This window comes from Chelon labrosus (genome assembly GCF_963514085.1).
Source record: "Chelon labrosus genome assembly, chromosome: 13".
Classification (NCBI taxonomy): domain Eukaryota; kingdom Metazoa; phylum Chordata; class Actinopteri; order Mugiliformes; family Mugilidae; genus Chelon; species Chelon labrosus.
In genome coordinates this window covers 11,806,531-12,094,888 of record NC_140346.1, presented here as the reverse complement: position 1 = coordinate 12,094,888, position 288,358 = coordinate 11,806,531, and the positions used below count along the sequence as shown (strand labels likewise).

General features: G+C 41.8%; 8 protein-coding genes across 13 annotated transcripts; 4 read left to right on the top strand and 4 right to left on the bottom strand.

Moving 5' to 3' along the window:
• Positions 1 to 69,966: 69,966 nt before the first annotated feature.
• Positions 69,967 to 108,453, bottom strand: snx19b (sorting nexin 19b). 3 transcript variants are annotated; one of them, XM_084558280.1, is made up of 14 exons: positions 108,155 to 108,453; positions 106,874 to 107,152; positions 106,565 to 106,759; positions 104,911 to 106,146; positions 103,009 to 103,207; positions 102,706 to 102,806; positions 102,480 to 102,599; positions 101,625 to 101,749; positions 100,963 to 101,056; positions 100,647 to 100,806; positions 96,098 to 96,227; positions 75,970 to 76,154; positions 75,670 to 75,757; positions 69,967 to 74,078 (listed from the first exon to the last, which is right to left on the bottom strand). In XM_084558280.1, exons 2-14 carry the CDS (start codon positions 107,075 to 107,077, stop codon positions 73,955 to 73,957), a joined length of 2,961 nt encoding a protein of 986 aa, XP_084414406.1. In that variant the 5' UTR covers positions 107,078 to 107,152; positions 108,155 to 108,453; the 3' UTR covers positions 69,967 to 73,954. The 3 variants fall into 3 exon arrangements, with proteins under 3 accessions (XP_084414406.1, XP_084414404.1, XP_084414405.1); XM_084558278.1 differs by having other exon boundaries at positions 106,565 to 107,152; XM_084558279.1 differs by having other exon boundaries at positions 106,565 to 107,152; positions 108,099 to 108,207.
• Positions 108,454 to 110,311: 1,858 nt separating this feature from the next.
• Positions 110,312 to 115,680, top strand: il4i1 (interleukin 4 induced 1). The gene is made up of 8 exons (XM_084558450.1): positions 110,312 to 110,697; positions 110,893 to 110,998; positions 111,263 to 111,477; positions 111,614 to 111,726; positions 112,909 to 113,110; positions 113,187 to 113,255; positions 113,355 to 113,491; positions 114,857 to 115,680. Exons 1-8 carry the CDS (start codon positions 110,653 to 110,655, stop codon positions 115,623 to 115,625), a joined length of 1,656 nt encoding a protein of 551 aa, XP_084414576.1. The 5' UTR covers positions 110,312 to 110,652; the 3' UTR covers positions 115,626 to 115,680.
• A 404-nt stretch (positions 115,681 to 116,084) lies between these two features.
• On the bottom strand, positions 116,085 to 119,159 carry timm8b (translocase of inner mitochondrial membrane 8 homolog B (yeast)). The gene is made up of 2 exons (XM_084558332.1): positions 118,699 to 119,159; positions 116,085 to 117,738 (listed from the first exon to the last, which is right to left on the bottom strand). The coding sequence occupies exons 1-2, from the start codon at positions 118,798 to 118,800 to the stop codon at positions 117,571 to 117,573; spliced, it is 270 nt and encodes an 89-aa protein (XP_084414458.1). The 5' UTR covers positions 118,801 to 119,159; the 3' UTR covers positions 116,085 to 117,570.
• A 1,420-nt stretch (positions 119,160 to 120,579) lies between these two features.
• LOC311498206 (succinate dehydrogenase [ubiquinone] cytochrome b small subunit B, mitochondrial-like) lies at positions 120,580 to 129,645 on the top strand. The gene is made up of 4 exons (XM_084558693.1): positions 120,580 to 120,765; positions 121,544 to 121,654; positions 124,499 to 124,649; positions 126,296 to 129,645. The coding sequence occupies exons 1-4, from the start codon at positions 120,717 to 120,719 to the stop codon at positions 126,459 to 126,461; spliced, it is 477 nt and encodes a 158-aa protein (XP_084414819.1). The 5' UTR covers positions 120,580 to 120,716; the 3' UTR covers positions 126,462 to 129,645.
• LOC311498205 (interleukin-18-like) lies at positions 127,289 to 144,168 on the bottom strand. 3 transcript variants are annotated; one of them, XM_084558691.1, is made up of 6 exons: positions 143,965 to 144,168; positions 132,156 to 132,230; positions 131,977 to 131,988; positions 131,749 to 131,889; positions 130,083 to 130,225; positions 127,289 to 129,679 (listed from the first exon to the last, which is right to left on the bottom strand). In XM_084558691.1, exons 2-6 carry the CDS (start codon positions 132,220 to 132,222, stop codon positions 129,464 to 129,466), a joined length of 579 nt encoding a protein of 192 aa, XP_084414817.1. In that variant the 5' UTR covers positions 132,223 to 132,230; positions 143,965 to 144,168; the 3' UTR covers positions 127,289 to 129,463. The 3 variants fall into 3 exon arrangements, with proteins under 3 accessions (XP_084414817.1, XP_084414818.1, XP_084414816.1); XM_084558692.1 differs by lacking the exon at positions 143,965 to 144,168 and adding an exon at positions 134,441 to 134,952; XM_084558690.1 differs by lacking the exon at positions 143,965 to 144,168 and having other exon boundaries at positions 132,156 to 133,294.
• On the top strand, positions 141,121 to 145,813 carry bco2b (beta-carotene oxygenase 2b; the record flags this gene model as incomplete). The annotated part of the gene is made up of 12 exons (XM_084558166.1): positions 141,121 to 141,169; positions 141,291 to 141,477; positions 141,575 to 141,786; positions 141,890 to 142,005; positions 142,175 to 142,277; positions 142,408 to 142,536; positions 142,934 to 143,094; positions 143,188 to 143,355; positions 143,444 to 143,581; positions 144,958 to 145,140; positions 145,316 to 145,426; positions 145,617 to 145,813. The coding sequence occupies 12 exons, from the start codon at positions 141,121 to 141,123 to the stop codon at positions 145,731 to 145,733; spliced, it is 1,674 nt and encodes a 557-aa protein (XP_084414292.1). The 3' UTR covers positions 145,734 to 145,813.
• Positions 145,814 to 147,772: 1,959 nt separating this feature from the next.
• tex12 (testis expressed 12) lies at positions 147,773 to 150,200 on the bottom strand. 2 transcript variants are annotated; one of them, XM_084558330.1, is made up of 5 exons: positions 150,068 to 150,200; positions 149,234 to 149,349; positions 148,845 to 148,956; positions 148,438 to 148,489; positions 147,773 to 148,048 (listed from the first exon to the last, which is right to left on the bottom strand). In XM_084558330.1, exons 2-5 carry the CDS (start codon positions 149,333 to 149,335, stop codon positions 147,904 to 147,906), a joined length of 411 nt encoding a protein of 136 aa, XP_084414456.1. In that variant the 5' UTR covers positions 149,336 to 149,349; positions 150,068 to 150,200; the 3' UTR covers positions 147,773 to 147,903. The 2 variants fall into 2 exon arrangements, with proteins under 2 accessions (XP_084414456.1, XP_084414457.1); XM_084558331.1 differs by lacking the exon at positions 150,068 to 150,200 and having other exon boundaries at positions 149,234 to 149,755.
• A 6,987-nt stretch (positions 150,201 to 157,187) lies between these two features.
• Positions 157,188 to 239,033, top strand: sorl1 (sortilin-related receptor, L(DLR class) A repeats containing). Its single transcript, XM_084559416.1, has 48 exons — positions 157,188 to 157,514; positions 178,032 to 178,148; positions 179,550 to 179,684; positions 181,744 to 181,905; positions 182,532 to 182,599; positions 190,320 to 190,491; positions 204,034 to 204,135; positions 206,372 to 206,541; positions 207,436 to 207,628; positions 209,696 to 209,813; positions 213,999 to 214,072; positions 214,807 to 214,895; positions 215,502 to 215,680; positions 216,459 to 216,645; positions 217,073 to 217,201; positions 217,567 to 217,652; positions 218,465 to 218,637; positions 218,821 to 218,952; positions 219,260 to 219,351; positions 219,971 to 220,217; positions 220,445 to 220,583; positions 220,790 to 220,963; positions 221,096 to 221,209; positions 221,306 to 221,428; positions 221,772 to 221,891; positions 222,092 to 222,217; positions 222,566 to 222,676; positions 223,147 to 223,278; positions 224,258 to 224,389; positions 224,509 to 224,643; positions 224,914 to 225,066; positions 225,190 to 225,366; positions 225,887 to 226,015; positions 226,238 to 226,364; positions 226,494 to 226,663; positions 227,000 to 227,112; positions 228,046 to 228,150; positions 228,235 to 228,301; positions 229,196 to 229,278; positions 229,376 to 229,466; positions 229,582 to 229,772; positions 230,863 to 230,982; positions 232,586 to 232,750; positions 233,792 to 233,966; positions 234,643 to 234,749; positions 235,114 to 235,303; positions 235,427 to 235,639; positions 235,987 to 239,033. The coding sequence occupies exons 1-48, from the start codon at positions 157,194 to 157,196 to the stop codon at positions 236,052 to 236,054; spliced, it is 6,696 nt and encodes a 2,231-aa protein (XP_084415542.1). The 5' UTR covers positions 157,188 to 157,193; the 3' UTR covers positions 236,055 to 239,033.
• The last annotated feature ends 49,325 nt before the right edge of the window (positions 239,034 to 288,358 follow it).

Below are 288,358 nucleotides of genomic sequence, written 5' to 3'. Positions count from 1 at the left end.
TGGACCCAGACTTTGCCTCTTGCATCCTGATTGTAAGCTTTAGTTCAGTGCATTTGGAAAATCACCCTTTTACCTCACAGTGGGCCACTGCTGCAGAGAGGTATGAAGAGAGCTCTTGTCCGGAAATCACATTATCTGCTTAATACAACAACCCAGCAGTTGACACCGGCCTCTGCCAAGAGCCGGGCGATTTTGATTTACTTTACCCCTCCTCTTCTTAAAATGGAGGCCTGTCCACCTATTCAGCCCTTGCTCACATGGGTAATGAGCATGAAGGGTTAATGTTTCCCAGTCCATGGGAACCAATGAGGCTTTAAGTTGGCCTTTCTTTACACTGACTGAACCGCAAAGTCAAAATGACCACCGTTGCAGAATTAAATGCATGTGGAGGGCTGTAAACAACTGGCTGTTAGGTTCATTTGCTAAGCCAAGGCGTCAGGGAAATACATCAAGATCACCACTCTTTTAACAGAGGCTCTTTGTGGAGGGAAATACACTGCAGTCAAGCAATTAAAGAAATTAACTACTTCCTACTTAGATATGCAGTGATAGGAATGGTTAAGATTCAGATTCCACTCAGTGCCCAAATATTACGGACAGCTTTTCTGACATATTCACCACATGCTATTTGTAATGGACTATGATGGTTTGAACTCAGGCAGGCATGTCCTTCTTGAACTTGTTAAAATATATACAGTGTGGTTAGGTATTAAATAAGGATTTACTATGAGGAGGAGTTTGTTATAAAACCCTTCAACCTGAACAACTGTCTACATTGTGTCCTTCCTATACTTTAAAGGAACATACATCTCCTCATAGGAACATACAGGACAGCTCTTTTTTGCCATTATTTGGTTAACTTTACAGAAAGAGGTTCGGGTTAAAACAGAAGAGCCTCTTTGTCATTGTATCAATAATACACATGCAGTTAGGTTTCTAGAACGATCATGGTAAACATGGAAATGTTCCATCTCTATGTTAAAGTCTAATGTCAGTCTATCCATTCACCCTGACCTCTTTCTTATGCAAGTGTGTGCCTTTATAACGGCATCACCTGGCTTCCTACTATGCTCATAATAAACACACTGCACTAAAAACCTTACAGAACAGTAATAACCTATTTCACTACTGTATAGATATGATGTTTTTACATTTTTGGAGTAAGAAATGTGCATTCAATTTTGAGCTGCTGTTTTATTCCATATCACTGATCTGTCTGGATCATAGAGCTGAAAACTGGAGATTTTCAGATTTTATTTAATTCTAAGGTTCCAGAATAAATAATTTTGATGACCGTGTGACATCAGAAAAATCCAATTTGCACTTTCAATGTTATCTTGATCTTGAATGCTGACTTTGACTTTCTATTTAAAAAAAGGTTCAAGCATGCATTTTTCTGCATGTGATTCACTCTCTCAAAAGTATGTGCTTAATCCCAGTCTTTCTAACATCACCATATTAGGCTAAGTAGCCATAGCTGAGGTCTTTGAGAAAATCCTTAGGGTGACAAATGATTCTGTGTTTTGTCACAAAACCTATAGCTTTTTGTTAGAAGGTCCCATTGCCTTAAAGATATTCCATTACCGCCAATGGGAGACAGAGATGTCTATGTTGGGAACCGTTTGATGCTTAGTGTTTTCAGGGGCTCAGGCCTTTCATGGTGATGTGTTATTCTGACAAATGGTAGTATGCTGAGTGCTGCTTATGTGAAGTTTGTATGCTTTAAGTCACAGGTTTAGTCATAGCAACACATCCCGTGCAATTATCACTTCAGCGCAGAGTGCAGATTTGACTGCATCCATCCTAGGTTTTCCCTGGCTACTTGCAAATCAAGGTAACCCCCATTTACCAGTCCAGAGGATGGTGGCAATGCATTGGAAGCTATTTATAACATTTACTCTGAGAGCACCCAGACATGCTAGAAGCTCTATGAGATCGTCCTTAAATGTTGTCGTCCTTTGAATCAAAATGCAGACATGTCCTTCTTGAACTTGTTAAAACATATACAGTGTGGTTAGGTATTAAATACGGATTTACTGTGAGGAGGAGTTAGTTATAAAACCCTCCAACCTGAACAACTGTCTACACTGTTGTCCTTGCTTTGAATGATCATACATTTACCCATAGGAACTCTTTTTTGCCATTATTTAGTTAACTTTAGGGAAAGGGGATTGGGTTAAAACAGAAGAGCCTCTTTGTCATTGCTTGGTGCTTCCAGGGGGTCAAACATGGTCACACTATAAATTCCAGCATGCTAATGGTAGAGATAAGACTAATAGAAAGTTTTTATGCCTGTGAAGACCCAAGTCATGGTATGTCTAAGTATTTAAACAAAGCAACTGGACTTGCTTGAGTATCTTAATCAAAAAAAGAAGTTATTCCCCCAATCCAAAATGCTTCTTTGGTTCTTAACAGATAAGTAGGAGCCCCAGGCTTTGCAACCTCTAATGGGGCTGTTGAGGGTCCCTGAAATGATCTACCTTATTCAGAGGTTGCGCTAAACTTTTTCGTTGTCTGTCATATTGACTGACAGGGTCATAAAAAGCCAGTGAAAATCTATTTTTATCCTTCACTTTAATTTTTTAAAATAATAATAATGCAATTCAGTAGCATTTAATTTTCATTCAAATGTCATTAACTTTAAGTACTTTTTCAGTGTTTACAATATTGACTTTAAATGGTAGGGGGAAAAAAAAAGTTTGGGCTGCCGACACGTCTTGTCTGTACTCGGACCGGGACTGCTAGCGCTAACAGCTCTTAGGTGGCACCGTAGGGTTGAAGTGCTTCAGTGGTATGCAAACTCTTTTATTTTGCACAATTTGTACAAAAACTCATCAGTCCTAGCAATGTGCTTTCATCTGATTCCTCCATTTTGGTAGCCGTTAGCCACATAAACACATATATATTGTATATATGTCTAAGGTTAGCCAAGCTCAGACGTGTGCATCAGTATAATCGGTGTACCAGGAAATCGTGCACTGATAAAAGTTCCGCGATGTTTGGAATGCAAACTGCGATGAGAGACAAGAGCCAATTAATAATGTCACTCGCCACCAAGTGGTCAGGGGTGTGAATTGCAATCTGTCAAAATGACAGATGGCCTTCAGATTTTTCCGTCACAGTTTTAAAAAAACGGTCAATGACGGAAAATATTCGGTTAACGCGACCCCTGACCTTATTGTTGACAACAGCTATAATGTCATTTACTCCCCAGTTGTCCAGTCAGTTGCTTGTTTCACCTGAGGCAAGGCATGAATGGGTGTTAAGTTGTCTGGCGATAGATCTTGAGACTGCATTGTAAGTAGCTGATAGATGGTGTTTCAGATGATGTCTCTGTTTAGTGACTGTTGTTTTAGTTTGACACTGACGGCTTCTTTCACCAGCCTTCTGGACCCTCAATTTTATCTGGCCAAAATGTGAACACTGCTGTCCTCCAATGAGTTTTTGTCTTCAAATGAACCGTAGGTGGACTGTTGAGTCCTGACTTGAGAAGTCAGCTCCCCTGTCATGTGCCATGCACTTGTTTTTTCATTCATTCATTCATTCATTCATTCATCTTCTATACCCGTTTTAGTCCTGTTAAGGGTCACGGGGGTCTGCTGGAGCCTATCCCAGCTGTCACTTGTTTTTTCTTTTTCTTTAAATGTACAGGTTTGTGCATCCCTCATTGCATTGAACTGCAACAGCTTGAAGTGCGCAGAGAAGTGGTGTTGAAGATCTTCGAGAATTGTTGGCACTCCTACCCATGTAAGAAATCACTATGTTTTTCCCACTATGTATTATTTCCCCAAACAAAGTCCAAACAAAGTGTCCTTGTTCTGATTTTGTGTATTAACACAATACCAACTGAAGACATGTTAGTTGTGGAAAGATAAAACCCAAACAGGTAATAAAACAAGCCGGATCCAAACATAACCAAATTCAAACAAAAGTAATCTGGTGAACTGTGGTGCAGCGTGGTCCAGTAAAACATTCAACAAAAGATAAATCAATAAGCATACTGGGAAAGATCCTGGGAAAAATAAGCAAACTAGCCCCAGGGAAAAGGCGGGAAACAGAATTATGTGTACACACAAGGGGCTAACAGGATAATGATACATAGGTTAAACTACTCAGGGAGGAGCAGACACACTAAAGTCAGGGCCAAACAATAACATGATCAGAAAACGCAAGGGAAGTAAAACTAAAGGAAAGACACAAGGACGATCATCTCTTCAAAGTAAAACAGGAAGTAAGCAAAACAAGCTTACAGCAAGGAAGAAAAGTACATAAATAAAACAGGAAATACGACTACTCAAACAACTCATAATTGTTACAGGACGTGGATTATCCATTGCCATATGTTTGGTGAGGATGATGTTTCACCTGAAGCTTTTTTTGGCTGGATGCTGTGATTTATCTGTTTGTTTATTAGAAATAAATGTGATCCAGCAGGGCTTGCAGCTGGGACTTCAGAGTCAACACAAACAGCTTTAGTTCATTTTACTGGCGCCTGTGTCCTCATGTCTAAATCTTGGCTCGGGTTCTACAGGAGCCCTTCCACTGCAGGAAGAGAGGCTGCGGTCTCCATCAATAAATCTGAGGGATCAGGGTTTTAGACTTTAGCCACAAGAGTTTATTAGCTGTGTCATGTCTTCTGTATCAATTCTGTTTTATATTGAGGGATTGATAGTCTGCAGCTTGAGATGAAACACTATAATATACATCCATCCTGGAGTCACGAATGCGATTGATGAAGTGTGTGTTTTTAATTAAATGTAATTACAGGACGCAGCCAAAAGAACATTATGTAATCTTTGAACTTTGTGATCTTGCAGTCTTTAGAATAGGTATATCCCATAAAACTTTTGATTTTATTTGAACAAGTAAATCTTCACCCTATTTGAAACGCTGCCTACAGATAAAGGTGATGTACCTGAACAAAGCTGCAATCAAAAACGCCAATAGATGTACACCCTTATCAGACGATCAGACCTTCAGCTAACTGTGGAGAATTTTTTGGGTTCTTCCAGACTTTTCAGCTTCTCATGGTGGCCTCTTGAGCTGGGAAATTAGTCCTGGGCAAATTGCCTGACATTTGCAATGATTCTTTCACAAAAATTGTAGATATTTTGTAATCCCTTTACTGACAGCAAAGAGAACCACAAGTGCTAGATGTCAGAAGTTTTAATAAGACAGCTTTCACCCATTGCTCCCTGAGGAGTTACTTATCATTGACACCACAGCTGTAATCACTGATTGTGGAAATTGGTGTGTTTACTTTTCCATGTGAACTATTTTTGTATACACCCATCAGCCACAACATTAAAACCACTGACAGGAGAAGTAAATAACATTTACCATCTTGTGACAACGCAGTGTTCTGCTGGGAAACTTTTGGACCTGGCATTCGTGTGGATGTTACACAGTCATGTGCCACCTACTTAGAACAGACCAGGCACCCCCATCCCATAGCAATGACACTCCTTGATGGCCATCAAGAGGCCCCTCCCCTCAACCCATGGGACCCAAAGGCCCCAACTAACAACATTCAGTTTCCAGACACCACAGGACACCCTCAGAAGACTCATGTCTATTGATCATAATAAATTGAAATGAATGTCTCTGGAATTTCTACTGCAACACAGTATAGGTTTTAATGATGTTTAGGGTGTAACGTATTTTCCACTCGTGCTTATCAACAGGCCAAGCTAATGGCTGTACAAGGAGTTCACAGAACATCTAAAAGTTCCAACTTTCTAAACTTTTCCAACTGTGTGGAGCACAGAGCCTGGAGAATCCAACACACGTAACTGTCCGAACCCTAACGCTTTCATTTGATTTAGACTGCAGTGCATCCCTAATCGCAAGTGACAGCTGGCACCCTCTTCCAGTGTCTCACACTCTCACACATTTGCGAGTGTGTACCTCCATGTGACGTGCACAACATGCACAGAATCTAAATTTCAGAGCTGTTCCATCGTGCTAACATAAAGAGACATTGGTTCCTCACTTCTTCCTCCTCTCTGCTCCCCACAAAGAAAAAAAAATAACTTCATGAACTAAAATTGGGGTTTTTCCAGTGCCTACACAAATTTAAGTTGCCATGGAAACATTGCAAAATAAGGGCTGGGTTAGTTAACTGCTCTCCTAATGTTACAGCAATCATCTTGGCTGTAACAAAAAACTGCAGGCTAAAAAAAATATGACAGTGTCACGAGCACTTTACGGTGTCTGTTATCTTAGTTTTATGGTTTTCATGAGTGTAATAACAGTTTTACAAATGCGTTTACACTGCCATGAGTAAGGATAACAAGCCTAACAAAGTTTTTCCACTTTGTTTTCAAAGTATACAGTTTTCTTCACGTAGCATCGTTACAAAGTTGGTTTATTCAGAAATGCCACATTGAATCCAAGCAGGTAGAAAACGTTAAGAGAAAAACAGAGAGCAGCACCGCTGCTGTCCTTCTGAAGACACCAACAATGAGCGATTCTCTTGCCCCACGGAGACTTTAAACGCCTGCTTGCCCTCGCACAACAAAAACGCCTTTTGTCAACTGAATGAGATGGAACCGATGGATGACAGGAATCTGCTGAAGATGCCAATGGGCTTTGATCCCACAGAGCGGTGGCGAGCTCCAGCTTGGCCCACAGCCATATGTTCAAACTGTAGATTACGGACACTGTTGTTGAATTACAGGGTAGAGAAGGCAGCCCGCTTGGTTGCTTCATTTCATTTTCACATACACACATTAAAAGACTACTGTTACACACAAGTGTTCAGCAGACAGATAATGTTGGCTTTGGTTGCTTCCAATAAATAGTAGGGCAAAGTTGCTAACCAACCTAATGGTGAAATTCCACTAAGGCCTAATGTGATATTTTTCTTACATAGCCTAACAAAGTACAGCAAGGTTACAAGCTTTACCTGCCTTGGGTTTGGCAAAATGTCATGTATCTACCCGGAGCTTCCAACCCAGCCTATTCCATCCATAGGTCCGATATGCCAGAATCAGACGTTTTTAGTTGTTTTGACAAACCCGGTTTGAACCTAGGTTATCTCCAGTTCAAACACAGTCATAAGTATCGAAACCCGTTACAGTTATTATCAGTCATGTTTATAGTAGCATGCTTTGTCTTAAACGGATGACATTTTCATTTGAATCACTGGTTTTCATCTCTCAGAGCGCCTCTATCTAAATCACAGGGTTGAGTTGTATTACATAATGCATTCCCTCTTTTTTTTTTTTCACCTGCATAAACTGTGCACATACTGTACAGTACAGCCACGGTTATACCATAAAATTGCGGTCTGTGTGTGTGTGTGTCATAGCATTTTAACAACAGAGGAGGGAGGAAAACATGCGGTCAAGCCTGCATACGCACAAGCAGTAAAAAGCCTCTTTTTTTTATGGCCGGTGTTCTCATGCAATCCGCCACGTCTGTTTTCAGTGTGACATCACTGGATCAAAGACCACCGTAGTGAAACATATGAAACATTAGACTCTGACGCCGGCGACACGATCCCCTGGTTTGACAGGGTATCAGGTGTCACGATGAAGAGGGCGACAGAGAACAGAGAGTGATGTAACCAGCGAAGCAAAAAAAAAAAACAAAAAAAAACGTTCACACAGACCATTAATCACAGATGTCTTCAAAGCGGTCTTATCCCACACGCTGGAACGCTTAGTTCAGCTGGGATAGGAAGCGAGCGGTGTCTAAAGTAAAACCATTCTGTAACTCCAATAGCAGGTAGAGCCTTGTTGAAACATCGGACAAGTTATGAAAGTTCTACAAAATTAATCCTGAACTGAACACACAGTGAGAAGTGGCCCAAGCGGTGTAGCACATGTTCCTTTAACTTAGTCAGAGCTGGACATCAGTTTCAACTCTGTACCTTCAGTGCTCAGACAAATGGTGACAAGTTAGCTTGCTGCAAGGTCACTTAATCTGCATGTTGCGATTTTGTTCAGAGGTGGAGAGTATTAGTGCCCTGCAGCTAGAATTTCCCAGGTTGAAATAAAATGCAATTATTTTTTATACCATACTGTAATCTATCTTTAACATTCAATGCTTTTTATTACATATTAATAAATACATTTCAATGAAATGAAGAAGATAGGATGTCTGCAGCAACTTTAGGGTTCTTGGCAGATCAAAGTGTACCCAGACTAGATCTGGCCCTGCTTCACGATACCATATTTGTGGCAGTGTGACTGTTGACTATACTGTACAAGCTATGTGTGGAAAAACCAAACTTTTCAACTTGAAAACTGCATATAAAAAGATCCCAGTGGGACATTATGTGTAAATAATGAATGCAAATAAATGAAAACCTTGTAAGCTGTGCACTGTGCAAGAACCAATAAGTGAGTCTTCCTTTTGTGCCGTGTTTCCTTGTTTAAAAGCTCATCTACTGGGAACCTACGCAGCATTTTTTTCTGAATTACACATGCTTAATAACAGCAAGAGCACACAAGTGTGTGGACAAGAACCTGGATCCAGCCCAGTATAATCAACAAACTGCAGACCAAATGTCACGAGGGGAAAGAGGGGGAGATGAGAAGTGGATGATGATGAATGAAGAAAAGGTTATTATTATCGAAGGGAAAGGGGGGAAGCACAGGTACTGGTGATTTATCGGGGGAGAGCACGCTGACAGCGACCAGAGGAGAGAGAGGACGGCAAACCAACGAGAGCCGGTGTACTAAAAAACAAAAGGTTTATTAAAAGAACTTAAAACAGTAAAACCTTAAAAAGGTTTTAAAACCAAAAGTTAAAAAGATACAAATAAACATTAAAAAGTGTCCGTTACTAAAATAAAATAAAAAGAGTCAATCATGGCCGCCAGACCGGGGACGAGGCGGCTCAGAGGGGAGATGAGGCCTTCCACCGCTCCAGGTGCCGCAGGCGCCTCTTCTGGCCCTTAGCAGTGGGCTACCCGGCTGACACCTGGAAGATAAAAAAAGCACATGGCCAGTACGGGTGTCCACACATCGCACGGATTCCGGTGCCGCCGCACAACCACACACGAGAGCGTTACTGACGGCCCATAGGGCGAAACTTACCCGCCAGGCAGGGCGCACTGCCCTGCCGCTGCGAGAACTTCATGTAGTAACGCTCCGCGGTCTCTTCATCCGTGCGGCCGGCACAACCGCTGCTGGGACACCCGCTGCCTTCGCCTCGTTCGCGGCCTCCTCCTCGTTCTCCTCCCCTCACGCCGCCACGACGTCCCTCTGGCGTTCTTCTCGCATGATGACTCTGTGTCCTGTTTCAGTCAGTCCGTCCGTCCGTCCATCACGTTCTCCTTCTGTTCCTACATCGTATTGTCTTTCTTCTCGCGTCTTTCTCCCATCGTGCTCCCATCTCTTCCGGGTCGTGCTCTCTTTATATCCCTCCGCCACTCTCCCCCGCTGCCGATTGGTTCAGTGGAGAGGGCGGAGCCTCCCAGGTGCACAGCGGTGTGTTCACAGGCAGAAGTAAGTAAAAAACCACACGCATGCATTAAAAACATAATAAAATGGTTAAACCAACACAAGTAAAAGCATGCAATATTAAAATTCAGTAAAAAACAATTCAAATCATGCTAAAACCCACACTTCTGCCCCGTGACATCTCCCCAGATCTTAATAATTGCAGTCCCTGCAACATTAACTGTCTTCACATCGCACTGGGGGTCATTCCAACCTTGTACTGTTCCTTCCAACCTTGTAGCCTACGTGTTCCTTCCAACCTGTTTAAAATCGTCACTTGGTCCCAAAAACTCTAATCAGGGTGTACCAGGGTACACCGGCATACAACATGGCCGCCTCCTCTCATAGTCACTGCAGGTGCTCTTACCCCGATCCTGCCGACAACGCCATTTTCTGTAACGAGGGGGGAAAAGAGGGGAAGATGAGAAGTGGATATGATGAGATGAAGAGAAGGTTATTATTGTTATTGAAGGGAAAGGGGGGAAGCACAGGTACTGGTGATTTATCGGGGGAGAGCACGCTGACAGCGACCAGAGGAGAGAGAGGACGGCAAACCAACGAGAGCCGGTGTACTAAAAAACAAAAGGTTTATTAAAAGAACTTAAAACAGTAAAACCTTAAAAAGGTTTTAAAACCAAAAGTTAAAAAGATACAAATAAACATTAAAAAGTGTCCGTTACTAAAATAAAATAAAAAGAGTCAATCATGGCCGCCAGACCGGGGACGAGGCGGCTCAGAGGGGAGATGAGGCCTTCCACCGCTCCAGGTGCCGCAGGCGCCTCTTCTGGCCCTTAGCAGTGGGCTACCCGGCTGACACCTGGAAGATAAAAAAAGCACATGGCCAGTACGGGTGTCCACACATCGCACGGATTCCGGTGCCGCCGCACAACCACACACGAGAGCGTTACTGACGGCCCATAGGGCGAAACTTACCCGCCAGGCAGGGCGCACTGCCCTGCCGCTGCGAGAACTTCATGTAGTAACGCTCCGCGGTCTCTTCATCCGTGCGGCCGGCACAACCGCTGCTGGGACACCCGCTGCCTTCGCCTCGTTCGCGGCCTCCTCCTCGTTCTCCTCCCCTCACGCCGCCACGACGTCCCTCTGGCGTTCTTCTCGCATGATGACTCTGTGTCCTGTTTCAGTCAGTCCGTCCGTCCGTCCATCACGTTCTCCTTCTGTTCCTACATCGTATTGTCTTTCTTCTCGCGTCTTTCTCCCATCGTGCTCCCATCTCTTCCGGGTCGTGCTCTCTTTATATCCCTCCGCCACTCTCCCCCGCTGCCGATTGGTTCAGTGGAGAGGGCGGAGCCTCCCAGGTGCACAGCGGTGTGTTCACAGGCAGAAGTAAGTAAAAAACCACACGCATGCATTAAAAACATAATAAAATGGTTAAACCAACACAAGTAAAAGCATGCAATATTAAAATTCAGTAAAAAACAATTCAAATCATGCTAAAACCCACACTTCTGCCCCGTGACACAAAGCTAAACAATCAAAGAGAGATTCTAATGTCATACGGGAACCTGTTACTTGGTTCAACTCTCTTTATGCATCCATGCTCCATGAAGCATATTAGAACAAAGCTTAGGCCCGCTGAGGCCTCAACACGGATCTGTCTTACGGAGATTTGACATGCTGTAGCTAAATTTTCAGCACCAGTTTATTCATGGAGTCAGGGATTTGTGGCCAGGGATTGTGGCAAGCCACAAAGACAACTTCTGAGGAAGAAGTGAACACAGGAACAAGAGGGAAAAGTTGGCATCCAAATCATTAGAAACCAATCTTTTGGCCGTCATGGGACTCAAATTTCAAACGGGAAAAAAGTAGCAGCAGCACTTAACCACTTGAAGGTATTGTTATAAGAACATGTTCAGGGATGATAGTATACTATAGTTTATGATGTTTGAAGGAGGGTGCTTCAAGCTTATCGACATCTTTGTGATTATATGTTACTGCCGAAAGAGTCGTACTTACCAAACAACCATGAGGAATTTAATGTCTTCTTTCCTCTGTTGCCTTGTTTTCTTCTACTTCATGATTTATCTGTCCAATATCGAGAATTTCAGTCACACACCACATACTCTAGTTTGCAGAAATTCAAAAATCCTATCTGGAAATAGTTATCCAGAGTAGATTGTATAATCATGTCTGAACTGGGCTTTAGTTGGAATCACTATGATTAGTTCCATTTGAAAACACGTCCCCTCGACTTGAAGACAGAGGCAGGCCTACAGAAGATCTGAGACACTTCTGAGACACTTCCACTCAACTCATGAACCCATCTTCATTAATATATATCAATATCATTAGTTCGATTACAGATGACATGTAAGACACGGGGCTGAAGAATGCGGTGATACATGAGCTCTGACATCTGTGTTGTTTTGTTCTAGAGGGAAAGTGTGAGGGTAAAAAAAAAATACTAAAACAAGAAGGGAGGAATGTGGAAGAGGTTGTGTTCTGGCATCGAGACAGAAAGATGCAGTTTAGGTGTGCCTTGGCTTCTAACTGACAGCTATTTAGTAGGAGAATAAAAAGAAAAGCAGAGCTGTTGCTGAGACCGATGCGATTGATTTACAACAGGTCACAAAATCAAGACAATGAGAGGAGACCTTAAAAACTTCAAACAGCTGAAAAATTTAGGATTTATTTCTCTTCTTTTTATCAATTCTGGATGAGGTCGACACCACTGGATTTTTGGACCTGAAGTCAGAAGATATTTGAAGATAAACTGGGAAGTACTAAATGATGGTCAGAACTCCCCTAACTCCCCATAGCCCTACATAGAAATTTCAGCCCAGTTCATCACAAAAACAACACCTGATTATCTGTATTCCCTCTAACTGACAGTGAGAGGACAGCAGTCTGCATCTAGCTTCACTCTGTGTTTCCTTTCGCTGACCATCGGATTGTCAAAAAGCCTGCCGAGCAATACTAACGTTAACTTCAACATCCCTGCCGAGGCCTGGCATACAGACATACCCAATCCCTCTGGCGTTAAACGTGGAGGCAGTCCGAGGTTTCAATATCCTTTAAGGAAATGTATGTCTGCCTAACACTGCATGTGTGTGGGAAATCTCAGGTTACCTCCTCATCATTCCTCTGCATTCTGCAATACATCACTGTCACGACGAATGTAGCCCCGTTCCAAATAGTTTAGTCTGACAGGACTCACTTGAACACGATAGCATGGGCTTGTGTGCAGCAAGATGTTCATGCTAAAAGCTGCATTGTTGAAACAAATGAAGGACATGTTTTCGGTTTGTTGCCGAAAGTTGGACTTAAATTGTGAATTGCTACATGTTTTCGATGCAAATGCTCAATAAATCATGTAGATCTAATTCACATTAACAGACATACAATAATACAGTGTGCAACCGTAGCCAAGAATGATTAATATTTGTTAAGTGAGCAGCTGCTGCACATTTTCATAAGTTAAACTAACTTACATGCAGTATGTTGTGAAATATTGCACAAACTGTGAAATGTGCTTTTCAGCTGGTCGCCACCTTCACACTGAACCTGAGCATCGCCAAGAATCCCACCCTGGACTGTTCAGTATTCATAAACTTAAATGAAAAATGAGCTCATATCCAAAGACACTCATAATCACAAGAAATGTAATGTGTTTTACCGGAGTCCTTAGCATTTACAGCTAATGCTTAACAAAAATGTATCTAAGTTTATTTTTGTCATTTTTGACAAAACAAGAAGGAGCAACCACAGTGAGCTATTAGATGAAGAGTTGTAGGCGACAGACCAGCTCCTTTCACTGTGTGCTTATGTTCACGTACAGCCCAAAATCAGAACATGGTTGCTTACGGATTTAAGAAAAAGGCCAGTTCTGTAGTTTGTGCTGCTGCACCAAGAATTCTCTGACATGTAGTATCAAACCACATTTGTTATCCCCCTCCCCCATGTGTAAATGAAAAATCCACCCAACATTTTAGCGTGTTATGGATAAAACTTTCCCCATCGTAATGGCTGTTGTGCAATCCAAGGACATATTTCGCTAATGAATATGTAACCGGAGCCTGGCAGTGATCTCCTAGCTTCACTAGGGGCCTCATCTTTGAGTTACAGGAGTTAACAATCATCCTTGAACTGCACTGAGGAATATTTATATTGGAAACTGAAAAGTACACAGTTTATCGAAAGAAACTTCTTTCAAGGTTCAAGATTCAAAGAGTTTATTGTCTGAACATCTCCCTTAAGCAACTCTGTTACCGTTATCTTCTGCAGTTACAGTTTGATTTGCCAAGTTGCTCCATGATCAATGTACTCTTGAGTGTTACACCCCTCTGCACTCTCAGTGGCCTTATCAGTGGCCAGTGGCCAGTGGCCCAAGTGTTTTTGGGTGGTGCATGAGCTTGATTGCGTTAACCAGCAACACAGGTTTATCGGAATAAACCTTTATTTTTTATCATACTACTGATGCCTGGTCTCCATTTTAAGCTGCCCTCAAGTCGGGCCATAGCAATTCTAAAGTTGCAGTGAGTCTGCAGTCAGCCTAGCAGCTATGTGAGGCTGTGACACAGAGACACACAGTGACGCTGTATTTATTCAAACATCAGCATCATACTCATACTAACAGTACTATCATGTTGGTGCTTATCAAATGTGAGTTTTACTACAATCTCCTTTTCAGTGTGACGTGCTTGGTGCTAACATTTGCTTGTTGTAAATAAATGTAGGTACAACTGAAGCTAACGGGAATTTCAGTTGTTTTGCAAGTAAATTATGACATCCTCAACCAAAGAACAGGACAAATATAAATTCTGACCTGATGGTGACTCTGTGAAATGCTAAAGGATGACCAGAGTCACTGCAAATCATCTTGAGGAGGGCATGAATTTCTGTACACATGTTCATGGCGATACAGCAGCTGTCAATTAATTTGACATAACTGTTGGCGATGAAGGAAAACTGAGTCACAGAAGTCCCTACGTGTCATTCTCTGTTCCATCATGCATGTCTGTGTGAAGATGTTGGGAAACTTCACTGGAAAACTGAAAATTGTGCCCTGCTGTTAGAGGAAGCCAAAGCCATTAGATCTCATTAGACATCTTTTCTGAGCCATTAAAATCCATGACAATGGCCAAGACATTTCTCTACAAGTTAAAAATGTTAATGTGCTAGTACTGCAAGAGGTAAAGTCGGAGCAAAGATCAGTAAGAGTCCTCCTTTGGGGGACATGAAAGTAATTGTTGAGACATTTCTTAGAGTGGACTAAAATGATGGACCAATTCACCATTATTGTCCTTCCAAGCGCGACGATACAAATTCACTTGACATTTAGTCTGATCTCCAAATGTTAGTCATGAACCCAAAATGAAGTAATGTAAAAACGTAGCAATACGGGCCATCTAATACAAATTCAGTTGATTTCTTGAGTAACGGTTTTAGATAGATCACATTCTGCAAGCAAGTTAATGAGTTGCAGATGATTCTCTGGATTTAAGTCCACATCCAGCCTGCTATCCTAGCAGGTTTGCCAGAGGTTTCTGGCATATGTATTAGACAACATATTGTGAGTGGACATTAACGAGAAGATGTAACTTCTGAATGACATTTTCCTGGATGAAGAAGCACTGAGGTATTGCCAAAAAGTCAGAGCCTCGAATATGTAAACTCAAACCTCATGAATAATGTCAACCAGAATTTGACTGATATGAAGCTGCTGACAACACGTGCACGTGTATTGGACATAAACCACATGTTACACTGATGTGTCATGTCTTTAGGAGAACACAGCTCCAGGATGACCAAATTAGGAAACAGTCTGATTCAGCAGTTCAACAATTTGAAACACAACATGATCATTGTGTTATTATCCTGAGTAGAGTTAAAATCAGGAAGTGGTTGGCGCTCTAGCATAAAGATTGGAACTCAATGGGAAAATACACCTACCAAACATTTTAGCTTACTAACTAATATGTTGTGTAAGTTAACTATAGAAAATATAAATGCGTGCAAAAAAGTTTAATAAGCCTTAGGAATAATGAGTTTGTTAAATGAATAGTCTAATTGACTGTTTCTAATGTTTGTGTGTTTTGGCTCTGTAGGGCACTATACTTCAACTCAGCAGCATCCTGTGCTGTTCATCACATTTTAAACTGTGTAAAATTGAGTTGAAGGTAATAAAAATGCAATATATTTTCACTGTTTTTGAACATCTGAGAGAGCTTGGAAACCGTGAGAATCAAATTTCCTCCAATTTTTTATTTTTTTTTTTTTCTGCAAAATAGGGGAGATCAAACTGTGAGCACAACTTTCACACCCACATCCAGTCAGTTAGGCTTCATCCATCATTTTCCTCTGTTCGCCGCTCTGACACAAGCGCACATAGTTATCATCATCAGTGTCAGTTTTGTTAAATACATTGATGAAAACATAATACAAACATGTTTGAATCTGTGCTCTGCGGCCGAAGGACCGAGAAAAAAATCAAAAAATCAAAAAGAAGAAAAGCATGAGAAAAGCATGAAGTGTTTCATAGGGCTTCCGTCCAAAATACCTCACAGACCTTTGAGCACATTTCTCTTCAAAATGAGTGCTGCCTGTTGAAATGAAACACCCTTAGTCATGTGAAAACAGGTGATCTACACATTGGGCTATCTGAGAGTCGAAAAAAATGTTATATTAGAAGAGTAAGGAACAAGGCGTCTGGCTCGCATTTCCACCAGAACAACGTTGAAAGCAACACATGGTTTGATGTGTATGAAAATACGGAGAATAATAATAAAATAAGCCACTTCTCACCCGCCTCTGCACTCAAGACAAAGGCCAGACCTGACCCATTATTTGTTCTGGGTGAAGTAAAAACAGAAATGCCTGTGCATATGCCATGCTAAACATCTGCTGCAGCACGATTTGTGATATCATCCAACAGTCATGCATTTCCAAGTGCAACTCAATAAAAAGTAACTCTATGCAGGCAACAACAAAATGTACCCTAGTTAATCGACACGTGGATGAGGGACTGGAATTTTCATGGAGAAGTTTTATCTACCAAAATAACACCTTTTCAACTCCTACTCATACTGCTTAGTAAATCATGATAAACAGGGCTTGTTTAAACCGCAGACCACCGATTATCTTAAGATATTGCAACTTCACATAATATTATCACATAACAATGGGTCCCAATTCACTACTCCTGAGGCTGTCCCCGCATTTGCAGATTTCACTTGGGGTTCATCTTTTATTTATCAAATGCCAGACACAGTCATAAAGTACATACAGAAATATAGTTTCTTTTCTTTTATAACATTTTTTGAATTTATATGAACAGGATAGAGCCTTGAAAGTTTTTCCTTACTATAGTGCAACCTGTGGAAGACTTTAAATTGTATTAATGAGAGTCTAGCACAGCTGGATGACGAGTTAACAGACCCTATAGCCCCCTCCCAGAAGGTCTCGGAAAAGTTCAGTTGGAGTTCTGACTCCCAGTTCATCTTAATCTTGTGTAAAATAGGTTCATCAGTTGAGAACAGTAAATTCTAAAAATAGGAGATATGGCCCTTTGAAAGGGTTTTAGCCTTGAGAGCCAGGTCCATCCCACTAGGAGTCGGTATCTGTGGGAATGACGTAGTGTGCGTTTTTGCAAAGTCCCGCAGCTGGAAGTATCGGAAAAAGTCAGACTTATGTAGATTAAAGGTAGAGATTAATTGGCTAAAACTCGCAAACATATCGTCAATGTACAGGTCTCCCAGACTACGTAGCCCCTTGTTTTACTTGGGGTTCATCTTGAGCACAAGCATGAACGTCTGAATCCAATTTCACTGTCTCACAGTGCCATGCACAAAAGGACAATAAGGAGTGGAATCTGAATGGAATCTATAGTTGCCATTCGACCATCATCTGACAGTAAAAGATAATACATACAATAATACATACTGGATCCAAAAAGCAAGGCGAGACAAGGGCAGCCGGACCTGTGGAGTTTCTTAAAGACGTTTCGCCACCCATCCCATTAGCTTCTTCAGTTCTGTAATGAACTTCAAGAAACTCTAAAAGTCCAGCTGACATTGTTTCAGCTTGTTTTTTCTTTGATACACTGTCTCCTGGATGACTGAGACTCATTCATAAATTGCACAAACTGCACAAAATAAAAGAACATAGAGTAGGGTGTGTGTCAATGTGACCTACTGATTTCTGACAGGTTTGCAGTATTGTGGTGAGCTAGGGTTCATTGTGGTGGCAACCGTTGCTAGCTGGGATTTGAATTTTCAGAACCGTCTTGTTTCACCAAGGAACTGGTCACTATTTGGATAGACAATATGTCCACACCACAGAGGAGCGAATGTGTCAATCATCCTTGCTTAGGCTCTGGTTGCGCAGCATTCTGCAGTGACTGTGCCGGCAGCCTCCGACCCTCATCCAGGATTGATCGACTGATGCATGATGATTACGGTATGTAGATAGGCACCCGAACTTCCCTGTGTTAGTTCCAATGGGGCAATATTAACTTTAACATGTTGTCTTTTTTATACAGTTCCTCTTAATTACATTTAGCTTTAGACATGAATGAATGAGATGGACGGTTTAAATAATAGTAATAGCTATTAAGTATTAATTGACTATTATTACTTCAGTATGCCAAATAATGGTGAAAGTTGTATGTAATTCACATCATTGATATTTTCATCAGTTACACGTGCAACTTATGTTGTACATCATTTGCCAAAGTGGGAGTTTCAACAGACCCATGACCCAGTATTTACCCAGTTTTAGAGTACCTTTTTCACTTTAAATAATCTAGTTTACTTATTTTAGTACTCTAATGATCAATACCAATTGCTAATCCTGTAGCTGGTCTGTGGCAATCCATTACACTTTACTGACAAGCGGCCCCATCAGAGAAACAAAAACACGGTGGCACATCACCAACCATTATCGACTTTAGATCATTGCAGTGTTCAGTTCGCTGATCCATTTACATTTCCAGACTGGGACCCTACATTAACAGTACTAGTGGCTAAGCTGGACATCTATCAGACGGCCTTCACTGACAGCTTCTAGCCTAAGCTTAATTTAGTGTGATGTGGAAATCCCTCTGTGAAGGCCACTAGGGAATAGTTTGTCAGACTGCTCTTGAGCTGTTGTGACACAAGCAATGATTAAAGTCTTGCAGAATAGTATTTGTAATAGTTATTTTTCTTGGATGGGTGAAAAGTGAAACATTAGTGGACCCAAAAGCAAAGCTAAAGCAAAAGTTTTATGAAAACCCCACAAGTACAGTTGCCGTTGTTTTAGCTCAGTTATTAGACCGTGACCTGGATGATGGAACCTTCACAGAAATATTAGCGGAGAAAGGATGTTAGGAACTTAAAGTTGCAGTTAATTATAACAGCAGATTGTATCCAGGTGTACTTCCAACATTAACATCATTGCCACAAGTAGCACAAGCTTCCAACTGCTTTACAAATAGACAGCAGACAGTGGGTACCTTCAACGGTGATTATAACTACTTGCATAACTGCACACAGTAAGCATAACCAAGGTAACTTACTGGCTCACCTAATTACCCCTGCATATTTAACCATGTACACTAGGTTGTTAACATGTGGTGACTGACTCTCAGGGCAGGAAACTCAAAAAGCTATTCTAAATTTCAACCCCAGAGTTTTACTGTATAAGAGAAGACTTATTTACCTTTGTGAAAAATTTCAAAACTTTTCCTTTTCATTTAGAAATCAAGATCAGTGAAGTTACCATATATGTTTCCTTGCCATTAAGTGGTAAACAAAATGTAAACATGTATTTAGACCATTAGAACGTAAGTGCTGATTCAGGCATTTGTCAAAACGTACACATTATCACATTAGATAACAGTAGACCACTTCTTCGTGGTACCTAATAAAGCAGTTATGCTCAGGGTTCATGCAGAGGTGGACATTTGACCCTGATTTGACCTGAGAATGTTGCCTTGATCTTCTCTGATTGGCTGAGTGAAAACAACATGCTTCTCAACCTCACTGTATGCTGAAGTTACCAAATATGGTTCCTCGCCTCAAAAAAGGTTAAGAGGATGACAACCTGTACAAGGTACACATTTTTAATCATGTTGCCTTAATGACCATATGAACAATGACCTTACCTGCGTGTGTGACCACTGAAACAGGAACAGTTTGTTTTAAGAGTTTCAACCAGGTTTTGGAGTTCATCATCAACGGGGGATGATGCACTAAGCACCTATCCTCTAATTTCTTATCTAATTTCTGTGGTCCTGGCCTCATCAACCTGGCCAGTCGTCATGGTTTACAGTTATCCACTCATACTTGAATCCAACCTGGTTAATATACCTTTTTTATCCAGTCATTATACCAGCTAACTCATCTGTAATACCAGAGTTTTATGCTCCTATGCTCTTGTTTATAATCATTTTTAATCCGTCATGAGATCAGCTATATCTTGCACTCGTGTTTGTATCATGATTAGATTCTACACTTCTAGATTCCATTCTTTAGTCAGATGTGTGTATGTATGACGGATGCATGTTTATCTTGTTCCTCCTGCTGTTCTCTTCTCCCTCTTTTTATGTTTCTACCGGGCTGGCCTCTAGCAGATGGTCCCCCCCATATGGGCTGGGTTCTTCTCAAGGTTTCTTCCTGTTAAAAGGGAGTTTTTCCTTGCCACTGTCATCTTAGTGCTTCCTCTGGGGTTTTCAGACTCTTGGTTCTGTAAAGCATCTTGAGACAATTTGTATTTCTATAGATGCTATATAAACAAAACTTAACTGAACTGAGCCTGGACATTATAAGCAGTATTTAAAGTTCCTTCAGTAGGAATGCTTGTCGCTGGTGTAGATGCCAGAGACTCGTGAAATCAGTTCAGTGGATAGCTGGCTATGTGAATAACTTGGTTGATCAAATGACTCATAGTTATTTTGATACTCAGCCAACCAGAAGCATATTTCTTTAAAATGAGACACAATTTGTCTTTTCAGATGTATTATCAGAAATCATTCATATAGAAATATGAATTTAACTTTTTATAAGCCATAATAAAGATGATGATTAAACAAGTAATGAGGACATAAAACACACACCTGTGGCCTTTTTTGTTTGTTACTCTCTATTAGGAGATTTCCACTGACTTCTTTCAAATGAAAATGATTTTTTTTTGGTGCCAGAATAAAACGAGACCAGCCACTGGGCTGACCAAGGGGCTAGGTAAGCATGCTATGGCCGTGGTACACATGCTGCTGTTATTTGGCACAGGCACTTTCATGTTTCATGTTTCATGTTAATATGTATGTTAATAATAATAATATGTATGTTAGACCATGGAGAAGATCATCCTACAACACCTACAACCCCTGGTGGACACTCAGCTGGACCCCCTGCAGTTTGCTTACCGGCCTGGGATTGGGGTGGAAGACGCAGTGATCTACCTGCAGCACAGATCACTGTTACACCTGGAGGACAGCGGGAGCACTGTGAGGGTCATGTTTTTTGACTCCAGTGCTTTTACCACCATCCAGCCGTCTCTGCTCAGAGTGAAGATGGAAAGTATGGGAGTAGACCAACACCTGACTGCATGGATTACAGACTACCTCACCAACAGACCACAGTATGTGAGGCTTCAGCACTGTGTGTCTGACGTGGTGCTCTGCAGCACAGGTGCCCCTCAGGGTACGGTGCTCTCCCCTTTCCTCTTCACTCTCTACACATCGGACTTCACCCACAACACCTCACATTGCCACATCCAGAAGTTCTCCGATGACACAGTCGTCGTTGGCTGTGTTTCAGAGGGGAACGATCTGGAATACAGGACGGTCATCAGGGACTTTGTTAGCTGGAGTGAGCTTAATCAGCTTCAGCTTAACACCAGCAAGACTAAGGAGATGATTGTTAACTTCCAGAGGAAAGCATCTCCTTTCACACCGATGAACATCCAAGGATCGGACATAGAGGTGGTGGACAGCTACAGATTCCTGGGTGTCCATCTAAACAATAAACTGGACTGGTCTGTTAACACCCAGGCCCTCTACAAGAAGGGCCAGAGTCGCCTCCACCTGCTGAGGAGACTGAGGTTCTTCGGTGTCTGCAGGACTCCCTTAAAGACCTTTTTATGACTCTGTGGTAGCCTCAGCTATCTTCTACGCTGTGGTCTGCTGGAGAGGGGGCAGCACGGACAGGGACAGGAGCAGGCTCAACAGACTGATCAGGAGAGCCAGCTCTGTCCTGGACTGTCCTCTGGACTCTGTAGAGGAAGTGGGGGAGAGAAGGATGTTAGCTAAGCTGACATCCATCATGAATAACACCTCTCACCCCCTACACGACACTGTAGGGTCCCTGACTAGCTCCTTCAGCAGCAGACTGTTACACTCTCGGTGTAAGAAGGAGAGGTTCCGCAAGTCCTTCATCCCGACCACTATCAGGCTTTACAACACCTGCATTACCTGAAATCATGTGGTTATAGTCACCGTGGTCACTGTTTACCCCTGCAACATTATATTATTTATATCACTTCACTTACTTTGAAATATTTTTTATATAATTTTTCAGGTCACATTACACTGCAATATTTAGTTTTCTTATCTTGTATAAAACCTTGCACTGTTATTTATATTTATTTTTTACCACTTACTTCGCAATATTATTTTATATTACTTAATCTACAATTGTTTTTCACCATGCTTCATTGCACTGTTACTGTTTCTTACAATATTTTTTTATTTATACCATGATTACTATACTTTGCAATACTCTCCTACTTCCCCACATCAGGCTGCTTTTTATAACCAGTACTGTTTGTATATTTGTGTCTTATTCCTTTGTTGATTGTTTTTTTCCTTGTTATTGTGTTTCTGCCTTTCTATTTTTCAAATTCCGTGGTGTATATTACACTTTCTGCTGCTGTAACGGGTGAATTTCCCCGTTGTGGGATAAATAAAGTATAATCTAATCTAATGTTAACTGACTGGTGTTTAGCTGTAGTGGTGTTGTCATGGGGGGAGCTGATTGATGAACCTGCCTGACGCCAAAAGTTCAGCTACTGCAATGCAGTCTGGGATTTGTAGTATCAATGGTGTCCATTCAAAATACCTGCGGGCCAATTCTGAAAGATAAAAAATATTATCTTGTGGGTCAGATACAAATGTCCTGCAGGCTGGATGTGGCCCAAGGGCCTTGAGTTTGACATGTGTGGTGTATTATTACCATACAGTTGTAAAGTAGAAGTATTCTTTTTTTGGCCCGTTTCCCCAAAAGTCATTTTTCTCCACAGTCAATGACATTCAGACACTTCTATGGTTTGGGACTGGCATTAAAATTTCACAGTTAAAAAATTGGCAAAAAGTTTAAGGAAAAGGCTTGTGTATGCAAAACTTCAAGTTAAATGTCAATTCTCACTCCTGACGTGCATGTTGGCAAGAAACAGTCAATCACCAGGCTGAAAATTGCAACATTGCTGTGACATTGTTTATGGAAAATGGAAGATAAACAGGTGGAACACAATCTGCCACAGGCAGCTGGTGCTGATAGACATTGTTGTACGAAGACAGACCAAAAATAGATGTTTTTTTCAAAAACCAATTTGAATTCATTAAAAGAAGACTGTGTCCCTTTGTGTAACATATCCTGACAGAAATGCAGCAGTTTGAAACACCGACAGTTTTTCATTCACTGCTTTTGAGTAGAAAACAATTGACTGAGGTGGTAAACTGTGTCTCTAACATCATAACTGTGAGAAATGCATACACCGTCCTGTTGCAAGTCATGGGTGGCACACTGTAGGAGTTTGGCCTTTGTCTTTGCCGTTTTGTTGCCATGTACATCCAAATATTAGCCAAACACAACAACCAAGGTTTACATAAGACAAAGAAAAAGCCAGTGCAATCTCCCTCCAGCAGCTGTCCTTGCATAGCAGTTGAAGGATAGAAACCAGGAGTGAGAGGATGCTGTGAGGAGCTGAGATTAAGAAGTGTGGGTGTGACAGGGGTGTCTGACTGCCTCACAGTTTCCAGCTCCATTTATCATTCTCAGATTCCATATGTAGAAAGTGTTAGCTGCAGGGAGGGGAGGAAGGGAGGCCCGACTCAGACCAGACAGTCTCTGATGAATCACCTGCATGCCTCACAAGATTTCTAATGCAATTTGCACTAACAGAAAAAGTGCAGGTGTCTCACTTGTACCCTTCCTGACACTATGTAGTAATGAAAAATAAAAGTAGGTGATGGGTCAGGAGAACATAAATGTCTGTGGACTGTTCTGACATCTTGTGCAATTTTCAGGACCAGACTGAGAAATATGCTCCCGTTATGAAAGTATCTTCTGGCAAACATCAACCTCTAGAAAAACTTACAACCTGTCTGCTATGAACTATCAAAATGTTCCCTTCGGGCGGCACAGTGGCGGTTAGTCACTGATGCCTCACAGCAAGAAGGTTCCGGGTTCAAATCCATGGGCTGAATGGGCCTTTCTGTGTGTTTGCATGTTCTCCCTGTGTCTGTGTGGGTTCTGATGTGGGAGACATGCTAGTTAGGTTAATTGGTGATTCTAAATTGGCCGTAGGTGTGCATGTGAGTGTGAATGGTTGTCTGTCTCTCTGTGTTAGCCCTGTGATAGACTGGAGACATGTCCAGGGTGTACCCTGCCTCTCGCCCGATGAGCTTTCCAGCTCCCCCTACGACCCTTCACAGGACAAGCGATTACAGAAGATAAATAAGTGAATGAATTCCCTTTTTCCCAAGATCGGTTCATTGCAGATATTTAGGATTAAACATAATAATTAATATCTAGTAGGGTTGTCAATCAATTCAAATATTTAATCGCGATGGGGGCCAAGTATCCCGTACAATCAGATGAAAATGAACGGCATTAAAAAGAATGTTATCAACGCTTTACCTTTGACAGCCCCACTGTAGTATTTGCCATGATATGTCATGGTTTGTTTAGTTTCCCGGGTTTCTGTTTATTGTATTTTGTTAACTACTTGGTTTTTCACAGTCATGGTTTAGTGTTTAGTTTTTCTGTTCTGTTTCCTGTTTTATTTTGTTAAGTTCTGGATTTCCTGTTTATGTGTTACTCCATGTGTTTTTTCCTTTTGATAAGGTCATTGCTTTCTCCTTGTGTCATTTCTTTATTTGCTTCACCTGTGTCTCGTCACCCCTCTGGTCCTTGTGTGTATATATAGCCCTGCCTTCCCCTTTGTTCCTTGTCGTGTCATACTGTTTATTTGCCTAGTTCATGTCTGTCCATGTCATGCACATGCAGAGGGCTTTTCTCATTTTACATTTTAATCTAATCTGAACGTTCACATACACTAATATCTTCACAACAACTTGATCATCTAAACAAATAAGATGTAGACCAAGTGATCAGCCCAATCCAGGGGAGGCCAACTCTGTATAACAGTTTGTAGTGCTTCCTCGCATACTTCCTTTCACACAGGTGTAGACCCTATGTGCTAGCAGTGTGTCTCTTTTCCTTTTCTGGCAAATCAAACTACTCATCAGTCTACTTTTAACCATTCAACGTTTAAACGGACAATAATCATGAATTCCCTTTCATCCTGGCTGCTAAGGAATCAATAGCCTAAACTGCTGACATCCTCCAGTCAGCACAGAGATGAATCCAAATTATTCCATGTCTCTACTATCCTATAACAATATGACAGAAGCACAGGCTCCAAGCTGATTTGAAGGATTTTAAGTGAAACTGTTGAATAGATGATTATCACAATCAACACAGCAAAGTACCAAAACTTGGACAAAATCGGATGCATGGATGTCTTTCAAATCAAATTACATTATTTGTTGTTTGCTCTGCCTGTCTATGCTCTGCCACAATGATAAATGTTTGGTTTAGGCAAGAAAAAGATAAATGCTTGGTTAGAAAGATTACGGTTTGGATTAAAATAGTTATTTTGCTAAGATTATATAACCTTGTTTGGAAAAGGTTACAAAAATAAGCACATTGATCCCCCCCGTACACGTCTATCACTAAGACATCCAAACTCAAAATGCATTCGATTTTTGTGAAACATCTGAATGTGGTGCCTGTAAAATACACAAAAGTGGACAAATGACTTTTCATCGCGCTGTTTATTCACCAAGAAAGTAATCCCATCTAAACAGCCCTCCGTGTTTGTGTCAAATCTTGAAGATCTAAGTGTGGGTTTGTGGAGAGTTTGGACAAACAAACCAGCGAAATGCTGTTTAAAATGACGTTTAATAAGCCCGAGTGAAACGCAGCAGAGCCTCTCTTCTCTGTAATAATGACACAGAGCTGTTATTACCGCTGATAGCATCCCTGAGTCACAAACATTAAATCATATGCAGCAGAGGAAGCACACCTGCATGTCGCTGCAACCCTATGGTATGTGTGTTGTGTTGATGCGTAACTATGGCATTGACACACGCATTTATTTACAGACGTGATCACAATAATATAGTTCAAATCTGACTCAGGTGTTTGCCATCTCTTGTACTCAACGTCTCTCTCCCTGTGCCCAGTTCTGATATCATAGGCATGATAGAGTTTTTACGCAATATTTCAACTCACACATTTTTTTTTTCTTCTTACAACAAAGATAAAAAAAAAAATCTAAAACATCACTGCAGCTAGTGGCACAGTGCTACCGTTTTGACCTCTCTGCATGTCTACCACGCATGCAGTTGTCACGATCCGGCTCAAAGGAAGAACAAACTCTGGAGACCACACATGAATCTTTTAAATAAAAGTAAATTTATTGTATTGACTTAAACCAGATATGCGGTAAATCAGTAGACGAGTCATGTTTGTAGTGTTTGTGTGTTTGAGTGAGTAAATGCTAGAATAGTAGAACACACAAACCAAAGTTCAACCAACTCAAAGCTGAACTCAACCAAGCCAAAACAAGCCAAACCAAAGTAGAGAGAGGGAGAGACTGCTCAGACATCTGCAGATATAGGTTAGCAATCACATCAGTCCCGGTGTCAGCCATCACTGCTAATGAAGCACTCCCTAAACACCAACAAATGAGGAAGTAGGTCTTAAGTTCCTGGATTGGCCTCTGCACTGAAGCCATGTCATTCTATGTCCATGCATTGACTGTGTCAGCAATGCATGTATGTACGGTATCAGCGGACTCAACGGGGAATAGCAATAGCGTATCATAACAAAATATTGGTGAAATGAGTTTTGCGGCAGATAATTATTATATGCGGTGCTCCACTGGATCTAAATATCATCCAAACGACTCCAAATGACACCAAAGTTATATGGGTGAGTAAACGATCGTATTTTATGCCAGAAATAAGGTCCAGGTTGTAAAAAACAGTAATTCCCCTTTAAGTTTGGGACAAGTCACATTTTTCTGATGATTATATACATGCATTTTTCACTGCATGTCCTAGTGAACATTGCAGTTGAAGTTATGGCACCATCCCCACTGGTGTTTCATGTCTGGCAATATTCACATGCCAGCCTGTTACCGATTTACTGCTAACCTGATTTACTTTATACTCTGGGAGAAAGCAATACGTATGGAAAATATGGGCTGGAGGTTTGCCGTCTTTCTACCAACAACGTAACCAAGCATGTCTGTTTCCAGGCACCATTCACTTAAGACATTTGGAGTTACTAATGGAAAGAACGCCACTACTATAGCCATGATGCGTGCTAGCTGGCTTTTATACTTAGCTACAGGCATGTTGTATTTGCCATTCAAGTTATATCGCACTTAGTTTGTATTTAAAACCAAGCCCTGATTAATATGAGAAAGTTTTCCTCCCGTGCACTAAAAAGAACGGAAGTGCTGGCAAAAGCAAAAAATCTCGGCCATTTCACTGCATCAAAGTTCTTTGTTAATGGAAGTATGCTGAACATTCACAATAATAGCATTCCTGCAAAGACTAATATTGCTTTAGTGAACTATTTACTCTGTAGTTTTGCTACATTACTTCGAGAAATGTGACATTTTTTGTGTCTTTTGACCTTTGTCTTGCTTATTGACAAAGACTGTGAGAAGTAGCATCCTAAAATGACTGAATAAGGCAAGCTGCAGATGTTGAGTAGGATCCCAAAATGATCCCAAATGCTTCTTGTCCAAAAAAATCTCAGTGTAATCTGTTTGCTAGCCGTATCTAGTATTAGTGGCACCAGAGGCAACAACTTGGAGGACCAAAACCAGGAAAGGAAGGCCAGGATCTATTAACACGTACTTTATATGTGTTTTGTTGGTAATAAGAACAGCATACTGTAGAACAATTCCACCCAACTCTAACTTTAACTAAAAGGGTTTGAACCATATTTGGTATGATATAATTTGTTGCAGCTCCTTTCTGAAGGATTATCTTGATCACTGTTTATGTTTGCGCACGAATGATTGAATGTGCTGCTGTTGAAATTTCCATTGCGAACAAGAAGTGTAATAAATAAGTGTAATGGGAAAACAGCCAGGAAAACGTGATGGTCTGTATTGCATCTGCTCCCTAAAAGTTTCAAGATAGCGTACAGCGAAAGGATACGCTGTTACGGTTCTTTCTTTCCTCTCATTTTGCTGCTGTATCGTCGTCCATCTCTGTGTCCGCTCCTCTTCATCCAACTCAATCTGATCTGATCTCACTCCATCCACATCCCTCTCTCATCATTCCTCTTCTCACTCAGCCTTAATTACTGTCTGTTATTTTCTGGTTTATAGAGGAACCTCCTTATTTTTGTTTTCTGATTGTGATGTGAAGAACAAAACATTTAGACAGTGCTTGATGACAAGCATTTTATTTGAAAGATAATAAGTCTTTGAAGGAGATAGATGGGCAACACTTTAACACGTAGCAAGACTTTACAGGGGGATCGAGAATCTGTCTAATCACAGGGACTGTTTAGACCTTGCAATAACATCCGTCCAGGGCAATCAGAACACGAGTGACCGGCTTGCCTCATTCATTTGGAAAAATACACACAACCGCTACTGCAAATGATCACCAGAAAGGGAAAAAGAAGCAAGAAGTTCTGTTACCGCATTTTGAAGGTCGTCCACCCACTCTGCGTCAAATCAAGCCATTTTAAGTTACCAAAACCACGGCAGCAATATTTCCTTTCTATATGATAAGACTTGTCCTGTCAATAGTGACACATAATATGCTCGTAAACAACTGCTTTTAGCCTTCTTTTAATAAAAAGGGAGTTTGAAGTTAAGGGGTCATGGCGGAACTGTTACCTTCTCTAGTAGCTAATAGCCTTTACTTCATCTAATAGATCCATTAAACGTGTTTAAGCTGTACAGTACATTCAGTGTATTTTAAAGCTTGTATGGGGTCAAATGTCTCTTCACTTCTGGAAAAATAATGGTACAATATCTGTGGAGAATACATAGATACGGCACCATTACCTAGACTCAGGGACAGAGTTGACACCTGATCCACCTGGATCCTACCTTTAACAGAGTGAGTGAGAAATGGCCATTCACACTGTGTTAAATTCAGTCAATTAATTATACTGCTCCTTGTAAATCTCTAACAGTTAGTGTCTCGGTGTGACTTCCGTCAAATCAGCCCAGACTAAAAGGAGCTCTTTGTGCCTGGTCTTTGCCCAATCAGGTACTGTGTGTGTGTGTGTGTGTGGAATGCCTCCACATGCTATGTTAATGTTATGCATGGTAGTCCCACGTGCACATGTGTGCATGGATGACAGCACCTGGTAGAGATTACCTGTTGTACGGCCGGCCATTGGTGTTCATTTAGAACACGGCTCATGTCTGGCCTGGCCTGCTGGGCTAGTAAACAGTAGGGGGTGCTTAGTGGTTGGATTTTACAGCTAACACCTGCCCCTTATGGGTTAGAGGTAGAATGCTCTACGACCGCCACCCCCCAACCTGAAGAATGAGAGCTTACTTGTCGCACTGCTATGACTGATTCCTGCATTCTTTATACATGTTGTCATAGCGGTTCGTGATCATGCTGACAATCATTTCTACCTTGGGAGATGATGTAATATAAATGTCTGCCATTGTGCACGATTTTATGTGTCGTAATTAGACCATACATTTGGCTTCCACCTGGGGGGTCATCTGTGTTTTACCTATACATCTGTGGCACTATATTTGTGCCTCAATGGCACCTTTTGATAACAGAAAAGCAGGCTACTACTACAAATTATATTTTATGAAAAATACTATCATGCATTGAAAACTGTAATTTGTCATTGTTATTATATATGATATATAATATATATATATTTTTAATGATCATACTATTATCACGATAACATTAATATCAAAATGAATATTATTTATTTCTGCCACTGTCATTGTGTTTGATCATGCAAACCACTCCACCACGATGTTTCTTTAGCAATTTCATTCTCTCATCTCTCAGATTTTCAGGTTTTGCCTCCACTGAGGCGGGGAGAGCAGACCCTCTGCAGAACAGAGCTAACATCATGACACAGTATGGGCACCGACCGACATACAGACACATCGCACAAAGAGGAGCTGGGGTAGAGGAGTGTTGCAAAGCAGCTTGCAGAGAAATAGCATGTGGAGGCAGACTAAAGCCATCTAAATAGGTGCCTTTAATTATATTTGCCAGCGATGTAGCTGAACTGTCAGATAATCTATCAACTGGTATGGCCTGATTTATAGATTAGCTATCAGCTGATGAGTGCTAGCACGTTTTAGGAGGCTAGGCATCCAAGTTTGCAGGTTGCAGTTTGTTCAGACATGTCCGTAGTAGCAGTAGGTCAGAGGTGAGCGTGTCAAGTTGCATTAAACTACAGGAACTAGGGGAAGCCCAGATTTTCTTTAATGATTTTGGCTCTCTGTTGAGACACAACAAGAATGGTGTGTTCTGTTTGTGTGATTGTTTTATTTCTAATATTAATAATAATTTTTATGTTGTACCACTTTCAAATCACTGAAATTTTTGTCGAAGTCATGCAAATGTTTGTATCTCCAAACCTCCTCAGTTAACCTTTCCTCAATGTGTTACGTCTTTATTGATCCAAAATAATCGATACGAAAATTGCGGAGATGGAGAAGCAGCCAGAAATACTAAAGTGTAAATACGCTACTACCAAGCGGACCAATCACAGCTCTAGTGGTGAATTAATGACAGTGAATCAATGACCTGACCTGAACGCACAGCGATAGAGAAGTCTTTACTGAAATCCAAAGACAAAAGGACTCCTCTATTTACCACTGATCAAACACAAACTACAAAACAAGATTTAGAGATTTGGGCAATTACAACAACAACAGCACACTTTGTGGAGAATTCAAAAGGTTCTTGTGAATAAAGGTTCTTTTGTGTTTCTAGAAAAGTGCAATAGTAATTGTCCTCAGTGGGTGGGAAGACAACAGTGAAAAAGTCATAGCTTGAGGCAAAGCAATTATTAAACTTCATGGAACTGACAATTAGACAGACGTGGGGGGGTGGACCGGTCCGACTGACAGGCCTAAACATTCCTCGTTTAGTGAACAGCCAGGACTTTATCTGACTGTGCCAAAGGACAAAATAACTTTGAGAGGAAGCCAAAATACTGCAGGTCTTCAGTTTCTAGCTGCCTGTCAAAGCTAAGACAGCTGTGAAGTGTCTGAATGATTGAGCGACCATTCATAATGGTCGCAGTCTCGTAAAAGCTGTGTCTAAGACCACTCAGACAAGCAGAGGCCCATGAAACAGCCTCAAGGAAATCATCACGAGGTTTTGTGTTACACTTACAGTGTGTCTGCACTTCTTCATTAACATGTTTTTTATTAATAAAGAACAAACTGACTATGTATAATGTGAAAGATGCGACTCTTGATGAGCAGCTTGCAGATAATTATTATCTAAGTCTGCAGTTACTCTCAGCTCCATCAAGCACTTCAGCAGAGACAAATACATTGCAGTAACTCTACTACCAAGCAGAACAGCAGCGTCAGGGATAAGTACAATCATCCCCTGCTGCGAAAGCAAGCAACCATGGAATGCCTTGGTGGGAAGCCTAGAGACGATGTTATGGAGCCATTAAAATGGCGCAGAAATGGGGCTGATGAATGGGTAAACAAATACTTGACCGTAACATAAAAGGCGGCTGTTTGTTTCATGTTTCAAGCCAATAATCAATGTCGTAACCATCAGTGTGTGTTTGCTATTGTAACTATTATAACAGTTTATTGGTTTTGTCTATTCTTGGGATTTGTTGACAGTAAGAAAAACAAAGCAATTCGCCCATAAATGGTCATACTTTGGTGCTAAATCAATCTGAGTGGACATATTTATCAGTTTTCACCATCTATGTGACATTTTTGTAATGCACTGGCCAACATGTTGCAAAAGCACTGTCATTCAGTTTTGAGTGCATACAGAAGATTCCCTTTCTAAGAGGAAAAGATAAAATGTTTTTTTTTGGCATCAACAAACGTCCTATACGTGAGGGCTTTGGCAAAGGCAAGCAATTTGTTATCTAAGTAAAAGGGTACAGTCAAAACACCTCAGTTTGTCACTCTGAAAACCTGCAACTATCTTTAATGATAGGTGAGGGTGAGGAATGATGTCCCAGAGGGACATATGGGTATGGTACGTGCAATCTTTCTGCACCTTTGACTGTTACATATTTTGCGGTGGTGAAATTGATGTGAGGTCAGTGCACTGAAGAGCAAAACTGTGGAAAACCATGACGTCAATGGAGCTGGCCGGCAGGGCGTGTTGACTCCACCATCAGAGCATCCAGGAGAGGAGCTGATCACCACCGAGCTTCACGGCCCTGCATCTGAAAAAGTAATTTGAGAAGTTCCAAGTGACATCTCGCTGGCCTCTCCCCTTGAGTGTCGCAAAAGTGCTGAGCTACTATCAAGATGGCTTCATCAGCGCTGGAATGCATCAGCTGTGAAACAGCACTAGGAACCACACAAACAACCGCATGTGTGCCTGAATGGGCCTTTTAAAGATTCTCATGTGGTGAGCAGGCGTTGGTTAATTAAAGGTCACACGGTACAACAGTGTGCTTGTCTATTCTTTTACTTTTTCCTCCTGCTCCTCAAGCACAGACCAAAGAGAGAAGTAATGTGATATCGGCCAACATCCAGAATTTTCATGTACACAAAACATTCAGCCGAAGCACATAAATACACACAGAGCTGGAAGTTCAACTGTCATTTGTCATATACGGCGGTGCTGTTGTTGATTTTGATTTATTTGACCGTGGCAACCTGGTTGTTGTCATCTGAGTTCAGATTTTCTTTGTCACTGCAGAAAACCTGGAGTTGAATATTAAGTAGTTTGGCCTTCTATCATTCTATGTCTTCAAAAAGATTTATTGTATTTCTTCATATGTCTTTCAAAACGTCTGTTGCCATTATGGTGACTCAAGTACAGATTCATTGCAAGGTTCCTGGCTCAGTCCATGTCGACCCATGTGCTCAGCAGTTACTAGTGATGTCTTGTACATCTTTGTGAGGATCAGTTTGGATTTTTTCAACCTAGGAGTGAGGCCATTTTTAGAAAGTATCCACATTCACATCTTCATATCAGGGCAGCCTGTCAAAGGTGCTATTTGAGGGTTAAAACTTGGACATTAAGTTTAGGTTGGAGCCATTTTGGGAAAATGTGGAGGAAGTATTCAGACTTGTGTAAAAGTGTTTGTTTACCACACACAGACAAACAATTTTACTTAAGCACAAAGGTTCTGTCAGCACGAGCTGACGTGTATCAAAGCACAATGTCATGTTGGGAATGATCGTCACAAAGAAAAACAAGAGAAGCTGTGTAAATGTGAACTTACAAAGTTCTGGTGAAAATAAATTTTGATTGCCGTCTACACATTTCTTGTAGCAGAAAGTTGCTCTGTTGAGAACTGAGTGTGCTCCAACAAAGCTCTGTTGGACCAATCAAATCATGAGGGGGGTTGGAAAGAAGAGCAACAGCAACTAAGTCTTACACATCATCTGAGCGCCATGCTGAATTTGTTTGCAACAACATGGCTGCTGTTGGAGAAGCCTTCGCAGTTGTGTCTGTTATAAAACACAGTGACAGCAAAATAACTTTGAAGGACAAACAATTAACAATGATTAGGGTATTTATCGAGAACGCCTTGATCGCTTACGGTTGAAACACGGCCGATGATGAAATCCATATGGAGTGTGAGTCTGGCCAGAAAAATGTACATGTAAGTCTGAATACTCTCACTGTCGAGGAAAATCACGTGTTATTGATAACTGGGCCAAAGCAGCTAATGATATATTATGTTGTCAGATGCCTCACAGCAAGAAGGTTCTGGGTTCGATCCCATCTGGAGCCTTTCTGTGTGGAGTTTGCATGTTCTCGCTGTGCCTGCGTGGGTTCTCTACACGTACTCTGGCTTCCTCCCACTCGCTAAAGGTGTGCATGTGAGTGTGAATGGTTGTCTGTCTCTCTGTGTTAGCCCTGCGATAGACTGGCGACGTGTCCAGGGTGTACCCCGCCTCTCGTCTGATGACAGCTGGGATAGGCTCCAGCAGACCCCGTGACCCTTAACAGGAACAAGCGGTTACAGAAGATGAATGAATGAATGAATGAATAATGAATGGTTATGTTCTGTTTTGTTCACTGTCTTAGTGATTATGCGTTACTGCAATGCATCGTTCTCTTTTTATTCCTCTCCTTTTCCTGACTGAGTTACATTTTGGATACATCTGTTCAAGCAAAAGAACATTCAACAGACATGCGGACTGAGGCTTGTGAATTTGGGGCCCAATCCGCTGTTATGTTCTGTCAAATACAATGACATCACTGTTTTGTCAGGGTTTTTTTCATTTTTAAATGTTTTTTTTTTTTTTAATGTGTGTTGTTGAGAATAGGCTCCATGGTGCTTTGTGTGGTGCTCGGTCAGCTGTTGGCCCGCTTCGGTCTATGACTGATGGGTAGCAGAACCACTGGCTCAGACTTCCACAGCTGCGCTAGATGATGCCTCACTGCTGCCAAGCCAGGCACTCGACATTCCTCCATAAATGGGAAAATGAGGTAGTATGCTTGTGTAGCGGCACGCTACGCTATACGCTTACATACATACATTTATACACATGTTCTGTATCTGCTAATTCACACATGTAAACACTAAAAATCTAAAGCAGCCATGCACATTACCAGCGCATACCTCCACAGTGCACCCACTGGCTTACATGAGATACCAGATTATTGTAAGTAACACACGTGTTCTTGATTCAGACTGAGCGGATTTGGCAGCTCATCAGTTTTGCTGTGTCCCAAGGGATTAATTGAGGCATATAACAACCCATAAACATGTAGAAGAGGGTGAATGTACGCCTTCGAGTAAACTGGATTATTTACTCACCTATTCTATGAGCTAGTGGGATGATGTCCATTCCAAAAAGTCCCTAATATAATCTCCTGCCAGCCCAATGAGTCAGTGGAACAGTTATTGCATAACCGAGAAAATTAACCGCACACTGTATGATGTGGAATGTGTAAATGAGGTTATGATTTCATATCCACTAAGTACATCTTTTGTGGCCAAAAGTTCGGAGGGGTTATTTACTTATTTTTTATTATTTATAGAGCCTTTATTTCACCACGTTTGTCCCACCGACATCGAAGATCTCTTTTACAAGGGAGGCCTGACCGAGACAGGCAGCAACACAGTTTCTAACACGGGGAATCATTTGGAACCACACGTACGTGACACTGTAAAGTTGGGCGTCAGCTTGGTCACTATATCAGTCTCGTTATCAGTCAAAACCACAGCGTTCCCCTTTGGAAACATGTTACGTTCAGACAGAAATGCCTGACTAGATCAGATATGTGATGCAGACATATGACAGTAGAGACTTGGTGTACCATTAATATCTGATAAAACAGATTTGAATTCCTATCAAACTCTCACAGATGTACTTTTCTCTTTTTGGTGGAAATATGTGATTATAATATCGATGGTGATGTCAAGTTACCATAAATGTGAAAAAAGCTTTTTAAAAAAGCTTTAGTTGCAGGTTTTTCTAGCCAGTATAGGCCTCAGTTTAGCTGGGTTCTGCTTGCAGTTTATTCCCATTAAAAGGGATTTTTTTCCCCGCCACATATGCCTTGGTGCTGCTCCGGGGGTTTCAGTCTCTGGGTTTTGTAAAGCCTCTTCAGACAGTTTGGACCGTTTTTGACACTATATAAATAAAACTGAATTGAACAAATTGAATAATGTCAGCGTTCACACGGAGTTCATATTAAAACCGGCCACATACGCCCACGTAGAAATTTTATTCACATAAATGCCCAATTTAATGTGCAGAGTAATGGCCACAGCCAGCAATTAGTCTGATATTGGTTTGGAAGAAGTGGAGTAGCGCGTTTACTCCGCTCTCATGCTACTCAACACCACAAATGAATGTGGCTGTAAACTGGCGGCTGATGCATCGCCGTGTGATTCAGACTGCAGATGCTGCCACTCTTCTCTGTGTCAGGTTGAGTCAGACTCAGAGCTGCAGCTGTTCTGCATGTCACCGTTCTGATACCTCTGGAATCATTCGCCACACACTTCCATTTAATCTGGTACACTCCAAGTAGTGCATAAGGACTTGCTGACGTGCTGCAACTACTGAGGGCCTTAAGTTGACAAATCGAGTGTGAGTCTGAGAGCGTGCCGTGTGTTTGAATGTGTGCGCGGAAAGTGTTGAAGTTAGCACAGATAAAGCAATACTGTAGCGATTATATTCTATTTAGTTTAAAGCAAAACATCTCGCTCTTTACCCTCGGATTTGAACTTACTTTCTTCGTCCAGACCTTTCTTGGAAGCCAGGCGTCATACATCAAGAACAAAGCAATGTCTTAGCATTCACAGTCAGAGAGCCCTATCTCTCTATGCCTCAGGACAGACAGTAATAAATGATTGATATTTTGTTTTGGCACAAAGACACGCTCTTTGAGCTATGTGCCCTTTTTCTCTCTCTCTCTCTCTCTCTCTCGGTCAGATTCCGGAGGTATGCAACACAGCAAACAGAAGAACATTTTTTAGCCATGACACGTCTTTAGGGCTGTGTTTTAGTTGAGGGAGAGAGAGTCAACAGACTCCGAGCTGACAACTCTCCCTCTCTCTTGAAATATATGTGTCACTAGAACTAACACATGAAGCATAACAAACAATGTATGTATTTGTTTTAACCTGCTACACTGAAGCCGGGAAAAAAGATCATCTGGGTTAGAACAGAGGTCCGCGGTATGGCTACTGACTGATCGGCAAACGAACGTCTGGAGGAGTGACGAAAGACGGGTTTGAAGCTTCTGCAAGGTGATTCCAAATAAAGGAAATAGCTGCAGAAACAAGAAAAGGAGGTGTGGCAAAAAATAAATAAAGTGACCGACACATGGTATGCTTAAACGGTTAATTGATAACAGTGCTGCTACACTTAATTTACACTTAAAATGTTTTCAAATGCACTTTCCTGCAGGTCAGCAAGCTAAAACAAACAAAAAAAGAATTAAAACCACATGGCAACAATTTAAAACAAGTCAGCCACATAATGAAGGACAATGAAAAAGGACATTTGAATAAGAGAATCAGGGCAAAAGAAATGGAGCAAAACAACCAATTTCCCAACGAAATAAAGTGACAAATAATATAATTTATTCCTTAAAGGGGAGCTACTGTTTTTTACAACCTGGACCTTATTTCTGGCATAAAATGTGATCTTTTACTCACCCATATAACTTTTGTGTCATTTGGAGTCGTTCGGAAGATATTTAAATCGGCATACATCCATATAGTGGGAGTGACTGGGGCACCGAAACGCAGCCTCTAAATAACGCATTATCTGCCGCGAAACTCATTCATTTCACCAATATTTTGCTATGATACGCTAGTGCTATTCCCTGTTGAGTCTAGAGTTACCTGTTATCATCATCTGGAGTCTGCAGATTGACTTACTACCCTCTGACCAGAAATGGCCAGAAATAAGGTCCAGGTTGTAAAACACAGTAGTTCCCCGTTAATATTCAGAGCAAGAGATAATAATCTGATGTTTTAAAAATATTGACCTTCAACTGCTTACCTCGTGTATAGCCTGACATGCAGCACTCTTTAGCTGATTTTCTGCACTCTTGCAGTCATCTTCATAAGTTCTATATTCATTTTATTTTTATATTTTTATAAACTTTCTCAGGAAGTCGATCGAAGAAAAATGATTTTACCTTGTACAGAGATGTATGAATGGATTTGATTAATCTGCTATAGTTTTTATCTTTATGCTGCTACAGCATTTGTTTTATAACAATAAAACTTTTATTGCTTCCGAAGCAGAGAGCTGCTAAACTGTATTTCATTGTTTAAAACTTACAATTGTGTGATATTCTCTCTACTTGAAATGTTCTTATGAAATGTTCAATGTTCAATCACAACTAGTTTCTCCTGCAAGAAAGGCGCAGTCAAGGTTGAATGGGCAAAAGAAAAAAAAATGACTGCTGTTTTAAATTACAACAAAGTGTGACAGTCTGATTGGGTTCTCTGCGACTATATTTGTTAACTTTCTCAAAATCCCTATCGTTTCCCAGCATCAGCACTTATATTGTCCAAAGCTGGCCACAAGAAGGAAGCTTCCACTTTGTAACGCCCCCACCACTGTATGATGTGAATGCCATCCAACAAAGCAGCATTATGTGGAACTAAAAATCTTCCTGGAGAATACAGCACACAGTAAAAATGATTAAACAAAACCATTTAGCAGTATTTAAAGTTGCTGTGCAGGCTTGCCGTCATATCATATTGTGAAAACATCTTTTTTTGTGGAAGATGGCCTCTCCTCTCCTCTCATTTCAAATGACCCATGCCCAAAGCCAGTCAAGAGTGTAAACTTCTATGAGGAAAATGAATGTGCAAATATTTGAAAACTATCTTGTTCCTACACAAAGGTGAATACCGGAGAGAGAGAGAGAAAAAAAAAAAAAAGCCGGCATACGTATCCCCTCGTGCAACATTTTACCGCCCGTGCATTTTCATCATTTACGTAATGCTAGTAAAATTGTAAAAGAGGCATTGTTTGACAGAGAAGTACCTGGGGTCGAAACTTAAACCAAATAAAGCCCAGTGGGAACAAGATGTGATGTTTTTTCTTTTTCCTCCCTTTAGTATTTACTTTGTTAATACCCTGCGCCTGAGATGAAGTTCTGTGTGGAATGTGCAAACACTAGACGGCTCAGGCTTTGTAGGGACGACAGGGAACACTGTTACTCTCAGTGTATCTCAGCACCATGGTAACCCACCATGGGGGTACCGATGACTGCAGCCCTGGCGGAGAACAGGGCTCTGTCTGCTGACAGATACTGTCGGGCTGAGGAGACGCCGAGGGCTGGGGGCTGCGGGGAACTCGGTACGTGCAGGACATCAGCCGCTCACACGTACGCATGCACTCACCTGCCCACTTACTCACAGCTTCCGTCATACTGAAGGAAAACATTTTTGCTCATCTCTTTGTTTTTTCTAACTACCTCAGGACCAGCGAGACCATTGCGCAATGCATGCAGCAGACTGTGAAATACGTCATTTCATGTCACATTATCTCAGACAGCTCACAAGATCAGGCACAGCTGTAAAACGTACAGCATATCTCTCTAATCTAATTCACTGGCTCATTAAAAGCTCTGTTACTTCCTCTCTACCATGGAGAGAAACACATCACAAGAAATGATGCAGAGCCTGAGGAAGTCTCCCCGGCTCACCTCGATCGTATTCTTAAGAAAGGATGAGCAGATGCCCAGATTTGACCCCTGCATTTATTTTGGACACCTGAACACAACACCAAGGACGGACTGTGACAATGAGCTCCTGGGCTCCTGAGTTACCCAGAGGATAAAGTTACCTAGACCAGACAACGCATTCGGTCAAGTTCAGGGGAGAATGAATGTTTTTAGAAAGCATTTGAAGGATATATTTTATATTTTATGTATTTTAGTGCAGAGAAAGATGATTCACAAACTGACAAATTGACCTAACATTCTAAACCAACCAGTTACCTACATACTACTATCAAACTTTCAGAGAGGGTTTATTGGTCTTTTCTCCAAAGGTTTTGCTTATTTATTGCGTTCAGTGTCTACATACGGTATCTATGCCGGTTTCCTGCGTGCCCATGAGGTAAACTAAATACATTTTAAAAAATAACATACAACTGCGTCCCCTGTGGTTTGCCCATATGGCAGCCCACGTTGTGGATGATAAGGCAAAGGCCTCGACATGTTTAGTCTGCTGTCTCGTCGGCACTGGGAGGTGTTACCCTGCACGTACTGTGTCATTCCTGTGTTGTATAACTGTCATGTAATGTGTCAGCACCAGTTAACCCGGTCAAATATAAAAGAAATCTGAGGCTAACTAGAAGAGTACTCCATGAGTGGCCTAAAGTTTACTGTCATAAGACATGCTACGCTTTTAGCCACAATAGCAGCGTGCCAGTTAGCGCGGAAGTGAAATATCTCTGAAGAGAAAACACGATACAAAATTCAAGAGTTCAATATAAGAATCTACCTGAATGAGGGACATCTTCAACAAAAACAACAAGTCACTTTGACTATCACTGTGTCAAAGTACAGCTTTATAGAGGTGCTAGCTTGGCTGTAGACTCCCATTCTTTTTACAAGGCTATTTAAAGTTAGTATTGCATCCTGGTTGAACTTTACAGGTACACCCTGGACAGGTTGCCAGTCTATCACAAGGCTGACACAAAGAGACAAACAACCATTCATACTCACGGCCAACTTGGAATCGCCAATTAACCTAACAAGCATGCCTTTGGACTGTGGGAGGAAGCTGGAGCACCTGGAGAAAACACAGGGAGAACATGCAACCTCCACCCAGAAAGGCCTCATCCAGCCGGCAGGTTTAAACCCACTAACCCTAACCCAGAGCCTTCTTCCTGTGAGGTGTCAATGCTAAACACTACAACACCATGCCACCTTCAGACTAGTGCAGCAAAGGAATGATTGCTACTTGTTAACGTGAAAAAATGTGGTGATGAGCTAATATGCTATCATAGCTTCGACACATTCATTGTCAAATGTGACAAAACTAAAAGAATAAGTTGTAAAGTGGCTCAGTATCGAAGCGTAACGAGCAGATTCTTCTTGCTATTTTAGTGTGCATTTACACCTTCACAATTGTAATACAGCTTTTAAACATGGTTTCGATATCTGGAAAGGTCACAGAGGGACGCAGACATGAAACTTACTAGTCTGGACTCTCGTGACTTCACAGTGAGGCACCGCAGAGGTGAGAATATGAAAGATCATTATTTGGCTGCACGCTGAACATACTTGCACATGGTTTGTTTATATTTATAAGAGCCGAATGATAAAAATATACTGTACTACCACACGTGAGGGGCGAAGATCAAATGAGCTCATGTTCTGGCTTTGGAATGTAAAAAACAACAAAACAGAAAAAGACTGCAGGCTTTTTTTTAATGATTACTTCACCCATCTGGTATGTTGTTTTTAATAAGATGCACAACTTTGGAGCCCACCTTGACTCAGCCTATGACTGAAATCCTCTCGTCACCTGATAGCCCATGAAACATTGTGTAAACAGAATTTAGTGAAGCCAAATGGAGGGATAAAAAGCCCCTGGAGAAGACAATATTACACTAATACTGTTGTGTCATTTGGGAGACACTGACGGACAGAAAGCACATTAGAACAAAACGTCCTGTATGTTTTACATTATGTGTGTAATGCAGGTCATCAAAAACGCATTACTACCCCAAATCGTTTGTTTAGGACACGTGCTCGGTGATTGACCAGTGAATATAACAAACACACATCCATCATCAGTTTCCTCGTTCAGATTAAAAAAAAATAGAAAGAGCTTCTTTGCCTGAAGGTGGAGGTACTTCTGACTTCTGTCCTCCCCTTCCATTGTCCGTGTGTTCCCTTTTTCCAAAATCCACCTCACTATGGGGAACAACAACCTCCAAGTTGGCAACCTAGACGCTGAAAATAGCAAATGGTTTTGACAAAGACTTGGATTGCACAATAAAGCACGCCAGCTTGGTTCTTTCCATAAATGGCTTGTGAGGATCTACAAATCACATGTTTGCCGTCCAACTACAATGTTCTTTCATCATCTGTTTTCTGATGATTCAGGGAGTGGCACGCATCGGTGACACCAACTTGGCCTGACTTCTACCAGTCCACTCCACCTCACGTGAGCTTCTGTGATATCAGTTTAATAAGCTAGGGTGTGGTTGTAATCAGTCGCCTCAGCTCCTCACTGAACTCATAACTTAAGATGGACCTCACTTCTATGCCTCCTGTTATAAAATTAGTTTTGTCTTTTTTGTCAGTGTTTTGCGTGACTTCTATCTATTGTGGGGAACTTACCATTTTAACAATAATGCATGCGTCTTCAAGTGCAAGTGCGCCACCTACGATCCTTGCAACTGTTTTAAAGAGAGTGTATTTTTTCCTCCAACCCACTATGAAAATGAGTGAGACCATTACATCTAACTATGCCTCTGAAGTAGAGGTAAGAGGAACTGCACTTCAACACCTTGTCCAGCTCAAGACACATAATAACTGTCAGAGATGTTTCTTTAGCTGCAAATGTATATTGCTTGTAGGGTGATGCTGTCATCGTGGAAAGGGTCCGCTTCTAACTACTCTACTTCACTACGGTAACACTGTGAAACACATGTTTGGTCAAACATAACATCCTCTATCTGACTGGGTTCTCGAGACTGGAGACAAACCGAGGGAAAAACATTTCCTTCACGTCTCCGTCAGAGCAGGCCGGCTGTTTTCCAAACTATCTGCCCTCAAACAACCACATTTACAAAACAGTTTAGAACGATCCAAATTCTACTGGATGAGTGGTGAAATGTCGTCAAGAAACCCTTCAAGGCCAGTTGTACTTGTTTGTTTTTTGGATATACTTTGCCTTGGATGACTAAGAACCGTCAGAGACACATTGCCACGTTCTAACCCGGGATTATGAGAGGACATCAAGGAAACTTGCAGATTACAGGAACAACTTACGCTTCAACCTAAGCCTCCAATTACAGGCAAAGTATCTGGTCATTACAGACACCACCTACAGATGTTCCTAATAAAATCCAACCCCCCACCGCTCATTTAGAACTGAAGAAGCTACTGGGATGAGTGGTGAGACGTCTTGAAACTCTCAGCTGCCCTTGTTTCCGCTTTGTTTTTTGGATATAACCAATGGCTTAGATGACACTCCCTGAGAGTGGTGTGTTATTGAATGCAAGTACATGTCGACATGGACGTATTTAAAGGGAAATTACCGTTTTTTTATAACCTGGACCTTTTTTCTGGCATAAAATACGATCGTTTACTCACCCATATAACTTTGGTGTCATTTGGAGTTTTTCGGAAGATATTTGGATCCAGTGGAGCACCGCGTATATCCATATAGTGGGAGTGACTGGGGCACCGAAATGCAGCCTCTAAATAACGCATTATCTGCCGCGAAACTCGTTCATTTCACCAATATTTTGTTATGATACGCTAGTGCCATTCCCCGTTGAGTCCGGAGTTACCTATTATCATCATCCGGGGTCTGTAGATTGACCTACTAACTTCTGACCTGGATGATGTCATCTCTGACACGCGCAGGTAATTTGCTACTGCTATTTTTTTTCAACATGGCTGAATATTTTTCTGATTCTGAGGTTGTGGACGACGACTTTGTTTATGATGAACATCCTTGCCATTTTGAGCCTGAGTATACTGATGAGGAGATGAAGAGGCAGAGAGAGGAACAGCTGGCCAAAGAACAACAAACCGCTGCACGTCCGCGAATGGATAACAGGTAACTCCGGACTCAGCAGGGAACAGCACTAGCGTATCATAACAAAATATTGGTTATTGAAAGAAATAAGGTCCAGGTTGTAGAAGAATCAAATTTGCATTACGCCTCAAATGTTGACACATTATGTTTTGGTGAGTAGCACCCAGAAAACTCCACAAAACACCTTAATAGCAACATATGTACCGATATTAATGAATATTTATTCAATACTTCCGTGTCCCTGCAGTGTAGCTGAGCTCTCCTGTCTATATTTTCACTTACATTTTACAGACACCTTGTATTTTGTAAAAAAGCTTAAAAACAACAATCCCACATGCATCTGGTCAACAGTATCCTCATAAGCAATAGCCAAAGAGACTACACAACAAATGTCTTATTACTCACAACAATCAGGCATAACATTATGCCTAACATTGTGTAGGTCTCCCTTGTGCCTCCAAAACAGTTGTGACTCATCTGAGTATGGACATGGGCCTTCTGAGGGTGTCCTGTGGTGCCTTTGGGTCCTATGGGTTGAGGGGAGGGGTCCTCTGTGGATCAGGCTTGTTCCTCTGCATCCCACAGATACTTGATCAGTTTGGGATCTAGGGAATTTGGATGCCAGGTCAACACCTCGTGCTGTTTTTCATGCTTTTTTGAGTTGTTCCTAAACCGTTTTTGGGCACGTGCCTGTGTCAGCCTGCATCCTAATGAAATTTTCATTTAATCTAAAACAGGTCTACTCTATTGAGGATTATAGAGTACTGGAAAAATATCAGAGATGCACTGCGAACATGTTGTGTTCAGCAGAAAAAGAACATGCTGGAGAGCACTTTGCAGTCGGTCACATGATGTCATGCAGGATGAGAGAGAGGTGTCTAAATTAAGTCAGCTGTCTAAACACAAGTTAATGGTGTGCTCCACATCTCATCGGCATGGTACCGAACAAGAAACATAAACCTTTTACACCACCCTCTATTAAAAACACATCACAAGTCACACACGTGCTCTCTCTCTCTGTGTGTGTGTGTGTGTGTGTGTGTCTGTGTGTGTGCACTTCAACAGATTTTCTTCTAAAGTTCCAAAAGGACACTTAATTACCCAGATATTCACCCAGGGAATGGGCCCTAGTGTGGGGTACTGTATTTACATCACAATCAGCTCGGCTGCATTCCATTCACACGCCCTGATCAAATATACAACCAATACTTCATTGCCATTTAGTAGAGACAGAACATTGTTGGAGTTTCTGAGGCTGTGTCCTAGGAAACATTAAAAAAAACTTGAATCACTCTGAAGTATTTGGTAGCTGGTATGACTGAGATTTCTGCTATAATGCAGCTTCATTGATTAACTAGTTACTTCTGAACGGAAAAATTCATCTTGCATACATACTTTCATGGGAAGTTAATGAATAAAAAATAAAAGCTGAGTGCATTCATGTTCAAAGGGCTTCAAAAAGCAAACAAGATATTGTTTCTGGGTACACATACACTGCTTCTAACAGAATAACACCTGCTTCCCGTCATTCCAGTAAGAATGTCTTTTCACATGGCCACGAGCCTCCGGGGACCACGGGACTAGAGCAGGTTGTTACTGGACACTGTTCATGCCTTTATCCCTGCACAGCTGTGAAAACCTGCAGCCGTCCTCACATCTGGCAGCGTCAGCCAGCCGCTGCGCTGCAGTGACGTCACTCGGTCTGAGGTCACTGGTGCTGTCACCAAGAGTCACCCACCACCCAGCTGCCAATCACAGCCCATTAGGTGCGGAGGGGAAACGTGTGTGTGTGTGTGTATTTGTACATGTAGAGCTAGCTCTGTGAGGGCCACTTTGTGTCTTAGGCCGTTGCAGAGAGGACATTTTGTGACAATTTGCATTTGCAGCACACGCGTTGAGCACCGAGCTCTCTCTAACACTGCAGTGAAGCAGTGTTAGAGAGAGCAGTGAATGTCTGCTGCAGAAGATGAAATGGCTCAAATGCAAACAGTTGTGGTTCTTTCTCTGTTCCAAATAGGATTAAAATATTTATTCCTCTTCCCTGCCCATTTCAAGCAGGCACATGTCTTTGTGTTCAAGGTTGCTCAAGATGTTTGTTTGTTTGTTTGTTTGTTTATTGAGGATCCCCATTAGCCGACGCACAAACGCCAGGCTAGTCTTCCTGGGGTCCTTTTCAAAAGTTCAAAGTAAAATAATATTACACAAATCCAGTTACAAAACATACACAAATCGAGTTACAAATAAAAGAAAGGAAAAAGGAAAAGAAAAAGAAAATTCTCAAAATAATAAAAAATAACAGTACACAGAACCAGTTACTGAACACACGCAGATCCAGTTACAATAAGTTTCAAAGTTGTGCAATGCTGGATCAACAATGAAAATAATTCCGTAGCACGGACAGAGCTTTTAGGTTCTTTGGATTAGAGATGGAGGCACAGATGAAGAAAAGGTGAACAACCCAGAGAGGGAAACTAAAGAACCGGCAGAATCTCAACAACAACAAAAAAAAGTGCATATAAAGCTGTGTGTTGTTCACTGAACAACAAAACAAAAGCTGAAATTTAACCACCATCTCTCCACTATAGAAGAAAAAGCACAAATGGATGCTCATATCACCGCCTTGGTCCAGCAGTACAAGCGCTGAACAAAGAGTAATCTGGATGGCAAAGCTCTTGAGGAAAGGCTCTAAAGAACTGAAAAGAAGATTACCAAGGGAGGGGAGGACTTTCAGAAAAAGTTTTGACAGATCTCCAAAAGAAAGATAAGCCGCTCTCTGACTGTCCGTGCTGCAGCAGTAACTAAGGAGTTTTCCAAAGATTTAGCAGAAAACAGGAAAAAAGAAACGCAGAGGAGATGCTGCTGGCAGATGAGAGGCTCTGGCTCCAGCAAAGAGCGGAGAAGATTGAGGAGATCCATCACAGGCTCTACATCCTGAAAGAAAGAGGAAGCTGAGAGAGTGAGTCCACCAGGCTCAGGAACAGAGGAAAGCGCTGACAGGAGAAGGTCAACCAGCTGAAGGAGCTCCTCCAAAACAAAAGATAAACAGATGAGTAGATCATGTAGACACCCTGGCCCGGCCTCAAAAACTGAGCAAACTGCAAGGAAAAACCTCTTAAGAGGAAACTTAAACTGAACATAAGCTGGCTGGGGAAAATAAGAGATTTTCAAAAACTTACAATCTCTCACTGATAACTGTAGAACTCTGTATGTGCAATAATAACCTGCTGTCCTTTTCTACTCAAAAACTCAGAGTAGAGAAGAAACAAACAATCAAACAAAAAAATAAAAAAAAGCAGGAGAAAGGCCTCTGGAGCTGGAATGAGTGAAATAGCTAATTCTCTGCTACCCGAACCCTATGGTTTCTTTTCAGAACCTGTAGCTGATACTTTGCCGTAGCATTATTTTAATCATTTGGGTACTCGTCATCCACCTGTCTTGGAGGCCATGAGAAAACAATACACCATGAAAAAAAACAACAACTTCACTGATTGCTATCATACATCTTTGCGGTAATTGCCATGAGCTTGTATGAGCGAGCCACTCAACATTGGCGAAAAAGCAAAAACACAGAGGATCTGAAAGTGTTATGATGTGTTGCACAAGACGCAAGAGGCGGCAACACTGAACTTTCAGGGCAGGAAAATTGATACAACAGTCCAAACAAAAGTAACCAATGCAGAAAACAGAACTGATCCAAAAATGGGTACAAAACTTCAAACAATCATGAGGAACACTGGAGACCAAAAACTGGAGGCAAGGAAATACCGCTTGGAAGCACAGAGAAATAAACAGATGAACTGACAAAGGCGAAGGCAGGACTATATATACACACTGAGACTAATGAGGCACAGGTGAGGCAAGGAGAAACCAATCAAACAATCAATGGAGGGAAGACGCAGGAAGTAAAGAAACACCAAGCAAGAAACTTTCAAAACAGAAACAGGAAACGTGAATAAAACCAAACAGTTTTACAGAAAATCTTCAGAAGTCAATACCATGTCACATTTATTATTATGCCTAACATTTGACCTATGACTAGCTAGATATGGAAATAAAATACACTCTTAACACCATACCAGTGATGCCATATTAATATTGTGTAGCTATCAGAATCCTCCCCAAACACTAATATCCCACATGATTATTAAAAGAATTTGGTTTCTTGGTTTATATACACATTTGCCTAGTGGCCATCTGAAGGATTTTTAGGTTCACCTAGCTTATAGGATAGGTTGCGAAGCCTGTGCTGCCAAATACTGAACATCCAGAGCTGTTTAGTCTCATGGAGATTGGGAACACATCAGAGCAGTCGACAGCTAATTGGCTGCTCCACCTTCGATCTCTCTCTTGCAGAAACACTAGACAGACAACAGTGATACAAACATGAGTCAGTGTGTCTTCAGAATGACCACGTTTGGCACATTAGGGCTCTCTAGCTTTTCTGAAAACTGCAGTTGCATAAATCTGTTTACTTGGTTACACCGTGCGCACCTTTCCTTTGGTGAAGTCCCTATAATGTGAATCATTAAATGTTAGTACAGAGACTGGGATTAACCTGTGAAGGTTCTCAGTCGTCCAGATCATATTATGTTTAAAACAAGGGCAGCTGGAGGGTTTCTTGTAGACGTTTCACCACTCATGCAAGCAGCTTCTTCAGTTCTAAAAGACTGGTTGGAAGTTGAGGTTTTACAAGAAATATCTTCAGGAAACATAACAAGTCCAGATGCCTTAGTTTCAGCTTTGTTTTTGGTTAGGTTGAAGTAATGTTCAGGTCAAAGAATCCGCTGAGTCGACATTTTTGGTTAGGGTTAGAGTAGTCTCCAGAAAATTTATTAAAACTACGGAAACGTGTGTGTCCTCAAGAGCCAGGATGTCAAAAACCTGCTCTGCCTCCTTGTTTAACATTGGCCCTAATCTGTTGCTTCAGATAGGTGTGTTAAAAAAGTTTGACAGATACTTTTTTCTATACTTTTTCCATGCCTTTTTGTCCATACCAGCTCATGTGTGGCTGATGGGGGCAACTAACACCACAAACCACCAAAATATACCTGCACCGCCTCTGCAAGGCCACTGTATTAGATGGAACAGTAATGATTAGTTAAATCTGCATTAACTGATATTTTTTCCATATTCATATACACTCAATCAAATTAAACATGAAGTCCTCACTCATGGTGTTGAGGAGTTACAGTCTGCTCAAAGTTTGCTCACATACTTTGAGATGATCAACTAATTCTGACTGACTGACTTGCTGTTCTGGAAACAAAAACACAATTTCCACGTCACTGAGTTCAATTTATTATATTAAATCTCCTTTCTGGATAAGACCCCGGGTTGAACTACACCAAGCAATTCAAACTGACATAGGAAAATAATCTTTGCAGCTTCAACGGTCACGATCTCTCAGACAGACCAAAACATCTGAAAAAGTATCTGAACTTGAACGTAACGGGTTCATGGAAAGTGAAACATGTCACAAAACTGGAGATTATTGAGAATAAAATTCGGATTGCGTTTCCATAGCTGCAACCTCATTAACTTGGGAACATTAAGGAAAAAAGTGTTGCGTGCGTGTGTTTACCATGTGTGCGATGGGGATGGTGGACATGTGATGAGTGAGCGAGAAAGTGAGTGAGCAAGGGAGCAAGGGAGAGAGAGAGAGAGAGAGAGAGGCCTCCCCCCAGAACCCCCCCGCCCGCTCAAGGTCAGACCCACCACATTAGTTAGTAACCACACAGCATGTTGGCCAACACTAACAGCTGAAACGCCTCAGTGAGTTTAATGCTCAGATGGACACCATCATCCAGCCACCACACCCGAATCCAGAGCGGCCCGAAATCCCCCCCTGCCTCTCCCCCTTTCTCCCTTCATCTGGCTCACATTGTCCATCCGCAGGTAAACGTTACACTAACAAGACACACGTTGTTGCTCGGCGCATCATCCTCATTTCTCCTGACAGGCCTCAGCTCTCCAAATATAGAATACAACCCTCGCACCAAGTTTGCACGCTCTTCTTGCGCAATGCAGTCAGTGACGTCATAATAGTGTTGCTTCCAACATATTTGGAGTCGAGTGCACTGCCAGATGTTTTGCATTAGCTTTTGTGCTAGTTAGCACTTCAAGTAGACAGAAGTGCCTCGCTAAGGGCCGCATCGCATGCTCTGTACACTTATTTTTAAGAAATACAAGAAATAGTTTGTTGATTTACAATATTTCCCAGATGTTCCACACTGTGCCTTTACACCCTCTATTATGTAACTAACGCGATGATACATGTGATATCTAATTGAATTATAGCCATATTGTGATTACTGTGGCGTAAAATGAGCATCCATATAGCTTCAGGCCCATTACTAGACTAATGCTGACTTTATATAACTTAAACAGCTACAGTTACATAATGTTTATATTCACATACACGTCACAAGTATTGTGGAAACATCTGGCCTCATGGGTCCGCACCCTTTCAACAGAACCTCCTCTTCCAGCCTAGGATATTTCATTGTCATTGTAAGAAATTTCTCTGCACTTTGCCGCCTGACGTATTGACCAGAATCGATGGTGACAATCAAGTCAAACAGAAGAGGAATGTTAATCTCATGAGAGAAATACTACAATGACCAATCAGATAATCGGATTAATAGGGGGCAGGAAAGTGCTGCCCCGCATTAGCCCCTCAGTCTGAGCATGAACAAACGCACAACTGTTTGGAGACGTTATCATCAAAATCATATGCCTCTTCTATTCCTCCTCTGGCTTGTTGTCATGTGGCCCGCGCCCAAGCGAGGCATTAAGCAGAGCCTCAGTGTGGCCCAGAGCGGGGATTTTTTTCGAGTGACCTTGACAGTTACAGTATCTCCGTGAATATTTTTCAGAAACAGCAAATGGGCGACTGGAATATGCACTTGAGCTACGGTATGTCATCCATGTGTTGAAGCCGGGCGGCAGAACGGTTTGAGCACTAACGTCTTCCAAATGTGCTGTGACACACTGAAGGATGACATCATGAATGCATAAACCATTTTTTGTTGGAGCCGTCTGCAGTGGAAAGTCCCTCTGTTTCTGGTGAGATGTGAAAGCAGTGATCACAACACTGCATAACACTCGCCTCTGACCTTAGCTACCTCCAGAGAGGCTGACCAGTCACACAGGCATGTTCCCACCGACGTCTGCAGCCGCGAACGTGCTTGTGTTTTCACATGCATATGGGTGTGTGGCCATACGAGTGTGCGAATGCTTACATGTGTCTCTCTGCATGTGTGTATGTGTGCGTATCCTCCCACCGAGCAGTCCCAGAGTCTGCAACAGGTGCAGCTGATTAACTAATCCCCCTCTCTCTTAGAGGAATTTTGCAAGAGGAAAAACTCCACTCCGCTCCTCTCCCTGTGGGAACATTTGCTTTTCGTCCATTTGGCCCCGCTCCAGATAGAATAGAGAGATCTCAGCTGCTCTCAGGGCAGACGCTCCTCATCCATCAACCTCCAGAACTCCAGGCTCAAAGTTGGAGTCCGTAATTGGTTTAAGTGTGGTCATCACTCGGAGAATATCAAAGCTTCCAGTAAACCTGAGCATTACTCATTCCGACAGACTGGGTTTTATGAGGCATTACTAATAATACGATTCATGACATTTGTCGAGGTTTTGCAATAAACTGAACCGCAAACTACTGTTTGAATGTTATGGATTTTTGCTAGACATCTGCATGAATGGATGCAAAGATATTCTACATAAAGCACAGTATACACTTTAACACTTTCCACAAAAATACAAGATATTTATATAGTAGACTACTACAATCACTCATAACAACTGTACAAGTTCAATTAGCGGTGCGTCACTTCTGCACCGTAGCCTACGGTGAAACCTAACGTGCACCCCTCCAGAAGTGTAACTGCACATCGCCGCGGCACAGATCTCAACAGCTCTGATTAGTCCACAATACATTCCCTTGTTCACGTGTCTCAGCGGCCAGACAAGTGCAGAAAATTTGGCACATGCAGACTGGTTGTTGGAGTATATGCAAACAACTAGAGCACTGCCAAAATGTTCCAGAAGGAAGTTTTTGTTCAGAAGTTTAGTTAAGAAGTCTGTTCACTTCAAGTACCTCTTATGGCCTTGCATAACAAACCGAGGAAGTTTCATCCTGAACTGAACGCTGCATACCACACACAGTGTTTTTTTGTTTTTTTTCTGGGCCACGTATTACAGTCTTCATTAGTTGCGTACAAGCGAACATTTCCGATCAAGGATCTCTGTTAATGTTCATAAGAACTTACAGTAGATCGCACCATCTTCTCCAAGTGGAGTTAGATATGACTCAGTTGTTAGAGATAACACACCCCTCCTTTTTACAGCAACTTTTTGGCAAAATACTTTCTGAAGAAACAAACGCCTTCAGAGAGTTCCTGCTGAGAATTTCCAGCTTAAACGATAACAGGAAGCATTCAACCTTGAAGCCTTTTCTGTTGCAACAAAAATAAGAAATGCAACCAAAAAAAATTTGATTTATGTAGCTTGTCCAGCCCCACATAAAACCACAAAACCAGACATAACATATTCATCAGTGAAAGCTGGTTTGGACAGGGTCAGGTTATTGGGTTCTCGTTGTCACTAGTTATTAAGCTAAGCTAATGGTAGCTTCATATTTACAGTGATTCTTCATCATTTATTATTTTATTATCACAATCACAGGTAGATTCCCGTCTCTGTTAATTAATGACATTAAATTAAGCACTGTGTTCACCTGAATTTACTGTAGGGACCGTTTCTGGACCCCTTTTCTTCTTACCTGACCTGCTTTGGCCCAGTCAGGAGGGTCTGAAGTTGGATGTTGGTGGTTTTATTGTGAGAAGATGAGCAAACCCATCCGTTTCACTGGCCAATTTCAAGGTACAGTTGTTGAGATTAACATGTCCTAAAGTGCATCTAGAGAGTGCCAGGTCTCAGACACACAGATGTTTACTGCAAATGCTACTGCGTGGTTGACTTGTTCAATAATGTTGCGTGTGATTGAAGATGTCACGGTTATGAGTGCCTGAATATTTCTCATTCCTACTTCCCTCTACCTTCCTTCCACTCTCCTGGACTGAAATGTTCACTGAAGCCATCAGTCTGGCAGACACTGACAAAACGCGGTAGAAAGCCATGCCATGCCTGGTTCACGTCGTCTTACTAGTCACCGCGGTCTCTGCAATTTGTCACGTCCATTCCGTTGCACCCTACAGGCTGAAAGGCGGGGGAGTGGCAGTTTCTAGCAAAACAAAGTTACGGGTCATTTGCTAAGGTCAGCTGATAAGGAGGAAACGAGAGGAAACTGTTTTAGGTCCAACAGCATGAGCATTCATCGTCTTGTATTTGATGAGTAGCGTAACAGCCCACAAATCACAGAGCAATGTTTACATATAAAAATTCTTGAAAGATCATCCGTCCTATGAGACCCCGTGAATAATAACAAAAGGTATGACGATGTAGGGAGGAAATGAATGACCCTGATAACAAGCACAGGCCTAGGAATGACCAGACAAGCAGGCTGCCTGAACATACAAATGACAGTTAAACTAACCTTCAGACCTGCGATTCATCACAGGGGACATCTCACTGGATGGTTTTCTTACCATTATTATGCATCTTCTTGTCCCTTCCTCCCACTGCTTACTCCTCCCACTTCTTCTTTGCTCGTTCTAGTCCAAGTGGTGATGAAACTATTACCTGACAGCAGCTGGGACTCAAGAACTATCTGAGTGGTAATATAAACATGTTCTTTTGATTAAACCGCTGGCCTCAGAGCGATATTTCTCCATGGTGATTAGAGCAAACAAAGAATGGGTGAAGTGGTCCTGTTGGCAAAACATCCAGTGCTGATATGTGTAATATGTCAGTAAACTGATCACTGATACTATAACGTTCCCACGGAAAACCGACCTCTGAGGTTTCACGGGGTAATTTACCAAATAAATGACGTGAGAGGGAGCTGCAACTGTTTGGTCCAATCAGTATCAGCTGTTGCTTCTTGTAGGTTGCTCCACAAAGTACAGCCCATCATCAGTGTATCATAACTTTATTGCCTTGACACGCCTAATGTGAACACATGACGTGATGATACAAATGGTATTGTTAAAATTAATGCTGTAATGGTTTTTACTGTGGGCGGAAGAACACAACAGACTCGTGTTATATTGTTGATGCAAAGCAATCGTTGTGGACACACTGGGTATTGCAGTTTCTATGATACACACCGGCCCAAACATGTTTTTCTTACATGCATCCTCATTTAAAAAGGAGCAGCACTGAAACAATGAATAGCATTTTCTGTATAACTCATGCAATCTTCTCAAACACACTTTGATCCATTTGTTCCCTCCTGGTGCATGAGGAGCCAACAGGAAGTCAGCCAGCTCAGCCAGTTGAATTCTCTGACGTGGATGCTCCCAAGTGCCTCAGACAGAGTCCATGCACTCTAACACACAGAGGACTGATTAAAGCTAGGGGAGGTTGTTTTTGGGAGTATAAGCCCATTGAACAACTTTCACTGGAATGGATCGTGTGCCCTCTTCTTCTTAATGCAGCCATGGTTCAGACATATCTGCAGTGACAGCACTGCAGATGTTTTTTAGACGGCAGAGACTACAGATAAACATATTTAAGAAATTATATTAAAAGAGTGAGGGACTTTTTGGATATGAATGAAATCAAGTGAAGGGGCCATCCAGAGAGCTCATTTTAAAGTGACGGGAAGCCAAAAGGAGATGAAAGCACATCATATTTGTGCAAAAACAGTGTTGTACAGCTTACTGTAGACAACTGATGAATAAGAGACAAGTTAAATACTCCTGGCTCAGTTTCTCTGTTTTGGTCTGTCCATGCTTCTTTGAAATATTTGGCTCTTGAGCTGATAGACGTCCACTGGCAAAGGTACTTTGTCTGCTGTTAATGGAATGACCGGGGACAATCAGACTGAATAACCATGGAAAAATCAAAGTACTAAATTAAGCTTAGACAAAAAAAATTCTATGCAAGTCTGGCACAACAAGTGACATCTATGGCCTCATATTGTAACTAGTAGTAGTACTACATTCATCAGGTATTACGTTATGACCACTGACAGATGACGTGTCAATACAACGTTGGGCTGGGAAACCTATGTGGATATTACATAGACATGTACCATCCACCTAGACCAGACCAGGCACCTCCACCCGTAGCAATGACACTCCTTGATGGCAGCAGCCATACCCAGCAGGATGCAGTCTGACACAGGCACACACACAAAAACTGTTTAGGAACAACTCACAAAACATGAAAAACAGCACAAGGTGTTGACCTGGCCTCCAAATTCCGTAGATCCCAAACTGATCAAGTATCCGTGGGATGCGCAGGAACAAGCCTGATCCACAGAGGCCCCTCCCCTCAACCCATAGGACCCAAAGGCCCCCACTAACAACATAATGTTGCCAGACACCACAGGACACCCTCAGAAGGCCCATGTCCATTCTCTGATGATTCACAACTGTTTTAGAGGCACAAGGGAGACCAACACAACATTAGGAAGGTGGTCATAATGTTATGTCTGATCGGTGTACATGATACACCAATAGCAGTTAAGACTCCTATTAGGTCAGGTCTGAGTTACTACCAAAGCATGAGGATGGACAATGTAGTATGTACCTGATTTTACAGCTTGTTCCCTTTCCTGTATTTACATTTGCAGTAAACCCTATGTTACATGCTGTTGTAGAAGGTATACTGTGGTTTCTAAAGAGTCTCTTCAAGCAATTTCATTCTTAAATAAATTCTCCCATGTTCCCACCTTTCAGCAGACTTGACAGATCTTCACAGATGAGTTGTAAATTGTCTTCAAGCAGCAAGTACACATGCTGTAGTTTTACGACCGGGGGATATCCTGTGACATGGATAACTGAAAAGCCAAAGACACCGGTGGCATTGTTATAGCCTGTGTTTCTCAACATGAGCCCCCTGTATTCCCATAGACCTTGCCTTCCTGCTGCAAAGAGACTCTTGTTTCTTGCTTTAGTTAGCTTAAGGCTTGTGCTTGGCAGCTCTGAGTGTGAGGTTGGAAGTCATTTCTCATCATGTGTTCGTGCCATGAAACAAAACAGCATTGTGTGACTGATTTGCCCAGCTCCTTGTTGCCTTTTCAGTTGTTCATTTTGTGTACAGTTGCCTGTGAGCAACTTTAAACCTGACAGGGAAAATTGCACTAAGAATGAATTATGAGCATGTGCTTGATTAAAGATTATAAATAATAATAAATATGAATAAAAACAGAAAGGTCTTGAGTTTTAGTCTTGAAACAACAGGCACAGTGTTTAAAAGAAACAAAATACCAAATATCAAATAAGTCAATACTCACAGTGGTGAGCATACTTGAAGAAGTGGGCAGCCGTGCATGTGGCACCCTGGGAGAACTTTGGGGGGTTTTAAGTGCTGGCACAAAGCAACTGTGGATGTAGCCATTAGGGTCCTAGATCCAGGTAGAAACATGCATTTTAGGACCTGGGACCATAGGGTCAAAGGTTCAAAGGTTCACATCCTTCTGTGTCCATGGCTGAGCTTGGCTAGAACAAGCTCCAAACTAATCCCCAGTCAAAGCACTGGTGGCAGCCCACTGAATGGAAGATAGAAGACTTACCCCATGGGCAGTCAGTAAAGGAAATTATTATTATCATTATTAAATCTGCCTCTCTAACCACAAGTCCACAGCTCCCACAAGAGAGATAACTAAGACTGTTTTCCATATCCAGACAATCATGACCTTATATGTTCATCTGAGGCAGGACAGGTTGTTTTAATATTTAGTCAGGGAAGAATGACTGGATCACGATAGCGTTCTTAGAGCCATTTAGAGCTCAACCTTTTATTATTCACATATATTTTCAGAGTTTTAAATACAGGAACATCTTCTAATTCAGTGAAATGTTCAAGATGTTTCTCTCTGACTTGCCAAAAATACTATTTTATAGTATTTTTATTTTTTTTTTTACCAGTGTCACTTCCCTTTTATTGTATTAATCTAACTATGAGCGAGCTGTGATTGGTCTGCTTGGTAATAGCATATTTCCGCGTTAGTATTTCCAGCTGCTTCTCTGTCTCTGCAATTTTTTGACTGTTGTGGATCAATAAAGATTGAACACATCGAGGAAAGGTTAACTGAGGAGGTTAACTTGTATGACTTGTATTTTGCTGAAATTTCAACAAAATTTCAGCAAAAGTTTCAATCGCCATTGTTGAAAGTGAAGCAGGAAGTAGAAAGAAAAATTAAAAAAGACACAGTCCTGACTAGTGTTTGGGTGGCGTTTTTACAGAGTGAGCCAGACTGACAAGTGCACAAGTATAAATGGCTTGTATCGGCATAAGCTACGTGCGTAGGTTACGGCGTCTAGTCCAGCAGAGGTATAAACCACACTTAAGGAGTGTGGCACATTCACAGGACACCTAATTTGCAGAGCTGCAGGGTTTAGAACAGGTTAAATAACATCAATGTTTCCTGACTAATTTTATTTACCCTCTACTTTGTAGTCTTGATTTGGTGGAATCAGTTTTAGTTAATAGTTTTTTTAAACTGATACTGACCTGATGATGGATGTGCAGACTTACCGTTCATAGAGCTCTCAGACTCAGTCAAATCATGTCTGCTGGGAAAAAGTCGAGCTAGTTTCATGGGCCTTGTTTTACGACCCTTTGCTGGGACTGAGTTATGACTAGACTTAAGTGAACCTTATTAAGCCACAAATGGACTGTCCTACATTAAAGCTAGAAGAGGAGCTAGTACTGACTGTCAGTCTACTGAGTGATGCTCTAGTGTTTTTCACAGACCTTACACTAATGTCTCGGAATGACTGCGGCAGTGATTTATTGACGCTGGAAGCTTATCAGTGTTACTCATGTGTTCGTGACCTCTGTGTCATTTGCTCCAAAGTTGCCTTTAGGTCCTCCAGCTGATGTTATCTGACCGAGGAATGCGGGATGCCTTTAAAATGGCCGATTGTGAACGAGGAACTATTCCTCAAAACTAGCAGTCAGAAAGAGGAAGTGAGCTGCGAGGAAACAACAATGAAGAAACATGAACATTGGAGCGCAGCGGATGTGAAGTCTTGACAGCTGATATAAATGTTTTTGTCTGGATACCTAAATTCTTGTTTTTGTTCTCTACAACACAAAGCTCTAATGGGACTGTAATTCCTACATGTACATCTCAGATGACTAACGGTGGGGTGATGAGAATATCAGCCTGTCGTTTCAAAGATATTAAAAAGCATACGGCAGACGGACATCAGCCCACGACCCGGCTCTGCCAGGGACAATGAGAAACCACTTAGTGATGCATTAAACATCTGATGGAGCTTGTTGATTCACCCAGACTATTAAATCTTTGTGATGCTGCAACATATGACAAATCAACTAGCCTGTCACTGACGGGAGGTTAGAAGTCCACATATGGCCGTCGCTGCTGCGAAGAACCACATCGTGTTTTCTGACAAAGACAGTATTTCCAGGTGATGACCTGCCAGAAGAGCAAAAGAACTTGGATCATTGTTGTGTTGAAGCAATTACCCATCAGTAGTGATAAATTGTATTGTGAGAACTACATGAAATAAAAGTTTGCACTTATATTTATTTCATTTGTAGTGTATTAAATAAAGCTTTGTCCACCTGTTTTCACCGTTATGGAATAACTAGAACGTTATGGGGAGAGCAGAAGTGCCTGTTGAATCTTTTCCTTAGGCAGAATCGGGGGAGGCTGTATCCACCGAGTTTTGTTTTCTGAAACCGACACTTGACGACAATTACACACACTTTTTCACTCGTCTCCCAGCTGCTTCCATCAGTCCTCGCATGTACGACTCAGTGTACCACTATGAATTCCCCTGGTGAAGGATATTCTGAAAATGTGCTCTGTTATCCTGGCGTTATTGCATTCTCCGTTTAGCCACTCTGGAAATCTAATTTAACATTTAGCCTTAAAGGTATTTTTTCATTAATGTGGCTATTGTGCTTCTCTGCTACGTTAAGGCCTAAAAAGATGCAGAGAAAACAAGGAGTCAGATAAAACAGTGCACACAAGTGGAACAAGCTGCAACTAAAGAAACAGATCATCCTTTAAATCAATGCACTGCATTGACTAGTTCAGTTGTGGAATTGGTCCAGAAATCTGGCATTTATATCCACTTTATCTATCAATTTATATCAACAAAGACATGTAGCTCTTAGAAAACATGTTAGAGATATTATCTCCGTTTCCTCTGTGTCATACTCAAATAGAAGACATACTAAGGGGGCGTACACCCAAAGAAGAGACTAGCAGAGATGTGGTGAAAAACGAGTAGAGTGAAATTCAGTGTGTTGTGGATGGACACATTAACAGTATTTTCTTTTCAAATAGAGAGTGGTGACGGTAGAAGCCTCTAGTCCACAGTGGTTCAGTGTCGGTTTTTGTTGCGTTTGTTTTGTTGAAAACATCAGGGGTGGGAAATATACAAGGTGGTTACCAAGGCAACCAGATCCTGGAACACAGACGAGTGACCCAATGTCAGCTACAAACAAAATACATGGATGGGCCTTAAAAATGTACACTGGTCTCTTGTGATTTTAATTGAAACTGATTAAATTGTGCCATGAGATCTGATCTTAAAATCTCATTAAAAAATTAAATATCGATTCATAAAATCCTTGGACCATTCTTTTAAAATGCAGTGGCTGTGATTTCATGAGTCTGGTTTACAGGACATATCTTGGGAGATAAAGCAACGAGATTAGTCCATGTATGAGGGAGGTTTTAGAGCTGCACCAAAACATATGAAAGATGTTATAACAGGAGGTAAAAAAAACTGTGAAAATACCACAAATCTCTGGGAACCAATGACAATATTAGTCAATTAATAAAATAGTTTTGAAACTGAAATTTCCCTAAATAAATGGTATTAAATCAGGACCCTGTGAATCTGTTGGTCAGTCGGTAGTGATACACAGCCACATTTTTACTTTCATACCCCGTTCACTAAGGCGTGGTTTGAAGCTTTCTCTAGAACCGCTCACTCATACAGTCCCTCAGACAATCTACTGTATTTTCTCAAATACTGCAATGCCTGCTCAAACAGTTTGGAAACGGTCAGTGTGAGGAAACACAGTCACTGAAAGCTGATTTGTACGTACTGTGATCAGCTGTCCCCAAAGACGAGGGCTCACCGAGGGCGAAGACGGACAAGTTGTGGAAGTAGAACGGAAAAAAACTATTAGGCAAAATATGGTGACCGCTCATCTCAACAGCTACACTGGTCCCAAGCAATACGTACACCAAGTGTGAAGTGGATCAGTGGTTGTCAACAAAAGCGAACACACCATTTTTTTTTTTTCTATCAGTGGGATTTTTTTTGTAGCAGCAGCTTCAGAAGGTTTATACTTGATTTTCATTTACTTTTTTTGGTATCATGAATTGTCTAAATTCTGTGGAACTAGAAACAACTAACATAATTATGATGTAATAACTGACAATTCAAATGTATTAACGTATTATTTATCAGGCATAACATTATGACCACCTTCCTAAAATTGTGTAAGTCTCCCTTGTGCCTCCAAAACAGTTGTGACTCATTAGAGAAAGGACATGGGCCTTCTGAGGGTGTCCTGTGGTGTCTGGCAACATGATGCCATTAGTGGGGGCCTTTGAGGGGAGGGGCCTCTGTGGATCAGGCTTGTTCCAGTGAATCCCACAGTTACTTGATCAGTTTGGGATCTAGTGAATTTGGAGGCCAGGTCAACACCTTGTGCTGTTCTTCATGTTCTTTTGAGTCGTTTCTAAACTGTTTTTGTGTGTTTTGCTCCATCAAGGTGTGTCATTGTTATGGGGTGGGGGTGTCTGGTCTGGTCTAGGTGGGTGGTACATGTCTAAGTAACATCCACATGAATGCCAGGTCCAAAAGTTTCCCAGTAGAACATTGCAACAAGATGGTCAATGTTATTTACTTCACATGTGAGTAGTTTTAATGTTGTGGCTGATTGGTCTTCGCACAGCTGTTATTGTCAAGATCGTAAATGCTTTTAAGGATCCTAGAGGATCCTTCATCCTAAATTTGGACAAAGAAACAACAGTCAAACGCTAGTGGATAAGTGCTACAGCCTACTCCATCTGACTGAAATCAGAAAAGTGTACAGGAATAGTCAGCCCTTCCATTTAAAGTTCATATTGTTTTTTGCAATATCATCACCACGGACCCAGCGAGAGGCTGAAATGAGGTTTCACTTCAGCATCTCTTGTTTAGAAATAAAGCAGATGGGCTTTTTACTGGGAGAACAAAGTGTTTTGCATAAATCACTTCCACAGAGATTACACTGATGATTGGATAGCGATCTCACAAACTCTGATCGTATTACCTCTCTTAAATATTTTGCGGTTCATAATAGGTAGAGGAATGAAACAGCTGCTTCCATTCAAGCAGTGGCCCCAGCTGTAGGGAGAGATAGACAGGCAGAGAGATGGATGGATGGGGGAATGAATGGGTGGTCTGGTCTTTCTCCAAAGGCCTTCATTATCTAATCTGCACACTTCAAATTAAGACCCCAACGTGTTCCTTCCATTCCCTCTTGAATGACTGGATCTCAAAGGCCATCTGAGGCCTGGAGGATATTGAGTGTGGCCAGGCTTAAATGAGAGGACTTCATAATTAGAGACAGAAAGAGAAAAGTGGCAAAACAGGAAGCAGAGACAGTTGATCTTTTAAAATGCATGTTAGCTGTACGTATTTAATAGACACACAGTAACACCAAAACGCTTTCAGAGGCATCTAATCTACCTTACACATACCATTACCACCATACTTCCATCTATCTATCTATCTATCTATCTATCTACTTTCTGCTTGCATTTACAATTAATTTGGGTTTAACAACATTGTAGAAACAGAGCAAAATTAGCTAAATTCTGACCCTGTGAGTCCAGGATTGACATCCATTTAGGACTGAACACACGGCCTCCAGACGGCCAGATTCCTGCTTATTTTCCACTCAACCTGCCTCACTGGACTGTGTTTAAACATTAACCTACAGTATGCTGGGTTCACACTGTAGTCTGAGAGGTCACGCTGGGTCCAAGCCTTTGATCATCCAACATTATGTACAGCAGCCCGGTCAGCTGACAGCTAAGATAGTCTGAGGGGCTTCAGGTCCACCTAGAAACGAAGAAATCCAGAGAAACAGATCCATACGAGACAAAGAGATGTACTGCAGGACTGGGGTTTCTGCTTTTGCTTCAAGAAAACCCATCCACAAATTACATGTAAAGACTCAAAGTAGGGACTTGGACATTTTGATTTCCTAGGCGAGACATTCCTGAATGGACAAATTGTTTCAGTCTTTGATGACAGATGAAGGTCCTTTGACAATTCACCACAACATTAAAACCACTGACCGGAGAAGTAAATAACATTGACCATCTTGCGACAATACAATGTTCTGTTGGGAAACTTTTGGAACTGGACCGTGGATGTTACTTGGACATGTACTAGGGGTTGAGGGACTTCTGATTTTTTAAAGTCGACTAATATGTGGTGAAAGTCGAGTCGACTAGTCCATGACGTCACATAAAAACAGAAGTAATGCTTTTCTACAATCTGTATTCTTGACCTGAATATATATTGTAGCGTCTCATGCGAAAGAAGCTACTGAGGCTTTTCTGCAAGGTAAATGAAGCTTGAACATGGGCCACAAACTCAGTCTGACTGTAATATGCAGCTCTCACTCGGCCAACTCTCGGCTCTTCCGTATTCGCATGGTGCATTAACTGACACCAAGGACAAAAACGCGCTCTACCACCGCAGCAACAATGTCAACTATTAGAACACAACACTGAACATAAACACATGAGCTTATCAATACAGTTCACTTTAAATATGTACAGCCATCGGCACCGTCAATAGCATTTAATAGCACTTCACTGCGTGTTGTAAGATGGGATACAGTAGCCGGGATAAAAATAAATGCGGCATGTCTCCAAAGCATTTTCCGTGTATATCAGCTAAAAGTCTAATAACTTTAGACAATGAAATTCCCCATCAAACAGTTGATGTGCAGCCTCCTTCTCTCTATTATCGCAGGGCGTTTGGTGAAGCTGTTAATTGACTGATGTGGAGATTTGGACTGTTCCTCTGCTAGCGTTAGCGGATTCATTTTCAGATGCGTAATGCAGTAGTATTTCAGGACTGACTTACATATTTTGCACGTCAGGGTAGAATGGGCTTCATCTTTAGTGAAGTATTTCCACACACTTGATGAACGCTGCTAGTTTGCTGCAACGACCCACTGAGCTCCTCACCTGTCTTCTAGGAGGCGTCCATGTTGTTATTGACACGTGATCAGTAGTCGACGTCCTGTCATGGTAGGAAGTGGCACAGCTGTAAAGTCGACTTGTCCAGTCCACCAGTAGGTACAACCCTAAACCAGACCAGGCACCCCCACCCCATAGCAATGACACTCCTTGATGGCAGCAGCCATCCCCAGCAGGATGCAGCCTGACACAGACACACACCCAAAAACGGTTTAGGAACAACAACAACAACAAAAAACATGAAAAACAGCTCCTGGCCTCAAAAATTCACTAGATTCCAAACTGATCAAGTATCTCTGGGATGATCCACAGAGGCCCCTCCCCTCAACCCATAGGATCCAAAGGCCCCCACTAACAATATCCTGTTGCCAGACACCACAGGACACCCTCAGAAGGCCCATGTCTATTCTCTGATGAGTCACAACTGTTTTGGAGGTACAAGGGAGACCTACACAATATTAGGAAGGTGGTCATAATGTTATGCCTGATCAGCATGTATTGCTATTCGTTCACCTGGTTGAGTAGGTTTCCCAAAAACTGCTATAGCTGTAGCACAGGCCAAGACACACCTAAAACGTCCTGTCTCTCTCCGCTGATGGATGATAATGGATTATGTAGTGCCTCTTCAAGGGGGGAATCCTTACGATGAACTAACTAACTCCTTAACTGCTCCCTGGTCGCCTTATGTGGCTGCCCACTTCTCAGATACAGATGATGCAGATGTGACAGAACTGCATTTATAGATTTCTGTAGGAGTGCCATTCAAATGTGTCAACATGGGACGCTGACCTCAGTTGTATGCGGTCAGCCCCACAGGATCAGGTCAGGTCACTATGCAGCCCCGAGGTCGACCGAATATCAGTTAACCTCCAGTTCACCTCCGCCCTGAACCTCGCTCCACAATTATGAGACAGTCTTTTTCGGAAATGACTGTAACAGTCCCAGGACATGTGTGTGTGTGTGAGAGAGAGAGAGAGCGAGAGAGAGACAGAGAAAGGAGAGGAAAATAATGACAAATGTGCATATTTCTTTTGCATCTGTGGAGGTTTTGTAGATGTGTATGTCTTGCGTGTGTGTGCATCACAGACACGGCACCAGCTGACTAACAGATTCTGTCACATCAGTCCAACGTGTGCATTTTCATTATAGCAGTGTTCATAGGTCTGTGGAACAGCAGGGACGCATCAAACCCACTCAGTTTATCCATTTAGTGACTTTTTTTTGTTGTTTATTGTGTTGTAATTTGTCTTCATTCATCTTCATGAACTAATGTGTCACTTTTGGGCCTCCATACAACGTGGCTCATTCAATATCAAGTGCTTTATATTCCAGTTAGTTTATAAGTACAGTACGATCAGCTAGCATCTCTGTTAACCCTGTGTTAATCCGGCACATGACAAAAAAACTTTGTGTCTTTAGTCACAATCATGCTATGAAATTAATGCTAACATCGGCATGCGAACATATAATGTTACAGTAGCATGCTGATGCCATTGCTAGGTATTATGCTCACAAGCTTAGTTTCACATATTATCATGCTAACATTGGCTAATGTGCACTAAATACAAATTATTGCACAGATGATCATCACCAAGGTCCTTCCAGTTCATTGTAAGCAGAGCATGAGTTTGAATTTGTAAAGATATTTCAGTCAAAACCTCATGTGGTTTGTGGTTTGAGAGGCGGACATGGCACTGTAGGGTCAGTAGTTCCATGTGGTGGAATGCTTATATGTGTATATATACTTGGCCAATAAAGCTGATTCACAAGCATTCTGTGCTAACTTTTTCATCTTGGCAGATACATTCATTAAAACACTGGCAATATGTCTCTTTAAAAATATATTTTCTGTAGGACATTGGTAGCATATAAATGTAATTTCCAGGAGAAAGGGTTGCCGCCTTCCAGTTTTTATGCTAAGCTAGGCTATTGGAATTTACCACAAAGACATGAAATTCTCTAAAAAACAAATGTCTCTGAAACACGAGGCAGAGGTATGTTGAGGATAAAAAGCCAAAGCTGATGTTTTCTCTATGAATATAACTGATATTTTTGGCATGTTCGCTAATGATGCATGCTGACAGGAAGACATTGCTTCTCCGCCTACCTCTCCACTATGACCTCACTGTCTGTAACCAAGTCCTGATGACAGGCAGCAGTGTTATATTCTCCATTTATAAGAAGTTTGGTGTGGTTTAGTGAACGCAGTATGATTTCCCCAGACTCGGCCAGCTCCACACGGCTCTGCGGCGAAACAATAACAAATACCATGCGAGTCATTTTCACAGGCGGGGTATATTAATTAGGGTGAGGAGGATTCTGGTTACAAGAGCAGCTGCTGAGGTTGTTTTGGCTGCACAGCAGTTTAGCTGCATTGCGTTATCGAGGCACAGAGCTGGTTACCAGCAAACAACTGGTTGGACTGGGAGCTATGGTCCCACTACAGACGATCTCCTCACGTTTTCTCTATAGTACAACTTATGACTTGGAATGCATTTACTTTTACACCACTTCTTTGTGATAGAATTATTAATTTACAAATGCATCTTCAGCAGAACATAGAATATTTGTAATGGCAGTGATAATCATACTTATTCACAGTATAGCTATGAAAAACAGAGAAGCACAGAGAGCTTTTATTCCTTTCTTAAAAAAAAAAATAAAAAATCTATACTCTTCCTGCTGTGTATGTTCCAGTTCAACAGCCTGTACACTAACAATAACAGTTTACCCTCTGTGCATCCTTGCTTCCACATCTTCTTTCTGGTGGCAGTAACAGGTGGATTCTTATTAGTTTACCATGCAGCGCCCCCATGTGGCCTCTTAAAACAATGAGACTAAGTCACCAGTTTGGTTATGTCGCCATCTCGCGGTCATGCATAGATCTCATACATTCCTTAGATACTTTGGCGATCCAGCTGGTCTCTTGTTTGGGGTAACACACGTTGTAACATCAGAGATGAAGCTTTAATCGAACTGTAATTAGAAGTTTAAAATTTATGGATAAATGGGAAAATTTAATAGTGATTATACACTGCTCCAAGTGATAAAACAGTGATGGAGGCAGGCAGGTGAATTTGAACTCATAATGTCTCATAAGGATTTTGTATTATCATTTTATTCTAAATTAAAATTTTCTAATTCTTCTGAAGTTCCTTACCATAAGTATTGTTGAGTTATACTGTATATACTGTATATAAACTGTATTTCAAGCGTATTAAAGGGTTTCCACTGAAAAGCTGTGGCTAAGCTGTGTTGCCTATAAGCCACTAGGGGGCACTGTAGTGCAGCATAGTGCCACTGAGTTGATTGATGGTAGATTAATTTATTCGATTACCCACATAGCCTAATTAGGAAGATTGCATATGCATGTTTATTAAAACAGGTAAGATATATTTTGTGACGCCAGCAGCTTCAAGAAACATGACGCCTGGAGACAGATTTCAGGGCCCACTAAATGAAACTGCCTTCAGATTGCAATTATGTCTCGATCTCATATTACTAGAGTATAGAGAAAAACCAATCCAAACATTTTTCCAAAAATGAATAATTAAAAAAAAAAGTTCTTGTTTTCTTGTTTTTGTGCTCACACTGGTCTGTGGTCTTTTTGATGATTATGCATGAGCTCTGTCCATTTGCGGGTTCAGATTGGTTGTGAAAGCAGACAGGACTTTTTAACATTTTACTCATTTCAAGATGTTTAAACCATAATGAAGCTGCAAAATGAACAACTCCGAATACCCTGCAGAGGCCTCAAAAATGATCCCTTTCTTATTTAAATTTTGAAAAGCAGGTAATGAGGCCTCCAAAAATAGATGGAAAATACCTGTTTTGTGTTCCGTCTCTGGTTTTTGTCCTTTATAGGGCAGTCAGCACAAACATGTATGTCCTCAAAGCTGCAGGCCTGCGCCTGAGTGTGTCTCTGTGTGTGCGTGTGTGTACATTTTATTATGTAAGAAAGAAAAGAAAACAAAGAGTTACAGGATAAAGGTGGAGTGTCTCAACAGCAAGCGCAGCGTGTCAAACAACGCTGGGGAATGTGTGTGTGTGTGTGTGTGTGAGAGAGAGAGTAGATTGCGTAACGTGCAGAGGACAAAGAACATGTGGTTTCCATGTAAATCAGTCTGTGCAGCAGACTGCTTATTTAAAGCAAGACTATGAATTTATTTACTGCCCAAAAACTGTGTGTGTATTTTTATTAAGTTGTGGGGGGCAATTTGTCATAGAACACTAGTGTTGTAAGCCGTTTTGTCGTTGTGGGGCCCTTTTTGTTGGGCCCCACAACTATTTGAGAGTTAAAACTGGTGTTAATGTTTGTTTTTAGAGTAAATGTTTAGTGTAAGTGTACCTAGCTGAGATGGTCAGGGACAGGGTAAGGGGCAAGGGAAAGCATCACGTCAATGTAAGGAGCTCACAAAGATAGAAAGAATTTGCGTGTGTGTGCAGAGGAGGGGGTACTAATGACACGGCTGATTTAGCTCTATGGTTTGAATCATGATGGATCCCACCAAGCAACACCACTGATGTTATTGTTGTCTCCCATTTAAAGCGCCAATTAGTGGGATTCATTTTCGCCGATTAGTGCCCAAACTACAGAACAGAAAACATCTGCTTCACATTCATCTGACTGTTGAGACAACAATCTCGCCTCCAGGTCCATTAAGTCGAAGATGTTTAATGTTTTCATTCACGTTTTTCCACTTTCGGTTGTGCTTCTAAGGTCAGGCTGGACCACGGATACGGCGACCTCACCTAAAATCACATTTGGTTGCAGTTGGAGTTTTTGATTACTTCTCTGGATCTTCATCAAGTGCCAGTCGGCCTTTATGTAATGAATATTAAATTGTGAAAAATAACTTGCTAGTTGCAGCTCCAGATGGTTCTTCTTGTTTCACAAGACATACACATTTGGGAATCAGTTATGTTTACTGATATCTGATATATTGTCTTGTCTGGGACTGGCCAGCCTCTCTTCACATTTGAGCCAATAGCATTTGAGTATCGAAGGCAAACATACAAATCCATTTCATAATAAAAGGTGGAGTTTATAGCACGCTAAGAAGGCAGTGTGTTCACCGAGTGTGTCCCTAACATATTTCTGCACAGAAAGACATTCAGTGTTACGCCAAGCAAAAGCAAAGTAAGCTTAGACTGTAGGCAAAGAAAACATGGATGTGGGATTTAAAATGTTCCAAACTGTTTGTGAGGAATGTATTCAACGGGTCTCAATGATTCCCCAATAAAAACAGAAACGTGGTTTACAAGACTCTGCACAGAGACGCTTTAAATAGTTGTAGGTGAGCATTGATCGACCGAGGTTGGCTCCTGCCAACTTTGCCAAGTACGCAACCCAAGTATTGCTTTAGCTGATGTTCTGCACACAGGCTGCACGTTTTTGAATGAAGTGTCGTCAACATAGCACAGACGTTACTTCTATCTCCTCTCTTCAGTGCTAAAGCATTCTTGTGAAACACCGTGTGCACTTGCTGTTCTGTCTTTCAGCCGGTTAAATATAAACTTTATTGTTTTCCCCCAGTATCATGTCAAATGTTGGTGTCTGTTCTGAAGTTGTAATAACAGATGGATGTTTTTTTTACCATTAAAGGATGAACATTTAGCTGGGTTGTGTCGTCACCATAGCAACCTGTCACTATCTCCAAGACTATGCGCTGCCTCCTCACTGTGCTCCGGGCTTCGGTGTTGCTACAGCGACACTGTGAGTCGGTCTGGTCATGTGGATGCGATGGCTGCAGTCCTGGCTCCTGCCCAAGCACTGTCCAAACACAAAGAGCTCTCATCCGAGGGTGTCCTGTCGGGACGGAGCAAGTTTTCCAGTGATCCAGAAATGATGCGTGCTCTGACCTTTCTGAGGAGACATGTCTGATGTCAGTCAGTCCGTGTCGTCCATGATGACACGCGGCGCCTCCTCGACCACAGTCACATTAAAACAGTCTGGGAATCAAATAATGGGGGCAAATTATTTTTGGGGGCACTGCATTCATTAATTCAACAGAAGAATATTGTTTGGTGGAGTTTCTTCGTTTAAAGGCAGTAATGGATCTCCTGCTGCCGAGCGCAGCCAAACCACCGAGCAGAATTTCAGTTTAGTTTAGCGTTTAGTGCTGACAACATGAAATACTCGTTAGTTTTGCATATGCAGTTTGCTTCATTTATTTAATCAGTCCTGATGGATACCATTGTTCCTCTAAGGGTCACGTCCCACTCACAGACCCCTGACCAGCTCCCTGAATAGACTTCCAGGAATTGAGGCTCAATCACTACAGAGGGGCTTTTACTGGCACCGTCGCTCTGGTTGGCACGTTGTTCTCAAAACTATGAGGACCTGCTAATACGTGATAAACTATAAAGCAGGGGTGCTAAACATACGGCCTGTGGACCAAAACTGGCCCACGAGGGGGTTCAACCTGGCCTGTGTGATGAAGCAAGAAAATTATATAGAAGACATTCATTTTTCAATAAAATTGGTGCCTACTCCTTCTTTGTCCACGAAGGGTTGCCCTGCTTTATTAGGAGTTGAGGACACATGACTTGAGACAAAATTTTTGATGACAGCAATGCGCCAAAATTGCACTTTTTCTTCTTAAAAACAGAGTTCAGTTCCCAACGGAGAGACTCCAGACCGTTTTGCCACAAATAGTTGGTGGGTGGGTAAGTTGGTTTGGCTTCCAGGCTAAAACAGTGGGATGGCGGGACCAGAATAAGTGAATTGAATAATTACTAGTGGAGAAAATACAACAATTTAGTTTTTCAAGTGAAAAGTTTGGAGTTTGGAAATGGATTTTCTGAAGGCAACACTTCATCAGTTTTCGTACCACAGGGACTTTTATATACAACCTACACACGAGAGAAGAAAAAAAAAAAAAAAAAAAAAAAAAAAAAACTGAAAGACTTGATTTAATGTCAACTGTGATAAACCACTGGGAAAAGCATAATTGATTGTGACTCCCATATTCTGATCCCAGCTCCTTTTATCTTTTAGTCCCATTATTGGGCTGATGGCTCGTATACTAACCCCAGTATTACCTGATGTAAAAAGACATGCAGTAGAGAAACAAATTAAGCCTTGAAAACAGACTTAAGAGACAAAACTTGTCTTCAGACTGCCTGTATCGGAGGCCAGGAGAGACAAATTAATTTTTTCTAGTGTACATTATGTTAAAGAGACAAAAGCACTATCAAAAAGCCATCAGTGTAAAAGTTTAATCGTATGTATTCATCCCTATCCCTCACTGCTGGACTAATCCTGGGTGTTGCACACAGTCTTATCTGGAAATGTGATTTAAGAAGATTTCTCAGCAATGCAAAGCCCCCTCCCTGCACCCCCTCCCGTCTCCTTCTTTGTTGTCAGTGAAGTGGAGCTTAACAGATCCTGTTCCAAGAAATAGTCCTGATCCTTATTATGAGGTATTTAAAGGTCTTCATCCACACAACTGTGTTGATTTTGGACCCGAACCAGTCTGCAGGCTATAGCAAAATGGTGTGGAACTAACAGGATACAGCAAATGTAAAAGAGGTAACACGGTAAATAAAGATAATATGGAACGCGTTTTAGACGACAAAGAGGCCGGGCAGGATTTCTGGTGAACCTCCAGACAGTTAAAACGTGGGGTAAATTTAAAGTAAAGTCCCATAAAAGAGAATGTGCAACGGCCCCTCGTAAAATGTATCACCCACACCTCGGGCCAAGAAAATAATGAGTGCGAACAACGGTTGAAGATTTAATAACTCAAGCTTGGTAACTTTATTGTTTTTTTGTTTTGTTTTTTTGCGAATGTTCTCAGGAACAACCAGCAAACGTTTTGACGTGCACAACACAATCACACGTTCACAAGTCACAGTGCGGAGAAAGACCAGAGACAGGCCTACGGAAGAGAAGAGGAAAGATGCGACAGGATGATAGCTGATAGCGGACTGCGGGCCGTCGCTGTTCTTCATATCATTTGGCAGCAATATAGAAAGCTTCCAACAGCACAGAGCACTTTTACACGAAAAATGTAAGGTTGAACATCAACAGCTGATTAAAGTAGATAAATGAAGCAGCTCAATGCTACCACATAATGATTCTGTTTTTTTCTTTGTAACAAAATGCCCCTATATATATACATATACATATATCTTTTCTTTTTTAAGCCAATGTGTCTCAGTAAAATCCAAATGTTTCTCATTGCAACATAATAGTTCTGCAACTTCCTGTAACAAGGAAAACAAATTGTGTGTGTGACGCTCTGTTGACATGACCGAAGTCTATCGATCTATCTCTAATAATGTGAATGAGTAAAATCCCAGTAGAGCATACTTAAGGTTTTGAGGCTGTTTCATGCTATATGTCTAAATAAGGGCAGTAATATTAAAAATGAAATATGGATATTTACTAGTTTGGCAATAGGTGATCGCATAAGAATTTCTAAAAAGGCAAAAGAGGTATTTTAAGGAATTTGGCCAAATGAAGCAACAAAATCATCATATATAGTAGAGAAACTTTCCGACAGCAGATGCACCTATGATAGGATAGTAGTCTTTGTGTGCGGGAGCAAATGCTAATATATTATCTCAGAGAAGAAGAAAATCTTAATGAACAACTGTAGACGGTGCCTAGAGCGCAGAGCCAGCACTGCTAACAGTTTTAAATCAGGATGAAAACATATTTATGACAGCTAGTGACAGCTTGAGTGTTGTCCCACCTGAAACTATTTGAGAATGCGTGACTTGTTGTCCATGGTTAATGTGAAGGCTGGGCTGACACAAGGTGATTTCTATTAATCTTGTACCATGTGTTTACTCACACTGTACCGACTATCACCAAGTGGAGCATACAGTGAATTTTGTTAGACCAATACTAGCTAGTAACCTCCTCAAACTACGTCACGTTCACACAATCGTCTTATGTTATAAGGGGAAACATTTGCTCCAATGAGACATATTGATTTTGTAATATCATAAAGACAAAGCCTCCTGATATGCCAAGATAAATAATAGTTTACTATATCATGAAAGGAATCAAATTAAAATTTTCCTTCTGATGATGAATCAGTGCTGTGTCATATTTCTGCTACACAAATACGGAATTTCTTCATCAACATGAGCAAGCAAAACTTTTTTATTTATTTTTTTTCACAACTAGCAACAGCTTCAACATTCGGCAGAATTTGACACAATGAAAAACTAGTTTCACAACAGAGAGCTGGAGCTGGGTGCTTATGTTCTACTAAGGCATGGTCAGTGGCCGCACTACGTCACTGCTCTAAAGGCAGGACCGTAAGGCAGAATCCAGGAGAAAGCACTTCATAGGAGAGGACCGTCCACTCGGTCAGCTCCGGCACATCGCTCATTATTTTGTGGACGGAATTCAGAACAAGCCATCATTTAGCATTTCAAGCAAATACATAGATCAATAAATAACATGGTAAATCAGAGGAAAGACGAGAACTTACAGGATACGAGTGCAAAACAAAAAAAACACTGGAAGGATAACAACATTAAAACAGGACTTCTTTTTTGAACTTGGAATGTAAAGTTTGTAACATTTCTCAGAAACACATATGGCTTCAGTGAAAATGCAGATTCAGTTTGTGACTTGATGTGCCGCTCCAACCGTAGATTAAAAGTGTTACGCAACAGTCTGCGGCGGTAAAACATTGGGGTTACATGTGCGTGTGAAGGGGATGGGAATAATTGTGTGTTGTCACATACTTTGTCGGGATATTTTTCAGTTTCTTTTCATTGTCTCCATCTAACTGGGAAAAGAAGCACAGATTGTTGAGTTACCACAGTGAAAGGCAATGAGATGCGAAGGCAGTCTTTCAAAAGTGCAAAAAAAGCCTTTAACAATATGTTTAAAGTGACGGGAGACTAAGTGCATTTCCATCCAAATTGTCTAATTCTTCTGTTTCTGTTTCGAAGTTGAAATTTAGAAAAAAAACAAGTTTGATAGTTTGTGCACTGATAAGAGCAAAAGGCAGATAAAAACTACTGGTGAAGCTTACGATGAAACATCTTATGTCCATCAGGTTTTCTACATCGTTTTGCGTCTCAGTTTAACTGGCGCTATCAATTGCCTGCTTCCTCTGTAGTGGTGTTACGACACCTGACAGCAGAATATGCACTACAAGCTCTTTATCACGTTAAAAGAACTCCTCTAATACATATATATAAAAAAAGAGTTTTGAATGGGAACAGGCATTGACGCAAAACTTCTTTTGTTGTCTGTCTCAAAATCACATTAAAATGTGCGCTACACTTGGATGGAAATCTAGGTAATGTCTCTGGCTGGGTCGTCAAACTGACAAACCAAACAAAAAGACTGAATCCATTCGCCATCGACCCTGTACGACCCGTGGAACTGATTAAATACACTCGACAGCACGCTGCTGACTGGTCTGTAACTGTAGACGACGTGTTCTTGTAAACAAACACGGGCTGCAGCCAACAGCTTGTACCGTTTTATATATATATAGCAACATCCAAGCTGGAAAAGCTCAAAAGAGGGAAAAGCAGTGGCACTGGTGTTCGCTGATGTCTTTGGGGTAGAGGCACTGATAACTCAAAACTTCATCGGTGTGGATAGACAACACTAAAAGACTAAAAGAGTAAGAATATAGTGTGGGCTTCCTTGTGATGATGCTTGACTATCAAGGTTTCTGAATGTCAACATCATTCCTGCACGCTTCGCGTACGTGACTTTTGTCCACTTCTCTTATTATTTAGACATTAAATGTGCTGTTTATTTTCCAAGGGTCCGTTGAAGGAACTGTATGACGTGTCAAGCCAGTAAAATATCAACCCTTCCCGAAAATTTACTACAGTATGCACTTTCCCTGCACCGGGAGACTTACAGGTTACATCACTACCAGAGACATGTGGTCCCTCAGGAAATCTCAGATTTAGGAAGTGTAGCTCACATTATGCCAGAATCAGATGTGAGGATCTATACAGAGCCGGTGGGATATTGAAGAATGATCCGATGCTAAATCCCAACGGGGTGTTGTGAGAGTTAAGTTGAAGGGAAAAGCCAAATCCTGCTTCTCAAGGTTAGAGCAGCAGGTGTGGGGTTTTTTTCTACCAGCGACGGTGGATGGAGATACGGGCAGAGTGTGAAGACCATCTGAAGTGAGTTTAGTCAAAGCCTGAGAGTTTAGCGGGCAGGAAGGGCCTGGATTAGACACGTTCAGAGATCAAACTCAAACCAGGTGCTGTCATGAAACCAAAGCTGCGTCAAATGCAGTGGGTTTAAGTGTGGGTGTGTACACGGGGACACCATGTTCAAAAGCATTACATTACACTACAGCAACACGGACTCGGAGACGGAACAAGAGGTAACAGGGAACACTCAGCCCGACCAGAAACATTCATTTACACGTTGACTGCAGAACATTAGTAGAGCAGGAGCAGCCTCACTGTCTGTTCACTGGAGATGAGTTAGGATGAGGGATTTGCAGGTGTTACTGTGGGTTGTCTCCTCATGCCAGCAGCTTCTCTGGGTTCTTAGAGAAGCTCTGCAGTAGGCTCCTTTGGAAGTCATCATTAGGTATTTCAGGAACCAGGAACTCCAGGAGAAGATCAAATATGCAGTAAACCAGGTGTCTGGGGGAGAAGAAGACCAACAGTCACTTTTTATATTGTATATATGTGTGTGTGTGTGTGTGTGTGTGTGTGTGTGTGTGTGTGTGTGTGTGTGAGTGTGTATATATATATATATATATATATATATAGGAAATTATGTGAATGAGACTCTGGGGACATGCTGTGATTACGTATTTGATGAGGGAAACAGTACAAAGGACTTCATCACTATCAAACGGAGTAAGTTTGACAGTTTGAATAAGTTCTCCACATCTGTAAAAGATTTTAGACGTGCTGTTGTTTAGAGCAGAAATTAGTCCAGGTGACCGTCTGTGTGTCTGTATGCACGTACGCCGCCTGGCCACTCGATCAGACACACCTGCTTGTTAACAACAGCAAACCATGTGAACCCGAGTATATAATGAATTCAAGCCAACTGAAGAGGATCATCCAGCACCCTTTAAGCATTGGAGCAGGCACGACCTCTGCGCTAAGTGAATGATGTGATGTAATTATTCTTATTTAACAGAAAACTGAATGTATATTGCATATCTGAATAATGCTTTAGTAATCTCAATTCTAATCTGAGGCTAAAATGTTTGGTATCATCTTAGTTTGACACATTAGCATGCCACTCAGCACAGGACAAAATACACAGAGAAAAAAAAACTGCCGTTGCAGGTATCTGACCATGCACAAAAGGACTGGACAAATAAAGAATTTGAAAATGAATCCAGGTCTGTACCTAATTTTAAAATCATCTGTCAAATTTAAAAGATGCTAGAATAAAAATCTTGCTAGAGGGCTGAGAGGAGACACAAATATCTGTTTCATGATAATCCATTCAGTGATTACTGAGATATTCTCATCAAAAAAATGGTGGAACTACTGTCAGAGAGCCAAAGCCTGAGATTTCCATCTGTTAGAGTCATGCTGCTTGTGTAAACTGGTTGAAAAATATTGAAAAAGCTAATATTTGTTGCTTCACTCTTGTTGTGTCTTCTTCTATTTATGAACTGCAGATCCCATTTGGTTTGGACGTAAGCTGTGGGCTTTTATCTTTTCCTCTGGTGTAATTTTGTTACATAAACACTAGCTTTCTGGTTTATTATTGTGAAAAGAACAAAATTGTACCAGCTTGCGTTCTGTATGTGTTAATTACGTAATGACAGTAGCGGGGACAAAAGAGAAAATGTGGAAACAAAAGTTTTTAAATGAAAATGCAAAATTAACAATAGTAACAGACATTAAAAAGCCTGTTAGAGTCTGCTGTCTGACTTAAATCTGGCAAATCATAAAGCTCCCAACTGGTGGTCTTTTGTCACTGTTCGGTGCACAGGCCGCTGTCAGCAGCCGTGTCAAGTAGATGGTTTTTGCAGGTTTTTAGTACTTATGTTTGAGCACTAATGTCGAATGAAGACTGTAAATACTGAACTTACACAGCTAGCAGTTAGTTTGGTAACATACGGAAGTACTTCTGTAGGTTTGTCAGGTTGAACCTGGAAACCATATGTACCAAATCTTTGGTTCACATTCACATCATGGATGTACAGAAGAATCACTTAGCAATGACAGTGAATAAGTGTCCACAGAGTATATAGTGTATATTCACCTGTTAATGTAGGGGTCTTGAAAAGAGTCCAGTACAGTCTGCCAGCTGAGTTTGTACTTGTCTGAGCCCAACATATCTGAGACCAGCTCTAGAGACAAAAAGACATAAAACCAGATTGCTGTGAGCGTATCCTTCTTTCTTACCCGTAAACTGAGGAACTCATTGTGCCGTGACTAATTTATTGAATTAAAGCACAATTTAAAATAGTTTTGTTTCTCTTAAGAAACTGATACTTAAGAGGCTGATACCAATATTACAATACTTGCAGCATTAAATATGCTCGTCTGCGTGTACATGTACCTGGTAGCAGTCTCATCAGGCAGTGTAAGGCTTGTTGCTTGGTGCTGTCCTTCTGCTCCTGACTGCGGTCAAACGCAGGAGCGGTAGGCAGAGTTCCTCCAGGCCACACTGCCTCCTGGATAACCTGCAGGTACACCACCCAGTACCTGGTACACGTCAAGCTGGCCACACCCACATCGAGCCATCTGAAGTTCAAAAACACAACACCACAGCGGTTTCAAGTTAGTACAGTAGGAGGGTCAGAAACACTCCAAATGTTCATTCATGTATTTGACCAGAGTGAGGTCATGGGGGACTGGAGCCAAGTCTGGTACAGTCTAGACTGAGCATCACTCAATGACAGACCTGACACATAAGGACAACCCATTCATACGCACTTTAACTTAGAATCACCCACAACCTCAATACAAACATACTCCAGCACAGACTTCAGAACCTTTTTGGACGCCCCAACCCCCAACTGCATCTCATGTCAAGGTAGAATTACCTTGGCAACAGTTGGTTAACCTCCTGACTTCATGAGTTCAATGTGTTGTGACCTTGTCATCATGCCTGACCTGACCAGTACTCAATGAGCCTGTCCTCTGAGTAGCCAATCCTTTTAAATGTAACGCATGCCTCAATGCATTCCCACGCAGCTTTTAAACTCCAGGAAGATCAGCAGAGTCTAAACTGGCACAGTCTTGCACTGGAAGGAGTCAAAAAAGCGACATAAAGCGTTTCACATAACTGCTGAAAGATAGGTCTTGTGATGAGTAAATTCTATAGGCTACGTGTAGCTGGGAGACTCTGACCTCTTTCGCTTGGACCTGACCTTTTTCACACCAAGATTTACCATCTGAGGCGTGGAAACTCAGGCAGCCGCCACCCAGACTGGACGAGGAGGTTATTTAAAGCGTAAAGTAAAAGCTAAAAACATCATCTCAGTGTAGCTCAGGCATTCAAGCGTCGTATGGGTCACGCCGTTGAACCTGTAGGTGAGATCTGAAGTGACAACACAGTTGTCACTAAGGCTACCACCAAAAATCAGGGTGCCGAAGATCGTTTAAGACCTCCAAGTTTTGCAGCACTTGCAGTCTAAAAATGTTTAACGCCACACAGATGCTGTTATGCAACATTGTTCGGAACCTCAGGGATTTGTTAAAAAGAAACAGGGATCCCCCTCTGGGGCTAATGTTCTGCTTCTTTTGTTCACTTCATGTGACTCCCCTCCAAAATGAAGTTATTTCGTTAGCTTGTTCTGGCCTGTTACCAGTCTGTTGAGCTGCACGTGTACCAGAAGCAATGGATGGACATGTTGTGCCTGTTACCATTCTTGGTTTCCATTTTTATCCCTTAGTATCCCAATAATTAATGGGTTGTACATCTGCAGTTGGAAGACGGTTAAAATATTTTTTTCTAGCAGAAAAAGAAAAAGAATATGAATGTGCAAATGGCTCATGGACTGTTCCTCAGACAAAACAAGAACTTTGAAGAGGTCACACCTTGAACTTAAAGCTGATTTTACTTACATGTGTCACGTGTAACATTAACAATGGCTCATCTCTATTTATGAGCCTCAGTCAGCGATCTAGCATGAACTACACCAGCAGCCCGAACCTGAAGCACTTGGAGTTCACACATCGTTCATTTGCAACTTTCTGATATGTGACATGATAATGATGTGTAATTCAATACCCTTTTTACAGCCAAACTGGATGAAAAGAGACAGAAAACTAAAAATAAAGGCCCACAACATTTATTAACATATTAGTTGCATTTCTTGTCAGGACTTTCCAAGTTTCCAAAATAATTCCACGTGAGACATAATTCATCAATTAGCGTAACCTGGGCCCATGTATGGCTTAGTAAACAGGCCCAGGTGAATAAACTCCTTTGAACTCTTAAACCAGAGAGAAACAACGTGATCAGATGTTTACACGATTGTTAAAGGTTCCCGTTCAAAGGATTATCAAAGCCTCATCTGATTGAAAAATCCCTCCAATCTGGCAAGCCTGTTCCAGTTGAGGTAATTCTGATTGGATTATTATTCTGATTATTAGTCCAATACTAGAGTCCAAGTAAATGCAGCACGGCCTCTGTTCTAAGTAATATGAGGTTCTGATGTCAGCAGTGAATTGTGGTAGTCAGTAACAGTATGCCTCCAAGAATCCCTCAGAAGTCAAACACTGACACAACAAATTCCCACTCGAATAGAAAACTTTTTCCGCAAATGTGGTCAAAAAGCAATTCCCACTCAGATTAAGTTTCAACCTCTTATGTAAAGTCGAAGGAAATGTGGCAGCCTGTTGTATTTCTCTCCACAAAAAGTAAGCGGAAGGACAACATTTAGTTTTAAAAATATTAAAATAAAGAACCAAACATAGACAGTGTTATGTATTGCTCATAAAACCTGCAAAGTGCCCTCAGTAGTAATGCCTAGACTCATACCACTTAACAAGTCTGTAAGTCTGTAGTCACCCTTTTGGATAACGGTGGTCAAAATTCTGCAGAGGGACAGCGCTGTTTGTCTCTTAACCAGCTCACAGCCCTCAGAGACAAGCTTACTAAATCAAAGTTGTGAAGTCAAAGGGGAACAAAGTATGTGAACACAAGCTGAGGCTCTGGGACATTATTAGGACTAATTTATAGTTTGTGAGAAATTCCATGTTCATGTTTGGGGTGCCATCGTAAATCTTCACGGTAGATAAATGCCTTGATCGGTACAGGCTGTTACAGGAGAGGATATTTATTATCCCCTAAAGGGCCCAATGTGCTAAGGTGAAGGCCTCAAAATGATTCTGAGCATTTGGCTGAATTATTGGACAAATATGAATGTGATCAGTTTGAATCTTGGAGCTTTTGTGTCTCTGAAGGGTCTTCAACAGCCGTAGAATTACGTAGATGAACGTAGATGTCTGAAAGATCTTACTATGCTCTATAGTTAAACAAGAAAAGTGGACCTTAAGTTAAAAGTATTTCATCACGTCGTGTTTTGGAGGTCACGAATGACCACTGGCAGGTGAAGTAATGTCTATGACTATGTCTAGGGTTAGTGAAGAAAAATGCCTGAAGCTCAATGAAACTTACTAAGGCATGCACTTGTGAATATAAACAACACTAATAATACAAAAGCACACTTATTTTGCAGCTGTGATGATCACTGAGTTACATCTGTGCACACGGCAAGTGCACAAACTAATACTTTTGAGATGCAAATATGTATGAAATTAGAAAAAAGGACAGAGAAGATGATGTCTACGGTAACGCATTCTATTGTTGTCTCCAGCTGGAGTAAGCTACAATTCCTATGGATACAGCAAAAATATAAACCTAATCCCGAGTTTTCGATTTTCCGACGCACCGTATCCCAGATGGAAAATGAACCTGCCTAACTGACATTTAGCCCGGACTGGAAAAAGAAGCAGAGACGGCGGAGTCGGGGTGGGTGGCTGTGCGAGCGCAGAGAAGGGAAGCCAATGTTCATTTGGACAAGTGAGGGAGACAATTAATGGAAGTGCTCGCAGGCTGGCAGCAGAGGATGGAGGCTGACGAGTGGCTTCTTTTCAGACTTCAGCACACTCGCTTTGAGGATTCACTTGCAGCATCCATTTAATGCATGTGTGTGGGCTCAGGCTGTGCTAGCACTTGTTTGTCTGAAACGAAGGTTAAACAACTACAGGATGTTAGACGGTCTCACTTGGTGAATTCTATCATCTTCCGTGATTACTGTGTCAAATGCAATAACAGATTATGTTAATTTTACGGCTATGACAAGATCAAAGTTTGCCTGACTTTTCCATTATGTCTTGTCCTAATTTGAGCAGGATGACAAACGTCTTTTTGCCAGACAGTTCAAGCCACACCACCTTTGAGCACACGTAATGAGGAGGGATTATTTCTATATGTCTTGAATTTGAAAGAAGGCGTTTTACTTCTCTTGTAAACACACGTCAGCAGAAACCCAAGGCCTGGACTAACAAATGTGTTTTTCTGCCCTAACCGAAGCTCCAATCAGCCTAACTAGCTACAGTGGAGCTATTCCTTAAAAAACAATCACAATTTCTCTGTACTTGTATGCGGAGGCCAGGAAAGTGTTATGAGGACCTTCAACAAATGAGGGCAAACAAAAATACTGTAGCAGTTGTTCCCGTAATGCAAGTCTGTGCTTCTGGCAGGCATTGGGCAATATGTGCCTAAAAAAATCTCACTGGTTAAAAACAGTGCGAGTCTAGCTTCACACTTGAGTTTAAATGTTGACTCTGTTTGGTCTGGTGACTGGTTGTAATTAAAGGCACCCAGCAGATTGTCAGATGTCCAACTTTGTTTTATTTTTAGACTAACAAATTTATGATCAATATTAGAAAATGACTAGATCTTAATACATGGCAAGAATACCTGCCAACAAATGGTCCAGGCCAGCAGGAGCTATTTATTATTATTATTATTATTATTATTATTATCATGGCTGCCATGTAGGGTCTGATTGCAGTTTACTTTGATGCCTACAAAACATCATGCACATGTGCATTCCACAGTAAAAGTCAAAGTATAACAACTCGTGCCAGGTCGGTACCTGCAATGAAGTCACACTGAACTTCACGCACCTTAAGTGAACCTCATACCACCATGTAACTGTATGATTAAGGAAGAGCACATGCTTCAAACGGCTTTATCTCAACACAGAGACAACTTTCATGTCAAACTGCATCTCAGCACTTGATCCTACAGGATGCCAAAGAGCTGCTTGTGAAAGCTGTGATCTGGAGCACGTTAAGGTAAATGTTTGCAGGGTTAGGGTTTGGTTCTGATACTAGATGCAACCCCCCCCTGATTTATCAAAACCTGAACCAAACCAGAGTCCAAAGCCGACCACATGTCTTTTACAAATCCTAACCTCTACTACCTTTTTATGCAACAACTAACTCCAGCCATGTTAGTCACGTTCTTAACGATGGACATAAAACAAATTAAGATCGGGCCTGGCTACGAGCTCAGTCTGTTCCGACCACTTTCACAGCTTGTACCAGATTGTTGCTGGACAACAGCACCTGCATGTTTAATCTCACAGTAATGAGCAGCAGCAGTTTGTTTCTGCAGTCCACGCATCTTATTCAGGTAGGTTTTCCCTTCAAACTCTGTAGTGTGGAGGCCCAGAGACAAACGTCTCAGAATTTAAAAAGAACAGACTCGTGCACTGCAAGCAGACAGGATGTGGATTCAAAAACATCAAATAAACACATTTTTAATGGCTGTGGTCTGAGTTAGTGCATCCCCACTAACATAGACAAGTGTGTCTTATCTTAAATTACCTCCATATGTTTCAGCTGCAGGCGGTAGTCTCTTGAGTACAGTACACTTTCAAGGCAAAACGTGTGGAAACATGAGAGAATAGAAAGAACCCAAACAAATACCACCAGCTCACTGCTGGTACCACTGCGGAAGATATACAACAAACTTTAGTCTACGTGCCGGTGGTTTGAAAATGCTTCGTCTCGAATCTGGAAAAAATGTATTAAGAGTTTCCAGAGCTGCATAAGAGAGTTCTGGGATATAAGTAATGTTTGATAGATCTCTTCTAATTATTAATGAGAATATTAAAGTGGATAAAAGTTAAACTTGAGCAGGTGTACATAACAAAGTGGCATCTGTATATAGATCCACATGTTTTCTGTCAGGCCTGAAAGCTGATTGGAGTTAAAAAGTAGTAAGACGACAGAGAAGAGCCGCACAAAGACATGCTGTGTGCAAGATGCACCAACTGGAGGTAAATATTGTGGAAATCTCTGGAACCAATGACAACATTAGTTTTGCAAAAATATCTTTCGCAACTAAGTAAAATTGTTTAGTTTTACTGAATCTAGACCTTGTGAATGGGGGTCAAATTGCTTCCGAAAATCAAGGAATAACAGTGAAATCACATCCCTAATTTTGACCTAATGATGACACACTGTGCTATCTATAAGACTGGCATGTTGTCCTGTTTCATCCTTGCAGCGAAATTCCAGATCTCAGCTGGGTTCATTAAGATTTTTGTTTCTCTTCATCAAATGACAAACAGCATTACTTTCTGTGACAAGTTTATTATTTGCCATCCTAAGTCTGTTTTGGTACAGTCCAAATGTTAGTGAGGACACTAATCTTTCTACCATGTGTTAAATCATGCAATAAATCTCGATTTTTATCTCTGCGGAGGAAAAAATGCGTGCCAATTTTACAACCAGCTAGTACACTGTGGAAAGAAATGAGCTCTGGATGAACTGCAGGAAAGCCGAGCCGGTGTTATGAAATGAGATCAGCTTGTCCTTTAGGGTTGATATGAGCTTTTCTAGATTTCAGCGTTCTGCTAACAGACTGAGCCAGTGGTCTACTGATATTTCGTTCTGTCTTTCCTGTTGAGTAATGTGGTTTTCTTGGCCACAGTTAATGCTGTTAAGATGAGACTTATTAAGATGTTGTGGGGTTGAACATGAGGCAATATCACCTACAGGAGAGATGGAGGGGGGAGAGCTGAACTGTGGCGGCTGCGAATTTGTGCTGTTTACCCTGTTTCCCATTAACAATTCCATTGTCGGTAAATTATCTAACATCTCAGAGAACGGCAAGAGAACATGGACATCCTGAAAATTGTTTACGTACCCACAGATGAGATCATTTATCTGTGGCCTGTGAGCCAAAAGGAGGAACCACCAGCTATGGTCAGGACAGGGCGGTGAGGGCAGACAGGAGTCATGTGGAGAAGTCATGAGGACACTGCTGAGTTTCTTAACATGAACACACCACAACATCTCTTAAGACCTGAAGCTGTGGAAGTAGTGAATGGCCAAAATGACAAATGTCTGGGACTGATGGAAAGGCTAACTTCATTTTATGGAGTCTCTATCTCAAACAAGTTATGCTTAAAGTTGCCCTGAGGAGTTTTTTGACCATTGGTACCACATTGCTCCGTATTACTTTTATGAGAGGGCCTCCCTTTTGCTCATGGAAGAACTACTCCCTTGATTTACTGTTGGTGGTAGTAGTAGTATTCTAAGTCCTTGGTTATGCCGGTGGCAAATGCTTCACATTAGATCTTAGGCATATAAGGATGTACAACATAAATTATCTTGTTTATTGGTGTTAAATAGCTATTTGGTGCTACAAAGAGGTTGTCATGACAGTTGAATGATTGACAGCTTCTCTCAGTAAAGTAGGCATCTCTGGACCTGTGCCCTGGATTTGTACATAAGAATGTCAAAAGACTGTTCCTTTACTTAAGGCTGTGTTTTACTGTTGTGCTAATCCTAACCCTAACCGTAATAGACGGTTTAGGCTTCTGCGTCAATTTGACGACATAGCTACGGCAACAGGCCAGACCATACCGCAGTAGCCTGAAGTAGCGCAGGAGCACCTCCCCAGAAATACAACACAGAGCGGCGACGCAGACCACAAGAGGTGTGATTCGTCCGCTGGGTAGTACCGTGTTTCCACTTTAATAGAATTAACTGTTTTTGATCAACAAAGGTGGAACACATCGAGGAAAGGTTAACTGACTCGTCTTCAGTATAAATTTCGGCAAAAGTTTCAGTCGCCATTGTTGAAAATGAAGTAGGAAGTAGAAACACAAATTAACCAGAATGGTAAAAAACACACAGCGCCAACTAGCGTTTATAGAGAGAGTCAATGGTGTAGGCTACATATGTAGGTTACGGCATCCCACAGTACCCTAAATGACCCTAACTTATCAGATGGAGCCCTCGATACATGAGCAATGCATCCACCCATATGTTTGGGTATTTTTTAGATTAGAATATTACCCCAACATTAAAGGGCAATACCAATTTGTTTTATAATATCTGGCAACCTTTTCTTGACCTTCCTGGTGATCTTGCTGGCCTGCTGCAGAAAGGGCGACCATACTTCGTCTTAGCTAATAAGTCTTAAATACTTTATATTTTATTTATTTACTTTTCTTTTTTGGACATAGTACTAATGTAAACAATATGTAGGCTACATGATGTAACTCATATGTATGTGCAATTTGTGTGTGTGAATTACTTTACCCATGTTTTATACGTCGGCAATATCTGTGCTTTGTTGTTTGTGTAAAATTAATAAAATATATTATGTAAAAAAAATGAATATTATCCCAAGTACTATGCAATTGCAATGTGCATAGATATTTGGCAATGCCTTCAATGCAGTAAGTAAATATCAGACACACGTGCACTCTCAACACTATGATACACTGTTGATTTTCTCTAAACTATGTCAATAAACATCTCCAGTGTCACAATGATAGACATCTTAAATGTCTATCTCTGTGATCACCTCTCTGCCAAGGTAAAAATAAAGTCAGTGCCTGGTACTTACCAAAACCAGCTCTGTTCAGACCGGGAAGCTGGGATAAAGTTAGAGGTCGGTCAGTATGATGAAGTGTTAATTGTCCACTGTTAATAGCCAACTCTTACTCAGAACAGTCACGACTATAGACAGAAGTGGAGACTGTTTAACACTGCATCTTTTTCTATTTTGGCGTCATTTACATAATCTATTTGTAGCCTGATTGTATTTACAGCGTTTTTAAATGATCCTCTTTTAAAACAACATGTTTCCCATATGTCCAAGGCAAAAAGACACTGTTTACCAAAGAAATAATGCATTTTTAGTCTATGGTTAATTAGATTGCAGGTTCAATGTTGTTTTGTAGTCCACAACCCCCCAAAAAACTCACATTGAAAAAGTAAGATGTCCAACAGTTAACAACATTACCCCCCTCCTAATTTTAGTATTGCAACAACCATCTACACTGAAGGTCTTTAGCCATGTTTTCACTTGTTTGACTCACTGATGTCCAAAAAATGTAATAAATGTAAATAGAATTCAACAGGAACCTTAAATGTTTCTTTTATAGCCTCTAATGTATTGAGGAATTAGCTTCTAGATGAACCCATGCAATATCCTATATAGTCGTAACACATACAGTATGGAGACTGAAACATTCCATCAGTCACACACACCAGCAGACTGTTTTCACAGAAGGTGATGTGTCTGCTCCCAGTGAAGCATACACCACAGTCCAGTCCTCTGGCTCAGGGCCCATCACATCAGCACCTTCACTCAGGCCATGGTGCGGTCTCACGGCCATCTGTCCTGCTGTCTAAGGTCAGCTTTGCGTCTCCGGGTACGTTTGAGTATGTGCACATATGTGCCAGCAGTGGTTTTATTGGGGCTGTTGTGGCGCCTCGATCCAAATGGCTGGTCAAAACATAGACATGTGACGTTACAGTCCTAAGTCAGATTTTAATCACACGTGGGCCCCAGAGGCTCACTTTCACAGCTATGTACATCTCACAACGGTGAAACAAACTGACACACCTTCTGCAGAGGACAGTCACGTTGGAGAGCGATCGCGCGCACACACACACAGGTCAAGGCCCCTGTCTAAGGCACAATAACATCCATCGAACTTAGCCTCTGCTGTCATCACCACTGCAGTCTTATGGCAATCACCAGACAGATTACTTTTCCCTTTGGCGCATGCAACCACACACAGATATAGATGCACACACACACACACATAGTGGAGAGCAGAGTGCTTTCAACCAATTAGGGCTGACAAATGCCAAGTAATTCTATATGAGAGATTGTGGTCTGCTAGAGACTTAGACTGTACAGCATTACTGCTACCATGCAAACCACCAGAGCGTTTTCCAGCTCCACTCTGTCACAAGGATATTTTTCAAGCTGGGAAAATGAAGAAGCGAGTGCCCGAGTAATTCTCTCCTCTCTGCCAGCAGGCTTAATGTGGAATCAATTTAACAACACATGTAGTGTAACTATATTAATGGCACACTGATACACTGGTGTAGGTACACTCAAGGGGGGGTTGCAAAATCTGATCTGTCTTATCAGCCTGCTAACTTTACCTCGTTCTTGCAGACGCCCTGTTATCTTTAACTAGTATTTTAAAACTATTGAAAATTTACTACACAGACGAAAAAGATTAAAAGAGCAAATAAGGAGAAGAGGAGGGAGAGTTTTAGAGAGAACTACATCTGCACACAATGCAGTCTGAAAAGTGATTAGACACCGATCAGCTACATTAAAACCACCTGCCTAATACAGTGCAGGTGCCAGCAAAACAGCGCAAACTCGTCAAGGCATGGACTCCACTAGACCTCTGAAGGTGTGCTGTGCTATCTGGCACCATGAAGGCTTGTACATGACCAGCAACAACACCTAGGTGGCTTGGTACGGATCAAAGTAACATCCACATGATGCAAAGATCCGCAGTTTCCCAGAAGGACATGGGCTATAGAATCAAACTGATTTCATCTGTTTATTTTGTTTCCACAGTATCAATCACTAAGGCATTCTACAACCACCTCCTCCTCATGCAGTCCACATGGTGTACAAGAAGATACAGTAGGATTCATCAGACCACCATGCACCTTCTGTTGCATGGTCCAGTTCTGTAGCTCATGCACCCACTATAGGCACTTTCACCAGTAAACAATGGTCAGCATGGGCCTTTCTTTCATGGCCAGAGTTAAGTTTCTATGTTCAGGTCTCGAAACCCACACATCTCCAGCCCAATGTCGAACTGATTTCGACTGAATGCCAATGCAAAGCAACAAATGACTAGGTTTAGAGTTAAACTGAAGTTTGAATTCAGCTCACTGTCTTGTAGGTAATAATAGTGTAGCATTTGTGATTACTTTTCCATAGAGCATAAACCAGTTTAGAGGTGTATTAGTGGAAACATAAGCTTGGGCCTCTGGGTGATTGTTTCACAGGGCAGTTGACTGATATTTGCAGACAGCCTTGCCAGGAGACAAGCCGTCAGCTTCTCGTCTGTGTAGCCAATTTGTCAAACACTGATAAAGCAAGCTTGCAAGCAGGGCTAATTAGCTTCCACTGAGAAAGTGGAGTGAGCTTAAGTTAGCTTGCAAAGTTAGCTGGTCAGCTTTCATTTGTTTAATTTCAGTTGTTGTCACTGGCCAGCCCTGCACACAATGCTGTTTTTGTCATGCATTAAACAAAATAGGTTGTCTACTAATATTAGAAGTCTCTTATCGTGGCCTCTATTTTTGGTGATGGCAAATGAATGAGTGAATTTGAATCACAATGCAAAGCAACGTAGAGTAATAAGTAAGAATCAGTAGGCATTACCGAAATCGCAGATGCAATGACTAGACAAAGGCCGCTTACACTCAAAAGCTCCTAGAGTCTAAATCAGCTCAATAATCCAACCAGCAATCAGCTACAATCAAGATGAAGGCAAGATGCATACTGAATACTTGGCAGCAGATAAATAATGCCTGACGCAACAGAATCCAAATACAAGCAAAACACTAGCTGAGCTGGCCAGCAACTATGCATGTGTTGGACCGCAAAGGGATTTATTTTAGTCACCATTTAAGGTAAACACAGACAAGTATCCTGAGGTCCCATTTGAGCTAAAATAAGCCTTGAGCCAGTTTTCGACAGACAAGATGTCATTGCACAAGTATGTCTCTGGAGACAGAAGATGAACCATGACTTTGGAGCCACATCTCAGGCTCTGGGCTCAGGTGAGGGGCGGTGGTGAAAACAGACACCAGGGACGTGGAGAGGTCAAAGGGATACTGCATGACTTCATCATGGTACTGTCCTTATTTAAGACATGTGTTTATCTCTTACCAGCTTTATTCTGAAAACATCACTGCAGCGCACAAGCACGCGCCACTTGTCCTCCATCACGGCTTACCAAGAGTGTGGACAATAATGAGACGTATTATCTTTCATGTCCTGCTGAGGGAGGATTTTGTGTTGCTGTGACTGTAACTGTAAAAAGGTAGAAATGTATGCAAATGTACGCATAGGCTGGCAAGCTTTAACTAATGGTACACTGGGACTAGAGGGAAAAGCATGTTTCATAATCCTCAGAAGAACAGACCAAAGTATTTGACCTATAATGTCCCCTTGAGACGATTACATAGGGCAGTAGGAATAGAAAAGCAACTGCCGACTATTCACCAGTTAAAAAAAAAAAAAAAAAAAAGATATTTATAGTTCAGAAAGGCCTGTTGAAAAGAAATCATTGAAGCAAACGTGACAGTGACATGACACAGGGCAAACTTCCAAATGAAACACAGTGTGAGATATAAACCACTCTGACAGCCTGATCCCACAGCGAGCACTACGTCTGAATTTGTTTCATCTCAGGAACATCCTGTCCGGGGATGTCACACCTCCTCCAACTCTACGGAGCTGATAGATAGCCCACACCATTATGTAAGGAGCATCTTTTCCGTCCAACACTCCCTCCCTCTTCTTCCCGCCCATACCAAATCTGTCATGTATGGCCCACCCGTCTGACCACCAACACTCTCAGCCTGGGAGTGAATTCCTGCAGACAGAAGAAGCTTGGAGCTTCCAACCAGGGTCTTCTGTTTATATATTAAGCTAGGCCCCAGGACCCATATGTCAAGGAGCAGGACCAGAACAGAAAAACAGAAGAGGGCTGTGCTGATATCATCTCCTCACTGTGAAAACAACCTGCAGTGTCAAAGAGTTGAGGAGGGATGTCTGTCATGGGGCCAATCGGTTAGAAAAGAAAGTCTTAAATCCGTAGATTCCTCATATTGCTGTCATAAAGAATCATTAGGTCTTCATGCGCTAACAAAGCATGGCATTTTCTGTTTTGTTAAGACATGATAAAAAATTAACCGTGACACTTGTAAAGTCAGGCAGACATGCCAAATAAAACATTATGTCCAAAAGAATCAGTTCCAAGAATAATACCTACTGAAGTCATAAGCAGAAATAGGCTTGTCTTCAGACACATGACTATTTTGTCATACTGGTAATATCTCCAACTAAATATCCGCTAATACAAATCCACACATGTAGTAATTTTAAACCAGAGTGTCAGAATCAATTCATTTCACCAAATCTTTTTCTCTCCCTGGTAGAGACGGCAGCATGCCTACAGCAGACCACCAGGCAACTGACCTAATCGAAGTGGGTAAACTTCACTACATATGGATCCGCTCGACGCGTGACATCTACACTGAGCTCTAACTTGAACTGCAAAGCCTGTGGCGTTTCAAAGGTTGAGCTAAATAAGGATATGATATAAATCTGGCATCTTTAAAAAGCATTGGTTGATTCTGTGGCCACCGTGGAAAGGCAAAATAAGACGTTGAACGCAACATTGCCAAACGTTGGCTAAAGTTAAACAAGGAAGGTACTGTTTGCACAAATTCTCTGCCTTTATTCCTCAGAGATTTCTTTCCCGCTTAATGTGCTTTCAACGAACAGAGAATCAAGATTTTTAAGCTGATGTTGCTCCGTTTTCCATGCTGTGTTTCATTCACTAATCCTGGCAATATGCAATTTTTGGACAAGTGTCACTTTGCTGGTGTTCCTGGAACTGATTGGACATTCAGCGGTACTCGTTGGGTATCACTGTGATCCTATTCGTGTCTCGCCATTCTGAATCTATCACCTCTAATAGGATCACTATGACCTACTAAATGGTCCGGGAGGTCCAATTAGAAAGGTGAGCCTGTTTTTCTGTAACTAACCTCAACAAACATTGCTATACTCTGTGATCTGATCTCTCCTGGTTGGCATAACACCTACATCAAACCTCTGACAGTGGGAATAAAGAACTGCAATAAAACTGAGAGGTTTCTGATACAGTCTAGTTTATGAAGAAAACATCAGGTGAAACATTTAAATAAAAGATTGAGTCATCAGTTTTTAACAGTAACACCTGACAGCTTGTCTGTTTTTAATTCACGAAAGCGGTTCATTCTTGATCTTACAGACAGTACTGAGGCAAAAACAAGCTAGACTTGCAGGCATGGTCTATTCAACTGTGTTTTCTTAATCTTTCAGTTGCATTTTATGGCCTTATTTAAAGGAGTTTGCTCATATCTGAAGCTCAAATGTGATGGGATCGCTTCTTCCAAGGGACTTTCTTCTAAGACTGTGAGACACGGCGAGATCAGACTGTTTTTGTGAAAGCTTTTGCGGGGTTTGCAGGAAAAAAACAAACAAACAAAAAACATCTAGTTATTCTAAAGTTATGGTATGAGGTGTTAACACGTTTTGATGGCATGGTCTTCACACTTACAGCTGTAATAATTTTTTAGGGATGACTAGAAAAACTAGGAAAGCTAGATTTATATTCAGAACTATTGTTCTTGGACACTGCATGCTCAAGCCCTCTGAAGCAACGCACCTGCCTGTACTCTGCTCAAAACAGAAAATTCAATACGCCAAGATATGTAAGTGACCTCACAGTAAACAAAATGTAATACTTAGAAAAGCCAGTGTTACACATTACGTTAACGCTGGAGTTGTAACCACATCTTTGGAGTTCTCTCCAAATGACACATTGTGGGCTCAGTAAATAGTCTGTGCTAAATAGTGCAGCAGTGACACAAGAAACCACTTTCACTGAAGCCAAACAACTTGTTGTTCACCACTGGTGAAACCCAAGCAGGCCAATGGATGGCAGATTGTGATCCCTGGGTATTAATTAACAGTGTTGCAGAAGCAGGACCAGAGCGAGCGAAAGAGAAAGACTGAGCGTAAGAGCGTTCACCGTGACAACTGTTGACAGGGCTTAAATCCTTCATCTTCACCTCCAACAGCAAGCTGTCAGCGAGGACTTGTGGTACGTTTGAAAAGTATTAATAAGGCGTTTCAGGGAGTAAAAATAAAGAATCATGTCATTGACTGGCAGAGCAGAGATGACACGTGAAGCTTGGTGAGATAAAATGTGTTGTGAGCCAGTAAGACGTCCTTCAGAAGAGCAATCAGTCCATCGACAAGCACAAAAAGGCTGCAGAGCATCAGAGTCCAAGAGAAAAAGCACCTGTGCATTCTCCAATAGGTGAAGTTGGAAACATGTCAGTCCATCAGTCAATGTGATGTGTCCTCTGGACCCGCATGGGGAACATTATGTTACAGTCCAACGGCAACACTGCTTGCAGAGAAATCTTAACCTCTTGAGTCAATCAGTATAGTGTATTATCATCGCGCCTAACCCAGTTTCTGCATCGTACAATAGAAGCCCTTGTTTTCCAGTGAGTCTCAAGGGGCATATTTTATTCTAGCGTAGGGCAAGCCCACCGTAGCACTCCCATTCATGCTTTTATAGAGTTGAATTTGCGCATTTTAAAGGCTAACAAAATGTTCATAATTAAATTAATTAACCCTAAGATTATCACCAACAGGAGTCTTAGTTGGCAAATGTATGAAGCATTAAGTTTACAGACACTTTTAACCAAACATGAAGTATACCCGCTAATGCCCGATGCTGACATAAAGTGGCTGCACTCTGCTACATCTACAGTACATCTAGACACCGACAACAATCTGGCACCAGCTGGATTTTCCATCCAGACTGCTGTCTAACAGAAAGAGACTATATTCATCTTAAACTGTCCCACTTTCCAGTCCATAAAAATCAGACATCTCCCAAACCAGAGCCTTGCCTTGGACCCCATTTATAGGAGCAGAGAGAAGGCTTGGCCGGCCAGACCTGTCTCCCTCTCTCACACGCACACACGTACAGATTTGGCCTGCTGGATCCCGACTTCACCTCTCACACACACACACACACAGACATACGCTTTCTCATGCAAAGTTCTGGTAGACATGCGCTGTGGCTGTAGACTGGCACGGATTCGGTTTCTGCTGCTTCTATTTGCCACTAAACAGCTGTCAGAAAAAATCTCCCCGGCACTGATACGTCCTGTCGCTCCAAGTAAAAAATTCTTGTAATGGGACTTTTAAGCAAAGTTTATGAATAAGATTAACTGACCAACACTGACAAAACCCGACTCTGTGCTTAGCCATATATTACAAGGTAAGGTCCAGGTAATTCAGTACTTGAACCCAGAAACGCGCACTGTTGTGGCTAATATGCTAGCAAACGACTGGCTTTGAGAATATCACATGTGAGGTCTTAATGTCCTTTGACTGAGTTTTTATGCTGGTTACAGTTTACAGCCATGCCACCTGCTCAGTGAGGATTTGCAGCACATATGCTGACAGGAATGCCGTTAGTTTTACGGGCACTTTATGGAGTCATTACTGGAAATGTAATTGGAAAAACATAAATTTTGACTCAATGACTGCACTAGATGAAAAGTCAGGGAAAAACAAGTTCCTCCCCGAGAACAACACTCTGAGCATTTTTTTCTAGGGAACACTTGCTTATTCATGCAATTATGAAACCGTTCGATCATGTGTCTGCACTGCAGCACATAACTTCCTCCAGATACAGGTCAGGAGCTTCAGTTAATGTTCACATCAATCATGACAACGGAGAAAAATGTGAGCTCAGTGATTTTTAGTGAATGTGACTAAGCAATCATCGTTGGTGCCAGACAGGCGGCTTTTCTGGGATTTATTTTTCACCACAACAGTCTCTTGAGTTTACTCAGAATGGTGGAAAACAAAACAAAACAAAACAAAAAAATCCTGAGAGCAGAAGATGCTGCATTATCGATGATCCTTTTTTGACGTTTGTTGAGTGTGGTCACAAGGGATTGAGCCGACAGAAAGGCTACAGTACCTCGAGTAATAGCTTGGTACAACTGTGCTGAGCAGAAAGGCGTCTCAGAAGGGAGAGCACATGTTGGGTTTCACTCCCGTCAGACAATAACAAAGAACTGAGACTGCCCAAAACTGGACAGTCTGACGGGTACAATCTTGAAATCTTCTATAAATACGCATGGTAGGTTCATAATTTGGCCTAACGGCATGGATCTACGCACTCAACCTGAGTTGTGTCAACAATTCAGCCTGGTGGTGGTGTAATGGTGTGGGGAACGGTTTACTCGTCCAATCACGGTTTGAATGCGGTCAAACCATAGCTGGTACGTATTGCTGGCCACAGTTTATACTCTTCCACTGGCTATTTCACACATGATAAGTAAAAGTTATTTTAAATTGATTTCATGAACATGGGCTCCACAGTCATCGATCTGAGTCTGGTAAAAACACTTTGGGGTGCAGTAGAAAGGGAGACTGGCAGCATGAATGTACAGCTGATAAATTTGCAGAAGTAATGTGATGCAGTCATATCAATATGAAAGAGAATCGCAAGGGAATGTTTCCTACCTCTTGTGGAATCCATGACGCCAAGTCAACGTGAGGCCTGGCCCAGTGCTAGTATGCTCTTTCTATTAAATTACTTCTTCAGAAATGTTGTTTAGTGGAGCTTTAAGGCTCAGGTAGACGTGGCTACCAAAACCGCTTCATCTTTGCCTTTCTATTAGGTCCTGTTCAGACCTTGTATTAACATCCAATCCAGCTAATCCAATCTCAAGTGACCAGCTTTTAGTCCTGTGTTCAGACTTGGAATTAACAAATGTGTCTCCAGTCAGCTCTTCAGATCCAGATCTATACGAATACTGACATCATCTGGGGCGCAGCAGAATATTTTATCAGCGGCTGTCTCTAATGAATCACTACCGCTGTATCAGAACCATGTACGGTGCTGTTTTATGCGTGTGCATCATGACTCTGACACAAGTTATTATTTATTGATCTCTGCCCCGATGTTAGTCAGACCTGCACATAGCTCAAAGCCTGGAAGCCCTCCATACGCACCGCAATCTCTGGTGATAAAGGTAAATAGAGACACAACGTGATCACATCAATAATTAACCAGATGCCGACATGTTATTTGATAACAGAATCAGACACAGTGTACTTTCAGGCAACCATTAATAATAGCTGTTGTGTACTTTTTTAATGTGACTCACTGCGCTGGGACAGACTGCGCTCACACTACCGAAGGAATGCGGACAAATGCGAACGGATCTCTCAAACGCTCTCAATCTCAACGCATCTTGGGTGTGTTCACACTCTACGCTGATCACTTGAAATCTTCAAATTGCCTAGGATGGATGTTATGTCAAGGTCTGAACGGGGCCTGAGTCTTAGAGCGTGCATCCAAAAACACTTGGCTATGGTTCTGGTATCCAGCAATAAATCCTGACAAAAGCCCAAAGGTTTGTGGCCCAGACACTTTACAACACCTTGACATGCGCTATGGATAGGAACTATCCTTCACGTCACTCTCCAACCACTTTTTCTTCTTTTTTCTTCCTATACAAGTCTAATATTTATGTAGGCTATTGCTACTTTATATTTGCATTTTAGATTTATGTAACACTTAAATACAGACTAAGACTTTTCCACTGTTATGCTTGGGGTTTTATTGTCAATATACATTTTTTCTTTTGCTTGTAGCTGCTGAAATTGTGCGCGAACAAAACCACCTTTTTCCCGTGCAGTGTTTCCATCAAAGGCATCTCAAAGCAGGGACATCTCAGCTCCTCTGGACAGACAAACTGGTTGATGAGAGGAGATAGCTGCTACAACGAGAGCTGTCACTGCCACGCTGACAGACTGCTGCCTAATATAGACGAGGCCAAACAAAAGCACAAGGGCTTTCATACTTGGCTGGTGGAAATTCTTAAAATAGAGGGCCCAGTATCAATATGAAGCGATGATATTCTGGTACTGACACCCCGGGGAACTAGAGGTCACAGCATAGCACAAACACAAGAATCTGAGAACATTGTCTGCATGTTCAGTTTACTGGCAGTGGGAGCTATACCTATCTGCGACAAATGTTTTGGGAGTCGATGTCAGGCATTCTCGTCAGGGCCAGATAGCTCAGGCATGCATGTATGCACGTTGACATATAGTGAAAAGATTAGTACTCAAAAAGTGAGAGCAATTAGAATTAGAAAGCAAAGATTTATTTACGGTTTATGGTCATGTTAAGCGCTTAATGGGTACACACCTCGGCAACTGACAGCCCGGATTTTTTAAAACATGGACTACGCTGCAAAGGCTCCAAGTGAACTCTTGTCTAAAATATCAACTCCTCTTAAATAAACGACTGCGCAAAAGCCACAGTGCCTTCTCCAGCTCATAAACAGCCGCCTCTGTGGAATCTCCTCTAGGAAACATGTGTCTTCGTGTCCCGCGATGGAAACATCGAAGTATTAGGGGACCGCAGAGTCCCCTAATACAGCCGACGTTTCCATCGCTTCTTCGCTGCTGAAAACCTTGTAAAGAGCACTATGGGCTGCAGCCCTATCACCCAGGTTTACGTGGAAACATCTTCATTAACTTTAGTTGCACTGAGCAGCTCATAGGTGCCAACACCAGAGCACTGCGGGTGCACTAAAAAGCTCTCAGAGGACGTTAACTGCACGAATGCAAAGCAAAACAGAGACGGACATTTCTGCCGTAGAAAAGTTAAACTTGCCCTGCATGTACAGCATCTGAGAATTTGAGTTTTGCCTCTTTAATGGTACACTAACAATTATCATTGCAAAGAATCCAATCCAATTATCATTGGAGTGAGTTGGTGCCACAAGAGAAGGACTTTTAGCAGGACGGCGTCTGTGTGTGTGTGAAGATTCTTATCCAAACAGACCCAAAACAAAGTCCCATGTGAGTCTCCTAAATAAAAAGCAACTGTAGCAACCTCAGTAAATGATCAATGGATTGTTTGACCGGTGCTGAGCATTGATTGCATCCAGTCACAGAGTTATTCGTTGATCAACCGCATTGTTATGGTAAACAAAAAGGACTAAAAGTCATGGCAGACACCCACTATAAACAGTCCCCCCACTACAATACAACAAGAATACGACTAAGCAGCAAGAGTTACGTGTGCACCAGTGATGCTGCCAAGAGTGTGGGCTCCTGTTGAATCTCACGGAATAACCGGGTTTGTGGATAATGCAACTAGTCTTCAGTTTTTCAGATGGCACACTGGGGTGGCTATGACTCAGCTGGTTGAGCAACCAGAGGGGTTAGTGGTTTGATCGTCGGTACATAGACCAGACGCCGAAGGATCCTTGAGCGAGACACTGAACCCCGAGTTCCTCCAGTGATTGGCATTTGGTGTGTGAATGAATGGGTAGATGTGTCATTGTGACTTTTCTTTTTCCATTACAGTTTTATTCATCCAAAGCTATTTTTTTTTAACTATGTTTTGGGTTTATCCTCCTTCTTCGCCCTTTTTTATTATTATTTAAAAATTCTGCTGTCAGACAAATGTTACTGAAATAAAGCTTTTCTTCATATAGCACTCTGTTGTTGCGTCCCACCAATGACAAAAGAAGCATGTCACCTGTTAATGAGGGTCCCAAACAGCAGCCTGATGGTCCTCTGAATGTTTTCGGTGCACAGCCAGCTCCACTGCTCCTTCATGAGCAGACAAAGTATGTTCAGAGCCACCTCGGCCAGGGCCGTCTCAGATTCTATACACACACAAAAAAAAAACAAAGCACAGCATGACATACCACAAGATAATTGGTGCCTTATAGGCAAAGATTAGACAGTGTATTCAATATATGCTAAATATTTATTTAGTTTAGCAGCAGTGCAGCAAAAGGAGCATCTGACAGACAAATATTATGTGAGTAACACGTTTCATCTGTGTGAATCTGATCACAGGGAAGGACTGATGATCACATCAGCGTACCACTTCAGACATTTACTGTATCAACATTGCCCTCATGTGGTTAGTTTCACGTCCTGCTTGTTCTACTGAGTATGACCTACGTACCACAGGTTTCTGCTACATCAGCATGCTTTTGTTTTTCTTTTAAAGAAGTCTTTTTGCAAGCTTACTTCTTTCAACACTACTGCTTTTGAAGATCCTGATTTGGACTGGGATATCTCATCTCTTTAGAGTAGAATACACACTGATGTTGCAGGACGTGCTGGAACAAATCTGATCCTGCAACACCCCTGTCGCCCATTCATGATTTGGCCCATCTAAGCAGTGATCAGTGATGACAAGGAACACCCAAACAGGCTTGCTGTTTTATAGCTGCTCTGACTCAGTCATCTGTTTTGGCCCTTGTCAAAGTCACTCAGGTGTTTAAAGCTGCCCATTCCTCCTGCAACCTACATGCTGGTTACAAAAACAGCTATGTCTAACATACTGAAGATCCAGACATGCGTGGTGTTCATGTTTAAGAGTTCTTCCAAGTTTGGCACCACTGTGTATCACTGCGACAACTGTGCAGCAAGATTTAACAATCTCAATATGCAACCATGAGCTCAGACGCAAAATATATAAATGTGGTTCAAATATTATTAATACAGTAATGCGCTTAAGATAAATCTGATTTCTGATGGGCTATATCCAAACAGCTGTATTGCTGTAAACCTGGTCACCTGTGTTTGTAATCAACTGAGGGAAGTTGGTTGCATAAGCTCTAGACAAATAAAATGTCTACTAATCCAATCTTCACAATAGATAACAGCAGTGAAAGAAAACCAAATGGGTAACTTTAGTTTTTAGTTCCTCGTATTGGATTTCTAAAAGGTTATATAATAAAAATATATTTAGTGATTAGTCGCTACTTACTTTGGAAATTACCTCTATGGATTAATGGGGATTTTCTATTTATTTATTTTTTTGAGATTGACAAATTTCCAGGGGTTTCCTGCCACCCATCTCTACTTCTGTATTCAGAGACCATGTGACTGGGAGAACTTGACCAGACTACGTAAAAATTAGTACATGATCATCATGTTCAAGTTATAGTTTTTCATCTTGAATTTGTCGACTTCACTCATTAAATACCAAAATAAATATATATATAAATATAACTGCTATATAAAACTTCCTACAATTCAGGAGAGGTCGAATATCACAATTCTATGCATCATAAATGCACACACAGAAAAATCAATCGGCTGTGATAGCAGCATATTGGTCTCCTGCAAACTGTCAGTCTGGTAGCTTTTTCAGAACCAGCAGCTTCATTCACCCTTCATTCACCCCGACTGTCTGGAATACAGTCAAGTCCTTCAAAAAGACAATGACCAGATGCCAACACGAGGAAAAATACAATTTGGATTCAATTAACCGGCGAATGTCTCCTTTCACTGTCAACCATATGCAGAGATAGTTTCCACATGATTTTTGATGAGATCATTCTTTTTCCTACGGGGATTCCCCGTGATGGAGAAAGATGGAGGAGTGATGGAGCATAATGCAATAAGGTAGATTAAGAGAGACGTTTGAGTTAAGAGTTAGAGATTAGCGGTTACATCAGGGGGCAATGTTAGGGCTCAAGGTAGCCATAGGTCTCTTCATTAAGATAATACATTCATTCATTCATTCATTTTCTGTAACCGCTTGTCCTCTGGAGGGTCGCAGAGGGTCCGGAGCCTATCCCAGCTGTCACTGAGCAAGAGGTGGGGTACACCCTGGACAGGTCACCAGTCTATCACAGGGCTAACACAGAGAGACAGACAACCATTCACACTCACACGCACACCTACGGCCAATTTAGAATCACCAATAAACCTAATGAGGATGTCTTTGGACGGTGGGAGGAAGCCGGAGTACCCGGAGAGAACCCACCCAGACACAGGGAGAACATGCAAACTCCACGCAGAAAGGCCCCAGTTGGCTGATGGGTTTGAACCCAGAACCTTCTCCCAAGATAATATGACCAGTGTAAAATGTTAGTTAAGAGGAGAAGAACACAAAGATAGGGCGGCACAGTGGCGAGGTGGTTAGCACTGATGCCTCACAGCGAGAAGGTCCTGGGGTTCGAATGGGCCGATTGGGCCCGTGGATTGTGGAGTTTGCATGTTCTCCCTGCGTCCGTGTGGGTTCTCTCCGGGTTCCTCCCACTGTCCATTAGGTTAATTAGTGATTCTAATTTGGCCTTAGGTGTGAATGGTTGTCTGTCTCTCTGTGTTAGCCCTGCGATAGACTGGCGATTCCCCTCCTTTCGCCCGATGACAGCTGGGATAGGCTCCAGCAGACCCCGCGACCCTTCACGGGAATAAGCGGTTACAGAAGATGAATGAATGAATGAACACAAAGATAGCCTAATATAAGAACATAGGAGATGTTGGCTGGCATGAATCCAAGAAGCCATCGGTCACAGGTCACAATTAATACGCGAGCTTCAGACCATTTTTGGAACACACAAAGCGCCTTATGAATGAACGGTTTCCTACTCTTACACACTAAATGACTTCTTTCTGTGAGGGTTGTTTGTACACGTTTCAGGTTGGATTTAGGATCTAACGTTACCTGTTCCACTCCTAACAGTGAAAACACAATATTTTCCCTGGAGAACTTCAAGTCATGCTGTAAGAATACATGGAGTGAGTGTTGGACAAGAAGGCACAAGGAATCTTTCACGTCAAGATATGAAAATATAAGATAAGCAAAAGATGGAGTCCTTGCGTTACAGCCAGAGACAGGGAGGGTAGGGCCACAGGTCTTTTGCATCACCTTCAAGTGCTATTAAAGATACAGATATGGTTAGAATATGTAACATGTAACTGTTCACTTAAGCATGCTCCACTGAAGTCCGATTACAGGTAAAGGCTGTGTGAAACCTTTTACGACTCTAGGGTGAACTGTGTGAAAGTGAGAGTAAGGACTCAAGGCGATATCAGTGGAATAACAACCCTGAATCTCTAAGAGAACTGTCAGCGGTGACATTGCATTATGGGTAATGGATTGAATAAAAAAAGATAATATCTCTGATTCTGAATCCTGATGTGTTTTTTAAGCGTCAATAACTGACAATACCAAATTAAAGAAGCAAAAATAAAACACAAGCTGTGTGAGGAACATTCAGCCGTTGTGGTGTGAATCCCCGCTGTGATTCATCGACTTCCTCTTGGAATACACCCAGCTCCATCGTCTATTCATAGAATCAGATGAATAGACAATGCAGCTGAGCTTCTATTTTTCTGCTCACTGAGCAGAAGTGCATGTATTTCATCATGTTCAAGCCAGTTGTGCTGTATATGACTAATCTCAAGACCAATGCCTTGTTGTTGTCTGTGTGACATACACAGCTGAAGCAGGAAAGTTTGATTCAGCTATGGAAATTATAACTGCATAAGTTTCACTTTCAATTCTTCTTGTTTTGGAAGAATAGGCACACTTGGGTTTGCCAAAATAGCTGGGTGTGCATGGTACGATTAATCCGATGAATGAAAATGGAACAAACTGCTTTTCAGTCAGATAGCCCTGGTGCGATCACACTGAGATACTGTCTGGAAAGGGATACTTATTTCATGAGTCAGGGAGCTGGTCAGACGTAAAGGAAAATGAAAGCAGACCAGCCAGCGGGAAGTCAGACAAACAGACATGATGACTGCAGAGATAATGATGAAAAGCTGGGAGGTTAAGGTTTCAGGTCAACGATGGCTTTCAGCTTTTCTATTTAATCTAACTGTAGTACCGGTTCTCTTCAGACTCCTCCAGTGGTCTAGACAAAAACCATAACGCTAATTTATTGTCAAGCAATAAACAGTTGACAGATTTCAGATTTGGCCCCTTTGCTTTACGAGCAGCATCTCTGCTGCATGTGGCGCTGTGTTTGTAGTTTGGACTGAGGTTGAGGATGACGGTTTCAGTTCCCTTTCACAGCATTCATTTCGTGTCTCACGTTGGGAAGACCTACAGGGTGACCTCAGAAGAAGCTCCTATTGCACTCCGCCAGCCAATACCTCCTGGATGGAGATCCCTCTAAAAAAGGGGGGGGCGGGGGGGGGGGGGGGGTTACATAACCTGTTGTTTTTTATCTCTGTGCTTTGAAGTCTGAACTAGATCTTTTTAAACTTGCATACAGCAGCCAAGAAACCTGACTAGACATCAGGAAAATGAATACAAGCCCCTTTCTTACCATGTTCCTTAATCTGCTTTTTCCGCAAGTTATCATACAGACACCCTCTGGACTTTCTCAAAACTGGACTGCCCTCCAACTCAGGATCAGCACCGATGGACAGTTTCTCTTGTTCGGTGATGAAGGCTTGCAAATCTCCCAAAGACATCCCTTTAAACACCTGCAGGAGCACAGAGCAAGAGAACAGGAACAAAAAAACATTCAGCAAGGGGATTTTAATAGGCAAATAAAGAAAGAGTGTCTTTTTTAACTAACTGTGTCATTTAATGGTAGAAATCAGTTTAAAGCTATCCTGTAGTTTTTAAAAGATACTTACTGTGTTAATTTGGTCACAACTGAACAGGACTGGGGCTCTTATGTCTGAACCATTCATAAAGGGGATGTTCCTACTAGGGAACTTCAGTCGAGACCTGGAATCATACAAAAAAATGAACATTAGCGATGGTGATTTCACAAAGCTGCATGTAAAGTATACTGTATATATTTGCTGGCTTCCCTCCCCTTCCCTCCTTCAGTTTCACAGTCTCCGAAAGTTCATGTAAAGTTGACATGACAACTGGGCAAACTCCTTTTGCTGATTTATCATCATGTGATAGCGACAGAAGAGCTACTAAACGTACCTTGTGGTGGACTGTTATGTCAGCTGACGCATTGTAAGTGCAAAGGGTGCACAAGTGCAGCTGGAGTAAGCCCCTCACTATACTTTTACTGATACTGTTACGTTGGTGTCAGCTTTGCTGTACACTACTATATGGACATCTAAAGCTCTATGACATCTGAGCAAACTCCATCAGCTAGTAAAAATTCTTTGATATTTTCAAAAGGTCCAGAAAAAGGTTTATTCCACAACTACTATCACTGATCACTGTCACATTTTGAAAAACATCTCTTGTCTGAAATGACCTTTTACAAAAAAAAAACCCACGACATTTAAAGGTAGTAGCAGGATGAGAGTGAAAATACTTCATGATGTCTTACTTGCTCTTCTTGTCCCCGCTCATTTTTCCTCCATCCACCTCCACCTCATTGTCCTCTGTGGGGCTTTGAGGTTCTGAACGAGGAAACGCCGTCTTCAGGGTGTCCACAATGGCATTCACCACAATCTGCACATGCAAACACACACATCTACTACTTTACAAACTAACTATGAGAAAGGAGAGGCTTGGGGCTACAGCTCTACCACGTAAACATATCAGTGCAGCAATCAAAAAAGTTAACAATGCCTCGCTGTCTGATCAGGCATAACATTATGACCACCTTCCTAATATTGTGAAGTGCCTCCAAAACAGCTGTGACTCATCAGAGAATGGACATGGGCCTTCTGATGGTGTCCTGTGGTGTCTGACAACAGGATGTTGTTAGTGGGGGCCTTTGGGTCCTACTGGTTGAGGGAGGGGCCTCTGTGGATCAGGCTCGTTCCAGTGCATCCCACAGATACTTCAATTTGTGATCTAGTGAATGTGGAGGCCATGTCAACACCTTGCGCAGCTCTTCTTGTTTGTGTTTTTTTTTTGTTGTTCCTAAACCGTTTTTGTGTGTCTCCCTGTGTCAGACTGCATCCTGCTGGGGATGGCTGCTGCCATCAAGGAGTGTCATTGCTATGGGGTGGGGGTGCCTGGTCTGGTCTAGGTGGGTGGTACATGTCTAAGTAACATCCACATGAATGTCAGGTCCAAATGTTTCCCAGCAGAACATTGCATTGTCACAAGATGGTCAATGTTATTTACTTCTCCCGTGGTCATAATGTTATGCCTGATCAGTGTATGGTAGTACCATTATTATAATAATAAAGTATTATTCAGCTGTATTATAAAGACATATTCAGGATCAAACCTTGTCTATGCGTGACACAATGAAAGGTTTCTTGACGAAAGCAATCCTGGCATCTGTATTGAGAGCAAGAAACTCCTGCATCTCTTCACTGTTGGCTATTTCCGCGATGGCACACAGTTGCTGAAAACATCAACACAGAAGAACGCATGAAAAAAATAAAATGTGCCAACAAATACAAAATTTATATAATAATTAAAAAATAATAAAAAATCATCAGCCCACTAACTTTTAGGAACGTTTCTAGGAGTCCTTTCCTGGCCTCGATCTTGTCACTGTCCATATTTCCAAATGGCATGTCTGGAAATATTTTCTTTGGCCCCTTCACACCTGAGACACAGTCAGATCGGTCAGACTCAAGCACCAGATGTAAATCCATTCAGGGAATTCTAGGAACTCTACTGCAAATCCTGGCCAGTGTTTTGGTCAAAGGTTGATTTTTAGTGGAAAGCCACAAAGCTACATTTTGACGCTTCAAATGTTGATGTAAATGGATAAAAATGCACTGAGCCAAAGAGCCCGTCCCGCGTACCTTTAATGAGTTTTCGCAGTTCTGTTTTTTCTTCCAACCGTGTTTGCAGGTTGAGGAATTCGCTGTACCGTCTGTTGACCATGTGATAGGCTACGGGCTGCACAGGTGATGGATTCTCACAACCCGTCTGAAGATTTTCAGCATCCTCAGAGGCTGGCTGGACGCTTCCTGCGTTCTCGCAACTCATCGCTGTCTCGTACTGAAAACCAACACAACAATGTGTAAGGCTCGCATAGGTCAATATGACAATTAATATTGTGAGCAACATACGGCAATTTGTGACACAGTTTGTAAAATACATTAAAGTTCCTAAGGCTAATTTGTGGTAGAGTATGTATAGTATAATAGTACAGACATTAGCTTAAAACTCAGATGTGGACACCTCTGACTTAAGGCTCATCTAGGGTCCTGCAGGACACAGACGCCGTAACTTACGCATGTAGCTGACGCCAGTGCGAGCCATTAATGCTTGTGCACTCGTCAGTCTGGCTTGCTCTGTAAAAAACGCCACCCAAATGCTAGTCAGCGCTGTGGGTTTTTTTTTTTGGATGTGCTCCATCTTTATTGATCCAAAACAATCCAAAAAGAATGAGCCGGAAATACTAAAGCAGAAACACCCTCCTACCGAGCAGACCAATCACAGCCCTTGAAGTCTGTATAGCTGCGACACGTAGTTAAATTTCTGGGGAGGTGCACGTCAGCTACAGCACTAGGGTCTGCGTAGGGTCTGCGCTGTCACCGTAGCTACGGCGTCAAATTGACGCAGAAGCCTAAACCGCCTATTACACTCACTAAACAGTTCATCAGGTTCACAAGTGAATGCATTCTTATATAATAGTCCTGCACTAAATCTCAGCTTCATGAAGGTTATGGTATTCCGATTAGTCTAAAATACATGTTATGCAGTACCGACACATGCTTCTATTTTGAAAACAGTTTATTTTAATGCAGTTTAACTGCACCACGAACTACATCCTCTAAAATGATCATCCAGTTGAATAACCACCTTTCTGGCACTGTTTCAACATAAACAATATAACAATCACGAAGGAGGATTTAGCGCAGGACTGTTATATAAGAATGCACTCACTGTCCCGAGTGAACCTAATGAACTGACATGTGTATAAACTTTACTTCTTACCTGAGGAGCCCGTTTGCCTCATCGCTCTATATCTTTATTGCCACTGTCATTGCACAAAGTTGTCCATAAAAAGTGATAGGGGCGACTGTTTGACAAACATAATTTAGGAACATGCTATGGTCGTCGCTCAAGAGTATATTCAACTTATTATTTTTTTAATTAGTAATAAAATGAATATACAGTAAATTTTGTGTGATATTGCCATGGAGGAACTTTCACAAACTGTTCCATTTGATAAAATCTTGATGCTGTTGGTGCTGTAGTAGCTTTGCAGACTATGAACTCATGGGCTAACTCTGTCGGTAAGCCTCAGGCTTACATACCATTTAGGATAAGTGATCGTGGATATAGTCATCTACTCATTTCTCAAGATTAAATGTGAAAATGTGATGCTTTTTTTCTGTCATTTAGGATAGTAAACCAAATCTCCTGGGTATTGTGACTAATAACATTAACTAAAACATTTTAGTTGCCACATCTCCACAAACCGTTGTTAAACAAAAGTACAGTTTAAAACCAATAAAATGGGCGTGAATCATGCATTCTCGTGTGTATACACAATATAAAGAAACCCAGGAACCCCCCTCGTGAAAAGATTGTCTCCATTCAACTCCATTCAAAGTTGCCCATGAAAATCTATTTGTGCTCTAATCTCTGGGCCATACATCTGCCTCGTGCCAACAAAGGTTCACACCATAAAACTGGACTGCAAACAATACATAAAAAATAAATAATGATATACTATTAGTTAATCTCCTTACTTTAATGGTGTAGAGTGTGTAGGGGTGTGAGCCGGTGCCTCTGTGTTCCTTAGCTGTGATGGTGCCAGAGATGCGGAGGTTCTGAATGATGACTGGTCCTTCAGGGCTGCTGAGGGGTTCAAAACTGAATGTTGCCACAGGGGAACCGCCCTGCATCGGACTGACTGCAGTCAGCTCGTTGGAATTCATCATCCCAGTTTGTTCTATTCCCAGGAGAAGCTCTCTGTTTGGGTTTACTGCAGGGATACTGCCTTCTCGCTCCAGGTCCTGGAGGCTGACGACACTGGGAGTCCCCTCTGCTGTCCTAACTGATCCACAGCCATTAGGGTGTTCCGCTGGTTCTGAGTTCACCAGGACTTTAGGGCACGAGCCATCCACCGGACTGGGGGAAACATCCTCCAAGTCCACCCCGTTGTTGTTTGCAACAGATGTCATGCATTCTTTCGGTCTCTCGTACAGACCTTCCTCTTGACCTATCATGACCAAGGAATCAATGGAACTCAGTTTGTAGTCAGCCAAAGGAGAATCCAGGTCAGAGTCGTTTTCCTGGTAAAAGGGGTTTGACTTGCTTCCTCTGATGTAATGCCTTAAAAAGGCTCGGGTAGTTTCATCTTCTTCCGTGTTGTGTGGAAATTCCACCTCTCTGGAGTCAACCACGTCATAGGCAGCAAGCTCCGGCATGGCCATTTCTGTGTCAGTGATGATTTCTGCCTCTGCTCTTTGTGGAGGAACTTCACTGTTCTTTTGAAGTACCTGTGGTGCCTGTTGTACCACACTACTGGGCTCTGATTCAGAATGTGGCCGTGGTAGCGGTGGGGGCGGAGGCAGTTGTTCTGTTGCTACCGTCTCTTGTGTTCTGCGAGACTTGTCGAAGATTTCAATCAAAAGGAGGTTCAACCAGTCGGGGTCAGATAGTTTATCAATGAGGGGTAGAAGGACGTTGCAGGTGATGAGCTCACCAACGACGAAACGCCCGGTGCAGGTTTCCAAGTGAGGCGGTGGCACCAAAACATGCAGCAACAAATCTACGACAGCTCTGACAAAGTTGACCTCCACCGCGTCACTGGTCATGGCGAGATGAGGTGTGGTAACGGTGGAATATGCCTTCCACAGCTCCTCGCTCTCACCGCTGCGATTTGCAGTCAGTGAGGTCTGCTGCTCGGCCACTAGCTCCTTGGCTCTGAAGTAGTCCTGCACGTGGCAGCCGAAGAGATCGAGGATCCTTTGGGTAAATTGCTGCAGAAATTTAAAAAGAGGCCACATTTAAGGATTAAAACAAACGACAAGGGTTTTTACTTCTGATATATTTTAAAGGAATTTATCAGTTATGTTCGTGTGCAAACGTGAAAAGCGCTGATGTGTCTTTCAGGTTGTATAGACTGTGCCACACCTGGGACAGTTATCCTCGAAAATAAACTGCAGAAGGATCTCAGGGATTAAAAGATAAATAACGGGATCAAAACACATTTTCTTTTTATGTCAGTTGTATGCTTTTTCCTTTCCATTCAAATAACAAGTGTCCCTTTTGTGCAAATGAATGATGACGGCGTTTAGCAAGTCACTGAGAAAGCTATCCGTATCTCAGCTACACAAATTGTATGCAAACACAATGGAGCGCAGTGTGAACGCTCCTATGATGTTAAAACTTTAGTACCTTCCGGTCAACCTGTCTTGCGCGCAGTTTCAGCTCCATAGCCATAGACACCATAGCCTCTTGAACCTCAGTTTCAAAAGTACTCTCAGAGGACACAGTGGAGTACCAGGAGGTGACAAAGTCCCTGATGATTTTCCTCACTGTGTTGTGGATCTCCTGGTCCAAGTGATGCTCATCCTCAGCAGATGGCGGGACCTGAAAGCAATTGCAGGCGAGCATGAAAGAAGTGATACTGGAGCTAGACATAAGCTCGTCTATGAATGAAAAGTGAAAGCAACACTGGAGCCCGGAGCAGTGACCCACACTCACCGGCTCCAAGGTGATAAATCTCTCCAGGTGAACCACGCTGTCAGACTCCAGGGCGGCCTGCGAACCGAGCCAGCCGCCGAGCACCACCAGCAGGCTGGTGAACACGCACAGCAGCCAGATGTTGACCAGCAGGTGGAAGAGCACGAGCCACGCCAATAACACCCCAAAGCCCAGCAAGCTCCTCTGTCCCAACACCTCCGCCATGGCACTGCAGGGGTTACTGTCCTGACACCCTCAACGAGAATCGTGGAGATCAAGCATGCCGGGGCAACATCACACCTTAAAAAGCAGAATTGGTACATAATAGAGGTTTAGTATAACATACAAAGAAACGGCGCCGCCTCATGAGTGTCACTGTGTGATAATGTGAAGTGAAGAGGTTGAATGCATGGTCAGACTAGCCTACATACAGCCTGCATCCTCCTGTTGCTATCGCCTATTCATGACCTAGCAGCTTAGTTACACAGCTTATGCTTACTGTGAATATGCAATACAATATCCACTGAGATAACAAAGTATAAAAACTGATTTTAAAGTATAATGCATGCATAAGTGGTTTCAAAAAACAGATTAGCATAAATTAGCATATCGTCTTTGATTCTCATGGACACCATTTGCTCATGTTTATGCTAGCTGCTAACGCTAGTTTGTACGATGTTATTAGCAGGGGTTGAGCCATACATTTATCATCTGTATTTTTACATTTCAATAATCTTTGCCTGCTAGTTTGTCCGGCGTTAGCTCGGCTAGTACATACCGTTGACTGTTTTGGTGGGGGGGCAACAAACGCAACACCAAACCCCGCTCACAAATTTGACAGTTTGCGGTGTATTTGTTGCATATTGCGTCTACGTCAAACAAACTCGGTTTTAAGACTTTTCAGGTAGCATAACACGCACCAGCCGAAGATTCGGCATACACCTTAGTCGACCTGGACACATATATTTGACACAATATCTATTTTATGATTGTTCTAACGGTATTAGACTGTCTCCGTCGCCACCACCATCATTAAAATGGATAGTTCGACGCAACAGGAAGGGGGGCACGAATATTACAGCTGCAGATGGTTCTTAACGTGTTACAAATATGCCGAAATTAAGATATTATTGATTCGTCCGGGGTTTTCTATGATGCCGTGCGGTATGCGTCCATATGTCAATAGCGTAACAACGTAACTGCTAAATTGGCATATGCAAAAACTACACATTTAGAAGAGGAGTACCTTTATTCCATACATTAAAGCTTTCTGACTACACAGCTGAAGAATAAAAAAATAACCTGGATGAGTTGTGTCAGCACTCGGAGAGAGATCTCGTGAGCGTCGGGACGACTCTCTCTCTCTCTTTCTCTCTCGTCTGGTTTGTTTACTTCCGGTATTGTGACGTATGTTAAAATGAGGAAGGCCCTCATCTGTCCGCCGATGCTCTGGAGAGATAAAATAACGTTGTCAAGTATTTTAGAATAAGGACGTAAAATCACTTCGACGGGAAAAAGAGAAAGAACAGATTGTTTTGTTTGCACTCAAAAACTACAGCTCCCATGATGCTGTGCCACTGCGTAAGGCCCATGTCGAATTGGAGAGACTGGAGAAGACAAAGACAAATTGTGACATGAGACACACCAACTAACGGAAATGACAGTGTATTGAGTGCAAATTAGAAAAAACAAAACAAAAAAACAGCTGACTGTATAGATAAGGCAATCCTACAGAAACTTCCCTTTACCATGTTAATCTGAAAATAATCCGACTGCTGAAGCAAAACTCCTGACCTTAAAGTGTCTCTTTGAAAGTGCTGCTTTGTGGTAACATCAAAAGAGACAGTGTCATGCAGCTTGTGGGCCCTCAGACATAACTGGGCTAAAAGAATCAAATGGGCTGCAGTGGGATTGTCTCATCGAATGAACAGTCCCTATAGTCCCAAAACAGTACTTTTAAAAATGAACCCATTCAGGCCGTAAAAAAGTATAAAAGTCAGATGTGACCAGTTCAGAAATAGTCTGGGCAGTCGGTTATAAGTTGGAAAATTCATCATTACTGATAATGAGTAATTTCTCTCCTATTTGTGCTGCCCTCACACTGTCAGTGGAAAGCACCTTGGTACACTGGTAATGTTCAAAAATGTGTATGAAGACAATGAAACAAATCGTGTATGAGAAAACCCCAGAGTTACAAAGATTAGTAGAACAATAGTGAGGACAAGGGACGGGACTGCTCTCTATTATCTCTGTATCTAAAAGGTCAAAAACTGACTAAAACACTATCTACGAAAAGTCCAAATGTCGTTTTGTTTCCACTTTTGCTTAACAATGTAACGGCCTCCTTGCAGTCTTTGGCATTTGACATAATTTACGTCACCCCTGACCCTTGCACACACACAGATACACAGGACTTGTACTTAACTGACCCATACCCCTATTAAATCTCCCGTAAAAGGGCACCAACACCACTGTAGCCCCATGTCTCCCAAACTGTCTCTTTCTAGCTAGCCTCATCCACAGGTACCATGACAAATATGTGGATCCTAAACATTAGCTACTTATGCTGATGCTAATATCACATCACCAACTTTGTCTGGCAAAGTTTGGAGCCTTCTCATCCCTTCTCTTGTTAAGCTTTTTTTTTTTTTTTCCTTTTTTTTTGCTAAAAACATATACTTGCCTTTTCTTTCTTGTATTTCCCTCTCTTTTCTTCAATGTTAAGCCCTCTTCCAGGTTTCTCAGGCTGTGGGGAGGGCTGCACATTACAAATTATACATTAACATGGCTGACTTAACACCCAAAGCCTCATTAGTTCAGCGACCTCAGTGTTTCCCCATATACTGACAAAAAAAATGTGAAATAAAACCTGACCCTTGACTTCGAGCAATGCTGCGTTCAGCTGTACATCATCTATATATGGCTAAATAGTTTCCTAACCTGTGAATGGCACCTGAGCAACAATAAGCAGGAACGGTACACGTCTCTCTCTGTGTGTGGAAAAGCAGGCATTTAACGCTACTTGAGATTTTCAACAGGTATGTTTTTTTCTAGGAACGGTTTTCTTTACGTTGTAAGTCACATCTTCATGAATCCTTTGTTATTGGTAATTTAGATTAAACATTTCCTCAGCACTTTCCTTTTGTGTGCTTTTAGAACTTCCAACTTCTGCAAAAGTGAATCATTCTGTGTTTACTTTTGGGAACAAAAAAAAAAAGTTGGGTCGAGCTTCTGTCAGGAAAATGAAACTTTCTTTCTCATTGGTTTTGTTTTCACACACTGCAGCCTATAAATCCCCTCCATGAGCTGTTGAGTCCTGGACACGGAAAGAGTTGGGTGAGTCCACACAGACTGCATGCTTTTTACCGGTTTACCAATAATTAGTAAAAAGAAAACAAACAACTGTAGATATTTTAGGAGATCATTTGTACATGTACTGCGTTTTTTCCAAGAATATAATGTAATGCAGCTTTAAGTTCGGCTTGGTCACTTTGGACACCGACTAAATGAGCACTTTCAGGTCAGATATTGAAATGAGCGAAGATGGAGGAAATGGGCTATGCATGCTGATGACAAGTATGACCTCACTAATCTGATTTGTTCAGTGTGGTTGACTCTCGAGCCGGTGTGGGAAAATATTTCTGGAAGACCTGAGGGAGCCACACAGTCCCTCATTAAAATTACCTTGTGTGCAGTTTCACACACACCACACTTCCAGGTTTTCCGCGCACCCTTTTGTATGGAGAGTCACTTAACAGAGTTTAGCCAGGTCAGGGACTCTGTGTCGTTTCTCCTCAGTCATGAATAGGCTTATGACAACTTACCAGACGTTACCTTTGACAAAGGTGAGTGGAATATAGAGCAGAGCAAACATCCTCTTCTCATTTAAGAGAATTCATTAATTGCAATTTGTTAAGGGCTTACCAAATCTTTATAGCCAGGGACATAATTCAGGTATGGAAGTGAAAGTAAGATGTGTTCATGATCATGCAGCCTGAGCCTTCCCCACTAAACTAGTGCCACATGCTTGTGTTTGTTAGGTTTCATTTTCCTCTCATAGTGTCAGTGTCAGCAGCAGGGGGAAGCGGTCCAGACTGTGGAGCTCCATCATCAAGATGATGCCTCACATGGCCCTGTGCAAATTCTGTAAGTACTAAAAAGGTGCTGTTACATGATGCGTTCATTTAATAGTTATATGTCTGATGTTTCAGTGTGAGCAGGATATTTTAATATTATCTGTCATAACTCAATTTGTAAGCTCAGGAGTAAAAAACAAGAGGAAACTGGAAGTTGCTTAGCAATCCCTTAGGGATATTATTTAATTTCTTTGAATTTCCGGCTGTTTCAGTCCGCCTTCAGTCACAGTTTGCCTCATGATCCCTGGACGTTGATATTTTCTTCCTCCACCAGTTCCTCTGGTTCTAGTGGGTGCTGTGGTGTTTGCTGTGAGCGGGATCATCGGAGACCCTCTGTACGAGTGCCTCCAAGACACAGACTACAGCGAGCTCCTGGACATTGTGAATAAAGGTCTTCCCGCCGCGAAGACACCTCGACATGTGGCAATCATCGGCGGGGGCATGGCTGGACTGACGGCTGCAAAGTTCCTGGAAGACGCTGGACATAAGGTCATTTTTAAGGAAGAAATAAAGTCTTCCACGTGTGCTATGACGCTAATCGAGATTTGTCTGATTGAAAACTGATGAAACACACACGCTGTACATGTTAAGGAGTGATGATTATGTGTCCCACTTGGACAAACAGGTGACCATAATAGAGGCCAGTAATCGCATCGGAGGACGGGTGGAGACCTTCAGAAACAGGAGAGAGGGCTGGTACGCAGAAGTGGGAGCTATGAGGATCCCCAGCTTTCATAAGTGAGTAGTGACATGTCCGTCTGAACTGTCTGCTGAAGTTCTAGTGTGTTTCAGAGGAAATGAATGAATGGTGTGTGTGCTCTACAGGCTCATGATTTAAATATACAGCTCAACAATCAAAGCAGCTCAGGCTGTAGACACAGGGAGAAGTGCTTTTCATAACACATCAGCTTAATCGCAGCATAAATTAGAATTAGAGTTATAAATTATAAATGTTGTAGAGAGCTATAAATGATTTAGCTACACATCAAATGTTACTTTTGAAACATTATGTAGATGTCACCTGTATTCTGTTACTGAATTAAAAGAAAGAAGAACTTGTGATTTTCTTAAAAAGTCAATATATTCATATTAACATTAGAGATTGCTCCATGAGAAGTATCAGCAATACTGTTGTTTAGCTTTACTAACCGTTTCACAGCTGTCATCAGTTGTTTTCCACTACAAAAGGCAGCTTTAATAAAGCCAGCAAACACCAGACAGTCGAGAGAGACAATTACCTCGTGGAAATATTTGTATACTGAGTAGGAAGAGGTGTTATTTAATGGATGATACAACACACTCAGGATATCCTTTCATTATACAGAGCACCGGTTTCAGATAGGAGCCGCCACAAGCACTGCACATACTGTGAAAGAGGCGGAGTTTGCACCAAATGACCAGTCACTAAGACAGGTCAAAACATGCACATTTCTCACGAGAAGAATTATACTAAACAAATGTGATCAGCTTAAAACTATAATCTAGGTAAAAGCAACATAGTTGTTGCCATGAAGAAAACCTAGCAACAAACTGATGAGCCAAGAGGAACAAAATAAAATGTAGAAGGTAGAGTTTGGCTCTTCCATTTCCTAATAGAACTGATTGGTCAGTAGCCTCTAGGCTGTGCCTTTATCCATGCTAATCTGCTATCCTCAACATAAACTGGTCTGTGGCAGGTTAGGTGCTGCATGAGTTACCAAGGCAATACACACCGGTAAACCAGAACTGATCCACATTTGTGACACTTAAAACCCAGCATTAAACCGGAAGTTACCTCTCGTAACCTATTATGTTAGTTAACATATTATCCACATCAACCATTACTGTTCGGATAAACTGTCAGTGTCAGTGACTTGATCTAATTCTTCATCCAGCACTGATTCTACCTAAAAAATGTAATATGAGACGTTCATTTCGCAGGATTCTCCTTTCCTTTGCTTCCAAATTACAAATTTCCCTGAACCGTTTCATCCAAGATGACATCAACACCTACTATTATGTAAATGGGATTCTACAGAAGACGTACACCGTGGAGAACAATCCCGGTGTGCTCAACTACAGCCTGAATGACAGAGAGAAGGGGAAGTCGGCCTCTCAGCTCTTCAGCCAGTCACTGTGGAAGGTTTGTGAGCTTTTCACACACTGGTAATTATTTTTCTCACATGGATAGGAGTGTAAGTATTGCAATCTGTGCACAGGTGAGGGACGACCTGAAGGTGATCGGTTGCAGCTCCACGTTGGATAAATATGATTCCTACACAGTTAAGGTAGAGATTTAGTTGTTTGGACGATTGCTTAACAGATATATAGTTTGAATGTGTGAAGACAAATGTCACTTCATACAGCTTACATTTGTCCACTGACAGGAATATCTGGTGAAGGAGGGCAACCTGAGTCGGGGTGCTTTGAGGATGATCGGGGACATCCTGAATGAGAACAGCCTCTTCTACACATCGCTGATAGAGATGCTGTACATGCAGTCGGACATCAACGACAACATTGAGTGAGGACTGTTTGTTTTACCAATGTGTTATGTCACAGAGAACTGGGGGATGAACTAAAAGAAAAGACAGACGGGATGTTTTAAGATTTATTGGCAAATATGAAAACAGAAGCTTACCATTAGTATGGCAAGTGACAGGTAGGACAGCACACAAATAAAGAGCAAACAGAGATAGAAGTTCGTAAAGCAGGCTTTATGGAAGTCATCAAAAATAGGCCGGACAAAACGAGTCGAAACTGAACACACAAACGCATCCATGGAAACGTGAGCTGTGAGGGAAATTGGGTGAGGGTCAGGTGGGTGTTGTAAACAGTTGAGGACATCTGATGGGAGGGAGGAGAGACGAATGGAAAACAGTCACACTCTGAGGCTTTAACTGTGACAGCTATGCTGTTTGCCTGTGGGCATAATTTAGCAGTGGATCTCAGAAATAGGTGGAAATGAAGGCAGAAATGATCTCATTGTTTGAGTTCGCAAGAGCCAGTACAGTGTTTATTAGCTTTTCTAAAAGCATGGTCCTGATGGCTGACTGAAACATCTTCCCTAACTGTGATGGATTGCTGTGAACTTACACATCCATAATCTCCAGGAGAAGACTAAACACCCTGATGTTTCATCCAGTGCCACAGTCTGGTCACATTTTCACTCTATCCAAAGCTTTTGTTCCGCTACCTTTAGCCTGAGCGCCATTTGTGTTTGCTAGCTAAACACAGTTAGCATGCTAACTCACAAAAAGCTATGCTCACACCGCTAGCGACAGAACTTGGCTAAGTGTGGCCAGCTATATTTTCAGCAAGTCTTGGTGTTTTTCAAGCACACATTGTTGTTATATCAGCACCAATTTAAAGTAAACTCACAACTGTTGGTTGTATAACATGTGTCAACAAAAAAAGTTTAAGCGAGTGCCACTTTTGATTTGTAGAACGTGTCAGTGTCTTCAACTCTAAAGCCGTTGAGGTTCCCCTCCCACCACTATTTTAATGTTGTTTATCAAGCTGCTATGGTGAGAACATCAGATTTTGAGTAGTGATTTTTGGCCGCCTGATGATCATGTGTGTCATTTTATCTCAGTTTTGGTCTTCACCAAATCCGCCTCTGGCTCCGTTCAGACCTTTCATTAATGTCCGACCTAGACAATCCAAATTCAAGTGGCCAGCTCGCCAGTGGTCACACCACAGGTCACATTAAAATGCATCTGAACATGCGTCCCAGGCTAGCACTTGAGATCTGATTGCAGTTTCAGCACAATATTGTAACAGCTGCTGTATCTGATGAATCACTACTGCTCTATAAGAACCACTCACATTTTAGTATAACAATATGGATAATTGTAGCATTCATGGTGTATTGTGATTATTTTTCCAGGTACTATGAAGTGACAAATGGCTTTGACCACCTCCCCAGGGCTTTCTACGAGCTTTTAAATGCTACAATCCTTCTCAACTCCAAGGTTAAGCTGATAAACCAAACAGGCGGTGGGAATGTGACCATAACATACCAGGACTGGCGTAATTCAGGCTCCCTGAACAACCTAACAGTGGACTACGCCCTGGTCACACCTACTGCCAAGGCCACCCTCTTCATTGACTTCCAGCCCCCACTCTCTGGGGACAAGATGGAGGCCCTGCGCTCAGTTCATTACGTCAGCTCCACCAAGGTGGTTCTCAGCTTTCGAGAGCGCTTCTGGGAGAAAGAGGGCATCAGGGGCGGGAAGAGCATCACAGACCGGCCGTCTCGATTCATCTACTACCCCAGCCACAGCTTCCCTGGTACGCCGGCGGGGGCCCTCCTGGCATCCTACACATGCTCTGACGACTCCACCCTCTTCCAGGGGATGAGCGAGGAGGAGCTGATGGCCGTGGTCCTGGAGGACTTGGTGAAGATCCACGGAGAGGGCATCAGGCCTCTGTGCACCGGGGGAATGGTGAAGAAGTGGGGTCTGGATCCTTACAGTCTCGGGGCCTTTGCTCTATTCACTCCCTACCAGCAGGGACACTACGCCAGAGAACTGTTCCAGAGTGAGGGACGGGTGCACTTTGCAGGGGAGCACACAGCTACGCCTCATGGGTGGATTGAAACTGCCATGAAGTCTGCACTCAGGGCCGCTAAAAATATTAACAGCCATACACTGTAGTTATATATGTAGACATTTTATTTTTTACTTTTGTTCACTTTTCTAGGGTATGCCTGGGTACTGGTCTATTAGCGTCAGCCCAATCTGGTGTGATGTACATTTTCTATGATATGAATATATTTATTGGTCTAAGTAGCCTTTATGTAAAAGCTTGTTTATTTTAGCAAATATATTGATTAAATCCCACATTATACTGCAACTTTAATTATCTTCACCTCAGCCAGACACTGTGTATTAGCAGCATTATAAAATATTGTAATATAAGGTTCTGATTACTGAGACTAAACCAGCAATTGTGTACATTTCTGTATTTTTGTGTCTTTTCAGCTACGTCACATTTTGAGCAAATCAAATATATGAATAAAGTCAATGCTTTTCATTGTCACTTGTTCCTGAGTAAAAGCCCTACAAGAGAACCTGTGTAAGTGTCCCGGAAAGTACAGAAAATACTCTTACACATGTCAAGAACTCCACGTTAATTTTGATTTCTGCTACAACACTAGTAACCTGATGCTAATGTGGAATAATCAGTCGGCTCTGTGGATGTAGAGTGACCCGCGGCAGGAAGCCTTAAACACTCACTGGTTGATACACTGTACATTACAACACAATATTTAACACTGGGTTTTTAACTCTCACTAAAACATATTCACTAAAACTAAGTGGAAAAGAATGAATGGAATAACTCTGACCTCTAGTGTTTTGCTTATGAGTACACATTTATTTATAGATGGATTCACTTGATATTCGGCTGCACAGTACAGAGGAAGTGACGGTAACACACGCCTTTAGTAGTTCTTTTTACGACATTATTCATTCCCTTTTATATCACATATTTTCCCAGTAGTGTGGCACTACACCACTCTATTTAGATTTCCTCATGGGACGACTTTCAACCGATACAGAGAGAGAGAAAAAAACTCTGCAGGCAATTTGATAGTCGTACAATCAATCAGTGCCATTTTGTTGCAAACAAATTCAACTCCACGGCGCTCAGGTGACATGCATTGACTACGACACTAGCAGGAAAGCCAGACACAAAATTTTTGAGGTGGAAGCCCTCTGCTGGGACCCGATTGTGCTCTCGCCTACATTTACCAAGCCAGTCGAATCATTCGGGGCTTTATGTGTTGGGTGGACTGAAGAGCAACACATACTCTTCAGACTCGAGCTGTGAATTAGGATAAACCTTTTGGTGACGGATGTTAACTCTGTTTTGTTGCTGTTCAGAGAGGGGTTTTCACATGAGTTTCAGGTACCCACAGATGTTCACAATAAATCTCACGGCATCATCATTTAAAACTGAAGAAGCCACTTGGATGAGTGGTGAAATGTCTTCAAGTAAAGCTTCCTTTGTTTCAGCTTTGTTTGTTTTTTTAGATATAGCATGACCTGGACAAGAGACCTTCTTAGGTGTGGCTGATTAAAGCACTGAAAGACATTTGCAGTGCCGCTGCAAGGTCAGGGATGCAGAGGTACGTATCAATAGGACAGTCTATCTGTATTTAACAGTTCCAAATATTATTAACAGATGTTTTTGGAGTTGCTGAACTTGGTTGTTTTAAAAACATTTTGCTAATCTTTATGGCACACGACATGAATAAGCCGAGTTGAAAACCAATGAAAGGAAGAGTCACGCATTTTTTTTTAGAGTTGCAGAACATTTTAGATTTTTAATACCTTCTACGACCTCCTTAAAGGGACCTGGATTAGATCCTGTTCAGGATCACAGGCAGGCTGCACTGGTGAACATGTTTGCTTACGTCCCATTACATGACTTCTCAGCTCACAGGCTGAAGCACGCAGTTTCCCCAGTTACCCCGCCAGCAACATCAGTCTAGAGAATACACTCTCTAAACTGAGTCCTCTTCACGTCGTCTCCCATCAACACGTTAGGAATACAAAACATTTAAATTTCACAATACAGTCCTATGGCAGTCCGTTATCAATGAGCGCCCTTCTGCACCATCTGCGTGAAGCGGTTGGTGATCGCCAGGGTGGTGTCGATGAATCGCTCAACGCAGCTCACCAGGCACGTCTCCGTCCGGTGGTCCAGCTTGGAGCCCGGACTGTCCACGCACTTGTCCCAGCAGATGTCAGTGAAACTGTGCACCTGGAATACGACATACCAAAATCTGGTTGAGAACTGTTGCAGTATGTGCAAGTCTGGTTTGAGCAGGCAGCAGGAACAGAGCTGTAGATACAATTATACTTCAAATCCAATAAATTCCAATATGATGAGTATCAACTGCGGCATGATACCGACTCAAATTTTACTTGTTGTTACTCACTGCTGGCGACACTGTTTACAAGGGAGCTATAATGCTCAGTCTGTTTGGTTGAGTTTGAACTAACGCTTGTGTCTTTGCACAGTTGCTTTGGTGTGTTCTTGGGATGAAATTAAATGCTGGACTCTGAAGTCAAACGTTTCTGGCCTTCAACTTGGACACTTTAAACCAGCGATCACCGACCCTTCACAGGACAAGCGGTTACAGAAGATGAATGACTGAATGAATGAATATGCTACATGTCTCCTGTATACCTCACTTGGATGTTGAGAGGGATGTTTTCTATCCCCATGGAAAGTATCCTGCAATCATTCATCACCGTCCATACCTTTTTGTGCTGTAGAGCTCTCCTGTGCATCATATTTCTCTATTAATTTGAACACTCCTAATAATCCAGCTATCTCTCAGGTGGTGATATTTACACTTCATGAGCTATAATAAGCTGGTAATGCTCTATATTACACAATCTACAGCATCCAATTACCATTCTAGTTCAGTAGTGGTCTACCAACAATTTCTACACATGTTGGGACTTTACAGCCAGGGCTGGATTAACCTGAGCTGATGTAACTTTTTGTAACCTTGTAGAGTCCACTATATCCAGACTGTTTCCAGACACATGATAACTATTGACTGTATACATTAATAACAGCAGAATATGACTCTTCAGCAGCTATAAACTGAGACATATCAAACTCCATTACAAAGCTGTCAGTTTTATGTGGTACTGTCCAGAGAATGTGAGCATGTGGCCTGACACCAGTTAGCATCGCTAGCATACCAACCTGAGCCTGGAACTGAGCTTTCTGTTGCTCTATGGCGATCATACGCTGAAGCTCCGACGCCTCTGCTTTCTCGGACGCACCAAGACTGTCAAAGCTGTCCATGGTCTTCTTATTAAATAGTTACAAAGCAACTGTGGTCTGGAGCAACACCCGGTGCTAAGCGGCTGAAGGGAGCTGAGGGGAGCTTAGGTGACCTTCGGTTTCACCGCTAGTGGGCGCTGCGGCTCGGAAAACACCACTGATGTACAAATCATATGACGCGCTACGCTGAGCGGGGACTTCCGCCTGTGACGTTTGTAAATCGGCGCACTAAAGGTGACGCAAGGGTCGACGCTTACAAAGATATTAAAAAGAGAGAGAATCTACGGAAAAGACTTCGGAGGATAGTTACATTTTCCCTCAGATTTATTTTTTATTTTTATTTTTTTTTAAATCAGGAATAAAATGCATACTCTGTTTAAAAGACATCTAGCTACATAACTTCATTCATACCAACAACGTGCAAATTTTGTAATTTTTTTGCTTATACTAGCTATTTTCTTATTTTACTAGATTACTTACATTTTATTTTTTTTTATCTATTTTATTTTCATTTTATTTTCTCTTTCTTTTTACTTGTGGTTCTCAAGAGTCTTTTTTTTTTTTTTTTTTGTTATGTGCAACTAAGTCTAGTTGAAGTATTATGATTCTTTAGGTTAGTCAGCATTTTAGCCAAACTGGTTTACTCCACAACTATGGATCCCTGTTTGTCCAAATTGTTATTATTTTACGAAATATTTAATTGTATTGTAGACAGTGTTGGGAAGGATACTTTCAAAATGTATTCCGTTACAGAATACAGAATACATGCCCAAAAATGTCATTTGTAACGTATTCCGTTACATTACTCAATCTGAGTAACGTATTCTGAATACTTGGATTACTTCCACATTGAATTGCATTTTATAAGTGTAGGAATGCGACCATCAAATCCTGCTTACTAAACAGGCCTATTCTGGTGTGTTCTTCTGTTCCAACTGGCTGAATGTGTTAGGCCCAAGTCTCCCTTAAAGTGCAAATTATATATTATAATTTGCTGTAGAGAAACAAGACTATAAGGGTATGTTTATGCAAAAGATGTTTTGCTTTGTTAAAAAAGTGAAGAATTTACCAATTTTCCCTTTTCAGTTTCTTTATTTACTCAGCTGTTAAATGTGGGAAAATAGACAAACATAAAATATTCTGTTTTTGTACAGAACTTGTTATTACCTAATATATCTAACATAGGTGTTGCAACTTCAGGATGAGGCAAGCAGAGATTGCACTGCACAGTTGTATTGCGTCCCTTCTCTTTCTTGAAGGTGAAATGATCTTTGAATTTCCACTATGAAAACGCATTCTTGCCCTGTTGTGCCGGTTCCAGCTCTACCTCTGCTAGCTCCTCTTCCGACTCCATTGTGACTGATCACGCAGCTCATTTTTTCGTTTTCATATTGGGGCTTCTGGGAAATGCATGGACTTGACTTAATTTATTTAGAAAGTGAATAAACTCGTGAAAACAGAAGTATCGTCATGTAATCCATTGATTTCAACAATGTAACTGTATTCTAAATACCAACTATTTAAATTGTAACTGTAACGGAATACAGTTACTCATAATTTGTATTCTGAATACGTAACTCCGGTACATGTATTCCGTTACTCCCCAACACTGATTGTAGATGTGTGAAATCTGATTAACGCATACACACAGAAAAAGCTAAATACCAGTAAAAGTTACCACAACTCGAAGAAATACATATAAGTGAAAATCAGAAAATAATATTTGAGTGCAGGAAGAACATTATTTATCTTAATTTAAAAAGTGCATCTTGAACGTCATAATAAAAACGTTCTGCGTCCAGTTTAAGTCAAGGTTTATGTGTTTTGCAATTTCCCAAAATAGTAAGTGATCTTCTTGAACAGCCGATATCTTTGTGCCACCAACGACTCAACAACTACATCCGGGTAACGCTGGTGACCTTGGTTGGTTTATCATCATGGCGGCTATCGTAAGGTTGAGTTCTGTTTGTCGCAGAGGAGTTAAACGTAAGTATTTCTGTTTTTTTCTCACTCTTTTTGTCTTTTCTAAGTACGTGTGCTTAGTTTAGCGCAGCCGTTTGACAATTGGACGTTTTGACAGAAGGGGAGTCAAGCCGCAGACGTGTACAAACAAATCACGCCCCACACTACTACTAGTATTTTCAAGTTCAAGACTGGAATTAAGTGTTTTAGTGTAAGTTATTAAAAGCTCCCATCACTGGTCAACATTAGTAGGTGGTTAGTGAACTGAGCGAAGCTCCCTGAAGGGGAACGCAGCATTTCCACGATGATGACATCACCGTCCTACAGTGACGTTACGTTTGCTCGAGAGAACTGTATGCCAAATACTGTTTAAAAGTTTGGGAATTTTAACTTAGCATACATATTAAGAAAAATATGTACATGGTAGGACTATACTGTAAAGCTATTATGAAATGATGAGATCCAGTGTTTAATTCGGCATATGTAAGACACCGTAATTATTATTATATTTATCTAAATACACATACTGAAAGAGGAGGGGAATGATATCCAGCAGAAATACAAAAGCAGTATTTGAACAAAACATAAATAAATAAATAAATAGGCAGTTAGGGTTTTTTTTTTATTAAATAATTATATTACATTCTCTTTATATTTTATGCTTTTGATTAAAATCAGTCATCCTATAATAATATTTCAAAGTAAAATCGTTGTAGTTTTATTTGGTGTTTACAGTACATTTGAAGCTGGGATAGAATCTTTGTTCATTTTTAAACACGACTTTTTGCTTTTCCCTCTCCAGCTCTGTTCTACCAAAGCACTCTGCTGGCCAGGCCAGCGGTTGTACCGCAGAAGCACCAGGAGCAGCAGTACCTGCTGACGTCTAGGATTCATTCGTCACAGCCTCTGTACGGTCAGTGCTGGCGGGAGGAAGTATGCAGAAACATACAGGACATAGGAATAATCACCAAATCGTCAGTGTACACATCCCTGACAATCATCCATCATATCAATATGAATCATGTCAAATGCTTTTGCACATTTAATGCAAAAAATGTGACTTTGGTCAGAAGCAAGTCAATAACTATAGCCAGTTTTTATCAGTTTATGAGTCTGGTAACACTCTGGATTTTATTATGGGCTGTGTTTCAGACCAACAAAGCGATTAGGCATTCACGATAAATCAGTTCATTGCTGTTAACTGTTTGTCCTTTGTAATTTGCCAATATTTTACAACAGACACAATAAAAGAATCGCTGATACGATGCCGGCAATTTTGTTGTAAACAAATTTAACTCCACGGTAATCGGATGACGTATCACGTATAACTCTAAATAAATCTCAGTAGCTCTTGTGGGATTTTTCAGAAACATTGCCACCAATATCCACCAAATCGTTCGGCCCTAATGGAAACCTTAAAACATGTCAGTGTGACAAACCACAGTGTTGAATCTACAGCTCTGACGCCCTTTCCTCGACATGTTGACAAACTAAGCCACAGATTTTCCATTTACTGAGTTGAACTATATAAAATTAAAAAGGTCAAATGACTTCAGTTCTTACTAAACTGTGTAATGCTCTGGAAATTCGTCACAGCGCGGCCCCTTTTGAAATGCATGCGTTTAATAAAACGGTCAAAGTGCAATGCGCTGTAGAGCCGTGGGCAAAAGTTTTGAGAATGACACAAGTATTGGTTTTCACAAAGTCTGCTGCTTCAGTGTTTTTAGATCTTTTTGTCAGATGTTGCCGGTACACTGAAGTATAACTGGAAGCATTTCATGAGAGTCAAATGCTTTTATTGACGATTACATTAAGTTTATGCAAAGGGTCAGTATTTGCAGTGTTGACCCTTCTTTTTCAAGACCTCTGCAGTTCGCCCCGGCAGGCTGTCGGTTAACGTCTGGGCCACATCCTGACAGATGGCAGCCCGTTCCTGCATGATCAGTGTTTGGAGTTCGTCAGAATTCGTGGGTTTTTGGTTTGTCCTCTTGAGGATTGACCACAAGGTCTCAATGGGAGTTTCCTGGCTGTTATCACTTTTGCATTGTGGCAAGTTGCTCCATCATGCTGAAAAATTCATTGTTCGTCACCAAACTGTTCTTGGGTAGTTGGGAGAAGTTGCTCACGGAGGATGTTCCTCATTTTTTGTTAATGGCCGTGGTCTTAGGCGTAATTGTGAGTGAGCCTTCTCCCTTGGCTGTGTAGCAATCCCACACATGAGTGGTCTCGGGATCCTTTACTGTTGCCGTGACACGGGACTGATGGTAACGCTCACCTTTTCTTCTCCGGACAAGCTTTTTTCATGATGCCCCAAACAATCGGAAACTGGATTCATCAGAGGAAGTGACTTTACCCCAGTCCTCAGCAGTCCTATCCTTGTACCTTATCCAGGATATCAGTCTGTCCCTGATGTTTTTCCTGGAGAGAAGTGGCTTCTTTGCTGCCCTTCTTGACACCAGGCCACCCTCCAAAAGACTTCGCCTCACTGTGCGTGCAGATGCACTCCCACCCGCCCGCCGCCGTTCCTGAGCAAGCTCTGCACTGGTGGAGCCCCGATCCTGCAGCTTGACGGTTGATTTAGATGCAGTATCCTTGGCTGTGAAGCCCTTTTTTTGTGCAAAGCAACGATGACTGCGCGTGTTTCCTTCCTGGTAACCATGGTTAACGGAGGAAGAACATTGATTTCCAGCACCACGCTCCTTTTGAAGCAAAAAAAAAATGCAGCAGCAGACTTTGTAAAAATAAATATTTGTGTCATTTTCAAAACCTTTCGGCCACGGCTGTACTCTGGTTGCAGATAACCACTCAACGAGAGTGAGGGTGTCCATTTATTGTGCAGATTTGTTTTTTGTACTGATTGTTTTAGTTTATTTAGTTGCCAATGGTGATAGTTGCATTTTTTTTTTTTTTCCTGTTACACCAAAGCAGGTCATTGCCACTCTTGGTGGTAGAATATTTTTCTTTTTATGTTTTGTGGTTCTCGAGTGGCAGCAGTACTGTTGACCCGCTGAATGTTAACCTTTTCCCACCTGGGCCGCCATATAGGTCATGGCGTCATTTGGGCCATGAAGGAAAGGGCGTAGGCTTTCTCTGCAAAGACAGGTGTAGCTGACAAATGCCAAACGTGGCACAATTTAGTCAGATCAGTCTGATATTTTTAATATTGTTTTTCGTTTCTGAGCTTTCTTTCAGCTCAGAAACCCCCTAATACTGTCTCTTTGCACTCAGGCATTGAACAGTTTGGTATAGTTTGCAATAAAAGGGAGGGATAATCAATGTTCAAGCAGGAAAAATGTTTTGGTCAGTGTCACAGCTGCAAAGATATCCTGAATGGAGCTTTTTGTTCCACCCCTAGCCTGATCAAAACTTAAATCCTCCGTTTGGTTTTTTAGAGCGTTAAACCGGAGTTAGTTGGATATTTTGGGCGATTTACTTTTCCTCAGTTCTGTGCCAAGTGCTGGACGATTAGATCGCAAGCACATTATTTGAGGCTACATTTAGCTCAGGTCAATAAATAGTCCTGCACCTAACACCCCATAAGAACACATGAAGTCATTTTCACACTTTTCTACAACTAAAACAAACTAAATAGAACCAAATGTGAGTGAAAAGACCCACTGTCTGATCCCTGAAGCTCTAAATGTATAAATGCATTGTGACTCCTAAGTATTGTGTAGCCAGATGAAGCCAGAGTAAATATCCTGCGGTTCAAATGCGGAAGGACGACTGTTAACCTGTGGTTTGTCTCGCTCTACAGCGGGCTCCGAGTCCAAAGCCGCGTCTCTGCACTGGACGGCGGAGCGAGTGCTGAGCGTCGCGCTGCTGGCCATGGGCCCTGTCGCCTATTTTAACCCCGGCCCTGTCATCGACTACTCCCTGGCGGCTGCCTTGACCCTTCATGGCCACTGGTAAGATTTACAATCCACGCCCTGACCACTGCTTTCATTACTTCTGAAAAGGCAAGTCCGTAAGAATGTTTCCCGTTCGGAAACTACATTCCAGTTGTGAAACCAGTTCTCAGGCCTTCCTTGTCTTCTGTCCAGTTATATATATATATAAACATACTTGACCACTGCTGTAGTCTTCACGAGTAACCCACAGCTTTCAAATGCCATATTTTCACTTCCTGTTTCCTAGGCACTCGCACAGCAAAACCACGTTTCTTGTTGTGAAAGGCGAAACTGATTTTGTGAATAGTAGTTTCTATACGCGGCTCTTTATACAGTATGATTCACTTTTCCTGGGAATCCTTGGTAAATTCTTACATCACGAGGCGGACAGGGAGTTGCAGTCCAGTGAGTTGTCTTTGCCCTAGAAAGTGACGGTCATCCCCTTATCTGTGGTCTTAACATTAGCAGACTATGATTTAAAACACAGTTTGAATTATTTGAACCCGCCCAAACCTCCCTCCTCAGTGCAAAGATTTAGCTAGCTCGCTCCACCATGGGACTTCGGCGGAGGCAAGTCTCACCGCAGCTGTCAGCAGCTTTTAATTCAACCGTCTCCGTTTCCAGACTTGAGAAGGCCGGTTTTTAGCTTAGCGTCACATCGATGTGCTCTTCCCTCAATCAGAGCGCAGACGGAGCGTCGTGGCATGTGTACGCCACAAATCCCAGTCATAAGTCCTGCTAAGCTACAGCTTTCAGGGCAGGAAGGTATCTCGGGGCCAAGCCCTGTCCTCTCCGTCCGACGTCCGTCAGACCAAGGCTTCGGCGTCTTCTGGCGTTGTCAGCACAGTGGGTTGAAGCATGAGAAGGTTGGAATGCTTCCGCTTTTCAGCCGAGTCCGTGCCTAATAGGATCATATGGCTCCGAGGAATGCTGGGAACGAATGGGTTTAATTTATTAATGGACTCGGCTTTTTTTCATAGCTGTGTCCATACATTTTATTGGATGTGATGCAAGTGTACCACCCAAGTAATGTACACTTTGATTTAAAAAAAAAAAAAAAAGGTCCAAAATACTAGCTTTAGCAAATAAAAATAGGAAGTGAGACATTAATGTGACCCACAAGCTGGGTTTCTGTTGCCAAATGCTGTTTTATTTTTATCTATTTTTTTTTTTTTTTATATATTTAATTTTATGAACAGGAATTGGCTAATATTCAAGCTGCCGCAGACGACTGATCAGCAGTTACTGACAATGTTAGTTGCTGTTGTTGGTGCACAAAAGGGGGTCACACCAGCTACTGAAAACGAGGGTTCAAATATTTTGCAATTTACAGATGTGTGCTAAAGATGCATTTTCTTGGAAAAAAAAAAAAAATGCAGTTATAATATTTCTGTTTGATTTGTGTGATTGGCTTCTTTTTTCAGCTGATGTTTTGAGTGATGTTTATGTAGAAACGTAGAACGGTCTGAAAGCTGCATCAACTCTTAAGCAGTAACACAGTTACAGAGCTAGTGACATACATTTTACACACAGACTAACTACGACATTTGAATTTAAAGTTTGAGTCTTGTTATTGTGACCAGCTTTTAACACGGCTTTGACGTGTTTTTAATCTGGCTCAGTCTTCGCTGGCTTCTCACCTTGCCTGTGTCTCTGTCCCGCAGGGGTGTCGGGCAGGTCTTAACGGACTACGTTCACGGCGACACAAAGATCAAGATTGCCAACGCGGGTCTCTTCCTCCTGTCCACCGTCACCTTCGCCGGCCTTTGCTACTTCAACTACAACGACGTGGGGATCTGCAAAGCCATCGCTCTGCTCTGGAGCAAATGAACATGACTATGGACTCAGGAGGAACTCCACACTGGAGCGGGAGCAGTCTCACTGTTGGCTGATTGTAAAAAAAACAAAAAATCGAAGGTGTTCTTTGTAAATTCTTATAAATATATCATTTTGACAACATTACTATGATTCACAGGTGTGTAATTGTGATTAATGTTGATCTTCACATGTCAGCTTGCATTTATGTTCAGTGTGGACTAAATTAAAGCTACAGAAGATATGTGTCTTCATCAGAACAGCTGACTTCAACGAGTCTTACAGATTACTACTGCTTGACATGTCATTCATTATCCATGTCTTTTTTTCTTCTTGTGGCTGACTTCTTAAAAGTATTCTGTTAAAACCATGGTGTGTACATACGTCCTTTTAACTTTTGAATCCATCCGGGGTAGCAGGGCAGTGTTACTGGTCTGACAAGCTTATTAAGGAAAGTTCATGTATTACAAACCGTTTACAACCTCCACTTAATCTTTCTCTTGGCGTTCCTAGATCTTGACTGACAGGAGCAAACGCTGTCAACCTGTTAAAGGCAGAGGTTTTATTGTGAAGCCTCTAACCCTCAGCCATGTTGTTTTTACTCCAGGAGTAGATCTGCTCAGCCGCTCTCCTGAAGCTTCATCAGAGGTAACGGAGGCTAGATCTGCAGTGCACCAGAAATTCAAGCCATCCAGCAATTTTATCAATCCATGTGTGCATCTCCAGGAGAATAGCTAATGATACTGTGCAGCCTATAAACTCTAGCAGGCTAACAGCTGCAAAATACTGTTCACTGCCCATCAAATATTAAGAACATGCTTTAGAAAAAGGGACACCTTGAAACCATTTAAAATATACATTTATTTAGATTGTTGCAGTCTTTCTCAAAAGCATACCTTCAGGTGCTGTTCCTAAATCCTTGAGAGCTTGTGTGTAATGACTCAACATGGCGGTCAACTCAAGTTGATATTGTGACCACAGCAAATATTTGGTATATGCACTCAGAGATCTTGCATGCAGCTATTGTTCTTGTACTGCTGGAGTGAGCTTTTCAGGTTGAGTTAATGGCTGTAGACTGAAATCAATTTGTTGTTACAATGCTCATGTAGTAAATGTTTATTATTGCAGCTCACGCAATTGCTGTTTGTTCTTTACATCAATGACACTCAGTTATAAGACTGATTTAACAATACACAATGTGTAAAAAAGAGTGAAAAAAAAAGTGTACAAAAGGTATTAAAAAGTAGATATTCTGTTAAATGTCTTGTCTAGGGATGACCACGACATAACACACAAATTAAAAAGGACAAAACAAGTAACTGTATATACAAAGTAATCAACTAACGTACAACAAAATATAAAATAAACAGGAGAAAACCGTACGGAAGAAAAAGGGCAGCCCACCCCCTACAATACATCTACACATTCTGTAACTTGTGGAACATCTCTGCTGTGATCCAAGTAGCCGGTTGGACGGACAAAAAGATGGAAAGCCCGTGCTGGCAGGACCACCTGGCTCCTGATATGAAGATCATAGTCTGGGAGGCAGTCAGCAAGCATCAATCTTCTGCTTACACCTGAACATTCAAATTACTAATACAGGAAATATGACGGCTGTTAGCTGTGGTCTAAATGTCTATATAAAAGAAAACGGAGGTTACTTTTATGAATATTGCTAAATTATGGTTAAAAAAAAAAAAAAAAAACAGCGACAGCGACAGCAAAGCAGACAAATATCAATGGAACTAGATGATCACAAGCGATCATAAAGGGGTCCATGCCGTGGCGAAGTCGTCCCCAAGTGGGACGCAGAGGCATAAGTCACCAGTAGCGCCCCCTATAGTACTGCACCAAACTTGGTGGGCTTGTAAGGAGTCATCCACAGATTATTGTTGTCAAATTTCACGGAGGTTACTGTGGTGGTTTGTGAGATATAAACATGTAGTCATTGTAGCGCCCCCTACAGCCTCAGATCATTGTACGCAATCATATTATAATGACGGTTGCTAAGTTTCATTGGATTGGATGAATACTTCAAAAGTTATAGGCCTTAACGTCATATGAAATGTTTCTGTGTCACCTGTAGCGCCCCCTGTAGACACAATGTCACGCAACTTGATGGGCGTCTACACAAAATGTTACAGATTGTGTATGCCAAATTTCATGGAGCTAGCTATTGCAGTTTTTGAGATATTGAAATGTTGCTTGTGTAGCGCCCCCTAGAGACCAAGTTTCACAAAAGTTGGGGTGCTGTACAGAATCATTATTGTCAATGATATGAAGTTTGATTAAGTTTGGGTATATACTTAACAAAATACTAGCTTTGGAGTTATACTGCGCCATGCCACAAAAATTAATTAGCCATTAACTTTGTAATTAATAACCCTGCTAAAGTTCTTTTGAGAACTTTTCATTATCTTTGCCCATAAATGATACATGCCAAGTTTGGTGAGAATTGGATGAACGGGCTAGGAGGAGTTGATTTTGTTTTGAGGTGCAATTTTTTCAAAACGGCGGAAAGAAACTGCAGCCGGAAATAGGCGTGGCCTAGTCCATTATAACCACGGCTATATAAGGAATCAGAGGGAGAAAGAATTTTGTTTCTAGGGCACACGGTTCTCGGGATATGAGCCAAACTTTCGCCCTTGCAGTTTGTCCTGGGCAGACACTTATAGCTAAGCAGAAAATTAAGGCGACGAAGAATAAAAATCGCAACAAAATCTCTAGATGAATCTGGGCCCATATAAGCAGCAAAAATTGCAGTTCAGAGCTGAAGAAGTTACTCGGATGAGTGGTGAAACGTCTTCTCAAAAAAACTCTACAAGTCCAGTTGCCTTTTTTGAAATGAAGCACTAAACTTTTGAAGAAATATTCAATACTTTTTAAGACATACAAACTGAGTGGCGGGTAGGCAGTTGTGAAGCTGCGCAGATGAAAAACAAAATGTCAAGAAGCACCAAAACACATGGCAATTTGTCCGTGATGAAACATACCGGATGATGTCTTTGTTTTTGTTTTTATCCCTTACACTCAGTCATGGTAAACTCACCACACTCATCCACCTCATCAACTTTAAGACGCAACACCAATTTGAGCACATCCCCATCTTTCTCAAATCCAAGGAATCTGTTCTGGTACACAGTGGACTCAAACATGTACTTCTTAGTTGACGTCTGTAGTGTCATGTAGAACAAGGCCTTGTGTGCTGTCCCGCCTATTTTCTGGTGAACATCCTATAGAAAGACACAAAGTGATCCAATGGTCATTTCTGTGTCACAGTTACACAGAAGATGGGAGGTGAACTTAAATATATGGCCAGTGCAGTGAACGAGTTATGAATTCTACACGCTGACAATTTACACTGCAAAAATTAAATGTAACAGAAAACTGTTTCTTAGGGGAAGCTTTGCAGCTTATGAAAGTAATTTTTATGAAAACATGCACACTAAAGAGATCGGTTCTTGCATTCCAGGAATTCTTTTGTGAAGTTGTGCACTTTTTGCATTTTTGCCAATACTCTTGACAAGGTTAAAACAAGGAAATGCGTTGTTCAACTTAAACTGATGCCAACGATGTCTAGACAACACCTGAGTAACACCACGGAGGGTACACAGTAGATGACTTGTTTGTACTCACCATTGCCTCAGCACAGACTTCATTTTCGTCACAGCAGCACGCCACCAGCTTCTGGTCATTGTTATTAACATATATCATGACTGCCCTCCCCTTCCTTTCCTGGGAGTCACTGTTCTTAAAAATCTGGATGTTGAATCTGCACTCTATAAAGTAAACAGAGGAAAAGGCATGACACCGGATGTTTGAAGATCATTGTGACAGAAATGCAGTACATGACGTCAGTCTACTACCACTTCCAGTGGGTCATTTTTGCAGTGTATTACTGAAAATCCTTGAATTGAATATCTTCACAGAGCAGATGCTTTGTGATCATAAATAGCTTTTCACGGTTGCATTTTAAAATATAAAATAAGAGTAAAAGCGACAGTTTCTTGGAGAGGAGGTTGTAAGAACACGCTCGGTTGCAAGTTCAAACGTCTCTCTGTGCTCCCGTCAAGAACATATGACAAGTGATTTGCTTTTATTGTTTTGGTCAGAGCCACATACTTTAACAAGGTGGTTAAACTAGCTAGCACAAAGATACTGGGGGCATTAACCTCATGTTGTATAGCACACTCTTTTAAGGCACAAACTACTTTACTATTTCTTTCAGGTTTAATTGCTCCCATCTCCCAACTGTACGTTTAAGATCTTCCCATGGATGTTGAGCCGGATTAGGTTCAGGAATCACAGCAAACCCTTTCAGAAGTTTTCTCTTCATATCATTTATTTAAACAGGCTGAATAAGGACAAATGTGGTTCTAAGAGAGAGCAACTGCTACAATCCACTTATTGATCACCACTTCAAAGGGATATCAGCAGGGATTGTTTTGGCCAGGCCATTTTGGAACATCTTCAGCTAATTTCACAACTTCATTGTTTATTCTCTTGTTAACCTGTTTGTTCTGCAGTAAACCAAGTGCATTTTTCAGTAAGGACAGAGCACTGTTTCCTGGCTACATTTACATGTATTAGTATTCAACTAATAATCTGAAATGTAGCCCAATCAGAAGAAAAAGAACTAAATTGGCGCAAACTGGAACAGGTGAAGATGGGTTGTGGAATCCATGTGGGCAGGACCCACTGAAAACATTTGTCTTCATTCCTTTTCATTAATTGAATGAATTCAGTGCTGCCTAAAGTTTGACATTTTTTAGATTTTTGGGACGTAAACACATTTATCATATCAGAACATTGTATTTAGTGTCTTAGTGTAGCGTTTCAGTGTCTGCAGAGATTCCTTTAGGGTTTTCTTGTGGCTGATAAATACTACTATACTGTACACATTGCCAGAATCTAGTCACTAACCTGAGTTACCTGACATACTAGCATGTCCAGTCTTTTCATGCAGGCTAATATCAATAACATCTAATGTCATTTAGTGACTACAAGCTTGATATATTTCTGTGTAACCACATTTTTTTGTTATTAGCCGGTACTAGTCACTAGGAGCTGACAAATGGTCATCAACATGTACTTTGTCACAAAATATGAGAAAACATTTACATCAAAATGATCATTTTGCCGATTTACCGCAAGTTACTTCATTTAAAATGCTGACAATGAAGATAAAGAACTGGCACCTGTTGAGTAAAACTGGAACCTCTTCAGTGAAGGATAAAATAAAGTTAAAAAAAAAAAATTCAGTAACTTTCTGTGCAAACATGAAAGGACAGTTGCATCTTACCAGGCAGGTATAGCTGCTCTGTAGTTAAGTTCTTGATATCAAAATTTCCTTCAGGATACAAAAGCAGGAATTTGTTCTCCTTGCCTTGGATCCAACATTTTTTGGGCTCACCGGACTTCCCGAAAGCATCCTCAACCACACCTGTTTTTTGAAACAACACCATGTTATTACAATTAAACTCCCTACTTGTATTTAGAGTATAAATGGAGATTACAGAAGTAAACTTACTGCTTTCAGTCACTTTGAATACAAAAGGAGAAGGGGAAGCAGAATTTCAGATTTCAGGATTCAGACGCATATTGAAAAACAGAACAGAGATTTTGTTAAAATAATATACAATAGACTATATAATATCATATAATATCTAAAAATTCACAGAATCAGAAAAAGTATAAAATCCAAATTACCTTCAAAGTAGAAGAAACCCTCACAAGTATCTAAAAAACGAACAGAGGAGCAGTTGTTGGTAGCCATCAGGTAGACTGGGAAAAAAACAAAAACAACACTATTTAATGTTAAATCTGACACACAACTGTTAGGTGTATGCATACACAGGACTATTAAAGAAGGGTGACAAATTCAATCTTTCAATCTGGTTTTTAAGATGATGTTTCACTATATTTCTTATAAAAAAAAAAACTTCTGTTGAATAGCTATGTTTCAATACACCTATGAGGAAACATCTGCATCTGTTTAAGTTTATCCCTCGTCACGAGAGTAAGATAAGATTAAAAAAAGATAGGACTTAATTTATCCCCGTGGGTAAATTAAAGTGTTATAGGGAGTGACAGTGCAAAAATACAAAATAGAATAAGGTAAGATAAGAGAAACTATAGAAATGTAAATATGCTAAGGTACAAAAAATATTTACATACTGCATCAGGTTTGAGCAGCAAAAAAAAACAACTAGTGTGCAATTAAGGGTTGAAGTGGTAAGGAGGGCGAATTTACATAAAAGTATATACATAAAGTCCAAATGACTTGCCGCTTGTGACACATAAGCCAGGTCAATAAAAAGAGTGTAGCAGCGCATGCCCTCTCCGTCGGTGGATTTAAAGTAGGCCTACACGTTGCTAAATGCATCTGCAGACATGCCTGTGTGCGAGTTTTGATGGGGGCATCAGAGGTTACACTCAGTCGGGTCACCTCATTTCATCTCATTCAACCTGTGGCGTTTACTGTACGCAGTACTGTACACCGTTTTCACTGACTTTGGCACCGGCTAGGCAACACGCGCACCTTGGTAAAACTGCACCAAAGGCAAACTCAGGCAACTAATGTCACTTCCCTTGTCTCCATAAAAAACAAGCGCCATTCTTCAAACGGGCACAAATTTGAAGGGCATACATAAAATACGACAAAGTTGGCCTGTTTGTGAATGTGTTGCTGATCAGTGAATTAATTTAATGATTAATTAACCTGGGAGCAGCACTCTACCTGCTATAGGTCTGGTCAAGTATTTCATTTATTCTTGGACAGTGTCATCTGTAAGAGTGCATGATATTTTTATGGAACATGTGGGGGTGTTTGTGGGCTAAAAGCAATAGTATACCCATGACTAAATAAATAAATAAATAATAAAAATAATAAATAAATGTTGCACAACCGGAACAGACATGGATAATACAACAACCAATATGAGGAACACACCCTCCATGGATGTTTACACGGTAATACTACATCCCTTTCTGGATACAGCGATGATTCACTGTTGGCATTGCGCCCTTTCAACAGGTTGAGAACTGTTAATTGCTCAAGCGTGCTAAACCAAGTCTCGTGTAACATCGCGTTTTTTCATACACTCACCCAAATTATTACTTAATTATGAACACGTGTGTAGGCCTACAATAAAATTTGTCTCGTGCAGATAAATACAAACAGCCCTGCCATAAATGATACTTGAACTTGGTTGCATTCTAAACTTTGTATTTATTACTAAGTTCGTGAAGGGTGGCGGTGTTCTGGACTGCATTTTAATTGCTAAAGAGACTGCAATTACGTTTTGTTTTTTTTAATCTTAAATGCCGTTGAGCGAGACGAAGTTTCCCCCCTGCTTGGCACCGGCACGTGAGAGTGTGTGCGCATGTGCACACGAGTGGGTAGATGAATTGTTGTGTCGCTTGAGTAGTAGTAGTAGTAGTAGTAGTAAGAAAAAAACGCTATTTAAACAATATCTGTTTCATTAATGCACAGACCCTTGTAGCACTTAGCCACAACTGAAACGTATTGCTAACAAACATTTTCGACTAAACGCAGTCCAGTAACGCACGGAAAAGTTACAAGTTGTTTTGTGAGTGAAAGTGTCTATATGAATTTATCTTAATCTATAACACAGCCTACCTGGACCGCCATCACCACAGCTAAACACAAGCTTTTGTCGTGGATTCTCTGCTCATTTATTCCGCCGTATGTAACAAGACTCAGGAAATAACTTTGATTTTTGCAATTTTCTCTGAGAACAAAGCCCGGGTTTATCAGTTATCAGCAAAAGTATGAACTTGGACATCAACAGTTAACCTGCCACGCCGCACCCAGCAGCCATAGATGCAGTGATAACACACCTTTAAGCGGTGTACACATGCGGGCTCTTTTTCCCCTAAAAGTGAAAACAGGGCACAGACTATCTCAAAATCACACCACGCGTCTCTAATGAACACCGTCTGGCATTTTTAAACCGCTTTAAGGTACTAACCTGTTGCCTTGCCCTGTCTGCAGACTCGCAGGAGTGTGCCGGGGTCCTGTCTGGGGCTTCACAGACTGGAGGAGTGGATAATCTGACTCACGTTTATGAGCGAGGACGTGTGACGCGAGCACGCTTTGTGCCTGCTGGTAGACGGAAGTGAAAGTAGACTAAAGGAGGACGCAACACAGACGGACTTTACAAATCCTGATTCATTTTCTCTTTAAATTTCACATCATCTCCTTCTTAGTACAGTCGTGCATGTTATTCTGGCTCCTTATGTCAGCGGTAAAATATATATTTGAACTTCTTCTCTAAACTATCCTTAATTAGTATGCATCTGGTGCATACTGATGCGGTACACCAGATAGTGATTTGCCTGGGGTTTTATACGCCGATCAGGCATAACATTATGACTAATAATGTGTAGGTCTCTCGTGTGCCTCCAAAACTGTTGAGACTCATCAGAGAATGGACATGTGCCTTCTGAGGGTGGGGGCCCTTTAGGCTTGTTCCAGTGCATCCCATAGAGACTTGATAAATATGGGAGCTTGGGAATTTGGAGGCCAGGTCAACATCTTGTGCTGTTTGTTTTTGAGTTGTTCCTAAACCCTTTTTGTAAGTGTGTACGGTGGATTGCGTGTGCATCCTGCTGGGGATGGCTTCTTAAGGAGTGCCATTGCTTTGGGGGTGGGGGTGGGGGTGCCTGGTCTGGTCTACCGTCAGAGCCACTCCAGACCAAATTCACGCCACAAAAAAAAATTGAATGGTTAGAGTTGTCACAGCACGAAAGGTGTCCCACACCGTCCTAAATGGAATGCAGTAACTTGTAATGCTGTGAATTTTAAATGTGCTTATCTGCAGGATACATCTGCATGCCTTCCAGAGCTCCAGGTAGTGCCAAAATCAGAACTGGACTAGACTTGTCAGTTGCTAATAAAAGTGAAATAAAAGTGAATACAAACTTTTCACTTTATTGAATATTAGCAATCAGTTTATAATATATTTCATATCTACTTATAAATAAAATTGAAAAATGCACACAGAGGGATTCAAAAGACACAATATTCTGACATATAAAACTATGATAGATGACTTGTCACTGATTATTTACACTCTTCGCATTAAAGGTCAGATTTGTTCGAGTTGTAAACTTTGAGTTGAAACCACCGAAGTTGCGTTCAGATGACACGTGTTCAAGGAAATCAAAGTTCAGCTGTGGTTCACCTGAAATAAATATGGCTGAGCCTCAAGTTCCCTGCAGGGCAGTGCTGACTACTGACTAGCACTGTGATAGTGGAAAGCGTGGCATCAGTACAACCAGTGAAAGTGTGGACATCAGATTGTTCTGAGCAAAAAAGATTTTTCTTGTTGTCAAATCATGGCTAAATTGATCTAAAAGACTTTGAGAAAACTAGATCAGCTGTATACAGAGTATGATCAGGAGTGGAAAGAAAATCAATGGCAAAAGCACACAGTTTAAATAATCTATACCAAAGAGACTGTACTGCATTCAATAATCAAATAAATTAAGATTACATTAAAGTGTAAGCCTTTCATACATTTACCGTGTAAACCATAAAGAAATCTTTTTTGAAACCGTTTGTCTGTCTGTGTCAGGCTGCATCCTGCTGGGGATGTCTGCTGCCATCAAGGAGTGTCATTGCTATGGGGTGGGGGTGTCTGGTCTGGTTTAGGTGGGTGGTACATGTCTAAGTAACATCCACATGAATGCTAGGTGCAAAAGTTTCCCAGCATAACATTGAATTGTCACTAGATGGTCAATGTTATTTACTTCTCCTGTCAGTTGTTTTTAAGTTGTGGCCGATCGGTGTATAGTCTATAACTAGATTCAAGTTTTACACGTTCCCTCTACTCTTTTAAGTTGGCATGCAGGTAATGTTACAAACACTGCATATGAAGTCAAACACTGCATTTGAACTTTATTTTTGAAACGCCTGCCACCTCGAGTTCTTGTTAAACCAGTGTGGTTAACCACAAACTGTGAACCTGTGCCCCTTTCATGTCACTTTTTTTCCGCGTGTATCAAGTGGTTAGCTCTCACCTTGAGTGAGAGACGGAACTAAAGCATTCAGCGTGAATAGATGCACAAAAATCACACTGAGCTATTTGAGCTGCATGTGATTTTTGAATAAGAGTGCAATCTCCCAGCAACACATTTACCCTCCAGCACTGGAAATCCTGTGCTTTGATTTTTGAAACTGAGTTGTTTTTTGGTCCGTTTTTCAGCTCAGATGAACAATTTAGTTATAGTTGTATATTTAACAAAGACTTTTATCTGGCTAGTCTGATAGTTGTTTTAGTAGTGAGTAAAATTTTAAATAATTACTAAAAAAATCCTTTTCTTGCCAAGGTCTAAACTTGAAAGGTCAGTTTTAGTTTATTCTCGTCACTCTTACCAACCTCCAATATCATAGTTTTCTTTTTCTTTAAAAAAGAACAACTAATTCTTTTCATTTACTGCTGCCAACTCCGTAACAATGAACAATGAATCTGGCCTGCAGGACTGGCAGAAGCAGGTGAGTGAGTGTGATATGATTCGATTGTGCAGACAGAGTCAGATTGTTGGCCTCTCGTGGATAAGCCAAAAAAAAAAAAAAAAAAGAGAGCTAAACCCTTATTAACATAAAACGGAGACCTTGTACTATTATGAAATTCACTTTACCTGTTAAGACTGAAAATGTCCTCGTTGTGAAACAATATAATCTGTCAAAGATTGTCAGACGGGCGTTAACTGTCCAATTCTTATCAGAATCTTTGTGTTAACACCTCATTTGGATTTCATTATGAAGTGCGTTTTTCAGAGAAAAAAATGCATGCAACTGGATACAGCCAATAAGCGCTCAGATCACGTTGCTGTTCATGTTGACAAAGTTGCTGTCACTCCTCTGTTCATGTCTACACAAAGCTACACAAATGATTTGATTGACTTGGCAGATCTTTGCCAGAGCACAAATGCCTGTATTCCTGTAAATTTTCCTACTGTAATTTTAATATTAATATTAATATTATGCAGGATAAGGAAGACAGACATAGTTACCTGTTTAATATGTGAGTTAAAGGACATATCATGGTCAGTAAAAACTCTGAGGTTCCTCAAAGTAGTACTGACGGCCAGATGTGGTTAATTCATGTGTTTCTGGGGAGTTTAGGAATTTAGAAATAGAAAATTACAAGTTTTCCACATATTAATGTCTTCATGACACGCGTCAAAATGTATTAATTTCAGCTACAAAAGTCTGCATTGTTTGAAGTATTTGAAGAATCCAACATACCTGAGTGGCTGATGACTAGTAGGTTAGAGGTGTAACTGCAAAACTGTGCCAACACACCAGTGAACAAGTATAACCGCTTACACTGGTGTAGCTCGCATCGGTGGAGGCTCCGCATATATCCCTTGCAGGAGCATAAACCAAGCTTTATACTAACACAACATGAATTGACAGTATAGAATTGACTAGTCCTTGTCAATATTATTCCTTTAATAAGTTAAATCGTTGTTTTTAGGCTGTGGCCAAATAAGCGGAGTTTCCACTGTGTGAAGGGGTCTTTGTGCAGCACCTTGCCCAGAGCTGCCCCAGTTATAGATGTGCTTTTTTTGGCATCTGATGTACTGGGGCAAGTTTCCCTCTATTTTCTGCTTGATTTGTCTCTGCCAATAACAAACTCATTTATGTAATTTGTGTAATCAAATGCACATGACGCAGCGTATAAATGGAAATCGTTAAATCTGATTGTTACACGTTCAGATTAAGACTGGAGGCAGTAGTGGAGCTGATAAACAGAGCAGCAGGACAATGACATGGAATAGGCAAAAGCTAACAGGCAATGCATTAGGAAGCAAAGTGAGGCAAGGAAGTACAGGGATAAATGGACAAAGGGAAAATAAACAGACTAAACACAGGCAGCACTGATGCCTCACAGCAAGAAGGTTCTGGGTTTGAATCCATCGGCCGACTTGGCCTCCATGTGTCTGTGTGCGTTCTCTCCAGGTACTCTGGCTTCCTCCCGTCCAACGACATGCTCGACCCGAGGTTACAGAAAATGAATGAATGAATAAACACAGGTAGGAACAATCAGGGAGGAGCAACTGAATTAGAGAGAGGCACGCAAGGTTGTAGGACCTTCAGAGAAAATAACACCTGACCGATGACACTAATAAGAAGAATTTTAGTATACGTTGTATTATTTGCAGCAATCTTTGTAATCCTGGTAAATCTTCACAGCACTTTACATCACTAGAAATTCACTTATTAGCTTTAGGTCAGAGAGTTAGATAATCAATTGCACTATAATGTCATGTCATTCTGTTTCCCGTAATTGCCTATAAAGGTGCGTCTAATCCCACTCTCTCGTGACTCTCTTTTCTTCCTCTTCCACCTTTCTTTCCAGGAACCACATGTAAAGGGAACCTAAATTCATTGTAACCATTCCTTGACAAACAACAGTTTACCATCTACCCAGTAATTACCAGATCACCTTCAACGTTGGTTAACTTTGGCGTTTTTTGTTTTTTTTTAAAGAATCTGCAAAATCTCCACATTTAGCTATGCAGTCTTTACGCCACATAGCTTATAATGATTGTTTGTTTTTTTTTGCTTTTTTTTTGTTGCCATTTGTGTATGGAATAAACAATACAAAACAAAATGTCACAAATAGTCAATTCTGGTGAATACATTTTTGAACACTGGAGCAAGCCGGACTTCCCCTCTCCAGTTTATATTCAGAAAATGAATTTAAGTGTCATCATTCTTCTTGTCTAACATGCAGAATTGTTCCAAAATTGTGACTTATTATTATTGTTTTTAATAAGAAAAACAAAATCTGTTGGTGGACTCTGCTTCACCTCTTTTACAATTCCATAAAGCACGTTCATCTTATCAGTGTAAAAAGACTGATTGTGTGTTTTGCAGTTTCAGCCATTTTTGTTTTCTGGATTTTCCCATCAGCCGTCCCTTAGTTATTCAAGTCAACAGATAAAAGCTTCTATTGTTCCCAATCAGGCCACAGTAAAGATTTTGGGTCAAAATGTCCTTAATAAATCAAAGAAGGCTTTGCTACATTGGTGTTGTTGTTGTTGTATATTTCTGCCTTACACAACTGAAAAACAAATCCTCTATAAATACACATTTCTAAATGATATTACATAACGAAGCAGTTCTTCATTCGTTTCATGGGAGAGTAGCTGATACCTCTGTTTCACATCCACAATTCTTCGTTCTTATTTATGTAAGCATCAATAAATACATGCAGATGGTCATTTTGGTGAATTTCCAGTGTTCCTCCACAGGTTTGTCACTGGAAAATGTCTTAGTTATGCTTCTGTATTTATGTTCAATATGTACTTAGTGTTGTGACTGCTGCTGGGCATGAGATGTTTGTTTTTGTGGGAATTTCTATAAATACAGATTCCACACAGATTTGGCCACAAAAAAATCATATTATGTTTGGCTGCTGGATCCGATGCGACTTCTGATCAAGTTCATTAGCAAATGAAGACTTAAACAACAATTAGAGTAACCACAAATTATGTATTGCACTGAAAAGACACTGCACCCTCTTTAAGTTTGATTTTAGGACTGTATTTATGTTTTGTTTTGCCAGCTGACGTGCTCATGTTTGAGACGAGGCGACTGTGAAATACCCCGAGTTGTACATGTAAATGCAACCATTACAATAAAACTGAATGAAACAATAACCATGGTGAAAATGTGACATTTTCTTATAATTTCAAAAATGATATAAGGCTAATCTATAACTGAGTAAAGACAGTGTAAAAAAGCAAACCAGTACATTAAGCTGAACAATGTTCATTCACGATGATATAGATAACACAAAGTGAGAACTAATAAAGCCGCTTTAGTACAATTTAAAGCTATATACAATAAACTTTCTGTATAAAAGATGTTATCTTTTATTAATCAAAGTGATATTAAGTGATATTAAGTTTACACCTGCAGTAATGCAACCCATTACAGTACTCAAGGTGTCCATGCGGAATATGTATATGCTCTACAAATAGGTGCAGATATTAAAATACATAAGTCGGGAGCAGCATGTGTATTGTATTTGCATCCTTTGTGATTTGCAAAAGCAGTTCTGACTCTATTGTTGCGTAATTACTACCTACTGTGTTTAGCAATAGGCAATAATAGATTATGCAGTCCACACCGCCTGCATGTCTGTAACCTTTCTGAGGAACCACAGAGATTGACCCCCTTATCACTGGCAACCTCAGGGCTCCTACTGAAACCACAAAATGCATGCGCTTTAATGGTGCATAAAATCCATCGGTGAAATGTCCCGTGTGACGAGCAGATATCAAGCACTCATTTTGTCACCGCTCCACTCAAAGGGAAAATCCCTGTGATCGAGAAAACACGCTGAATGCTTTGATTATTCCAGAAATAGAAGTTCACACACAAAACTGCCATCAAAAGAAGCCTTGTCATGAAGATGAAGTGATTACCTCTGTGAAATAGTTAGATATGATCTTGTCGTCACGGTATTCTACTGTAAAGCTTATGTGAGCATGAGCTGACTGTTGCTTGCATGCATGCCTATCTGTGGGATTCAAGGGGGCGTCACATTGAGAACGACAACAAAAAGCCCAGGTGCCAGTCTCGGAGAAGCAGAGGCAGCGCAGAGAAGAGACGACAGCTTCAGCAGACATGGCTACAGCTGTGGATACCACCATCCATCAGGGCAACAAAGCCTCTGGTAAGCATTTGATTTGACCATCCTTGCACACCTTAGCTGCCATTATTTAGCTTCACATTTGCTTAAAGTTTATTGTTTTTGTTTGCTTCTTTCTTCTTTTTTATTTTTTTTTTAACCATAGGGTTAAAAAATAACTACATCAACCACTTCACGGATGTGCACGGTCTGCCTTGCATCGAGAAGATCGTGACCTCAGTGGAGGAGAACCCAGAGCCCATCAGCACCAAAATCATCGGCACAATCCCACCATGGATCAGTGGGAACTTCTTGAGAAACGGACCGGGAAAGTTCGAGATTGGAAACCAGAAGTGAGTACAGGATGTCGAAGTGCTTACTCATGTACTGCACACTTTAAACTACATAGCAAAGCTGACTCCTCTTTGTTGGTCCCTCTTTTCTCATCAGGTTCAACCACTGGTTTGACGGCATGGCTCTCCTGCACCAGTTTAAAATATCCAACGGGCAGGTGACTTACAAAAGCCGCTTCCTGTCCAGTGACAGCTACCAATCCAACAAGGAGCAGAACCGCATCGTGGTTTCTGAGTTTGGGACTCTCACCATGCCAGACCCCTGTAAAAACCTCTTCCAGCGCTTTCTCTCAAAATTTGAACTTCCAAGTGAGTATTTCATCAGACGGGATTAAAACAAACCAGATTCCTACTCCCTACTTACACATTTCTAGTTTACTTCAACATGTAAATTAATTGTTTTTCTCTACAGAGTCCACAGACAATGCCAATGTGAGTTTTGTGACCTACAAAGGTGATTATTATGTCAGCACAGAAACCACTGGTATGTGCAAGGTGGACCCGGAGACATTAGAGACAACCAAAAAGGTAACATTTTGAATATGCAGTGTGTTGTAGCTTTATGCACGCATTGCTGCTGAGACAAGTCATAAACATGTAAAACCTTCTGTCACAGCTTGCAATGTGTCGTTACGCGTTACTGTATGACAGCTATGGAAAATAAAGTGCCACTAAAGCCACAATCTGTTTGCGTTAGGTGGACTGGAGAAAATTCATTGCTGTGAATGGAGCAACTGCACACCCTCACACTGAGCCTGATGGAACGACATACAACATGGGGAATTCCTACACGACTAAAGGTATTTTAGATGCAGCGAATCACTTTTCACACAGTCTGTGTATCCCGGGAAAGGTTTGCAAAATCCGCAACACTGCTCCCCACATGTCTCTGGAGTTTTATCAATAATCCGATGCTACCTGTACTCACAGGAGCATACTACAACATCATCCAAGTGCCCCCCACCAAGAAGACAGAAGAAGAGACCTTGGAGGGAGCGAGAGTGCTGTGCTCGATTCCTTCAGCGGACAAGACCAAACCCTCCTACTACCACAGCTTTGGTGAGCCAAGGTTCACTTGACAACAGATCCATTCACAACACATACACCGACCAGACAAAACATTAAAACCGCTGACAGGAGAAGTAAATAACATTGACCATCTTGTGACAATACAGTGTTTTGCTGGGAAACATTTGCACCTGGCATTCGTGTGAATGTTACTTAGACATGTACCATCCACCTAGACCAGACCAGGCACCCCCACCCCACAGCCATGACACTCCTTGATGGCAGCAGCCATCCCCAGCAGGATGCAGCCTGACACAGACACACACACAAAAACGGTTTAGGAACAACTCAAAAAAAAGGTGTTGACCTGGCCTCCAAATTCAAATCCCAGTTCCAGCACACTCAGACTTTTGATAGAACCTGATACAATCATCTCTGTCCCTTGTAGCAATGACCAAGAACTACGTGGTGTTCATTGAGCAGTCCATCAAGATGGACTTGATGAAGATAGTGACAGGCAAGCCGAGAGGAAAAAGCATCAGTGACTGCTTCTGCTGGGACCCGAAACACAATACTGTCTTTCACCTGATTCACAAACAGACTGGGGAGGTGAGGCGCTGACGGGAACCTGGACTTCTCTAAAGCACAGTCTTTTCGCGTCAGTGTATTTAAAACATTTTCATTTCCCTTTCTGCGCATTAGGTAAGCTCGATAAAGTATCTTGTCAAGCCGCTATCGACCCTCCATCAGATCAACGCGTACGAGGAGGGCGGCCTCCTGATCCTAGATATGTGTGCTTCAGACGACGGCCAGGCAATCAAAAATTACACGCTCCAGAACTTGCGCAAATCTGGAGAAGCTCTTGATGAGGCAAGCAAAGTTGTTCTATGCTTTCACTGTTTGCATTTAAGTTGCTTTTGGTCTGTTGAGGCTGACAAGATTTGTGTTTCACCATCAGGTGTACAACACGCAATGCAGAATCTTTCCTCGCCGCTTTGTGCTGCCTCTCAATGTCGACAAAGACACGGCCTATAACCAGAACTTGATTGACCGGCCAAACAGCAGTGCCACCGCCGTAAGAATAGGCAAAAACAAGGTAGGCCAGTATAAATGAACACGTATAAAATTGCGAAACATATTCTGTGTCAAACCTGTCATACAATGCATGCATTGAAGAAGAAGAAAACAATGCCAACTCCAAAAACATGTCATAACTCAAGATAAATGGTGATAATGATAAAATGTTCATGTGTATATCATGAACATTTTATCATTTAATTATAGTTTCTGACCTAATTATTAACAATTCACAAATACGTGCAATTTACTTTCTTTCTTCACTGTTTTGCACACCACAATATGCTGACTCAAATGTTTTATAGTTTCATCATCCACTTAATTTTCCATAAATAATCAGTCACAATGATTGTGAATGAGTTTGATTCAGACAACAGTAAACCTGTTTCTTCTTAAACTTACCTTATTTGAGATCTTATTTTATTCGAAAGTGGAGTAAGTCAGTCTAATCCAGTACATTTATTGTCCCGTTAAGCGAATGTCTCCTTGTGGTCCTCTGCTGTCCCGTAATCAAATATCTGTCCACTGGCTCTGCAAGTGGGAAAAAACTAAGCAGCAAGAGTCGGCGTTAGTACTCACACAGAACAGGAAGAAGGAAAGAGGAGAAGGGGCGGCGTGACTGAGAAACATATGAGAAGACAAAGACGAAAAGAGGAATGGTAGAAGGAAGAAAATGAGCTGTATATCCTGCTTAAATTAATGTTAGTAAACCTGTTAGTAAAAGAGATGGCGGGGAATAATCAAACAGGAAAGGGTCGGACAAATATGAACTGAAAAAGCAGTGCTATGATCAGTCAAGATGTGGAGGTTGCTTTGTTTCTGCTTCATAACTTGGTAACATTAGCCTACGAAGGCACAATCTACTGTTTAGGTTTTCTGCAAATAATTGCTCTTAAAATAATTTCTTTTACTTTTGAGATCTGAAACGGTGCATGTTGCAAGGAAAGCCAGGAATACAAAGGAATGACGACCCCAGATTAGTCTGATTTAATGAACAGTTGAGGAATACCTCAACGTTAGCTGCTAAAATACAGGCTAATAAAAACCGTCTCTGACTTACAGTAGGCTAAGCCTTTTTCATTGTACTCATTGTAGTCGTCTGCTGCTGACGGAAATTAAATATGTTGCAGCTGGAAATGTGCAAAAGCCGCAACCCTCTCTCCTCCGACAGAAAACATCATAGGGACATCTTGATTTGATTCTGAAGCAAAAGCCCCTCTCTGCTGCTACGTGTATTTCATCATCATCAATCTTCCTCTGGAACTGCTGACCACACTCCTAAATTACTTTTCTTATGGGTAGGGTTAGGGGTTAGTTAAGTGTGGAACTGAAAATGACTGCAAATGTCCCTTGAATCTTATGATCCATTTTGCTTTCCTTTTTCCACCTGTGCAGGTGTTCTGTACTCACGAGGATCTCCATGGGGAAGATCTCCATCACTACGGAGGTCTGGAGTTCCCTCAGATCAACTATGGCGAATACAACATGCACAGCTACCGCTACTTCTACGGCTGTGGCTTCAGACACCTTGTAGGAGACACCCTGATCAAGATGGACCTCCACGGGAAACGTATGAAGGTAGGCTGTAGTATTATAGCAAATCTAACTTCCGGTCTATCATCAGGAAAACTCAAAAAACAACCAATAAAATGAAAACCTAAACCTTTTAGATGTAAACCACCTTAATGTGACTATAATCTGTAGCACTGTTCATACTCTGAAGAATGTAACTAACGTAACTTCTTTCTCACAGGTGTGGGAACATCCTGGTCTGTATCCCTCCGAACCAGTTTTCGTACCCTCCCCTAATGCTACAGAGGAGGACGATGGTGTCATCTTGTCTGTTGTCATCACCCCAAACAAGGTCAGTCAGGTTCAGTCACACATTTTGGATACGGGACTGAGAGAAAGGAAATAAAAGTTCCAAAATATCCTCCCAGTCACAGCAAATTGAAAAACCGTCACGGTCAGGTTTTCAGGAAGTTGTGGCATATAGGAGGGAAATTGAAATGCACACTTTCTAACTTCTTTGCCCTTGTCTTTATTCTGTCCAGGACAAGAGCACGTTCCTTCTGGTATTAGATGCCAAGACGTTTGAGGAGCTGGGCAGGGCTGTGGTACCTGTCAACATCCCCTATGGCTTCCACGGGACGTTCAATGCCACAGCGTAGGCACTAGAGGAGGCTGAATGTACCTCAGTCTATAATCTAGTCTATGTTTGTTTCTTTGCGCATGCTTATTTAGAGGTCTCTAAAACACAAATATGACTGCATGTCCAACCCAGGTACATTCATATTGTTGCTGTTGTATACTGAGGTTGTGCTGTCTGCTTGGAAAGTTGATGTAAATAAGCTGTGTTCTATATTTCATGTACTCTAAGTATACTCTACTTTAACATGAGGCCTGTGTCTGCGTCTGAGTGAAAACTAACACGTCCGTTTCTCATGTCTGCTATTTTATATGCATGCTGTGGACTGCAATAAAAAATTCACACAACAGAAAATGTTCAGGTGCAGTAAAATTTGAGCAAAGGCTGTTTTTCTGACATGTTATATTGCAACAATCATGGTAAATGGCCTTGTTTCTATATTGCACTTTTCTACCTACTGGTGCTCAAAGCGCTTTACAGTCACAGATGCATTTACCCATTCGCTCACACAATCGAAGCAGTAATCCTCTGGTTTGCGGACAACCTGTTCTACCTGCTGGGCCACAGTACCGGGCCAACAGGTTAGACATGTTCTCTTAATAAATGAATTAGTCCCTTTTCAATGCATGCCTGAAAAACCGTAAATGCTCTCTTCAATAAAAACGCTGGAATGAAACACCTGGTAGTCAAAATTGTTCTCATAAGAAATGTTTGAGAAACTAAATGTGGTTTATATGGCGATAATGAAAGCAGCCCTGACCTCATGTTCTAAACATTTAATAGCTCGGAGAACTTGAATGCGGCACACTAGCACCCTCTAGTGGCATAAACCAACAAAGTTCATGTGAACAGATAACTCACTGGACAGCAGTAGGTCCACTAGTTAAAATGTATTCATTCTAATGTGACAGTCCTGCACCAAATCTTAACTCCATGAAGGTTGTGGTATTCAGTATTTATTTTAACAACTGTGAGAGAACTGCTGATTCAACTGTGTTTTCATTGTGGGGGATGTCGTTTGTAGAAGTACTGAATTGTATTGTGTCGTACTGACACGTTTCTACTATTTTTACAACAGCATTTTATTCACTGGGCCAGGCCAAACAACAAAAACATATTAGTGAATAATTGAGGCTGAGTGAGTATTCTTTTTACTTTAGTCGTGGGTTTGGATAATTATGGTTTCGTTTCTTTTGTACTTCAATATTTTTGTGGCGGTGTGTAAGTATTCTTTTGGAACATTTGTTCATTTTAGTATTTTATTGATTGTGCCATAAAGTCCATTATATTTAGCTTTTTAAAAAAAACAAAACAATGTGGAAATATTGGGGACACCACACACATTTTCTGGGATTGTCCGGTAATACAAGGATTTTGGGATAATGTTAAAAAGGAAATTGATATTATTTTAGAAGTAGATGTCACTCCGGAACCAATGTTATTTTTGCTGGGAGTCATACCCAAAGACCTATATAATGCAGATCAACGATATATACTGAGGATTCTATTATTAGTAGCAAAGAAAATGATTACAGTGAACTGGAGGGATGTAAAACCACCCACAATAGGTCAATGGGTCCAGAGATTGAGAAATGTATACATGATGGAGCGAATGACGGCAAGTTTGCAGCTGACTATGGACACTTTTGTGCAAAGATGGACTTGTATTTCAAGGTACCTGGGGGTTTGATGAATGGGATGATGTGATAGAGTAATGTTTGGAAGGGATACCTATCTAAATTCCTCTTTAAAAATTTTTTTAGCTTAGCTAATATTTGCAGATATTTACTCCTATGCCTGTGGCTATGGTTGTAGTTACTATTATTAATATTGTAACTATTTTATTTTATTTATCTTTGTATGTTTTTACTGTAACCTAAAATACCTGTCAATTGTTTATTACTTTTATATATCTGTCAGGAACTGTTCTGCAAAATGATTCAAATGTCTAAATAAAAAGTTCCAAAAAAAAAAAAAAACAAACAAAACAAAACAAAAAAAAAAACAGAATAAAGAATCAAAAGTATACTATTCCACCAAATAAACTCAAAATTAGCTCTGAATGTACATTAGTTTATTCTAAAGTCTACAGTATAACACTTTCTCGCATTTTCAGAATTAAATATGAACTGCAGAAGGATTATGCGCAATACACAAATAAAAACTGTCACAAAATAAAATAAACAAGAAACCTAACCCAGCAGTTTATCAGAAATTAGAGCCAATGTTTGTCTCAGGTGGCTTTTCTTCTCCCTCAGATAGGATTCCAGGTTTCTAGCTTCTGTCAAAATGCCATCCAGCTCCTTCATCTGGGAGGTGTCAGCCACAGCTCTCTCACTGCAACAAACCACACATAGTGACGGTGTAGCAGTGTAATTCTGAGACGACATGACACTTGACAAGCAAGCATGCTGCAGACGTTGCGGCCGGCAGCATGAAAAGCTTTCTGCTAAAGGATGTGGTCGAACCTGAAAGACATGGTATCTTCTCGGATCTTTAGTATCTGTACTAAATTACATCCAGCCAATATTGATCCAGGAGTTATGATATTATTCTTTTTTTCCGAAAGAAAATATAAATACATGATTGTCAGCTGGTATCATGTTGAATGCTGATATCATACGTTCTTTGAGCACATTTTACAAAATATTTAAGTTAAATGAATAACCAGAAGAAAAAAAAAAAAAAAAACATTGGAAAGAATCAGTATTGATTTGTTTAGTTACCTTAAAACCTTTGCAAATTTTGAGACCAGCAGGCTGATCTCTCTACTTGTACCTGTAAGAAGAAATGAAATCAACAGAAGGGATGCTGTAAATTTCACTTTCACTATGTAATCCGGGCAGTAATTTAGAAGCCTGTAACCAACATACCATACATACAACTTGATGGGAGTTACTATACTATTCTCTTGACATAATGTGTCTACAGGGTGAACAAAACTGAAACATATCCTGTTTGTTTGACACCTTACACTGGAAGCCTTCAGTAGTTAGGTTACTATTTTCTAACTTCCAGCATGTTGCTTAAACTGTAAAACCAAGCAGTTCACTGCTGCTGTCATTTGTTTTGATCACTTATGAGCTGAATTTCAATTTACATCTTTATAACACAACTTATGTGACTGGCATACCTGTGGCTGTAGCCTCAAATGAATCAGCTGACTCCAAAGGAGATGGGTCAGAGGGAGATTTTTTCTTCCTTGGTGGAGACTTGTCCTGATACGGAAGAGTGCATTCCATCTGCTGTAATGACGAAACGGTTGACTGCACTAAAACACAGTTTATTAACTGATCTATCAACCATTCTAAATGTGAATCAATCGGACTATTAACCGCCTTTGACCACGTCTGGGTTTCCTGTCTTCACACATTTGCACCATCACCTGCCCTTTAACCGCACTTTCTTCGAAGTGTCTGAGAACAATGTGTTTCTGAACTGTCGTCGACCCCGCAGGATATTTTTATTTGTAAATGCTGTCGTATCCCCAGGAAATGGGAAGCTGCTGGCAGCTCTTCTTACCTCCTGGGAGGTTGTCTGTTTCGGTTCTTTGTTGCTGTTCACTGCCCTCTTGTGTAAAGCCAGCGGCATCGGTTTTCCTGCCATCGGTGTTGCGCCTTCCATGTAGTGTAAGGATACTGCAAAAGTGAAAATTTAAGTTATTCAAAGCATGCAAATTTTTAGTAATTTATCCGTCTCTTGACGCTATGGCAGGCTGTCACAGTGTGCTGTAGTTAGTATTAAAAATAGGCTCGCATGACATAAAATAAAATTTGGAAAAGGCTTCTCTTTTAGATTAATTTTAAATTCAATTATGATACTACAGATTTATCACAATATCATAGGTAAACTAAATATGCTTGCAAACCATTGGGGTTAAAATGCACAAAGAATTCACTGACAGTAAGAACATACACACTGCTGTTGTTTTGCACAGCTTCTTCCAACAATAGTTGATCATGTTACTTGTTAGCTACACAGGCCAATGGCCTATATTTGATAATGTCAGCGCCTTGGTGGCGTCTCACTCACACTATTTAAGAGGTATAATCAGCACTTCCTTACTTCCTTCCTTATCAAAACACATGATAACAACAATATTTTTGTTTGGTTAGTTAATGTGTAGCTGCTGAGGAAAAAAAAAAAAAAATAAATAAAAAAAAGGCAAACCAACTTTACTACCAACTAGTCAGCTCATATTTAAATACTAATTATCATAAGCTAATGTGACTGAGCTAACAAGCTACCATAAAGCTAAAAGAATGGAAATGAAATGCTAGCAGGTAAGCGAGATGCTAAGAAATAAAACCTACTAGCTAGGACTTTCTAAATAAATTATAGCTAAACTCTACTTACAAAGAATAGTGTGTTTCTGTAAGAGTTAATATTTGTTATATTCAATTAACGGACGCCGACATGACAGTTAAGCGTCCGTTATTCCATCGTTAACAAGCGTGAACACAGTCAGCCAACAGCTGTAACGTAACGTTAAAATAACGCAAATGCGCGTGACCGGCAAAGGATGCATTCAGGGCTCCTGGGAAATTCAAGGAAGAGGATTTGTGTTATTTTATCAGTGTGTTAATTTATAAAAGTTATTTGAACAACATTGTCGAAGAAGACCTACATATCTCTAATGGATATATTTTTTTAATGAAGTGTATTTTTTCTTGCTTTTTTCTCTCCATCTGACAATGCAGTAAAAAGTGCTGCCATAATTGAGCACTGCTTTTGATTAGACATGAGCCACTGTAATTCCCACGTAGCCTATATATATATATATATATATATATATATATATGGTCCAAGAATCCTATAAAAGATACAGATTTATTCCCTGGTGTGTATTGAGATTTTTTTATTTTTTTATTCCAAGTTAAAGGAAAAATCTCTTTTTTATTAGACTAGCTTTAAACTGGTAGTCATGGACATGCGTGGTGGCTTCAGATTGCTTCATAAACCCTGGCTGGATTAAATGAATGGGATTATACGGAGGAAGATTAGAACTACACTGTGAGTAAAGTGGATATCGGATGAAGCTGCTAAGGTGGTTTAGCTGCAGATCAATGCTGGTGTCCTGGAGCTGCAAAGTGGATTATCCCTGTTTCAAATATGTGATCTAAATGGGACAAATATACACTGTACAGACTGTGATTGGCTACGTCGTGGCAATTCTCAATATTCTATTCTACGTCTCCAACAGTATCAGCAGTGAAATCCCACCACCAACATCACAACTCATTGGTCCAAAGTCCAGCTTTCTTTCTGGTTTAATGTCCATTCCTCGTGCTTCTTGGTTTCCCCCAGGAGTTGGCCTGATTCAAGCTGTCTCCTACTTTAACTCTAGGGTGAAGTAAACATCAAAGATGCTTTGCCACAAGCTGCCACTGCAGGAACTAAGCTATGGTAATGCAGATCTTCTGATATGGTAATTCTTTGGAGCATCCACACTGTTGGAAACACTTCCGCATCGTCAGCAGGGATCTCAGGTTCACAGGTGTTTCGCCCCTTAGCCTGTACACCTCGCCTGAGTGGGGCAGTGAAGACTGACTAGGCTTAAAGTAATGATGGGTTGTTGGTTTTTGTCCCTTAATTGAGCAATTCTTGCCATAATGTGGAGTACTACCTTGGTTTAAAAGGACAGTATGCCATGTACCAACACCACTTCAACGCAACTGAATGTCTCATTCAGGCAAGTAATTCCACCACTTAACTTTTAACAAGGAAACCTGTGTTGCTCTGTTCTAAAAATCCCTTGAATGCATACAAATGTCTGCAAATGTTTGACTGTCACCATTATATTCTACAACGCATGTGATCTTGTGTCTCATTAATACTCATGTAATCTTTTTTTTTCATGTTCGCTCAGTTTCCAGTTCTCCTTAAGTAGAGCAACTTAATCTGACACCTTGCAATGCCGTTCAGTCTTACACAAACATTCAAACTGTTACTTGAACTGACAGCTGGTTAAGCAGTTTGTGTTTGCAGCTGTTACATCACACATTGGTGTGTGGGAACTAATAAAAAAATAAAAAAAATAAAAGAAACTGGCCACTTGCTCTCATTAGGAGCTGTGAACTGTTGATCTGAAAACACTGATCAGACATAACATTATGACCACCTTCCTAATATTGTGTAGGTCTCCTTTGTGCCTCCAAAACAGTTGTAGCTCATCAGAGAATGGGCATGGGTCTTCTGAGGGTGTCCTGTGGTGTCTGGCAACAGGATGTTGTTAGTGGGGGGGTCTTTGGGTCCTATGGGTTGAGGGGAGAGGCCTCTGTGGATCAGACTTGTTCCAGTGCATCCCACAGATTCAAGATTCAAAGAGTTTATTGTCATGTGCACAGTGTAGAAACATGTTTCCCTGTACAATGAAATTGTTCTTTTGCCGTCCACCCAAATGCCCAAATATAACAAAAAAAAATTAAAAAATCATACAGAGTTTTTAGAATATATAGAATAGAATATAAAAAGATACGTATAATACAAAAATATAAGATAACTACTGCAAATATTGATGTGCAAATTGGAATGTAAACAATGTCCTGAAAAATGAACAGACAGAAGCTGAAAAGTGAACAGTGCATTATATGGCATGAAGTAGTCTGTGAAGACAGTGGGGAAGAAGGACTTCATCAGTCTTGAGGTCCTGCATTTTACACTCCTGTACCTCCGTCCTGAGGGTAGACACTTGTCGAATTTGGAGTCCAGGTCAACACCTTATGCTGTTTTTCATGTTTTTTGAGTTGTTCCTAAACAATTTCTGTGTGTATGTGTCTGTGTCAGGCTGCATCCTACTGGGGATGGCTGCTGCCATCAAGGAGTGTCATTGCTTGGTCTGGTCTATCATCAGAGCGACCCTTGTCACTGAAGGAAAAGCACAGAGGAAACTAAACATGGCTCAGGTCCATCAAGTGTCCCACGCCTTCCTAAATGGAATGCTGTAACTTATAATGCTGTGAATTTTAACTGTGCTTATCTGCGGGATAAATCTGCATGCCTTCCAGAGCTGCAGGAAGTGTCGTTTAAGTCACAAGCTAAAATTAGAAATGTTGTTTGACTGGACTTGTCAAAGTGAAGTGACACGCTGACGCTGTAGGCTACTATAAAAGTGAATAGAACCACTTCATTGAATATTAGCAACCAGCTTATAATATCTTTTGTATCCAATTATGAATAACATTGAAAAATGCACACAGTGGGATTCAAAAGTCTTTACACACAATATTCTGACATGTAAAACTATAATAGATGAGTTGTCACTGATTATTTACACTCTTCGCATTAAAGGTCAGATTTGTTTGAGTTGAAACCACCGAAGCTGTGTTCAGATGACACGTGTTCAAGGAAATCAAAGTTCAGCTGTGGTTCACTTGAAATAAATATGGCTGAGCCTCAAGTTTCCTGCAGGACATTGCTGACTAAGTAGCACTGTGATAGTGGAAAGCGTGGCATCAGTACAACCAGTGAAAGTGCGGACATCAGATTGTTCTGAGCAAAAAAGATTTTTCTTGTTGTCAAATCATAGCTAAATTGATCTAAAACACTTTGAGAAAGCTGTTCCCAGAGCATGATCAGGAGTGGAAAAAAATCAATGTCAAAAGCCTGCTCCAAGTGTATAGAGAACTAATGGGTGGGTTAAATGCAGAAAATAATTTCCCCATGTGGGATCAATACAGAATAACAAACAAAAACAACAGCCACACAGTTTAAATAATCTATACTGTACCAAAGAGATTGTACTGCATTCAATAATCAAATAAATTAGATTACATTGAGGTGACAGGTTGATGATGAGGCAAAGATTCTTGTCAACCTGATTCATTCGAATCAACCAAATTGATAATTTTTAAAGTCCACACCAGCCTCGTGGCCAGCATAAATAGGAAGCATAACAAATTTAAGTGTAAGCCTTTCATACATTTACCATTTAAACCATAAAGAAATCTTTGCCCATGGCTCACATTCAGCCTATGCTGTTGATGAAAGCACATAGCTTTTTCCCCCCGGCGCAAGTAAAACCCAGTCAATATCAAAATAATTCAAAGGTTTTGCATGAAAGAATAAAAGCCTTAGAGCAACCCCTGCAGAAAACAATCAATGGCAATAAAGTGGAATGAATCGACCTCTGAGCAAAGACACTGCAGACAAATGTATCTGGTTAATGATGTTGGAGAGCTACATTGACAATTTGCAGCAGAGTTGAACTGTACTTGTGGCGTATGATAAAGATTAAGAGGAAAAGAAGGCACAGATTTATTCACTGTTACGATGAAGATCTGCTGATCACAGATTGAGCTCTGGAGAGGAAAAAGATGACACCAAATTAAATGTAAATAACACATAAACCTTCAAGTCAAACATTGCCATGCCAACGACAATGCAAGAGTGCAGTGTGCATATGCAATACAAGATACCTCCATATGGTTTTACAATATTTTTTGAGATATGGACGTATTGTATTATTTCTCTGATTTGTCAAATGATTTATTTGAAAATAAATTAATATGTGACCACTTCCTGTTGGTAATATCAGAATTTAGAAACTTCCAGGACTTATTGCTTAAACCCCGAGCATGAAAAAGCAGTGGGAAACAGCAAGCATGGCTCTATCCAGAGCTAATATCATCCACTGGCCTGCACCTCCAAGGCCCCAGTATTATTTCTTTAATTTGTACAAAACTCAAGGTGTGAGGAAGATGTTATGGGTTAAGATGCGATTACATTCTGGTCTCTTTTTTGGCCAGGAGCGGTGCCTTCTCAGTCCTCTGTCACAGTGACGACGGTACACAGTGGAGTCATTGGCATTATGCTAAGCTAAGATAGCTAGCATGAAGCACAATTTGTTTTGTGGGCATTTTGCAGACAAATTATACAGTCTTCATTACAGGGAAATTGGGTGAAAATAAGGGCAAGAGAACTGCAACAACAGTCATGGGGTAGAGTCAAACTGGTGTCACGGTCTTACTCCTTAAAGTTCCCCTTTCAGGCAAAATACTTCCTCTGTGGAGCTCTGAGGAAAGGCACAGCCATATTCCAAGAAGGCTTGGAGACAGCAGGCCTCATTTCCATTTAAAGCTACAGACACCTAAACAGTCCATTTGTCTGAAACCATGGCTAAACATGTGCAGCAGAATGAACAAGATGTGTGGTGTTTTGAGTTGAAACTTGAAAGGCACATTCTGGTGACCTGTGAGACTTGCACGAGCAAGTTACAAAGAACTACAGCATGGGACCTTTAATCAACATGGGCGTCCCTGCATATCTTCATGCGTAACAGGGGCAATGTGAGACTAAATTATAGGGGCAGCATAAGCTTTGTGTGCATGTAAATGTTAAAGATCTTAAGACTGGCAGGTGGATGTACTGTATATGTGGAAATAAACCGGATGTCGGCAATGCAATAAATACTGTTAATACAGCTCTGAGGTTTTAAATGCCATGACATTTTAAATTCCATAGTCAGCAGCATAACCTAAGAGACTTGCACCCATCCTGTCTAGCACAAAGTTTATGAAAAGTCATCCTGGTAAAAATTTATTAAGCTGCAGAAGATTACCTGTGCTGAAACATCGAATGACTTCAGACCCGTAGCATTATCCCTTTCATAATCAGCCTTACTAAGCATGGTACTGAAGCACAAGGAGCACTTTTTTCGTCAGTCTTTATTATATTACAACTTGATATTTTGATAACCTGATAACGGAAACCTCTCGGATACCTTGGCATGCTCAAGCTCAAGTTAAATATTTAACTTATTCGATGATGCTTATTTAAGCAAAATCTATCAAAAAAAATGTGCGTGTGAATAGCTCGATGAATACTTCCCTGTATGACTTCTGTCAACAAATTGTGACGTAAACCCACGAGTGTTGGGTAAAAAGGGATATGAGTGGACATAGAGGCAGTGCTATATTTCTCATAACCTTTTGGTTTGCAGCCTTTAAAGATATTTCTGCCATCTATTTAAATGAGGGGATTTTGATATGTTTTAGTGTTAATGTTCTTTGAATGTCTTGTTCATTTATTTTAATTGATATTATTAGGCCCTGCGATAGACTGGTGACCTGTGGCCCCCCCGCAACCCTCCAGAGGACAAGCGGTTACAGAAAATGAATGAATGAATGAATGATATTGTTAGGCTTGATGATGCACTTTGCATACACAGATGTACACAGTATGTCGCTATGTGGCTTCGTTTACCTGTTTTACCTCGTTTCTTTGCTTTGGTTCCTTACATCTGACCTTGATTTTGAGTTAGATTCTAATACTGCGTATATTTCCTCATGAGCAGATAGATACACCAATCGGGCATAACATTATTACCACCTTCCTCACATTGTGTTGGTCTCCGTTGTGCCTCCAAAACAGTTGTGACTCATCAGAGAATGGACATGGACCTTCTGAGGGTGTCCTGTGACAACACAATGTTGTCAGTGGGGGCCTTTGGGTCCTATGGGTTGAGGTTCCAAGGGACAGAGATGATTGTATCAGGTTCTATCAAAAGTCTGAGTGTGCTGGAATTGGGATGTGACAGACAACCTGATATGAATTTGGAGGCCAGGTCAACACCTTGTGCTATTTTTCATGTTTTTTGAGTTGTTCTTAAACCATTTTTGTGTGTGTCTGTGTCAGGCTGCATCCTGCTGGGGATGGCTGCTGCCATCAAGGAGTGTCATTGCTATGGGGTGGGGGTGCTTGGTACGGTCTAGGTGGGTGGTACATGTCTAAGTAACATCCACACTAATGCCATGATCAAAGGTTTCCCCGCAGAACATTGCATTGCAACAAGATGATCAATGCCATTTACTTCACCTATCACTGGTTTTAATGTTGTGGTGGATTAGTGTAGGAATTTAAGGTATTTGTTAAAAATCCTGCTTTTAATAGCAAGGAAAACTGTCTGGCTCAAACCGCCTGCCTCACAAGGATAGCACAGTGGAGAGAAAGGGTGAAAAATGTTGAAAAAATTACAGCCAGATTACAACTGAAACTAAATAAAGTTGTCAGAATATAACTGAACAAATATTGGGAGATGTATGATTACTCCCTGAAATTATATATTTATTTTAGCATTAAATTACGTTACAATTTCATTTTACAAGCTTTATTTAGTGTATTTTTGGTTTTATTATCTGCATGTGTACCTGTTCCGTGCTGCTTTGAAAAGGGTTGCAAGGACCAAACAAATCAGCACAGAAGGGGCTGTTAAATATGTCTGTACATTCACAATGTGCTCGGTGGAAAGGATATATTTAAATAAATAAAAATAAAGTAGGGGGGAAAAGGAAACGGCGTAGCTGCTGGGGGGCATTTTAACTGCCTTTGTGTGTGACAGTGAGCCAGCAGAAGCATATTTTGAACCGAGAAGTGTTGTTCTTCCGGTAATTCCGGTGGCTAGTGAATGCAGCATCAGGGGCATCACTGCCAGTAGACGGAGCTCTTCGGGTTTACCTAATCCAGAAGCCAAACATACACAAACATGGCGATATCGCAAGCGGGCAAGATGCTGTCCTCTCTTCGCTGTACGCTTTATTTATTGGTCCTCGGGGCTGCAGGAGTGTGCTCGTCGACGCTACGTTCCCACCCGGAGCAGCGCTACATGCTGCCGCAAAACAGAGGCTTTTTCACGATAGAAGCGAATGAGGATTTACAAGACGGAGATGGAGGAGGCGCCGCGGCTCCAGCGCTGCCTCTGGCCGCTGGTAGCGCAGCCGAAGGCGGCTCGGACTCCGGCGCCCATCCGCTGCATCGAAGGCGCCGGAGCGCGGGTGAATCGACCATGCCGAAGGTGTACGGCCAGGTAAATGAAGCGCACCCGTGCTCACTTTAATGTCAAAGCCGTGCATCACCTCAGACTGACCTTAGCAGGCGAAAGGTGTCTTAAAGAAATTACGCAAGCCCCTCTGTTGTTTTGTAAGTCACATCATTCCTTGCACCTTGTGTCTAAGTAGCCGCTGTTGTGTTCACTGTTGAATGGGGGTAAAAAGCTGGGGCAGCTCTAAGCTTACATACCCCCGTAAACGGAACAGAAAGCTCCTGCGAGAGCCTCGGTTCACCTGGTGTTTTTTTTTTGTTTTTTTGTTTTTCTTCCACGCAGAGCTGTGAATATAACGTCCCACTTCTCTGAGCGTGTATTCAAATGAATGTCAACTCAACCCCCCCCCCCCCCCAGCACACGGTTAATGGCAGCCTGGCCGTGGTGCACGTCCTGAAGCAGATGGAGAAATTACACGCACAGAAATTCATTTTGCTGCTGCGCTGATAAAATGTATGCCGAAGTTACCAGAAGACCTTTAAGATACGTGAAACACAGTTGTTTCTGTGCCACCGAGTGCACAGGCACGTAGATGTTACGAGGAAATCACAAAACGGTGATTTCGTGAAGAATATTTGTTTGTTTTTGGTGGAAGCAGAGAGAAGAGTGGGGCTAATGCTAGGTGAGAGGCAAATGATTTCCTTTACCTGCAGTTGCAAGAGGATGTCGAAACCAGTTCCCCACACCAGGAAACTGGTTTCTGAATACACACTGAAGCACAACAAGCAAACTTTCTTCAGACGTGGTCACATAATCGTGCTGTGCTCCTCCACAAATGCTGTGCGCACCTGAGAGAAAATGGCAAAAGGCAATATCTGAATCTTTAGCAGCATTAGCAAGTATAGCAGATCAAACTGGAGTTAATGTGGATTCAGGGACAGTGTGTAGATGTCAAATCAGTCTTAGTTATGTGTGGTTTTTGAAATGTTACATAAAAAAAACAGTATTTGTCATTAAAAAAAAAAAAAACCTGATTAAATAGTCACATTTTGAATGGGCTTTGGTGTGGAACGCGGCCTGTTTCTGGTCACTCCAGGTCACAGACCTCAATCTTGCTAAATGTGTCAACAAATCCTCGCGGTTTGTGCCCCTGCAGAAGTCCAGCAGCTGTTGCATTTGTTTGGCCGGACTCTGTGCTAAAAAAAAAAAAAACGCTTAATTTGCACAAATTAAACCGCTGCAGTTGGTTGAATGTAATTCCACTCATCTCGATCCATGGTGTTATCCTCATCCACCGCGTCCAGCGCTCGGTGCCATGCAGCTCTCTCTCTCGAAGGAGCAGTCAAGATTTCGATGCTGCTTTGCAACACCGGTGTATAAGTATTGGTGGTGGTGCAATCTTTAGTGCTGTTATGGCGTTGTTTATGCGTTACAGTGAGATTCCATCCATTTTTTTTGACGTCTTGCGCTGTTTCTGCGTTCCCCTTGCCTCCTGGTGTCACACAGCTCCTTAGCACATCCAGACAGCAGCAGGACGGAAAGAGAATAATGGACCGTGTGCGAACAAACTGCAACAGTCTCAGTGAAACGGGATTGCCTGGGAGAGACTTTTCACTTGCAAGCGGAGAATAAAGAGAGAGTTAGAGCCTCAAACGACTGGGGAACCTGTTAGTTGGTTACACCATGAACACAAATGAGCTGAAATTGTAAAGAGGAAATGAAACCATCCCTCACAGCTTAGAGCTGTTCCTTCGGGGCTAGAGCTTGGGCTGACACAGTTAGCTGAGAGGTAGACAACTACTAGCGTTGACTCTAAAAATGGGCAAATATGAAAATCTGTGGGCTCACTGTATGGTTCATCGATCAGCCACAAGATTAAAACCACTGACGGGCGAAGTAAATAACAGTGACCACCTTGTGACAATGCAATGTTCTGCTGGGAAACCTTTGGACCTGGCATTAGTGTGGATGTTACTTAGACATGTACCACCCACCTAGACCAGACCAGGCACCCCCACCCCATAGCAATGACACTCCTTGATGGCAGCAGCCATCCCCAGCAGGATGCAGCCTGACACAGACACACACACAAAAATGGTTTAGGAACAAAAAACATGAAAAACAGCACAAGGTGTTGACCTGGCCTCCAAATTCACTAGATCCCAAACTGATCAAGTGTCTGTGGGATGCACTGGAACAAGCCTGATCCATAGAGGCCCCTCCCCTCAACCCATAGGACCCAAAGGCCCCCACTAACAACATTCTGTCGACAGACACCGCAGGACACCCTCAGAAGGCCCATGCCCGTTTTCTGATGAGTCACAACTGTTTTGAATTCACAAGGGAGACCTACACAATACTAGGTCATAATGTTATGCATGATCGGTGTATGATAGTGAACTGATTAACAAGCCACATATACGTACAATATTTAAATTCATGTAAGATAACGATAAAGAAATTAAGCTCGTCGGCAGGCTTTGAGGGGAAGTGAAAGTCTCAAAGAGAAACAAGATTAAACGACTGGGCCGAAGACTGAGTGTTTACTTTGGTGACAAATAACCGAGAGGGCAGGTCAGAAAGTACAGAAAGAAAAAGTAAAACACTGACTGTGGAAAAACCCAGAATGAGGAGAAGTGATCCGAGGGAAGCGTCTCTCCATCATCCGTCGTCAGCCTGCTGTCTCACGCTGACCAACGCTTCCCTGTCTGGTGACACCCGGCGGTCTAAACACAGCCGCAAAGGACAAATAGCCTCCAGGGAGTCAGATCTGGATCAGGTTTCGTCACTTGTGAAAGGCAGTATAACGGAGGAGGTTGTTATTAAATGCCTAGCTCGCTGAGTGTTTGTCCCTCTGCTTTTTTTTTTTTTTTTGCCTGTTGGCTTGCAGAGGTACGGCTGGACTGGTTAAGTAGCTTGAACAGGCGTTGTCACAAAAGGTGATGGCTTGGTTTGAGTGAGGCAGAGTCTGCGTAGTTCATCATGAATCCACTGACCTAATCTTGCTTGACATCGCCATCACAAGCCAGACTGAAACAGTGATTTAGAAGTAAGGGTAGAGCCGTTGGAAGTTGTGCTTTTGTCCACCAAACTCCATCCCAGGTAGCTTCACCGACAGCTATCTGCTCTGTGGTTGAATATGTGCAAAGTTCAAGTGTCTCTTCCGCTGATAGTTAAGGCTTCACAGGATGAGTTGCAAAAGAGTGTAGCCGGTCACCAGAGCAACCAGTGGATGTTTCGATCGCCTGCTCCTGTTACGAGGTCCTAGTCTCAGTCATAAATGAGTATTGCAGACAAAATGTTTTTTAATTGTTATATTAAGTTTGTAGCACGTAACATTAGCGTGCTGATAACAGTTGTTTATCAAGTCAGTATCTTTCATTTTCATTTCATTATCTTTATGATTGCCGCTTAGAAATATAAGGCTGGCTTCGAGGTGCAGGAGAGAAACATCCCAGCGACAAGTCACACAGTGTTAAAGCTGCTGTTCTCTCACCAGCTGTTGTTGTTCTGAGACGGTGTCAGCGCTGTGTTCTGCTCTCCTCATGTTACAGTCGCCCCTCTTCATCATCAAGAGTGTAAATAAACAGTGCGAATCCACACTGTGCATCTACATCTGGGTGCTGGGTAATCCAGTCGCAAGTGGCCAGCTTTAAGTACCTGTGCTCACACATGGCTTTAAATGCGTCTATACATGCGTCCCCACTCAGTGCTTGAGATCCGATCAGAGTTTCGCCCTCTGTGTGCGAATAAACACCTTCGTTATTGGTCCTCCTCGGGGCCTTGACCTGTCGAAGAAAAACGGACCCCACCTCCATAAGATCTGCAAAGATGGGCCGTGGTTTCTTGTTGTTGTGTTCCTGAAACCGGCCCTGAACCCTTGTGGGAGCTTTATTCTGATCATAGAGGCCAATGCCTCTTCCATGAAAGGGGGTACATGGTCTGCAGCATTACTTAAGGTAGGTGCCACGTCTCAGAGTAACATGCACATGAATGGCAGGACCCAAATTCTCCCGGCACAACCCTGCGCCGGCTTGCCTTCTTCCCATGGTGTGTCCCACCTCCTCCCACGTCTCTGCGGTAAAATTCAGATGTGTCCGTTGTACGAGCTTTCACCAGTGGACAGGGGTCAGCGTGGACACGATGAGCAACCTGCAGCCACAGAGACGCATGAAAAGCAAACTGTGATCCTCTGTGTGTTCTGACCGTGTGTGGTCTTTCCTCGCACCACATTTGATAGCTACTGGCCACTGCAAACCAGGAACAACCCACGTTCCTCAGCTGTAGTTTTGGAGATGCTCTTACCCGTGTCAAAGTCAAATCCTGCTCCTAACATCAAGTTTTGAGAACTTAATGTTCAAATTGCTTCCCACCATAATCTGTGTTGTTTGCTTCGCTTGTCAGTGATCATAATGTATATGAGGACTTATTAGAGATTTTTTTAGTAATGCTTAAATTCATTTATTATTTATTTAGTTAAGAGCTACAAGGCCAGGATATTATAAAGATCCACATTACTAATGAGTAGGCATCACTTTGGCTGTCATCTATGATAGCGGTTGTGTGTTTTTCTTTTAAGCGTACTTTAAGCTGGCCACTTGTGTTCCTGTTCCCCTGGACGGATGTTAATGCAAGGTCAGAACTGGTCCTCGGCGAGCGTGCACAGTTTAGTAGTGTATGTTGCAGTCTGTTAGGATGAGCGTCTCTTTCTACTACCTCATCCATGGACATTTCTTGTCCTAAACATAAAAGCAGTTTTACTTGTAATCCCAGACAAGTCAGACGAGGCGTCACAGAGTTTTAATTCAACTTGTGGCCTTTTTATTCACGCTTCTAAAAATGTTATTTCAAATACTGCATCTGATTCGTGTTTGCTTGAGAGGAAGAAAAAAATAAACTTAAACAAGTGATAAAGACCAAAAATTACAACTTGATATTTTTGGACTGAATCCTGATGCAAGATATAGGTCTAGACATTTACTGCTGTGTGCTTGTGACATTTAACAAATGCTTTGCTAGACAAACTAATACAACAACACTTGAAGTAAAATAGTTCAAAATAAAATACAAAGACAGAGTCTCGTTTATGTATAACACCTAAAGCTGCAAAACATGTACATTTAAAATCAAACATTATTATTGAAATGAATGGAATAACTACGTGCCTATCCAGTATTTCCCACAGACTGAGAATTTCCTCTAAGTGGTGGGCGGCACAGCGTGTGACAGACGTGCTTGCTGAGACTCGTGCAATTTAGGGGGAGAGAGTTCTTTTCTGCAGCTACAATTTCCCAGTGTTCCTTAAACGTCTCACATGCAGGTTGTTGGTGGATTCAGGCTAAGCCACTGTGTGCAAAGAAGTCCCCAGACTCGACTTATTTAATGCAGCACAAATGTAATTAGTTTGAAAATAGTAACATAATAAGTTCTAATGAAAGACTGAGCGATTGTATCTACCTGACCGCTGAACACACTATTTCTTAGAATTCTTCTTGCACAGCTTTATGGACAAAATGTAATGCAATGTCAAGCTATTTCAGTACTAAACGATGTAGTGAAAATACACCAGTCAGGCATAACATTATGACCACCCTCCTAATATTGTGTAGGTCTCCCTCGTTCCTCCAAAACAGTTGTGACTCATCAGAGAATGGACGTGGGCCAGGATGTTGTTAGTGGGGGCCTTTGGGTCCTATGGGTTGAGGAGAGGGTCCTCTGTGGATCAGGCTTGTTCTAGGTCACAGGTGTCAAACTGATCCGTGAAAGGGCCACTGTGGCTGCAGGTTTTCATTCCAACCATGCAGCAGCACGCCTGACCTGGCTCAATCAATCAACTGAACGGCCTTCACGCTGTCATTTCAGGTGTCCTCTTGCTTGATTGGAACAAAAACTTGCCAGCCACACCCACTGCATGGGTGCTGCATGGTTGGAATGAAAACCTGCAGCCACAGTGGCCCTTTCACGGATCAGTTTGACACCCCTGTTCTAGGTCATCCCAGATATACTTGATCAGTTTGGGATCTAGTGAATTTAGAGGCTGCATCCTGCTGGGGAACGAGTGTCATTGCTATGGGGTGGGGGTGCCTGGTCTGGTCTAGGTGGGTGGTACATGTCTAAGTAACATCTACATGAATCCCAGGTCCAAAAGTTTCTCAGCAGAACATTGAATTGTAACAAGAGTTTACATAATGTTTTGCCTGATCGGTGTATACTTGACCTAATAAAATTGAACACTGGTTTACATGTGACCGGATATTTGCAGCTTTACTTGCGTAATGTCAGTCTGCCTTTATCTGTTTGTGCAAACACTGAGGACACAGCCATCTTGTTTAAGCAAAAGTTATTTGAACTGTAGCCGGACAAGCAGATCAGCGGCTTTGTGTTCACCTTTAGTTTGACATGGCGGCTGCATCCGTACGGTGTGAGCAAGCACATTTTATTCACCGAGTATAAATTTACTGTGCAAAAAGTGATGGTGTCAGAATATATTAATACGTGGCTGTATATATGGAGTATTTGCTAATACTTACAGCCTGCTCACTGCAGCAATGCGAGTAGTAAGCAGGGTTCTGCCTGAGTTCTTCAGCTGATCAGAGTTGGTTGGATCATAAAACATAAGAATTGTGATCAGTTGTCCCTCAATCTGTTCCTCAAGCTGCATCCTCAAGCCAACGTACACGCTCACTCCGACATCTTTTGACTCGCGTGCAGATCCTGACTCTCTTAAAATTCATCGCAGGCTCCCGCTCTTAACTCCCTGAGCTCTGGCTGGAGGCACAACAGCTGAGTGTGCGTGTGCTGTAACGCAGCACTTAGCTCTAGTATGAAAACATCTTCATTAGTTTTTGTCTGGTTGAGTTTGTGCAGCTGCTGTCAAGACGTTTCAAGCAGAGCTTTCTTGGTGTGGAACAACTTTGGCCCACTTCTCATTCAGCCTTAATAATATTCATCATTCTCTGTTGAGGGCCTCCATTCTACGCAATAGCAAGCTTTCGATTCGGGCCTTGTAATCTTTTGGTTTCATCCACACAACACTCACTGCACAATTTGCCGTCTCTTTCGTGCGTTTAAGTGTTATTTCGGCGCACCAGTTCTTAAACACATTCCTTTCCAAACCTGTACAGCTCCCAAACAGGGGCGTCTGTTGTCACATTGGGAGGGGAACAGTGGCTCAATTGTGCATCGTCCCCATCGTAGCCGTAAATATGCCGGTCGCCAACGTGCACATGCAAACTGGAGAGTGCTCAATGCCTGGTGAGAGCGCAGCGAGCCTTCACTGCCTGCCAGTCCTGCAGAGATGATGTCATTGTTTGAGTCAGGCTGCTCTTCTGGCCACTGTGCCCCCACCCCCACCCCACCCATGCACACCCTTCTCGCAGTTGAATAATGGAGAGCTCAGAGCCAAGGATAGCGGAGGGAGGAGAGGGGAGTGTAAATGCTCAGGCATATTGCTGCCGCGTCCCGCTCCTTGGTAGTACCAGACACTGAGCCCAACTCCTCCATGCTACCAATAGGACATCAAAGCACCAGAAGGCTGGGAAGGAAGATCAGGAGTTCAGCAGAGAGCAGTACAGTAATTTGTGGACTGTGTGTGCTGCAAATCCTGAGCTGCAAAAAAAAAGTCAAAAGTCAAATCAAATGTCATTTTCTTGAGAAACTGGCCTTTTTCTACAAGGCCTTTTAACGGACAGTTTTCAGCAGGAAGAAAAAGCTGCCTGAGAACACGTTGAACCGGGTTGTCCAGTGAGATGATTAGAAATAACGCAGACTGTACATGTGCCTGCGTTTACTCAGGGAAGAAGTTTCTATTGTAGCTGACTGGATGAACAGCCATGTCTGAAGTTTAATGTTTCACTTATGCTTTTCCTCTGTCTGGCCTGCACTTGTCTGCTCAGGATGACTAATACATGAGTCTGGTTTGTGAGATTACCTCAAGGCCCGTGCTATTGCTTTGTTGTTAACACTGTACCACAGCTATTAGTATGCTTTGCGGGCGCTTAACGCTGCAGAAAACACTGCAAAATGACACTAATCCCGTTCTAAATGATCAATATACCCTGAGAGCCAGTTGAAGCTACACAAGACCAGAGGTGTTTTATATAGGTCCATGCGCAAATAAGGAATGCAGCCAGTGTCTCAGTTGCATGTAATGACTTGTTAGTGAAAGGAAAAGTCTTTCTTGCAAGCTCAGGTTGTGACACAAATGAGCAAGAATGACTTTCGTGGGGGGGGGTTGTAAACCGAAGAAAAAAAGGACGGGGGTTGCATCAACCTTTCAATTAATCGATTGGAGGTGTGGGGGGAAAAGCCGATCAATTAAGTGGTCTGAAGTGTTCTGTACGTCTAGTGTTATCAGCCCAAATATAAATAGGTATAGCAATAGCATTTGCAGCGTAATTTAACCGAATTACTTTTAATTATACTGAAATGCCACAGACACAGAGCTGACCAATGTGCACCTGCTCATGTTTCTGGTCAGACTCAAAGCCTCAAGCACTGAAGGCGAAATTAGTCGGAGCACTGTAACAGAGACAAGTTAGTCTACTGTTTTTTGGATGATGTGGTTGTTGAGCTCTGATACGCAAAGTTTATTTTGAAGTATTTTGCCGTCCTTTTTGATGAAATGCAGCCACGCGGATGACTCCTTTGACATGGTGTCAGTTAGGTTGGGCACATTTTCTTTGACTTTCCCTCTTATTAAGGGATGCAGGGTCTTATGCATACTTAATTGGGTAACATGGGTTGGGGTTTCTATAGTTGGACAGGTGGGAAAGTGTGGAAGATCAACTGCAGTTTAGTGTGTCTTTGTTTTTGCATTTACATAGTAAGTTTTTCTCTGACCCATGCTCCAGAGCAGAAGGTGGCGTTAATGCACCAACAAGCAGGATGCCAACCACCGTAAAAGAATATGAACAACAAAAACACCCTCCTCCTTTTTCAGAGGTAGTCCATCCTTCCCACCACTTTAACTATGGGTTAATCCTGGCGTTCTGTTGATGTATTACTTCTTTCTTCATGAAGGTAACTTTTATTTTTTTGGTGGTGGATCAAGTCGATAGTATTGAATGACGATCTCCTACTACCACCTCACCAAACATCCAAACGTCTGTATCGCATTATTTACAATTGTTTGTCTGACTGACTTCATTTTCTAGAGTGAAGTCCTTCTACAGAGCAGACTAATGCAGCAGACATGTGATTTTGGTTCCTCTTCTTCTGCTTTAAATTTTGACAGCTTTGACCACCACTAAAACACAAGGTCTTTTTTTTTTTGCGGCTTTGACGCGAGGAAACAAAGAGGAATAAGATGTTTTGATGTTACAGGCACATGGTTTTAGTTTATGGCAGATATAAAATAAATAACTACAAAAGATCGGGCTTGGCTTTAAGGTTAATTGGCGATTCTAAGGCCTGATACCATTGGGATCACTATAAAAATGCTTGCATCGGCTAAAATATCGATCTCCCGATACTGGTCGTGTCCCTAAAAAGAAGCCATTAGCACACTCTAAGACCTCATCAAAGGTGTCGTCTTAACAAGCTCCTTGTTAACTGCATGTGCAATACCTTTATTAACTCTAACTTAATTAGATATAGAGAAAGAGAGGTTCTGTTTTGTAATGAAATGTTTTAGTCTTTTTTTTTTTTATAGATAAAACAACCCAAAGGTTGGCATTTATTTTTAGATTTTTTTTCTATATCACCACAAATCACTAGATGTCCACACACAGAAATGGAGAACTGACTTGTACACATCTAATCAAAGTGTTACCAGCATGGCACTGGTGCTGCTGCTAATAAGAACTAGTAAGTTATTAAGTGTCTGTTATATATATAATATTCCAGTAATTAGTGTCATGGGCGATTCATGATTTTAATATTTATTTATTTTTTCTGTCTACCTGAACTTGAGACAAATCACGATTCGAATATGGGTTGCTTTATTAAAACTTCATGGCAGATGAAATCATGAAACAAGAGCAGTAGAAAGTATGTCTCTGCTGATCCAGAGATCTTCTCCAGCTGCACCGCAATCTTCTTAATTTAGTTGTGGTATTGGAACTGGAACGAGAGTTAGATTCAGAGGCTCATAGGGACACACATTGCTCCCATTTCACTGCATGTTATGTTTCAGGTGTTGCCACAGGTTGCTGCCACAACCAAACAGCTACCATTTATTGATATTATTTCCTCGTCTCCAGCGGCTGCCGTTGCTCAAGGTCGTTGTCTTCTGCTTCATTAAACTGGCGGGCGTTTGGGTGACAACCGTGGGAGCACTCAGTTTTGCAACTGAGGCATTTTTCATATTGTTAAAAAGCAAAAACTCCAGTTAATTGACTTAACTCGATATATCACCCAGCCCTGACAAAAATAGAAGAAACACACACACTCTTGGGATTGTGTGGGTTTTGTACGGCGGATGGATTTATGTGGAGGAAGTGCTGTTTAACATAGCTTTGAGAGAATGCTTAATGAAATCTAAAAGTCTTCATGGCCTTTTTCCAAATTGCTTTTCTGGCTCTTCCTCCAGCGAGCTTTAACACAAGAGCCAGTGTTTCCCAGATCACCTGAGCAGACATATAAAATCCGTTACAAGATACAAAATATGTACTCCGTTGAAAGAACACTTTGCACAAACTAACAGTAATGTGGTCTTGTGCAGTGGTCCTGCAATAAAGCCTGCCATCTTCTAAGTAGCATTTGTTGTTGAATTGTTAGTTGTATAAGTTGGTTGTTGTGTATGTTGTAGGTTGTATTGCTGTTGAATTGTGTTACTCTGATATTTTGCCTATTGTCAATAATTTGTTGTATCACTGAGGGATGAACATGTGTTACGCATTTCCCAAAAATGTAAGGCCACTCTTTTACTCAGCTGTTAATGTTTGACCCAACCTTGTTCAGAATATCTTGCACATACTGTATGACTCTGATCATGGGCGTACATTTAGAATCTAATCCCAACCTCATATTGACCACCTTTGCAGCGTTTTCACTGCAGACAAGTGCTCTAGTAAGAAAAAAACAACAATCAGTATGCACAATAATAGTAATTACTAATATGCCTGTGCTTTTCCCACAAAAGATGTCAATGTCTCTGTTGTGGTCTAATTAGGTTTTTGGGGAGTACAGTTCTGAGGCATATGTGAGAAAAGCTTTTATATAGTCAGAGTCCTCGTGATTTCACTTGAGTCATCAGCACTTTGCTCTTCAAATGTTTCAAAATGGAAATATCAAGTGAGATCATCAGTCTTCTGCAACCTGCTACTCATCTCTGAGTAGCAGGCTTAAGCCTAAATGCTTGAGGCTACTAGAATAACCAGTCTGAGCCTCTGTGTCCAGTAGAGTCATGGGTAATGTAGGCACTAGGATTTTGCGAGGAAGCTTTGCTTTTTAAACTGTCTGTCGTGACCTTGGCAGTGTCTTGAATGTACTGTCTAAGTAGTTTAAGCTGAAAACGCATTCAAGACTTAACATGGCAAATACAGTACATGTATTTAAAGGGAATTATACGTTTTTAGTTCAAATCAGTTATATGTTATTTAGTGCGAATCACAATACATACACTGTCAATTTCCCTGCAGGAACCTCCCAAAGGGATCAATAAAGTTGTCTATCTATCTATCTATCTATCTATCTATCTATCTATCTATACGGTCTCAAGACACTTTACAGAAGCCAGACTGAGACCCCCAGAGCGAGCACTAAGGTGACGTGGCAAGGAAAGTGAAAAAACAGACGAGTAAATGTCTGAAGTTGAAAAGGCTTCTGAATTTGTGCTGATTGTTGGTTGATGGTCAGAGCCTGGGAGTTGTCAGGCCTTATCAGTTGTTTTTAAGAAAAGAGATTAATCACAATGCAAAGTTGTAAGCAGTTTGTTTCTGCACACATAGATGAACGTTTGTCTTGCTGTTTGTTTTGGATGTGCAACAGATAAATGATTAGACATCTAAAACATTTTTTTCAATGGCACGCGATCTACCTGCACTACCTTCGCGATCTACCGGTCGATTGCGATCGATGTAATGGGCACCCTTGCTCTAAGCGGTTCTAACCCGTTGGCTGGCTGAGGTCTTTAGGTCTCACGTCGTCGTGAATTTAAGGTTAATTGGCGATGGCTATTTCTTTTAACAAAATTGTTTATTAAAGAAAGTTCCGTTTATAATTCAACAGAATGATTGAAGAAGTTATCTATATAGATTAATCAACTAATGTGATAAATTATCTATAGTTTAATCAGCTAATCATGATAAATGATCGATAGATTAATCATCTAACCGAAAAAAAACCTTTCAAACAATAGATTAATTGTTTGACTAAGTAATTGTTTGTGGCCGCCCTATAACGCGGTATCTTTGCTGTAGTTCCTTGTTTTGTGTGTTTGAGCAGAACGGCGGTGCAGATATTAATCTAGCTTCCGTGACGCAGCAGAGTCTGTGGGGAACTTTGCAGATGGCGATAAACTCACACTTCACTTCTGTCAGCTCTCAAGGTGCGACTGAGGAGCAGTGACCTGTCGTGAAAAGAGAGAAATCCTTTGCCTCTGCACTTTGTGGTTTGCTGGTTTTACTGAATCCCGTCTGCTCTGTCAGGTATGAAGGTTTTGCACCAGATAGTATTTGGTGAGATGGAATGCATTATGGATGCGAGCGTTACAGACACAGACAGTACAGTAGCTTTGTTGGCTGTCTGCGACGCCCTCCCCCCTTCCTCTCTCCAACCCAATGCCCCAAGTGGCCACAAAGCTGTCACAGAGATTGATGGAGAGGAGCAGATAAGAAACAGTGCTCTGTTACTTATAGAGCCACCTCTGGACTACCCATCTTTAGAGCATGATGTGAGGAGGAGCAACAAAGAAAAACAACAGTGAAAAGTGTGTTCTTATTGACCCAAAGGGTGCTCTATTTTTTATGTTACGCTAGGCCTCTGACAAGGTGGCTTCATTTGTGTCCTAAATTACAATACATAGATTAGATGTGTCTCTTTTCCATTGGTAATAAGATTGTAGAGCAGTGCAGACAAATGTTGACAATGGCAGTGTTTTCATGTGACTGTGTATTGAAACAAGTCACTAAATGTACCGTTTGCAACATCTCCCAATTCTTAGCCCATTATGATCAACCAAATTGACCTTGATTTGAAAGATCTGATATGGTTTCATAAAATCCTCGGATCCTTTAAATACATGCCATTTCTTGCATCCTCTCATTCAAATTTCAGCTGAGACTGGTTTAGCACAGCAACCCTTGCGTGACCACGCAGCAAGATTGTTCCACTTGCGAGGAAGATCCAAAACATGACAGAAGCTACAACCCCGAGACCCCCTGTAAGGCCTGAACGCACATTAGATATAGAAAGTATGACGACAGAGAAGAGCTGCATCAAAGCTAAGAAATCCCAAAGTCCCAAAGCTATTTTCTGTGGCAGCACGTCTATATGTGCACATTTGGTAGATACCTTCCGACATAGTAGTTTTAATTGATAATGGCAAAGTCTGGCAATTCTGTGTAGAGTTCAAATGACTTGCACACAAGAGGTTCACAAGAACCAAGTACTTGTATGTATTATAATGATAGACTCTTCACCGTTTACCAGCAGCTCTGTTAGAGCAGTCGTAGCAGACTTTTTCTGTAATGCCCAAACTTTCCAGCTACATCTTTTGTAAATCAAAATTATTCATATGGAAAAACACTGGGGACCACAGTTCTTTAGCAGCCAATGCGAAAATGAAAATGGTAAAAATTACTTTCTCTACATTTCTCTACTTGCTTACTTTCTCAAATGGACCAGTCAAGACTGAAATCATAAGCATTGGAAAAAGCCCGCCTGGAAGTTTTTTTTGTACCGCGTAAAAATTTAATACACTGGCGGGGGGCAGCTTCCCTACTGAGCACTACGGTTTTGCGGCAAGGTTTAAAGTGTTGAGCAGAATTCTCAACCGATGGTAAAACAGTGTAGCCTTAAATGTGGGCGCGCTGTACTTACATAGTGCATTGTGTTTCGCTTTAAAATCGACCACAAAAATGTTGGAAAGTGGAGGTCCCTTGGCCAGACATCTGAGGAAAAGCGCTGCCGTCGGTTCTAATGTGTAAATATCAGGGAAACCGTGATGAAAATGCTTGTTAACCCTCAATCTATCTTACAATAATTTAAAGCTTGTGTGAGGAAGGTCAGGTGAAGGCCAGCTGAGCCTGAAGAAGAGCAGAGAGCCAAACCACAAAGCCAGTTCTCAGCATGCATAGATCAGCAGTTCATGGAGCTTATAACAAAGCATTGCATAGGAAGATAACTGGTATACATCAGAAAGCCGATACATCATCCAGAGCAGGATCTCATCGCCACGCCCCTTCACACATTCTTGTGTGGTGCAATTAAGGCTACAGTGTAAACACTTTCAACGAACCACAGTTGGTTGCACTAACCATAAATCCCCTAGATTTAAATAGATCAAGTTAATGTGCTTATAACACGTTGACGCAAATTCCTTTCAGTGCCACAATTTTTTAAACACCTGATTAACACGTGCACGTTCTGTTATTATGATCTCAGCCCGCACTGTAGTTTGGGAGAAATCAAAGCAGCAGTAGCCCAGTGGAATGCAAGCAGAATCTGAAGTGCGGTCATAGTAAATAATTTTACCCTGAGGTCGGCAGTAATAGCCCCGTAGCGTCAAACCAGCAAAAATCCCAAAAGAAAGCCAAAGAGGAAAGCAAGCAGAAACAAATGAGCAGAAATGGATATAGACATGGGTCTTCTCACTGGCAAGTCCATCTTAAAAGCTGCGCTAGATGCTTCTCTCAACAAGACCAAGGATATCTGCATTTACTGTTGATGTGAATAGAGTTATGAACCGAGCAGGGAGCTTTCTGAGCGGCTCAGATATTGGTAAGAATAACACAAACTGATAAAAAGCTGTGTGTGATTAATTCGCATTAACACGTGTTAACTATGGAAATCATGCAGTCAATCTTGATTAAATATTTTAATCTATTGACAGCCCCAGTGTAGACACAGTTTGCTCGGAATTAATCACCACCATGGTGCGATGGCTGCTGCATGTGTATGAAACGTCACTGTGTTACTTCCCTCTGTTAACTTGTCTCATGGAGGCACAAAGTCAAAGTCAGTTTAATTTAATTAATCCCTGTAGCCTGACGATAGTAGCACCGATGCTTGTCTGCCACAGCACATCTTGCAAGGTCAGTGAGCTGGTGTGGCTCTTCTGCTTTACAGTGGCTAAACTACAAATATTCATAGCCTTCTGTAACCTACATCATGTCAAGAATAGTTGGCAGTCTTACGAGCCTCACGCCTACAGAGTATCGCGTGGTCAGCCTGACCACGCGATACTCTGTAGGCGTAAGGCTCATTTAAAGTACATAGACGGCGTAACCTACACACGTAGCCTGCGCCGGTGTGAGTGCGCTCGTAAGTCTGGCCCGCTCTGTAACAACGCTACCCAACCGTGCATTACCTATGCCAGTTGTTATAGTCCTATTGCTAGGTAGCATATTGGTTAGTATGGCCTGAGTATATTTCACTGGTAATTTTAATATCTGTAGTCTCAATTAGGGGGAAACTAAGTATCCTGGTAGTAGACCTCTGGACATTCAGTGGGGTTATTGCACCTGCTGGACTTCCTGGGACATGACTTGTGATTGGTCATCTTGAAGTTTTTTGAAGAATCTTTTGAGTTTTTGTTGCAGACAAATTGAACATTTACCTGAAATAGTGTTTTGTATGGGGGAATTCCGTGGGTAATTTATAAAAAAAAAAAAAAAAAAACATGTTTCATCCATCAAAAATGGATATCGCACATGCTTAGCTGTGCTTCCTCCATTTTGTTTCACTGCCAGCAGAGCAGCGACCACCCATAGACGGACCCTCGCGGCGTTAACTCTCATGCTGCAATTTGCTGCAACCTGGCAAACAGTTTTTATATCTTCACGGATATCAACGGCCGCTGGATTCGGCTGTGTCAGTCTTCGGAGCCGCTGGCACCCCTGTGGCTTCCTCGCACAGCAACCAATGAGGCCTGAAACGCAGAGATTTACTGCTGCAACACCTCGTCCTGAGAGACGGCCCTGGCTTTTTAGTGAGGCGGCCCTGAGGGAGGCAGTCTGAGGAAGATGGAGAGGAGGAGGAGGAGGAGCGGGAGGCTGATGACTAAAGCAAGAGATGGGAGGGCAAGTCGTGTATCAGTGATGCTGGCTTCTTGACAGCAACTCATAGTCGTGCCTTTGTTGGCAGTTACATGAGGAAAAGGTTAAATTTGTGTCTTACTGGCGACATGCAGTCTAGTTCTGCAGGATGTTGGCTTTGCTGTTTTCCGGCTCAGCACTATGCTGAAGGATAAATCCACCCTTAGATACCATCAATCTCTAATGTTTGATGCTTCTTTTGTGATTAAGTGTTGTAATTTTCTCTGTAGTGATTTCCTACATTTCCCAGAATCACCCACCCCCTTAAACAGAACACGGCATGCGCTGCAATGGTTTATAGATTTTCGAGGCCTCTGTGGGTGGAGATATTAGTGTCTCTGCCTTTCCTTCGATGTGTTGCGCCTGGAATATTTATTGTTAGACGCTGGTTCAGAACGGTGAATCTAGACCACGATGTTGACAGCGCGACCGTCCCAACAATGTACGCTGCACAGCCAGCGGCCTCTCTTTGCTGCTGAAACGTTTCAAGCTGAATATTTTATTAAACTCCTATCCCTCGTGCTATCACAGCGCCTTTGTTTTTGCGCAGTTGTCCTCATCAGCGTTGCTATAGTAAAAGTTACAAAGCAGAACTGGGCGGAGGCTTGTGTCTGATCACAGCTGACAGGGACTGCAAAGATATTTGTTGTTTGCTCCACAGTGTGAGCCACCAAGAAAGAGCAGAGAAAAAGCCTTTGAAGCAAAAATGAGCCCTCGCGGAGGCCTGCCCCCTCGTAGAATCATCAATAAAAGATAAGGGAAGGAAAGCAGTGCGGAGATGAGATGGCGAGGCAGTGACAATGAAAAAGATGAAATAGCCTATTTCTTTTCATTGATCTATGTGCCCGGTGGGAGGGGCCCTGATGGAGAATAAGCGTGTGTTCCGGCGAGTCATTGCATTACCGACCTTTTTACGCGGAAACAGACATGTGCAAACATTGTTATTCTGCCGGGTGTTAAGATGGTTGAAGGAACGTCTGGCCCTTCATTTTTATTCTGTCGTCAACTCTTCGCTCTGCAGCTCCTCCCTCTGTGCTGCGTTGTTGTCCAAAAAAACAAACTGTCCGGGCACACTGTTGCGTTGGTTGTTCTTTTATTACCATGAACACAGACGCTGCAGATTATTTTGACTCGGTTGCAAAAACACTGCTGTCCAAACGCCAATGCACCGAACCCAATTGTCCCCAGCAAATGCACTATTCCCCACCATTCAGGTAACATTTGCTAAAATCTTGAACTGAAATCAGTGAAACAGTGCATTTGTGATATATTTATGAGATTTGCATCTTAAATAGGCACCTCTATCCTTGGTGTTAAGCACCAAGGACAGAAGTACTAGGTTGTGGGTTTGCTGATATCAGATAGCTGCTTCTGCTACTATAAAATACACTTATACGCTTGAAAACCCAAAATTTGCCAGAGGAAGATAATTCTTTTTAAGTAGGGCTGTTCCAATCAAGGTTGATTTTTTTGCCCCAGATCTGATACCGGTCTTTTCATATTCAATACCAGCTGATCCGAGTCCCTATCCGATCTTAAATTAATAACATTTCTTCTCCTGGAGATTCATCAAGGCTTTTCTTATCTTGTATTCTCCTAGATCACGCTCGATACTTATCTCCCGATCTGGAGATCCCTACTTTTGAACACAGCAGTATTGGAAGTGCGCTGTCGCTTATTGGTTCACCATAATATAATATAGCTTCTGAAACAACCTGCTGCAGGGCAGCCAGGGATCTGTCAATATGACATTATTTATTTAGCAAAATCAAAACGATCTTTAGTGAATAAGAGGTCACAAGTGTGTTTATAACAGACACCTACAAATCAGGCTAAAAGAGCCGTAATCCCAACTCTTGAATGGAGCTGTGACATCTTTCACATAATCATTTGGCTAATTACTGCTTTTGACATTGTTGCTCTATGAACTATTGAGACCTTATACACAGTCTAATGCCCCCTTCAGACCTTACATTAACGTCCGACCTGGGAAATCTCAAGTTGCCTCATTAATTCTTTGCCTTTGTTGCTGGAGTGTTTTCTTTCACTGCATCAAACAGCACAGCTGCGAAATAACAGGTTTTGGGTTTGAGGTGTAATAGATTAAGGTAAATTAATAAGTAATAAATTGATATGTGTGCCTTCAGTGAGAGAGAGAGACTTCCAAAATATGTATCATCTTCCCAAGTCATGACGCACGCACAACAGCTGTTTGTGGTACGAGGCATGCAGAGCGCTAAACTGAAGTCAGAAGTGCTCGTTGCGGACACATGTGGAGATTCATTTTAATGCCAGCTGTGACCACAGGTACTTAGGGCTGCTTACTTGTGATCAAATTGCCCATTTCATATGTTAATTTAGTGTCTGAAGAGCGCCCTTGTCAGTTTGGATCTTAAATGTGATTCGTCTTGTTTTTCTGAACTGCACTGACGAACACAGGCTCGAGGTTATCTCGGGTCACAACCTGCGTCCTCGAGGGCTTGCTCAGACGCTTGACCTGCGCTGATCTCTGTTTCTCTACATTGTTTCACTTTGACAGTCCGTCCACCGAAGAAAGAAAGTTGGTCTTTTATTTCAAAACTGAAAAAAAAAAAAAGCGAGCTTGACTCTGTGCCAGGGTTTAAATCATTACAGACTTCCAGGGTTTATGGTGGAGGTTTCGCTGTGAAGACACTGGCATCAGCTGTAGCCTCAGATTCAAGCCATATGTTGAGCTGATGAGATGTCTACGTTCGTGCTTGCGACTGTCAGTGGATCAAGCTGATATCTTAGACTCGTCCCCTCCTTTTAAGTTGGAGAAAAATCCACAGTGACAATAAGAATGTGTAACCCTACACTGCACATGCTGTTTTTCTTCATTAGCGGCAACGTGGTTAGTGATATGGATGAAATATTCTCTCCGGGTGTATGCAATTAATATCACACTAACGGCACGTATCGCAGCCCATTAAATTTCCTATTTTAATTATTTCATAGTCTACTGAACCAATAAACAATGGCTCTGTGTACATGTGTAAGCTCATTCATCTTTGAGGCAGAACTGGAGCAGGATCAATTTGGAAAAAACAAACTTACATTATTCAGCCTGCACAAACAATGTCCAGATCATCTTCATTTGTTAGTTTTATCGTACACATAGACTAGAAAGCGTGCACATGTTTTGACACGTAGCATTTGTTTTTGCTTCATCTCAAGACTGAAAGCTGAGGTCTCCATAATGTTCCCGTCCCCACCGCCTCCAATTACCTTTGGTTATCTGTGGCTGATGATTTAAGAGACCTCTGTTTTCAGACCTGTTATTAACATTCGTCCTGGGTGATCTGATCTCAAGCCACCAGCTTAAAGTACAGGTGTGAACGCACCCTGGGCGCATTTGAGACTGCATCACTCGGACCGCATTTGGAGGTGGTCCAGTCCGCTTGTGACCTTATTCCTCCAGTAGTATGAAAACGCATGCATCCTTGGCCATGTTGACGGGCTGGCTGCCGGTTCCTTAGTCTGTTGCTTTTGCTGCGTCAGCGGCAACAAACGAGCAAATTGTGAAGCAGCAGTCCTGTGGTGTCAGCACTTCATAAGACACTCTGTGATTCAAGACATTACATGGATTAACTAAAACACTGAGTCATACAAGTGGGACTCATGGGAAAAAGTAGTGGCCAACAGTGCCGGGTGTAGGAAGGTGAGCTCTTCCCCACTGGTTTGCATTGGAGCCGGGTTGAAGCTTACGGTTGCACAATTTGTTTTTGTTGGGAGCCAAGAAATTCCAAATAGGCGTGGGGTTTTACTTTCTGGAAACACTAGACCATACCGGTGCTAGCTTAGTGGAGGCACTGAATGATCCACACATGGGCTGCTTTAGTTTCTTTAACTACTTTGTGCTAACAGGACAGCTACCGTTGTACAAAATGAACCTTCTTATTGTAGCTCATTAACCACAACCAAAGCAGAGCTGTGTGTCTGGAGAAAATTTACTGCATATAAGCGCCAACGGTTTGAGCAGAGGTAACCGTCACTTGGTTGAAATGAAAGCAACTGTTTTTACTGTTCACCTACACGGATATTGGAAGAGCCAAATTACAGTATTGACTTTGTTAGTCAGAATCAATCCTTCAGGAGGACTAGGATGTAGGTGGTGTATTTCGGCAGAATGAAAAATAAAACTTTATAGTCTTTTTAAGGTGATTACAGTATTTTGCCTTGTAATATACAGACTTAAATAGGTCCTCTAACCTCCCCCTTTGCTGAATTTGTATATTCAAATTTTCTCATGGGTTCATTTCTGGTAGAGAATATGTGCAAGTCTGACTTATCTGTGTTCTCCCTGATCCCAGCGTCTTTTGTTGTCTTTGTTTTTGTCCCGCAGGCCAACCTGAATGACTCTCACAACCAGATGGTGGTCCACTGGGCAGGAGAAAAGAGCAACGTCATTGTAGCCTTGGCCCGGGACAGTGCAGGAGCCAGCGGGCCCAAAACCAGCTCTGTAAGTACACGTGGACACATCCATGCATACCAAATATAGGCCCACTAAAACTAGTATGTCCACCACTTTTTTTTTTTTCCTCCCCTCGTATGGTGTTTAGAGCGTAGTCTTGAGTCTCCATAATTTATTTAATCTAACTTAGCCATTACATTGTCTCAGCAAATCAGCAGCACAGCAGAGGGTTTGTTCATACTTGTTTTAACATGGTTCTCATGTTTCTGGTGATGTTACGATTGTTGAGCTGCACATTAATCCGTCCATCTGCTACTTCGACAACACACACTTGTATATAACACCGAAGGCCTGCTCTATACTTTTCTTAGTTTACTTGTGGGGAGTTTTAATGTTCAAGATCTAAATTGATTCTGTTGGACTGAAGCTTTTAGTTTGTCTTAAAAAAAACAAAAAAAAACAGCCTAGTTCATCTTATTATAGACGGACAACACAAACCAGACAGTATTTGATTTAACATTTTTGCCAATAACTGCCTAAACAACAGCCAGACCATGAGCTTGCAGCACTTTTTATTATTATTTTTTTTTTTCTGAAGACCTCACAGATTTCTAATTAGACCAAAAAGCCTTGAAAGAAAATTGATATTTTTAATTATCCCTTATCTCACACACCCACAACTGTCGTGCCAAATGTTTTGAAAGAGTAGATGTTTTCAAGTGCTTAATTGTCTCCTGAGGGATGTGATCAAGGGGTTACTTAAACCTCTTTTGTTAATTACAGATTTATGGAATGATTTCATTTTGGCATGCAGAAGTAGCGTCTCATCTCTTAGTGTATCCTCCTTGTCTTATCTACGTTCAGACTCAGCTATTTAAACGTTTGTTTGGTTTTTTTTCTGACCAGTTTCTTGACATTCAGAAGGTGTATTGCATTTGTTGGTTCTTGCAATTTTGCTTATCTATGCACCAAATTTAAAATAAACATATATAAGTTGCTTATATTTTGCCATCTCTGGCTGATATAACAATACCAGAAATGGTTCTTTCTTATGTGTTGCTTAGTAGTTGCAGGACAAAGCACAACTACCAATTTGCACAAAATACCGAGCTACCACCGTGGCATTAATTGTTAATGTATAAACTGAGCAGATTTCCAAACATCAGATATGAAATATGAATACAGCTATTATGCACAAACTTCACTTTCACTTGCTTCACTTAAGGTGCTGTTATCTTAATTAAAATAGCAGTGTACCCATGAACATGGGTGGAGGAGTCTTTGTAGGACTCATCAGGTCAGTTATTTGGACAATAAACACATGTAACCTACTGCTATGATGGGCTAAGATGGAAAAATGACTTTTATGCCATATTCCCTAGTCATTATTTTATCGGGGGACGCAAGGTACAACTTTTCATTACTGCCTCTTCGTCTTCTTGTCTTCAGGTCTACGTTTCCTACGACTACGGAACCACGTTCACACCCGTCTCAGACAAGTTCCAGCTTTCTGGGGCCAAGGTGAAGAATGGCAGCAAGCAAGTCATCTCCCAGTTCTACCACAGCCCTGCAGACAACCGGAGGGTGAGTCACAGTCACAGTCTGTGCCTTGTCACCTTCTCCTGGTAACACAGTGTTCCTAGGCTTAGGTGCCACTGAAAGTGGAATTATGAACATGGGTTTAGGAGTCTGTGGAAGCGAGACTGGACTCATCAGGTCAGTTGACCTACTCATGTAACCTACTGGTATGGTAGGCTAAGATGGAAAATGAATATCTCTGTTATGTTTGTTGTTTGTTACCAAGCCAACAAGTTGTAGAAAGTGTCTCAGTGTTGGTGGAGGTGCTTCTTAAAGGTTACTCTTTTATTACATCTCTTCCTCAATTCTTCCTTGGAGGTCTACCAAAATGAGAGGTCTGTGGACTGTGGACTTTTTTTGGACTTCAAACAGTTGCTGAATTTGGAACATTATTTTTTGTGCGGACTTAGTAACAACTGATATAAACAGATGATCGGATGATAAAACTTAATGACAAGCAAAAGTTTTAAGTTGAAGAATCATTCAAAGTTGATCAAAAGAAACATATGGCTTCTAAAGTAGAACTGGCAGAGATTATATACTGGTATACTGATAACAAACTAAACCGTATGTGTCTTCTGATCCTTGGTGGGGGCAAAAGGGTTTATATGTGTTTGGAGGAGCCATAAGGATGTGAGGAAGAGTTAAATGAGATACGAGAATTGAAGATTTAAAAAGATTATATAGACCGATCAGCCACGAGGAAAGTAAATAACATTGACCATCTTGTGTCAATACAATGTTCTGCTGGGAAACCTTTGGACCCGACATTCGTGTGGATGTTACTTAGACATGTACCACCCACTTAGACTAGACCAGACACCCCCACCACATAGCAACGACACTCCTTGACTATTGACCTGGCCTCCATATTCACCAGATCCCAAACTGATCAAGTATCTGTGATCCAAGCCTGATCCACAGAGGCCCCTCCCCTCAAACCCATTGGTTTAATCAGTGTATTTAAACACGACTAAATGTTTATTCAATATCATTCACTTTCGGGGTTGCAGAAATGTACTTGCCGTCAGTAAAAATACAAATCTTAGAATATTGAAACGTAACTTCAGCTTTTTGACAGCTGCCAGATCGACTTAATTTATGAAACAAAACATTTTTCAGCCTCTTCATGTTTAATTTACCTCTTGATACTCAGTTATTATTCAGCAGTTTATACTCCTCTGAGCACTCAAACAGCCTATTCTCCTAGTGGGACTAAATTAGCAAAGCTTGACGGCACATTAGTGATCTGGCACCTCTTTCCACTGCAACACTGCACCCAAGCACCAAAGGAGCGCCTTTTGCTTTAGGGAGTTTTTATTTATTTATTTATTTATTTTTTTGTATATCCAAGCAGTATCTTAAAGGAACCTGTTCTGATATATATTCAAGAGCACTGATGTGATCTCTATACCCTTGTCTGTGTGTAAGGGTCTCTTTTGAATTGTAGTACTCTGTTTATTCTATTAAATAAAGCACTATGAAAACGGTTGACAGTAGAAGGTCTTCTGTAACTCCAGAGGGTTAAACAACCCTGATGTTGTCACTGTGATGCCTTTAAAGGTGGAGGCTGCTTATGCACTTAAATGTGCTCTTGGTTGCATTTTTAGAAATTTAGGATCCAGCACTTACTTGTTATCAGTTAGAATGTCTCTCCCCGTGCTGTTTTGATTTAAATCATTCTTGTTTAGATCTGTCTCCTGTGAGTCGCCCAGTTTTATGGAAGCATAAAACCCAAATTCCTCTTGCACCCGTTTAAAGAAAGACGACGGTTTAACTTTACTGTCACTAATCGTTTCTGGACGACAACCTACGAAATCCTACTAGCGGATATAAACTCCCATTTATATTTATGTCGTTGTTTTGCAATATCGTTCTGGCTTTCATCAGTGCAGCTCCACACAGTGTATACTGTTGCTTCAAAGCAATTTGAGAAATTTGAAATTAGTGCAGTACATATCTAACCTTACGTACCTGTGAAATACATACACTTCTGTTTGAATAAATGTTTTTAATCTCATCCAGGAGTTCTAAGCCCTCTGTTTTTGTTGTTGTCGTCTTTCAGTACCTTTTCGTAGACTCCACCAACAATTACCTATGGAACACCTTTGACTTCTGCAAGAGCTTCCAGGGCTTCTCCCTCCCCTTCAAACCCACCGACCTGCTCCTCCACGCCAGACGCTCCAACCTGGTGCTCGGCTATGACAACTCTCACCCGAACAAACAGGTAAAGGCGCGCCCTGCCTCCGACTCTGAACTCAACAGGGCTGCGATTAAATCTCGTGTGAAACCACAACAATGACACAGGCATGTTTGGGATGAAACGAACTGCGATCTGTTTATTTGACTGCGTAGCATTGCCTTTTGCTTTCTTTAGTCTGTCCTTGTGTACATGGAGAAGCAATTGTATTGTCAACTTCAAGCTGTATTTTTAGATACAGATACTACTGCACGTACTGTATTATAGGTCTTCAAAGAACCCAAAGTATTTCTATAATTTGTTTAACCTGCTGTGAAAAAATAATCACTTGTCTCAGTCAGTACTTCACGTGCTTTATATTGTAACCAAGAGACGAAGCTCTTGGTTGCTTAGTTTGTGGAATCGCAGCTTTTTTTTAGTTTCTTTGTCTTGAGATGAAGCTTAATAGCACCAAACATCTCTCCAGTGTTCTCCTTGTCATGTGTGTGAGAGCCAAAATGAAGGAATGAGCTTGACCTACATTTTTACAGTTAACCATCCCCCCTCTACTTCTTCTTCTCTCCCCTTCCTCCTCCTCCTCCTCCTCCTCCTCCTCCTCCTCCTCCTCCTCCCTCCTCTCCCTACACCCTCTCTCTCCCACCCTGCCTCTATAGCTGTGGGAATCAGACGACTTTGGGGAGACGTGGTTGTTGATCCAAGAACATGTGAAGGCCTACTTTTGGTAAGATAACGACTGTCTCGGCACACAACAAGTTCACCGTGCACTGAAGGGTTATACATTCTGCAAGGAAGAAATGTCCTGAACTGTGGGAAGCACTCATCTGTGCAACATATGAAAGAAAAAGTAAATGCTACCTTCCTGAAAATACCAGCTAAATCTCCTCCAATTTCATGAGGTAACTACTAGCAACGGATTGACAACAAGCTGGTTGCTGAATAATTTAGATCTGGTTTTCGTAGGTATGTCACAAAATTGCTGTTGGCTGAGGTACAAACTCCTGATAGAATCTCAAGTCAAAACACAAACTGTAGAGTGGACAACTTGCAGCTGCTCAGCCTAGAAAATGTCTGCAAATAGTGTTGCACCCATGTTATCTGTATAGGAAATAAATATTTACTGCCACAGCTACAATGTATTTATTGTATTTCTAGTCAAATCAGGAAGTGCAGGTGATACAGTTTTTACAGCTGTTGTTTGAATTTGGTTGGAAGTATGTGTAATTAGATTCCTGCTGGAGCCTTCTGACCATGCCAGTTTGGGATTAGCATGATTCTCAGGTGGCTAGTTAATCTGGACAGCTGCCAGACAACAAGTTTTCTCAACTTTACGCTACAATCAATCTGTTAGCCACAAGTTAGCAGAGCCCGACGTCCAACGCACCTTTTCCCAATATGGAGAGGAAGCAACAGGGAATCATGTATGGGTGGTTATCAAGCATCTACAGCTACAAGTGGGTAACTCAGCGAAGCTACAGTCATTTTTGCCTTTGACAGTCACACCATCTGAATCCCCTGTTTTAGTTATTATAATCCATCTAACCCTTTAAAACTGAACGTGTCGCTGGCAGCACATTTGCGCAAGCGTGCTTGGATTACCGTAATTCTGTCATGGTTTTACAGCCAATGTATTGTGTCATTACGGTAATTTTACTTGCGCCTCTTCCAGAAGGTTGTTACACTCTTAACTGCCAGATATTGAAAACAGGAAAAAGCTCTTATTTACAGGACCTTTTTATAGTCAAAGTAAACAAACTTGAGGCTTGGGTGTTAAAGAGTTACCAGAAATGAAAAGATCTGACAGATATTCATTAACATTTTATTTTTATTAGATATGAAATCCAAATGTGTTGACAATAAAATGGACGTGTCTAGTTTGATTGTGTTGACCAGAAACAAAAGTATGTCAATAGCCTGTTCAAGGTCCCTTAATTCCCTCAAGCACGTTGAAGGAGTCTTGTTTTCTTCTAAAGGCAGTCGTGGTTTGTCAGTGTTTACTGTGGTGACACACTTTGTTTGCCGTTTCGGAGAACAAGTCAGGTGATTCAGTATGGGAGTTACCACACAGGACTGGACTTGAAGTCGTGTTTGCTTTAACTTTGTCTGCCACTGCCGTGTCACTCTCGTGACATTGCAGATAGCTAAAAGTGCAAAAAAAAAAGCAAATTTCTGTAAACCAATTTAAGTAGGAAAGGGTTTATTAATTGTAGCTGTTATGCCTCCTCTGCCTTTCAATGTATTTATTAATTACATTATTACAGAATATTTGGCCCTGAACAAACTGTTAAAAGGATCATTGAACAAGTCTTCTGATTTTTGCTTTGTTTGGAAAGTTTCTGTTCCCATAGAACGTAAAGGAAAGGAAAACTGGGTTAATATTATTAATGGAACTTTTTACTTTTTTCTACCTTTGGCTTTTTGGTGCACCACTGGTGGACTAGACAGTAGTAAAATAAAAGGTTTTATCACTTCAATTCTAGTCATTTTGTTAAGGTTGCTTGTCGTTATCTCAAGCACTCTCCAGCACAACTGGCCTCCATCTGACTTTTAGTGACTGACAAAAGACAAAAAACCCATGAATGCAGAGTAAAGCAGAATCAAGCTTTACAACGTTTCTGCCCAGTGGTTTCAGTTTGCATTCGGAGCCTGTGATGAGACATTTTCACAAAGTAATGAAAGGGGCTGGGAGACAGGCGTCCCTTGTTGTCTTTGTGCTGTGTTGATCTTGTGACACGAGGGAACGCTTCAGTCAGCCTTCGTTAGCGTTAGCTCTTTGGCGACGCTCGGTTTTACGGGCCCATTGACAGGCAAAAGATGGAACAGCTTACCTTGATGCTGTTTGTTTGAATCTCTTCCTCATAGCATTTTAAATCTGATTTCTTTTTGTGTTTAGTTTCATCATTGATGTCTGAATTGCAGTGGTTTTGGCAGATTAAATGCTACTTTTGGAAACATGATAAATGCAGCATGGAATGATGTGCTGCAATAAAACTTAGTTTCCCGCTTGCTGTGGGATAGATCTATATTATAACACAGACAGACCGCTAATAATTGCCTCTGAACAAGAGAAATGATACCACCTGCTGTGTCTCCAAATAGTTGATTTATAGGCCTAACTACCCAAATGATTGGTGGTGCAGTTTTTTCATGAGACCTTTTTTTCAGCGGCACTGCTGCCAGATCCAGAAAAAGACCCAAGTTATTACACTGAGCAACCAGTCTGAGTTTATTTCACATTCAAATCAGAAGTGGCCATGTTGCTTCAGACACAAGTAAACAAGGGCTCAGGGGAAATACGGAACCTATGTTCACTGATACCACGTAAAGTGAACATAGTGAAGCACAAACCACCTGCACATCTCTCCTAGACCTCGTTCAAGTTGCAGTCGTGTCTGGATTTGCTAAGCTGGACTGAATGTATTAGCATTTCTTGTGAAACATACTGCACACACTGACACAGAGAACAGAAACTAGTTTTGGCATGATTGAATAAATCTAAATGGAATAGAGATTTTATATAAAATACTGAGCGGAAATTAAACCAGACCCAGATCATGAGTATCATGGTGCATTCTAAGACAATATAATGGGTCTACTGTCAAATTGTCCAGTGAGTGGTTAGGTCAGGTTAGTGGTTAGGCCTGGTGATGAAGACTACCATTACTGTGGGATAGCTCAGTTGGAAACTGATATATTCTGTATCATCTGTTGGTTAAAGCACCAGTGCACTAGGAAAACACAACCATGGTCTTTACCTGCATTGTGCATACAGTGATCAACACTTAAAGCCAAACTTAGTAGTTATTTCCACAATCAGAATTGCTTCAGTATTATTTAGCAGCCTCGACTTTTTGCATCAAAAAGAACCATGTTCTTCAAGTGAGTCCACGATTTCCAGAGTTTCATTTCACCGGTAGCATTTATCTGTCAACAAGTAAGGTCTGAGAAAGCCTGTTAAAGCTACACCACAGCAGTAGTAAACCAGCCAAGAGAAACTGCAAATTATCTGAGGACAAAGGCAGCGTAAATAAGGATTGATCTTAACCCCCCCCCCCCCCCCCCCATGGCTCCATCCAATTAGGATCTAACCCTGTTTGTTCTGGCTTTAGCAGAGGCTGCTACTGTTGTGCTGCACATCAGTCGGAAAGCAAAAGAAACTCAAGCCTGAGTGTCAGCCTACTGCTGGCAGTGTTCAAAACCTACCCACCAAGCTCCTAATCCTGTCATCCTGCTGCTAGGAGACAGACTGAGAGGCACAATCCTCTGTGTATGTGCAATACAATATAATACAGCAATCTCTTCTTCCATATGGATAAGAGAAAACTGTACAAATCCCGTGTAAAGCTGCGTGGAGAGAAACAGAGGGAACTGTGGAAATTAGAGACGGAGGTACATTGGGTGAGGAAGGTTACAGCACATGGAGACCAGACAAATTGTTTTTGGTTCATTAATCAGATAAAGTGGCTTGTCAGACAATGTCTGCAATGATCTGAAAAAAAAAAAAAAAAAAAAGTACACTCCTCATTGTATTAGTGCAGCAGGACACAGTACAGAACGGAGGAAGCTAGCAAGCCATGATGGATTATGAAGCTAAACCATGTGTGAACTAATGCGTGGAAGCACATTGGATTTAATAACCTAGAAGACCAGGTACATGGATAAAAATATGGCATTCCTTGACTCTATAAACTGCCTTACTGTAAGTGTTGCTTGTCATGTAAACATTAGCTTAACACTGGTGAAGTAGTGGAGAAATTGTGAATAAAACAAACATGGTTCATGATTAGTTCGGGTTGTGGTTGAATTATTTAGAATGACTGTGGTAACCCAAAGAATAACAATCAACTAAATTCTAGCATGGAAGCCAGACCAGCTTCCCTGCCCCCATTTATTTTTTTGTGGAGAATTGGTCTGGGATTGCTCCATTGGGAACTGATTATGCTCTGATTAAGTTTAAGTTTGGGCTTTCTTTATGTGGTGATGGACAGAAGAGAAACGGCGGCATAGTCGTACATGTCATCTAAACACTGGGGAGTTGAAATTACTTGCAGCTGAATGGCGCTGATCGATTGAAGGATTATCCAACTTCCTGCAGAGGTGTTTTTTTTCTTCATATCAGTTGAAACATACCTCAAAAATGAAATGAAAACCAAATGGCATGTTACTAGACCCTGATAAAAGTAAAATAAGTAGATAACAGACTTTACCTCACCAGGAGACACCTTGCCTCGCTTATTATGTGCACATTTGACCAATAGTCCAGCAAAGTAACACATTTAGCCGTAGCTAGCCTGCACTCATTGATTTTTATATTAAATTAGATCTGAAGGGATGTTCACCTCTACCATGATGACTTGTTTAATTATACATTTTTGTATTTTTTTGCACTTTAGCAGTCCAAGAACGTTCTTTCACAAATATTTCAGAAAGCCCAAACGGAATGATAAACAAAAGTAGTAGAAAATGAGAAACTGCCAAAACAGCGGAGGAAGTGTTTGGAAGGGGCGTGCATTAATTCAAAGGAAGGGACAGAGACGGACTACGAATAGCTCTCCATGCACTCTCAGGCCAGACACTGTCCATCAGTTGAACAGGGACCCTTGAAAGAATGCTGCCGAGGCAGAGCCCGTCCGAGACACTGCTCTCTCTGTTTAGCTCTCGAGACCCTAGAGGGAAAAACACTGATTTGGAAGGCAGACGATAAGACGCAGTGAGACTCCTTCATTCATTCCGACTGGCTTTCGGTGCCACGGTTTCTGAACGACCCTTGCTGTACGCTCGCAGCCACAAATAGCCTGGCCACGATGTCCTTTAGGATTGACACAGAGAGAGATATTTTCAGTATGAACATGCTTATAGTCTGTATTTTGAGCTGTCATTTATTATCTTGAAAACTGGCCATTTTTATGTGAAAAACAAGATTCCGTTACTTAAAGGGGAACTACTGTTTTTTACAACCTGGACCTTATTTCTGGCATAAAATATGATCGTTTACTTACCCATATAACTTTTCTGTAATTTGTAGTCCTTCAGGAGATATTTAGAACCGCGTATAACCATAAAGTGGGAGAGACTGGGGCACCGAAACGCAGCCTCTAAATAACGCATTATCCAGGTCAGAAGACATCATCCGGGGTCTGTAGTTCAATCTACAGACGCCGGATGATGATAACAGGTAACTCCAGACTCAACGGGCAATAGCACCAGCGTACGATAAGAAAATATTGGTGAAATGAATGAGTTTCGCGGCAGATAATGCGTTATTTAGAGCCTGTGTCTCGGTGCCCCAGTCACTCCCACTATATGGATATACGCAGATCTAAATATCTCCCGAAGGACTACAAATTACACAAAAGTTATATGGGTGAATAAACGGCCGTATTTTATGCCAGAAATAAGGTCCAGGTTGTAAAGAACAGTAGTTCCCCTTTAAGACATTCTAGCAGCTGTGTAATAGGGTTTAATCCCGGGAAACGGGATTCCCGGGAAATCTGATCAAGACTATTTCCCGATTCCCGGGAAAGGTTATGACGGGAAACGGGAAATATATATTTATTTTTTGTTACACGTGCGCTTCTATTGTTGTCTTACGTTAACGTTGAATTCAGTGCAGCAGTAGGCTATAGCCTAGAAATCCACGCACCCTAGTGGCAGCAAATGTCATTTGCAGCAGTAGGCTACCAACCTCCTGATGATGTCTGCAGCCAGCTTTGTTAGGCCGTAAGGTGAACCCTGTTATCGTTTCATCCCGCTCCACAGTCTGGCATCTACACAATCTTTAGTTCATAAAACACAACGAGTCATGCTAAGCTACCCAAAAAAAGTTCGTCGCAAAAATTCCAGTCGATTGCCGATGCGTCTATGTTTTATGCAGAACTAGTTTCTTCAGGGCGTAATAAGATCTTGGTCGCGACTGGTGGCACGGTTGGTCATGTGATCGTTCTACACCAATACGGTAGCTGCTTTTTGGCAGATAGGCTGTCACGCATGCAGCTCACTTGATCACGCAGCAGAATTGATCATTGCAAACTTTGTTGATATGGACATAAACTGTGTTTCTTGCCCTAATAATGTTACAAACAATATAAAACATGCTGGGAACGCATATTTGAATGATATCGATACATTACTTGGGCAAAAACAACAACAACAAAAAACAGCTGTTTCCCGGGATTCCCGGGAAATGGGTCGTCTTTTTCCGGGATCTGATTCATCTAATTTTCGGGAAAAATATTAAACCCTACTGTGTAAGGCTGCGTACATGACTCCTTTGAAGAATGAATTTCCTTAGAATTCTGAGCACAGTGAGGAAACCCGCTGGAGGCACATACAAGCTCCTCTTAGAAAGAACAGGGGTGTACAAGAAACTCTGAACTTTCTTGTTGTGAGGTGACAGTGGTAGCCTCTGAGTCACCTTGTGGCCTTTTTGAAAAATCAGTCACTAAGAGCTGTTTTTCACCTGCTATGACTTTGAATCACCGGCCATTTTTACCCCTGCTGGGAGAGCAGAGCTTCAAGGGCGGCAGTGTTGGTCAATTTGTCACTCTTTCGGGAGGCCGTGGTCAAACCTCTCTGGCACGGATTTGGTCAAATGAGCAGAACACCCACAGTGGAACTTTTTGACCCCTAGCAGCTTTTAAGGCTTTAATTGACACTGCATTAAAATGCCTCAGAGGCTGGGTTGATGGGAGTGGTAGGTGTAATTAAGAGTTGACCTGTTTAAATGACAAAGTAATCTGCCGGGCATGTGCTCTTGCAGACGTTTGACTGGCGATGGATGACAACAGATTGTATCGCCACACTTTTTTGGCTTACTGGTCAAACAATTGAAATACATTAGCTTTACAACGTTTTGTTGTTGTCGGCAAAGCAACTCAGCTGTTAGACGACTGTGTCATTATGTCCCCATCGCCTTTGGGAAGCTAGTAAACTCTACAGAGGCTTGTAGAGTTTTGAGCAGATTTGATGGATATTTAGAATTTAGTTTGATAGCGATTAATGCAAATCGGTTCATAAATAACAAATCAGATTGAACCGTGCTTTTTAACAGTGTGTTCGGAATTAGTACAAGGAAATAGCATGGTAAAACTAATAAAAAAGAAAAAAAGAAAAAGCAGATTGAAAATGAATAATATTTCTCCTGAACTTAGACGGCTACAGTGAATAATCCTGAAGTAGGAAATAGGTCAGGATCCTTCTTTGAAGTTGAGAATTATGTATAATGGATGGCTAAAGGAAGAAATTCTAAAATTTGTATGTACTGTGGACTTACTGGTACTAAATTATTAAATAACCACTAAGGTACTGTTTCCCTAAGATTTTCACAAAAATATGTGAGAAAACATCTTCCTCCCTCACCTGTTCGTGCTTTCTCATCATCTCCTAATCTCGTTTTAATCCACCTCATCGCCTTTTCCCAATCCTTTCTCTTTTCCCCATTTCAGGGGCGTGGAACCCTACGACCCCCCGACCACGGTGCTCGTCCAGAGACACGAGCCCCTGGGTTTCTCCACTATACTCAGCAGCACAGACTTCTTCCAGAACCACAAGGTGATACTGGAACAGGTGGACAGCTTCCAGCTCCGAGACAAGTACATGTTCGCCACCACCACTCGGGTAAGAGGGAGGGAATGAAGTGTCTTTTACTCTTTTGCACGGTTTTCAGACATAATCCTTTTACAGAATCATTTCACTGACATGATCTGTTGGTTAGTCAGTTGACAGCAAATTGATGAAAGGTTTCGATACAACACTTTCTTAATTTTGTACCATGGTAAATGATGCTGGTCAAACAATACTTTAGTAATTTTAAGACTTCCTTTTGGGTTTAGAGATATGTGCACCAGGTGAAAGTTACAAAGGGTGTAGCTACATATTTTAGGAGTAGCTCAACATGTAGGGGAATGGTCATTTATTGTAATTCTGTCCAACAATGCAACATTAAGATCAATGTCTGTCCCTGGAGCCAGTTAGCCTAGTGAAATATAAAGACAGGAAGTGGGTAAAACGGTGAGCCTAGCTCTCCAACGTTCAGAAAATTTCAGTACAATGTGTTAATCAATGAGCATTATTGTGATTATACATTCTCCAGTAAGGTGTAGATGTTTTCCACCTCATTGGCCTATGATCATACTTAATGCGCCTGCTTTTCCTTTATTGGTTAGACAGGATAGCTTTCCTCTGCCAAAACAAGATCTGAATCTGGACATGTTATCTGGATGACAACATCTGGAATGATGTGTCTTTGCATGCACCAGACAGATCAGTTAACCTGCTCTATGTCCTGGCAGCATAGGCATCCTACTTCACATTCCCACCACATATTATACTTTAAAAGAAGACACAAGATACGTTCTAGTCACTGTATGCATACAACAAAATGATGTCAATGTCAACTTATATATAAAGCACATTTAAAAATGTTGACCAAAGTGCTGTACAGAGCAGGATGTGAAAGTATATAAAACACATAAAGGCACAGTCAGCACAAAAACAGCAACAATGAAGAAGAAGAAGAAGTAAAAAAAGAAAACCAAAGCCCTCAAATGGTTTCAAAGTTTTCAGAATTGATTTAAAACAGGCCAAATACGCAGAGGCAAACTGTTCCAGAGTTTGGGGGCAGCAGCTGAGAAAGCAACGATCTCCCTTGTGCTTCAACTGTGTTCCTGGGACAACCAGAACGTTCAGTGATTTATAGGCGAGGAGACTATGTTCGATCGAAAGAACAATATAGGAAAATGGAAACAAAAAAAGCAAAAATTTTCGCATACATGAAATTATGTTGCATGTACTGTAGTAAATTTAAGCAAATTAAATGTAGGAGGAGTTATATAGGAGAAATCAAAATTATTGCACAGGTTCTGGTCCTCAGCAGCTAGTTTAGTTTGCATGTTTATGTGTGGGTGAAAAGCTCTTCCTCAGCCTGTTAATTTGTGTTTCGATGTGCTGTATCTTTTCCCTGACGGCGTGGATGGATTGGGTCTTCACTGGTGTAGCTAGCTCTCTTGAACTGCGCAGCTGGCGCACCCCGCACCCTGACACACTAACAGACGATGCTTTCTGTAGTGAGAGTCTTTTTGAAAATTGGGAAACAGGAATAATCTTCCAGCTGAAACTGTAAAACCAACGATTCAGTTTCCGTTTGGGTTAACACAAAAAAAACTTGAACTGTTCACACATACTGAGTTTACTGATAAGGCCCTGTTCCCGGTAATCTGCCTGGGAGACAGTGCTGAAGTGTGTGCATGAGAAAAGAAAAAGCATAAGAACACTGTAAAATTATAAAGCTTTAAATTATAGGGGCAAAGCGCACACTGTGTTTTTCCATTAATTTTATTTCAGTCAGTCAGCCCTTATTAGTGTTGTAGTGTTTTCTGTAGTTTCCCCACTGTTCTCTAAATGTCACATAATCTTTATTTAAACTGCGTCAGTGTTCAGACACATAGCTATGGCATTTCCTGCTGTGCACCTTCACACACTTATTTAAGCATGTGTTACAACCATGTAGTGAGCGGCCATTTTTCCACCTTAGCATAATGTGCTGGGCTTAACAGACGCGAGATCAATATTTGGCTGGCGGTGCACATGAAGTGCAGTATGTTTGTCATCGTTAGTCTCTAGTGTTGGTGTGATGGAAGCCTCAGTCAGGCAGCAGACAGGCAGAGGGGAGCAGATGGTGAAAATGATTTGGATCTCATCTCCTGCCTTGTTTCGCAGGCTGCCGAGGACAGATTTGCTTTCCTCTGTGTCGCGCGTCGGCTCCGGCGTGGGCTGACGGGAGCCTGTAGCCGCAGCTTTTTAGAAAACAGCCGATTGTCAAGAGAGGTTGGCCGCGAAGGAGCTGTCTGATCTCATAATTGTTATCAGATGGTTCATCATGCCGAGTTAATGCATCTAACTGCGCTTCAGATCAGCAGGGGAACACGAGGAGCTACATGACCTCTTGCTGCTATGATGAAGTGGCTGTTTGCATATTGCTTGGATGCTTAAAAGACAGAAATCACTTCACCCTAACTGTGGTTTGGATGAAGTTTGGTAGTTCACTGCAGTCTTAATTGTCTGCGGGTCTAATGATGTGAATCAATCTGTTTTCTGTAGCTTGGTATAGAGATACACCAAATGTGCTTCATGGGGTATGCTCGGCTTAAATGTCCAACTATTCTTCTCTGTACCAAAGGATCCTTGCTTACAGGAAGTTAACTTGTGCCTGCTGCCACCTGCTAACCCGGCTAACAAGGCTTTCATTGTTGTAAAGTCCTACCGGGTGCTTCTGTCCCTGAGCTGTTTTACAGATAGATAATCCTTCTATGTGCACAGGTGTGTGTTATTGAAAATAATGCTTGATTAAGTCTGAAAGTCATCTATCTCTATAGATGCACCAAACAAACTGTTCCGACCCAGCTCTGCTTGAGAGAGAGGGAAGCGACACTGAACCAGACGATGTTGACTGAAGTGAAGGTTTTATTGTTTTAGTGATTAGATGACCAAAAATTAATAGCGGAAGCGTGCTGTTCCCCTGAGAACGCGTAGGTCGATGGATCGAAACCTTCCTGTATCATGTCCTCTGTGGGGAGCTGTGGCGTAGACGTTAGAGAAGCAGCTTGGGACCGAAGGGTCACAGGTTGGCACCCCCCTGTGTTCATGGATGAGGTGCTATGAGCAATCGCAGGGTGCTACCCAAGCGGCAGCCCACTGCTCCAAGTGTACACACTACTGTGAATAAATGGATGGGTCAAATGCAGAGAGCGATTTTCCCCATTAGGGATCAATAAAGTTATAAAGTTTGAAGTGCAGACAAAGGGGCATCTGTATACGCAACTAACAGAGAAGTTAACACAATATGGGCATGGCAATGTTTAAAGGTTGTAATAATGAGGATGTCAAAACTGAAGAAACAAGACTGAGATCCAATTACAAATGTGGTTCAGCATGCCACAGAGGTCAACCTCAAACACACTGTTAAAGCCCTAACTGTTGGATCACTTGTTCGTACTGAATCAAACTTCTGAATGTGTCTTGAAAAGATATCTGCTATACTACTGCCTTGATATCTGTTAGCAAAGACGAGTTTCCTTTTCGTGGTGAAGAAGAGCAACAGAGGGAGGAGTGTGTCTGTCAGTGCCTACGTGCTGTTAGCCTTGTAGCTAGAGGATAGTTATAAGAGGCAGAATCAGTTACTCAGTTACACCAGTGTGTTAATCATCTTAACCGAATTTTCAATTGTGCGCGGCATCTTATCCCATCAGTGTGTGAAACTATAATGTTCGCTAATGTTCGCTCATCAGACAAAGGGGAACACTGAAAGGCTGGAGTGACTGAAAGCAATCAATAACATCTGCCTGGATGTGCTGAGCTAAATGCAGGTTTAAACTATCAGATGTAGAAAGTGCAGAATAAAATGATGAGTCAGAGGAAATGAATTATCTCTAGAGGGATTAGGCAACAATGATTTCACAACAGAGCATCGCCTTAGAAGCTGGGTTGAACTGATAACGAGGATTGTTCAGGTTCTGGTTTTGCTTAATACCTTTACCACTAAGTCACAAGAACATCACTGAAATCATACTCGCTGTATGATGACCTAATGATCCTGAGTGAGCCCAACTTTAGCTGCTGACCATATTTCATGGTTTTCAGCAGCGCAGGGACCTTTATCAGAGTCACATTTACTATGCATGAAATTCACTATATGAAAACATATTTGCATGCAAACCAGAGGCTGTGACAAACTCGAAAACATGAGGCAACTGCTACACAAGTTGGTAATACATTTGAATTGTGATTGAAGTCATTTTTTGGCCGGTGTTGGATAGTTTTTCAGTGGAGTAAGGCTAGAATTAATGGGTGCAGCAAATGTGAGGGTAAGAGTCTCAGTGTATGGGGGCAGTATCCTGCTCTACCAGGTATTAGGGTGCTCTTTATTCTTTTTACCTACAGAAACTCAAGACAAAACAATAGGAATGGTTTTCTTTATTAAAACTGTATGGAAAACAAAAACAGTAAGTGTTCATCCGTGCCACTGCTTGGCAATGAGCAGAGAAACATTCACAAAAGTTTTCAATGTAACCATGCACTACTTTAGGTGAACATTACTAAATAATAAAATGACACACTGAGCATTGGAACAGTATTGCGATCATACTTGCGATCAGTTGTTTTTGACACCTTTTCAAACCCAGGCTTTTTTTTTTTGCCTGTGTAAATGACTGCTGACGCCTCCTGTAAGTTATTTTAATCAGTTTCCTGTTTTGTCATGTGGGGTGACACTGAAATATATAGCAGGTGGAATGTGCTTTTTTTCCCCCACTTCCTTTTTCAGATATGTTGTGCTACTGTGTTTAGTTTTAATCTGAATTGAGCAAACTTTACACAGCACAGCGGCCTGTTCCTGTCAGACAAAACAGTTTCCATAACAGTGAAGTAAAGTGACTACCTTTATTTGCTGATATCTCCTCATCCTTAGCAGCTGCCTTTACTGAAGCTTATTGTGAACAAAGCTCAGGTGTGCCATCGAATCAAAGAAAACGTCACTACAAAGAACCGGCTGCCGTTCTGGTGACAGGGAGGATAAAAACACAGTATTTGTAATTTAAGCATTTTTCATATCATTCACAGTATCGTTCAGCAACCCAAATTAACTTGAGATATCACCCAGCCCTACTTTGAAATGGGAACAATCTACTGTATATCCAGAAGTATGATAAAACATCCCCCACTCACGGAACGGATAAAATGTAATCTAGATTGGAGAAAGAAACCTTCTCAAATTAGTCTGTGACCTAACACTGATCCATTTAGGGCGTGCTGACAGAGACGACAGAGAGAAACTTTCAGGACAAGAAGGTGAAATGATGTTGCCAAGGCTTTGCCACTCATTCCTAGAAAGTCAGGGAGGAACAGTAGACACTGGTGAGTTCATGATAAAGTCAGGGACAGTTTAATGATAACTGAAAAGACAAGATACGATAAAGAGAGAGGGAATCAGAGGCACAAAGATAAGAAACAATTTGGTCATCATTGAAATAGAGATGGTGTGTGTCTGCCAGAACTCGGTAATTATACAAAATAAACAACCTTATTACTCGACGGATTTATTCTTTGCTAGACTGATTGTATTTTCAGACTCATTAGCACTGTGTTTTTGCAGTTTAAAATATGTAAAGAGCAGCCTGTCTCAGCCAGCTTTCTGTCGTGTCATCTTCTCCCTGTGTTTTTATCAAGTTGGGCTGTACTTCCTCCAAACTGTTGTTTTTAAAACGTGCTGACACGTCTTTTTCACTTCAATTTGTCGTGCCCTGAGCGAAGTCACATCTCTTCTCGTCCGCCTTTCTTAGGATGTTTTGTGAAATTGCTCCTGTTCTAATATCGCTCAGTGTTTCCCCTTTGTGTCGTTGTAGTCAACTTACCGTATCTTGGCTGGCAGCATTCTTTTTTTTTTTTTTTTTCGGCGACACTTAATGTGGAGGCGCCGATTTATCCCGCTGTGGCTCATTGGCTGAGCAATTGTGTCCCCAACAAATGGACTATTTCCTGTTGACTGAGTAGAACCACAGTCCCTCTTTGTTTTATTAAACGAGACCAGTTTTTAGATGTACGCTCTTGAATAAATTAGGGCCTTAGTGCTTTGAATGGAAGAAGGGTGTCAGAAAATATTAAGAGACAGACTGACACAATTCCAGACCTCTGAACTGGAGCGTTAATCTCTCATTTGTTCCACTTACTCCTTCCAACCTGAAATCAACTAACATAAGCACAACGTCAGTTTGAATGATAACACTTGTTATTACTTAAATACACTCTCACACACACACACACACGCGACTTCTCAGCAACACAGTCTGTGTTGTAGTGATTGACCTGTCTGTGACCCCCAGAGCTGATAGCACCAGTCAGGCAGACGAGTCCAGCCCTCAGCACAGCCACTGCCCCTGGGGCTTATATGGAGATGACTGTAGATGAAGGAGGCTGGAACAGACGCAGACTGACCTGTCACAAACCATCAGCTCTGTTAGCCGCTTACTGCTCGCACCGCCGTCTTTCTTTTCTGCCTTGCTCATCGGCTATAAAAAGAATGGTTCTCGTAGCCTAGTCTCAGTTACTTTCTCCCTTCCTCAGTCTTTGGCTCGCACTAATAGGATTAGAATAATGGAATATCACAAGTGCTTTTGGCAGCACTGAGCTGCTTAAGCTAATTAAAGAGGCAGAAATGGGGAGAGTTTTATCTAACAGTAGGAATCCGGAGCAATAGAGTGCCAAACAGACCTTAAAGACCTCAGCCTTTGGTTCCGTCGAGGAGACCCAAGGAAGATAACAGGCTAAGCATATGTAATGGGATGCAGATAAGGCTCACGGTTATCTGGTCTCCATAGTCCTTCTCATTTAGATCTCAGATTCTCTACAAAAGCAGCCTGTAACAAAAAGAGAAAAACAGGAAATGCTGTCTAGTGGTTACAGAAGCTTTTGCTTTCTCACAGTTCATCAGAATACTTTAGTTCAGTGTGTACCTCAGATTGCTTAAAAAATCCTGGCAGTGACCTTAAAAGATAACACACACAAAAAAAAAATACATTTCCATATTGACAGTATTGTTTTTTAGTAGATAGAGAAGTGGTATTATTTATTTTATAATCTAAACCAATGAGAAAGGTGGGCAGTATCAAGGCTGTGACTTCCACTGTAGGATCTTGGCTGAAACAAGTTGCTATCTCACCCACTGGCTACTTCCATCGCGTAACAGGAAATGGCACAACAACCAACAACCTGGGGTTTCTTTGAAGAGCAGGTGGCACTGGGGGAAATCAGGCTTCCTTAGAGGAGTGGGTCCAACTGAGTGCAAACCTGTGCCCATAAACGAGGGAGATTGAGAGCCTCACATTATTGGGGGAAAAAAAAATATTGTTAATTCCAGAGCTCTATATGGGGTGAAGAGTTAACCAGACCCATCAATCTGTTGTCCAGTTTGGTCCAGGGATCTCCAGCTTTGGACAAATCCAGTTCAGACCCAGTAAAGGCACAGTAAATTTGAGTTCCTGTCCAGCTGTTGGAAGGTTACATGCTGTGCAGCTGTACATGTAGAAGATGAATAAAAAGTGTTTAACTTCTTGATGCCCCTTGGGTGGAACAGAAATGTGAGCCTGGTTGTCACATGCTAATTTCTAGATTCTCAAGCTTTTTAGATGATACTGGGTCAACTAAAATCTCATCACAGTAAAAAATATAAAAATGAAGTCAGTACAGGCTGCATTCAGGCTGCACACAAAACTATTGCTCATGCATTGCACGTAGGGGACTATTCTCATGTAATTGCATGAATAGGAAAGAAGCACTTCAAACCGTAGACATAAGCACCTGAGATCCTTTGAAGATTGAAGATAAAATATGAAATACTTATGGGCGTTATGCTGTATTACAATCCCATCTGAATAATAGTATTGCCTGAGGTCCACTGGTCTTGTAGATCATGAATATGTAACAGATGATCCGTGAACAAGAGGCTGGGATAGAGCCATAGACTGTATAAGTATGGACAAAGTCTGGCCACTTCCTTGCATTGTCCAAACTGACGCTATTTTCCCGGGGATATGGGCAGCGCCATCTTGCGATTTTGAGAACATAAAGAGAATCTCAATTCTAAAACTATAAAGCCACTTAGAGGATTCAACTGTACAGCAGTTGGGTTAAACTAACAGAAGGCACTTGGCCTGCCAGGCCTTGCTTGTGACATTTCCACTTGTTTTGGTGTCAGAGCAGGTGTCTTTGATTATAATAAAATGTCATGTTAAAAAAGGAAGAAGGGAACATGCGCTCTTACACTGGGCGAGTCATTAACAAATGTCACCTTGTGGCTGTTTACTGAGTGGGAGTAGAGCTTTCACACAGAAGATACAAAGAAATATTAAGGGCGTGCTTAGTGTTAGTGTAGAGAGGTTCATACACATCCTGGAAAAAAATATATTATGGAGAACGAAGGCCAAATAGCCTTGTAGCATGGATTAGAAATTGTTGTAATAGTTTTCAGTGAAGAATCACATAAAACAACTGTCCTTGACTTAAAAAATTAGCATTTCTTTATTATTTAACATTTTTTTAGATTTGATTAGGCATTTTCTTATCACAGTGATTTAAAAACAGCCGATGGAAAATATTTAGAAATGTAAAAATGATGATCATGAGAGAGAGAATGTGCTCATTTATGTTTAAAATAAAACCCATAAAACTAAGGCTGTAAAAACCACAACCATTTTTGACCGTAAGATATCAGTGCAATAGTTGTATTATCCACTTGGGGTTAGCTGGCATTAAAATTGCTTGCAGATTAGCTTGTCAACAGCAGTACTTCCTAGACCTCACATATTGGTCATGTGACCATTTTTCTGCAAGTCATAATGGTCTGGTGGTAATTGCTCACATGAGCTTTCCTCTGCCTTCCACCCCTTAGAGACAGAGTAAGGAGCTCAGACACTGGGAGCTAGATCTGAGCAGAGCTACTGCCCCATTAGAATGAAAAAAAAAAACAGTTGAGCTGGCATTTGATCAGACTGCTTCAAGGATGCCTTCCACTGGATGATTTACAGGCCTGTCCATCTGGTGATAGGCCCCATGGTGGATTTTTAACATGCAGGAGAGATTCATTCATGGTATATCCCATCTGGCATTTGAATACTTTAGGATTCCCCTTAAGAAGAGATGGAAAATATTGCGGTGGAGAGAGGTGTTCCGACTCTCTTGCTTAGCCTACTGTCACCACAACTTACATTTAGATAAGCAACAGAATGGACAGACTTTCAGACAGCCTTTACTCTAATGGTGTTTATGATGTTATGCTTAGGTATACACATGAAAGAAGAACTATGAGAGTGTCTAAAATTACAAGTCATCTTGTTTCATACCTCAGTGGTAGACAGACAGAACAAATTACCATTGTTTGTGTGAAGGAAGTGGAGAGGACCGAGAACCAAGCCCTGTAGAACTCCTGATGCATCTGATTTCAACATTTCCTGCATGAATGTGTTCTTATTTTTTTACAGTTTAAACAATGTAAATGTCATAGATTGTTAATATATTCACTCTGATCTTATATTTGAGAGGTTGTGGGAGGTGGTTGGTGCATGCATATTAGAGTCATGGATTGTTCCAAGGTTAAGTGGAACAAAATGTGGCAATTAGTTTAATCTACAGCAGTTTGGAAGGATGTGTATCATTAAACATGTAATTTAATTATACCCTGTTCATTTCATTCTTGGGGTATATTGTAGTATTATGTGTAGTTTCCATATACAGTATTTGTCATTGTGTCTGTTTGCCACCTGGGTCGATTTGATCTCGGGCTCAAGAACCACGTCTCATTTCTGGGATTTGAGACTTTAGAGAGGATCCGTTTGAGGGAAGGAAGCTCAGTGTGGAATGTGCAGCTCACTTACAGTCGCCATTGGAATGTAATCTGTGGTTTCAGTGGAAAAATATATCATTGCTACGCCACTTACATGTGAAAATACATACTGGACACTCTCCGATCCAGTTTTCCCTGTCGGCTCACAAAGTAAACTGACCTGAAAACCTTAATTTGAGTATGGAAACTGAAGGATAATAATAAGAAGAAGAAGATGAATTGCATATGAAATAGAAACATACGCACAGGATCTGCTTATTTTTTTATGGGATTACTGCAGTAAATTTATGTATGTTTGTAATCAGTCTTTCTATCCTTAATCATTCTGTTCATGCATTTCTGTCTCCTTCACCGTTTTCATCTTCGAGTGTGTCACTGCTTTGCTTTCACATCACATGTCACAGTCGATGAGAACTCCGGGCTAGATTAATCAATAGACTGAAAGCTGCTGGAGACTGGAGATGTGTAGGCTCACAAGAAAATGTGTGTGTGTGTGTAGGAGTTATGCTGTAATTGTTTATCAGTTATTTATCATTTTGGTTGCTTGAAGATGTTACAAACAAAATCTACGTAGATCCAGTAATGCGTCCAAATAGATTTTGGTTTGATGAATAGATTTGGTGGTCAATTCAGTTTGAAGAAACCGTATCAGACTACAGCCGTAAACATCAAAGCGCACTGACACTGAATAGTATGTCATTATTAATACATGTCTAGTACTGGTCCTTTCTAATCCTCTAACTAGTTTATTAAGCTAAGCTAATACTGACAGCCCACACAAAATGTATAGTGGCCTTGCAGCTCTGACGTCTTTGTTCGACTATCTATCTTTCTCAGTTTAGCTCCCCAATGGCCTTTTCCTGCCTCTCTCTCCTGCTCCCTCCATCTCTCTTTCTCATTTTTCCTCACTATCTTTTTTTTTTTAATCTCCCTCTCCTTCTTTCTCTCTCTCTTTCTCTCTCTCTCTCTCTCTAGAGGGTGTTTGCTGTTAAACCCTCAAACAGGGTGGTCCAAAGTAAAATAACGAAGCTGCTCGGCTCTCTGCAACCTTGAACTGAGCCCAATCACAAAGTAAATTTACAACCAAGAGAGAGGGGCTGAGTTGGAAATGGAAAGGGTAGAGAGAGCGCATAAAATGTGAAGACAATGTAATTAGGAGTACAGAGTGGAGCCTTAAAAAGCACAGAGGGCTGGCGTATTCACAGACTGCAAAGCATTTTGCTCTGACCGTTGATTAGAGGAAAAGCAGAGATAAATAACTGTATTTAAAACAGAAGAGAAACATTCGTAGGATCCTTCATCATTTGGGATAAAAGAAAGTTTGGAAGAAGGTTAATGTTTTCCAGTCAGACATACAGACATGAGGAGATTCATTGGGTTGAATCCCACGGATAGTCTGCAAATAACAATACTGTTATGACACAGCTCGACTAGGGGAAGAGGGAAACAACCTTATACCAGATGTTTATGGCTTTAGTGATGGTTTTATTGTTTTTTAGTCGCCAAGTGGAATAAACAGGAAACACATCGTGCTAAGGCTGGGTACAATGACCTAGTTAAAACGCAAAAAATTAGTAAAACAGAATGAAACTAAACATAGAAACAATGAAAAGTTATTTTTCTAAAACAAAAACCTTAGCCAAACAAAACTAACATACACAAATTAACCAACATTCTGTTTCTGTCTATTCAAAAAATCGAAACGATTTAGTTACTTCTTATACAACAACAAGCAGACATCATGAACTAGAACCAGTTACAGGTGACCAATCACCAACAAAGCGATAACACAGGAACGTCTCCAAACATAGAAAAATGTAGATAACAGCAGGGTCCGTAACAATACACGCAACATCAGTGAACCATAACCCCTTTTGACTAAATTTATAATTTCAGTGACTCATTTTGAGGTGACTAATCTATTTGCCAAAAAGCTGTTATGTGAGATTTTATGTAGTATATGTAAAAGCCTGTAGCAAGAATAAGAATCCAATGTTTTTTTTATTTTTATCTCAGACCTTATTTTTTGCTTGTTTTACATGATTCTTTTGCTCTACTGGAATATGGTGTCCTGTAACCGGTTTTCAACTTGAATTGGTCAGCAGTTCATTGCTTTCTCTCATATATTCAATACTTTATATAATACATTCAAAATTAAAAAACAAACCCTGTTTCTTTATTACTACAGAAGTAAGAGGATATTGTTGCTGCCGTCATTGTTGTTGCTGCCGTCATTGGTGTTTCTGCCACACAGAAGCTTTGTCAGAGAAAGACAAAACACATGCAACAGAACATAATGGGGAAAAATCAGAATAAGAGCAAAACCAGGCCTCTGAAATTGGGATTCGTTTACATGTGCAAATACATAATAGGGGTACATGAATATCACAAGTAGACAGGATGTGAACACATCGATTTCATTTGGTACAACTGTGTTATTTTGGATATTAGACAAAGTGTAGTTATACAGTCACTTCTATAACAAAACAAAATCAAACCTCACTGCACTGACAGAATAAAAGGTAAGATGCCACTGAATGTAGTCTGGAAGCTAGGCCAACTTATGTACACATATTTTTGTGGCTTTGTTGGTTTGAAGTCGCTCAGTTGGGAACTGATGATGCACTGGCAAAGATCTGCCTGGCCAGTCACATCGTTTGGGCAGGCTTAACTGAGATGGACAAGAGAGTAATGGGCGGTTTAGGCTTCTGCGTCAATTTGACGCCGTAGCTATGGCGAAAGCGCGGAATATACGAGGACCCTAGCACAGACCCTAGCGAAGCCTTAATAGGATACAACTAAATTACAGAATATTAACTTGCTATCATCCTCTGCCCATTGTGAAAATATCAGCACACGCATAACAACAGTTGAACTATAGCTGGGAGGTCATGAATACTACATGAGAGGGCCTTGCTACGATCTTATCTCGTGCATACTAATAAACAACCCAATTTAAAGGCATTGTGTAAATCACTCTACATCCAGTGTACTTCATGCACCATGTTGTCACCAACATGTTTTTTTTAATGTGTCATTTCAAGCATGCACAAATCTGGAGTTTATCCTCAGGGCTCTGATCAGAAGATGTTTCTCCTGCAGTCTCTTTAGGTCACACACTCTTTCAAAGAAACACACACACACAGTCATTTATACGCACACAGACACACACACACACACACAGAAATGAGATACGCTCAAGTCTTCCACACTGTCTGGTCTGCTCTGTTGTAATTCATAAAAGATCAGAGCTCTGCTCCTTCTAGCAGCCAGCTTCCTAATGTATTTGTAATGACAATGAAGACGTGCTCTTAAAGTTTCTCTCCCTCTCCCTCACACACACACACATTTTTGTAACCCTTTGGGAGTCTTCTTAAGTCTGGGCGTTTAATGTTTTGAGTTATCGAGGTTTTGTTCTACTGGGATATTAATGCAAATACATCATCAGGACAGACCAGGCAACCAAACTGTCATCTGCTTATCTTCAACCTCACCGTTCCTGTCCTGTCCAGTGTATGGATGTACTCCACTTGTGACAGCAGTCTGTAAAGGGAATTGCAAGTCCCACACTGGTTCCTTAAAATCTTCCAAAAACCTCCTCGACTTTTTATAATTGTGCCGAGCCAATTCCAGATCACTGCTAATCCTAAAGAGAATTAACAGTTTCTCCTGCTTCGGTCACAGATGAAACCTGGATGCCAATGTAAACTGCCTGTGAATAAGAAGTGGTTGAATGAACTGTGCTGTATATCTGTTCTCTGTGTCTCCAGAAACTACTTGGCAGCCGTGAACCTTCATCCGTTCAGCTCTGGGTCTCCTACAACCGCCAGCCAATGAAAGCAGCCCAGTTTATGACCAGACATCCAATCACAGTGAGTGCTTTTTTTTTTTTTTTTTCGTTTTCCTATACACTGCAGCCATACATCCAAAATAAAGACTTTATGAAAGATTAATCAGTAGTCTGAAAATGATTTGTTGACATTATTAGTGGCATTGGCAAGTAATGGTAGTGGTAACAGGCTTATTTAGTACAAGCTGAAAGGAGGATAGAGGCAGCCGGTAAGTGAGAAGTTGGCATAAAAGTTTTATCTGCTTTATTTAGGCAAAGAATTTTACTTTTTAGAGTGAAAGATGTTTCTCCACACATTTTTGGTAATAGAAACTACTAACAGTGTCACTTCTGTGAGCTACAGCTGCGAGGAAGCTCTAGTCATAATGAGCAGTTGTTCATTTAACAAAAGCTTACATAAAGGTATTCAGCACAACAGCATGACCATGTGACTTTTATTTAATAGATTTGCATGCTTCGTTCATTAGTTGCTATTAATAATCAACAGCAGATGATGATATTGCCATGAATGACTGAGACTGCACAAATGCAAAGTATCCTGACTGGCTCGCTCTGTAAAAACACCACCCGAACTCTAGTCAGCACAGTGTCTTTTTGGCCAGAGTGCACAAGTATAAATGGCTCACACTGGCGTTGGCTACGTGCGTAAGTTACGGCGCCTATGTCCTGCAGTACTTTAAATGAGCCTTTAGACTTGTTCATTCTCAAGGGAAATTGCTTGGTCACAGTAGCTCAATTGCACATAAACGAAAACACTCTTGAAGACCACTAGTAAAAGAAAAATAGGTGTAAGGTGTAAAAATAGTGATAATAATAATGAAATAAATACAGTAAATTCAATAGGATGTAATAGTGTCAGTAAAAAATGTACAAGACTTGCATTTGTACAGAGTGACAAGATATAAAAAAAAGAAAAAAAAAGGAGTAAATGTACACTATATACATGCAGGTCCAATGACATGGATGGAGATATATTTTGGTGAGTTGTTGTACAGTTGGATTGAGAAGGGTATGAAAGAAGTCCTGTAGCGTTCACTGTGGAGTGATGGATCAGTCTGTTAGAGAAAGGCATTTATTGTGCAACTGTTGAAAAACAACAAAAATTGTGTAACATGGGGTCCTGTCGATTTAACATCTTGATCTGACATCTGTTGCTTTGTTGTCTCCTGTTACCCAGTGCGTTGTGTCCATTTCATCTTGTACAATTGCCTACCTCTATAACAGTGTACCTTCACTGTACAGTTAAAAGTTCCTGCTCATAGACTCCACTTGCATAATGAATCTTCTCTTAATCATTCCTTTGTGTGTTTTGCGTCGTAATATATTGTCGTGGAATAAAAGTGGTAGAAGTAGTTATTTTCAGTGTTATATTGTAAAATAAATATGTAGCACAGTGGGACTAGAACTAACCTCTGTGTTTTATCCAACATATTTGGGAAGTGACAGTAAACACAACTTGAATCTTAAAAAAATCAAATAACAGATTTTTTTCATTACATTTTTTGAATTATCTGCAATTTATTATGAATCACAATTCATGTAGTCTCTGTATTTTCATATAAACCATCTCACCTACAGTAGGGCCACGAACCCTCTCTGCTTGGTTCCCACATCAGACAGTTTCTGTAAGGCAGTGTCTCTAAGGTTGTGGCTGAGTTAAAACGTTCATGTCCTTGTCTCATTATGGGTAACAGCTGGTATTCAACTGGAGTGGTGGGACACCAGAGCCCCTGGGGTTTCAGATAGAAGGTTTTTGCTCAGGTAATTTTCAAGAGACGCTACCAGACAGAAGGAGTCCAATAGCCATATAGCCCCTGTGTTCTCATTCTTTCTCATTGTCATGGTGAAATACTGTACTATTTCTCATCAAGTTTATGATGAGTGAGTCAGATTCGGGATTGATCTTTTGCCAATGCATCCACAGCACAACCGGATATCGTATCAGACCTTTTTCAGTAAAACTTGATATCAGATCCCCAGCTCTGCTTCACTTGTCTCTTTTTTGGTGCACTGTGGATTACTTCAAATAAACCCCCTCCAGGGTGACGCGTGGTTTCCATTTCTAGAAGTATATGACACAACAGACGTCCTTATTTCAGTGACGAGCCACCCGCACTGTCCTACGCGATGTACCTGTCCCCGTTTTGCGTTGTGACATCCAGCAACAATGTGTCTAGTCGTCTGTTGCATCTAATCTCATCTCGCTGCTGGCCCGTGACCTACAGATGACCCTCTGTTTTCCCCCCTCTTCCCAACAGGAGTACTACATCGCAGATGCATCTGAGGACCAAGTCTTTGTGTGTGTGAACCACCTGAACAATGTCACACACCTCTACATCTCAGACACGCAGGGCCTGTCCTTCTCTCTGTCGCTGGAGAATGTGCTGTATTATAGTCCTGAGGGCTCTGGCAGCAACACACTCATCAGGTACTGGACACCCACTTTCTCTCTCTCACACACACACACACACTTCTGGGTCTTGTGTTGGGTCAACTCACAGCTGAATGTGACTGTAATACCGTGATTTGGTCCGTACCCTAACCTGATGTCTGACCCAACTCAGCTAGCTCATTTCCTTTTGGTGCTTTAGTTAATTTGCTCCTTTTGCGTAAGTGAATGAATTAATCATGTGATCAGGCAAATTGTTGCCGCGAATAAAAATAAATCCAGTGTGTACCTGCAACACACATTAAGGCCAAGCTGCAGTAATTGAGTTCCCATGGCAACCACGGGAACTGACGGGAAGGCCTCCAGTTCCTATTACCGATGACTGGTAATGCTCATGATACGGAGGCTTTGAAAACGCTGGCAAATAGTGTTTCCTCATCTGATAAAAACAGTTTATTGATCTGACGCCAATGCTCTGTTTGACCTCAGAGCCTCACATTAAATGTTTTCCTGCTCATTTTTGGATTTTTTTTTTCTCCACGATAGTGTCAAGAACAGCCTGTTGGTTTAGCCGAAGCAGTCCCAGTGTTGTCTCAGGTGTCAGACTGTCAATGATGACTCTGTCTGTTTATCTAACACTGTGTCATGTGGCAAGGATCTCAGTGCCTTCTGTTTAGCAGTTCTCACACAGTTTTTTGTGTAAACAGAAGCATCAGGCTCATGAGATCATTTGTCTTGAAGACAGGCCTGCAGTTAAATTAGGTCACATCATTTATGGTTAATGAAGTTCAAGTTCCCTATTTACTTCCCTTTACTGTGTGTTGCCATGTACAGTTAGTATAGTCAAAGTGCTGACGGACAGCTGATGACGTGGACAGAAATGGTTAGTGTCCCCCCCATTCCCCGACATGATGTCTCCCCTCTGTGTTTCAGGTTCTTTGCCAATGAGCCGTTTGCAGACCTCCATCGCGTGGAGGGCCTCCGAGGCGTCTTCATCGCCACGCTCATCAACGGCTCGGTCAGCGAGAACAACATGCGATCAGTCATCACTTTCGACAAGGGAGGGACCTGGGAGCTGCTTCAGCCGCCTGCAGCCGACAGCCTTGGAGGAACCGTGGACTGCCAGGTACACCGATCAGCCCACGACGTTAATCGAACTTAACGTATTGTTGTCATCCATTTCTGTCACGCTGAACATGATCAAGTTTGTTCTCTGATCAATTCCTCTGATAAACACGAGGAACTGTCATGTTTCCATTCATCACCATTCATCTTGTGAGAATGGGAAACAAATTGTTGTCCCTGCTTCTTAAATATATTAGATTTTTGACTACGGACATAGGTGGATTAGAAATGCCCCAAACCATAATAGCTCCCAAAAGGCAGAGGTTTATTGTATAACACTTGCTTTTTGTAATAGTGTCATAGTGTAGTCTGACATCCAGACTAAGAAGCAGGAAGGTGAACTACATAGTGGTTCTACTCCATCTGGGGAAGCTCAGGGGAGACTTGATGGGAAGAGATAAATCCTTATAGCGATTAAGGAGGTCATTGCTTTACCCACTTGAGCTTTGCTGTGAATAGAGCAACTTTATGTCATGGATCCAACTATGTGTAGGATTAGAGTAGATCCTTATTTAAAACATCTCTGTATAATCATCACATATAGAATACTGCCCCCAAAAATCTATGCTGCCAAAGAAAATGTATGCATGTGCATAGGTTTACTAATATATGTCATTATATCTATTATACTATTTATCACAGTTGATAAAATGAACTCATACATTGTTGGTTGGATGAGTTAACTATCTTGTGCAGTGGCCTGATAGTTTGGAAACACACAACACATATTGACAAACCATGATAATTATTTATAATTTTTCTGTAGTCATGCATTAACAGCAAGACAAATGTTCATCTTTTTAAAAAAAATTTTTTATTGCAACATGCCAACTTCAACAACATCTCAAGACTACTGCCTTTCTTAAAGGGACAGCGCTATTTTTCTAAAGGTGCAGTGCACCAATTTTTCTTATTCTTAAAATAAAAGCAAAGATGGATAGAGCTTTTAACACTGTAACAGCAATGTATCAGGTAGATCACTTTGACTTGGTTGTTGTAAAAGTAGCTGACAAACCAAAAAAGTGTGGGAACCCCTGCTTTAGTAACTTTGTTAGGTAGTATTGTTAAATCTAATCTTTTCAAGTTGTAAGCCTCGTTCTGCGTATGGTCTGGGCTTTCGTCGTAGCTACGTTGTCAAATTGACGCAGAAGGTGGATTAGGCTTCTGCGTCAATTTGATGCTGTATCTATGGCAGACCCTATGCAGACTCTAATGCAGTATCTTGACGTGCACCTCCCCAGAAACAGACCGCAAGAGCTGTGATTGGTCCGCCTGGTAGTAGGGTTTCTCCTCAGTATTCGTATTGATAGTTTTGCATCAATAAAGATGCAACACATCGAGGAAAGATTAACTGAGGAGGTTCGGAGATACAAACATTTGTATGACTCGTCTTTGGCGAAATTTCGGCAAAAGTTTCAGTCGCCATTGTTGAAAGTGAAGCAGGAAGTTGAACTCATTTTGCACTCATATCCAGTATCTACAACTAAACTGCATTTCCCATTGAAAATCACCCTATAATGAGCTCATTAAAGCTGGATGAAAGTGAATAAAACCTCCACGATGCTCCATCATACTAAAGGTTTATGACCCTGACTGTTTAGACCAGGGGTGTCAAACTGATCCGTGAAAGGGCCACTGTGGCTGCAGGTTTTCATTCCAACCATGCAGCAGCACACCTGACTTGGCTCAATCAATCAACTGACCTGCCTTCACGCAGTCATTTCAGGTGTCCTCTTGCTTGATTGGAACAAAAACTTGCCAGCCACACCCACTGCACGGGTGCTGCATGGTTGGAATGAAAACCTGCAGCCACAGCGGCCCTTTCACGGATCAGTTTGACACCCCTGGTTTAGACTATTACCAGCCCAATGTATTGGCAAATCATTATTTCCAACCTTACTCTGTATTTCTAGCACTTACTTTCTGTCCAGTTATTGATCTAAATACTTAGTTGGAATGGGTATGAGCACATAGAAAGGGAAGGGTCAGGGAGGTAAAGCAGACGAGTAGAAGAGCAGTGAAACCAACAACTAAACATCATACGACTCTCCTCTTCCTCTCCTTTCAGCTCAGTAAAGGTTGCTCTCTCCACCTGGCCCAACGCTGGAGCCAGCTGTTCAACATCCAGCTGAGGAGGATGCCCATTTTATCCAAGGACTCTGCACCCGGACTCATTATGGCCACAGGTGGGACAACAAGGAGCAGCAACACAGTTTAAAACCGCTTGTTTGTATTGAAGTACTGCATACACTGATCAGGCATAACATTATGACCACCTTCTTAATATTGTGTAGGTCTCCCTGGTGAATGGACATGGACCTTCTGAGGGTGTCCTGTAGTGTCTGGCAACAGAATGTTGTTAGTGGGGGTCTCTGGGACCTATGGGTTGAGGGGAGGGGCCTCTGTGGATCATCCCACAGAAACTTGATCAGTTTGGGATCTAGTGAATTTGGAGGCCAGGTCAACACCTTGTGCTGTTTTTCATGTTTTTAGAGTTATTCCTAAGCTGTTTTTGGCTGCTGTCATCAAGGAGTGTCATTGCTATGGGGTCTGGTCTAGGTGGATAGTACATGTCTAAGTAACATCCACATGAATGCCAGGTCCGAAAGTTTCCCAGCAGAACGCTGAATTGTCACAATATGGTCAATGTTATTCACTTCTCCTGTCTGTGGTTTTAATGCGGTGGCTGATTGGTGTATTTATGCCAGCGATGTTCTAGAGTCAAAAACTGCTTCAGACAGACAGATAAATGTTTGCCCCACTTCAACTTCCTATGTTTGAGATAAGCGCTGTTTTAAAGACACAATCTAGAGTTTTTGAACAAGTTTACACCGATTTCATACATTGTGGTTACAGACTTTATCTCCATTTTCCATTTTGACCCATCCTGAAGAATCACATATTTATATTCATCTAATGCTATTATAAATATCTGAGATATACAGTATGTGATTGAGAAGGTCCAGTAATTCTGACATAGTCACAGAAGGTCATAATATCTGAGTCAATACAGAGGAAGGGAGTATGGGTGCCATCTGTTGGAGAATGCTTTGTGTTGGTTTTCACTAACTTCCTCTTGTTCTGATAACGCTGACAAAAAAATAACCCTGCACAGGAAACAAGTGATACAAACCTCGAAGTTTTTCAGCCTTTAAACTCTCTCTCTCAGTAAATGTCAACATCCTGTATTGCCCAAACACAGGAAATATGGTTACACTCAGCAGAAGATGTGTTAGAGACAGGTTACTTAGTATTGTCCTTGTTCTCAAATTAACCACGGAAAGCCAGAAGTAGCTATGAAACCGTTTCGACATGTTGTAGTCAGATGCATTCATCAGAAGGAACTAGAATGAGTTTCTCTGCTCTGCTGGGTATCTGGCTACAGCTTGAATCCTCTTTGCCTCTTCGCAGCTTTTAGAGAGCATTGATTTGTTGATACTCTCCAGTGTTCAAGAAACTGCTTCCCCTGCACCCAACAAGTCTCTAATCAAATTCCTATTAGATAATGGCTGTGGAAAGAGAGCAAAACAGAGAGGGGGAAAGAGAGACGGAGGAAGGAGGACTGGCAATCGCCGCTGCCATTTGCTTGGTTATCGCTCTCAGACAGACGGGCTAATTACTGCTGCAGCAGGCAGCTGGGATTTGACTGGATGAACACGCTGATGGATACAGACATGAATGTACATACACATACACACACTGCATAGACATGTTTACATGCACAACAAGCTGAATAAACTGACCCCAACAGGTTCTGTTCATTATTATTATTAAAGAATGTGTGACATACTATCATTATCCAATGATATCATTATCATTATCCAAAACAGTTGTGACACATCAGAGAATGGACATGGGTCTTCTGAGGGTGTCCTGTGGTGTCTGACAACAGAATGTTGTTAGTGGGGGCCTTTGGGTCCTATGGGTTGAGGGGAGGGGTCTCTGTGGATCATGCTTGTTCCAATGCATCCCACAGTTACTTGATCATTTTGGGGTCTGGTGAATTTGGAGGCCAGGTCAACACCTTGTGCTGTTTTTCATGTGTTTTTTGAGTTGTTCCTAAACCGTTTTTGTGTGTGTGCCTGTGTCAGGGGACATCCTGCTGTGGATGGCTGCTGCCATCAAGGAGTGTCATTGCTATGGGGTGGGGGTGCCTGGTCTGGTCTAGGTGGGTGGTACATGTCTAAGTAACATCCACATGAATGCCAGGTCCAAAAGTTTCCCAGCAGAAGATTGTATTGTCACAAGATGGTCAGTGTTACTAACTTCTCCTGTCCGTGGTTTTAATGTTATGGCTGATTGGTGTATAATCCTACAATGTATTTTCATGTTATGATATAAAAACAGGACAACCGCAAACCCTTACTGTTCTGATTGAACTGATACAAAGGAGACTGTGTTTTATTTCTGTCTGACCATCATGTTCCTCCAGTTTTCAAAGACAGTACTACTCCACTTGACCACAACTAGAGTTCTTGAAGAACCTGGAGTCACGTGGACACGCTTTGGAATGAGAGTCCCCAAGTTTAAAAATACTGCATTTTGGAAGAACACATTGTTATCAGCTGTTGCTGTCCAAAAATAACAGTATCTGTCTTTAAATAGTGGCGCTGATGGAACTCCATTAAACGCACCCGCTGTGACGGCATATTCGGGCTTGCCAGTTTAGTGTCTTAACAAAGGCAGGAATTTGCTGTTTGTTGTCTCTGTTCTCCGGGCTCCTGGTGAGATGATATTTAATGAGAGTCATCAGTCCGTTTTACACAGAGACGGAGCGTAATTTGTTTCAGAGGCATGGTTAGAGCTGTCAGCGGAGACGCAACAACCATGTTACTCTCATTTAAATCAGAGGAGAAATCAGTCACCTGGAAATGATATTTTGATAAGCAGGATTGATATGTATTCATGTAATCAAGTTTCTGCTTGTTCTTAAGTGTCAAATGCAGATCCCATTGTTTCTAATGGGTATTTGTGTGTTGGCAGAGGGATAAAATCGTTTCCCCAGCTTGTTCTTCAGTACATACAGCTGTACCTGCTGGGCAGCTGTAAGAACATTGTTACATTTTTTTTTTTTTTTGTATTTCTTCATCGTAAATTCAAACATACTACCTTCAAACAACCGTAATTATATGGTTCTGCATACGTTGACCTCTAAATATTGTAGAAAAATCGATTCCCCAGCCCGATGGAAGTGCAGTGAAGAAGGTTTCAGACTGGAAACAGGCTGACAGTCTTGGAAAAAAACGAGTTGATGATTCTGTCTGATGTCAGGGGAAAACCATAACACTCTGAGGCAGAGTGATGGAGAGACTGTCGAGCGTTGCCTTCCCAAGAGCCACACTTCCTGTGTGGTATATAAGAAGGAGATGTTATCAGACTGATAAGGAAGGATAGATAGATAGATAGACAGATAGACCTTATAAAGTGGACTTTATGTTAGTGAACAAGGTATATAATAACTGGATCAAACCAATAATATTGTATCCAAGTATTTATTTTTTTGTCCAGCTTGTGAAATGCATGATTGATGACGGTGTCCTTCAGTCATCTGGTTCTCAACTTTGGTTGAGACTGAATTATCTCAACAAATACTGGATATTGAATATTTGGTCTGGCCACCCTTTCCACCAGTTGGTACACTTGTACTCAGCTATTCGAGGTACTTATCTAAATTAGCTTAATTGTTCAGCATATTGGTGGACTTGCTGCTGTTCTCCTGAGGCTTTAGTCCATCTCTGTGTATCTTCATATAATCCAGACTGACTGTGATGTTGAGATCAGGGTTTGGGGTCCTTGTCCTTGTCTTGCTGCAGAATAAATGTGTGGCCAGTCAGACAGACAATACCTTGATTGTATTGATAATGGTGTTGGTCTGGATAAGAATCATCTTCGGTGCTAAAGCCGATGCCGAATACTGAACATTGTCGTCCCTTGACTGCAACAGGCCTTCATGTTCCCGACCAGATCAATTATCATTCTAGCTTTGAAAGATTTTTGATCATTGCCTCCACATATCTCATAATACTTAAATTACCACAATCCCCTTTTGTTTTACACCACCCTGTGTCCAGCTTGTGATCATTTCATTATGTGTGTATGTGAATTATCTGAGCAGATCATTCCTGGTGTCCTGTCTTATTAAATAACTGCGTACTGTCAGAGGAAAGTATTTGTCAGCGCACACAAAGGCCTCATGCATGAAAGGGTACAGCGTGCTTTCGTTTGAGTTCTTGGGTTACATATTTTCCATATGTGAAAGCAAAAGCAGTGGCCGCATCAAGTCTGTAATATTCAGGGAAAATCCCAATTGTGTGTGTCTTTGTGTGTCTCTGTGTGTATGTCTAAAACGTCTTTTTGTCCTCTGGTTGCAGGATCTGTAGGGAGGAACTTGGCCAACAAACCCAATGTGTACGTATCCAGCAGCGCTGGAGCTCGGTGGAGAGAGGTCAGTATAAAATCAGACGAAAAGAAAAAAAAAAAAAAAGATTACAGATTACAGTCAAAGAAGATTTATAATGCAACCGATCTGATTCCAGTGGCTGTGAATGTAGCCAGGCTTTTCCATGAACTGCCCTTCTCTGTAGCTTTTGTAAATAGTTGGGAACATAAACTGTGTTTTTGTAGAGTCAGTCATTGAAATACATTTCGTAAAGTTGCAGTGTTAAATGTCATCATAGAACACATCAAACACAACAGCAACAAACACAGAGCAACAATGGCATCCACTAGTAGTGACATGTTCACCCTCATCTCCTGAGATATTAGACTACAGCCACTAGCTGTTTGATAACTTTGTGCGTTGTCTGGTTTCTTGGTCCTTCAGTCTCTTTTTTCTGGGAACAAAGATAAAAATATAAGTGAAGGGGCTTTAGCGACCCCCCTAAGGTGCACCCTGGGCGTTGAACAGGTGTCTTCTCACTGCTCCAAGTGTGCTCCTTGTGTGTATCTATGGATGAGTCAGATGCAGTGAACAAATTACCCCTCCGTGGAATCAAATAAGGGATGCTGTTTATTTTTCATCTATGTTCAGAGAAGCTAACTAGCCAAATGCAAAAGACAACCACAGGGCTCGTCACATTCAGAAAACGATGGTGTCATTTCCTGAGGTCAATTGTTTTTATTGGTCCATTGTTCGCAGTATGTTGTTATAGCTCACTGATCCTTGTTCCTATAATCCAGGCGCTGGCAGGCCCTCATTTCTACACATGGGGAGACCATGGTGGTATACTGATGGCTATCGCACAAGGAGGCCCCACCACACATCTCAAGTGAGTCCGAACCGGATTTCATCTTAGGAGCATAAAACCAAGAGGGGCCTTGCTTGTGGCTGGAAGGCTCCTATTTAAAATCCTTGTATGACTTGAAAAACCTGTGTGGTGATGCATATAAACAGCCCCTGGCCCGCGGAGGTGCTCATTAGTCAGAAAGAGCAGAGGGTTTGAATGTGAAGCAGAGTGTTAGAGTTGAAAAAAGCAAACACACCTTCCATGGGTAAATAGAGGTGTCATAAAGCAACTCTGTGCCAACGCCAACATTATAGGCAACATCTGTTAATGTTCATCTGATACAGTTTATTAATGTGTCAACAGCCGACCTTGTTTAGATGCAGAGGGAATTCAGTTCCTTTACCCTGGTTACTCAGTAACCTGCTTTTGCCTTCATATATATTCATATGTCAGTATGACATTAAAACGCATGCTGTTGTTCCCGTTTTACTTCTATATAATATATAAACAAAATACTGTGTGTAGGCAGGACAGGAAAGGAAACTAATAATTCTGGTAATCAGAAAGAATTTATGTTCACCACAGGCTGTCAACAAAACACTGTCAGATAAAAACTAATGGATTAACTGTTGGCCACGTCCCTGTCAGGTTCAGCACCAATGAAGGCGAGACCTGGAACGACTTCAAGTTCTCAGACAAGCAGGTGTATGTTTACCAGCTGCTGACGGAGCCCGGGGAGAAGAGCACCATCTTCACCATCTTTGGCTCGTACGCCGAGCAGAGACACAGCTGGCTCATCCTGCAGGTCAACACCTCCGATGTCCTGGGTAGGTCGGAGAGTGGAGATCCTCGGCTCTTTGCCACTAACAGCTCACACCGGTTATTTAGGCCTAATTTCACCGCATTAGTGTCGTTAACTCATTTTAGTTGTCGAAAAGGTTATAACACTGTGTGTTGTGGCTGGTTTATGCTACATGTTAACATATTTACACTGGATTCTTGGCAAAATAAAGTCACGTGAGGGATTATTATTATTTATTATTTATTATCTGTCTATTTATCTATCTGTCTATCTTATCTGTCTATCTTGCTACGTAGCATGTAGCAGCTGTAGCTAAGAAGGCCACAGTTAACACAAATCCCCTGGTTTGAGATGACTACTCTCAGTTAACTATGGTCGTCTCTGAAAAGTTACTACAACTAAAGGACCAACAGTTTAAAACTGAAATAATAATTTGATCCCACATTGGGCAAATCCGTTCTCTGCTTATAAACACACAAGGCACACACTTGGAGGAGTGGTCAGTCACATCTCACAACCAGTTGCAATTGAGAATGAATGTTGTCTCTAATATGATACGATCATAATTCTTGTAGCAGCTAACACTAAAAACGTGATAAAAGGTGGTTATTACCATGTGTATTTTATGTGTGTGTTGAATTGAAACTGGACTCAAAAGGCAGACGTATCAAGATCTGTGAATCGAGGCTTTCATCACTTGAAAGCCCTCCACGCGACTGAAGGACGAAGAAAAGAGAGACTGACAAATGCACAACCAAAGACATTAGCAGGTAACTTTGTTTCCCGTGTGCCATCCTCTGCAGGTGTGCCTTGTTCTGACGCCGACTACAAACGCTGGTCTCCGTCAGACGAGCACGGAAACGACTGTCTGTTGGGCCGGGAGGTAACGTTTAAGAGACGAGCGCCTCACGCTACTTGTTTCAACGGGGAGGACTTTGACCGGCCGGTCACTATCTCTAACTGTTCCTGCACACGCCAGGACTACGAATGGTGAGGGAGGCATGCACAGAGCACGAAAGCCCAGTCTGCACTGAACTGACTCTGCAAAAAAATATATAAATCTAGGCATGGTTAATATCGTAAAATTTTTTTCAGGACAAAGTGTTAAGTGAATTAAAACATCTAGATAATGTTTAGCCATATTCAATTATTTAACAGCTCTTCTCCCACACCCCTCTAGGATTGCTTTAATAAAAAAAGAGTTAAATAAAATCTATATTCATTAGTTTTAGTGGTTGGGTCCGGCGTCGTATCAGGAGTAGATGCGCTGATGTCTGACTCTTAATTAAATTTTAGCACTTGCAAAATAAGACATTAGCTCAGCGTTGCCCGTTTTATAATACCTATCATGAGCTTCAATTGATCACAACGGGAGAAACTAACCCCTTTTTAATCTCTTGCCTCTTCCTCTTTCCAGTGACTACGGCTTCAAGCTGAGCGAAGACCTTTCTCTGCAGGTGTGTGTGCCTGACCCCGAGTTCCTGGGCGATCTCTATGCTCCTCCGGTTCCTTGTCCTGTCGGTACAACCTACCGCCGCAGCAAAGGGTAAGCTGCTTCATCTGAAATATGCAGCCTGGGATTGTTCTTTTGTGATTTTTTTTTTTTAAAGCGTAACGCCAACAACTGCAGCAATCTCTTATGGCAAAATTAGTTCGACTTCCGTTTTAGGGAGAAATCTCAATCTACTAATTAGGAAACTTTGGCATAGTGTGATTTTAAAAAAAAAACAACAACAAAAGACTACTACTTGATCATGAGGACTGAATTTCTTACCAGAAGCATGTTTATTATCTGCGGATTCACCCCTTTCCTTCGTTCTCTTTGGTTACTGCGTCTTTACTTTTTTGGTGGGAGCACCACCAAGTGTCCAAGTGAGGAAAACTCTTACTATTCTTGTGTTCCTGCTGCAGCTACAGGAGGGTACCAGGAGACAGCTGTAGTGGAGGAGATGTGGAGTCCAGATTGGACGGAGAGATGCTGCCTTGTCCCGTTGGAGGTAACATGCAGTTTATTAATTAAATGTTTGAACGTTGCAGCTGAGGGGAATCTCATCCACGTTTGATAGCTTCCAGCACCTTTCTTCTTCTTTTTTTTTTTTTTTTTTTGTTGGCACATTGCTAAAGCTTCAGCAATTAATCAAATCCTTTTTACACTGCTGATACTGGGAAGGTTTAAAAACTGTCCAGTTCTACTAGTGGCCCCTAACTCCACAGGATACCTGTAACACTGCATGTTATGTGGACTGTGCCGCGTATCGAATGAATGTTGGAGTGAATGACATGATTCGTTGAGCTCTTATATCCATCACAGCAGACAGGGCAAATGAGATGTAATTAGTTCTTACCTTTTAAATCTCAGTTATATTTACTGTTGACATCTTCACTTTTATTTTTAGGGTAGTTGTGGAAGACAAGGCAATATGTGAGATGCTCTTTGGATGTCACCAAAGAGCATCAAAGTCTTAAATTTAACATCCCCAAAATTACAAATATCCTGGAATATAAGTTATGCAAGACTCCTGAACATGAGTCTATTGTATTTTTCACATGCTGCTTTTTAATATTGCCTTTATGTTGTTGTATTATTTATCTGTTTTATACTTAGACTTTATATTGTTTAGCATTCATTGTGTACAGCAAAGGAATAATTTCATTGTACAGGGAAACATGTTTCCTTACTGTACATATGACAATACACACTTTGAACATATGATGTAGCAGAAGTCAGACTTCTTTAATCATGTGTTGTAGAATAGAACATTTTTTGTAAGTTTCCCCGAAGTCATCCAAGTTTCATGTGTTCTTGCAGAGAGCAACGAGTTCATCCTGTATGCGGTGAGGAACTCCATCCATCGCTACGACCTGGCCACAGGCACCGACCAGGCCCTGCCCCTGGTCGGTCTCAGGGAGGCAGTAGCTCTGGACTTTGACTACGACAGGAACTGCTTGTACTGGGCTGACATCTCCCTGGACACCATACAGGTCAGTGAGAGATTCTTCTGCGAAGGAGCCCGACCACAAGAAGTCTCTCTGTTTACAGATTACAAACCCAAGCGAGGCAGGGCATGTTGACATTAGTGTAAGGATTCAGGTAGTGTTTTTGCTTCCTTCCAACTGCTCAGCTCGTTGTCAGTATTTATTCCTCTGTCTCCGTCGTTCCTGCAGCGCCTGTGTCTGAACGGCAGCACAGGTCAGGAGGTTGTAGTGAGGAAAGACCTGCAAAACGTGGAGGCTCTGACCTTTGACCCCATCAGTAGACTGCTTTACTGGGTTGATGCAGGAGCGCAGAAGATTGAGGTATGAACAAAACTCATGTGTGTGTTTGTATATTTGAAGTGTATGGGACTCTTTTTCAGAACACAGATTTTCTTCGCTGCTATAGTCACATCTCAGTTCTGTTCTCAATAAGGCTTAACTTATCCAGACTTAAATGAGGCCAAAATTATCCTTTTAATCCTCATCCAGCTAATTTTGTTCTTCATTAAGGCATTTTAATCAAATATTTTGGTAGAAATGTTGATTGCACTTGCATCTAAAGCTTAGCAGAAGTGTCCTGAGCTTGTGCAGTTTACAATTTGTTTCCCTGTTGTTGCTGCATTCGAAGGTGTCTAACCCAGACGGAGACCTGCGTCACACACTGCTCAATTCTTCTATCCTGGAGCATCCCAGAGCTCTGGTTTTGCTGCCTGGAGAAAGGTAAAAACACATGTTTGTAGAAGTATGCTCACAGTATTAGAATGGTAAAGCATCCCATCCCCTAAACTTAATGGTAAAGGTGCAAATATATTACATAGAATATATAGAAAGTCAACATTAAAATAATCAAACTAAGGTGGACTTTTTTCTGAAGTTGCTTGAGTATTGTATTCACGTAATGCCCTCTACACTCACATATTTGAGGAAGGGATGACCAGACAGACTGACTCCTCTCCAAATATTGCTCCATTCTCCATGTCTAAAATTTGCATGCTGTTTTACACGCACCAGAACAACTTGTTTTTGTTCAGATCTGAAAATGAATTTATCTGACTCACTGCACCCGCTTCCTCTTTTCTTCCTGCCTGTTATTTTTATTCTTATCAGGGACATTTTTATGACTAGTTTCTCTTGTATTTGTAAGACAAGAGGCACTCAGGGGCCATAGACCTCAGACTTGTGACGGATCTCAGTTGTAACAAAGCAGAAAAATCACAATATAGGTGTTTTTGTATCTCTATCTGTATAAGATAAAAGTGGCTGCGCTAATGCATTGCTCATAATGACAGCAAGGTAATACACCAATTGTAATGCACCTCCCGCTCTGCGCCTTTGACAGTCTGATGTTCTGGACTGACTGGGGCGACCGAGCAGCTGGTGTTTACCGGAGCTACATGGACGGAACCAACGTGTCCTGCATCGTGTCGGACGGCGTCCGCTGGCCTAACGGCATCACGGCTGACGACCACTGGCTGTACTGGACCGAAGCCTACAGCGACCGCATTGAGAGGGCCGACTTCACTGGGGGCCAGAGGAGTGTTCTTATGGATGGACTGCCCCATCCGTACGCCATCGCCGTCTTCAAGGTTAGTTTGTAGACACTACATTGTTTCCTCAAATAGGGATCAGGGCCTGTATTTCACTTGTCTGTAGAAGGCAACAGGCTTTTCTTTGAAGCAGCCTTGCATTAAAGGTACAGTAGGTCTGTTTGATTAGTATAATTGTTCAGTATGAGGCCTCATTTTGATGAGCCTTAGAAAAAGGCTTCATTAGATCTCAGTTGTCACATGCCTTCATTGGATGCTGTTTTCAGAATGACCTGTACTGGGACGACTGGTCCAGAATGGGAATCTTCAAAGCTCCCAAGGCTGGTTCTCAGAGCAATGAGCTGATCGTTGGCAGACTCACCGGAGTCATGGACCTCAAGATCTTCTATAAGGGGAAGAACAGAGGTAAGGAACAGAGAAAAGCTTTGTGTCCAAGTTTGAAAGTAGTAGCTGTCATATCGTATCAGTTCACGTGTTAGGGATTATGTTGTTTGCTTTATTTTTACTTGGGACTTTGGTTTCAGACCCAGAACCTCCAAATTGAAGGTTAAATGTTCAAATCACCTCCTAGCGTTAACTTAAATCATCTGTGGTCTTTATCTCTTCACCAGGCCATAATGCCTGTGCCGACCAGCCGTGCAGCCTGCTCTGTCTGCCTCAGCCCAGCCACAGACACACTTGCGTTTGCCCAGACGGTGCCCCGACCACAGTCATGCCTAACGGAGAGCTGCAGTGCCAGTGTCCCACCGGTTACCAGCTCCAAAACAATACCTGCGTCAAGACTGGTGAGACAAAGCACGTACTTCTGAAGAATAACCCTCTGCTGTGAGACATATGGAGAAGTTAGATCTTCCTCCCAGAGGGGATCTCCTCATTAATTAGCGATTTGCATGTGATTCTTCTTTTCCTGCGCTCAGAGCACAGCTGTTTGCCCAACCAGTACCGCTGCTCCAACGGCCGCTGCATCAGCAGCATCTGGAAGTGCGACAGCGACAACGACTGTGGAGACATGAGTGATGAGCAAGAGTGTCGTAAGTAATCACCTGCATCACTTCCCACAGTAAAAACCGAGCAGGCACGGAAAACAAGCACAGACCTCATATTGTTTGTGTCATGTCCTTTCACAGCTACTACAACCTGTGATCCCACCAACCAGTTTCGCTGTGTGGCTTCGGGCTCCTGCATCCCATTGGCCTTCAAATGCGACCATGAAGATGACTGCGGAGACAACAGTGATGAGGAGCACTGCGGTAAGACGTGCAGCTCGTTGTTGTTCAGTCTCTGTGTAGCTGGAGGTGTTGACAGACTGCTGGCATTACTTTTATGCTCTGTGTTAGCAGTGACAGATCATTTGTTCACATCAGTGCTCGCTTTTCATTCACAGTTCTCAGTGGTTTATGCATCAAAATTCATTCACATAACCATCCTTTTAAACTTTACACACAACACATTATCATAAAAGTGCAGGTGCTTACAGGTATTTTTATGAAAAGCATTAATATTTTGTGGTGCCTAACTTACAAAAGATACAGAACAGCGAATGCTACGATACCTTTTCCCCTTCACTCATATTGTTTGTGATGCTCCTCTCAGAGTCTCACCAGTGTGGCATTGGGGAGTTCACATGTGCACGAGGTGTTTGTATCCGCGAGGCGTGGCGCTGTGATGGAGATAATGACTGCAGAGACTGGTCTGATGAAGCCAACTGCACAGGTGAAGAGTCAGCAAACTCACCGCAATTACTCACCTAATTATGTACTGTCAGTTTCACATGTCCCCAGGACTCTGTCTGGATCTGCAAACATTAAAGATTACAGAGAATAGAAGAGCTTTTCTATTTCATAGATTGATGTACTGTGTGCATTGCAGTTAGAATCATCACAAGCCGTTAATATGCCTTTGTTTGTCCCTAGTGGGCCACCACACATGTGAACCCAGCAGTTTCCAGTGTCACACAGGTCACTGTATACCACAGCGATGGAAGTGTGATGGTGACGACGACTGTCAGGATGACTCGGATGAAGATCCTAGATATTGTGGTAGGTTGAAACACCAACTAGCGTGGCATACCCTAAAGAAATCACATTTGTGCTGTACGGTAATTAGTGGTTCCTTGTTGGCAAAAGCAGAAGAGTTGCCACCTAACGTAAACAAAGACCTAAACAAAATGAATTCTGTTAGAAGTGTGTCATATAAAACTACTCAAGACAATAATGGTCAATTTAGAGTCTCAGAAATCCTTGTCACACTTTTGTCATACTTTTTATACCTTGTCTCATACATACAGACAGACAGATGAAAATAGCTTCGACTAATGGAGTCATGGAGGCAGTCATTGTCGGTTAGCAGTAATGCTCTATTACACTTCATATGTTGCGTGTTTTCAGAGGGAACACGGTGTAAGGGCTTCCTCTGCTCCAATGACACCTGCCTACCGGCCACTGCACACTGCAATGGAATCCAAGAGTGTCCAGATGGCGCTGACGAGCACAACTGTGGTGAGTGGTCCTGTTTGTTTGACAGAAAGCAAAGTAGTCACTGTGGCAAATGTGAAGCAAATATTGGGGGGGGTAATAGAATAAATAGAGTGACACAAAACAAAATTCAACTTGTTTAATTTTCATGAAACCTCTTGCACCAAACCATATTGCACAGTCCTAAAGTATTAATGCGTACATACACGGTATATTTTGCGAGAACAACAGTGGGTCAAGACTATAACCCTGGGGGACACCGCAAGTCATGTCCAGCTTACAAAGTGATTATTATAATCAGTGTCACTCTTCATGTGTTGTCAAATGTAAAGACACCAGCCCAACAGTTGTTTTGCATATAGCATGTCTGCATGTCTCTAAAAATGCATGTGAAATATTTATTGGAAGCTAAAACTTGCCGCAAAGCCTGCAGGTGCAATGTAGGAGAACGTCGTTGACGTGATATTTTGCTTGTTACCTTGTTTCACCCACAGACCCACTGTGCACTCGCTACATGGAGTTTGTATGTAAAAACAGAGCCCAGTGTCTGTTTCAGTCTCTGGTTTGTGACGGGATCAAACACTGTCAAGATGGATCTGATGAAGATGCTGAATATGCTGGATGTGGTGAGCAACAATCGTATACCTGCACGGTATCACTGTATCCAGTTTCAGTCGAGAGGCTGACCGCATTCATCTTTCAGGATCTTTACAAAAAGTTGACTAGACTTAAAGGCCAGGCATGTTCATGTGCACAGTCAACTGCATCCCTAAATGAGGAGACAGGCAATTAGCTGCGCTTATACAACCCAGTTCATTAGAGAAGGGGGTGGTCTCTTTTTGCTGATTCCCACATTCTTTGCGCACCTAAACAATGAGTCATTAAATCTAATTGGGGTTGGGGAGAATGGGATTCCTTGGATGTGTTTACACAGCAACAGCTTATAACAGCTGCTCTGATGTTCCCAAACTTAACCTCATAACACTGGCCTCCAATCTTTCTATAGCAGTAAACAAAGCTAATCCAAAATTAGACTAATTCAAATTCTTTAGATATGGAATTATGTAGTAAACAAAAAAGCAAATCAGAATATGTTTTATTTTAAATGTAGCCACCTTTTTCTTCGATGACAGTTTTGCACACTCCTGTGAAAGGAAGACCAAGAGTTACCTCTGCTGCAGAGGATGAGTTCATTGCAGTTACCAGCCTCAGAAACCACAAGTTAACAGCACTTCAGATCAGAGCCCACATAAATGCTTCACAGAGTTCAAGTGGCAGACACATCTCAACATAAGCTGTTCAGAGCAGACTGCATGAATCAGGCCTTCATGGTCAAATATGTGCAAAGAAACCAGTACTGAGGAAGAAGAGAACTGCTCCAAAGTGTCTAAAGCTGTCAACAAAGCAGCTACTGGCTACTTTGAAGCATTGAAAATGTAAAACATATTCTGATCCAAAATTTTGCCTAGTACTGTATACCTGAACACCATTGTTTTGTAATTTGTGCATGGGAGTAGCACTGCTAAAACCAAACACGAGCTACATGTACATATGAGTGCTCAGATGTAGGGAATGTCAATAATTTCCTTGTGTGTTTTCTGTCAGCCACCCCGACCGAATTTGGCAAAGTGTGCGACGCCTACACCTTCCAGTGCGCCAACAGAGTGTGTGTGAGTCTTGAGTGGAAGTGCGACGGCATGGACGACTGTGGGGATTATTCTGATGAAGCCAATTGTGGTGAGGAGGAAGAGCTTGTGGAGGAACACGCAGCACTCTGCAAAATCACGACAAAGAAATGCTTCAAACTTTTATTTTGAAAAACATCTGACACTTAAATATTGCTCTGTATGTTGCAGCTGCTCCCCCCGAGGTCCCGGGTTGCTCCAGTTATTTCCAATACGAGTGCAAAAACGGCCGCTGTATCCCCACGTGGTGGAAGTGTGACGGAGAGAACGACTGCGGGGACTGGTCAGACGAGTCCCAGTGTACAGGTACATACTTCCAGGTTGATTTTTGTCTGTCTAATTATTTAATGAATTGTACAAGAGCTTGAATCTCATTATATCTATAGTTCCTTGGCAGACTACAAAATACATGCACATGCACAATGACTAACCAATTAGATAAACTAGACAGGACACATAATACAAAGTTACATGCATACGTCACATACACCCCAAAACGCTGTAGTTCTGATTTAATCTTTTATTTCCTCTTTTATCAACCGTATTTACCCTCCTCTCATGCTGTTAAACTTCCAGGTGGCGTCACTCCTCACACTGTTGCCCCTGGTCCTGTTACATGTGCCCCCAACCGCTTCCACTGTGGCTCTGGAGCTTGTATCATCAACACCTGGGTGTGTGACGGTTACGCAGACTGCCCCGATGGCAGCGATGAGCTCGGGTGTCCCACAGGTACTGACTCGCCCTTCTGATCAACTTAAAATAAACGGAGCATAAAGTCCAATTAAACATAAAGGAAGAATAATAAGTAAGTACATTTAGAAGTAAACATTCTTCTTATGATTCGGGGTGCAGCTAACGGCTCCGCGACGCAGGCCCCAGTTCCCACTCCGGCCGCTCCTCTCCCTCCTTCCCCTGGTCGCTGCGGTCGGGGCGAGTTCCAGTGTCGCCGACCCCCCCGCTGCATCCCAGACTGGCAGCGGTGTGACGGGCAACTGCACTGCGAGGATGGCTCCGATGAAGCCCACTGCCGTGAGTGTCTGCATGCTGTAAAAAGTTGTTCGGGGCGATTTCCCAGAACATCTAGAAATATACTTACTTCCTTGTAACATTTCTAACATCTATTATCTTGTGTTGACCTCATCTTAAACAATTTCAGGGGTGTGATATTTTGTAACATTTGAACAAGCGCCCCCTGTAGCCTATTCTACATGTGAGATCACATTGTGTTTTCCCTAATGCCAGGTGTTAGTCTCTAGTTTGAGTCTTGATATTTTGTTTCTAACACGATGATGACCGAAATTCTCTTCTTCCAGTTAAAACCAATGACACGTCCAGGTTTTCTGTTTTATCAGTCAGATATTAGTATTTGTTTTGGAGTCACGTGTAGTTTAATTTTAGGGATGGTTGTTTTCACACTCGATTGTATTCTTATGCTGCTTGCTTATAATGGAGTAAAATGCTGTCACCCTAATATTTAGACACGTAGACAAAGTTATTTTAGTGATGCAGCAGAATAATCATGTGCAATCCCCTATCTCTCTCCCTCCAGCCACCCGCGGGCCTCTGTTGTGTGTCAACGGGACTCGCTGTTCTGACGGCGAAGCCTGTGTGTTGGACATCGAGAGGTGTGATGGCTTCCTGGACTGCTCTGACCACAGCGACGAGGACAACTGCACCCGTAGGTCCACACAGTGTAGTCACCGCCGCCGGTGTTTTTAAATCACATTCACATGTTTGAACCGCTGATTGACAGGTCTGTTGAGCGTGCCAGTTAATTAAGTCTACTGCAATGTAATGCTGCCACCTGCTGGCGGTTATTGTGCATCCCAGGACTTGTTGTGGAGAAAATGAACAGAGTCGAGCAAGACATCAGAATCTTCTTTCTTCTTTTTTCTCTTAGTGGACACCATGGCCTATAAAGTCCAGAACCTCCAGTGGACACCAGACTTCTTGGGTGCCATCACTCTGACATGGTCACGCCCCAAAAACCTTCCTTCGGACTCCTGCTACTTCCTCGTCTACTACAGGTAAGCCTAGACCTGTTCTATTGCAGGTGTTTTTATATTACAGATGTTTTTTCCAGTCCTCCAGTTGATGCTTGTGTCAGTTAGACGTGTCCCGCTCTGATGGCTCTCGTCTTCTGTTTTTGTGTTCAGGCTTGTGGGCACGCAGCAGTGGACGATCATGGACACCCACAGCAACAAGACCAGCTACAAACTCACCGTGCTGAAACCAGACACCACCTACCACGTGAAGGTGCTCACCCAGTGCCTCAGCAAGCTGCACAAGACCAACGAGGTGATCACTGTCAGGACACCAGAGGGACGTGAGTATCACACAATCAACCTACATGACGGCAGTACTAACACAGTCCTGCTTATGTCACACTGTAAACACGTACCAGGAACTTTAAGCTAAATTTGGATTTTATATTTTTTTATATTTATTTATGCCGCTTACCATTAAGTCATCATTAGTGTGTAGTGATTGTAGTGACAACTATTTATCTGGTTCTAGTCCTCCCTCAGGTAGCTCCCACAATCTTCCTCATCTACACAAAATGAACTTGTCAGTTAAACCTTATTTCACTGTCACTGTCCTCATGCTTCTAACTCATCTGTTTATTTTGTGTGTTGAATGTGTGCGTGTGTTTGTGTTGTAGTGCCAGATCCTCCCAGGAATTTGCAGCTGACTTGTGATAACGTTGAGGACGGGACGGTTGAAGTTTCCTGGAACCCTCCTGACAAAGGGCACGGCCTCATCAGGGAGTACATAGTGAGTCATGTTCTGTGCAACAAGCGGATTCACATCAGTAAAAATTACAGTGTGAATAGTGTGAGAAAGACAGAGATCAGCCATAAAGACTGTTTTTTTTAATCTGTGTTTTGTGGGTTAGGTTGTGAGATGACTAACTGAATTTTCTCCGACCAGCTGCAGATTGTTAAAAGGGTTAGGGTTAGGCCTTATGATTAAAAAAGTAAGCGAATAAAATAAATTATATTTGAGATACACATACGGTTTTTGCATGAAATTATAATGTTACTTGGTGAATTTGGAGGCCAGGTCAACACCTTGTATGGTTCTTCATGTTTTTTGAGTTGTTTCTAAACCATTTTAGTGTGTGTGTCTGTGTCAGGCTGCATCCTGCTGGGAGTGTCTTGCGTGGTCTGGTCTAGGTGCTTGGTTTATGTCTGAGTAACATCCACATGAATGTCAGGTCCAAGTTTCCCAGCAGAACATTGAATTGTTACAAGATGGTCAATGTTATTTACTTCTCCTGTCAGTGGTTTTAATGTGGCTGCTGATCGGTGTATTAACTACATGGGACTTCATATACATCAACATGATCACATCAGTAATTAATCACATGCTGATACATTTTCTAATGACAGACTCACACACAGTCTACTCATAGGTCCTGTAAAATCCTTTCATCCTTTAGTTCTTGCTTAGATTCATTTATTTTTAAGTTTACAGATACAAGGTCAGAATATTTTCAAAGACTCTTGTTACTAATGAACAGACATCACTGGTACTTTTTCCCTTTCAGACGATCATTTCTAATAGTGGTCCTGTTGAATGAATGAGGCGAAACACGCTTGCCCAAGAGCACCCCAGCTCAGTAGATGGTCTTTACTATGAACCAGGACAGGCCTCTATCTTACATGTTATCTCTCTTAATATTAAATTAAACTGTGCTGTTGACAGGTTCAGTACTGTGAAGGTTCTGAAGGAGACTGGGTGTCACAGAGTTCAACTCAGACCAGTGCCAAGGTGAAGGAGCTGCATCCACTCACCCTGTACAGTTTCAGGGTAAGACACCTACCTGTGAAAAACATGAAAACATGAGTTGTGATAGTTTAAAGTACAGCATGTATAATCACTAATGTTTCCCAGGTGGCAGCAGTGACCAGTCGAGGCGTCGGAAACTGGAGCGAGGTTAAGTCTTTCACTCCTATGAAAGGTAAACTGGTTGCTCACAGCGTCGCACACACACACACACCACGGGGGAAAAAATGAAAAAAAAAAATAAGCTGTTTAACACTGACATCTGCTGAAATTTAAGATTAAAGTAAGACAAATGCGCTGCTGGGAACTGCAGCTGTACCTGTGATAATGTGAATACCGCCGGTTTGATCAGTTAGATTTTCTTTTGTCTTTGTCGTCGTTCATGCACAATGTCTGTCCTTCAGGGAGCGCAGATGTTCCTGTTTTTCAGAAATAATTAGTCCCAGCCGCCGTGAGCAGCCACATAACCACATAAGACGAAAACACTTAAACCACACCTAATGTTGTTACTAATCTTCGAGCAATAGGCAAATGTTCTGATCAAGGCACTAGGCTATTTAATACAGCATGTGGTAGAGTCTGTTAAAACACTTAGAAGGCATAATAAAGCACTGTTTGAGCTCAGATTCTCAATACCCTACTATGAATCCTCAAGATGAGCCTGGGGAAAATGATGCAATAAAAATTACCAGTAGCGTAGTCGTAATAAATTAAATTTTATGCTCATATTTTCATAGCTCTGATCCAAATAAATATCACGATCTCGATCACGAAAATCACTGATTTGTTCATTAAGAATGTCGTTTCTTTCCACGATGTTAAACTGCTGTCAATTAAACTTCCCCAAAGATATGCCTTCTGTGGAAATAGTGAGATTTAAAGTGTGGAACGCTTTTAATGTAACGACCAATGACTGAGTTTGTATCAAATCAAATAAAGTGAAAATCGTTAAACTAAACAAATCGTATACAGTGCTGCCTGGAGATACGGTGGAATCACACTGAAAATGTTTCTATGTCAGCAATTTGGGATTTTGGGATCTTTAATATCTGCTCTCTCCCTGCCGTAGCCCTGCCTCCTCCCTCTGTGATCGCCGACAGCATCACAGCCGACTCCATGAGCCTTTCATTTAGCTTAAACTCCCAGCAGGAAGTAAGAGCTCCTCTCCTTAAAAAAAAAAAAAACACCTCTTGAGAGTTGTCTGTGTCTGTGCAAACATGACGGATGGGTCTCTTCTGTTTCTCCTCAGGTGAAACAGTACATCGTGATCCTGTCGTGGCAGTTTGACACCCACGTCAAGGAGAGCAAGAACTACACGGTCACAGTGGGGATCCTCAAAGGTACCGTTCCTATATGATATGTTTTTTTGTCAAGTCATGTTGTCATCAAGGGCTACACGCATTGTATTCCCTCCTGAAAGCGTCAGTTAGCGTTTGATGTTTGCCGTGTTTCCAGCTACAAACCTGACAGCGGGGACAATGTACGAGGTGGCTGTGTGGGCTCACACCAGTATAGGAGACAGTCCCACTGCCCTGTCTCACCACCGGACCGCCGGCACCCAGCCGGATAGACCCTTCCTCAAAGCCAAGGCTCTCAACCAGACAGCTGTGGAGTGCAGCTGGACCATCAGCGGACCTCCTGCACAGGTAATAAGACACGCACGTACAAACAATGCCAACAGAAACATAGACAGCTAGTACACAGATTGTACTTGTATGTCATGTTTGTCACTAAGTTTTTCAAGTGTCATTTCACACTGAAACCTTCAAAAGAAGGAAAATATGTACAAAAAGTGAACATCACAACCATGAAGGTTTACTGGCAGAAGGGTGTATTAGAATTAATTACTTTTAACTAGTGGGACCTGAGCACATATAAACTTCTGTGGTGTGCTTTGCTCTGTAGTAAGATAAATCAAACGTTTCCCATGAATTTTCATGAGACCCTGAGGGGGTTATTTTACTGTCTTGATAAAAGCATCTAATTATGATGCTGTCCCATCTATTAAAAACTATTTATGTAGTATATGGCACATAGAATAAGATTTTGAGTTTTGTATCAGTCAGTCTTTAAATGACCATAATAACGCAGATGTTGAATTTAGCGACAAATAGCAGCAGTTTGTGCAGTTCATATACATGAATACTAAACAAAATGCTATTGAGGCGTGGCATTCTATGATGAAATGTGTGTAAGATTAAATAAAGTATGAGCGAATAAATCCAATTTATAGTGAACAGTTGACTTTCAATCTAACTTCGCTAGCTAGCGCCTATAAAGTTAAGCTAGTTCACGTTACATCTGGAGTCTTTTCCTTCAGGTTTTGACCAACTCTCTTTAAGTAATTGTAAATATCCTTGGTCTAAACATCAAGAGCACAAACATCAGGTTTAAAAAAGTGGCGGTCATGTCAATCTTTATCAGTGAACAACACAAATAGCTTCTCATGCTACGTGAGTTGTCTGAGCCGTTTCCTCCCTCAGGTTAAATTCAGTACAGAGCAGGTGAGCGACTAGTGTGTGCCTGAGCGAATCCTTCAAACTGTTGTATAAAACCACACAGGAAAGATTAATTTCTCTGTCACTAGTAGAAGCTGCAACGGTTTAAATCTCAAGATTCATCTCTCAGCTCTTTATTTTGAGCTAACGAGTAAAGAAATGAAAGAATCCTTTACTGTTTTTACTGAGGAGATGTCTTCACTGTGTTTTATTTTGTTGTTTGTGTGTGTTTGTGCAGATGTACGGTGTGTTTTATGCCACCTCCTTCCTGGATCTTTACCGCAGTCCACGTCAGGTCCGCACCCCTTCTCTCACCCTCACAGTGACTGTAGACAGCGATGAACAGTATCTGTTCCTGGTGAGTCCCTCCTCGTAACTCTCTACAAACGTCTAAAAACTTATGTCTGGGATGTCCTGATCCAGTTGTTTTCCTGAGCCAGTGTATCAGTTTTTTGTGCAATAATGATTAAATCCATCCGTTGTTAAACATCTAGGACGTATACTGTGGAGCGACATGCTCAGGATATCTGTTCGTTGGATTCACTAAAAAAGCCTAACAACCGCAATTATGCGTAACAGCCATGAAGAATGTAATTATCAACTCATTACGCCGACCGCATGTTTCACTTTAACTTTCACTTTAGTTCAGTAGGTTTTTTGTGGCCCACCCTTACATTAAATATTGCCTGAGACATCACAACAACACACTGAACTGAGTCCACCCCAGAGCTGGAAAGCAACTAATTACATTTGCTCAAGTGCTGCCAATTTACTGTAAAGTGGTGTGGTTTTGAGCTGCTTTACTTAATTATTTCCTTTTTATGTTTCTTTATACTTCGGCTTTGCGTTTCGCATTTAATAGGAAAATGTTGCACTTTATGTCCCACTTTTATTTGACAGCTTTAATTACCTTTAAACCCACATAATGTGGGCACACATTTGGTACACACTCACAAGAAGAACAAACTACAGTCCTGAAGAAACATGAGGAATTTAAAGATGTAACTTTCTCCCATAGATTAGGTGTGCAACATCCTTATTATACAGAAAGATTTACACAATTAAACCTGATTTGACCTCACTAACCTCAAATCCTGCTTGACAAATGTCTGAGTGGAACCAGTCAACACCCTTTTTCACATTAAAAAGTTTGCTTGAACCACATTTCTTCTGTGAACAAACTGTGTCTGCACAATTTGGCGGCCGTGACTCTGTCGGTAGAGTGGGTTGTCCACGGACCAGACGGTATTATCGGGATTCAAGATTGAAGACATTCATTGTGATGTGCACAGGAAAACAGCAGTTTAGACCGTACTGTGAAATTCTTACTTTGCAAGTCTCGCTTACTAACAGCACTGTATAAATAAAAGAAAATGATGAAGCATCCTTGAGATGATGTATCATTGTGACTGTAATAATTGGTGAAACTTATGCTTATTCAGTGTAAAGCTTTCAAATGCATAGAACACCCATGATCCTCTGCAGCTGTGGAATATGTGGAACATGTTGCAAACAATTGATGGAAACATAACAGTGAAGAATAAATTCAAATCCAAGTGTATTTGTTTGCTGTGCTCAACTGCAGGTACAGTGTTAAAACTAATGCTGAATCATAGCAAGGGTTTAAAGCGAGCACACAGATGGTAGGCTCAGAATGTGGCAGCCACAGCATGAATCCATGGACCCAACCCGCCTTGTGTTAACGTTTCAGGCTGCAGGTGGTGTAATGGTGTGGGGAGTGTTTCTCTGGCACACTTCAGGCCCCATACTACTCAATGTAAAGCAAAGCCTGAGAAGTGTTGCTGAGTAGGTGCATCTCTTTATGATCACAGCGGGATGATTCACTGTGTCACGAAGCAACAGTCGTTTCAAGCCAGCGTCATGAGCGTGAAAGTTCAGGGGAAAGTCACCAGACTGTGTCGAGGTTAAAAAGAATAAAACTTATTTTATTTTCTCTCCAGGCGCGAGCTATCTCTCCCTTCCTGGGTCCTCCCTCTGACTACGCTGTGGTGAAAATGATCCCCAACGAGAGGCTGCCGCCCAGGAACCTCCACCGCGTGCGAGTAGACAAGACTCAAGCAACACTGAAATGGCAGCCGCCCTACGACACCCCAAACACGCCTCTGGTACAACAATGGCTAATGTTACTATGGTGATGGGGGTGGTTCATGATGATGAAGAAGATGTTTCATCCAAATATCTTCTTCAGTTCTAAAAGGCTGGCGGGGAGTAGGAACATCTGTGGGTGTTGCCCATCTGAAACTCGCATGAGTAAGGATTGTTGACGACCAGATACTTACCTGCATTGGAGGAAACTGTTTTGAGCCTGTTTATTATACACTGATCAGGCATAACATTATGACCACCTTCTTAATATTGTTTAGGTCTCCCTTGTGCCTCCAAAACAGTTGTGAGAATGGACATGTGCCTTCTGAGGGTGTCCTGTGGTGTGTGGCAACAGAATGTTGTTAGTGGGGGCCTTTGGGTCCTATGGGTTGAGGGGAGGGGCCTCTGATTAGTTTGGGATCAAGGGAATTTGGAGGCCAGGTCAACACCTCGTGCTGTTTTTCATGTTTTTTGAGTTGTTCCTAAACTGTTTTTAGCTGCTGCCATCAAGTAGTGTCATTGCTATGGTATGAGGGCACCTGGTCTGGTCTAGGTGGGTGGTACATTTCTAAGTAACATCCACATGAATGCCAGGTCCAGTCTGTCAGTGGTCACAATGTTATGCCTGATCAGTGTAAGTACAACACAGTCCCCTAGAAGTTTCATCCCTGTTCACACTTAGAGACTGGGGTCATTAAAGTACCATTCATTGGAGAAGGAAAACAGGATCAAAACAGTTTTCTCCAATTACAAGCGAGTAGCTGGTCGTCAACAGACTCTGGCGACACGAGATCCACCCAAGTCCAGTCTCCCTTGTTTCGTCTTGTTTTCTGGATACACCTTGACCTGGGTGATGAGAACAGACAGAATGATTTGATTCTTTGCTCTCCAAAGACATTTAGGCAAATCCCAATGTTCACTCCCGCACTGACAAGACATCTCTTGTACCTGATAACATGTGGGTTGTGTTTACTCATGTAACAGCAGCTGTGTGGGAGTTATTTCAATATTTTATAACCCGCACACTGTAAGCTTCCGTGGTTTACGTTTGCCTCTTTTAGACATATGCCATCCACGTGCGGGACGTGATCCGTAAGGTGGAGTGGGACTACAAGCTGACCACCCCCAACAACACAGTGGAGTACCAGCTGAAAGGCCTGGAGCCTGGAGGACGATACAGCGTCTCTGTCCGCCTGCGCAACATGAGCAAGGAGGCCAGCTACACCCTCAGCACCGGTGCGTTGTTTGTGGAAGGGGGTTGAAGGATGTCCGTGTCGAATGCATTCTCACTGCTGGGACCCACCATTTGGTTTAGTGGAGGTGTGGAGGGATGCAGAAAGAAATCACAGGATCCAGTTTGGAGCACGAAGCCAGTCCATAATTTGGTCATAAGTAATCAAGTCTCTCTTGATGTTCCGTGAATTTGTCTGGGGATTTCTTGACGTCTGTCCCATTAGACAGTTTCGTTGGCATCTTTGTGGAGATGAACTTTCTTCTTCTACGGATTTTTGCATTCTGCCGGTTGCACAGCTGTCACATGAGAGAAACACCATTAACACACCAGCTCCTTCACTGAGAGTTTTCCAGACAGTCATTTCCTTTATTCACACACGGACTCAGTTGGAAATGACACAGACTTTACATTAGCGAGTCTGTTTCATGTCCAGTCCTGATTTGGACATTTGTGTTCTCACACACAGGTTAGGTCTATAAAGGTTCAGGGCTGTACTGCATGTGTAAAGACTTAAGATAGACTGAATCAGGAACATTGAGGGACCTCAGTGAAGAATTATTCATGATAGAGTTGTTGGCTCTAGATTGTCCACAAATGTTAATTACCACATCCCAAAGTTTAAATTTTAATTGGGTCAGGCCAGCTATGATATAATGATATCATTTTCCTCTGCTGCAGTTCCTCTTCCAGCTCCGGAAGCCCTGAAGATTTTGACAGAGAACGATCACATATTCCTTTTGTGGAAGAGTCTGGCTGTCCGAGAGAAAGGCTTCAATGAGAGCAGGGTGAGATGCCACTTCAAATACTACTACTTTTTCACCATGCTACAACTTCTTCTTCTGCCTTACTTCAAAGTGTTATAAATTTCCCATCTCAGGTATCGATGTCTACCTCTTATTGATAATATGATTCAAGAAGTCTTAGGGCTTTGAGATCTTCTACTGTGGGATTCAAACAAAAGAATAAACTTATTTAAAGCCCTTTTTAGACCTTAAATTAAGATCCGATCTTGGCTATCCAATTGCAAGTGACCAGCTTTAGGTACATGTGTTCAGACTTGGCCCTAATGTGCCGTGGTTTTACCTTTCACGGCCCGTGTGATTGTGCTGTTCTTATCCTCCACTGATCTTCCTGACGTGCTCTTTACAGGGATATGAAGTCCATGTGTTTGACAGTGTGACCAACCAGACGTCATATCTGGGAAACACCACGGAAACCATCTTCCGCATCAACACCCTGCTGGCGGGACACAACTACACGTTCTCTGTGCAGGCCCGCTGCCTGCTCAATGGTCAGCTGTGTGGGGAGCCTGCACTGCTGCTCTATAACCAGCTGACAGGTACAGACTCATGCAGACAGACCCAAACTGCTGAAATCTAGTCATTCATATAAGATAGATATATAGATATATAAACATATGGATAGACAGATAACCGTTCATGTTCTTCGTCCACCTGCTCAGGGGCCAGCGATGCCTCCCGCAGCGAAGGCCACTCGGGGGACATGGCTGCAGTGGTGGTCCCAGTCCTCTTCCTGCTGCTGCTCGGCGTGTGCGGCGGCTTGGTGGCGCTCTACCTCCGGCACCGCCGGCTGCAGAACAATTTTACCGCCTTTGCCAATTCCCACTACAACTCTCGCCTGGGCTCTGCCATCTTCTCCTCTGGCGATGAATTGGGTAACTGTAGATTTTCTCTCTTTTTTTGTTTTGGTGTGTATGGCATTTGGCCGTCCAGGCGCTGCTGTGGAGATAACCCTCACCTTACACCCTGGTTGTGGTCTTAAACTTGAAGTAGTGCACTCTGAATTAATTATCAGTAGGAAGGTGGTTGGGAATCATGTTTGCGTTACAAACTTGTGTTGGTTGATCATTTTGAGAGATGCTAAAGAACAAAACTCACTCATACATCAACACCAAATTCTAAGACTTGACCTCTGGATTTGATCCCCTGTTGTATACGTATGCACGTTGCTTTTATTCCCCCAGCAAAGACATTCCATAAAGCCTTTCTCCTTCCCCTTTAGGTGATGATGACGAAGACGCCCCCATGATCAGCGGCTTCTCGGACGACGTTCCCATGGTCATCGCGTAGCGGCCCCGTCCCCTCTGCCACCTATTTCTCTCTCTTTCCTCCTCCCCTTCTCTTCTTCCTCTTCCGGCCATTTGCTCCCCTTCACTCTGACAGTGGCGCGGTGCGACGGAGTGCAGAGCCGCCATTTGGAAAACACTTGCCGCCATCCCAAAATTCATCAGCGGGAATCCACCCAAATTAGCAGGAAAAGTGAAGAAAAACAATGGAAAAGTGTAAAGAGAGAAAGAGATATTTTTCAAATATACGATGCACTTTTTTGGATGCGCAATAACTTATTTTTTATAATATTAAATATAAATATAAATATATATATATGGGGTCAAAAAAAAAAAGGACTGGGAGGAAGAGGTGGACACTGAAGCAAACTGTGAAGGATTTGAGTTTGTTGAGTGCGTCAGGGAAAGAGAGACCCTACTGTATTTGTAATGCAAACTCACTATCCATAAGAGTGGTTCATTGCTTAAAGCCAAAATAAGCATCCAGAGACTGGAATATAGAATGCAAAAAAAACCCACACACATACACATAGGGTAAATATAGACGTATGCTGTATACAACATGTACAAATAGAGAATATCAGAGCAGTAATAGTTACATATTTTGGTCATAGTACGGTGTGTACTATAGCAGTATATGTAATATTGGTGCCCAGTGTGAGACGGTTGGAAGATTTAACTATGGATCATATTTCATCATCTCCACAATCTGAATTGTTTGTCTTGTCAAAGGATCGCCCCGTTTGGTAACCGTAGATTCTCGTTAACGCATTAACAAAGTGTTTGAAACTCACGCAGCCGAACAGGTCTGTGTTTGGATTGAGCAGACGCACCACGTGGTGTCCTCATAGATGCTCCTTTATGTTCCACCACCAGCACACTGTTGTATGTGGTAGGTGACACCCTGATTGGAGAATATCCCTGGCTTAAATGAGTGGGGGAGGGGGAGGGAGACACCCTCCTTGCGTTGCTAAGATCAGTTGAACTATTTGTAAATATTGGCTTTTAATAATGTCCTCTCCTTGTAATGCTGCACCATGTCTCATTCTGTAAAATGTGTTTGTGTTTAATTTTTTTTTAATCATTCAGGACCACAAATTTATCGTCCCCAGCATTTTTTTTTTGCCATATCTGTAGTCGTAAGAGAAAGTGTGTTTGGGGTTCTCAGGGAACTGTGTCGGAGCGGACACCGGCGCAGCGCCGGCGTCGCCGCGCTGTACATCTGCTGTGGAATGGGTACAGGAACCGTGGAAGAGGTGCCGGGTCAGCTGTGGGTGGGATGAGTGGCGGGCACAGGCTGTCAGTGGTTGGGATGAAAAGTCCAGAGAAGGTCCGGATTAGGGTTTAAGGGATCACTTCATCGAGATTAGTTTTTAATGACCTCTAGTTGTGTCTAGCTCTTCTGATTTAGTTCTGTAGTTTTTATTTGGTTTGGCTTTTAAATATATTTTTACAGCCTCCTGTTCTACTTGATAGCGGTGATTAGAATGACTTTATCCAGTAAGTAAGCTCTCGGTCACACCAGAAAGTCGCAGCATTCGATTCAGTTGACTTATCCTTTTAGCTATAATAAAGACTACATATCTATCTCTTATTAATAGATAGATAATGGCCTCTTTTAGTTGACCAAGCAGTCCAAAACCCTCTAATAAACATTAACTCTACAACAATATCACTAGAGAAATGTGGAAAATCCCCACATCGCAGAAGCTACCACTCTCAAATGTTTGGTATTTTTCATCTCAACAGATGGACACATAAAAGCAAAACTAGCTAGACGGAACAGGAGGCGCAGTGAGGAAGACGGCTGGTTCCTTTAGGGATTGGGATCAGCTGGACCTGAGGGGATGTTACCTGTCTCGTCGCGCTGCGCGTCAACCCGCAAACAAAACCTTAGCTGTGCCCCGTCCCCTCCCCGCCTCCCTCCTCCCTCCCCCACCTGACTCAGTGCTATAGTCCATTAACTGATGCTAGTGTTTTGCCTCTCGGCTTGAGCCACTTGAACTGACGGTGTCCCGCTCTCTGTTGACCTTGTTCTTGTTTTGTTTGTCGAGACGTCTTCATGAATGTATTTTATATGTAATTTTTTTTTTTTTTAAAGGTGTTGTCCCAGCTCATTATGCTACTGTCACCGCCTGTGAAGTCAGTGCACGCTCTGGTTTATGCCCCTCCCCCTCCCCGAATTTGTAAATCGCCCCTTCCACGTTGGAGCTCACAGCCTTTACGTTGTTGCTCCGTAGACCAGCTTCCTGTAGACAAATTCCAGCCGATCTAACCTTCAAACTCCCAATTAACTAACCCAGAGCAACAAAATAATTTGGTTCGGTAGAGTCTTGATGTTTCCTTTCATCGTCTCATTCATCCCCAGAACGTCAATGTGTCTGTACTGTCATTTAAGGTTGTCCTCAAGACCATATTTCACGCGGCTCCTGCCCATGAGGTACTTTGTTGTGTTTCTCGGCCTTAAAGACAGATTTATTCTGGTATGGATGCTGTTTCTGTTATCTGATTTTCTGTTTCGCCACATAATGCCTTATTAGAACACATTGGGTTTCTATGTAATGTACTGTTTGTATTATAGAACACAAGTGCACACGCATGCATACACTCGTACACACACTCTCGACCAGTACGCCGGGCTGAGGAGGAATTTACTGTTAGGGCATTTTGTTAATTTTGTCGGATCACTGCTCCTTTCTTCGCCAGCCGCCGCGAGCCAGACTTTAGTGTTTTTAGTCGGGTTTTACACATGTACAAAGTTGAATTATTGGTTATCGTGTGACCGTTTGCCCCCCACCTGTCTTAATGTCGACTCTTTGTCAAATAGTTTGCTCCAACATGTTGTCTGGCACAGAGTTTGGATCATGTTGGATTCAGCCATGTTTGAAGATTAATGTCTTGCTTGCTTGTAAAGGAGAGATGTTCGGAGAAACAGTGTGAGGTGTTTTAAAAACCACTTATACTGAAATAAACTTGCTGAAAAGTTCAATATTGTCCCCTTTATTTTATTCAGGATTGTTTTTTGAAAGTTCAGCCTCGTAAACCTTGTGAAACTAAAAGGGATTCCCTAAAAAGACACGGAATTGAAAGTGTGTCCTCAGAAATGTATCATAATGTTATAATATAATAATAAAAACAGATTCATTCCTTTAAATCTGCTTTCAATGTCAGCTCCTTTGGCATTTTTAATATTTAAATATCACAGCATCAGGACCCGTAGGTGTCTCCAAAGTGAGAGAAGGACATTTCTGCACATGACCAAGGTTAGGCTTTTATTCATTGTTAGTATTTTTATTTCAATACATTCCTGTAAAGTTATTATCTGTAGCCAGATGAGCCTCTAGTTAAATTATACGAAAGGCCTTGCATGTACAGTATTCCACACTTCACGAGCTACGCGCTTTTGGTGATTCGCGTTCCATGGCCAAATGTCTTTTTGCAACACCCTCACTTTTCAGCTGGCCTGCCTACTGTTTTTCTTTCTCTGCAAGAGTGAAAGCAAACGTCACTGTAAGTCAGAATTCATCATGCACCAACTATTACAAACATTTTATATCTCGTAGGATACATTTTGAAGCGATTCCATGTAAAAAGCCAACGTCACAATGTCACAATATTCTGCAAAAGCACTTGGATGGATATAGATTTAAACTGCGACTTCGCTGCTTCATAGAGGCATATAATGTGTTGGTTTCATTAAAAAAAGTAATCTTGTTAAAGGAGGTTTCACTTTTTTTGGAACTTAGGTCCTCATCGGTAAATTAAGTAACGCAACAGTTTTTACTAGTGTACCTAAAGAACTGGCATGTGGATATAGATACCTACCTCAGTGTAAAGCTCTTGTCACAGGAATTTCAGTGTTGGCAGAACCATATATCAATCAGCCGCAACATTAAAACCACTGACAGGTGAAGTAAATAACATTGAGCATTTTGTGACAATACAATGTTCTGGTGGGAACTTTTGGACCTGGCATTCGGCACTTGTACCACCAACCTAGACCAGATCAGACACCCACACCCCATAGCAATGACATTACCTGATGGCAGCGGCCATCCCCAGCAGGATGCAGCCTGACACAGACACACACACAAAAACGGCTTAGGAACAACTCAAAAACAAAACATGAAAAACAGCACAAGGTGTTGACCTGGCCTCCAAATTCACTAGATCCCAAACTGATCAAGTATCTGTGGGATGATCCACAGAGACCCCTCCCCTCAACCCATATTACCCAAAAGGGTAATATGGGTTGGTCATTCTGTTACCAGACACCACAAAACACCCTCAGAGGCCCATGTCCATTCTCTGATGGGTCATAACTGTTTTGGAGGCACAAGGGAGACCTACACAATATTAAGAAGGTGGTCATAATGTTATGCCTGATCGTTGTAGAAACCACTATATAAAAATAAAATAAAACCTACAATGTTCATATAGAGTGGAGAAGTGTTGCCAACTGTTCTCGCCATGGATCAGCATTACGAGCTAATTGCTCACCAGCTCTTTAGGGTTAGGGTTGGGAAGCTGCAGTAGAGTTGTCGAGAATAAAAACATCCAGAGGGCTCAGGGGACCTCCAAATTTGGGTGATGATTCTCTCTGAGTTAATCACCACAAGTGACCCCTGTCACATTACACATAGTCGATGGATCCATTGTTCATAAGAAAATATTGATCCGAGGAGCTTTAATGTCCGATTTTATGGCTGGAAACATGACTAACGGGGAGCCGAGAGGATTACTGAACAACACAAGTGACTCAGTGATGGTCTGGCTAGCTTCTGGCTCTCAAAACCTACTTTCCAGACCAGTCTTTGTTTTAGAACAAAGAGCAGTCTGTATGTGCTCCTGTAATTTGAAAAGACTAGTACAGTGATACATGACTGACCAGAATATGGCCTTGTGACAGGCCTATCATTAGGGACAGATGACCTTTGAGTCATCACACAGAGTTCAGATGAGTTGCAGTTTAAGACCTTAAAGACAAAGCAGCTGCTTTCATTTTACAAAGACAGAGACTTTGTTTTCATCAAGACATTCATGGGGAGAGGGACTTTAGAAATTGTGTATGCGCCCCGTCTTTCTCGGTTCCCCATCCCCAGGGATGCAGCTTTGCACTTGCATGAGGATGGACCTGGTGAAATCAAACTGACATCCAACTCAACTTTGTCAGTAATACCAATGACTCATCATTCTACACTATATTGCCAAAAGTATTCACTCATCTGCCTTTACACCCATATGAACTTAAGTGACATCCCATTCTCAATCCATAGGGTTTAATATGACGTCGGCCCACCCTTTGCAGCTATAAAAGCTTCAACCCTTGTGGGAAGGCTTTCCACAAGGTTTAGGAGTGCGTTCATGGGAAGTTTTGACCATTCTTCCAGAAGCGCATTTGTGAGGTCAGACACTGATGTTGGACGAGAAGGTCTGGCTGGCAGTCTTCGCTCAAATTTATCCCAAAGGTGTTCTATCGGGTTGAGGTCAGGATTCTGTGCAGGCCAGTCAAGTTCTTCCACACCAAACTTGCTCATCCATGTCTTTATGGATCTTGCTTTGTGCACTGGTGAGCAGTCATGTTGGAACAGGAAGGGGCCATCCCCAAACTGTTCCCGCAAAGTTGGGAGCATGGGATTGTCCAAAATCTCTTGATATGCTGAAGCATTCATAGTTCCTTTCACCGGAACTAAGGGGCCAAGCCCAGCTCCTGAAAAACAACCCCACACCATAATCCCCCCTCCACCAAACTTCACACTTGGCACAATGCAGTCAGACAAGTACCGTGCTCCTGGCAACCACCAAACCCAGATTCCTCCATCAGATTGCCAGATGGAGAAGCGTGATTCGTCACTCCAGAGAACGCGTCTCCACTGCTCTACAGTCCAGTGGCGGCATGCTTTACACCACTGCATCCGACGCTTTGCATTGCACTTGGTGATGTTTGACTTAGATGCAGCTGCTCGGTCATGGAAACCCATTCCATGAAGCTCTCCACGCACTGTTCTTGAGTTAATCTGAAGGCCACATGGAGTTTGGAGGTCTGTAGTGATCGACTATACAGAAAGTTGGTGTGTGCGCTATGCGCCTCAGCATCTGCTGTCGTTCCCAAATGCTTTCACTTTGTTATAATCCCACTGACGGTTGACTGTGGAATATTTAGTAGCGAGGAAATTTCACGACCGTACTTGTTGCACAGGTGGCATCCTATCACAGTACCACACTGGAATTCACTGAGCTCCTGAGAGAGACCCATTCTTTCACAAATGTTTGTAGAAGCAGTCTGCATGCCTATGATTTTATACACCTGTGACCATGGAGGTGATTGGAACCCCTGAATTAAATTATTTGGATGGGTGAGTGAATACTTTTGGCAATATAGTGTAAGTTAAATTGATGTCCTCTGTAATATCTTCAAATGTCTCCTGACACTTGATATACTCTGAGTCAATCCAGGAGCAGGCTGTCATGTTTTGAAGAGGATCAGTGGTGCCGTGAATCGCACAGTGGAGGACTTGAAACCCATTTGTGACATGGTAAACAACTCCATTTGTCAAATTCAACATGCGCAGTTGAACACAGACTTTCTGTTAAAAGAAATGTGGTTACTTTAACCTCAGACACAGCTCCTCCGGCGTCACAGTTGATTATTACATCCACAGGTTTAAATCAAGATCCTTAGGTAAAACTGAAAGTCCAAAAAAGTCACTCAAGTTATTAAAGTAAAATGATTGCCAGCTTGGCAAGATGGAAATATTTGGCATCATATTTTATGATGTAATGATATATTTGTAACCTGTAACTACCAGGAACCTATAGATATAATTGAGAAAATTTACTTAGCTGTGGTAGAGTAGCAGCATTACGTAGCTTAAAGCAATGTTCAATGTAAAAACGTAACAATGTCACTGTCATTATCCTGCACTGCTATTTTCACAGTTCATTGGGTTCCTCCCATAATGGAAACCTATTTTATATAGTCTGCTACTATCTAAAAGTTATTTATTTGAATTTCCCTACACATATGTCATCCATTTAAAGAAAAAAAGAAAAAAAAAAGAAAATACGGTTTGACAGGTGTCCTGCAGAATAATATTTGCTCATGCACGGCTCAGGGCAGCACCTTGTCAGCGAGACAGTCCACAGGGTGTGTGACTGACATGGGGTTTGAAAGTGGAGGTCAGGGGCCGCTCAGAAAGAGAATATCGCACGGAGCAAAGCCATCGGTAAAATGAACTCACCTTAAAAAAAAAAAAAAACACTTAACTCGAGCAAACGTGGATGTCACCCGCGAGCCTCGTGTTGAAGCTGGAGCCGGGGCGTGTTTCGGAGCGCCGGGCCCCTCGGATGGGCCTCAGGTTGCTGAGGAACAAGGATCCACTTCACACAACGGCATTCACAGAGCCGAGAGTCAACACAGCTGTGTGTGTGTGTGGAGTGGGGGGTGGGGGGGTCCAGGTATTACTAAAGTTGTGGGGACCTAAATCTCTTTGTTGAGGCAAGTGGTAGTTATGAGAGTTTGAGTTAGTTTACAGGAAGTCACTGTAAGTCGGTTTAATGTCCTCTGAAGTCATGGATAGTCAGCCGTGCGTGTTTGTGTGTGAATGTGTGTGTTTGTGTGTGGGAGACCGCCACCAGAGGGCAGGAGTGACTGCAACAACTCTGTGTTATCAGGCGACGTTTCATTAAAGATGCATTTCATTCAGTCTGTCTGCTGCATCAGCGTCATTTTACTACTATTCTTGCAGCTCGGCGTTCGGGGGCTGGAGGAGTTTAGAGGAGCAAGTCCAATCTTTGCATTCCTCTCCAAACGCCCAAAACGTGAACTGAACATGTGTCTGACAGAATTACACACGAAGCCCCTGCACATGACTAACATGCAGAGGGGTTATGTTACATCACCAGATGTTTGATGGAGACGAGATGCGACGCTCAGCATTAAAGAGGAGCCGAGTGGGATGTGATAGCATCACTCTGACGGGATTAAATCCGTCTGGAGTCACAGAGCTTGTTAACTGACGCTCAGATGTACACAGGCATGCGTACTTCACGTGTAGTCAGGGCTGTTGTTTGTGTGTACACCGATCAGGCAAAACATTATGACCACCTTGCTGATATTGTGTAGGTCTCCCTTGTGCCTCCAAAACAGTTGTGACTCATCAGACGATGGACATGGATCTTCTGAGGTTGTCCTGTGATGTCTGGCAAAAGGATGTTGTTAGTGGGGGCCTTTGGGTCCTATGGGTTGAGGGGAGGGGCCTCTATGGATCATCCCACAGACACTTGATCAGTTTGGGATCTAGTGAATTTGGAGGCCACGTCAACATCTCGTGCTGTTCTTTGTGGGTTTTTTTTTTTTAGTTGTTCCTAAATCGTTTTTGTGTGTGTGCCTGTGTCAGGCTGCATCCTGCTGGGGATGGCTGCTGCCATCTAGGAGTGTTATTGCTATGGGGTGGGGTGGGGTGGGGGGGCCTGGTTTGGTGTAGGTGGGCGGTACACGTCTAAGTAACATCGTATGCCAGCTCAGTAATCCAACCTTGTGCTAACTGCTCTTGGTATTTTTGCCGGTCAAGTCAGTTCAGCCCAGAATATCTCAACAGCTGGCTGCATGGATATTTGGGACTAAGTGCAGATATTCATTGTCACCAGAAGATAATCTTACTGACTCGGGCCATCCCTTGAATCCTGTTACACCTCCATCATGTAGACACTTCAATATTTTAAAATAAATCACCTAAATAGATTATAATAGACTATATTGTTAAGAAATTTGATACAGACACCCCTGCCCCCCTCAAGAATCATTACGATCACTTTTATGATCCTTTAATGTTGTTAATCGTCACTGATAGCCTTTATCCTCTTCATCATAGTTTAGAGCCGATTACCAAAGGTTATCACCATGGCACATAAACACTACACCTGCTTAGAGGGATGTAAACTCAAAATGTATGTTTGATGGTATCCGTTTTTTTCTGCAGCACAAGAAGATCGCAGGTAATGATGCAGCATGAAACCACATAAAATGCCACAGTAATGAAATGCCACTTTCATACAGCTAAGTATGTATTCAAACTACAGTGACACCCGCATGTCCCCTGCTTCTGCTGAGGATTACAGCTCAGCATTTTAACATGGCCAGTGTGTGCACATTAGCATTCACCTTCAATAAACCTGTTAGCGACGGGTGAAAGATGTTCGGTCCTCAACAAAGTGTTGCGTCTCCACTCTTACATTATTACAGGGAAGTTATTATTGTGGAGTTTAACAACCACTTTGGCCAAACATCCCGCAAAGACTGCAACTTGTGCCAAGGCGTTTCAGCGTTAGGGTTAGGATGTTTAATAAAAACACAACAGTTCCACAATCCTTAGATTAGATTCAGCTTTACTGTCATTGTGCAGACTACGGGCACAGACCCAAAGAAAAGAAATAGACTTAGGCAACTAACCAAGTGCAAAGAAGGTATTATTCACGGAAAGTGCAGGTATTAACAGAGGCATCAGTACTAGAGCTAGGTGTGGTTGACACACTGTTTACAGAATATGGACAGTATATTAGGATATATTAGGAGCCATGAATATTTGCACCAAATTGTGCACCAATCCAGATGTTATTCATCGGGTACGTGAAAACTTACATGTGGCGTTTCAGGAAGGCCACACACAAGCCACCTATAATGACCAAAGTCACTCGCCGGGATTCATTCTGTTGGGATATTTCTGACTGACTGAGAGACACTGGGGAACCTAGAAACATGTTAGAGTCATTATCGCAGTCGGAAGGATGTGTATTTTATTAAAACTGAAGACAAAAATCGCTCCATCTTAATGCAGCGTGTGTTGCTGCTCAGAAGTAAAAAGATATTATATAAAAAAGACAGTCTCACTCTAACTGGACACATAAACCTGTTTTTTTTTCTTTTTATTCTTGATTGCACCATGGACTCTGCATATCGCTGCTGCTTATTTTGGCGGTACACACAGTTCTTTATCTGCATCGTGGGTAAGACGGTGTCTGACATTTTATGCGTTTTTCAGCAAATTTTTTTGTTCTACAGTTTTATGCTAACAAAGTGTGGTTTATCCACATATAAACCCCCAAAAGTCCAACATTTGTACACACAACACACAATAAGTAGCTTTAACTCACTGGGAAGACTGGTTGAAATCGTAGCCACTAGCCAAAGGTCGGGAAAGGTCAGACTGCAGCACAAACACGCAGACACACACACACACACACCCCGTCACTGCCAAAACAAACCACTCGTCTCACTCTCCACAGGTCAAGATGTGGTCAAGGGGTTCCTGACTGTTTCTGATTGGCCAAGGTCAAAGGTCAACAGGCCGAAGGCCGGCGAGCGCTGGTCGGGAGCAGGTGGAAGGCTGTGAGAGAGAGAGAGAAACCAGAACAACAGAGGAGAGGAGAACAAAGCCGGGAGTCCTATCTAAACCTGACAGTCCTCGGACCGCTGCTTTGCAATCATGCTCCACTTGAAGGACAATTACCATCACGGTAAAGGAGGATTACACTGGTCTGAACGGACGCTCAGCCGGGGCACGTGCTTTTCCACACTCAGCTGATAATGAGACCATATGGACAGGTAGAACTCCTTTAATATGAAAACAGAGATGGATATCATCATCACCATAGTCTTCCTGTCTGTATCCACTCCTAGAAGTAGTGTACATGCATTTGATTAGATCTGTTGCACTGGGAACATTTTTATGAAGAATATGGTATTTGGTTTTGAGTTAAAGCCTCAAACTCCATCCTACTGCCACAAACACTCTTAAAAGTACCAAATGCGTATCCATCTAAGAACAGAAGTAGAACTAGTACTCCTGCAAAAGTAACATTGGATTAAAAAAAAAAAAGAAAAGAAATATGATCTCCAGCCATTTTAGGGAATAAAAAATGGTTTTGTTTTACCAAGTTTCTTGAATATATGTCTTCAGTAAGCCTGAACGCGCGTTAGACCGAGAGTTGCAGAGAAACCTGTGAGCTATTGATGTATTAAGAAAGACTGTTGGCTTTTGGTCTGTTGGTTTGATTTGTTAATGTTAACAGAAACATAAAAAGATCACATTTATCCTTAAATATTTGAGCCAAACGTCCCTTGTGCACTTACACGATCACCCTAAAAGAACACTTACAATGCTCTAAGTGACATAAAACAGGTGCTTCTTATACTTTCTAGGCTTTCCGCTAATCTTCTGTGAAATGTTAGCTCATTGATCTTTCTGGGCCTTGAACAGTAATTTGAACTAGGCCACTTGAGAAGATTAGAAGGAAATGTCTCTTTGGCGCAGCTCGCTCACAGACCTGTGAAGCCAACCAAACTCATAATATTTCTATGAAAAATCTCTGACATGTAGTGGAATAGCAGTGGATAGTAGCATTAAATAGGAGCACAGGTTTCTCCAAAGTACACTGAAGTGCAGTACTTGGACTGCCGGACATTTATCTGATGAGATCAGGAGGGCACGGGAACACATTAGCATTTGAGTGACTCATTCAGGAAACCACAGTCAACCACTCTTTAATACTAGTTTGTATCGGTTTTAAACCACTTTTCAGGTAGATCATGGGTGTTAAAATCATTTGAGTTCAGGGGCCACATACAGCCCAATTTGATCTCAAACGGGCTGGACCAGAAACATTGTACCATGACAACCTATAAATATCAACAACTCCAAACTTTTCCCTTCGTTTCAGTGCAAATATCCTGGACCAGCCCCTAAATTGTTACGTGCCAATATGTCCGCAACTCTTACTAAAACAGTGAGGCCCCTGGTGGAAAGATTAGGAATAGCAGTTACTTTTATTAAAGAATTGCATTAATTTCTACGGGCCCTGCGATAGACTGGCGACCTGTCCAGGGTGTACCCCGCCTCTCGCCCGATGACAGATGGGATAGGCTCCAGCAGACCCCCGCGACCCTTAACAGGAATAAGCGGGTACAGAAGATGAATGAATGAATGAATGAATTAATTAATTCATTTCTACGTAATTTTTTGCACTTTGCAAATTCATCCTAAGGACCAGATTGGACTCCTTTGGTGGGCCGATTATGGCTCACGGGCCGTGTGTTTGACACCCCTGGAATGGGGTTGCCTTAGCAAATCAGCTTCCCAGTGGACGTTTTCCAGAATAACATCTCATGACAAAACAGAGGGTCCAATACATAAACTGCTTTAATTAAAACCACCAAACACCTTTAAAGGATTCAAATACATTTTTTTTAACTAAGTTCCTTACACTATAAGAACAAAAATGTAGTCTTAAGCAGATCTCGCTCTGTCTTCCTGTAGCTCCGGTGTGTGGAATCGCTTGGCAAGAAAATGAGAGCTGAGATAAAGGTTGAGGCGATGTGGGTGTGTGTCATCGTATTTATTCAGTATATTTCAACCTTTATTTAAGAAGGCAGCCGGCACTAAGCTGGCAGTCTCTTTTGTAGCAGAGACCTGGCCAAGACAACAGACATTACAGCACACTCTACATGAAGCTGCAGATACGTGGAGGGGTGAAGCACACACAACGACAATATATATTACACCCTCGATAACTTTGAGCTATGGTATCTATTGATAATGGTATCTATTGATAATCTGATCATTTACAACAGAGGCAGGTAGGAACGTCTTCTACTTTGTTGAATTTTTTTGTCATACAAAAAAGTCTTGGACACTGTATGAAGAAAGAAAATAACCGTATGTAAGGATCAGCCTCTATATTTTATTGAACAGAATAATGACCACCCACTTCCATCTTGCTCGCTACACTGTCTGAAATACACTGATCAGGCATAACATTATGACCACCTTCCTAATATTGTCTAGGTCTCCCTTGTGCCTCCAAAACAGTTGTGACTCATCAGAGAATGGACATGGGCCTTCTGAGGGTGTCCTGTGGTGTCTGACAACAGAATGTTGTTAGTGGGGGCCTTTGGGTCCTATGTTCCTAAACTGTTTCTGTGTGTGTGTCTGTGTCAGGCTGCATCCTGCTGGGGATGGCTGCTGCCATCAAGGAGTGTCATCGCTATGGGGTGGGGGGTGTCTGGTCTGGTCTAGGTTGGTGGTACATGCCAGGTCCAACAGTTTCCCAGTAGAACATTGAATTGTCACAAGAAATGTCAAGTCAGGAGAACTGTAGAAGTCAAACCCATATCCTGTAAGGGCAAAAAGACTTTCGGATAAAACTGCTCAGTCGTTTAGAGTTTACGCTGAGTTAAAGTGCAGGCAGCAGGATGGTCCAGAAGTGTCATTGTGAACTCCCTCTTTGCAAAAGTCAGCGTCTGAAGTCTGCAGAGCAGTGTCTGGACAGATGAAGTTCAAGTTCAGCTCTTTGGCCACGGCCACAGTTTGGAGGAAAAAAGTCACAATATTTGATGAAAAGAACAACTTGTAAGCTATAAAGCAGTAAAGTTTTGTCAGTTACTGTTTATGTAAGCTTAAAGTCTGTGAAATCAGTGCAGTGGATGGACATTTTAAAAAGGTTCATTGTTTCTTTTCACCTCGAAAATCAACAAGATATGCAGTTTTCATACTTGCATAAAACTCTATTTATCCAGGCAATATTGTATCAGTGTATACAGAATGACTGCACATTAGGTATTTAACTTCTCTAATAAGATTTTATATTTAGACAACAGTTCTGATGGCCGCACTCAAGGCTTACTATTTGTTTACCTCTCTAGCGTTCCTTCTATAACGTCAGTGTGGTGTTGACACCACGTAGGCCGTTGATATTGTTTAATACTGGCATTATATGATTCTGACAGTATCACAGCTTGGGGCTGCTTTGGGCTGAGTTCAGCCTCTCCCTGTCTGCTTGAGGAATCACTGCTCTGACCTTGTCAGACACACAGACAGAAGCAAGAGGCAGAGAGAGACTAAAAGAAATGATTATTTTTTTCCTCCCTCGAGCCCCTCAGGGATCTGTGAGTTTGCCTTTTTGCCCTTTGGAAAGATTTAGAAGACTTAAAAGTTTCTAAACTTTGATTGGTATTGCAGCGTGGATGTAGCCCCGGAGATGAGCAGAAAGCGAGCTGAACTACAGTTATTTTTAGATGAGAGAATTTATTTCATCTTAACTGTTTATTCTTCTTTCTTTAGAGATGATGTCTAAGGACAGAAAAATATCAAATGAACCCAAACAGATCTCCACATTATATTTACATTTATTTTAGGTACTTGTCTTCACATGATTCTCTTTACAGTGAAACTCAAGTGTTTCTCACTCCACTGCTGACATCTGCTTGTCTCTGCTATGACACATTTCTGCTACATACCAGCAACAACATCTGTCCTGTAGCTCCCAGCTAACATTGGCTCGGGTTTGCTGATAGTGTCAGAGCTGTCTCAGTGTCTCAGCAAGTTTCTGCTTACGTGACAAATTTGCTGATGTAGTAACACGTTGACCAGTTTCACATTCACAGTCTGCTTCCAAACCACTGAGGTGCACCTCAGGTTTTGATAAATGGTTGCTCTTGTGATTGTCCGTTCATCAGGACAATCACAACGTATGGACAGGATGGAATCACTGTCATGGAATTCATGTAACCGTGTTATTTTTACACAGGATTACCATGACCTGTCCAGGGTGGGACAGGTGGGATAGGCTCCAGGCCCCTTGTGACAAAAGCCGCTGCAGGGAAGGCAGGACGATCCAAAAACACAAATCCAAAAAACAGGTAAAGACCATAAAACAAAAATTAGACGAAAAACACAGGAAAGAACAAGGAGCCGAAATTAATGAGGACCGAGCACACGAGGAGAAACCAATCAACACAGGAAGTAAAGCGGGACAAGGATCACCAAGGAAGAGCTTGCAAAATAAGAACAAGAAACAAGAAAATATTCAAAAACACAAAACCATGACAGCCTGCAGTAATGAATGGATTGGCACTGTATTGGTCCAAAGGTGGCTGCAGCAGCATGATCCTCCAGTGTAGTCAGTATGAGAGACTTGATAATGATTAGTCCTTTTTGTGAAGGAGAAACAGGCTGTTTTGGTAAGAGAATCCAGTTAGATGTTTTCATTTTTGATTCAAAGATTCATTATAACAGTCTGCTGTCGGCAAGATTCCCACGTATTTATAAGATTGAATCGTAGTCGTACTGTAGCAAGACTCAATCTCCAACTTAATTTCTATTTACAGATGAACATGAATGTATAATCTGTATGTGCATACAGATGCTCTTCTCCTTCAGCTGACATCCACCAACAGTGTTGACCTTTCCAACAGGTACTTTTCAGCCCACTTCAAACGCAGTCAAATGCCCCATAATAATTGTGTCTGGATGGCTATCATTGTCCTGCTGCTGTGTGGCTTTTATTGGATGAACATCGTGGCCTTTCTGGCCAATCGAAGAGATTAGAGTCGCGTCTCTCCTGGCAACAACGTTTAGATGCCGTGCATTGCCAGAAATAATTTAAAAACCATTCTTCAGCTTGAAAACGGAACACGTGTTCTGACAGTGGTAATGTTTTTCTCATCATCGACACTGGTGAGGAATGAAAGCCTCAATTTGTCAAAGTCAACAGAGAAATGCTATTGAGGGACACATCTAGCTCATACATTTTCATCATGATGATTTTATTTTTATTTTTTAACATATTAGAGACACACAGATAACAGCTCATCAACTTTCCCAACTCCAAGCTTAGTGGTGAAATTGCCATTTCCCGTGTCTATAGAGATTTTTTAAAAATCTATTTAAAATCTATTTTTACTCATTAGCTTTTAACTGTTCCTAACTAGGACAGATATTTCTTCTGAAGCCCATGTTGTCTCATTATACATCATGTGACCATGTGTCTCTAATGGCGGTGATGAACAATGACAGTAATACTTTTTCTTGTACTGTGTCCTATCGTGTGTAATTTCTTTAGTTCTGCTTTCACTCTGTGTTTGTGTTGTCAAGCACTTCAAACTGAATATTTAGCAAGTTAAATGTCGTATAAATACAGACGAGATTACCTGTGCTGTCGGTTTGACAGGCAAAAAAATAGCCTTATCATTAAGTGTCATTAAAAACAACCCAGTGTTCATTGATGCACCGACAATTAACTGTCAGTGAATTATGAAAATGTTGTCATGGTCAGGTCTAATGGTAGGACCCAGATGAAGGACACGAGAGGTGAGCTTAAATAAATAAACTATAAAACTGAGGTTGCCACACTGGACAAATTGGCAAGAGTGCATTCAGAGTCAGTACTGACGCTGCACATCCATATGCAGTAATCCAATAAAAAACATTAATATCATTGACTAACACAGAGAGACTTAGAGACGTAGACAGACTTTATTTGTCATTTTGATTTACAGTACATCAAAATGATGGCTCAGAGCACAGTAGGAATACTGGCAGAAACTGTACATACAAAAACAGAATAAATATAGGTCCAGTCTGCCTGGATTCAAACCCGGAACCTTCTCGCTGTGAGGCATCAGTGCTAACCACATCGCCACTGTGCCGCCCCCTTTTTTTTTTCTAATTTTTTTAAATCTAAAAAGTTGAGCAAAGATAAGCTTCACCGACAAAAGCTGTGCACGCAACCATCTGTGCTACATGATACATTAATTAAGTTTTCCTAATCTCACTATGATTTAATATCAGCTTCAGCTTTGGTTTGTTTTTGGAGCTCAGCTGAATTTGGAGAATGTATCCTCCCCCCTCTCTTTCTCCATCTGACTTTCTATCCTTGGCTGGTAAATAAATTACGGAGAGCTCACCATCTGTCTCTGCTGAGGCGTCGGCACTTGACCATCACACCATGCCCATAATCAAACACATACCCAGATACACACACTCAGAGCTCACGGAGGATGTGTCGGTAAGGTCTGAGGCCTGAAGTGTGCATCGGTTCCCCTGGCTGGTCCGCTACATCTGCTGTTTATGCTCCCGATTTATATTTACAGCCTCTTCACCAAAATGCAGCAACTCCTGTAGTTTCTCTTGTCTCTCTCCGGTCTGTTTGTCCGTACTGCGGAGACATCGTTGTGCAGTTAAATAGCCCTGCGTGTAGCACTTTTTAATGATCGTAAATAGTCAAAGAGAGCGCTTGGCATCACTTTTTTATACCTCAGCATCCGAGGAGAAAATTGCTTGTCCAAATAAAACAAGTTTCTGCTCTTTTGCTAAATTGAGCTACCGCTGGCCTTGCCTATGCTTTTGAATTTCTGTGCTTTTTCAGCAGTATTTATAGATTTTAAAGGTATTTGTCATTTATTCTTAAAGGCATGAAAATAAACACCCACATACTGTACATTGTCTTCACAACAATATCATCCATATGTAAGCTGAGGTTCGCACAATGAAAATAAAATAATATACTTACATATAAGACAGTCCGGTTCCAATGACCTTATACACCTCAGCTGTCTGAAGAAGTGCAGTGTATCACTAATCATTTGTGATACACTCTTCTCAGACACAAACAGCTACTACTGTAAATAATCTGCAAAAGGAAAGCTTCTGCTGACATTTTTTTTTAAAACCACAGAGGTTCCGAGCTAGACAGCACATTTTCATTAACAGTTTGCTGCAACTCTTAACGCCTAGGTTATGTATTTTGACTGGAATGGATGTTGTTTCTAAGAAGGTTCTGGGTTTGATTCCATCTGGGGCCTTCCTGTGTGGAGTTTGCATGTTCTCCCTGTGCCTGCGTGGGTTCTCTCTGGGTACTCCGGCTTCCTTCCACCATCCAAAGTGATTCTAAATTGGCCGTAGGTGTGCATGGGAGTGTGAATGGTTGTCTGTTTCTCTGTTAGACTGGCGACCTGTCCAGGGTGTACCCTGCCAAACGCCCAATGACAGCTGGCATAGGCTCCAGCAGACCCCGCGACCCTTCAGAGGACAGGTGGTTACAGAAAATGAATGAATGAATGAATGGATGTTGTTTCAAATTCTTAAAGACACGAGAGTAGATTAACTGTTCTAGTCAGTTTTTACCTCATTCTGCCTCATCAAGAGGAAGTGTAAAAGTTATTTCCAAATTAAGTCCTGCATGTTGTTGCTAAATGTAAGATTGTTGAACATCCAGAAGCAGCTGCGTCCACAGATGTGATTTACTGGATAACAATGTTAAGACATAGTGTACTGTAGCAGTAACATACAGAACCCACAGAAGGCCAGGGTAGGTGTTAGGAGAGGTAGCTGCTCAGCATCACAGCCATCCAGAAGCCAGTGGAGCTAGTTAACCGGCTCCCTCACCAACGGCTGCAGAGTTTGACTGACATACTGTGACACACTGCTGATTGACAGACTGTAGCCCCGACTGAGATCATGTGACGATGCTGTCACGGCGGCTGTAGCCGTGCTTTGGTTGGTATGATTGACTGTGACACGTTGCTGTATAATGGGCGAAACGCTAACTAAATGTGGTGATGGTCGTGTTGCTTGAGTGCTGGATTAAATCTGCGGTGTTCTTGCACTCCTGCGGTGTGTTGTGGTAGCGTATCTGTCATCTCTGAAAGACCGTGGGTTCAAATCCTGCACGGCTTAGCGGTGCTTTCTTCGCTAATGGCTGACTCTAATGAGAGAAGTGGAGTAGTCACAACACAGCTACCATATCCACAGGCACGTTTCACCCCGCTGCAGCTGCTCACAGCCAGTGGCAGTATACAATGAAATGGAGGCCTGAGCAATAAATCTGTCATGTAAAGAGTCTTATTTTGATTTTCCTAAACGGTCGGAGTATCAGTCTGTCACTGGTGACCTGTCCACGGTGTATTCCAACCCTTTAGGAGCTCTAAGACTTGCCAACTTTAACTTCCATAAACAAGTGGATATACCTGACCAAGAACGAATAGCAGCAATACGACTGCATTGTTTAAAACAAAGTTGAGTTTCTATGTGCACTTATTCTTTCAAAGGGTATGGCACTCCCTCAAAGTGAACAAAACAAATCACATTTTTGTGGATTTTACGAGACAGTGAAATAGTTTGGTACAAAACATTTTATTGATTTATATTTTATTTGTCCTACAGTGCAACCAAGTGCTTCCTTTCTAATGGCTAAGTGCAACTACTGGGCTCTCCCCAAAAGTAAATTGATCTTGAGTCATCTTCCTGTCTTTGAGATTATGTTTTATTGTTACCCCCAGCTGCTGATCTGAGGTCATTGGGTATTTGCCTCCTTTGCCAATCCAGCCTTGTGCAAGGTAAATAGCAAAATCAATAAACTTTCCTTATTCTTCACTATCGGGACACAGCAAAAGCATTCACAAGATAGAACTATTCACAACAACCTGAATAAATACTATATAACAAATAATGTCTTTATGCTGTTGACTGGTGTCATTCTTCCAAGTAAATGCGAAAGAAAAAGTAATTAAACAAGTTGGAACAAACATGTCTTTAGGCTCTGTCAGCTCAAGGTGTCCCATAAAGATCACAACGAACGAAGCTGCAAAACTTTAGAAGGAATCCAAAGAAGCATGTGCATATCAGTATAGTTAACAACACGGGGAAGAAAGATGTAAATAAATGTCAGTGCAACTTTTCTTTGACCCAAGGAGGTGTTGCATTACTGCAGGCAAGAGTCTGAGCCGTGCGTGTGAAGAGACTCCCTGCGGCGCCATCCAATAACACCCCCCATGATGCTGTCAAAGGCATGGGAGGATGGAGCCATCGGGGGAGGAGTAAAACCTGCCTTATTGGCAGCGAGGAGGGGAGGGCTACTGCAGCCGAAGATATAGATGTACAGCAGAAATTCCCCAGCTGATGTTTGGTGGAGTAGAAAATGTTTGATGTGTGTCTGTGTGCGTGTGATTTTTGTATGAACTCCTGCTTTAATCTCCGTGAGCTTGCCAGGCCTTCTGAGAGGGTCCGGCCGTCAATATGAGCTCATGTACCCACTGACTTGTGTGTGTGTGTGTGTGTCTCCAGAAATTCTCATTTCTAGCTGCAGTGTGAGAAGACACCCCTCCGCATGCATTTCCCTGTCCTTGCCACCTCTCCTCTCCGAGCAAGGCTGCGGCCGGACATAAAGGACACATTTGTTCTCAACCCTGTGCCATGCTGCTCTGCGCCATTGTTCTGCAAGCCTACTGTTAATATCCGTTGCAAATCTGCTTACTTTGAGATTCCGTCAATACTGGTGGGGTGTACAAAGAGCCAACTATATGGCCTGTCCGTGGCCGGGAGAAAGGATGCAAACAGAGGTTGTCAGTGTGTTCCTTGACTCTGGGAGGGCGCTGACAATGGCAGCAGTGTGAGGCAGCGTGGTGATTGATCAGTCTGATGTTGTGCTGTGTGGGATGGATGTCGCAGACAGAATTAAACAAATACAGTTTGAGAGGAAATGACATGATTTAGCTAATGGGATTTAGAAAAGATGAGCTGAGTACGAGCCGAGTAGATGTGGTGAGTCCACATGTCCGGTAATCCATAAATTATTTCACACTGTGTCGTGATTAAGGTTGCAGGGAGAAAGAAAAAAAGAAAAAGAAATAACGCCTTCAGTGCGCTTCTTCCCTGCAAATCACCATTAAATTACAATCTGCAGGTCCTGTGGGAGATTGCAGGTTGTGTTTTAATGGCTTTTCTCTCAAAAGCAGATCTGCTCTGAGTGCAGATGTTTGATTCATTTGGTTGGTATGAATTTCAATAGGCACGGGCACAAAAAAACAAGAGGTTCGAAGAAGTTCAAATTTAAATGGCGACAAATGAGCAGGTCAGAAAATGCTGAGGAGGATAAAAAAACAACTATAATCTTTCTCAGAAATGAAAAGCGGGACATTCACGGTGTCGGATTGATCAGAACCAACAGTAAAGGACTTACACGGGAAGCAGGCAAATGAGGGGGGAATATAACACAGCCTGCATTTCTAGTTTGTACTATACTAACAATATTTATATGGCATAGTTTAATTTCTGTCTCATTTGGTTAGACAATTAGGCATAACTTAACCCTGTGATCAAGAGCACTGGGGCTGAGTTTCATATTGCTTTTTTATCACAAAGGGTAATAATGTAGGGTTGGGGTGTTTATGTTTGTTGCCAGTTTAATCACATCCTTTCTTTTTGCTGATGATGTGGTTCTGTTGGCTTCACCACACCATGACTTCTAGCACGCAATGGCATGGATTCCAGGCGAATGTGAAACCGTGGGTGTGAGAGTCAGCACCAAGTAGGCGGCTATGGCGCTTTGCCGGAAAACAGTCCATTGTATTCTACAAGTTGCGACTGAGTTCTTGCCCGAAGTGAAGGAGTTTAAGCATCTTGTTCTTGAGTGACAGACAGTTAGTTTGGTGCAGCAGCTGCAATATTGTGGGCACTGCATTGAACCATATTGAGCCGCGAGGTAAAGCTTTCCATTTACCAGCTGACCTATGTTCCAACTCTCACATATGGTCATGAACTTTGGGTTGTGACCAAAAGAATGGCACCTGTGTAAGGTGGCTGGACTCAGCTTGCAAGAGCTTGGTCAGTAAGGTTGAAGTAGAACCGCTGCTCTTTCGTGTTGAAAGAGGTCATTTGAGGTGGTTTGGACATCTGGTGAGAAGGCCTCCTGGGTTGCCTCCCTTTAGAGGTTTACCAGCCATGGCCAGCTGGGAAAAGACCCAGGGGTAAACCCAGAATTTGCTGGAAGGATTATTTATCTAGACTGGTATAGGAAAGTGTAGGGATCCCCTTGGAAGAACTGGAATGTGTTTAGCCTGTGCCACCACAAGTGGATGACAAAGGATGGATTGTTAGGGCGTGAGTAAAATCTTGAATTACTACAAAAATGAACACGACTCAGTATTTGTTTCCACTCTTTTTCCTTTTATAACAGCACCACTCGAGCTTGATGTTCAAATCTGATGAACTAACGAACTGAACTAATGTAATCCCAGGATGACAGAACAATGTTCAAAGAGGTTCTTGAAATGCCAAGAATGTTTGTCTTTCTCATTCTTCACGTGCCTCTATACATGTTTAATGGGCTTAAAGGGGAATTACAACCTGGACCTTATTTCTGGCATAAAATACGATCGTTTACTCACCCATATAAGTTTGGTGTCATTTGGAGTCGTTCGGACGATATTTAGATCCGCGTATATCCATATAGTGGGAGTGACTGGGGCACCGAAACGCAACCTCTAAATAACGCATTTTCTGCCGCGAAACTCGTTCATTTCACCAATATTTTGTTATGATACGCTAGTGCTATTCCCCGTTGAGTCTGGAGTCACCTGTTATCTCTGAGCGTCGCGTGCACCCCGCGCGGCTTGTTTACCTGTAATTTGCTAGTTTTTTGCAACGTTACTGAATATTTTTCAGATTCTGAGGTTGTGGACGACGACTTTGTTTATGATGGACGTCCTTACCGTTTTGAGCCAGAGTATACGGATGAGGAGCTCGTTGAAAGGAGGATGCGGATGCGCGAATAGATAACAGGTAACTCCGGACTCAACGGGGAATAGCACTAGTGTATCATAACAAAATATTGGTGAAATGAACGAGTGTCACGGCAGATAATGCGTTATTTAGAGGCTGCGTTTCGGTACCACAGTCACTCTGTATGGATATACGCTGATCTAAATATCATCCGAACGGCTCCAAATGACACCAAACTTATATGGGTGAGTAAACGATCGTATTTTATGCCAGAAATAAGGTCCAGTAATTCTCCTTTAAGGTGACATGACTGTGAAGGTAAGTCCATGACAGTCAGTGCGCCTTGGTTTTCTTTGGTGTTAAAGTAGTTCTTCTAACTTTTTATGTCTTTGGCCTCATTATCCTGCTGCAGTGTGACTCATTCTTCACAAAGATATAAACCAGAAGGTTTATAACGTGTTATGGAGTGCTATTCCTCCTTGGTTGCAGTGAATTGGTTTGGTGCAGATGTCTAACCCTATTGTAGCAAAACCCTCAACACTTATTTTTGCCGCTATGTTTCACAGTATCATTTTCTCTCCTGTTCACAGGGGTGGACTGAGACAGTGATTCAAGCTAAGAATTTATTTCACTCCTGTTGCCTTCTTGTTGCTCTCATGGGTACTAGACTTGCTATAAATCAACCACTTCATGTTCATCAGGGGAAAAATAAGGAAAATCAAGAAAATTATCCAAAAACCTAAATGTCATATCCAGCCCTGAGGACCTGGCCCTCGTTAACTGTATCTCTGTTTTTGCCACCCCCTGATTGTTAGCCCCGCCCTGATGTATCTCACCTGTGCCTCATTTGTTCCCCTTGTATTTAGCCTCTGTGTTCCCCTCCCACTTTTCCAGTTTGTCTTTGTACTTCATGTCAGAAACGTACCAGCCTGTTCCAAGTACACTTAGTGCTTTCCATCTACTCCTTGTAATGTTTGGACTTTGTTTTTTCAAGTAACGACTTTCAATCCACCACCTGTGTCTGCGCTTGAGTCCACCACAACCAGTTCCTTGTTACACAAAACAATTATCTTTTTATTCAAGGATCAAAAAGCAAAGTGTTCAAATTGTACTGGTCAGACAGCAACAAGGGTGTCTACAGGATTTTATTTCTGAGCAGACCCAGAGCCTTCAACGTGTTTTACCTGCTATAGGTGTGGAGGAGTGGCAGCGTGTGGGGTTTACAAACTTAGTAAGCTGTGAAAAGGCGTAGGTCTGTGGTGGGGATGGAGTGGAACAGTGTGGAGGCATTGACAGAGATGAGATTGAGCTGGAAGCTAAAAGCCTTCATGGACAACTCCTTTCATCCTCTCTAAGTCGGTGTTAAGCAGCTCAGGAACATTATTCAGACACAGAAACACGGCCTGACAAAACATTTGGTGGAACCTTAAAAATCCAGCACACTTAATTTATACTTTTCATTGTAAATTTCAAACGATCACATCAATATTCCAAACATCAGCTTTGTCCTTTAAATGTACTTTATAAAATTACTTTGGCCAAGCTATCGTTGCTATCTTATTTGACCTTGATGTATAAGCATCTGGACAAAGATTAAGATTAAAGTTAAGTTCTAAATTGAACCAGGCTGGTGAATTAAAAAAATCAAACAGGTCAGGTCTTGGCTCTCAGTCAGGGTCTAAAACATGCATTTACAGTAAGTCTTGTTAGCACCAACAGAAAAATCGTTTGTCATCCTTGCCCACCTTTTAAGACGCGGAAGGGGAGATTGAAGCTCGATAATGCTTCCTGCAGAGCCAAGCTACAGTGTGCCATGTGGACATGAGAGTGGACACATTTACCAATACTGCTATCGAGGGGAAGCATGTAACGGGATCAGAGTATTATCTATTAGTTTAACCGAACAAGCAACGCAGGTCATCACAAACAGCTCACCTGCCTAAAGCCTTCATGCATCAAAAACAAGAGTTGACTGGGGGTTACAAAAAAGAGATGCGCTGTGATGTGATCTCAATTGTCTCAATATTGTGTCTAATCTCAAACCCCAAGAGGGTCAACGTCTTTGTGCATCTGGTGAAATTCAGTGTGGTATCATTTAACAGAAGATGAGTAACACGGTGAGTCCTGACACCTACACCCCTGCCCTTAGCTTAAATGCTATGTTTATACAAGAACAACATAGGCAAATGGGCTATTCCGTTGTGAGGATTTATGCTTTATACGCCACCAAAATGTTAGTCTGAGGTGTGATTTCTTTGCTACTATGTTGAGTTTCTTCAGGAGTGACATGTTTTGCAGTTACTGGGTTCAGTCAGACAAAATGAAAAATAAATCAATCAATGTTTCCCGATCTTGGTGCTGTAAGGGTAAATCCAGTTAATTCCACATTAATGTAGCTTTTGTGGCACTGTGCCAACTTTGCACTCCCCACATCTATTGGCTGGTATATTGGTACACGTTTAGATACTGTTTTTGAATGTTAGAGGGTAGTTTATGCCCGAAAGGCTTGGAAGGAACATCATGCCGATTTCTTAGGCAAGGTCCACCTGAGTGCTCAATCAACCCCACGTAGTGAAAAAGATCATAAGGGGGTGCACTACTGAATGTCATTCTAGAAGCAGGAACCTGTGTTCAAATCTGATAGCTCATGTAATCCCAGGTGATTAAACTATGTTCTGAAAAGCTTCTTGAGATGCCAAGAATGTTTGTCTTTCTCAGTCTTCAGGTGCTTCTATAAATGTTTAGTGGGCTTAAGGTGTTGTGACTGTGCAGGTACATCGAATAGAGTATAACATCATGACCACCTTCCTAATATTGTGTAGGTCTCCCTTGTGCCTCCAAAGAAGTTGTGACTCATCAGAGAATGGACATGGACCTTCTGAGGGTGTCCTGTGGTGTCTGGCAACAGAATGTTGTTAGTGGGGGACTTTGGGTCCTATGGGTTGAGGGGAGGGGTCTCTGTGGATCAGGCTTGTTCCAGTGCATCCCACAGATACTTGATCAGTTTGGGATCTAGTGAATTTGGAGGCCAGGTCAACACCTTGTGCTGTTTTTCATGTTTTTTAGTTGTTCCTAAAGCATTTGTGTGTGTGTCTGTGTCAGGCTGCATCCTGCTGGGGATGGCTGCTGCCATCAAGGAGTGTCACTGCTATGGGGTGGCGGTGTTTGGTCTGGTCTAGGTGGGTGGTACATGTCTAAGTAACATCCACATGAATGCCAGGTCCAAAAGTTTCCCAGCAGAACATTATATTGTCACAAGATGGTCAATGTTATTCACTTCTCCTGTCAGTGGTTTTAATGTTGTGGCTGATCGGTGCAGTCGTTCAGTACACACTACAGGGCATTCTTTAGATCATTCCAGAGAATGCTCACTATTTTGTGTGTGTGTGTGTACAAGGGCAAAATGCAGAGGTCAAAGTTTGTAAAAGCATGAGGACAATAAAGACTCTTTTAGTGGCAGCACTGGGACCGCTGAAGGCAAATCCATGGGGCAAAGTATGTAAACAAAATGATGACTGTGGCGAAACAACTTGGTTTACATATACTGATCCAAACAGTGTCAACCGGAGGAGAGATTTTAACTGTCAGATTTAATATCTGTCAACAGCTGTATACTAACTAACATTAGCCTCAAGGGTTAGAATATTTACCATTTACAGTGTAAGCTGATCTGTGTCCTTGTAGACTTGTTTCTTTCATCACCACTACACTCGCTACACCATCCCTACTCAACCAAGACCCGGTCATCTAATTTGAGTTTGGTTGCAAGTATATATTAATTAGTCATTTATAAAGTGAAGTGGAAAGCAAGGCTTTGGTGTCAAAGTACATGCGTCTACAAAAATAAAGAGATGACACAAATTTGTAGAGATGCGTGCCAGGAAAAAAAAACTGTCTAAACTTTAGACCACAGCTACAGTTTGGCCACACTGACCGTAGCCATGGTTGGAACAGTTACAAAAGAAACTCTGAAGCATGGTTGAGGTTTATTTGCTGTTCTGCATCATACCAGAGAGTGCTTGAAGTTAATATGGGGCCGTCTGTCCAAAATTTGAAGTTGAACTGAGGATCACCTTTCAACTACATAACATTCCAAAACCCACTAGCAAATCCACTGACGAATATGGAGGCTTTCAGAATGACCCACTCAAAGCCCAGATTTGACTGAAAAGTTAGTCAGGGTAGACGAAACAGGCAGTACATGAAAGAAAGTGGAGGAATTTCCCTGCAAGAATGCTCAGAGATTTCAGCAATATGATGTCAGAGAGTGCAAAATGGCAACAAGTAGTGTAAACAGGACATAGTAACCGGTAGCTGCACCTTTCATGAGTCCTTTTGTGGTCACTTTTTGTCATATGATCAGTTGTTTACAATCCTGCATAGCCATGTGCATCTACTTAAAATGGAAATCTGGAAAAGGTTGGCAGTCAACAACAAGTCACTGAAAGATGATGGGGATTTGCAGGATTGTCCAGTACTGAAAGTCTTCCTCTGATATTTAGGATGGTTTGACAAAACAATGCTTGGGAGTTTCAAACAGATTTGAATGTATTCCTGACTTTGGTGAAGTTGCATAACTATTAGTGGCATTTTATATTTCATAATTTATCTGCTTTATGTATTGCCCACCATTTGGGAGGATAATGACGATAAAGAGGTACTTTATTTTTCTTCCAACCAATACCAATGTGTCTGTGGCCTGCACACTGTGGCCTGTAAAGCTGGGGACACACTACACAACTTTCACAGACTTTTGATATTCTTGCTACTTCAATTTGTCTTCTGACACTATCTCCTGTGTCCCACCCCCTCTTTTTCATTGGCTGTTGGCAACACGAGTTTGAAGTTGGGTCAGTAATCAGTTCACACTGCCCACTGCTTCCAGATTTGGAACATGTTTGACTGCGACTGAGGTCGGGTCGGGTCTGTTCCCCTCACACACTTGCAGATTCACGTCTTATTTTAGTGCCAGCTACTCATGCCCACTATCCCCAACTAGTGCAGGCTGGTGCAGAAGTTGCCCCACTAGGAATTGTGAGTAAAATCTGGCAAAAAAATCTTGTAGTGTGTCCTCAGCTTAAAGGGCTTAGCACCCAAAATACGTTGGTATACATTGACTCAGCATATTCCCAGGGGGAAAAAAAAAACACCTTCCAGTACTAGGTAGTGTTGTTACTAAGGTGACATACAGTCATGGTCATGGTAAACAAAAGCATTCTGACTGACGTCAACTCAGAGTAACTTCATTTTCATTCATGTTTGATTTCATCTGTAGCTGCCAGGAGACAAAGCTGTGTGAAGCTCTAAATCTAAGTGACTATACTCAATAGGAACCTTTATTCTTTTGTTCTGCCTGAAGAATGCTGTGGATGCTTTGCGGGTTAGTATGACCTGCCACTGCTGCTTGAGAACAATGGATCTATCCGTGTGAGCTCTCGTTGTGTCTGCTGTCTGTGTAATGAGGGAAGTTCTCCCCAGTGATGAACCCTCATCCATTTAATTTTAGACACTCTCTGTGCCTGCTGCCCCGCCTCGTTGACAATCTCCTGTGGTTAATGAAAACATAACAGACTGTTTAGCTGGTCCGGGCAAGCTCCCCATCATCTACCAGTCATACCAGCCAAATCTGCTGCAGGCCCAACCCCTTCTCTCTCACCCAAACTGTCCCCTCTGTCCCCCGCCACTCTGTCTCCCCTTTGCCTCATTTACAATGCTCCCCTGTCACCCCCCGGCCCTCCACATGCTTGAATGTCAGCCAAACCTATTCTGCTCCCTGCCTCTATATCCGCTGGGCTCCTTCTATCTTCCCCATCACTCCTCAGCCCCCATTCACTCGTCTTCCACTTTCTCACCCCTCCACAGGCCCTCCCATCCCTCATCTGACAACATTCTGCCCCCTCCCAAAGCTGCAATTTGTCCTAAATTTGTGTCCCTCCAACCCGACATATCTGGTGGCCCCCACCACCACCACTTGTCACTTTCTGGCTGTGCTCATCTCTGTTTTCCCCTTCCTTCATCCACTCACTATGACTCTTTCTCCTCCCTTATCTCCACTGCACCCCCCCCCCCCCCATCCTTCATCCTCCTGCCTTTTCTGTTTGCCGATTCAGTGGCTCAGTCCATTTACCCCGACAGCCCAGTCTGGGGAGGCTGCCTAGTCCCTCTGAATGCAGCCTGGGAGACACGAAGCTCTGCCAGCTTCCGATGTCATTACTGGAACACAACACGGTCAGACAGGCAGACGCGAACGCACACACCAACACACCGTGCACATTTCTGCTCATGCACATACGTGGAAGATAAACATAGGCCTTCCCATGCACGCACACTGACGTGTTTTGGATTTGGCAGGACATGTTTTCGTGCCAGTAACGTTTGAAATGTCAAAAAATTCAAGAAACCTTTTAGCGTAGTTAATCATTACAACATTGTTCTGGACAGAAAATGTAACTAACCCAACTCAGATATGACTATGTTGGGTTAGATTTGCTAGAAAGTCAGATTTACAATATATAAGGAAACTCTTTAGTGGGAACTCTTTAGTGGCACAAATCAAGGCTGGTAAGTTGTAAATCTCAACTGGAAAACCAATGGTCTCAGAGGAAGCTATGCATGACCAGCAATGGTCCAACACTGGGTTGACTATCCACAGCTACCCAACAGATTACAAGTGTTTTGAAAGGCAATAATATACTTTTTTATTTTATGGTTTCTGGGGAAATCACAATTTAGTATAAATGTTGGCGACAGAGGGTGCAAGGCTGCTGCCATTCCTGTTTGAAAGAGTAACTTAACAAAACGTTTCATAAAATATTTACATACTCAATAATATTTGTTATATGTGAAACATAAACCCTTATTCTTGGGAAGCTAAAGGCTACAGTAGTTTCCTATCTCTAAACATTTTTTTTTTCTGGGACCAAAGATGGTGTAAATTTAGCCAATCAACATCCCTATTCTTATGTAATAAGGCAGTTATTTTGTTGCCTATATGCCTGAAGATGGCTTTGCTTATGGGTGCGAGTTGAGTCATCGGTCTTATTAAAGGCCATGCAGGGCCCCAGATTTGAACTTAAGGAAACTGTATTTTCAGGTGGGCTGGATGAGGTGAGAAGGTAGCGTATGTCTCCTCATTATGAAGGGAGATGCAAACGGAATTCACGAATTAAGGGAAATCTAACCACTAACATTATTCCACTAATTAGTTTAAAAATATCAGGACAATTTTTTTTCACGTTTGAAGTGCAGACATTGTATTGCACGGTTTTCATCAGTAGATACAATTTGCCCATGCATGGAATTGTCGATGCTTGCATGATTGCTTAAATACATTCTCTTTATCATATGGGATTTGACTGACGCTTCAGAACAGCTACTGAATGGACCTTGTACACAGCAACTTGATCCAGATTTAGATACATACATATACGTCACTGATGAAGTGAGGGAAATTGTTGTGCTACAGCAGCAGAATACAAAACATATGAAACCAGTTAAGTATGAACGTAATAAGTATATGATTAAATAAACAGAGACAGTATGATGTGTAATTAGTTCAATATGGTAATGTGGTAATATGCTGAGTATGAGTTGTAGCAGCAGCAGCTACAAAAATGGGATAAATATATTTGTTACCAATGGTGTTTTTTTCTTCCTGGCAATAACTGGCTGGGTTTCACATTTTAGACATCTTTTAAAGAACTGCTGTATACTTTTCTCTCTACCTCTACCCCTCCTTGTCCTTTGTTCTCACAGGACTTTCTCGGAAGCGTCTCCTCTGACACATCATGCTTCAGTTGATGTGATTAGTTTTAAGGCTTATAGGATATAGATGAAAGGATACAGTTGGAAGCCTTCTGTTGGCTTTTCTCACTGACAGTTGAATAGGCACTCTGTGGCTCCGAGAGTATCCCACACCTCATTTGTTGTGGCAGGCTTATGGAGCATATGACTTAACATGGCCACCTCACAGAACAGTGCAGAGATACAGTGATCAGTGTTGGTGGAAGAGGGCACTCAACTCAGTCACTGCTGATAGTAAAACCACATGTACTGTTAATAGCTACATACATGGACTGATGTTGTTGACTAAAGTTACATGCGGAGTACCGCAGGGCTCAATTATTGGCACATGGCTTTTTTCCAACACAAATTAATGTATTGGCCTCTCCTAAAGACAAAGCGGCAAGTCATGGTGTGGCTGTGGGTCAGTAGGTAGGGCGGACTGTCCATGAACCAGAGAGGGTTAATGGTTCAATCCCCGATCCATGGACCACATGCCACGTGCTTTGAGTCCCAATAGGCAGAAAAGTGTTATATAACTACATTTCACAATTTCACTGACAATCTGCCTATTCTGATTTTTTCAGTCTATTTAAACCTGCTGATAGAGGCAGTCTATTTTGATTTGCACCACTGGAACTTAAGAGGAGCCAGGTCAATAATGGAATTTTCATTCATTCATTCATTCATTAATTCATCTTCTGTAACCGCTTGTCCTGTGAAGGGTTGCGGGAATAATGGTATTTTAAGCATTCAAATTTCCACTTTTGACTTTGAAAGTTTATTCTGGACCTTAGAAACAGCAGCTGACAAAGCACAAGGTCCATTTATTATGCTTACTGCTGTCTAGTCCTTCTATCAATTATATCATTATTAACTTCTTGACCAAAGTTGATAAATGTTGAAGTGCTGACCGTAAACCACATCTGCTGAAAAATATCTGAAATATCCAGAATGGGGTTAAACAAAGCACATCTTAGATGAGGGTGACTTTCTAGCTCTTTCAGAGGCAACAAGACTGTTCAAAAACTCTATCTTTAGTTGAAGGTGCAGTAAAAAGAACTTCTAAGATAAATAATGAACTTTAACATTTATATCAAGCAGGAAAAGTTTCTAGCAATGAATGCTATCTTGAATTGAACTGTAAAATCTGATTTTCCTTTAATAAGGATTATATCTTCCACATTTGGCCAATTACCAGTGAATATGATGACTTATGTTTTGCATTTTTGCCTTCATTCGACAGTAGAGATGACATTGAATCTGCAAAAAGACAGCAGGGGAATTACATGCAGTAAAGGTCAGGCCATACAGGATTCCAACTGCGTTCTCAGTGGTGAGGGCATTTTCATCCACGTGGTATGCACCCTGGCAACTCAGCTCCCATTTTGACATTCTTGAATTTCACTTTTAGTCTTTAAATCTCACCTTAGCTGCTTCATCTTAATGCTATATAGCTATTTAGCAATCATTCCTGATTTTCTTTTACCAGGTGGATATTTTACCACTTTTCTGCAGCATTAGTGTTATCTGTGAGCCTGCTCCATGTTCTATCTGTTTATCATTGAGCGCAGAAACACTGCATTGTGTCACTAATTAAAACAGAAATTTCTGTCACCTATTGCAGGTCAGACCAACTACGCCAGCTATGTAAGCCGAGCAGTGTGGGTGCTAAGTAGGGTCCCCTGTGGTCTTGCAATTGGGAATTAGAAGGGATGGAAGGAGGACATAAAGATAAATAAAGAGTGGGAGAGTATTGAATTAGGCACTGGAGAGGCGAGAAAGCGCCACCCAGGATCCTACGTATTACGCAAGTGACCAGCTTGAAAGACAATGCAGTCTAGCTGTCCTCATCCTCTGAATACAATGCATAGGTTATTGTGTCTGGTTGGATTTAAGAAGAAATCGGGGATAATGAAAACACTGGGTTTTGCAGCTCTCGTGGTTAAGACTTTCAGCTTGAAACAGGTAATGAACAGCAGTCTCCCATGTTAAAATCCAATCCTTGCTCAACTAATTCATGCACGCCAACCTCCTCCCTATGCAGATTTTCGGTTTTTAACCATTTGACCTTCTCTTTTGCTCCTGTCATAATTTCTATGGTCAATAGAGGACGCTGTCTCGAAGAAATGTAAATTTTGGCTGTAATATTCGGTACAATATTATCTGATCCGCTCTAAATTTAATAAATATCGATTAATGCAGATTTAAAGATAACTGTGAAATTATCCTAGACATGTTCAGCCCAGTAGCTGCAGTCACTTTTCTTCTGAAAGTGCAAGCATACAGAAGACTAAAATGACTCAAAAGAGTTGAGGGAGTGAGAGGAGCAACAGGATAAAAAGGGCTGAGGATGGGAAATGGAGGTAGGGGATGAGTACAACATCGAGATATGGGAGAGGGATGAGAGAGGTAGACATTTAGAGGGGTAGGAGGTGACAGAGGCGGGTTGGTTGGTGGGGGTTGTTTAGTGGAGTCAATCTGCTGTCTGGCCTAATGTACCCTCAGTATGATTGGCTGGGATTGCTGGCCTGCATACCTGATACCGGGTTCTGCTCTAATCGTTCTTTTCCTGTAGCTGGGCTCAGACAACGCTCCTTTCTCCTTTTATCTCTCCCTGCTCTGCTCCCTGCTCAGATCAGGTTGCTAAAAGTAGAACGCCGCCTGCCACCAACTCTCCATTTCTTTGCCCAGTTGCAGCCTTTCTCTCTCTGGCTCTCCCTCCCTCTCTCTCTTTCTCTCTCTGTCTCTGTCTCTAGTGCACTGCCTTTTACTCCACTCTTCTGATTGTCAACGTTTCGGTATCTTTTGTAATAGCAAAACCCTGTTCCTTCTCCATTAGGTAAAAATCCCCCTTTGCTTCCATACTGGACACTGACACAAGATGGCTGCCAAGGGATGTTAATGGAGACCAAAAAGCAAGGGTGGATGTCTTGTTTTATTATTTGACATACTGCATTTGTTACTGTGAATATAAAACAGAGAGTTGTAAAGCATGCTGTGTAGCATAAATCAATAAAACAAAAACATGTGGTTATATGGGGTTTGATTGCTATTAATTAGGGCTGTCAATATATTCAAATATTTAGTTGCATGATTTCCATCGTGAACACAGGATTAATGCAAATTAACCACATATTTTGAAATCGCTTGTACCTGGAAGGGATATTTTCCAAGTTTTCATTAGTCTTATCAACATCTCAGCAGTTCAGAAAGCTTCCTGCTGAGCAAAGGACTCTCTGCTCTCAGCTAAGAGCTTGATCCAGTTCACATTGAGGCATACACCTTTGGCAGAGCTTTGAAACTAAACATACCATTTAAGAGATCAATTCCTAATTCTATTTCTGCTTGCTTTCTTCTCTTCTTCTTCTCTTCTTGTTTTGGGATTTTTGGCAGTTTTGACACTCACTTCACGCAGTTCAGACTCTGCTTGCTTTCCACAGTGTTACTGCTGCACTGAGCTCCACCTGATTTCCCAAGCTACTGGACTTAATTTTACATGGCTAGTTTTAATATTTGAAACCAAACTGCAAAAATCCTTTTATATAAACAATAGAGTGACTTTGTCATTCCACATTTTAGCCTGGCATTTGGCTACACACTGTTTCACAGGTTAGAACTTCTTTGTTTTCATGTCAGTGATTTCATCCACCTCATTTATAGAAATGGACAGGCAGGTTGCTGGGAAAGGCAGTAGAGATTTGAATTGCTAGCCCATAGGAACTGGCTGGAAGCAGCACTCCAAATATTACTGTTTGCTAGCACGTATTCATGTAGTGACAGTGTCAGTTTTGTGCTTACTGCTACAGTGCACCCACCATGGCCAATTGTCAAAATTCAATGACTATTTAACTCCCCATAGCAAAATGACAGTAATTTTTCCCTCCAAGATAGTCCATTAATATTGATATTTGTAATATCATAATTAACTTGGTTAAGAGTGCATGATGTTTGATACAAACCTGATCGTGAAAAATGTGTTCACTCCTCGACTATATTATTTTACAAGGTCTGAACAGGACCAAGATACGATATGACTTACAGACAGAATGATCAGTGTCTCTAGTACTTGAAAAAATGTAATTTAAACTTACTATTCTATTGAGCCGTTACTGCTACTGTAACTACAGAAAGGGAATATAGTGAACAAGATTCACACATGGTGTGCCACAGGGCTCATTGCTAGGTCCGCTGCTTTTCCAGCACTGACTGCAGTACTGGAGACAGCACTGACTAACTGCTTATGTTTAGGTAAATAATGTAGTGTTGGTGAAAAGAAACACACATGATCTATAAAAAAGAAAAACACCCAACCTTCCATTGTGGCCTGTCCTTAGAGGTTAGTTGCGTCAAAATATATTTGCTTAGCTACTATATAGCTACTTCTGCCATAACAGCCAACAGTTTTACACATGGCCACAAGGAGGTGTTTGCCAGGAAAATGCAAATGCAGGTCTTGGAACAAATGATCAAAGCAGTCATTTTTCTATTCAGGTGTGTCTTCTGTATTTAATACCCTGGCCTGTCCTATCCTATCCAGTGGCTGTCCTACGTTTGGTCCTGCTTTTTCCTGTGTTAAAGCAGAGGAGACACAGCATGCAGCAGGGGCCAGGTGTTGCTGTGTGTGAATTCTCAGTGTCACTGTGCACAGTGGGAGGACAAAGACAGTATTGAGGAGGCAGGCATGGAGCAGCGAGCACAGGATACTCTTACAGACTGGCCAGTATTTGTGCCAATTCCCCCCTTCATACACACAACAGACACTGTGTTCAGTTTCTCCCCACTCCCAGCTTTGTCCTGCCTGGCTCTCTTTCTCTATCTCCTATTTCCTCTACCTCTTATCCTTTTTTAAATTTTTCTTTTTTTTCTTTCTCTCTCTCTTTTTTTGTTTAGAACAGGTTGGCTTGCTTTGGAGTCGGTATCTAGGGTGTAGATGAGAACCCCAGATAGCAAAGGGGCTAAGAACATACTCGGGGATTTGAGACAGTTCTGTCAACCTTCAGAACACAATGAGGTGGTGGTGGTGGAATGAACTTGAAAGAAAGTTGCTCTTAAACAAGGAAAGTGCATGAAGTGTGGCTGAATTTATGTTATGTTATGCTTAGGGTGAGGTCATATTTTCATTGCCTGTTTTTGGTTTACACATCCATGAAACGACCAGATCTTGTTACATACAGCACTGAAGCTGAAAGCATCAGATTTATGCTGATAGCATAAGCGAGGCATGAGACACCTGAACACTCAAGATGCTATAGAAAGGAAATAATAATATAATTGACAAGGCATTTGAACAAAAGCCTTGAAAGCATGAGGAAGCCCTCTGCTGTCATGGTTACAGATTCCTTGGAGACTCTGGCACTTAGCCAGACTCTCTTAATTGGTTGCTTTAGACTAATCATCATGCTGAATGGCCATTTTGTTACTATTCCATCCTTCCCTGTGTGACATGAGCTACTTGTTTGCACTTTGCTGTATCTCTTCTTATTCCATCACAAGGCGCAAGGAAATATCCAGCCTCTCCGACGTCATTGTCATTGCTTAGATTCCATAAGTAAATGATATAATCCGGTCCACCTCCTTGTAATGGCAACAGAAATATCATAAGGAAAAGCAAATCCCAGAATTTATAATGAAGCCAAGCTTTTCACTGTACACATTTTACTGTATTTTCAATAGCTCAGCCAATAAAAGATACTTCCCCATGTAGAGAATTGGAAAATAAGCTTGTGGAAGTTGGATGTGGAGATGGTTAATGAGCCATAACCCCTCACCAATGTTTTAGATAGAAATTGTTAACCCACCAGTCTACATGTGTTTAGTAGACTTGCCGAAGGCCTGCGACTGTGTTCCCCTGGGAACTCTTTTGGGGGTACTTTTGGGGGAACCACAGAATTCCTTATTGCAGATGACGTGGTAGTGCTGTCTTCATCAGACCGTGACTTTCAGCATGCACTGGAGCGATTTGCAATTGAGTGTGAGGGTGCCGGGTTGAAAGCCAGTGTCTACAAGTCTGAGGTGCTCTGCTGGAAAACAGTGGATTGTTCTCTCTGAGTCGGGGGTGAGTTTCTGCCCCAAGCAAAGGACTTCCTGTAAAACAGTCTGTTCACCTATGATGTTAAAATGGAATGAGAGGTGGACAGGCGGTTTAGTGCAGCAGCTAATGTACTAATGTTTTGAACCATCGTTGTGAAGAGGGAACTGAGCTGCCCAGTCAATCAAAGTAAGATAAAAACCCTCACCTATGGTAGAAACCAAAATAATGGAATTCATGATGGCTTCCAGGCTTCAAGACCTACTTCCTCATTTTATGGAGTCGTTAGGAGTGATGGCTGGCACCCATGATTGCTAACCTATATCTATAGGTATCTGAACAGTCTCTGTTATATATATATAACAATATAAATTCACATTGATATTCACAGCGTCATCAGAAAACCAACGGCAGTGCACCGTCTGCTCACTCTATAGCAGTAAATAAAGCATTTAATTTGCCCACCAGGCTGTCTGCAACACCTGCACGTCTCACACATTGTCCCTCCCTCCCCCCTTTATTTTTTCACATTTTTTTCCCCCTCTGCTTTGAAGCAAGTGAACTGAAACACCCCGCAGACGTGCACATCCTGATGCTCTGGGATTCAAGCACTGGGACGCTGTCAGAAGGAAATGTTTAAAGATAAACTTTACCATCACCCCTTTATACATTTGTTTAAAATGTTGTAATTATAGCTTTATTATCATTGTAAACAATAACATGATTAAAATATAAAATATACATATATGGATGTACGTCTATTTTTTGAAATTTGTTGATACTGGGAAACCGAGATTGTAATTTATAAAAGTTATTTGTGTTGGCCCTCTGGGCTTTATTGTAGTCCTGGCCATTTTCTGTGTAGAGGTAACTTAAAGCTTGAAGTTTCTCAGATCCAGAACTGCAGTGCTCATTTTAAAGCTTATATTTGTTAGGGTTAGGGTTAGGGTTAAAAGTATCTACAGGGTGTATCTTTCTCTTGACTTTATGGGTGGGTTCTTCAGTACCTTGAAGCAAACTCTGTAGCAATTGTTCTGTCAGTACGGTACATTTTTTTTTAACACGTATAAACACTGCGATCTGCAGCTTGGTTCGTATCAAAGAATCCAAACAGTTCAACTGAAATCTGAAGGCAGCATGAGCCAAAGGTGCAATAGCTGTACCTGATTCAACAATTTCAAAAGGCAAGAATACACAAGCACACCTTGCCCCATGTCACCACTGAGCTATATTTCCCAGTCCAGTTCAGTAAAGGTGTCAAGACCATCGTCTCCAACATATCCTTATTTGTGCGCAGAGTGATGGAATTCCTGTTTTGATTCTGATGTATAGTTTATAAGGGGCTTCATAAACTATTGTATTTAGCCTAGCACAAAGCATTGCTTTGGAAGTTTAGTAAGTTATATCTTCAAATATAATATATATATAGTTGTGGCCACAAGTGGAAATCCTTACCAAACAAGAACTCTTCTGCTTTGGACCCGACCAAGAGAGCCGAACTACAAGTCTGTCTAACACTAACACTATCTTAAGGGTGTTTTCTCACTGAAACCATATGGTTCCCTTCGAATCATCACTTGTGTGTTTGCCCAGTCAGTGCTGCTGTTTTAGGCTGCTGAGAAAGCTAACAGCTAAACCCCAGTGTGCACCAAACAACCAGACATGAACATTGGTTTTAAGTGAGTGGTGCATTTAGTTTCCCGTCCTAAAGGTCACATACTCAGCAAAACTACTAATAAATGTTCTTTCTTTCCATTTTTTTCCTTCCTTTTGTGCAGTTTTTTCTTCAATCTTATATATATATATATATATGTAGTGAAATTAATCTAATGGTGCCTTAGGATTTGGTATAACTGATGTGCACAAAATGCAAAGAAAGCACCACGAGCAGTTTCACAGTTTCATTCTTTACCTGTCAGACAACAACTGAGAAAGTAAGGCCCCTTAGTAACCTGGAGGTCTGGAGCTTTTGATGATTTCATATGAGCAAAATGAGTTTGTAGAATACACATTCTTCCTGCTGAACTCTTTATTGTGTTAGTAATGTCCTTTCAGTACAAGGTCTTTATTGCACTGTATACACATCTGTAAATGACTTGTTATACCTTTTTTTAGTGTATTGTGTTTTGAGTGTACTTTCCCTTTAATGCGCAGCCATGTACAAAGGACGTTCAGGTTAAATGGCAGCAGTAGTAATTGCCCTGCCGCTAATATCCTACTGAACTAAATGCAATGTAAGCAGACCCAGAAGATAATTATTTTTGGCGTATGTAGCAGCGCTTATTACTTGAAGAAACTGAATTTGTTGGAACCACTTTATTGAAGTTCTTGCCATGTCATTAATGATGTTTTAATCGGGTAGATGGAAAAAGAATGCTAATGATAAAGAAAATGAGAAATGACTAACATTCCTTTAGATTTAGATATGGGTGTGAATAAGGAGCAAGGAAAGAATCTGACAGTGCCACAAAAAAACAAAAGCAATAATAGCAAAAATTTGATTTTAAGCTGCACTGGCAAACCTTCAGCACCTTAAAGACTGCAGAGAAGCTCTGTTCATACAGTGGAAGATCACTACACATAGACACTCTGCAAAGCTGCTGTATGAAGTTATAAAATTCAAATCTCTGTAAAGCCTCTCTGTCAAGGACCGGCACAAGTTGGCAGACTGTCAGGACGTCCTGGGTGGCAACTTCCTATGTGAGGTGGATCACCTGCAGGACACTTGTACGGTATTCCAAATCTGGGTTTTGTTCAGTTTGGGTATTTCATTTACATTTATGCCACTTCTATAAAAAAAATAAAAAATAAATAAATCAAAAAAAGAACATGGCCACTGTCTCCATTTATAAATACGCCGCACACTCACAAACACACACATGTCAATTCTTCGAGTTACAGTATCTGGAGAAAGGATAGTTACGCTGAGGCTGAATAGATGCTGCTTGCAGCAAATATTGCAGACAATGAGTTTGGGTGAATGAATCGGATTTGGGAGGAAGTGAGTGAGGCAAGACAGAGAGGGTGTGGAGTGATTATGTGTGTGTGTGCATGCACGGACCGAGGTGTGTGTGCGCGTTGTTGTGTATGCATATGTTCATCCGCATATGTGTCTGTGGTACATGCACGTGTTCTCTGTGTGGAAGTGGGTGTCATTGTGTGTGTGTGTCTAAGATAATTAACCATCCACAGAAGCGTGTCATTCCTCTATTGTGTGTCAGAGTGGACTGCAGGGGTTCCAAGGAGGAGCGGAAATGCTGATTTCGTCTCACATTAGTCGATGGGCTCCACTATTTCTTCGCTTTTCTTTTTGATTTCCCCAGCATCCTCCTTGGATGTTAGGTTTCTCCATTTAAACCCCCCCCCCCCCCAAGTGAAACGTTCCTAAAACCTGCTCGGCAAGCTTAGTCACACACATACGTGTGCACACACACAATCAACCTCAACCTGCTATTTCCACCACCCATTAACTCTACCACCAGCAGACCGCTGGCTGGAGATGCAAGGTGGCCTTTTACAGAGGAATTCTTAGGGTCGTTTTTTTTCTTGTAGATATTCCACGCCGCTTTGCGCCCTCAGATTTCACGCTGCAACATTAACACGAGCTGACACACTGGATTAAAGGCAGACAGCTGGAATGCCCGGGCCCTTTGTGCAGCATGGACCTCAGCCAAGAGCCTTCGCTCTGAGGCCAAGAGAGACCTGGGAAAGGGAGCCTTCCTTGGAAATAAACACAAGACTGGCCAAGAGGGTGGAATGTACCTGACGGAGTAAATCCTTCACTGGCCTGGCCTGGTCTTGGTTGTTTGGGCTCAGTCAGGTGTATCTGAAAGAGGCCTCTGAGTTGTGCTTGAGAGCAAGAAGAAGAAGAGTCAAGTCAGATGGGAAACAAGGCTGCTTGAAATAGCTGAAATCTGTTTCAAGCAACCTGTTTAGGATGCGTTCTACTGCAGCAGGGCTGGCCTGCAGGTTATCAGCCAACAAAGATTAAATTAGAATAATACAAATAAAGAGCTAAAGCTGGTCTCGGTCAAAAGTTCACTATGCAACCACTGTGGCCATGAGTGGGAGTGAAAATGCTCAATTCTCAAATGCTGCTACAGCTGCACTAATAAAAAGTTACTAAGTCTTCAAACAGATTCAATAATATCCATTATAAAACTATCTTCCAACATCAGCCACTAATAGCTGCTGAATATACCAAACCATCTCTGGTCAAACCAGAAAGGGACATTCATTTGTGAGTTCTTATGAAATAGATGAGGTTATCAGTTCTAACCCTAATTACAAGGTTACCTTTCCAACCTAACTGTGCCAGTTGGCAAACTGGTCCCAAACTGGACAATGAGTCGGATTATGGATTATTTAATATATACACTGTATCACTGACACCTGTCTCATATTTGTGGGGCAGTTTTCTAGCGTAAGAAACTTTGGTTTTAATGAGGTAACACAGCTAGTAGTATAGCTTATACAGGGAGAGGAATATGTATCCAGTGGGACGAGCAAAGCAGAACCAAGTTTAGCACTGTCAAGACAGCTTGCAATATGCCATGATGTCAAAAGTTTTTATTTTTTATGTGGATTTACTTCATTTCTGTGAGAAAATCCATCCATTTCAGCAATTCATATGAAAAAAAAAGAAAAGAAAAGAAAAGAAAAGACCGTGGCATGGTTTTAGAGCTGGAAAATCCCTGAGAAGTGAGTGCTGGTGCATTTTATTTCTTATGAACTCAGTTTTTGATTTGTCCATTCTCTTCTTTTTAAGCGCATGTTTTAGCCTTCATCTCAGCAAAATCACTACAGCCGCTTTCGTCACGTTATACCACTTTAAGAACAGTCTTTAATCCAGCCGGCAAATGAGATTCACCCAAATGGGTGTTTAAAAGTGAGAAATGAGAAGGAGAGAGAGGGAGAGAGGCAGAGTGGGAGAGCGACACCGGCTTGTTGAGGGTCTCCATGGTAACAGAGCAGTCTAGTCACACCTCATTACGGCGGGCCGAGTGTTTGTATTGGCCGGCCAGTTCCGGAATATATTCTCCCCATGCTAATAGCCTTCAGATGCCATCGGCTCATTGCACTCAGCAATGTCACCCAACTCGTCCAGACACACACACACACACACACACACACACACACACACACACAAAAGCGAGGAGAACAGAGAACTGGCAGTTTTATGGCTTCAAATATTTCCCCCCGGAGATCTGTCTGAATAGATAACATAATCATTCCTAAAGTACTGCTGGCTGGCACAACTGGCTATATTCACTCCACTAAGCTCTCCCCTGGTTCGTGTGTGGGTGTGCGTGTGTGTGTGTAGACGTGTGTGTCAATGTGCCCTCACGCGTCCTGCATGCTGTGTGCTTTCCATCAGATTTCATACAATATTTCATGCCTTTCTGCAAAACAGCAGCGTTGGCTTCATTTATTCATATCCCACCTAGCGTTTAAATCTGAATGTATATTAACATATGAATAGAGAACTTAAATTTACCAGGTGCTCACCATTGTTGGGGAGTTATTTAGCATTCCTTGGCAGTCCTCAAATGGTATAAAAGATGTTTGTTAAGGATGTGAGCAGGTGTGATTGAGGTGTTTACTGAAATAGGACATGACTGATATGTTAGCACTGATGCCTCACAGCAAGAAGGTTCTGGGTTCGAATACATCGACCAACTGTGGGTACTCCGGCTTCCAAAGACGTTCTTGTTAGGTTAATTGGTTATTCAAAATTAGGTGTGAGTGTGAATGGTTGTCTGTCTCTCTGTGTTAGCCCTGCGATAGACTGGAGACTTGTCCAGGGTGTAACCCGCCTCTCGCCTAATGACAGCTGCAGGCCTGCCCGCGACCCTCCAGAGGACAAGTGGCTACAGAAAATGAATGAATGAATGATACGTGACCTCACATGTACATAAAATATAATTCTCAATTTATTCATTACATTTTTAGTAATTTCCACATAAATACTTCATTTGTTAGTACTGTCTCTTTGCTCCATCACTACTGAGCAAACTCACCACTTACCGACATGGCTGAAAACTCTGGCAAAAATCTAGCCAAGTAGACCTTGGGTGAAAGGCAGTGTATCATGTGTCTCTGTCACACTGTGCCACTTAAAAATATTTGCACCTCCAGAATTCTTCACATTTTTGCATAAAAATGACTCAAAATAACTCAAGTCCTGGCAGTGGATAAAGAGTTCCCAAGCAAGCAAATGAAACAGGAATATTGTGTTTTTGTATTTGCTTATTCAAGAAAATGAATCGCATGGCTTTGTCCTCGCCACTCTGCCATGTACACCTTGGTTGTTCAGTGTCCTCCCGGTGGTGGATTCATGAGTGGAGGGTAACAGTTCTGAGGAATCTTTTTATTCCTTTAACCGCTGCTTTTGCTTGTTTAGTCCATTTTTAAACTGTACCCATACCCATACAGTTATATAAATGTATTTATAACCTTTTTTTAACCCATGATTTGCAGGTGTCCCAGTGGGTACTCAACTTGATGAACGACATTTTAGAAGAGAGCAAATTGCATATTTGCTTGGGTGATGACTTTAGAGAAATAATTGTCAAAAACTGTTTTTCAGTGGTTAACTGTTGGTCGTGGGACCTCAAACAGAGAAGAGGGCCGTGTGTGCTAAACTGAAGCCGTGTGCAGTGACGCTCGACACGATGTTCCTCTGGGACTTCACAGGGATTAAGTTTTCCCTGGCAACTCCAAAGTCTAGCCAAGGCCCACTAATCTGCACAGTGTAAGGCTACTTCACTTAAGAAAGTGCCGTTGAGCCTTCGCGCAAAAGAAGATAGCGCCGGCTCTGCTCAGCATGGCGGCTGAGTGAAGAAGGTGGAGGAGTACAGAGGGAGAGGTGGGATGGGAGGTTGGGAGGTGGGGAGGTGAGCGCAAATTAAAGAATAAAGGAGAGAGTGGCAAAAGGGCAGCAGAGAGAGAGCGAGAGAGACATAAAAAAGAGAGGTGAAAGAAGAAAGAGGAAGTGTATGAATGGCAAGAGGGGCCACAGCGAGGTGAGTCGCATCTGGTGGGGGGTGGAGGGAGGACCTGGTGTTAACTGAGTATCTGGACTGCACAAGAACACAAAATCATAATTGGGCATTAGTTTAACTTCAGTGAGCTGTATGATTCATTAAGATGAATGATTAAATATAATGTATTAAGCTGCATTAGCTACTATGAAAACAGCTGCAAAATGAGCGTAGTAATTTAAGAGATGATGTTGTTTTTCTGCAGTAGAGGATGAGGTGCCATCATACCCAGTCTGTCTATTAGAGAGACATCAGGATATTCTTTACCAGCTCAAAGATAAAACATTTCTGAATGGACAGAAGAACACTTAATCAAAAATGGAATGAAAATAATACACTGGCCTTTGACTCTACAGTGAGAACAGCCTGAGTGAAATTCTTCCCGCTGTAATCCCCACTGTATGCAATCACTCACTTCTGTGACTATATTTGGATTTCCAGTGTTTATTTCTAGCTGCTGCTTAACTGACACATCTGGAACTGACTCTGTCAACACATCAGTAGCCCAGTCCTTATGGCCCGCTCTGGTGCATTATCACCGTAAGGCAAGAAAATTAACACATGAGCGCCAAAGTTTGGCTCCGTCCCATTCTACTTAATGTCGGAAGAGGCTTCACTGTTATTTATTTGTTGGAATTTGGGAAAACAGGGTCTGTCAGTCTTACTTCACTGATGACGCCTATACCGTTTTATTGGCAATGAAGCTGTTTGAAGGCAATATTTACTTGATGAACAATCTAACATATTGTACATTCAGTCATTCATTTTCTGTAACCACTTGTCCTCTGGAGGGACTGGAGCTTATCCCAGCTGTAATTGGGCGAGAGGCAGGATACAACCTGGACAAGTTGCTAGGGGTAACACAGATACAGACAGATAATCACACTCACACCTACGGCCAATTTAGAATCCTCAATTAAGCTAACAAGCATGTCTCTGGGCAGTTGGAGTTAAGCCGGAGTAACCGAAGAGAGACCGCATACACATGGAGAACACGAAGGCCCCAGTTGGCCGATGGATGAATCTAAATCTCTAAATCAACAATAAATCTAAATCTCGAAGTCGTTCTGGAGAAGAAAATGAAATGACTGACTGTAATTTAGACCAGTTATAATTTAATTTTGCTCACTTTGGCTTGGAGAAGAAGATGCTTAACAGACAACAGTGACACACTGTCACTGTCAAAGGTTGCTGTGGCAAACTTGTTAGCATACCCTACTTTTACTTTTATTGAATTATTGATTTCCCTAACTGCATCGTCAACATGATGTAAATTTCGACATCTGCTCATGTCAAAACAGTCACAAACGTGCATGCAGACATGTGAGCTAGAACTATTTTTGGATAATAACCACACACTGACACATTCAGAAGACTTAGAGATATCCAGAAAACAAACTGAAACAAGGGCATCTGGACTTCTGTTAATGACTCCCCGTCAGTCTCTTAGAACATAAGAAGCTACTTGGTGTTGCTTCAAGAAACCCTACAAGTCCAAATGCCCATGTCTCAGCTTTGTGGATACACCATGACCTGGATGACTAAGAACTCTCATGCAAAGCATTTATGTTATTGTTGTTTTCTCCTTTAATATCCTGAAAGGGATCAATTAAACCCTCAGCTATATATGTCTCCCTACATAGGCAGAACTACTAACATTCAAATTAAAGCTGAAACTGGCAATACAGTGCATTGTGGTGATGCTACGTTGTGAGGCACAACAAACAAACCCGGACTGCAGCTTGCACCTTTTTAGTCAATACCGTGGTTTGCTCACAAATTGCCTCGTGCAGGCATGGAGAGGTGATCTTACCCTCCATTCATCTCAGGGGTTGACATAATTAATTGTTTACACACACAATAAACACACACACACCTCCCACACGCCCTTCACCCACATGAGTTAATTTCCCGCAGCGCAGCGGCGCACACATGCCAAAACTGGCAGGAGCTACAGGTAGGTTGAGGTGTGAGAGCCTGTTGCTAGGCAGACTGTTCAGCTTTCATGTTAATACGCTAGGCTGGCGTGGTGGGCTTTAAAGCCCTGCACATGCGGCAGCTGAGTGATTCCCATTTATGAAGGCTAATAATACTTTGATTGATGTTGGCATACATTATGTTAATATTTCATATCTTGAACTTCAACTAATTTTATTCAAGAGATTAGAAAATATATGTACATACAGTATATATTGTGTCCAGAATAATCACTATAATTAGTATAATTCTATGCCTGTAGAGCTCTCATATTAATTGCACTCCATTCAGTGACCAAACAAACAGGAACGCAGGAGTGTGCAACAAAAGGAACCAGAGAGTCAGAGAGATGTCTATCATTCATTCATCATGCGTCTTTCATACAGGTTAGCACCGGGGATTTAACAGCCAGTGAAACGCTAGACTAATACTAATAAGATACCAAGAAAGACACGCACACACACACACACACACACACACACACATATATATATATATATATTGAAATGAAAGATAACAAAATAAATGAATAGGAGATTTAAATGTTTAGTTTAAAGCTTGTCTGGAGGCAATTTGCTCTTTATCTGTGCCACTGGGGTTTGTGTGCAACTTCTCCCTTTTCATGGAGATTGCACAGATTTTGGAAATGTGTATACAGGCAAACTTGGCAACCTCTATATGACGTCAAGTCTCTAATGAAAGACTACTTAGACTGGGAAATACCAAAGAGCCAACAGTGCATTACAACTCAATTGCTGCATTTTGTTGTGTTGTGACGCAAAATCAGACTTTTTGTTTTTTACTCTGAAACATATAACAATCTTTTCATTATAAAAGAAATAATGACCCATAGCTATATAGGTCAAGTGGCCCTCCTGCTTCCAGCCATCAACTCTAGGACACAAGATGATGTGAATGAATGACTGCGTGTCATCCATCCAGGAATCACAACCGTATCGATCCACTGGTCTTCTTCCTTAAACAAAACATCTGAGACGCTGTAGGAGGCTTTGCTGAGCATTGCCTTGCCATCGCCGAGGAACATCCAACAGTTTTATTATGTCTTGCTCCTGCATTTTTAATTGATAATCCAGAACACAGGATATTAGTGTGACGATATTCTAACCTAAAATCAAGTGCACAACAACCGATGGCGTGATCCATTGTGGTGTATGTCTCTCGCACAGGTTACAGCAAGAATTTATGACACAATAATCACTTATTATTGATCATAGCAATTATTTTATCAGACAAAATGAAGCAATCACATTTTATACAGAATTTCCTCTACTCTTTATACTTCCACTGTACAGTATTAGAACTGCCCTTTTAATGCTGTATGCCCAAACGGGAGTTAAGGAGCAGATCATATCAAATGAGTGTGTGTGGCCTGTATGTCTGTATACTGAATATCTGTGGTCAAGAAAACATTTGAAAATGCCTGCAGTAGTAAATGTGCTATGAATGTGGCAGACAAGTGGCTGTTTGGATAAGGTTCCTGTGGTTTTCCTCAGTGTCTGTAGTGACTGATAAGTGCCCTGTGATTGTACTTATCTCCATGTGGGTGAGTTAAAAAGGCACATTTATGGGGCAGCCGAGATAAAAAATAAATAAATAAATAAATAAAGGAAAGCATACAGAACACCTACGGCAACAACTGTTTATGTAGTTCCACACAATTGGACGTAAGTAGTGTGTAATATGGGGCCTTTTATGGTTTGGTTGGTGGAATTACCCTGCTCGTGGCACACACGCTGAACATACACACAGAGCGATTGTCATCAGGCGGTGTGGTTCATCTGAGCATTAAACAACCCCGGCACCTCTATGAGAAAAACAAACAGTCTGCAACCAAGCGCAGACGGCTGCAGGATGTCAGCTGGCTGCAGTCATCTGCTGCAGGGGCCAGCTTGCATGTGGGCGGCCAGAGTCTCGCCGCTCAAACTGTTATCAACAGAACTTTGGCACTATCTTAAAGGAAAGACCAAAACAATGAAGACTGACAAAAAACAGAAGACTGCATTCATCATATTTACTGTACGCTAAGGGAAACTCGGCTAGAACATGCCTTGTATGTGGCCACACACAAGAAATATAATAAGAAATATAATAAGGCCATACCATGTGTCCCTGGGTGACAAGAGAAGTACAGACTGGGAGTCACTTCTGCTTAGCGGTAGGCTTTAACATCACATTTCTTGGTTATTTCAGGTTTTGTCACTGATGTGTACATGCGATGTACTTAGGGTTTATTGATAGCGTTGGTTTCCCGAATTCGTTCCAGTCAAATAAGTTATCTGCAAGATTTTTAGAACGTTCTAAAATTCAACAAGAAGAAAAACTGTGGCAACTCAACATGGAGGAGAATTGTAGGCAACCAAACATTTCCCTTGTGAATCATTATAATGTCAGATTAGAATAAACTCAAGCTAAACCTCGGAAAACTTGTCATGCCTCTGCAATGCTGGCGAACGGGCAGTGCAGCCTACTCTGATGGCGGATAATTAGCTTGATGCCGCCGCTCAGCACATGAGCTGCCCCGAGCTAAAACGTCAGTAATAAGATTTGGTCATTCCATCTGCCTTAATTCTGTTAGCTGCAGATTTGTTTTTGTTAAACTTTGGGAACCACCTTGAGAGACTGGGATTTTATTTTATTTGTTCATTCACACTGCAGCGCCCCGTGATTGTGTGGCACTGCGTTTCATCAGAGTGCCTGCATGACAACCTGAATGCGGCCCTCCCTCAAAGATTTAATAGGGTGTTTTATGCCCCTTGAGTTAGGAAGCCCAAAATGCAGCTGCCCCCCTCTAACCGAAACAGAAAAAGGTTTCAGGGAGGAGAAGAGGACAGAGGCACTGTCGGAAAAAAGGAAGAAGTATCCATTTGATTTTGTGTTTTTCTTTCACTTGTGAGGACCAGTAAAGATGTACAAATGAGATAAAAAGATTTAAAAAATATGCAAAAATAAGAGGGGGATTAGGTGTGTTAGTTTTATTAATTTATTGAAGGAAATTCCAAATGTTAGAGAAAATTTCCTTTTTAAAAAGCCCTGTCTTGTTGGCTATAGGTAGTGGGTTGGCAAACAGTTGGTACACTTTTTGTTGCAAAGCTGGCATGCAGAGGGAACAAGACAGTTTCATGGAGCCAGTCCACCAGCCTGTTCAACTATCACAGGTTTCTCCACCATTGGAAAGCCTTGCAGAGGTTAACATAGCTCCTAGCTCTTGTCCTAGCTTCTTCTTTTCAATCCTCTATGTACAAAATCTGTCCTTCTCGGAGTTCACCGCGTTAGCATTAGCCAGATTGACCATTCTCCTTCTACTAAATTTCCCCGTGGCTCAAACGTCCCCCTTTTCCCTTCCTTCCCTTTACTTCTCTGTCCCGTGCTCAAGCATGAATCCCCCCTGTCGCCTGTTGGCTGGAATAGTGTTGTGTTTATCCCTGCGAGCACCCTTCCATTTACATGAACCAGTGCTGTATACAACAACCAGATTTATTTTTTCAGTAACCACACAGGATGGACAGCTAACAGACCACGAGAGTAACAAAAAGCGTATTGGGTTACACTGAATTATTCCAACTTGGAGAGGAAAATTTCAGTTCAATCAGTCTTCCTAGAATATGGTTGCAATAGGAAGTGACAGTTACAATATGATTAATCTAACCTCATTTTAGGAGAAGCATCCATGGCCAGCACAGTCATTTCATCAACCTGTGCGCCACTGCCTTGCGTCTGTAACAATAACTACTTATATATTTGTGTACATATCTTGTCTTTGAAGGAGCTGGGGGCTCTCGGTTTTGGGACACTCTTTGACTGTATGTATCACAGAGCAATGGGTGAGGCAACGGGATATGATTGGTTGAAGCGCTGAAGCCAGCTCAACTTTCATGTTATGCATCTCGCCCAACAACTAACAATAGGTGTCGGACATTGATTTGTTGCTTCATTTCGCCAGCCTCCATTACAAATGATTTGTAGGTCATTGCACTTGTGTGTACATTAGGGGTTGCACGACTTTAGATATTTTAAAGTTATGTGATGAAAGTCAAGTTGACACCGACTTGTCGATGGTTACCTCACTAACAAAAACACAGTAGAAAGTAATTCTTTGCAAAAATGAAATCTATATTCTTGACCTAAACACATATTATGTTGAGAACAGACAGCTCATGCGCAGATATGTATAGCCTGTATAAAAACAGGCTGCAACTCAGCACCATCAATAGCACTTAATAGTACTCCGCAATGTGTTTTAAGATGGGATTGTGTATAATTGTTGATGTGCAGCCTCCTTCTCTCTGTTACTGCAGGGTGTCTGCTGAAGTTGATAACTGACTGATGTTCAAAGGTTCAAAGGGGCTTTTATTGTCATTTCAACCATATATAGCAGATGCATTACATAGTGAGATGGGAGGACGTTCCTCCAGGACCATGGGGCAACATGAAGACAAGTACAACAGAAGAGACCGAGCATAAAGTGCACATGTGCAACCTTATGCAATGCTGAGAGGATTTGGACCGTTCCTCTGCTAGCGTTAGCTGATTCCTTTTCAGATGAGTGTGCATTGCAGCAGAACTTTAGTATTTACATATTTTGCATGCCACGGTGGTATGGGCTTCATCTTCAGTGAAGTATTTCCACAAACTTGATGAACCGCTGCTACAGGGCAATGGGCAATGACCCACTGCACAGCCCTTACTGACACAGCAACAGTGTATGTCGACATAAGTTGGTTACATTTATAAATGCATCTTTTTCTCTGTCTTTTGAAGTAGTTAAATCTAAAAAATGCTGTCCTGGTGTTTCTGCGTGGAATGAGAACCTGAGCCAGGTGTTATTTAACCTGGAGATCATTTCAGAGATGTTGCCATTATAAATGGATAATTCAGTGAAGCACAGACATCCTGCTGGTTAATATGCAGTGCTTATGGGCTGCAGTTAAACCACTATTCTTTCAGAAAAATAAATGAGAAGAACAATGCTGTGTATTCAACTGTATTAAAATAGAGTAGGTCACTACAGAGAGCAGAAGGAACAGAGGTATTGCAGGCTGATATGGTGGTTATGTTGCAGCATCTTCTGCCATCTCCGGTTCTTTCTCACACATTTTAAATGTCACCGTGTCCAATGATGCAGGTTGGCGAAGTGAAAAAACAGCAAAGAGACGCTTCTCTAAAAAAAACACACACATTATGCTACACACTGCAAGCATAACCAGCTCTACACAGGCCTCCTACCCTCACTACCTTCTTCCCCGAAAATGTTTTCACATGAAATTACAATTATACAGTGTTTAGAAGTGAAAGACCAACGAAAAATGGTGGATACAAAAAGAAGCGAGTGTGGTTTACACATAGTAAATACACAGTATTTCAAGTGGATTGCTGCAGTCGTGATGTTGCTGTATTTTATGTGCAATGTGTAACCATTGTATAGTATCCACAAGGTTTCAGTTGGACACAAAGTTATGGTCGTGCTCTCGCATTGTGTGCTGCCTGGCGGCGTTTGAGTTGGAGGAAAGGGGTGGGCGAGTATGGGTGTGTGGGCGGGTCTGCGCTTAAATCCCACGAACAGTAGAGCCGATTTGAAGTGAGGGACCCCCTGCTGGCTGCTGTGAATGGGGAGTTGCATACCTTGCTAGCTGCCGTTTGTGCAGCAGCCCGTAGAAGAAGAAAGAGCAGTGGAAAAGAATCACAGGAAAGGCGGGGCTGGGAGAAAGACGGGGAGAGGGAGGGTGGGGGTTAGAGAAAAGAGAAAAAAAAAACACGTTCTTGAACTTGGCTGATTGGATCTGTAATTTCCTCCTCCGCTGTTCCTCTATATGTATCAGCTGCTGGCTTATCATTGGCTGGCCCTGCCTCTCTTCTGATCTGGCTCAGAGTGTGAAAATAAGAGAGAGAGAGACAGAGAGAGAGAGAGAGAGAGAGAAATGAAAACTGTACTTCCTTACAAAGGTCTTTGTGAAGAGCTTTCAGCTACAGAGGATCATATAGCAGTTCTCAAACACACCAACATGTTCTCTGCAACCCCTGGAGCCACCAGCTGGTTCATTATTACAAACTCACAGAACATTTAAACACAATCAGTGTTATTGTGCAGGTATGTGAACACATACAACTCCTGTACTGCCATGCTTATTACACAGCGAGAACAACAGGTGTAGAGGTAGGAATGTACAACTTAAGAGCAGTAAGCAAACATAACTACACAGTGTGACTGGGAAATTACACACTGAAATGGCAGATAAGGCATAATACCATGAATTATCTCACAGTGCATGTCAAGGCTTGGGATTTAGATTTAGATGGCCATTCATGTATTCATGTATAAACTCAAATATTATAGAGAAACGTGTGAAACATAATGTCTTTGGTTGGAATGATGTGGTTGATTGTAAAGAACATGTTGCTAGTTTTGATGGGGAAAAAAGTTTCATTTTCTTTATAAAAGCTGGAAGAGAAGCTAATGGTCTCTCAGATGTGAAAACTTACCCAAAATCCCGAACTGGTTCTTTAATATAGTACTGAAAAAAAGAAAATATAGTGCACATATGAGATTTACAAAATTTGAGGAGATATTTTGGTACCCCTTTCCCTTTTCCTTTTGTCATAAAAAATATTATATGACTCAAGTTGGAGCACTTTTACAGCTGGGATCAATTCATCATCCATCCGAAGTTACATACAAGCTTCTCCACATAAACCTCAACAACATTCATAAGAAACTTCCAGTCACTGACCATAACATCTGGTCAAGTAATCCCCTCGAATGATTACATCCATCAGTTCAGAGCTCTGTCTCCTGAACAGTGACAGCTACACAGACATAGGTAATGGGTTAGCATACTTTTGGTACAGTTTCTCTTGCAAAGACAACATGCAGAGTAGGGGTTGTAGCAACAAGTCTGTGGAAATACTAAAGATTAAGCCCATTAATGACATGTAGAATATGTAAGTCAGTCAGTATACACGGAAAAGGATTTGGAGATGTACCGCATTTGTTTATTATCCCGGCTGCATTATATTATCTTACAACACACTGTGAAGTACTGTTAAATGCTATTGACGGTGCCGTTTTATAAAGGTAAAACATATCTGCAGTGCACCGTATTGATGAGCTCGTGTGTTTATGTTC

Coding starts and splice junctions, on each gene's coding strand:
- snx19b (XM_084558278.1), bottom strand. CDS start 107,077: ATGGCGGAGGTGTTGGGACAGAGGAGCTTGCTGGGCTTTGGGGTGTTA. Junction 101,750..102,479: donor TTGTGTCACGCATAGACAAG/GTTTGATCCTGA, acceptor TTGCATGTGCAG/ATTGTGGTGAATGCCATTGT. Junction 96,228..100,646: donor AAAGCAGATTAAGGAACATG/GTAAGAAAGGGG, acceptor GTGTGTGTATAG/AATCTGAGACGGCCCTGGCC.
- il4i1 (XM_084558450.1), top strand. CDS start 110,653: ATGAATAGGCTTATGACAACTTACCAGACGTTACCTTTGACAAAG. Junction 111,478..111,613: donor TGGAAGACGCTGGACATAAG/GTCATTTTTAAG, acceptor TTGGACAAACAG/GTGACCATAATAGAGGCCAG. Junction 113,256..113,354: donor ATGATTCCTACACAGTTAAG/GTAGAGATTTAG, acceptor GTCCACTGACAG/GAATATCTGGTGAAGGAGGG.
- timm8b (XM_084558332.1), bottom strand. CDS start 118,800: ATGGACAGCTTTGACAGTCTTGGTGCGTCCGAGAAAGCAGAGGCGTCG. Junction 117,739..118,698: donor AAGCTCAGTTCCAGGCTCAG/GTTGGTATGCTA, acceptor GTCGTATTCCAG/GTGCACAGTTTCACTGACAT.
- LOC311498206 (XM_084558693.1), top strand. CDS start 120,717: ATGGCGGCTATCGTAAGGTTGAGTTCTGTTTGTCGCAGAGGAGTTAAA. Junction 120,766..121,543: donor TTGTCGCAGAGGAGTTAAAC/GTAAGTATTTCT, acceptor TTCCCTCTCCAG/CTCTGTTCTACCAAAGCACT. Junction 121,655..124,498: donor TTCGTCACAGCCTCTGTACG/GTCAGTGCTGGC, acceptor CTCGCTCTACAG/CGGGCTCCGAGTCCAAAGCC.
- LOC311498205 (XM_084558690.1), bottom strand. CDS start 132,297: ATGCATACACCTAACAGTTGTGTGTCAGATTTAACATTAAATAGTGTT. Junction 130,226..131,748: donor AGAGCAGCTATACCTGCCTG/GTAAGATGCAAC, acceptor TTTACTTTATAG/AGTGCAGATTCAACATCCAG. Junction 129,680..130,082: donor AAGTCTGTGCTGAGGCAATG/GTGAGTACAAAC, acceptor GTCTTTCTATAG/GATGTTCACCAGAAAATAGG.
- tex12 (XM_084558330.1), bottom strand. CDS start 149,335: ATGGAAGGCGCAACACCGATGGCAGGAAAACCGATGCCGCTGGCTTTA. Junction 148,957..149,233: donor AACAGACAACCTCCCAGGAG/GTAAGAAGAGCT, acceptor TCGTCATTACAG/CAGATGGAATGCACTCTTCC. Junction 148,049..148,437: donor AAATTTGCAAAGGTTTTAAG/GTAACTAAACAA, acceptor GGTTTGTTGCAG/TGAGAGAGCTGTGGCTGACA.
- sorl1 (XM_084559416.1), top strand. CDS start 157,194: ATGGCGATATCGCAAGCGGGCAAGATGCTGTCCTCTCTTCGCTGTACG. Junction 222,677..223,146: donor CGCTGACGAGCACAACTGTG/GTGAGTGGTCCT, acceptor TTTCACCCACAG/ACCCACTGTGCACTCGCTAC. Junction 227,113..228,045: donor GCCTCATCAGGGAGTACATA/GTGAGTCATGTT, acceptor TGCTGTTGACAG/GTTCAGTACTGTGAAGGTTC.